This window comes from Colius striatus, chromosome 15 (genome assembly GCF_028858725.1).
Source record: "Colius striatus isolate bColStr4 chromosome 15, bColStr4.1.hap1, whole genome shotgun sequence".
Classification (NCBI taxonomy): domain Eukaryota; kingdom Metazoa; phylum Chordata; class Aves; order Coliiformes; family Coliidae; genus Colius; species Colius striatus.
Genome location: NC_084773.1, coordinates 14,593,203 through 14,881,560, shown reverse-complemented (window position 1 = coordinate 14,881,560; position 288,358 = coordinate 14,593,203). Strand labels below are relative to the sequence as shown.

The 288,358-nt window shown below is 45.2% G+C and overlaps 2 protein-coding genes across 9 annotated transcripts; both read left to right on the top strand.

The window, feature by feature from the left end:
• Positions 1-60,603: 60,603 nt before the first annotated feature.
• CADPS (calcium dependent secretion activator) lies at positions 60,604-272,920 on the top strand. Of its 8 annotated transcripts, XM_062007936.1 has the most exons (30): positions 60,604-61,011; positions 103,707-103,820; positions 108,266-108,598; positions 136,955-137,035; positions 141,338-141,574; positions 143,545-143,666; positions 160,043-160,154; positions 164,224-164,363; positions 166,386-166,452; positions 174,582-174,690; positions 175,766-175,978; positions 187,050-187,186; positions 192,385-192,572; positions 202,618-202,719; positions 203,624-203,687; positions 204,463-204,586; positions 207,916-207,933; positions 216,909-217,015; positions 218,282-218,290; positions 222,783-222,939; positions 223,925-224,066; positions 230,674-230,820; positions 233,953-234,108; positions 236,842-236,989; positions 243,067-243,141; positions 244,202-244,285; positions 249,039-249,071; positions 252,137-252,244; positions 270,442-270,546; positions 272,284-272,920. In XM_062007936.1, the coding sequence occupies exons 1-30, from the start codon at positions 60,604-60,606 to the stop codon at positions 272,461-272,463; spliced, it is 4,020 nt and encodes a 1,339-aa protein (XP_061863920.1). In that variant the 3' UTR covers positions 272,464-272,920. The 8 variants fall into 8 exon arrangements, with proteins under 8 accessions (XP_061863920.1, XP_061863921.1, XP_061863919.1 ...); XM_062007937.1 differs by lacking the exon at positions 207,916-207,933 and having other exon boundaries at positions 230,686-230,820; XM_062007935.1 differs by lacking the exon at positions 218,282-218,290.
• An 11,898-nt stretch (positions 272,921-284,818) lies between these two features.
• On the top strand, positions 284,819-286,792 carry FEZF2 (FEZ family zinc finger 2). The gene is made up of 4 exons (XM_062008510.1): positions 284,819-285,613; positions 285,709-285,843; positions 285,934-286,066; positions 286,530-286,792. The coding sequence occupies exons 1-4, from the start codon at positions 284,819-284,821 to the stop codon at positions 286,790-286,792; spliced, it is 1,326 nt and encodes a 441-aa protein (XP_061864494.1).
• Positions 286,793-288,358: the final 1,566 nt, after the last annotated feature.

The window sequence follows — 288,358 nt, the reverse complement described above, 5'->3', positions numbered from 1 at the left end:
CAAAAAAAAAAAAAGAGAAATTACTGAAACCCAAATGTTCTGGTTGCCAGGATGATATTACAGAGCTGGCAATGGAAACAGTTTCATTGAATGTAATTACCATTGACATCAAGTGAAAGGTATTGGTCACACTGGATTTTAATTAGTCTAAAGGCCATGCTTAAAATGCAGTCAGATTTATCAATGAGAAATCACTTTGGCTGCCTTTGTTTTGTGAAGCACTGATGTTACAAGACCATTCCAAAACAAAAGACATTCCTGACAGAGTATATATCATTTAAACACAGAAATTGCTTCAGGTCTTAACTACACAGAAATTCAAAGGATCATTTCAGAAGTCTTATTTGATCAATTTGGTTTTGCTAAATTATCTTTTAAAAGATGAAAGAGATGCTTAAGCCATATTGCACACGCAGCACTAGAGTGTTGAACACTTCTGGGATTATTCCTAGGGCTATTTGCAGGGAGAGTGGACCTTCTTCCTTTTAGGGGTCATTGACTTAGTCGAATTTTTTAATTTCCTTATTTTATAAGGCACAGTTGCACAATTTCCCTCTACAGATGTTTATAATTTTCAAACCTATAGGGTCTCTATCCCAGACTGGTAACAATTTCTTCCTCCTTAATGCTTTTTCTCTACCAGTCTAGCTTTTATCTTGTGCTATGTCATTCATGGAGTCAGGGAGCTGTGATAAACGGTACCATACATTAATGAACAGCACTGACCAGATACAATTCAGGGTAAAGGCCCCCAAAGGCCACCTTAAGTCTAGAGGCTGGTACTGGGTCTTAGCAAGATGCTCTGCTTCTGGAGACTTCACTGAGCATATCTTCAGCAGCTGAATCTGTGCAAGTGGCAATCACTGGGGACACTGGGGAGGTTCTCAGCTCTGGAGAAAAAAATCTTGAGATTTGTTTTCATTATAAATGGAAAAAATAAAACCTCAAACCAGAATTCTCCTGTAAACATGGGGGCTTTTTGTTTTTATTTGGCTTGGGAATATGGGAGTGAGTGTTCCCTTTCACTAATAATGGATCATGTAGTTCTTATACAACAGTAGCTTTTGTTGCAATAACACAAAAGCAGCTGTAGTCTAGTACTTATCCTATTATTACAGATAATATTCTACTGTATGAAAGTCCAGGTGAAACAGCTTCAAGCTATTATAAAACAAAGTATTTTAACACAACAGAGAAATGAGTAAGTCAAAATGATTCACTCCAGATTTCAAAAACTTCACCCAGAGCCACTCTTCTTTAAAAGAGCATTTCTAAGGCAGAAACTTACCACTGTGGAAATGCATTCCTTTGTTTTTATCAGCATAAAATCACAGCCTTCTTTGGCTTGCACAGCCTAGAGGAAGAGAGCCACACTTCCCAAACTCGCTCTTCTCCATCTGCCATGAAGAAAACCAGCCCTGAGCTGAGGAAGTCAATACATCGTGGTTTGGTGATGCAGTATTTGCAGACTACAAGACACCACCCCACACTGCTTCCAGCAGTCAGCTGTGTAATGGAGGTGAGACGACTTGGAAAATAATAATGAAGTTTAATCTAATTGAAAAGATTTTCTTTACCTTTGGAAAGGTTCAGGTCCCAGCTCAGTTGATGACCTTCAAGATCTACGGTGGAAAGTCCAACAGCACTGACATTCATTACATAAATTATCCTCCCTGAATGCAGAATAATCACTGCAGTTAATACAGTTCACTGGTTAAATTTACTTTATTGTATTTCACACAGCCCTGTTTACAATTTAAGACCCAATTTCTTCCCATCCATTAGAATACATATTGATTTTTTCAGTTTCAGTGGGCTGCAGAGCCTCTTGCAGGAGTATTTACATCTGAGAACAAGCCCAGCTGCCCTGTACGGCTGGACCTGAAGGACCGAATTTTACAGTAGTTAATAAAAGCCAGAACAACGTAGAAAATACCATGTAAAGAAACAGCAGCCAAGCTCTCCACCGATGGTTCATTTGATAAGCCTTCATATGAGGGATTCATTACTTATTTCAACATTCCAGAGAAGGAGAAGGGGTGATTCCTTGGCTTTGAACTCACAAAAGCCATACAGTGGTGTGAACAGGGCTGCATTAACAGACAGTGTAATTTCAGGAGTGCTTTCATGTGCTTGTTCGCTGTCATTCATTATTAATATCGCCTTCAAACAGGTGATTTGCGAACTGAAACATACTAAAAATCTTCAAGGTTTTTAACACCAACATCATTTTGAAACAGAAGCACTTTTTTTTTAGAAATGATTAAGTAAGCTTAGCCCAGATCTTATCCAAATTCTTCAAGCCCAGACTACGTGTCCTCCCATAGACCATATATAATCTACTTCTACCCTCATTGTGTTCCCAGTCGACTTGATGACTAAATGTTTGAAAAATATCATTATGATCATTAAGGAGCAACATTCATCTGTGCTGGAGTCTTTTGGTCTAATAAACATCATGAAGAGAAAACTACCGAGGTACCATTGCTGCCTATGAAGAGTTTGTTGATGGTGCGTGAAACATGGAAACCATCGACATGCTTCCTTCTGCCCTGTGCTTGTGTTTCAGCATTTTGCAAAGGTTACTTTTGGGACAATGATCTTACTCATTGAAATAACTATTAAAATCTCTGCACAAAGTGCATTTCAGAGAGAAAAAATCCTATGAATGTGAATTTTCCAACTGAAAAGAGCCATGGGGAAAAAAGACAGGGGAAAATATGATGTTTTGTCACCTTTAAAAACACAAAGATTTTAGAAATGTACAGCATTTGAACACTTTCAAACTGCTATCAGACTCTTCATTGGAAAGAACAACTTTTTTTTCCTTTTGAAATCTGACCTAAATTTGTAATGAAAGAAAATCATTAAAGTGTTTGCAACGAATCAGAGCTTTTCATTCCAGGACAAAGAAAATTTCAGGTGTACTCAAACTTTTTGTTGTTGTTTTTTAACTGTTTCATCTAATGGCTAATATTCTCTTTTTTGTTTACTTTTTTTTACTTTTTAACCTGAATTACTTTACCCTTGGAAAGAAAAATGAATTAGCCTCCCATTTCTACCTGCAGGGTTTCAGAGTGAGCATGTGGTTGTTGCACTTGCTCTATGGGGGAAAAGATGTGTTGAGGATTTAAAATTAGAGATCTACTTGGGAAAAGCAGAGACAGCAGACTACATTACAGCAGACATTACTAGTCCCTCCACCTTTCTCCTAAGGGCTGTTTAATCCAGTGACTATTAGTGTCCATTCAATGACATCACTTTTTAAAACTTTGATTTTAAGCAACCCAAGTCCCTCGGAGTACCCATGAGAGTGGGGCTGTGATAGACCTGTGTCCCTTCCCTGGCAGTCCTTGAGACTAAATCCTGGCCAACTCTGTGCTGTGAGTACTCACTAAGTCATGCTATGTAGAAGTCATCAGACACCATCCAAAGGCAGAAATAACAGATGAAATACAGATATTGGGTTATGTGCAACTGGCATTGATGTATCAGTCACCAAACTCTTCTTTAGAATACAGTAACAGTCTCATTTGACTATACTAGAAGGAACGATTTGCATACTTAAGGGCAGTATTTGGCAACACATAACAGTTCCTATGGAAATGCCTGGTTTTATTTGCTTGGTATCTGAAATACAATGGCAGCCTTTGCAAAGTCCACACCAGAGGCTTGGTACTATGTATGGCACTGTGGCTGTGTAATCCCATGCCTCTTGGAAAGCTTTGTTGTGTGAGACAAGGGCTCACTGGTGTTCACCATTTAATTTGACTCTAGGGGAACACAGAAGACTAATGAGCCCCTGGACAGATGAATGCTTACAGTTGCTACTACACAGCTATTCCTTTCCCTAAAATGTAAAGATTCACATTTGCACATAAATACCACTCAAAATTGGCTTGCAATATTCCTTAGAAAACTTTATGACCCTTGCCACAGGTTATCTACAGTTATAGCATGAGATAAGGAAAATGAGAAAGGAAAATGAGAAAAAAAATGAGCAAGAAAGATGACCAGAAAGAAGAGACAACAATATTTTATCTGATAAATGATTCCATGGTCAAGCAATTCACAGATAGCACACCTCAAAAAAACCCCTTCATTGTTGAGTGAGGCTCAGATCTCTGTATGGACTGACATTAGCAATGACCAAGGCAACATTCCTGTTGGAACCCACAACACTAATATGGACTTGAAATAACCTGGTTGCAACGCACAGAAGATGGCAACTCGTTTCCAGAATCAGCAAAGCAGCTCAGCTTTCTACAAGAATGTCTGTGTGGGGACAACCCACAGAAGCTCCTTTGCTAAATGAAAATGGAAGTGAAAAAAAAGATAAATATTCTGAAGGATCCTGCCTGTAAAAATAAATCTCATGTAGGAAGCTGCACTAACAGAAGAAACAAAATTGTCACAGATGACTCTTCTGCACTAGCAACACTAAAAGCCACTTGAAAAAAAAGGAAACCTCAGCTCAGCTCTTCTCTGGAAATAGCTACAGTAAATTTTAATCTCAGTGCTGATTGCATGGGAGAAAGCAAAAATAAGAACCCTTCCCAAAGCTGTTACAAAGCTTGGAAAAGCAACAAGGTTTTGTCATCAGTTCTAGACTTTCTAGTTCTATCAGTGTGTGGGTCAAACGCTGAGAGCTGCTTCTGCTGAGCTGCCTGTTCCCAGGGATAAACCAGGAAATACGGGTGACAATAACCACTGTGATGTGCCCCAAGCAGGAATGAACCCTGAGAGACCTATCTGAGCTGGAAAAGTGAACTCAACCTTGAAAAATTTGCCAGTTTTCTTTCATAGATCTTCCAAGCAAAATTATTAGGTGATTTTGATCCTCAAAATTAGCACTCCATTAAAGAAAAAGGCAAAAAAGAGGAGAAGGAGTCTGTATAACCTTAGAGGGGTTGGTGCTTGCTTTGTCATGCTCATCACTGTGATGGAGAGTGTTCCCATACCAGTCTTGATCCCACAAATCTGATCTCGTTTGATGAACTACTCACATGATTGAAAACCTGCAAAAGATTTTGAAACAAATCCCTGTGTATGTGTGCTGATAGCAGTTAAAATATATCCCCAGAGCTTTATCTGCAGAATGTCTGTGCAAGCCATCATATGGTGACAAGGTAATGACTGCTCTGATCTTCATTTCTGTATCCTTAGTCTGCGTGACCAGCTGTGTCCCGAATACAGCAGCATGCATCAGGCCTCAATACAACAAAGCTTCTGAGCACATTTCACCCTAAGTAGACACTTAAATCTTATATTAGTATCAGTGGGACATAGGCAGCTGCTTAAACACTTTATTGAACAGGAATAGACTTAAGCAGGCACTTACATGCTTTTCTCCATCAAGACATAAACTAGCTCTGAAGCAAATCAATGGATTTTCCCTTTCTATATGCACATGCATAAAACATGCCCCCGAGCCGAACGCTCAATCACAGCACACTTTCTCCCCCAGCCTGAGTAAATTCTTGTTTGCTTCAGCCTCAGTTCCTGCCAGATATTTCTCATTTCAGCTCTACTAACAGGCACAGCAGGTATTTTTAACAAAGTTATTCTGCTGGGCACAATGGAGCACATTCTGCACGCAGTAGATAGAGAAATAAGTATGCAGGGCCCCTCAACAGCAACAACACCACTTTGCCATAGTGAGTAGAATAAAATAACACTGGTGGAGGAATTCAAGTAATTCACCTGTCTCTAGATCCAGACTTAAACCAGTCTGAAAAGCAAGGTCTCGGACTTAGGAAACTTTCCAAAGTGCACATAGCTAATAATGTCGAATTTGCTCTCCCTTTCTCTGTTTTTCAGCCCAGCTCTCTGGTGGGCACACACACACAGGCACCCACTGGCTTTGCTGCTGCTGCTCAGGCTTTGTCAGCGTTACCGTTATTAAATTCTGATTGCAGAGTTTTATAACTTGCCTGGGAAAATTTACTCCAGGCTCAGGGCTGACATTTAAAGTGTCAGCTAAGAAGAGATTAAGTGCATTTTAGAATGTGGCTGGCTGGGTGTTTTTTAAAGTTGCATGAAAATAAAGGGAACTGGAAGTTGACAGGTTGGGATGCTTTTCCTAGAAATAAATATTTTCAGCCCCTTGGGGAACCTTCTGATTCGGGTTTTATTTAAGGCTTTGACTTTGTTCTCACTTCTCAAGGGCTTGACCAGCTCGTTCACTTTAGATGAGCCATTCCAGGGGGGGAAAAACTGGCCTAACATGGCAGATTTCAGGAGAGAATCATTCCAGTGATAGCTCAATTTTCTTACCCAACAAAGTCCATGCAGAAGATGGTCCATGCAGCTATTCAGGGTTTGAATGGCTTTAGTACACACTGGCCACCTCTGCCCTTGACAGGAGAGAGACACGAGCCCCATGGGCAGCAGACTGCAGGTAAAAGCCACCTGGGAGGTTTGTGTCAGGCATTTGTACTCTCATAAGGACATAGCAACAAAGGTTGTCCACAGCATGCAAGCTTTCTTGTACTGGCAGTGTGGTAGAGAGACCTGACCTTGTCAAGTATGGCAGTGGATACTCCTTATCATGGGTCTCTTGTCCCAGCCTGCACTTGTACTCTCCCAAAAGTATGGAATCAAGGATTTAGAATACAATTGCTTACAGGGTGCCAGAAATTAACATTTCTGACACATGTAGGAAGGTGCTTTCAGCATCCAGTCTACCCTACATACTCCAAAAGGAATATTCTCTTCCTTTTTCCTATACACCACTGATGAAGCCTAGGCAGACACTGCTCCTCCCACAAGTGGTTTTATATGCTGCTGCCTTTAAATCAAGGAGAGTTCCTCTGCAAAATGTGCAGATTCACAAGACCCCGATGCTGACACAGCACCTCAGGAAGACACTGTGGCATTGCTTCTGGTGATAGAAGCAAGACCATGGTTTTATCCTTCCCCTGTTCACTGGTACTATCCTCTGTCTTTCACTGTCCTTGTGATGCAACCTGGCATCTCATGATATGCTTGCTGGATATATATCCACTTTCCATCATTACCTTCCTGCCCCAAATTCTTCTCTAATGGTTTCCCTTGATGTGAATTTAAATACAGCCTGAAGCTGCTCTTTATGAGAAGCCCCTTTGCCTCTCAGACAAGTGTACTAATTTTGTGTCTTATAGTTGCTCAGGAATGAACTAATTTAGCCAAGGCCAATCTAAACGACAAACTAAGTTTTTCTCTAGTGGGCATTTAAACTTTTTAAAAAGCAGAATGATTGTAAAGACAGTTTAGAGCCAAGCGTCTGGCAGACATTGCATTTGTCACTAGGGAGACGAGGGACATCAATCTAACTAAATTGCTGTGTCTATATGAAATACTTGGCAATAATCAGGCAGTGGAAAAAAACAGAAAACAAGCACAAATCGTAGGCTTTGCACCCTCAGCCTTGCAGGAGTGAAAATGAGAAATTCCCTGTTATGCCTTTCCTTCTGCCATTTCGGGATGATGTTTGTTCTTCACATTCAAGGGAGCCAGGGGAGATTTTCTCAAAGCCCATCAATGACAACATCACTTGGTATCAGCTCAGTAGCCACAAGGGCCAGGAGCCCACTTGCAGAACTGTTGTACGACTCCCCCAGACAGTCCTGCTGCAGACAGTTTCCTGCCCTAACAGACGAGGGGGATGAAGGGAGCACAGGAAGCAAGACTGAGAAGCTCATCCAGGTTTCCTGAGGTGCAGCCACAAATAACTCCCCAACGATGTGTCTTTGAGGTCCTGGGAAATCAACAGCTCTGAACCTTCCTCTGACAAGTGATCTTTCTTTGTAAAACATGCTGGATCAACTGCCAGCCATTTCCAGCCAAAACAATTTCAGTGATGCCTCCCTGCTGCTGGCCCCTGGCAGAGGCTCAGGACAGTTTGCCTATGATGGTGAGTATGGTGTGCTCACCCCAGTGCACCAGACCTAGTGTGCACAAGTCATGTGATGAGTATGAGGGTTAGGTGTTTAAATCCCTCTGATAACAAAACCACTCCTTTCCCCCAAACAGTGCTATAGGTAGCCTGGTTAAATCCCACGGATTTACATTTGCCCAACACCTCCCCCTGCTGTGATGGACTTTGTGTGAGGACCTGCTCAGGGCACACGTTTTTTGCAAAATGCCCCAGTGCCAGGGAACATGCACTCAGTTACCCCTCAGCCAAAATTATCATGCCAGCTACAGATACTTTGGCAAAGCCTGTTTGTAATAAGGTTTTCATAAGTTCCTTTCAGTAACCCAGTGCAATAGCCACGTACTCATTCTGTTCTGGTCAGCCTGCTACCAACGGGATCAGAGCAGTCCTGTCTCTGATGCAGAGTGGCTGCAGTCCTGTGGGATGCTGCTACATGGAGCAAATGAGCTTTTATTGATGACTCCTTAAGTCTGGTTCTTGACTGCCTTTGCCTCCTAGTTCCCCATCCTGATGAATATTGGAATGCAATTTCATTTCAGGCGAGCTTGCTCAGCTTCTACACATTTACTTTCTCTTTTCTTCTTACCCCAAGTACTCAGGGTGATGAGATTAGGGTTACTTTGAGCAGAAATACAGCCTTCTACTTCTGCTTTATGTTCCATCCCTATCCTCTCCATCAAACTGCCAATCTGATTTGTAAGTGATATCAATAGTTTCCTTATACCATTTTTGTCTTACTTTGTAAATCATATTCCCTTTGTGGCACACTGTCAAACGCTTCCCTGAAATCATGATAGATTATGTCCTCTCTTACATACTTATCTAGCAATGCCCCAATGTACTCAAGAGAACTCAAACACATTTGTCAGGCAGAAGCCTTCCTGCATGAATGAAGCAGTCACTCAGCAAGTCCTGGTGATACCTGCTCCAAGCTTGGAGGGCATCAATTCCACTGCAGACTTGTTCTGGTTTTGGTGTCATGTATCATTTAATGGGGCTCCATTTTCCAGATGGTGAGAAAACAATACAAGAGAGGAAAATGAGGACAAACCCCCAGGTGCCAAATGCTGCTTTTCTTATTCCCAGCAGAGACCATTCCTGTCACCCAAACTGTCCTTTTCACCTAGGATAACTTGTATGTGAACATCTCGCCAGCAATAGCAGTGATGTGTTCCCCAGAAAGTGTGCAACACCTCCAACCAAGAAAAGTCAGCAATTCAGTGTGGAAAGGCTCATCTTTGGGTAGATGAGGCTTCTGCAGTACTCTGAGCTGCACCTCAGCTCTCCAGGAGATCCTGACACCAAGGAGCCCCATGGGACACCAGAAAGGAAATGGTTAAGCAAAAGCATCTCCAAGATGACAAACAGCAGAACTGGAAAACCTCAAAAGCCCTGCAATATGTAGGCTGGCATATGTTGGCTTCTCATATGGTTGGTTAGGTTATACTGTGAGTGATGATGCATTTGCATGTAGAAGTCATGCAGACATTAGAAGTGCCATCTGTATCCTTGTGTGACAACTGTCCCTTGTCAGAGCCTGTCCCACATGTACTTCCTGAAACTACCCATGTCACTTATGTAGTTTTTGCTCCCTGGAAACGTTTACCTTCACTGTTCTGGAAATTTGAGCAGAAAATTAGTCTTGCAGTGTTTGTCTGCTCTTTTTTCCTTCTTAGAGGAAGGAGATTTGACCCACCTGCAGATATCATAATTTGTATCCAGTATATTGCAAATCCTGAAGCACATGAAAAACTGACTTCCAGCACCTCATTTCCTCTCTTCCAGGCCCACGTTCATTTCAGCACCAGATTGGTTTAGCTGATTAAGTAGAACAAGGTCAAAGAAAATCAAGGCAACATATTCCGTGTAGCCTCCTTGGAGACTGCTGCTGCTGCTGTTTAGCAGGAGAAAGGATTGTACCTATTCCTCCAGAGAACAGAACTGCAGTTCCTTCCCTCCCAGCTGTGGGAGGAGGGCACAGCAGAGATGTCTTGACTCAGAGATGTGTCCTCCAGGATGTCTTTTGGTGGCAAACAGTTTCCACAGCATCTCTCAGTGCAGGCTGTGCCTGTAGACAGATTGAGCTCCTCAATATTCTTGAAGGATCAAAAACAGAGGGACTGATCCTTCACCTGTCTGATGAGTCCCGTTGCCTACTGTGAGCATAAGGCAGAAGAGACGTGCAGTCATGCAGACCATACTGAATGCCTATCACATACCCTGTATTACCTTTATCTGAAACCATGAATTCATACCAGGGCTTCCTACCCTGCTGGAAAAGGTGTGTGGCCCACATTTGTGGTGCTTACAGAAACTTCCCACAGAAGCCTGCAACTGGGCATGCCAAAGGACTATCAGACAGATAGATGAGGTATGGGTGGGACACGTCCAACTTGCAAGCTACCTATTATGTGTGTTTTGCCTGGAAGTCACTGTATGAAAAAAATAAAGGAAGACAAAAATAAGTTGTGGCCTGGATTGGACATACTAAACCTAAAGGGACTTCCAGAGCAAACCTGTACTTGGTCTTGGTATAGATAACTGCTCCACAAGGGCACCCTGCTAAGGCTGGCCACGAGTTCAAAACCATCTGAGTTCTTTTGATCTGCACTGAGTTATCCTTAGTGAGACCTGTAAGGAGCAATAAAAGGAGAACACTTTGTCTAAATGCTCCTCTGTGAACCCCTGCATATAATGCTCATGTGGGAACCAGCCCAGAGACAGGTTCCCACATCAGTGGGACGCGTACAGATGCTCTGGCTCTTCTCCCTGCCAGCTCTCTAGGGAAAGCAGTCGAGTCCCTGCAGCTCAGACACTGCTTCTTTCTTGCTGCCCTGCCTTGTCCATACACTTCACAGACATCCAAGGTGGGTATAAAGTAATGTATGGAACAGGTAGTTTCACATAGCTTCTGGGACCAGTGGGTTGGGAACAGAAGTGTATTTTAATGACAGATTCTAAATTGAATTTTAATAGCAAACAAACGGTGAGCACTGTCACTGCATCAGAGATTTCACAAGCAGGCTCTTGACCTTATAAATAAATGCTGGTTAATCCTCTGCATTAAACCAGCTAATCACCAAGGGTCAACTCTGCATTTGATCTGCCCTCCCCACAGATACACCTTTTTGGCACACTGTCTCCATGGAGTGTTTGGATGGATGTCACAAGCCTCTGATGGACAGGCTAACCTTGGATCAGCACGCGTATCGCTTAAGTGCTCTCATCAAGTGACAGAGGCAATAACAGCAATTAAACAAAGAGGTCTAATGGGAATGTTCATCTCATCTCTTCTAAATGATGATGGATGTCAGCAAAGAAAATGTGTAAGAAAATGTTTGAGTGAGCTCCCTCTGCTATGTCTGTTGTTATGAACGCTGCTGAGCATGTGGAAAGTTTATCTGGTCTAAACAAAGCACTGTATTTAGTGGGACCAACAAATAAGACCAAACAAGACTCCAGCTTTCACTAGTTGCAGTGAGAAAGTTTCATCTTCTCATGTTTCTGTGTCGGATTGATTTCCTTTCCTCTGCCCAAGTTGTGGGCTGTGTCAGAGTAGGGCTGGCACATGGTTGAGCTTCCAGGGAGGCACAGACCTGTGAAACAGACAGTGTTGGTTTTGCTGGCTCTGTAACGCCTAGAAGACTGGGAAGGTAGACACACACATATCAGTTCAAAACATCTCTTATCTGACAAAATCTGGGATGTACTACTAATGTGATATAGCAAGAGCGGGGAAGTGCTGAGTGATGAAGGGGAAGGCAAGCTGGACAAAGAAAATGCCATCTCTCTTGTCCTCCTTGTCTGCATTGTGAGGATGACAATTCTTCACTAGTGTGACCTTTAGAGCCAGAGGGAAAGTTAATGTGAGACATCCTAAAAGTGCTAATTGTGTTCTGCAGACTGGGAGGAAATGGTGGGCTTTTAGCTCTCCAGTTCTTACAGAGATTGGAGAAGGAAAAAGCTGAGAGTCTGAAGTGGAGCTCAGCTCAGCTTCCAGGGCTTTAATAAAACCTTTCTGCAAGCTACAAGTAGAGGAGCCTTGGAGGACTCCAAGCCCAAGTCAGTTCTGTTTCCTTCTCTTTTTTTATGGGGCATATAATGTTGTTGCCTTCTCCAGACAGCAAAGAGAGAGGCACTATATGAGCAAATAGAGAAGCAGCACCTTTTCTGCAAGACTCCTCTGTAGCAATACATTGTGCTGTACTGGGCTTGCTCTGCTCTCACACCTCTCCTCTCCCATCAGGACAGCTCAGAGCGAATGTGTTATGGGTAGGACAGCAGAACAAGTCCTGGGTTCCCCAAGCCCTGGTCCCAAACATAAACATCCTTCCCATTAGAAGAATTAATCCAGGAAACTGCTGTTCCTATACATTCTCCACTTCTGTTTTTCAGTTGCTCACGAGAAATGCTCCAAGGTCGTACCTAAAATCTCAAAGGACACAGCCAATAAATTAGTTTTTTGACAGGGTAATGGGCTGGTCTTTAAGGTCTTAGAGATATTAAATGTGTTAACAGCAATACTTATAAAAGCCTTTAATCCCCCTTTATCTTGTGACATAAATCATAAGCACCTTTATGGTAGGTCCTACTTCCTTTGTGTTTGAAAAGAACCACAGAAATTTTCATAGGGACGTGACTAATCAGTTGCCAATCACTTATCTCTTGACAAATTCCTAGTGACACAGCAGGAGTTATAAACCACTGTGCCACATGAATACCCCTCCTAAATAAATCTCCTAAAGGATTATACTTATTCTTTCTAAACATCATATAATATACCGTTTCTATAGGGGAATAAAACCACATTCTTTACAGTCTGTGAAGGAAGGCTGCTCACTTGCAAATGTGCCACAACACAGGAGAATGAGGAGAAGAAGGAAAGAATTGCTCAAGGAACCCGTTTTCGCTACTTACATCTTCATAAGCCTCAGAATAGTCTAGTAGCCTGACCCAAAACTGAGTCTGATTTGATGGCAAGGTATTTAAAGGAATATGGATGATTAAATAGCATGGATTTCAGGGGGATCTGAGTAGCTAAGAGCACTGGGAGCTCATATCCCAAAGTCCACAGAGCCCCTGGCACATTTGTATCCATGTGTGGCAGCCCAGCCCCATGCAGAGCATGCCCAGTGCCCAGCTGAGGGTCCAGCAGTGCCTTCCCAAGCTCCTGGGCAGATGTGCCACGTTACTCGTGGGGCTCACGGGCTGCACAGCCACACAAGCAATGTGCAGCCACTGAAGGGAGATGCATGAGGCACCAGCACAGACCTACCTGCTTCTTCTTCACAGGTGAAAGCTGCAGTCAGAAAGGGGTTTTTTTCACCATCTACAGAAAAAAAATCATATCAAATAATCTCTGCTTGAGGAAGACAAGGGCAAATCCCACTTATTCTTTCGGTTTTGATGTTGGGAGACCATCGATTCCCTTAGGGTAACTCACAGCAGAGTCCCAGACCAAAAAGGTGAGAGGTTCAGTTGTTGATTGAGTAGGTTTTTTTTCTTTTTTTTTCCTAAGGTAAACAGAATGTTTTATTTGGAAGCTCTACTCTTTTTATACTGAACAACAGCCTAGCAGCACTGCATTCTTTTAAGAAAAGCGATATTGACGCCTCTATTTTAAGCCTCAGACCAACAAGCCAGTAGAAGCCTACAAGCAAGGTAAACCTTTATGAGGAAGTCAAACCATCGAGATGTGCATTGTGCTACTCAAACATGCCAGCTGACATCAGCAAAGCCCAAGATTTGAGAGGGATATTAACTAGATAGTCAATAAAATTCTTTATGTTTCATGAAAAGCACTATTTCAGCCTAACTTTGCCAGTGTGACATCCCGTGCATGATGGTGTGACAGGAAAGCAATGGCAGAGGGCAAACAAATTGATTTTCATTTCTCATTAATCAGAAGAGAGTAGGTAACTCTGGGAGTCCTGTATGCAGCTGGCACAGGTGCCACTGATTACCAGCTAACAGGGCACACAACAAAACAGGGTTGCCCATGGGAGAAGGACCCTTATAGACCATTTCTGGACAACTCCACATGTATTTACAAAGATTCCATAAACGCTCAGTTTTATCTGTCAAGGTAGTGTTTGCAGCTTGCAGTCCAAGTTCCTTTAAATCTGACTGCAGAAATGAATGCCTGCTGTGCATAATGACTTTGCTTCCACACAAAGAAAGGGTGAGTATCAGGAGCACTCTTAAACAAAATTGTTTCCAGGATTGCTAGTTTAAATCTGTGATAAACTACCAGAAGTGAAAAGATCATTTAAAAGAAAAGCCCACACCTGGCTTTTGCCAAGTCAGGTCATCAAATGAAAATTTTAGGAAGGGTAGCCTTCTCAAGTAGGGGCAGAAAAGAGCTGGGGTCTTGCCCAAAACTAAGGAAAGGAGGAAGGAAGAAGATGATATTTCTCCACCATTACAATGAAGAATACACCACTGTGGTTGGGGTATGAAAGCTCTTTAATGGAGTGCTAAAAAGATGCTTCACAAAGAGCAGAGTGATGACAGTGGCAGTGCCACTGCCTGCAGTCAGTGCTAGAGGGAATTTGGAAATCCATGAAGCCCTGGGCTTTGCAATTGGCATCATTCTGCCCTGCTGGGATTTAATCCTCTATGGTCCCAGTTTCTGTGCTATCCATGGCTGTGTCACCCATCAACCAAACAGCCTGTGGTGGCCATCAGTCATCCCTAACGTTTCAGCTTTTTCCTGCTGGAGCTGCAGTGGGCATTTCATCCCTGGGAATGTTATCTCAGCTGAGTCATTCCTTGAATCATTGCAGGAAAGGTCAGCCATGTGCCAGCTCTCCCTGGCATGAGAGCAGGGGCTCTCGATCAAGTGCTATATACTGCACATCATACACAGCGGCCAGTCACTTTGGGGTTATTTGCTGCCAAATAGCCGTGGTCTTGCAACTCAATTTAAAATAGGTTAAAAATTCATGTGTCTGCAGATGCTAAATGAGACAAAGGATACAGATTTGACATGCTTGCGTGTTCCTGGCAGTGGCCTTGTGCTGTCAGATTGTGCTCAGGGTGTCTCTGGTCATAAACCCATAAACCTTTCCATGCTTGCAAAAATGTGGGCGACAGACTTCCTGCCTCCAATTAGCTAAAGTCCAAAGGCTTGGTGTTTAAACAAGGATGAACAGGAGATAAGCACATTTTGTTAATTGTTAATATATCCAGATTTTTGTTTATCTTGCTTCTGATGTTATCTTTTGGTAGCCAGCGTGTAGTAAGTGGCAAAGACAGCACAGGCCAAACGATCTACTTTAATGGGATGTTTGTGCTGCTGGCTGAGATTCTGCTGTTCATATGCTCAGTCTGGACATGCATTGCTCTTATGACAACCACACTCAGACACCTGTGGAGCCAGGAAGAGAACAAGCAGAGATGGGGCCCCTCTGATTTCTCCAATATCTGGTTTCAGTTTGATTCAATTTCTCCAATGTTCTGTTTCAAACCTCTTCCAACAAGCTTTTCATTTCATTTCAATTCCTGCACATGTCTTCTCTTCCTTCCCTCTCATTTTCCCAGAAATTCCACCCTCCTGGTTTTTGTCTGGAGGTGGATATTTTGACCATTGTTATGCTAACAGGCAGCACCTGGATGTCCCAGGCCCCATCCACACTGTGTCCAAGGATTAGGCCAGTGCAAGCCCAGGCCCCCACTCATTGCAGGGACTCCTCCTGCAGCCTGTCTCAAGGACCAGAACATCCAGTTGCTTTGGGAAAGCAATTCTCCTCATTTTCAATCTAACTCTGGTTGGTTTTGAGTTTTTTCCTACCATTCATTGATAACATAAATCCAAAAGTGCCTGGTCTTGGACAGTGAGACAAGTTTTCAATGGTTAGAGAAATGAGCATCTGTTTAAATAACTACAGATTTCCCCTAAAATTAATTTTCTTAAGTGCTTGTTGGAAGCTCATTAAAGCTATTCTGGGCCATTCCAACTCCCACTGCCGTCGGGGAAGGTCTTTTGGTTGACTTGAACAGGCACAGGATGAGCACTAGAGACTAACATTGCTGCTGTTTGTATACTGAAATACAATGATAAATACAGATAGTGTCAGTGGGGTTTCCATTTTTTCCATCCTCTGTTCTGGAGTGGGCAGGATCATGACCAGTCTGAGGAGGTGTTTGGGGGAATTTAGTGATGGGGGAGCTCACCAAGGGTGCTTTTAAGAAAAATCAGTTTTAGGCAACTCCTTTGGGGCTTTGAATACCAAATTGGTAAGAAATGACACTTGTTTGCTGCTGTGGCAGCCAAACTGATCACTTGCCCATGTTCTGGTTATGAAAAAGCAGGGAGGGACAACTTGAGCTTGGGAATGTCAGATATTGTCAAGTCATTCTGCTGGCTCCAGATCTTTCCTTCCCTTGCATGTAGTTTTTTTAAAAGGGGGATTACAGGGTAGTTCTAGGGGATAATTCAAATAACTATTGAAATACCCATCAAGACAAGTTGATGATCAAAGTGAGACAAGTACTGTCATATAAAGAGAGCTTCTAAATTCAGTATGATAAGAACAGTTATCCCTGACCCATTTAAACGTTTCTGGCCTTGGGCAGCAAAGCTTCAGAGGAATGAAATGCATAACAATACACAAATGAGATTCACCTCCACAATGCTAAATGTGCTTCAGAGCTGGAATTATATTTATTTTCATTCTAGAATGATCACATTATCTCAAGTGTATGGTATATTGAAAGGAAAAAAAAATCCAACAACGTTATTGTACACATCAGTGGTGTATTTTAGGATAAAGATCTACATGTACATAGGTAAGATTTATTGCATTACTAATGCTTCTCTGGATTTTATCTTTTCTGTCTTATTCCTGAGTTACAGCAGGTTGTGAATAAATTGCATTTGCTGGCTAACCCTGATGATTAACATTCCCGTTCAGATGAAAGGAGAAAATAAATACGAGGATAATGTGAAATTCAGCCCAATAGTGTGAATGCTCTGGGTCTGAGAGCCTGCAAGTGGGGCTTCTGCTTCTCTCAGCAGCTGTGGCATTCTCAGAACTGGCCATATAACAAGCAGCACAGTGACCTTTTCATGCCAAGAGTTAGAAGGATATTTTTAAAATGTGATGTCTAAATCTTAGATCCTAAACTGATGCCTGGGCATCTGAATGATAATTAATAAGAAAGAATGCAAATAGCAATAAGCAGAGCAGATTTTCGCCAGCTGACTGATTACAGCCCCGAAGATCAGTGCATGTAAATGCTGTATATTCATTGCTGCAGACATTTTAGCATGTGGCTACGTGATTATCAGTGCTCTGTGGCTTCAGTTTAAATGTCAAACAGTCTTGGGGCATTTCTACATTGTCCACAATGCTTAAGTCAAGATTTTTTAAGTGAAGGTACTTAAAATATATCTTCAATACAGATTAAAGGGTGATTTTGTGTGTGTGCTATGTTGTCTTGTTCCCCGTGTGCTTGGAACCGTGACACATCACACCTTACTCCACAGCTTCTGAGACGCAGTAACTGCTGGTGTGCTCTTAGCTCAAAGAAAGAGTGAGATGAAAAGACATTATCATAACCTCTGTGAATGAAGTCTAACACTGACTCACCAAAATTGTGTTTTAAATTACACATTTTTGGAAATCTTGTCATGCTTCAGCTAAATGCCCCAAAAACAGAGCAGGCACTTACTCAGAACTAGATAAACCGCAATATTGAATAATGGCTAAGATTCAGGGAAATCATCTCCCCGTGGGCTGTACAGCACTCATCCAATTGATGAAGAACTCACAGCAGCAGAATGACTCCTGCTCCCAGCGCCACGGTCCCGACGTGGCTCCGCACCTCTGTGGGGACGGCTGAGTCACTCCTTGTTCCACCAATGGAATGGATACTTTTTACACAGAGATGATGCTCAGACAACTTCTTCACTCCTAGCTCAGGTTTATCTTCCTTACAAGGAAAGGCTGTGGGAACTGGGGCTGTTTAGTCTAGAGAAGAGGAGACTGAGAGGGGATCTCAGGGTGTCAGGAAGTTGGGGCAACACTTTTTTCTATGGTATCTAGCGACAGGGCAAGGGGTGATGGGATGAAGCTGGAACACAAAAAGTTCCATTTAAACATAAGAAAAAACTGCTTTACTGTGAGGATGAGAGAGTTGTGGAACAGGCTGCCCAGAGAGGGTGTGGAGGCTCCTTCCTTGGAGGTCTTCAAGACCTTCTTGGACACATTCCTATGCAACCTGATCTAGGTGAACCTGCTTTGGCAGGGGGTTTGATGATCTCTAAAGGTCCCTTCCAACCCCTACCATTCTGTGATTCTATGATTCTATGATAGGATAGGGCTTGAGAAACGCAGTGAGAAAAGTCTTTTCCTTTGAGGATGTTCTACTAGCAAGTGTGGGAGGAATTTTGTTTGAGTTCTTTATTATCTGATTTTTCAAGTTAAAGCTAGAGTTGAGCATGAATTCTGTGTTTTCATTACACCTGTATTCCCTGGGAAATGTAGGTCTTCACAAATGAAAATGTTCATGGGAATGGTTTTGTTTTACTGAATTCCTTAGCTCCAAATAGAGGAAAATGTCTCTGAAACTATCGAAATGTTTTGGTGCTGATGTTTATTATGTAGTACAAAACCCCACACCTCATCTTCTGGGGAATATGAATGTCAACTGTGAAGCTGTTTATAGAAATAATAATGTTACTAATGGTGGCTACTCAGATGAAGCACTTTCAGTAATTAAAATTAGTTACCAAAATAATTTGCCTGCTTTTCCCCATAATCGTGTCCAGGTTTTGATGTTTAGTTCTAAGGTTTCAATTATATATAGATAAAACCATATTTATTTCTGGAAATGTATGAAAATATGTGTGTAAATATAAATCTCTCCATATATATATATATATATAAAATTTTTCAGTGTTTTTTGAGCAGATGCAGTCTCCTGAAGAAACACCTGGATGCAAATCTGGATCCTGATCCCATGCCCACATCTTTCAGGGTGCAGCTGTAAATTTAAGTTGGTGATTGCCACTACTGGCCCCCAGGGAGATGCTCCTGTTCAGAGTAGAAGGGACATGGCATACACAAGCTCCCAGACATTTAACTCTGAGCACACGGTCACTGGGGTATCTGCAGGAAATAAAACAGTGCTCAAACAATGCATTCATGTTAAATAGAAATTCTGGCACTTAATGAGCCTCATCTTTTTCTGTGAGATAGGAGTGGAGGAGCCCGAGCAGTGTGTTTATCATGCTGAAGGCATTGCGTGCTTTGACAGGAATGGAAATGAGAGGAAGGGAAGAAAAAGGATGGAGGTAGGGGAACAATATTCAGAATAGGGAGCAGCTTGCCAGCTTCCTCCAAGGGTAACAGGGGAAGAGAGAGACTTTCATTAATGGATAACTGGCATTCCTCTACTTTTCAATTTTAACAAACCTTCTAATGATAATTACAGACTTTCTGTATTTATAGAGACCCAGTGCATGTGTAGACAATAGCATCATCTACCAAGTCCTTTCTTCTGCCGCTATACAAATTCAGCCATTATCTTTCATGCCCTTCATTAAAATATGAAAGGAGATAAGCAATATATAGCTATGTCACTTCCCAGTAGTGGGAGGGGAGGATCAGAATTAACTCTGGCTAAGGAGAGCCAAAAGAAAATCTGAGGAAAGAAAGGTAGGCAGAGCTGTGCTCACATAAATTCTTGCTGTCAGTGCTGGCTAATGCTTACAGGAATGATCAAAGGAGGTAAAAAGACGAGAAAGGACTATAAACCTGCAAGGTTAATGCTCCAGATGAGACACACAGCCCACAGGGGTCTCATCTGCACTGGCCATGCCCAGCCAGGCAGAATTCCCATATAATCCTTTACCCTTGCCATCTTCAGCAGACAAACACCTTGACAGGATAAAACCCTGGACATTTATAACCTCCTGTGCTCAGCAGAATCAGTCACGTGCCTCCTCTTTGGATTTATGGAGCAAGAAGGGGCACAAATTACAAATTCCTTTAAAGAAAAGTTTAAGAAAAGGGATTTTAAAGAATTTTTCCCAACAACTGGCATCTTCATGTGCTTTCAGATGCCACAGACTGACAAAACTAGCAGCATTCGTAGAGCAAAAAGTCTTATGCCTAAAATGTTTGTCAGTCTAGTATCCCTACCAGCATACCAGAAACTTTTCTGTGGATGCTGGACATACTCTCCAAAGCTCAGGCTCCTGGCTGTCTCAGGGTTGTAAACCAGAGCAGTCATCATTAAAAGGCACTTTAATCTTGGTTGTAATTTTTATACTGCCAAAAGCACTTCGATGATCAATTGGCATTGAAATAAGTCATCCAAAATATGGCACCTGCAGCCCATGGGCTGTATGAGAATTCACTGCAGCCAATGAGCACTGTGAGGAACGTGTTTGGGGAGTTCACTCCTGTCCCCAGCTACCCTAAGGGTCCACTGGCATTTTTCTTGTGCTATTATTTTTTTAACTGTCCTGTTACAAAACCATTACCACATCTTTGCTCCAACCAGCATGATCATGTCTCCAAACCTTTCATTTTCTCTTTACCTAAAGCAGCCTCCCCTCCTTTTTAAAGCATGGATCATATTTCTGGGTAGAAGGCTCCCCCCAAAAGAAAGCCACCATAGCATTTGAAACACCAAATACCTTGCTTGCTTTGTAAAATCTGTGAAAATAAAGATAAATACTCTCCCATCAACTTTCTATGTACTTATAGACTATCTTTAGCAGTTTTTGGTAGCAAGGAAGGCTCAGAGGCATTCTCTCTCTCTGGAAAGCAGTAACATGAATAAATTCATACAGATGATGTCCTATAGCATCCCTGAGTGCTCCTAGCCATGTATGGCTCTTTCCCTTTGGAGCACTGAATATTTATTGCTGATAAAGACGCAGTAAGTGATGAGAATAACCCTTTTGCTTGGGGAAGGAATGGGAGCTGGAGAGAAAGCTACCCTGTTTTTCTGAAAAGCCTCTAGATTCTGATGGTGACAAATCCACTGCAGCAGAGACAAGGCAGAGCCTCACATCCCCCAAAAGTGCTGTAGAGGTTGCTTTGCAGTCAGTCACTGTGTGCCACGCTCCAGCGATGCCGTTCGTCACCTGCCCTTCAACAAGGTTATCTAATGATAGTGCCTTTATTGATATTCCTAATGGTCACAGAAGAGGACGTTTGGTGGCAATTCTTCAAGAATCAGTTAAAAATAGCAACGGCGCTACAAGGCTAGGCAGGAAGGCTGTAAGGGATCTTACAGAGAATTGCTAATCCACATCTGCAGTTTCATTTCTCAGCCTTTGGTGACTGAAGTGTTGTTCTCTCCTCAGAAGTTTATAAACACCATCACAGTGAAAGATTTGATATTCAAGTTAAGATAAGTTACGGTGCAAAGGGGAACCTAGACTGCAGAAATTACCATGTGTTTGCTGCTTTTTGTAAATCAGAAACACTTCCACAATTACTTATTTCCTGATTAATTTTGTCTTTCTCAAAAGCAAGGGGTGCATCCAAGCTAGCTGGCATTTCCAGTTTTATTTAGCATTTGTCCACTTCATCATTTTTCAGTTTGCATTTTAATAACATTACCAGAGGAAGCTATTTAAAATGAAAAGTAACTCATGCTCTTTCCTAGCTAAGACAAAAGCATTAAAGGAACCTGAGCCCAGAAAGGGAATATGTTCTTAGGGAATGACATTTTTGAGCAGTGAATAATGATCATTGCAGCTGTGGCTTACTGTCAGTGGGGGAAAGCCATAGTTGCTGGTTCACTACTGCTGTAGTCCAAACTTTTGTGACCTCATAGACCACATAGAAAGAGTGTCTTGATGTTTCTTGTCTTGTTCATAGGGAGGAAAGGTGCCTTCATTTGCTCCCTGTCTTTCTCTACCCCTGCAACTGCACCACTGGCAGACACGGAGCAGAACACTGCAGGGAAGGTGGATGCCAGATGCAAAGGCAGGTACGCCTGTTCCAGTGCTCAGCTCATGTTACAACTCTTGCTTGATGGTTTTGCTTTATGTTATTATTAACACTTGAAAAACTGTGTTTCCTGTGGTGGTTTTGTAAGAAGATGCGCTGTGGTGCCCTGGACCGAGAGCAGACGTCTGGATAACTGGGAATTGCCCACTGTGAGGTGAATGTAAATACTCACATTGCCTGGAAAGAGCACAATGTTTTTCAAGGACATGAGTGTACCACAGTGCAACACTGATCCTGAAGCTGCCTCGAGGAGGTGAAGGCAACAGCAATTATTTCCCTCCCCGTACTGCAGGTCTGTGTCTGAAAAACCTCAGACAGGAGATTTAAGCCTTTTGTTTTCTCAACACCAACCTCAAGAGCCCTTAGGTTGGAGCAAGGGCCGAGTAAACCCTGCCAGCTTGCTGGCAGCACTGTGTATCTCCTGTGGTGCGGCTGGGGGGCTCAGGAGCCCAGGAACCACACACACCATTGCCCTCTCAGCTGCCTCAGCCCTGCTTAAAAAGAACATTTTGGCTCAGAGAAGCAGCCAGGGCCAATATTTGCTGCATAACGAGACCCACTGCAGGATGAAAAACATCCTTCACCCTCCCTATCCCCCACATCATTATTTTTTAATCTCTAAATTATTTCCTTTCCTTTTTCTATGTATTTTTTCCCCTTTGCTGCTTTGTGCCTGGCGCTGGGCTGTTGAACTGCAACGTTACACAACCACCGCCAGCCGTCCGCCTCAGGGAGCCTCATGGTAACCCAGATGTGTCACATGAAAGGAGAACTTGGGCTGATGACAGTCGGAAATGCTTTTGCCTACTTCTGAAAAAAAAAAAGCAAAACCAACCCTTCCCAGCTTCATCCTAATAGTAGAGCTCAGAGTAATCCCTGCACAGTGCTCTGAGCTGCTGGAGGATTCTTGTTGCTGGTTTATGTTGCTTTTCAAGCAAGATTAGAGTAATTAGGAAGAAAGTTGAAAACTATGACTCTTGGAAGACTGAAGTGTCACCTTCCACTCAAGTGCCAGTTATCAGGACTTGATCAGTTAAATTGATCAAAGTAATTGATCTAAAGTGATTTTGGTTGGGCTCTCCTCACAAAGTCCCTATCAAAGCACTCGTGGGGCTTGATCCATCTTTTCTTATACAACGGCTCTGTTTATGCCACTGTAATCCATTCCTGTGTCCAAAGCAAACACAACTAGTGCTTAGAATTAGTACTAAGAACATATCAGTAGTTCTACCATGTAAATCCCGAGGCATTTGGTGGTTCAGGCATTAGATATATAGTACAATGAATGCTCCAGAAAGAAATAATCCTTGAAGTATAATGCAGAAGCAGAAGAAATATTGGAATAAATGGCCACATGAGCCAATAAAATGAAAAGTCAGACCCAGACTTATTTGAAATCAATGAGTCTTCTCACTGGTACATTGAAAAGGCTTAGAATCTGAGAATAAATGAAGCTGTGCAGCAATCTTGATGGATATCAGAAATAAGTCTGCCAATGAGAGTATTAGCAATAAATAAACAGATAATCTAGTTTGAAAATACCTTCTCTGTGCCTCTATATAATGCAAACAAGTATCTTGCTGTTTAGCCTTTGTCATAGCTAAAGGTATAAATGACTTTTAAGGATTTATCACCAGCTCCAGCTCCTCTTCACTGTAAGTTATTCTCATCCTAAATAACAGTTTCTGATCCTGTAAGCCTATGACAGACAGTCCATACTCACAGGGCAGATCTTCTTAAAAAATGAATAAAACCCAAATAAGGTCCATGTTTCTTATGTGGAAAGGAAATCTGCACGTGCATGCCAAAAACTCTTAGTTCAAATGACCACATGTTGTACTCCAGGTCATTTTCAGGTCTGTTAGCTGGTGACATTCTCAGTGCAGATAAGAATTACTGGCAATTATTTCTTTTGTATAATTGGATTACTTGCAAATACAATATTTCAGCTTCTTGATTTCTGATATCATAATCAATGGTGTCACTGTGAATTTGCATGCACAGAAACACTTTCAACTCCATCTTCTTTAACAAAAATACTCCTTGGGCTTCTCACACTGCCAGCAAGCAGGTGATCTTTAAATGTGGCTTCAGTTTACACCCTTTTAAGCAATAATTCACAATCTTATTGCTTTCTCTGTTTCCTAAAGATCAAGGGAAGAGGACTACAGCTGACAGGGAGAGAGGAAAGCTCTGAAGCCACCAGGCCCAAAGGTGAAGCACAGATCATGCCTTTGGTCTGACATCTTGCAAGCATCCATCTTTCAGCCCATTAGGAAATTCTTCCGCTCCACTTTGCTCTCAGGACTAAGGGACACAGAACACATGACAAAAATGGATGAGAACTTGATTTCTGATAGAGTGTGGGGTTCCAGGGGCAACCCTAAAGGCCTGTGATTTGAAAAAATACTTCAGACAGATGAGATAACTCTCCTTCAAGCTTTTCAGCCTCTGGCTTGGTCCTTGCCTACTCCAACATGAGAAAGAAAAAGTAACCAGTGTATGAAATGTGCATCTCAATAACATTCGTATTCCTAGGAAGGGATTTCAGGAACCATTTGTGAGTAAATGGACTGGAATCATCTTCACATTCTGTAGTACTGGCGCACGCTATGACAGACCCACAGGTACTCAAACTTCACCAAAGCTTTGCCACTAGTTTCAAGATAAGAATGATAATAGGTGAAGTAGGATGGGTCCCACTCCCTCCCTGTAGCCCTGACTCACACACTTGGCTCCCTCAGCCAGGATGGAGAGGTGCTACACCAAGATGTATGCCTTTTTACATGGTACTTACTCCTTTATTCAGCTGGAGGCAAGAGAGGACCTTCCCGTGCTTGGGTCTTTCATGAGACATGGTGGTGGGCAATCATCATGAGGCTTTCATGCATGATCAAGTCAGCCAGACTCTGAAGCACTATCAGCCATCCCTACACACAGGCTTCTGAGGTAATTTACCTCCCTTTTTGGAGGGCTGAGGGGGTCTGTGTGAACACCAATGGGGACCCAGCCAATCTGCCATAACTGGGTGCCTCTGGCAGGGGGAGGATAGTGCTGGCTGTCCCAGCGAGACTGAAACTTGGGGAGATAATTGATCAGGGTGGCAAGATGCCCATCAGTACCCCTGCTGCAAGAGGCTCTCCAGCCACTGCACCACATGCAGGACTCAGTCCAGGAACTCCAGGAATCAGAAAATCAGCCAGACGTGTTTGTGAAACATTATCTGACACTCCCTGGCAATAATTCAGTGGTTTCCCCTTCATTCTGCACTGTCAGTTCAGAAGAGCTCTCTTTTTACTCCTTGAAAAGCTAGAAAACCATGTTTCATCATGTCACTGGGGAGTTGAAGGAAAGCTGGTGTATTAATTAGACTTCTCTGCAGTTTAACCATTCATTGCTCCAGCCCTGGGATGGAAATACAGCAATTACTCTTTTTTTCCCTCTGGTTCTTTTTTCATCAAAAGATAACCATTTGAATATCCCTTGCTGATAGAAGAATAATCTTGCACTCAAGTACCGCAATTATTACCATTACTTACAGCTTTACAGTGTACCCTGCAACAGTCCATACAATAAACAAGCAGTGTGATTAGGTCACCTAAGAGCTGGGATTAAATATCAACTTTAATTCCAGTCTTATAACAGAAGTTATATGAATGAAGGGAGAAGATAGTGCCATTTGACTCTAAAGCTGAGATAATTCATGACTTGTTTCAGTCTTATTGACTCTATTGGTTTGGGATTTTTTTACCAGAGCAGTGTTAAACAAAAATCTTTGTCCAGCAAAAAATGTGCAAAGAGACCAAGCCATACAGTGAGATATTTGATAATGCATGTACTTAATCACCATTCCTGCAGCTTCAGCTCTGTGAGAAGCCATAAATGTCCATATGGATTTCATGGGGTTTTTTACATCCTTCCTTCCCATTTTCCCCAGGGAGCTGCTGTTCAGCAATCTTCTCCACATGGGCCATAAGGACTGCTGGGTCTGAAATGCTCTGGGAAGAGCTGATGACTATGGTGAAGTTTTACACTTCTCCTTAAGTGATGGAGAAGAGAGAAGCTCAACTGGCCCCACGCCAGCTCTGCTGTACGCTGGGACTGTGATGGATCTGCAGGCACATGCAAAGTTCAGTAGGTAGTTTATTTGTGCTGCCATGTTAATGTCTTGTGTTGACACCACCACAATGTGATTGAAATTACTTCTATTTAAAAAAAAAAGCAGAGTGACTGGTGATTTCAAGGAGGAATTATTTTAGATTTGGCACCTTCAGTCCATGCGATTTCCAGCTGCTCAGCAGATGAATGTTTTGCATTTTAACCTTTACATTCATCTTCAGATACCTTTGTATCCAAACAAAAAATGCTTTGAAAGAAATTGCAGACCTAAGCTGGGTGAAAGTCTTTAAATAATATAAAGCTCTTAAAGAACAAAAGGTTCATTATGTAGGTTTAAAACTATTCATTTATTTGTAACCAGGCCCTTAAATAAAAAATCTGTTAAAGTACAACCGAAATATATCACTGCCTGAGTAGCCTTAACAGGGAAGGAGTTTTGTTTCCCTTCCAATATTGCATCGAGAAAGAAATCTCAAGCAATCAATGAAGCATTTTTGCAACAAGATTTCTAAGCACTCTCAACAAATTTAAACTGGAAAATGGAAACTACTGATGAAAAATGAGAAATGTAAGTAGTGTAATGCTTAATTTGTATTTTGGTTTACTGTTTGAGGCATTGCTGTTGCCTGGGATAAGCAGCATATTTCAGCTATTAATTTACGATGTAAACGTTTATAAATGGGAAGTGTATGAATCAGGCTGTTGTTATTGCTTTATCTTTAACATCTGATTATTTCAAGTGATGTTTTGTTCTAGGTACAAAGCAAAGCTGAGGTCTATAGTCTGTCAGTCTGCCTGTTCTTCTGCCTGATCTCAGCCTTCTCTGTAGCACCTGCTTCTTCAACAGGAAAATGTCCAACTCACTCTCACAACTCTGGAAGCTTTGGCCAAATTGTAATGTGAATATTTCTCTGGGTGGCCCCGTGCCCTTGTCCACATGCAGCTTAGTGAGTCTGGGACCAACATTCAGACATTTGTTCTGTGTAATACAATTTTGTCTTAAACACACCCCCAAAAATGGGTTAGAACCTGCTTACTGCCAAGAATTTCTGAAAGTATCTGGTATGACAAAGTGTCAGAACTTGAATACAGGTAACAGATGCTGAGCTGAGAATTAATAAATGGTTAATGGTTAATAAATGTGGTGATCCTGCCACAGTGTGTGGGACGTGGGACAGATCTGGGCTGGGGTGGCTCAGGCGGTCACTTTGGTGGCCCCACACTCCCCAGGGAGCACAGCTCTGAGAGCTCCCAGCTCTGGAGACAGCAGTGATTAGGCTCTAATAGTTTATAATTTATTTGTAATTTTGTTACTACAAGAAGCCATTAGTTGTGCATTAAGTTACCCAGTATCTTTGCAATACTGTCATTTATTAGGTACTTCTCTGGGTTAATATTTATTGTTATTGCTGTGTTTATTATCATTATAACAGTTATCGATATTGTGCTTATTTTGTGTATCATGAACTTGAGGATATTAGCACCTGGGGAAGGTGTAGCATGAAACTAATGTGAGATGCAGGTTTTTCCAGTGCTGCCAGCCCTCTGCTTTGAGGGTCTCAGCACAGGAATAAGAAAGTCATAGGATCATAGGATGGTAGGGGTTGGAAGGGACCTTTAGAGATCATCTAGTCCAACCCCCCTGCAGAAGCAGGTTCATCTAGATCAGGTCCTACCCTAAGGTCAGATTGTAGCAGCCAGGTCTAAGCCATGAGAGGGCATCAGGAAGGATTTCTCTCTGCTGTGACCTCTGCCCAAGATCCAGAGGGAAAAGAGCCCCATTTTGCATGGATACTGAGCACCAGGGTGGCTAAAGGGCATCCTCAGAACGTCCCTGGGACTGGGGTCCTTTGGAAGGGTTTGCCGGCATTTAGCCAGTTCAGCAACCAAAATGCAGCGTTATTCAGAGCAACCTTATTCCCACCTGCCCATGGACAACTGAACTCTAATACATCACACCCAGATTACTGATCAATTAGCTCTTTGTAATTGATTCTTGGCTCTTCTCCTTCAGTGCTGTTTCAGCCAAACCTGCTGCAGAGCGCAAGATGCTGAACGAAATGAAGTCTGGCTGCTGACGTGGTGGTGTGCAGCAGCTGGGAACAGATCACACTGAATGGGGATTCTACTTTCTTTTTTTTTTACCTTTTACTCACAAGAGGAATGGTTGTCAGCCTCAGCTCAGCCCTGCCTTCCTTATTGTCTGCAGCCACGACTCAGCTCAATTTCTGAGCATCTTCAGCTGCTGGCAACTTCCAGCTCGAGAAGACTGAGCCTGAGACAGAAGCAGGGACTCATTTACCACAGGGGTGAGCAACCATGGGTACCTTGCCTGGGGTGCACAGCTCAAAGCAAGGGTGGTGGAAACAGGTTGAAGAAACAGATTAAAGTGTTCAGGATGCTCATTTATGTCTTAGGCTACAAGGTCCCTCACCTGCATGTGGCTTTTTCTGTAGCTTTAGTTGAAATTATGGGATCTTACTCTGAGCTTGACACTTTTGCCTGACATGTTATTGCAAGGTTTTGCTGGCTTTTCCCTATAAAAAAGAACATCACCTAGGAATCCTCCTCTGTGGATCCCAGATTAATTACAATGACTATTGTTATGACCTAACAGCAAACAAAGCCTTGAGCCCAACAAGCCAGTATCTCACTTAAGTGCCTCTTTTGTCAGTCCTGCTTGAAGCTTACCCTGACTAGTTTGGGGATTTTTTGGTGTGCAAAAAATAATCAACAATAGCAAAATTCCAGAGAAAAGAGATAGGAAGTCAAGTCATCAAGGAGACAGTAAGTCCATAACTGCAACTTTTTGCCCTAACTATTCCCGAACATGAAAGGTTTGTATCTTTTAATATATCCTGATGTCATCCATCAAGGCAAGACTCAACAGATTAATTCCTTGTTACCTTGTATGTCTGTATCTTATAAAATTTAGAAATATCTGTATTTTTACTGCCCTACAGGGAAAGCTGACAAGGAGATATTTTGATAAATGCTGGGTCCTTATTACAACCCATCAACACCAAGGAAAGTCCTGCTTGCTAGAGGAAAGGGTGAAATCACTCCCTGGTTTGAAATTACAAAAAATGTGCTTGGTAATTTTTAACTTTAATGATTTTCTGGTCTTCACTGCCATAAATCATCTTGACAGTGTCACTCAAACTTATTGAAAGCTAGGTCAAGCCAAACTTATTAGACCAGCAAATTAAATATCCTGATGAGACTGACAGAACTGAACTCTGCCATTTGTTCTCTTTTTCCTCTCTCCCTTACCAGATGGCCATAGCTCATTTTTCTTCTCTTTGCTGCCTAGGATGGCTGTGGTCTGTCACTCAGGGTAGCAGTCATTGGATGCACAGTGGGCTTTCCTTTTTGCTTTTTTTCCACAATGATGTATAAGGTAAAAAGAAAAAAAAGAAGCTTGAAAAACTTCAGGTCAGAACATGAAGTGGGAGTCCTCACACCTCTAGAGCAGTCACTGACCCATTTTCCTTGGGTTTATGACTGAAGATACTGTCCTATAGATACTGTCCTATCCCTTCAGAGACTATGGATTTACATGAGCTGTGAGTTTCACAAGAGGTTCCATGTTCTCCTATGCATTTTTTTACCAAGCTGTAATTCAAAAGTTTGAAGAACAAATGCCCATCACCATGTAATTATGAGACCAAGCGATCTGGGTCTCCCAGCCTGCACCCCTAATATCAGCTGCATGCCCCTAGGGGCCACTGGAGAAGATGATTGTTAGATGACACAGTTCTTCAGAACATGGTAGTTCTTGAACACTTTTCTGGCAGTGAGAGAAGGATGAGGTTGATAAGCACGTGGCTGGGCTTTGGCAGCATCCTTGACCCACACTTCTGCTCCTGGGCTATTACTTTCAGCCCATTGCAGACTCTGGCACGTGCTAACAAGGCTGGTTGTCTGTGACTTATGCTCAGACACGTGTCTGCCATTCGTGCTATATTTGTATCTTCTCTGTGATCAATACATAGAAGAATAAATAGACCTGTCAGTTAATTTCAGAGTGGAAAACATTTTGTTCCAGCATCTTTCCTCCCTTAAGGCGGTTGGAATAGTGAAGGTATATTATTTTTATTCAGTGCTCGAGGTTACAAGACAAATTAAAATAACAGCACGTTCCAAATGAAATTGCAATATATGTATTGGGTTTCTTTCATTTGATTTCTTTGACTGGGGTATTGAATTGACTAGTCACAGACTTTACAAGGCAGTGAATCATTCACAGGAAAGCTTAACCTGTAGTAAATTTAACCTCCTGCAAACCCCAGTTAAACTGTTGTTTTCATGGCCCGTGATTTAGGGTCTGGAAGGCTGCAGCTTTAGATCTTCTGGACTGAATGTCTGCAACATTCAGCACTTGGGGGCCCAGGGCCTTTGCAGGGATGAGCACGCAATGCAAAGTTGAGATGAGATATCCCCAAAGGATGTACAATAGGGTGGTTTGCCTGCCCCACAGAAGCATGGAGATACTAGGTCTGGTTAGAGTTTAACTGAATAATATCTCCCAAATAATATCTTGTGTACTAACATGCTCTGGGTGCTTGCAGAAATAATGAGAGCTGGAGTTGAAAGTAGCAGATGCTCAACTCTCTTGAAAATTAAAGAGACTTTATCCTCCACCCAGACAGTCCAATTCAAAACAGCTCCTTGCTGTAATGAGACAGATTTCAGTCTTTTTAGAGAAGGCCAAACCCTTCCTGCTCTGTTCTTGCTACATCCCCCTCCAACTTTCCTCTGCACCGTCGGTGTTGCTAGACCCTCCGTTTCTGTTGTGTACATAAGAAAGCAAAAAATAAAGCAGTCGAGGTTTGCAGCTCCAATTTTAGCAGTATTTTCACAGTTACTATTGTGCCAGAACTCCACATGACACAAAGAAATCTAGTAGGTCAGCAGCTTGAAAATAAAGTCTAATTTTATATTTAGGCAAGTTATATAAGCATTTGCTAATTAAGAAAAGTGTTTGCCTATCATTCTCCCAGAAGAGCAAAACACACACAGTACTTGAAAGGTCCCTTAAAGTTAAACCCAAAATTGCTCAGAATTGCCCTTTCCATAAAAGATTTCTAAGAAATTTTCACAGGCCACATCAATATTTAAAAATAAAATCAAGTGTTATGTTTGAAAACATAGTGAGAAATGTGTTGGGTTTTAAGTAGCACAAGATGATAATGTTAGCACCTCTGCTAACAAAATCTCTGAAGCACTTGAAAGGACCCAATTAAATTAACAGGGACGTTTTGTTTTCTGCTTTTCATGCTGTAAAAGTAATTTGGCTGTCCTTGGCTGGTGATTTCAATGGAGCTGAACCAGTAACCAATTTGCCAGCAAGAGAGAGGCAGTAAAAATTTTAAAAGGCCTCCAGTTTTCACTCTACATGAATAATTAGTGGGATTGCTTTTGGAAAATAAGCTAAATCCTCTGATGCATCTTCAGTCAATGGGGGAAAATATCACTCATGACAGCAACATAGCTGCTTCTGGCTGGGGAGTGGAGCACCAGGGTATACATTTCTGGGCATGGCAGGATTGGAAAGAAGATCTTAATTTCTTGCTGAGATTAACCCAGGCAGAGTGAGGGGGACAGTCACGTTGTGACTGGGCAGAGTAAGCAGGAGATGGTGTTTCTGTACACAGAGACTGCACGGATATTGTGCCAAACAGTGGTTAACGTTACACTCAATAGTAAAGGTAAATTAATAGATGGCAAAGAAGCAGCTGATATTTTATGAATGATTGATCAATCAGTTCTACAGACTGTCAGTGTTTAAAAATACACATTTGTTTTAAAAAGTCACAGTTGATAGTCACCTATTTTGCATCCTATTGATGGCTTTTAACACACATCGACACCACATGCTCGTTGCCTGGCTGTGCCGTCAGCAATGGGTGAGTAACATGCCCAGTGAGCTAGTTTTCATTCAGTATTAGTATCTTCTTTGACTGGAGATCTTCATTAGCTGTCTGCTCATTGCAAAATATTGGCAGAGGTTGCTGCAAGTTTTCCTTTGAAACAGCCCCACTGAAGCAGCACAGGTTGTCTTTCTAGTTCAGTGATTTTTGTTGCTCGCAGGCTTGGCTGAGCAAAAACATTGCTCCCCTCCTTCCTTTGTACCACCACTACCGTTAGTGACTTCCAGACCCTTGCACCACTACTGACAAATCTGGACACCTTCACGTGTTTTATAGGCTTTTTTCTTTCCCTGAGCTTTTTGAGTTCACTTAATTAATCGTCTTTGCTCCAGTACATTCTTCTTGATAATTAAGTCCATTTATTCTAAACGGCTTTCTTCAAACACGGAGAATTCATATGCATGAAGGATACCTCTCAGCAGTGAGGAAAAAAGGCTGCTGAGTGCCTTGGGCACATTGCCAGCAGTGAAAAATGTTATTTTTTATTGGTTTGCAGGTACCTTTCAGGAGTCAGCTACTAAGGAAAAAACTGTTAAAAGAAAATTCTTCTCAAACCTTCATGTCAACTAACTCAAATCTTTTGTTTAGGTGACTTTACTAGAAGTAAATGACATTATCATTATACCTTCAGTTTCTTCAGAGAGAACATCCTGGATTTTCTTATCCCTTCAGTCTCCTTGGCCTTTTCTTCTCCAAGAAGTCCTCAGTCCTTATGTCTGCAGAGCTATTTTCCCCTCCCAGAGCTCACTGGTCACAAACTTATCTGCAACTCTTTTCTGTGTTTTGCTGGCTGGAGAGAGCTTTAAAATGAATAAGAGCTATAGCTCATCTTCCCCTAATCTTCCCCTAAGGTCTCCAGACCTACTGCAGCAGTCCTCATTGGAATGCACCCTGCGTCCATCACTTAATTTCCTAACCAGATGAAGCACAATGGTTTCTGGCCTGTCTGGCTCTGGAGCTCTCATTACAATATCAGCCTGGGTATTAAAAAAAGACAAATACCTCTGAGATCTTTGTCAGTCTAATATATTCATACTAGAACTAATAAAACAAACGTAGTTTAATAGATTCAGACTCATTCTCTGAAAAATTTCTTAGTGGGAGTGATGATAAAACTATTCACATTCTCCCGCTTTGTGCTCGACATTATTTGTGTAGCTGTGAATCACCGCTGCTGCCAAACAGGGGAAAGCCAGTAAAGCTCCTTCAGGCAAAGACTTCAGCTGCATTTGTAGAAGGTTCTCTGTGGTTTATGGTTTTGAGGGAAGTATTTGTATTGTCATTTTTACCTGTGTGGAGTATGTGGAGAACTTGAGCAACAACAGGCAGTGTATTGGGTCTGCAGGGGTGAACTTCAATCCATGCTTTCCACAGATGACAAAAAGAAGTTATGAAGAATACCTCTGATTTGCAGAGAGCAATTCTGTTCTTGGGAAAGCAGAGAATTAATAATGTTCAAAGAAATTGCACAGATTTAAACCAGTGGTGATATAAATCGATGGACAGGGCTGCATGTTCTGAAGATGCCCTGCTTGTTCTGCTGCAGAGTTAAAGAGGGGGAGACCTGAAGGAAGAAAACAGGTCAGATAGCTTTGAGCTTGCAGCCACAGCTAAATCTAGTAGGGTGTGTGAATCAGAGCAGGTTTGTGACTTAAACCCTACAGGAATACCACGAGCAGATTGGGTGCGGGGAGTGAGTGCAGGTTCCTCGTCCCTTGCCTATGGGCAGCCTGACAGATTAGCCTACAACTAGGATTGAATTAAGCAAAATTAACTCAAATATTTTCTTCTCCAACTAATCTTTCTTTATTAAAAATAAAAAGGTTTTATTCCCTTCTTGACATTTTCCATCTTTTCTTCTGCCCTTCCTTCCTTTTTCCTGCTTTAATGTTGATCTTCATTAAATAGATATAAATCCTGCCCTTCATAAAAAACTTAACACCTCTTCATACAATTTGTAACATCATTTTAACTCTGAAGATGAAGAGTTCGTGTTCTGTGCCTTGTAGTGCTTCATAAAGACAGCTTTATGAACCCATGGACCACAGAGTAAAACTGAAATAGAACCCCCTTGTAATCAGGAACTTACACCTGGTGAACAGATCATTGTTTAGCATTAAACTATTCACATTTTTAAAAAACACATTCATCTCCATAATCCAGTTGGTGATGGAAGAAAGTGGCCGTGTTTCTGGCTGTTTGATATGGCCTACTTTCACATTCCTGAGGAGACAATAGTTGGACTTGGTGATCTCAAAGGTCTTTTCCAAGCTAAATGATTCAGTACAAGACTGTTTGAAATGTAAAGCCAAATTGTCTGATGTTTGTGTTCGAAAAGGCAGGGGACTAAGAACTTTATTTCACTAGAGAAAATAAGGTTACATGCAGGTATTTCAGTAATACAAATATTTTATTAAATAATATACATACATTTTGATTTATGAAGCTCTTGCTTCACCATCTCATCACCTCTTTGACCCTTTTTGTAATTCACACTCTCATCTCTCATTCCTCTGGGAAATATTATTTTCAAACAGGAGGAAAGATCTTTAAAAAGCATTCTGCCTCCACATCTTCGGTTCTTACCTGTAACTGATAGAGAGTTATAATTAGACATTAAAAAGTCAACACATTAAGCTTCTTAATTAATTATGATTTGCCTATTGAGTTAATGTCCTTGTAAATTATCCTGCAGGAGATGCGATTGCCTTTTCCAGACATAACCACATTGTTTATCCTATAGAGGCTTTCCACAGGGTTCTATAAAGCTGAAGGTACTTGTTAATTGTAACAATGACCCATGGACAAAGCAGTCATTTGCATTATCCTTTCTTGCATACAGCTTCCAGATATTCAGGCAATTCACAAAATCCCACAAACTGCCCATTTGTAACTCAGGCTTTTTTTTTTTCCTTATAGAAATCTAGCAATAAAGATCTTAAAATCAGATGTGTAGCTTCATGCACCATATGCCATAACTAATACCCTTTGTATCTCACGTTTTAAGGTGCAGTATCTAGGTTCCAATGTTTCCATAACTCAGGCCATGGGTTAGATATTATACTGCAGCTACCTGTAGCTGTCTAAAAGCTGTACTACCAAATCTTGACCTATTTCCCTAGGCCACAAGAAATAAATAGGCCTGATTATAGCCTTCCAGAGGACAGCAATATTCCCTACGAGCTTAAAGACGTCATCCATCTATAAAGAATACTCATTAGCAGGGCACATATTGCTGCTACCTGATACTGCACAGGCTTTTGCAATGAGTGATTAACTTTAAATAGCTTGATAATCAAGTGCAAATTAGGAAGGGATGTTGGAATCATTAAAAGATCAGCCAACCTCCTCTTCTAGTCTATTTCCTAGATATAGGTGTTTCAGTGGTCTTTTCCTGTGGCTCACCATGCTGTGATCACAGGAGAGTGGATGAAGGAGACCAGTGTTCATGTAGACATGAGGGAAGTGACCCTGGTGACTCCCCACTTGGTGTTCTCCGTCTCTATGTTCTGGACTGCAGAAGCTATATCTCCATCGTGGCTCACATAGGAGGGCTATTCTCTGCCGAGCTGACAAGAGACTCATCTTCTCAGCTCTTGGCATGTGGCTTTGGTTTGCTCCTGAAGGCCAGCAGCAGTCAGGTATGGGTTCCACAAGGACCTGGGACCAGGCAGAGCCTGATGGCAAGGGCCCCTGGTGCTGGCTGGAGGGAGGCTCTTGTCAACACAGTTGCTTTTTCCACAGGGGAATTTGTGTACGGTTGGGTTGTACATGCTAGTTAAGAGGGAATTTATTGGATTTAATCCAGTTATTTTAATGTCTTTGGTGAATTTTTGTATATCACTTTGGGGCAAAAGCTCCCACCTACACCTGCCTTGCTGAATCAGGTGATGCAGGAAAATTCAGGTGATTATTTTCCCGTACATTAGGCTCTATCTCAAAGGCAGGGCATGATGGTAGCTCCATGTCATAGATCTCTGAGAGGAGAAGGGCTATAACAATATCCCTTAGCATTTGAGTTTCTCTCTGTATTCTCTGATCTGCTTTTTATTTTGCTTTCTTTCCCTTAGTAATATGTGGTTTGATGATGAGAAACTTTAGATAATTTTTCACTGACGTTATCCATGTTTATTTTTGTCCTTCCCCCTCCTCACTTCCAAGATTGGGCAAGTTTGCAGAACCCTTTGGCTCTTCCAGCTGATCCCTACTGCCTCTCCAGTGTTCTCTTAGCAGGAAAATCCTCCTTCTCACATCCTCCTACTCTTTTCTTGAAGTGTTCAGAAACCACAGTCGTGGGCAGAAGGACTTGCTGTGCTGATGTTCATGGGCACTTTCTGTGGTCTGAGTTTTTTCTGAGACTAATTAGCTTAGATAAGATTTGTTAAGTGCCTGCTTATAGAAAACAAACAGTAAAAGCTTTGAACCTTAGGAGAGATACCAAATTGGGGCCCTATTTCCCAGGTTACTCTCCTCTTGCAGTTTGGCAAAATCCTCCTGCAAATCAGCTCTTCCTCTGGCACCTGCCTTGTCTCAAATTGCTGCACAAGACATGCAAATGTTATTTTCCTTTCTGCTGTCAGGTCTTTTCTCTGCATCATTTACTACTTCAAATAACGCTTTGAAAAAGGAACTCTGATGTCTGCTTTCAGATGAAAAATGACAACCCCTGGGTAACCTGTTCAAGCACATTCACGGGAAAGCTGTAATTTCAGGATGGCATCTTTCCCTCTACAGTCATGAGATTTATTGCAGATGAATGGAACAACTGAGAAGTAATTTCTTAGTCACAAGTTTCAACAGATAGGCAAAACCATGCCCTGGTAGTTCATTGAGGAGCTATATTAGAAATAATTTGTTGAAGTGCTCTCACAGCAGCGTCTCTACCTTCCTAGTACTGTGAAAAGATACCTTCACAAGTATATTTTTCAAGGAAATCTAAAAGGATTTCCTGCTTTCTTTTGGACTTGTAAAATCTAATTGTTTCACTTCTTTTTACATTACACTATTGTATTCAGAAGCACACTGTGTGTGTCTACATGCCTGTAGGTATGGCTATAGACACCCCTGTGCAAAGGACAGAATGCAGTTCCTGTTGTATTTCTGCAGCAGGGCATTCAGGGGAAATTAGAGGACTGGAAATAAAGCCTAAACATGTAATGAGGCAAGAAAAGATGGAAAGCTGTTGTGAGTGTGGGTGTTCACAGGAGGGCTGTTATGCAGCAAATAGAACCAGCAGCAAGTGTGGTGGTAGATATCAATTTGACCTTGAGGATTTTGCTAATATTTCAGCTGGGCCCAAGTCCTTTCAAACAAGTGGAAAGAAGCCTTTGACAAAGCAATGGTGCCCAAAGTGTATGCAGCTTTTTGGCTGTCTTAAGAGACCATGATTAGACAGGTGATGTTGCTGTCACAGAGAAAAAACTGTGGCACACAGGTCACAATGGAAGTGTTGGCAGCCTGTGAACATGGTGCCATTTATGCCAGGGTTACGATAAACACTCTGAAAAGCACTTCCAGTTATTTGAAATTATTTTCTCCATCCCTGAACTCTGATCACTTGCAAATTGAAGTGCTCTTAAAAACTTTAAGTACTCCATTAATTTTAAATAGCTCTACACTGTACAAGCCCAGAAACCCAAAGCACTCTTGAAAATCTGGAGCGCTACAATTACTTTGAATCACTTCAAAAATGTGGGTGCAAAATCCATTTGATGTGTTTATTTTTTTCACATTCATATTTTCCCTTGCAATGCAACAAACAAAACAGAGACATAACATCTTATCCCACTATGGGAGAAAATAACCTCACATTCTAAGAAGGAGTCTTCACCCAAATGGTTAAAACAAAAAAGGAGCAACTTTGAACAAAAGCAATCATACACTTTCTGGGTGGCCAGAAAGTGTGTGAGCCTTCACATACTCCTATCTGCTCCAAATCTTAGATTCAGGCAGGCATCTGCTATGTTGTTTCCCTGTTACTGATAACAGTATTAAATCCTTGCAGAGGCTGGTGATGCTTCCTTGTGCCTGCCAGTGACACATCTGGGGTACTCCAGCAGTGGAGGATTCAATAGCAAAGCTCCTCGGGAACTGCTGGGAACTGCCCACTGCCTGTGATCACAGAAATCTGTTTGATTTCTGCCTCTATTGACAATAAGCCTTCTTGAAAAATGACACTAAGATTCTGATAAGTGTATGAAAAGAAAGACAGGATTGATGAAGGCCTCAAGTTATTGTCACACTATGATGTCACTGCACTGCATCTCTCCCATCCTGCACTTCTCATTCCCCCACCCTGATAGTAAACTAAAATATGTCTGACTTCCACACTGGAGGGCATCTGCTTATGGAGAAGAAAAGATTTCAAAACTGCTAAAAGTTTAGATAATTTAAAATGGGAAGGGGGATACCTTGAAATAACTTTGTGTGCAAAGGTCACCCAGTTCCTGAACTCTCTCCTGTTCCTGAAATGAGAGTTATAGGACCATGGTGGTGTGGAAACAGATTCACTCTGCACCTAAAGCCACTGTCATGCAAGGGCTTGCATTGCTTCATTGACTTCAGTGGTGCTATTTCCACACACAAATGTGTGCCTGGTAGTTTTACTGAGAGTTGTGACCTTAACCCAAATACACACAAACTCTACCATCAGCTGCTCCCCCCACCAACATGCTCTCAGTTCATATTGTTGTTGCTCCCATCAAATCCTGGTGCTTAAGACTGTATCTGAGACAGAGAGCCCCAACACTCACATGCATCACCAGACTAATACCCACAAACAGTTCAGATGTCACTGAACATATGTATTCCTGTGTATTTATGAACCTTTTATACTTTTTCATCAGATATGTAAAATGTCTCTCCTTATATATTTCTTACTCTCCTCTCAGGAAAAAAAACCTCTGGTTTTCTGGGTGCTGCCTGACTTCTCTGTAAGTTTCCTTCCCTCAGCATCTTCTACTTGGGGACAGAGGACACAAAGTATAATACTCACAGTCTCTGAGGGTCAGCCACCAGCTATGACAGGCAGGTTTTGGATTTGATGAGGAAAATGTCATCCCACTCAATAACAAGGTGCCTATGGACAAGATGCTTCCTGCAAATGGGAGAATACAAGAAGTAATATAACAGCTTGAGTGCAGCTGAGTGAGAAGATCAGATGAGATGGCTGCAGCTCCATCCTGCCTGGCTTTATGCCCACAGCTGCATTTTCTAAAAACTAGGGAAAGGGACTTGCCTATTTGATGCAGATTTCCTGAGAGCACAAAATGAAAAGGAAGCCTCATCTCTAAACAGCCAAACCATGCTTTCTGGGAACCCAGTGCCACCTCTGACCCACCTGGGTACCAGATATTCAGAGAGAGTTTCTCCTGCAAATTGTGTTCCACATCTCCATGTCCAGGACGCTTAGGCATGGGGTAATGAAGAACAGAGGCAGCTCTAGACCAGCTTGGGGATGTAGTGGTTTTGGGTTTACTTCTTTGGGGAAGGAGGGGGAGTGGAAGGTGCTTTACTGTGATACTTGTTGCATGGGGTAAAAAATGAGCTTGCAATAACTGCAATACTGGAGTAGTCAAGTTCAAAGGCTGATGTGATTCCTCTCACTCCTGCGCTTCCAGCTCACACTGTCTTCCCCCATCTGCTCAGTAGCAGGAGGTAGTAGTGATGCTCTCCCCAGGGGTCATGGCATTGCAGGAGGACACTGAGTCCTGCTCTCTTCTCAGCCCTGGGAGTTGAGATTCCTCACCTCACTAGGCTTCCAGATAATGGAAGCTGAAGTGACTCTTGTTCACGTACAACTGCTCAGCAGCAGAAAGCTTTCCACAAGAAAGAAGAGCAACACTGAAAACAGAAGTTATTTTAGAGATGAGCACCTCTAGAGATTGGCCAGTGCACCAGACTGGCTTCTGGGCTGCCTGGGAACTATAGATATTACTTATCAGACCACTTTCCCTATGAGTGCTGAGCCTCTCTGTTGCTGCTGCTGTGCACATCAGGCCCCTGGGCTGGCAGAGCAGAGCCCATGTGCTCCCCCACAAACTCCTTTGTGATGTTTAAGAGGATCCTGCAGAGGAGCTGCTTTCAGCTAGTATCTAATCAAAAGGAAATACCCTTTTGGCAAGGCGTGGGAGGAGCAGCACAGCACTGTGCTTCTCTGGGGACAAGGCACACTGTGATCTTCAGCTGCTGGAAGAGAGTTAGGGATGACTAATGTGTAATACAGCAGCACAACAGGTTTGGCCCCTTGGTAGAGCCTTTGATTTCAGTGGCAGCCATTGACAGATGAAACGAAGAAGTGCTTCACATGCACAGATAAAGCCATCTGAACACTATTATAAATAGAAACATTAAATAGACTTTTCCTTGCAAAAACCAATGAGAAGTAATAGTTATGCAGGAAAGCTTTTGAGGTGCTCCATAAAGGCATTTGTTTTGCATTTGTTTTTACAGATTTTTTTAAAACTAGTGTTTATCACAAAATAAATAATTCAACATCTTTAAAAATGTAAATAAAATCTCTCATCATTACTTTCAAGAAATAGGATCAAATATTTAGGTTTTTCTCCTTTCTAAAGTAACCATTTTTGTCACAGACTTGTGGCCTCCTGTGTGGCTGAGCAATGCAATGCTTTCACCCTCAGTCAAAACAACCATCAAATACTTTTGCAACTCCCTCTGTCATTGGGAAATCTACTTTTTAAAAGCTCCCTCTACTTTTAGGCTCTGATCTTTCTGCTATGTTTAGCTGGGGAAAAAGAATAAAAATTGCAAATGCAATTTTTCATGTCCTTGGGGAGATTTTCACTTTGGGAGTTGGACATCCTTGGTTGCCTTTGGCAGAGCCATAATTCCATGAATACATCAAGGTCTGACTTTGAACCTGAGGTGCTGAGAGACACAGTTTAGTGGTGAGTTTGGCAGTGTGAGGTGAGTAGTTGGACTCAATGATCTTAAAGGTCTTTTCCAACTGAAATGTTTCTATGATTCTCTGTGCTGGCACTCAGCACATGATCAGAAATGGGGATGATCACCCCATTTGTTTTCAGACCTCTATATTGGTTCCAAGGGCTGATTTGGTTTTTCAGTGACAGTACAGGTTGATTTATTCTTTATTTCATTTTAATAAACAGGCCCTCACCCCAAAAAGCTGTTTGCTGGTACAAAGGCTCTGCATGTGCATTAGAAACACAATTAACACCTGCACTTGAGCATTTTTGCTCCCAAAACAAGCAACCAAGTGAAGGCAGGTTGTTTCCTTGCACAGCCCTTGGCAACATGAGAAGGCAGAAAGCAGGAGCAGTGCAACCATGAGGTGTGACCACAGTGAGGTGGCCTCTAAGCTTGGCCAGGGATGGAGATGCAGCAGCTCCAGTGCTGCTTCTCTGCAATGGGAAGGACCAACCCTACTGCTTTTCTTGAATTTAAATCTTGGGGGGGCAGCAGAAATTATGGCGTGGTTTAAACTGACAGAGATCAAATGCTTTGTCTGGCCTCTCCAGCAAATTAGGTTGAAAATGGACATCTCAAAGTTGCTACCTAACACATGAACAGAGCAGACTATCTCAGATATTTCAGTATGGCTTTGGTTGAAGAGTAGCAAAAAGACAGGAGAGAAAAGGCTGGAGAATACCTCTAAACTATGATCAATATGTTCAATACAGAAAATAGCTTGCTGACATAATCTCAGTTATATGAGGGGTGATCTTCTGGTGTCAGGATAGATCTGGGCCATCAGATCTTCACAAGAACTGAACTCCGGTACTTGATATTTATGAACCCTTGAGAGCTCTGAATAGCTTAAGAATAAAGACTCAAAGATACATGTGGAGATGTGGATCCAGAGGGTACTTTGTCAGTATTTTGTGTTCCTGAAAGAGCGATGTGTTGATGTGGAGACCAGCTGCTCACCTTGTCCAACCCAGCAATGTATCACCCAGGTAAACTGCAGCAGAGCCTTTGGTGCCAGAGTCATTCCAGGGAGGATGCTCCAAGGTGATCCAAAGGCTGTGTAAAATGAGTTGCTTGGATGTAAATACATCCTAAAGCACTTAAGCCATCATCAGCTGCTAGAAAGCAAAATAACCAAGAATTCATCATTACTGTGTTGAAGACAAATGACTGAAAAATCATTACATGTGCCAGATACCAAGTGAAGGGTGATGAGGTGCTTCAGCAGATGGTTATGGAAGTGATGAAACCACTCTATGAAACAGGGAGGAAAGTGAAAGGCAGAAGAATCTGCCTACATCAAACTGAGCCCCCACCAAGAGATAAGACATGGGTTTCATTGCACCGAAGTGACTGCTGAAAAGAAAACCATTGATGTTGGAAAAAAAGAGAGATCTTGGTTCAATAGGTAGAGACCTGATAGTAGTGGCTGCAATCTCCAGCTGTGCCATCACTCTAATAAAAGATCCTGTTTTTTCTCTGCGAAGCCTGATGAAAACAGTTCCACTGTGAGCAGATCCACCTCAGCACTTACCAGCACGCTGCTGAGTCCAGTAGCCCTCCCTCTGCACAGTGTTTCAGTAATAATTGTCTCAGCACCCCCATGTATTAGGCCTTTAGCCATTTTCTACCTAATTACCCATTCTCAGACCCAAACCTCTGTCTGAGAAGCTGATCTCCTGAGCTCAGCTCCACCACATTCCCATTCTTGCCATCAAGTGCCACAATCTCTTTCAACATGCAACCTTAGCTATAACTAGAAGAAAATGCTCACAGTTTTATGTTCAGCTAAGCAGGACACCTGCCCCTGCATCAGGGATCTCTCCTCTCCACTGCACACTGCTCACTCCAGCATAGGTCAGCAACCAGCCAGACTTGAGGGGATTTCATGGGATTTCTTTCCAAGCAACCAGAAAAACATTGCCTGCCTCCAGGCTGAGGAGCAATTTCTGGGGAGACCCCACTTAAAACATACCCACACCAAGTGGTCTTTGACAGGTAGTTCTTTAGCTTAATTCATTTTGTGTGCTGTGTTGATTTTGTACTGAACTGGCTTCTTGAACGTTACTTTGTGGAATACCAAGTCAAATATTTTACAGAAGCTTAAATCAACACTATTTCCTTTATTAAGCAAAATTGTAATCCTATTATATAAGAAAAAAGGTCCAGTTAGTTTTAGAAGATCTAAAACAAACTCATTTGGAAGATGCCTGATTGATGGGCATTAATGATACTATCTCTTCCTATTTTTTGATTTCTGTAGGTGTTTCTCATTGTCTGGGATCCATTACCTCCCCAGGATCAAAGCTCAGCAGGCCTATCAATATCCAAATCATTCCACTTTCCCTTAAGCAGCAGCTTTTCTTCTCCTGCTGTCATTTTGCCTGTACTCCGTGATCTTTGCAAAAAAAAAGCATTAGCAGTCCAGGAAAACCAATGAGTTCTCTTCAAAACATTTCTATGCACATTTTTTAGGCTACTGATTTGAAGATGCTTAGCTGTTGGAACTAACACTTGCTACTCCCTGAACTTCTGCTGTTATGCAAATTATCGTATCATCACCATCATCTGATGGGAATGCATCATTTGTGGTTGTTTTTCTCCCCAGATTCAGAGCAGGAATGTTTATTCATTAAAACATTTGCCTTTTTTTTTTCATAATTATTGCCATTTCTATCATTTCAATTTGGTAATAGTCCAAAGGCATTGTTTGGCTTCTCTTCATCCCTGATATATTAAAGACTTTTTCTTACTGCTCTTTTCTCTGTAGCTGTAGCCTGTCTCTTGTATTTTCCTTTCCTTATCTAATTTATCCAGTTTCTAATTTCCAAATTACACTAATTGCAACTTTCCCCTTTTCTGTTTGTTTTTTATTGGGATGCAAATATTGCTCTTTTCATTGTTTCTCTGAGACATGTTCAATTTCTGCAACCATCTCAGGGATCCTTTGCCAGCACAGGGACTGGGGCTTTCAGAGGCTTTGGTTGCAGTAACCAGAAATTTTTCTATTTTCTGAGTTCTCTTTCACACTTTGCCCTGGTACATAATTGTTTTGCATTGTAAAAATGGCTCTTTCAAAGTACCAAATGGATGTGTGACTAGCTGAGGGTTTTTTCTATCTTTCCATGAGTTATGATCAACGCTTGATCTTGTGCTCCTGGAGGAATGGTTATATCTCTGTCCTGGAGTTAATTGCTCTCTGCCTGAGAGCAAATATTGTCTTGATGGATGCTGCTTGTTTTTGCATTACCTGAAATAAACCCTAGAGTCTCAGTGGAGGCTGACAAAAAAGATGCCTGCCTTCGACTAACCCTCCCTAGGTATGTTTTCTCATGTTTTCCTCCCTAGCTTCTATCTTCATCAGGGGAACAACCTGAGCTGTGCACGTTTGCTGTGCTGTGAGAAGTGTTCTCATATGAACAGCAGCTTGTTGCTGAACAGAGGATGCCCAAAAATGCAAGCAGTTTCTCACTGCTGGAATAACTAGGCCAAAGCTTTCTGACTTTGGCTTTTCTGCATGAGCTTAATTTGTCAATTGATGTGCATTTTCTGCTGGAAAGCTGCACATTTTCTCAATTATTTCCATTTCTGCATTTTGCTAATAGCTCTAGATTATCTGAGGCCATCCTATGACCATTTCTAATTACATGAGTCTGGCCCAACTGCTGCTGTCAGAGCCAGACAGTGTCCTCAGCAGCAGATTTTGAAAGAGGAAGAAAGGTTGACAGGAAGCTCTTGACGCAGGTGACGATTTAGTTGTGTGTTGACTCCCTTCAGGGAAAGTGAAAGTCTCCTTGATGATATCTCTAGCAAAAAATTAGTGAGAGAAGCATCCAACTTGGCAGCCCATCCAGCACTTAGATGGGTGCCTCAGGGTTGCTGCCTTCTCTAGGCCACTGAGGGTTGCAGATCTGGGGCTAGGTTTGCAAGAGTGTCCTAAGCATCTCTTCTTTCATCTGAGCCAGACTCTGGGGACTTGTAGTCAAGGATGCATCAAGAAGAGTGTGGCCAGCAGGTTGAGGGAGGTTCTTCTCCCTCTCTACTCTGCCCTGGTGAGGCCTCATCTGGAGTACTGTGTCCAGTTCTGAGCTCCTCAGCTCAAGAGGGACAGGAAACTGCTGGAGAGAGGCCAGTGCAGGGCCACCAAGATGATCAGAGGAATGGAACATCTTTCATATGAGGAAAGGCTGCGGGAACTGGGGCTGTTTAGTCTGGAGAAGAGGAGATTGAGGGGTGATCTTATTAACATTTATAAATATCTAAAGGGTGGGTGTCAGGAGGTTGGGACATCCCTTTTTTCTACAGGACAAGGGGTAATGGGATGAAGCTGGAACACAAAAAGTTCCACTTAAATATAAGAAAAAACTATTTCACTGTTCAGGTGAGGGAGCCCTGGCACAGGCTGCCCAGAGGGGATGTGGAGTCTCCTTCCTTGGAGGTCTTCAAGACCTGCCTGGACATGTTCCTAGGTGACCCTAATTCACTAATTTATGTCACTAGGTTGTAAATATTTTCTAGTAATACTCTTGTATGAGGCTCTGTATAAATACAAAATATAAACATAGTCCCTGTGCTAGGAACTTGCAGTTCAAATGGCATAGAAAGCGGTGACAATGAACACAGGATTCTGATGGGCCTTACCTATCCATAGTGAGCCATCAGACCAGGCTGCTGATTACTTCAAAAGTATCAACTCTTATAGCTCACATTAAAATTATTATAGAAGGCCAGGTATTTACTTCAGCAAAAAAAAACCCCCAAACCCACAGATTCTGCATTGTTTATTTTAGTGCTAAATACAAAAAAGCACTCTATTAAACCAAAGCTTGGTTGGCATCTGCCTTGTCTTGTATGTTATTCCATTGATTTCCTAACCATTGAGCTTCTCAGGAATGCTGCTTTTCTCTGTTTACACCAAAACCTTTCACATTGCCAACCATGGCTTACTCTACAGGCAGCAGTGTTGAGTGGGCTCTCTGCAGTGACCAGTTGTCAGGATGCTCACAGTACCCAGGGGGCAGGGAAGTACTCGCATTTCTAAAGCACAAGGCACTATATGCATCTGCAGCAGCAAGGTCCTTCCCAACAAGCTCTTATACGAAGACATTTGCTGGACATTTTGAATTCTCAGGTGATATCAGGATCTAATATCTCCATCCTTACAGAGAAGATGTAACTGAACAGCATCTCCAGGAGCCCACTCACAATGATGACTTCTACATTCACAGCTAAATTGATTAAATGTGCACTTACTTCCCTGCAGCTCCAGAAAGGCCAGGAGGTCAATCACATTAATATCAGATACTCTATTTTACTGGAGATTTTTTGCAGAAATAAATGTTAGTGTGGCTGTAGTCCAGAAATGTAAAGATTCACTGGAGAAGTCAAACATAAATGGATCATATCTTGTGGTTTGACAAAGCTTTTTCCATTGATATTTGTCCCTAGGCACCTCAGGCTATGGATGTAATAGAGGATGTGTTCTATGATTAGAAGAAATGTTTTGTCAGATAAAATGTCTTAGCACAACACAGAAACAAGTCAAATGTAGTGCTTTTGGGGTGCAATACATCTCCTCTGACGCTAGAGACACTATTATAAACATCTCCATCTCCATTAGTGGCATAGGCTGCTTTCATAGATAAGGAGACAAATCAAGACTTCTAAGGCAGGAGCTATCAAACACATTTAAGATCCCTATCATAAAAGGAGATTGACCATAACCTGAAAGTGTTTGCTGTGCTGCCACCTCTGCAAAAGATGATCCTTGTTTGTAAGGAACCAGCAGTTTTGGTGATAGATGGCTCAGAGGTGTTTGCAGCAGAGGTAATGGGACAGCCATGGCCCATCAGCCCTTCCAGTCTTTCTCCTGTCAGCAGTTCAGTCTCTGTTTCCTCCATGGCTTCCCTTCTCTGAGATAGTCCCTGTGCTGTGATTGGTGTTACTGTAGTTTTACCAACACAACCACATGGGCTGGAGACCAGGAAGCAGCAGAGCCTGGGCATTTCTTCTGCTCTGTTTTATTGTCCCCAGACCACCTACAGGCTTGATTTCCATCCTGCCTGCAAAACCCAAACCCTCCAGGATATTTTTAAAGTTCACAGCACAGTATAATAAAGCACACCACACATCCAAATGCATAACTTCAAATATCATGATGTTACAGAATAAGGTGGAAATTAAAGGGAAAGAGAAGATGAGTGCTTCAGTGGTCCTGCTCTCTCCTGTGCTAGCATTGCACAGGTACTGTGACACCAAGGCTGTGCAGACCATCAAAAAGGTCGAAACCAGTAAAATAAGTAAGACACAAAGCTGCTAGCACAGGAGTGTTAGTATGACTAGCAACTGTGATATATTTAATGTTTTGTTTATTCATATTCCTTCCTGTCAGATTAAATTAGGTTTCAAAACACTTAAAAAATGTTACACAAATTCAGTATATCATTAAGGGGAGATTCATTATCTGTGTAGCATTATTAAACTTATATCTTCTAGCCTTTTTAGTAGCATTTTTTTGTAAGTTAATTACCCAAAGCTTTTCTGCACCAAGAACACTAATGAAACCTCTAACACGCTGCAATCAAGTGATTTTTTTGTTAATACAGAGAAGTGCTTGGATTTATATTTGAAGGTAGAAAAAAAGAAAGCATGTAGTGCAAGATTTTTTAAGAATACATGTTGTATTTGCATTTTCAGAGACTGGCTCATTCCTTGAATACTCTTACAGATGGGGTGAATGTGAGGGTGAGGAAGTCCTGGCACAGGCTGCCCAGAGAAGTTGTGGAGTCTCCTCTGGAGGCTTCCAAACCTACCTGGACATGTTCCTGTGTGACCTGACCAAGGAGAACCTGCTTTAGCATGGAGCTGGACTGGATAAGCTCTAGAGGTCCCTTCCAACCCCCACCATTCTGTGATTCTGCGAACATGGAGGTACAAAAAGAGTGGCTTGCCAAGGCCCCTGAGATACCTGTAAATCACAGGCAGCAGCAATGGCTTTTTGGGGTTTTTCCCTCCAGGTCTCAGAAATGTTTGTGGTCTCAGCTATTTCCATGACTGATCTAGTGCCAAGTTGTCATTTCGAACATGATCCTGCATTCAGTCCTGAGCAGCTGAGCTGGCTGGCAAGGCCTGGCCTGCTGCATGGTGGGGGATGGAGGGGCGAGGGGAGCAGTGGGATTTGCAGGGAAGACAAGAACATGTGAAGAAAGACAGGCAAAAAGAGAGAAATGACAAGGAACTGGCCTAGTGCTGTTCTTTGACCAGAGCAAAGGCAACATGGGAGAAGCTCTCAGAGCAGAGTACAAGAAGATACACGTTTTGGAAAAGAAAGAAACCAATGAAGAGTGTAAATATCAGCAGTATGGGGAGCGTATTGCAGTGCCCTGTGAGAGAAATGGTGGCTCCCATCTTTGTCACAGCTACCTGGAGTGTGTCAGTGTTGAAATGCTCTCCCTGTCTCCCCATGTGGATTGCACATCCCAGTAGGCACCAATCCCGTGTGTATCACCCCAAAAATGGGAGTGGAATGAGTGAATTGCCATAAATTCTGGGGATGATGAAGTTTTGGAGCTTTCCCTCAAAAACCATCATCTATGTGGCAGTGATGTTGGGAAGGGCTCCCCAGGAAGCCTGCTGCTCACTGCATTCTCTGGCTGCAGGGACGATGCTCTGCTGAGGTGACCAGGAGCAGCAGCTCCTTGGCTGTGAATTACCATGGGAAATTAGGTAGCAAGAGGCAATCCACTTAGGGATGTTGCGACACATGCTCTCAGAGGGCTTGATAAACTGCAGCAATATTTACCGAGTCATCCACTTTCTATTTCAGAGGGGAAAAGGGCAGCAAACATTAAGGAAAGTGGCCTTGTGAGAGCTTTCTTTCTCTCACTCCTCTACAACTGTAAGGCTTCTGAGAGATGAAGGATGGTAGGAAGGCTAGAAATAAACATGACACCTTTATTGGTTTATCTATTTTTAGACAGGGAAACATGTTACCTCATATGTAGGAAATATTCTATAAAAGAAAGGTGTATTTGCAGTGCTGTAGAGCTTGACAAAAAACAGTGTAAGGAAGCCAGGCAAGCATTCAATGAACAATCCTCAGCTTAGCATCTTTGCTACTTCAGTATAATTTATAGCCTCTTAAGGGGTGACTTGACCAGAGCCTACACGACTCTATGAAAGGGGAGTACATGATGCTGTCAACCAGGAGAAAATGGCACAATGAAATGGAAGCCAAACTCAGACAAAAGGCTGAAAAGAGGGCAGAAAACTTCTAATAAAGATGATATTTAATAAGCTGTGCAGATATACCAGCTTCCACAGCACTGCAGGGCTTTTCATCAGGACTGGGAATCCAAAACTAAGGCACTGCTGAAGTGCAGACATGTTCACTCAGGAATTACTGAGTAAGATTCGGATTTGGAGCCTGCAGTCAGTCTTAAAAATCCATTCCCATGGCTAAAAAACATCTGATTGTCTCCTTTGATTTCAGCTTTGGCATTGTCATCACAGAGCAAGTAAGGTTAGGCATCCTCCTCCCACTCTGCAGGGAGGTGACCCTGCCCACCTGCCCCTGATTTTCTGATCACACAGGAGCATGTCCAAGCCTGGTAACTCTCATGTAATGGTGGACCAGCCCTCTGGGGCTCATCCTTACGGTCTATGGTGACAGACATATTCACTTGCAGAATGGCATCGAACAGTAGTGGGATCCTGCAGGGAAAAGGCACAGCACAAAGCCTGCTCAGGGACAGCTTGCCTGGGTGACACAAGTGCTGACTCCTGCAATGACTGGGGAGTCGGCTGGCAGTTTTTTGTAGTCATGTTTATTCCCAGTGAAGAGCTCCTCACCGCTCGCTGTGCTTCAAGCTGCAGGGTTTAACTGTCTTTTTCCAGCTGTTTGAAATCTAGTGAGCAATGTTGCTTTGCTTCTCCCCTCTGCCATTACTAGCCTCCCTGGGGGGAATATTTTGGCTGTTTTCCCATCTGAAGATGTATTTTGAAATTTGGATGAGTCCAGGGAGCAAATTGCCACTTTCATTCTCATAGCAAATACCACTAGAGTTATTTGGCTCCCTAGTTATCTCCATCTCTACATACTCATTGTAAAACACTGCCTGGCCCTTAGCAATGGTGCTCACCCTCCTACAGCTGGTTCTCATTAGCACGAGCTGTTTCTGGTCATTTTCACAGTGTGCTTTTGCCAGTCGTGCTTCCACAAATACTCACAGAGGGTAGCTGGGCACAAAAGCAGGGTCTGCTATACACGATAGGCATGGCATGGGCAGCACAGTGTATATACAGCATAGTACACGTACACCAAAGTGTGGTGCAGCACAGGGCACATACACCTCAGTGTACATAAAATACTGTGCAGACAGTACAATGCACACACAGCACGGTATACATCAAGCATAGTGCATGTACACCATGGGGCACAAACATCACTGAGCATGTACAGCACAGTGCATGTACAACACAATGCCCATATCACAAACCTTCATCAGATCTCTCTCAAGCCTCTTGTGGAGACAGTGGAGGGGCTCTGAAGTAGCTGAACTCCCCAGCAGACTCAGCAGGGTCTGTAAAAGCCAGGCTGCCTTGCTTCACTCCCAGGCTATCCAAGGACCACGTTACCTTGTTTGTCCTTACTGCCTCTAACAGCATAGGGCTGGCTGGAGCTGTTCTCTTCTACGCACACAGCCTGAGGAGCTGCTGGGGGCGCATACAGGCTTGGTCTCTCTGCTCTACATGCAGTAAAATGGCTGCAGTAAATCAGCTTGCCAGAGATTATGCCAGAGAGGCCAATAAAGCAACGAGTGTTCAAACAGTGTTTCAATCCCTCTCTTCAAAACCTGCTGCTTAGAAGAAATAAGCTCTGTCTTGATCAGCACAATCCTGATGGAGCAATGAAGCTCTGCAAAACTGCTGAAGTTTAAGACTTAACCTGAAGATGTGCAATTGGTTGCTACACAGAGGGCAAAAAGGGTCCAGGTGGAGAAGCTCCCACCACGACTGATGGGGAGCTGGTAGGTGTCCTGGCAGCCCAACACCTATGTGGCTGCAAGATGGGATGCCTTTGTGCCCAGAGCATGTGCAGCCCTTGAAGCAATGCCAGATGGGGAGAGATACACTAACCCTGGGAGATCGGAGCTGCTGGCCCTGTTCAATCCCAGGGCTTAGCCAGGACCACAGACCAGCTGCTGCAAAACACCTGCTGAAACAAGATTTTTCTGTAGGATGCCCTGGCTGAGGGTGGTGGTAGAAGCAACTCAGCAAGTCAGTAAACTGACAACTTATATCTATGACACTGATTACCTGTTGCAGCTTGATTTGCTGTTAAACTGCAAATCTTTTCTGTTTCTGTGTAATACCTCTGCAAATAGTGTTCAGTACAGAGCAGTGCCAAGACGAAGGCAGTAAGATGCTCTCACGAATCACAGACACCATGATACAGGAGAATTGTTATGTGAACTAACCATTCTTATTATTTATTTAAAATCAAAAGTGTCCTTGGATCCTTACAAAGAACCAAATCATTTTAAGTAATAAGCTGAAAGAGTTCTATGGTGATTTTACTGCTATTATTATCCTCTTCAGCAGCATTTACATGTAAAACTATTAATTTGTGTGTGCATATATATATATGTACATATATACAATGTCTGACATCATCCCAGGATCACATTTCTTAGTGAAGGAGAAAATTTTGCATCTCACCTGAAAGATACTGCTTGCAACAAAAATATCTGGGGAGTAACGAGAAGTGCTAACACTGCACAAATGCTTGGAAGACACCCAAACTGATGCTTTTAAAACCTACATCTAACTTGCCTATTCTGTTGCTGCTGCTGCATGATATCATGTACAGAGATGTCAAATTACTTAGAAAGCTGAAATCTCTGCAGCTCAGCACCTTTCCCATCAGTAAATTAGGGAATCAAAGTGTAATCAAACTATTAAAGGAGGTTTCCATGGTGTAAAGAGGCATATTTCCCAGCATTAATATGCTTTTAAGGGACAAATTCACCCAGCAGTTGCTTTCTCAACTTGTAAAAGGCACAGCATGAGCACAGCCAACACACACAGCAGTACAGACCCAGACCTCTTGCTGCTCAGGAAAATAGCTTCCTCTGAGCAAACTTCAGCAGCTTGATCAGTTTGTCATTTTACCAGGGCTGTATTTGGGCTATATTTCTTCATGAGCCTGGATCAGCTGTATCTCATCTGGGTGAGCACATCCCCAACTCAGGGCAGGTGGTTGCAAAAGAGTATTTTATAAGACAGAGCTTCCTCATTTGCCTTCCCCAGGAAGGCAGAGCCCAGAGTGGAAAGGGTGAGGAGGCAGCAGGGCTGTGTCTGTCAGCATCCATCAGACCCCACAGCACCCCCTCCTCAGAACTGCCTGCCTTTAGCAAATGGAGAGCATTTGTCAAGCATTGTTCTTTGCTGACTTTCCAAAGTTGTCCCAGGTCTCCTGAAAGCTTCAACCCAGAGTAGTGAAACCATAGCCACAGGCTTCTTCAGATTTGCATTGTAGTGCTCTGGTGCTGTGTTTCTAACTCATCCACACTAATGTGTGTGTAGCTGAGACATTGAGATATCCAGGTGATTCAAAGTGAAGATGAAGATGAGATTTTGGTGGTTTGGGTTTCTTTTGTTTGGTCCAGCTGAAGTCTTCCCTTTTTCATGAGACTTGGCAAGGGATTGGTTAAACACTGCTTTCAACCTCTTTGAATTTGTGGGAGCCTAAAACTTTCCCAGGAGATCTGTTCAGCAATTTCCCATGGAGCTTGGCTATGGTGCTGCCCATGCAAATCATTTAAAAATTACCTTCTGGAGAGGTAAAAGAGGAACTCCTTTGAGAAAACTCAATCAAATCCAGCAATTCCTGAACAGCTTGGGAGGAAACCTAAGTTCCCTCCTCCCAATGGGTCTTGATGTGTCAAGATGCCCATTATCATTTCCAAAACAGCCAAAGGAGAAACAGCCCCACTCTAGATGTGCAGGCTTTCAGTTCAAGTAAATCCTTCACTGCCTACTTCTGCAAACACTTTCATTCTTGCCAACCACAGCCAAGCTCCTGGATGGGACAGGCAACAGGTTGGATGTTATTTTGCAACAGCAAAGTCCTGATGAGCAATATCAAGCCTGCTTGCCAAGTATGAGCCAGTCCTTTACTGAATTAGTAGCAGAGAAATTTCCAAGTGCTCCAAGCTGTGTCCGTGCCACTGAAGAGGATGCTCCGTCCCTAGCACCCGAGGGGGATCTCCGGGAAACATGCAAGCAGCTGTCTGGTATTTGTGTCAAATTGTTGATATGTAAGCAGGGAGCATGCTGTGCATTTAAATCACTTTCACACTAAATTTGGAACAGAAATCATTAAATATTTATTCTGTGCCTAAAATACCGCTCGAGCGTCCTACTTACTGATATTACATATTAATTCACAGAGATTTTGCAGTACTGATTATGTGTTTATTTTAAAATGGTGACTCTGAGGCATTAATTATGATTGGGCTGTTTAATAAAAAGTGGGATTCATGTCCCCAGAGGAAGGCCATCTAGTCACTTCTGTAAACCTGAGGAAGTGACTCATGCAAAGGGAAATTCCAGGGCTCATAATTACTATGAAAAATGCACTACCTGGAGGTTTTTAGTTATCTGTTGAAGACTAGTAAAACCAGCCCTTCCAGAATAAAGACACTTCAAAGCTGACTAGAAATTAGGAGTTATTTGCTTAGCAATGAGAGTACTGTACATTCAGAGAAGGAATCACTCCAGGTATAATTGCTACAAATTAATTGCTACCTTCTCTGGGTGCTTTTCCTGAAATGTGAGGACCAATTGAAAAACTACCACAAGAAACTTAAAAATAAGCAAATAGATGCCCCTTGACTTGCAGTGACCCAAAGGATGGTAATCAGCTACTGAATGACAGCAGCAGTCCAGCCCAGGTTTTGTAAAAGCCCTGTGCATGCTGGAATAGATCAGCTGCAATTATTTCCAGGCTCTGGGCTAGCAGAGTAGGGTGCATTTAATAAAGCTCCTGTGTTCCTCCTATCTGCAATAAGCCTCAGTCATTTTTAATTATAGACACCTAGAAAACTGAGAGCCAGCACTGACTGGGCAGCACAATATTGCTACAAACCTCTCAATAGTGTTTGGAAAAGGATTTCGGTGCTGAACCTGACACGGACGTGATGCTGCCAGTCTGGCCAGAAAGCGGAGATTAACAGCTTGCTTGTGGATTTTGCTGAGTAGCAGCAGACATCAAGTCTGCCCTCTTTCAGGGCCTGCTGGGTTAGGCTAATTTGGTGTTATTTATTTTAACACCTGATGTAATAAGCCCTAGGAAGAGGCTGCAAAGGCTGGAATCAGTGCCAGGGCCAAGTGCATCTCTAGCTAGGAACAAGCTCTGGCCAAGCCCAGGTGAGGATAGCAGCAGGGCAGTGGAGGCCTAGAGCATGCAGCATGTTTCCCACCATGCTGTGGTTAAATTTCCACACTTCATGCCCTATGTTACCAAAGAAGGCCATTCACCCTCTCCTCCTCTGCCCCTGCCCTGATATGCCTCTCATCATGCATCATCCCTTCTCTGCCCTGCAGCAGTTTTGTTTTTTCCCCAGTGCCTTGGAGCAATAGTAGGCACCTGAGAGAAACACATCAAGTGGATCACCAAGAGCATCAGCTTCAAGGCACAAGAGGCACCAAAGCGGATGTGCTGGCTGCCTACTTCCCACAGAAGTGCAATGGCAGGTAGAGGGTTGGGGAGCAGTGGCATTGCCTCCTAAGACTGCTTCCGACCCAGCCATGGTCACCCCACACACAGCTGCAGCTGTGGTGTATCTAAATCCAGTTACAGGGAGGAATAAGTACTCCTACCTCAGCAGATATGGCTATTTCTGACTCTGGAGCTTGGCTGCTGTGAGAGCTCTCATTTTCCTGCAGATGCTAATCAGGTCTGGAGAGAAGCACCCAGCACCTGCAAGGAAGGCAGAGTCAAGGGAAAATGACAGCTGAACAGAGTTTTTTTGAGGGACTGAAATGCTTTCTCAAAACGTCTTCAAGTACCCAGAAATAGACTAGGAGGCGACCTCGTTGCAAGCCCCAGTTTCCCTGCATGTGGGAGGCGTGGGGCACTCCATCTCTCCTGGCAGGAGGGTTCTGCCAGTCCCCAGCAGGCAGCTGCCACCAAGCAGTTCACAGCCGACTGGTCCCACCACAGAGGAAAGATAGACCCCCAACTGACTGAAAACTGCCCTCTGAGATGGCAGCTTGATGAAGAAATGAACTTTCTTCCCCAGGTCGTAGTTGAGGGAGCCCTGTGCTGTAAATACTCTGTGGGCAGGGCAGGGAGGAGGCTGAGCAAACCCTACAGCATTGGCAACAGAAATGCTGAGCTGAAACAGTTGCACTGTGGCTAGTGCGCTGTCCACAGCTGCAGTAGCAGGGTCTCCGGTAGTGCCTGTCTTCCTCACCGCATGCTTCACCCGTGCCAAGGGGTTAAGCAACGCCAGCAGCTCCTGATGGCCTCTGCTTTGCTCCTGGCGCAGCCTTGATGCAGCCAAGATCCCAATGTAAATATTAGCTGAGCGTGTGTGGACGGGTGAAAAGAGCACCATTTTAAGCCACTCTGTTTGGAAGCCACAGCAATCTATATTACTCTGTTACCAAGAAACGAGGATTGTTTTCTGGGCTGTTTTAGGAGATGGTGAAACAAGCAGAGCTTAGGACACACCAGGATTTTTATTTTCCCTCTGTAAATTAGTGTTATTACCAAGCAGCAGTGTTTCACAGTGGCACTCTGCAGACAGACTATTCATGCCTAAAAGAAAGGATGTCGCTCAAACCTACTCACACACTCCTGTTATCCGGTGGTGTAACTGCTGTTCTTCAGTCTGCCCCACTGCAAGGTGCAAATTGTCCAGCTCCTCACGTCCTGTAATGTCTCCAAGGTCATTACAGTGAGTCCTTGGGAGAAGGTATCATTTACTCAGCACTACCTGTTGCATAGCCTAAGCCAGCCTGGCCCTCAGCAGCTCCACTGCTTCATCTCTCAGTTGCTGCTGAAATTTCTCATTTTTATGAACTGGGAGATGTTTTTAAGTACAGTCTTTGCCACTTACTTTGTCTCCTTTTTTTTTTCCCCCTTTTTATTTTTTTCCATCCCTTGTTGCCTGCTACTGTACAAAATTCAGACTTGTATTGCAAAATTGCTTTTCCAAAAAGAGAGGTACAGCCAAGCAAACACTTATTTCACATTTTGACGGCACTTTGCCAAAGGGCCGGGGTTGCGGTGAGTAACAGCCAGAAGAACAAACAATCACAGATGTTGGACTCCTATACACATGGAGAGCAGCAGCCAGCAGGCAATGTGTGATTCCTGAGTGGCTGGCACAAAGCAGCACCATGCCCACCTCTGTATCACCTGAAATCAGGAACTGCTCTGTAGCCAATCTCAAAACGAAGGTGAATCCCAGTTGAGATCCTTGGACACGCCTTCTGTATTTTCAAATCCATCCCCAGCATACTGCTGGTATCAAGTGAATCATCCCTTGCTCATTTAACCAACACCATCCAAGCTGGGCTAGGGAAGAGGCTAATGTGTGCAGTAGGTGACTGGTGGGGAGAAGCGGTAAGCAGCAGCCCAGCACCAGCACCATTCACATCCACCTCGCTTTCCAAATCACATGTTTAGTGGAAGAGATTTTCTGTGGCCACAAGGGATCTCAGGAGAGGCTGAGTAGCACAAGAGATGCGCTTTACTCTCTCTTTTCCCTTCTGTAAGTCCCCATGACTCGTTGCCCTCAGTGCACATGGATTTTACAAAGGCGCTAATTGCTTCCAGCTTTCATAAATATTCTGGTTTAGGCCTTTAACCAGGATTAATAAAAAGAGCTTGCATGAGTTTGTTTTTCATGCAAATGTGAGCCTTCCTGTGGGAGTTATTCAGTTAAGCTCTCCCAAATGGCTGCTTTAAATGAAGTTTACTCTTTCTGAGGGTTTCTTCCAAACCATTGGGTCCTGCCAGTCTGCTTTCAAAGGCAGCACTGCAGCACCCATACACAGGCACTCCTTTCCCAAACCAAGGGCCTCCGCTTCAGCTCTGCTTTTCTTTACAGTCATTTTCACAAATCATTATCTACACTGATTTCACCCATCTAATGGGAATAAATGGAGAGGGACACAAATACTACAGCAGTGATTTTTTCTAATAACAGCAAGTTCTTCCCTATGACACTGTACAAAATGGAAACAAATTTGAAACATTTCACAAAATACTTCTCCTATTCTTCAACTGACACTGCTTCCACTATCTGAGGCCACCTGAGATCTCCTTTACGCAGCTGCAGTGGCTCCAGCCAGGAGAGGTGAGAAGCCTTACACTGTCTGGGGGGACGGTGCAGGCACTGCTGGGCATGTGTGTATTGCTACTCCTTGTTTGTCATGTAAAGACAGAGGTCGAGTATTCCCCCCATGGAGAGGATTGCCTCTTACCGGAACCTGCAAGAGAGCTGGCAATGCGGGCACTTTGGATCTCATTAGGTAATTATTCTAGAAAGTGCTTTAGAGGAAGAAATTAATTCACAATGCTGGGAACAAATAGGTAGGGGCAGATTTTGAAACCTCCTGGAGCCTGCTCTGAAGTGATAAGCTAGAAAGCACCATGGATTTTGCAGCTGTGTTGCATGTTGAAAACAAACTGCCCAACATTATGCGTCCTTTTAAACAAAACAGCCTCTTGTTTAGTATCCTGAGCAAACAGCAATATACACCAATGTAATATCAAAAATGACTTAGCTAATGCTCTCATTTGTCTACATTTGCCCACTCATAATGGGTAATTACACAATTATCCACCATGAAATATTACCACTGGAACTCAGGCACACATCATTTTCATGATTGCTCCAGTCGTGCTGCATCTCTTCCTGCACGATGCCGGACAGTCGTGCCCATTGCACAGCTGCTTTGCTGGCTCACCCACCTATGCTTTAGATCATCTATCGAGATGCATGCTATTCATGTTTTTAACAGGGCAGTAGTCCTTGGGATGATTCAACACCACAGAAATCCTCAGCTCATGCAAAAAGTGCCACAAAGATGGGTGCAGGGAGGTTAACACTGAAAGCTATTGTTGGTGTTATCAGAGCAGATCTTTCCTGCTGCAATAGTAGTGCCTTGCAGCAGGATGCAAACAACTGTGAGAGATGTTTCAGAGGGAGTTGGATACACGTCTCTGGATAAAAATGGCATTTGGAAACGGAAAGCAAGAGGTGTGAGATTTTTTGGCCTTGTTTTTTCCTTTACTCAGGAAAAAGCATTAATGTTGAGACTGTACATTTAGACATAACCACAGGGAAAACACATCTGTGTGAATTAAAGAAAGAGAAAGCATTGATCACTCTGAGGGTGATGGGTTCCTGCTTCTCTGGATCAGTAGCAGCTTAAGGTGAACATTGACAAATCTGTGCCTGGATGTCCAGTCAGGCCCTTTCAAGCATACCCAATTTCAAAGTGCTCCAGTGAACAAAAACTCATTCACTAAAGTACCAATGTAATTCTGAAAGCTCCTAAAGAAGAACACTTTTTTTGGGGGGGGTGATTGTATGTATCTGTTTTGCATCAATTAATTTTAAAAATCCTTTCTGACAATCTGTCAGAAAAATCAATCTGTCTGTATAGACAGATATGTGATGTCCGTGATGTTCCTAACAGAAAAAGTTGCTTCTGTCATCCCCAGCTGCTTTCCTCTAGCAAATCCACCTCTGCAAAGTTACCTAAACAACTCAGAGTAATTGTCATTGAAAGAAAACCTTTCACAAAAAAATGGTCCCATTTTCCTCTGATGATCTTAGGGAGCTTTGTTGCTGCCATGTCTGGGGTAGGGAAGAGGGAGAGCTGCATCTTTTGAACATGAGGCTCCTCAACTATGAGGCAGAGCACCTGCACCCTCATGTTGCAAAAGGAAATGTCTCCATTCTCACATGAAAGCAGTAGCTGGGCAGAATAAGCTATGTGGCTGTTCTAGCTTTAGACATCTCCAGTCTGATGTACAGTATTTATTAGACTTGCTGACTGTCATGTTGCAGAACATGCAACATTACTTCCCAAGAGTTGACAATGAGTGATGCAAATATGAAGGTTGTGAAGGTGAAACAGGGCTGGAGCTGTGTTTGGAAATGGGGAAAGCAATTTCTCCCCTATGACAATTTTTCAGATGGTTCTTGAAGCTTTGGGAAATGCAGAGTCCTGAAGTTTTTACAGACTCATCTGCTACACTGAGCTTCTAATTAGAAGTAAGCAAGGAGCTGAGAAAGCCCAGATGATGTGAAAATCCCGAAACACGTGGTTTGAAGCAGTACCCGTTTCCCCTCCCATGAGCTAATCTCACAGTCCCATCACCAGGAATTGATGTTTACTTATTCTTCTCAAAAGTGAAACAAACATTTATTAACATGTATAACAAGTGGCAGGTATTTTGACATTTACAAAAGAAACACTGTTAATTGAGCAGAAAAAACCTAAACCTTGAAAACAGCCACCTACCACAAATAGACACGTGTGTGCAAATGAAACTGCAATCAGATCTGAAAATCACCAAAAGTTAAAACATTGAACACACAGAACGTATTCACTGATTCATCCCTCAGAGCTCACTCCAGGTAATCTTCAAAGCAGAACACTATGGTATCATTACATGTGTAATAATTAGCATCTTGGGTAAAATATTTATTAGCAGTATTGCTCTTCAGTTAAGATCTTTTGCTGTGTCCAGGCGCAAGATGTGCCACTTGGCAAAGAGCTAACTTGCCCAAGGCTTCAGATCTGCAGGGATTCAAGCAGCTCACATGGCTATGGGGACAATGCTATGTTTACGTGGGGCCTGTGGGCACACTGGAGGCACAGTGGTATCTCTGTGTGTCTGTGAGGACACCAACGACCTGATGACGTCTGTGGGGACACCAAATACACGGTGGTGTCTGTGTGGGGACATTGAGGACATAACGGTGTCTATGGGGATGCTGAGGAGACAAGGGCGTTTGTGTGAGGACAGTAAAGACACAATGGCATCTGTGGGTACCCCAGGAAAACAGCAATGTCTGTGTGGGGACGTCAGGGACACAACGGTGTCTGCGGGGACATGGAGTGCATGGTGGGGACACAGAGGACAAAACAGTCTGTGGGGACACGAGGAATACAGCCATGTCTGTGTGAGGATGCTGAGGACACAACAGTCTGTAGGGACACCAAGGACACAATGATGCCTGTGGAGCTGCTGAGGATACAGTGGTGTCTGTGGAGACATGGAGAGAACATCGATGTCTGCGTGGGGATGCCAAGGACACAACAGAGTCTGTGGGGATACCAACCCGACCCGCCGCACGCCCGGCCTGCCCCGAGGCACCGGCCATGACGGCGCCCCCGCCCAGCGGGCGCCAGCGGGCATGCGCGGCGGGGCTGGCGCTCGCTCGCTCTCCCTCCCTCCCGCTCCCCGCGCCGTGCAGCACCGCGGACAGCGCCCGCGCGCACCGGGCGGGGCGGGGCGGGGCGGGGCGAGGGCGGGGCGGGGCGGCGCGGGGGCGCGCGCGGGCGCGGCGGCGAGCGGAGCCGAAGCCGGTGCTGGACAGAGGCGCGCGACGCCGAGCGGAGACAGCGCGGCTCGGAGCCGGCCCGGCCCCGGCCGAGCACAGCGGCCGCCGCGATGTTGGACCCGTCGTCTAGCGAAGAGGAGTCGGAGGAGCTGGTGGAGGAGGAGAGCGGGAAGGAGCCGCTGGCACCCGCCGCGGCGCGGCTCTCGCCCAGCCGCCCCGGCGAGGGCCCGGGCGGTGGCGGCGGCGGCGGCGGCGGCGGCGGCGGCGGCGGCGGCAGTGCCGGCAGCGGCGGCGGCAGTGGGGGGCTGCAGCCGGGCGGGCGCGGCGGCAGTGCGGCGCGGCCCGCCAGCCCCAGCCCCTCGGTGGCCAGCGAGAAGGAGAAGGACGAGCTGGAGCGGCTGCAGCGGGAGGAGGAGGAGAGGAAGAGGAAGCTGCAGCTCTACGTCTTCGTCATGCGCTGCATCGCCTACCCCTTCAATGCCAAGCAGCCCACCGACATGGCCCGCCGGCAGCAGAAGGTACCGCCGCGAGGGCTGCCCTGACCTGCCCTGCGCCCCCCCGGCCAGGCCCGGCCTGCCTTGCCCACATCGCACCCCGCAGCTCCCCCTCCTGCACCTCATCACTCACCCCTGGCTGCTCCCTGCCAGCCTTGTCCTCTTGCCCCTTGGCACCAGCATTCCTGCCTGCTCTTCTGCCTGTCTATCCCCAGCCTACTCCCCTAACTGCCCTTCTTCCCCCTGCTTACCTACCCCTCTGCGTTCTTCCCTAAACACCCTCCTGTATGCACCCCTGCCTGCTCACTTGCATCTCCTCCTGCCCCCCTGCCTCCATCCCACTCCCCAGCAGCCCCATACAGGCGTTCCTCCAGCTTGCAGTAGCCTGGGCACCCCAAGGGCAATCCCAGAACAGGGCACCTTGGGCCCACATGGGTGGGATTTGCCAGCAGCATCCCTGTCCCGAGTCATGGGGAAGTCTCCTGCTTGCTTGCCACCCCTCCGTGTTGCTCCCTGCCGTGGTTTCCTGCGCAGAGCCAGCGTGCTGACATGTGGCATAGGTCCTAGTTACGCAACATCGGGATTCGGGAAGTTTGGGATGTTGGCCATCTAAAGGTTGTTGAAAGGAGAGAAATGGGTTATATTGCCAGAAAGAATCACACGCATCCCCTTGACCTACTGCAAAGGGACTCTGCAACTCCATGCTTGCTGCAAAGTTTGCTTAACTGGGAGTGCTGACACTGACTTGAGGAGTTACTGAGTCTCATCTCAACTTCTTGCGAGTGTTTATGTGTGGTGAGCTCCCTGATGCTGGCTTCCCGGCAAAACATCGCAGCAGAGCTTTGCGATGGAGTCATTGCCACAATCCTGACTCTTCCTTCCCGAGTTACTGCAGCAGGGCCACGCACTGCTCCAGGCTGGGGCTGGCCAGGAACCCTTCACCTGGGCTCCCCATCCTGAGGAGCCATCTTGGAGCTCGCTTCTCCACCAAGGCATGAGCTCCTGGGCCAGAAATTAAGTTTCTCTGAGAAGTGGACACAGTCAGGTGCAGGCAGCTATTTCCCGGTGGCAGCCACAGTTAGGTCTGTGATGGGGTGTAGCTCTCTAGAACAGCTGGCTGATTGTTTTTCCTCAGTTTTCAGTTGAGTTTCTAGGACTGTAGTTTTAGCCTTGATACCATTCTGTGTTCACAAATGACCTTTACGAATCAGACAGACTCCTGGATGTATTGATGCAAACGACATTCAGTTCTGCTACACCACAGGACTATTATTAGTCATTGTAACATACGGAGGTAGGAAAGTGTATCTGTACTGCATGTAGTTTAAAGGCAATATAGGACAATCTGGTGTAGCTGGAAGGTTGAATGATCTGCTTTTGTTTGCTGAGCAAAGTGCATAGCTGAAAATATAGCTAGGGTTGGTGTGGGGGGTATATCTTCCTTTTTGCCTACAGTCCTTTTCAATAGATTGTGGATTTTCAGAGTCAACTTTGCTTTTGTTTTCTGTGCAACTTCTTTACTTTAGAAAAAGGTGATGGTATTTAAGTAGTTGCTAGCTTTGCAGAAATTAAAACAAACAAAACAAGCCCTGTGACTGTTTCTCACGTAAAAGTGAACTGAGATTGAAAATGAGTCTTTCCAAAGGAGCAGGCAGTGTCTTAGTGGTCCGGAGAAGAGTATCTGGGGAGAAGGGCAGTTTATAGTCTCTGGAATAAAAATACTGTGCTGTGAAGGGACAGAAAGAGGGGAGAGAAAGAGAAAGGGAGGAATAAAGTACAGGTGAAACAAAGAAAGGCAGAGTAGTGAGAAAAAATATAAACTGTCAGCAATACTTGAGGGAATGGGGAAGTGACACAGGATCTTGGGAGGAAATAATCCATTCTTTGTGAAATGAAGAACATGGGAAATACATCTGTCTTATTTATACAAATAGCTAAAATAGGTGTGTCTCAGGGGCTTACCATCTCCCCTCAAACTTAGCAGTGAGATGGAACTGGGAAGTCTGAATATAACATGACAACATGTGTCAAATTAAATTCACCCCTTTAAAGGTAAATTCATTCTGGGCTTCATCTTCTGTAGATCCTTATGTTCAGTTGTCATGCAGGTTCCTGGGAGTAAATCCTTGCCCTTTTTCCATAGCCAAGACTCCTAGTAGAGTCGATTAAAGGACTGCCAGAGCCCAGAGTTTGTTGCTGGACTCCATGTACTCCTCTGCTTTCCTCAGGCATCCCTCTGGGAAAGCCCACCCTTTGTTCTCTGGCTCATGGGGGAACCAAAGGGTGAAAGTGAGGGACTCATTCCCTTATGGCTTCCGAGCTTCTGTCGTGATGGCTCTGCCAGGTTGAAAGGTCTGTGTAGGGACATATATTGGTGGGCCTTTAGTAATGATGAAATTACCAGATGCACCTGAGTGGAGCAAATGCATTTTGTACCTCAGCGGAAAGGTAGGAGAAAAGCCAGGTTTTGGTCCTGCTCTGATGGGAGCTTTTGCCTCAGTTTCCTTATCAGCAGAGATAAACTGCTTCCTTCTCCATGTGCCATTTACCTCTCCACCCTCGCAGCCCAACAGTTGTGAGGGAAGGGTTTCATTTCAGGCAAAATGGAAAGCAGAAAACCCCCAAGCATCGTTGTTCCCTGCCCCTGTGCTGCATGGGGCCAGCATGCAGCAGCATGCTCCAGCCTCTCCCATGGGTGCTGGATGGAGGAGCTGCAGAGGTAGGTGCTTGATCCCCTGCAGGCATAGGCACCCTGGAGATGCGAGGGCTTGATTCTGTTGATGTGCTCATCACACATATGTGCTGCCTGTGAGCAGGGTGCCTGGGAGCCCTGCTGGGGGTCTGCTGAGGCCTGGGGACCAGACAGGCATCAGGGAGGTGCTGAGCTCCTAAGAGCTCTGCAGAGGTGTTTTGGCACAGGTGTTTTGATGGAGTGATCTGTCCCCAGTGCTGCTCAGCAGGTCATGCCCGATGATGAGAGGACGAAGAGGAGGTCTGGCTTCACTTGGCCCGCAGCTCTCCTGTGTAGTGCGGGAGATGCAGCCCGAGCAAGGCGATGTGGCTTTGCAGGCAAAGCCATTACCTTGCATGGCAGCTGGCTGGCACAAGCCAGCATCGCTGGGTTACCTGGTAAAAGCCAGCCCATCTCCATGGGAGGACTGCAGGGCCTGAGATGGGCTGTATTGCAGGCAGCCCCCACCAAACTCCCAGAGCCCAGGCTGCTTCTGTAGCTGCTTCTTTGCAGTTTTCTCAGAAAGGAAAGAAATTGATTTTGTTGCCTCACAGCACTGAAGCTCTTGCCTGGACTGAAGATCCCTGGGGTGTGTGACGCTCTCTCTTTGATCCTGCAGTGTTGCTGTACGGGAGCTGGGCCCCAGGGGTGTGCATTAGGGGAGTGATGCACAGGCATGGCAGGTACCGGTTGTGTTGCAGCATGCCAGTGTGTAGTGCTCAGGAGCTGGCAAACGCAACCTGATGTTTTACAGCACTTGTGAACTACCTTGGAATAAAGAGAAGTGTGTACTTAAAGTACTGTTGCAACAGAAAGATAATTACCTGCGGTTTGATAAATTAGAGTGGAAATGAGAGCAAAGAGAGCAGTAGAAAGGTGTGAAGGGATGACATAGCTGGGTACGTACTGCACATGAACATGATAGTGTTGCTTGTTTACACGAGTAACAGACTGTTTCAGGTTTCAAGATGAATTCAAGCAAATGCCACTCAGACCTGATCCTTTTTCTGATCCTGTCACTGCAGAAATTTCAGCAACAAAGTAAAAATTGTTTTTTAGATCAATGTGTTCAAGCCTACACCTCTGCTTCAGGTTTATCTTGATGCTTGTGTGGTGAGGCTTAACTCGAGTAATTACACATTTGTGATGTTTACTTGCAAGTTCTTTTATTTGCATCTCACTAGCATGTTTCGTAAGGGGAAAAAAAGAGAAAAGTCTTATTAGATACCTGCCTGTGCTGTCTTACTTCCCATTTGGATTTCTTTTTTAAGCCACCACTGAATTCCAGGCACATTTGACAGGCAGACAGTGGTCTGCAAAACACTCGTCTCTTAAAAGCTTGGTGAAAATAGGGAGATCATTATTATCTTCTGTCCCAGGGTGGGAGGAAGGCAGCAGTGTGCAGACAACCCTTACTAGACACTGGGGAATCTGAGCAAGAGACCTACTGAATGTGTGGCCCAAGAAGAAAAGCTTCAGTCCGAGCCTACACTTTGCTTTTGGACACCGAAGGCTCCAGCCTTGTGATGCAGCTCAGAAAAGCAACTTTGCCAGCTTTGGTCTCAGAACAATGTGTTTTAGTACTGCAGATGGCACTTAGCTTGGTAATTGCTTGCTCAGGATGTATTCAGTTTTTTCTTTAGCTCATGCTGACTTGTTGGAACTAGAGTTGAGGTGACCAGCCACGCTCTGTGCCTCTTCCTACTTCATTCCAACTGTTAGAAGCCTTTGGGAAGAGAGCTAAGCCAGCAGCCTGGGGAAGTCAGGCAATATCAGAGAGTCACAGAATTGTAGAGGTTGGAAGGGACTTCCAGAGATGATCCAGTCCAGCTCCCAGCTAAAGCAGGTTTCCCTCAGTCAGGGGGCACAGGAACATGTCCAGGTGGGGTTTGAAAACCTCTTGAGAAGGAGACTCCACACCCCTCCTGGGCAGCCTGTGTCAAGACTCCCTCACCTGAACAGAAAATAAGTTTTTCCTCACACTCAAGCTGAACTTTGCATGTTCCAGCTTGGGCCTGTTACCCCTTGTCTTGATACTGGGCACTACAGAAAAAAGACTGGCTCCAGCCTCTTGACATCCACCCTTTAGGTATTTTGTAAGTGTTGATAAGATTCCGCCCTCAGTCTTCTCCAGGCTAAACAGCCCTAGGTCTCACAGCCTTCCCTTATCAGAGAGATGGTCCAGTCCTCTCTTCATCTTTGTAGCCCTTCACTGGACTCTCTTCAGAAGTTCTCTGTCACTGTTGAACTGGAGAGTCCAAAACTGGACCCAGTACTCCAGATGTGGCCTTACTAGGGCAGAGTAGAGAGGGAGGAAACCAATATGAATGTCTCTTTAATGGTACAGAGCAAGCACCCTTGGATGAGGGTTATACCTTTTGCTAAATACCTCCAAAACAACCAAAAGGCACATCATGACCCAGGAATTGACGTTTGCTCATTCAAAATAGCATAAATTGGGAGATCTCTGGCTTATCACTAGGCCCTTGAAAGCACTGATAGCAAAAGGGGCAGTAGGAAGAACTCACTAGGAGATAAAACAGAGCATGTTAGATCAGGCGTCACAGCAGTTGTGGTTGCCATCACCTGTTTATCTCCCTGCAGAACATGGGAGCAGGCAGGCAGCATGTGGAAGAGTAAATCAGTTCCCAGTGGGGTAAACATGGGATGAAAAAGTTCCAGCTTAGTTGCAGATTACTGGAGCTACTCCTGGGAGAAGTGGCTTGTGTTTAGGTCCTTGTGTAAGCCTGTGGGATGACATTGAGTGCAGTCAAATTCAGCAAAGTGCTTAAGCTTGGGCTTTTGCTGAATAGTGATTGATTTAAGTGTGGTGCTTAATGCAGACCAGGTGTGAACGATCAGGAACTCTCTTTAACTGGTTACGATGCATCTTAAGATACCAGATTTCTGACAGTTTGTCATACATGCAGATGCTGTAGCAGTTAGGAACGGAGTAAAGCTAGTGCAGCCTTTCAAGCAGTCACATTCTTCTTCCCTATCATGGATTGGGTTGTTACTGTTATGCCATATTTACACAAATTCTCTTAAAACTATCAACATGTGGCTCTTCTGGGATAGACCATGACTCAGGTGGTGGTGGGATTTGTTTTAGCAGCTTTCTGCTGGAGGAACTGTTATTTATGGTCAGATTCTGCCCTGCTGGCCCTGAGAAACCTCTGGAGGTATGTTTCTTTCAGCTCTGCAGGAGAGGTGAGGTAAAGATGAGGCTCTGCTTGTTTTCCTCCTGTTCTTTGGTTGCTTAGTAGTGCTGTTTAAGGAGATGCAAGGTCTAGGCAGGTCTCAAGTGTGAGCTGGACCTGACAAACAGCTTGTTAGATGCAGCAAACCTGGAAGAGTAGTTAGGGACTTCCTTTGCTGCTTGGCTGTTTTACTGTGAGCATAGGGCACTGCCACCATCAAATGAGAGCTCTGTGTGTTGCTGGGCTCTCAGCTAGGGCTGCCCCAGGTCAGCTCTGTGCTAACACCAAAGTGAAGATTGGCCTGCCAACATTTCACTGCTGCTTGGAGAGGATAGCTGAGGGGAAGAAGGTCTGGCACATTTGAGATGCTATGTTTCTTAGTACTGTGGACTACAGAATGTGATTGTTGTGCTCTAATTGTCTGGAGGACCTGGAGAAAATGGTTATTTTCTGTTAAAAGACTTGTCATTTATTTTGCCAATGCCTTATCTTAATTTAATTCTAGCAGATTCTTAAATATTTGTCATACTTTGGCTATTTATATACTTTCAGCTTAATGATTTGGGAAGCAGGTAATTAAATAGGCTGTGAGCTTGCTCTTTGGCTATTGTAAAACTTTGCAGTTCCTGATGCAGAGCCTGAAGATTCAGTTATTGTGGGTGGTACTGCTCGGGCCAGGGATGTTGTGAACTAAAAGTGGAGAAAGCTTATCAGATCATGCAGCTCCAACCCCTGCTAAAGCCCATCGTTTCCAAAAGGTATTATTTATGGCCTTGCTTTGCATAGTCTAGACACTCTCCCTGAAGCACTTTGCTTTTTACACAACTTGTAATTCCTTCTGCTGAATGATGAGTCACTTGTTCTCAGCCCACCTAAGTGAGAAGTGGTCAGAGAGTCATTTCCCTATGTAATTTTTGTTAGCTGGAGAAGTATTTCATTTGGTTTAGCAGTAGGAACTCAGCCATCACAACACTGCTGCTAGAAGTGTATGTAGACAAGCCCCTTACAGCTACTGCCAATGCTTTAGTCTGGGGAGGGGTACAAGGTAAGCATCCTTTTGCTACTTAATTATACAGACCTGATTAATATGTTAAGAGCAATTGATATAGTATAATCAGTAAAACTGTTGCCTGGATGGTGTAGCTATGAATTCAGCTAGTGGCTTCAGCAGCACCAAGGTTTCTCCTACAAAGTGATCTCTAGAAACCACATGTATTTTAGTGTGTCTTTAAGGCTAAGGAAGACAGTAGAGTTCTCTTAAAAGAGCAGGTGAAGGGACTTTCTCTGCTGATGAGCAAATCCTCTCAGTTTATCACCCAGGAGGATGGGTGGCTCCTCAGAGGCTTGGTAAATGGCCTTTCAAAGATCTCCCCTTCCTGGAAACAAAGCAGGGTCAAGTGTAAAGGAAGATGACACCTCACTTCCCAGGTCTTGAAGAGCATGGTGCTGGCATGGGAGGACAAGTGGAGTTCATCTCCACGCAGCAGGCAGTACCGCTGGCTCCCAGCAGGTCAGAATCATGCAACCCTTCTCCTAGGGCATGGTTTGAGGTCCAGCAGCAGGTCCAGCTGTGGTTTCGGACAGAGGGGAGATGCAGGAGATAGCAGATTCCTGGGCTGTTTCTCTGCATCATTACCTGTAAGTACTGAAGAAATACATGGAGCATCCTAACCTGGTGCTTGCTTTGGAATAAGTTGTTTGTGGGTACAGGATATCTGAGGTGCTTTGCCAACATCTTCTTCTGGATTGGGTGAGTATAACTTTTAAAACCAGATGTAAGTGCAGTCACTGAGTGTTTGATGTGAACATGTCAAGTTGCTGTTTGAAAAGGTGCTTTTAGTGACAATATTTGGTATTGTTTGTCTGTGATTCAGGCTGGTAAAGTCAGACATTTTCTAGAATTTAAACACCTGAGTCAAAATGTCATGCAAATGTTTATTCAGCTTGGGGTAAGCAATGCTGTGATTGCAGTTGTCATAGTTCAAAACCTGTCTGTCTACCTCAGTAAGGGAACTTGGACTTTTAGTAGTATGAGGTATATAACGACCCTTGTGAGGGGACATTAGTACAGGGCACCTCCAGCCTGGAGGGGCTAGAAAGCTGTCCTGACATACAACTCAATGACCTGACCCGTGTGCTTCAGGACAGTTGTATGACCATGACCACTTAAGTGCTGAGTGTCTGCCCACACCCAAATGTTAGTTTGATGAAGAAAGTTAGTGCAATCTAGATTCAATTATATTTTTCCCAGCCCAAAGGGTGTTTTTTTTTTTTTTTTTTCCAATGATTATACTGCAGTGTGTTTATCTTTGGGACTGGAGATGCAGTGTGCAGATCTTGAAGGAACCTCATTGACTTTGATAGGACATTGGGCTGATCCCACAATGCATTTGGACAAATACCCTGGCAAACAGGGCTGCCAGCAGTGGTCTTTGGTGATCTTGTGTGATGGTCATCCAAGGGCAGGGTGCTCTTTATCTTCAGAATATGATGAGATAGTCTTCAGGTCTGTCTTTGTCTGTAGACCTCCTCTTTCCACCTCCTGCCCCTTTTTTGGGGGGGATTTAGATCCACACTTGATGATTTAGGATAAGCACTAGGTATGAAGTGGACATGATCCAGTACCAGCATGGAGCAGAATGACTTTGTTCCTTCAAGCCCATCACCTGCTGTTTACCTTCAGGCAGGGAAGGGATCTTGTGGGCAACTCAATAAACTTTTTTTTGCAGTGGAGAGAAGCACTTATTTCGGATGTTGTCATTGCCTAACACATTTCTGCAGGAAAAAGCAGCCCTGCATCCAGAGCAGCTGCATCACAGTGGCACATGCAGGCTCAGGTTGATCCCTCAGAGCAGGGCTCGAAGTGCGTGGTTTGGCTCCCAGTTGCCTATCTGGCACGAGAGGAAAGTAATAGGGAGGAAAGGCTGTTTTCCAGGCTCATGCCATGAGGGACTACTGATAGAAGAAGCAATTTGTTAAAAAATGTCTTATTGAAACAGTCTCCCATGTTGCCTTGTGAAAAGCATCAGTGGCATCTGCTCTGGGATGTTAATTTGATCCCAAGCACCCGCTGAGCTGGAGAGGATGGTGCTTGGAGTTTGCAGACCCTGTAAGTTTGTAGTAGCCACGGATGTCTATTAGTTGTAACGTGTGTTTCCAATCAATGAGGTGTACAGGCCATGCCAACTCCTGCAGGAAGCGATTCTCCCTTCCCTGGGGAATTTATCATGTTACCAGATGATGCTAAATTGGCATTGCCCAGAAATACAGAACACTGCGTATTTGGGCACCAAATGTTGCCATCTTAAGTATCCCAACATGTGGCTGCAGCTGTGTGTTGGGATGCTTAAGATGATAAAATCTTGTACCCCAAGACACAGTCTTCCCCACCTTTATGTCATAGGGGAGCAGCCCCTTGCTTTCCTTGGAGCCCCTCAGAAAGGGAACGCATTTGCCTCTTGCATGAGGGATGTGGGTGTGTGTGCATGAGGGTTGTTTCAGACCCCAGGGAGTCACAGCTGACGTACAGACTCTGTCTGGGAACAGGAGGGAACAAGCTGCCTGACTGGTGGCACCCTGGTGAGATAAAGGGACTTGGGTTTGATATCTGGCTGTCAGAGGGAATGTAAACAGATGCTCCTAAATACAGCACTATGCTCACTGGAGTGAGATACGTTAGTTCCACAAAGAGGCAGATTTGGGGTAAAAAAACTTTCTTTTTTCCCCTTCTTCTACAAAGAATGCATTTTTCTCTATACAACTACACTGTCCCTTCTACCACCCATCACATTTCCAGCTGATGCTTTGCTTGGAAACAAACTTATACTGAAGAGATTTGGGGGAGCCTTGTTCAGCCACTTGGCCAGGAAAACAAAAATCTGCAAAGGCAGATTTAGGAAGAGATTTCTGGGCTTCCTCTGGCTGACCTTGGCACGTGGCTGGTGCAGCTGGCTCCTCCATGAGCAGCCAGCCAGATGCAGCCCATGTGCCACACAGCACTCCCCTCGGATGTCTCTTTCAGATGGGTTGAGGCTGGGAAGGGAGGTTAAGCATTATGTTTTAGGCACAGAAAATGCTGGATGATTTGTGAGCAATTAGGTGAAGCTGATCAGGATTTCTGTTGGGACTGCTGCTGATGCTGAGAGGGGCTAGCATTTACAAGAAAGGAATTTCACTTTGTCATGCTATGGGGAAGGGTCAGCTGCTCTGGCACCTCAGCAGCAGAGGTTTTAGCCAGCTGGAAGGTGATGTGGGTATCACACAAGCAGAACATCAAGCAAAAGGCAAATTTCCTCTAACGTGTCAAATATCCTTTCGTGATTCAGCAAGAGGACAACAATGCCTTGAGTATTGCACACACCGAGTTTGTTTTTATTGCCTACACCCCTAGATTTCCTCTTCCTCCTAGCAAGCTGCTCCCACCCTTCCTGCAACCAGAGAGACAGACTCATCGCTGCCTCAGAAGGAAGCTAATGGGGTGATGCAGCAGGAGCCAGCTGCTTTGCTACCTGCATGGTGACAGTGCAAGGATGAAGGAAGGACACAGCCAGCACTTCTTCAGCCACAGGCGAGGCTGTGTGACCCGCCAGCGGTGTGTGCCGCAAAAACCAGCGCTCTGCCTCCCACCCTCAGCCCCGCAGAACACCCTTTGCCAGCAAGACCTCTAGGCAGAAGCCATCTGCCGCTGTTATCTGGGGACGTGCAGCTGTCTGAGCTGCGCGGGGTTGTGTTTTGGTGCATAGCCAAGAGCTAGCTGGAGGTAGGACTGCAGAGACTTTGTGTGTGCTCAGTCATTCGCGAGGGCAGAGCAGCTCCCGAGTGTGAATCGATGCTGATGCTCTGCGGTGGGAAGGAGTGGAGAGCTGAGAAGGACACCAGGCCTGCCCGAGAGAGTTTGACTAGGAAGTGGCAGCTTTTCTGCCTGCCTTTCCCCGGCCTTGGGTGCTTTGGTCTGCAAATTGTCCTCTTTCAGAAGGATATCTGTGAAGGAGCTGGGACAAGAAGGAGGGATTGTGTAGAGCTTCCAGGTGTGGCTGCATTTTTTTTTCCATCTCTTGTTTGCTCTTCAGAAGGCATGGCTTGGAGTCCTGTGCAGGGATGGTGGGAAATATTACTTCTCTATCCTTTAGCTGTCTCGAGAGAACTCCTGTCCTCAAAGAACTTGAGTTGATCATATAGTGATTGTTTACATTTGCCAGGGATCTGCCTAGTACAATTTTTGCTTGTTGCTGAGTTCTGTGGTGGTACTGTCTGCTCTTAAAAGATGTTGGTGACAATGCTGCAAAGACCCAGTCCCTATCTTCAGCTTGTGAGTTTTACCTGCTCTGGGTGTTCTTTCTTCCCAAAGACCTCTCATAGCACATTTCTCTCATGACCTGAGCTATATGCCTTACGGCAGTAAGGCATAGAGTCAGTGCACTTGCTCCAGCCTAGCTAGCATAGGGAATGAAGACTGGGCAGGGAATGGCATCAGAGGACTTCTTTAAACACCTAGCTGCTTGCACTGGCTACCAGGGCTCAGGCATCCTTTTAAGTTATGTCAGCCCAGGGGAGGGGCTTTCATGTGCTCCTCACTACAGAGCAGAAAGAGCATGCCTGAGGCATGGGTAGGGAACAGAGGGAGCATGCTGGTGGCAGGCTCCAGAACATGTTGGAGGATGGGGGAGATGGGTTTGGCATTTGACTTTCCACTTTTAAACCTCTCTTTTAGCTAGCTTGCTGTGAAATACTGTTACAAGTGTGTGTGTCTGTGCTTGTGCAAGGGTTATAGGCTGAGCAGGGCAGGATCTCTCTGGGTGCTGGAGAGCTGTGTGGTTAGAGGTCTTTTGCATCAACAGTGACAGCCACTGAGCTGCCAGAACTCCAGTGCTATACACGTTGCTGGCTCCTATGAAGTGAATAATTCTTTCTAAGACTATTTTGTATCTCTGCTGCTGAACTTTTATTTGGAATTTCTCAAGCTGAGACCTCTGAAACCTCTGTTACAAAGCTCCTGCTTGGTGCATATTTCATGCAGAAGGATGTGTGTGACAGACATCCTTCCTGTAATTTCATCTCTTTATAAACTCTCTTATGTCAGCTTCTCTGTCACACCAGAATATTCCTGTCTGTGCAGAAGTCACCCCAAAAGTGAATCAGATCCTGCTGAGGGGGACAGTCTTCCCACCACCTATTTATAGTACATGCAATTACTCTCCGTGCATCTTGGAACTCTAATTGCCTTTTTATTGCTGTTTAGCAGTGTGTTAAAGGTTTTTGAATGCTCATGCCTTGTTTTCTCATTAGCTCTATTTATTCCTCCTTTGGCTCCCTTCTTCAACCTCATCAAATTTAGCATCTTCTTGCCTTCAGGGCCTTGGGCAGCTCTGCCACTTCTTACTTCTGTGTCCTTTCTTGTGTTGCTGCTCCAGATGCTTTGTGTTCCTCAGTCTCTCTCTGACATGCTCAGAGGCCATCTCCTAGAAGGGCTCTGTGCCCACTGTGATGCCCTACCTGCAATCCCTTTGCTGTGAAAGGTGGTTCAGACAAGACACCTCGGTATCTCCTGAGGCAGCCACCTGTGTCAGGCAGGGCTGGTTCGTGTGATGAGGCTGCTCCAGCAATTAGGGGCAGGTACATGGTCTGTGAATGGTCAAGAGTCTGGAAGGGAGCTGGTAACGGGGATTGGAAGTTGGTAAGCAAGGTGGGAGGTGGGAACTGTGGCCTGGAGTCCTCTGTGTGGATTTGTTTTGCCAGGGAGACCCAGGAGCTGCAGTATTGCAGTGGTCTCCATGTGTCACAGCCCTTCTCTAAAGCCACAGTGTGTTGGGCTGGGAGCATGTACAGCTGGCATCACTGGGATTGCTTTTTTAATGCTCTCTGTGTATCCTGAACCTGTTCTCACTTGATGACCGTGTCAGCATAGGCTTTGTGCTTGTACAACACCTGGCACCCTGCGTGGGTAATGGGGCAAGCAGTAGCCTTGGTTTGTCTCATAGTCTCTGAATTCAAAGTCCCTTTTGGTGTGATTTGCTTTGTTTTAGCCTTGTTGTGTGGCATTTCCATAGCTTGAATTAATTATCCTCTGAGGTGCTTGCTTGCTCACAGTTGTCCGGGACTTTATTGCCCTCCTCTTGTGTGTTGAGGAGCCCACACAACTCTGAATCATCAGTAAATGTAATCACGGTGCCTGATGTTTGGTCTTCCAAGTCCGTGATGTATACAATAAATGAAATTGGTCTTAATAGCAATCTGTGCCTCCCCTTTCAGCACCTGTTATGTTCCAAAATGCTTCCTCACTGCGTACAGCCTCACCACTCAATACTGACAGCATTTGTATTGACCGGAGGGATGAATATTTCATATGAAATTGTATCAAAAGCTTTCACACCCTGTAGGTAATTTGTGGCCAGAGCTTGCCACCAGCAACCTTAGCACATCTGTGAAGTATTGGTATGAGCTCAGCGGGGCCTTGGTGAGTGGGCTGTGTCACCTGCAGTGCCATCCAGGCTGTGCTGCCAGCCCACATCCCTGCCCTCATCCCCTGCGTCCTGGGCTGTGCAGCACTGCCCTGGGCCAGCATCCTCACCTGTGGGCTCTAGCCAAGTCAAAGAATGACTTACTGAACTGTAACATGGACCAGAGCTCCCACAGAGCCTCACTGGTCTGGGCACTGGCTGCAGCTTGGATTTGGGCTACGTTACAGACTCAGCTCTTTGCTCACTCCTTCACAAGCTTGCACAATTCCCTAGATCTTCCTCAAGCTGCTGTCAATAAAAAAGTGATGAAGACATTTCTCTTTCCTCCATAGAGCACTGGAAAATGGTGAGAGCTGATAAGGTGCAAAGTTAATTGCTTAAGGCAGGATGTGTGGGTTGCTGGGAGCTCTAGGATTGGGCCCAGTGCTGTACCTCAGACACATGTAGACACTGAACATCCAATGTCTTCTGCAACTTGCTGTGTCCTCCAGGCAGCCTCTACAGCTGCTCCCTCTTACACTAACACAGTTAGTAGTCTTGTATAATTCATGCTTACAAGTTGTACGCACTTGACGATAAAAAGACCTGATGTTTAATTTACACATGTAGGGTTTCATATAGATCTCAACAACTCTATGCACAATAGCCATGCACCCTTTCCTCCCCTCTGCATTTGAGAAGGTGAGCAGCAGTCTGCTTGGTGTTTCCATATGCAAAGGGGGCATGTGGCTTGCCTGCAGCTCACTCTATTATCTCCCAAGCTTGTCATGGGTGCTGCCATCTTTCAGGAGGGTGCAGCAGGGAGAATTGCACTGTAATGCAGAAGCAGGATAAGAAAATTTTCAGCCTTATTGCTGCATATTTCTCTTTCCTTTTAATGATCTCAAAACCCAACTGCTATATGAAGGGAAGGCAGCCTGGAGCACTGAGCCTGGTTTTGCGTTGCCGGGAGTCTGCAAAGCAAGGCTCTGCTTCAGGCAGGTGCTCCTGGGATGTATATGCATGTGCTCTGGCTACCTTTGCTTAGGGCACTCTCTGTGCAAACCCCAGCCTCCAGATGTCTGGCCCATAGTGATGGCTGAGGCTTGCGGGGACAACCAAAATGGGACTAACAGGAGATGGGCATTTAAACTAGCATAACAGCTCAGTTGCCCATAAGAGCAGGAGAAGATGAAGACCTCTGATTCTTTCCTGTCAGCCAAATGCATAAAATTCAGTGGCCAGCAATAAGCAGATGGCTTGCTATTTCTGTGCTCTTTCATTTGATTGTTCCAGGTCTGGGAGGGAGTTACAGCTGTTCCAATAGTGTGGCAAATCATCTCCATTTATCTTGTGTTATGCCTCGGTGATGTCAGATGGTCTCTTTACATTGTGTATATATTCAGACTAAGCAAATCACAATGTTTTTTTTATTAAAGTTTAATGATGAAAGATGACACTACAAGTGATTTCTTTTTTTTTCTTTAAACATTTGTTTCATTTGCTGTATAACCCTCATGCTAATGGTAATAATCTTTCCTTGTGTGGCTCAGGAGAACAGATGTGCCTTTTGAATGTATTTTTTACCTAGATAGAATCATCTTCTTTGGTTTTTTTTTCCCAGCTTTGATTACTTGCTTTGCAATGCTGTGACCTATATTCAAGGTGAAACTAGTGATAAATATTTGCTTTGGGGAGGAACACACAACCACATTTTTGAGAAGATTAAGGCCTGTCAGGCAGCAACCCTCATTTCAATTAGACGTCAAAATGCAAATCATCCAGGCTGCTGAGTATGTGAAGGTGAGAGCAGAAATTCATTCTGAGATTAAGTTGAAATCCCAATGTGCTTTAATTGTTCCTGGTCAATTCTGCTGGCTAGGAGTGGTCTGGGGAGATGTCAAAGTTGTGCAAGAAAACCCTTCAGTGATCTTTTTTGATGCATTAAAAGGTGTGCTGGCTGCACGTAATACTTGCTTGCTCAAAGGGCCATCACCCCTCAAATGACAGAAAAACAACTCTGGCTGTAATGACAGCTCCCCTAGTTTTAACAGCTCAGTTATTTTTATTAAGTTTTACTTGGAGTATTATCAGGGAAGTGGTGCATGAGCCAGGCTGCAGCGTGCCTGACACAGGGGCACAGGCTGGGCTTTTGGGTTAGCATCCCTTTGTCACCTCTGGGTGACCTCCATTGCCCTCTGGGTGCAGAAGTGAGTGCCCAGAGTATGCAGCAAGGTGTCTTGTGCTCTGAGTGTTCTTGTTTGCCTGGTGATACCACTGGTTTCATGTGTTTTGACCAGAAAACCGACAAAACTCTGACGGGTTTAAGGCTGTCATATCACCAAGGTGCACGACAGGGCTGGTGGATGCTCTGTAGCTCAGACGAGGCGTCGATGCTGACTGGGACCATAGCCAGAAGTTCAGAATGCTCAGCATTAGCATCATGAAGTAGCAGGACTGTGGGTTTTCTCCATGGCACTGTTGTTTTTCGGAGAGATGGTGCCTGGAGCCACAAGCACAGCTTACTAAAGCAGAAAAGAGCACATCAGCCCAAGGACTTTGGGGGCTGGAGGGAGAAATTGCTCACATAGATGCTTGGTACAGAGCAGGTTGATACTTGGGAGGCTTTTCTTCACTTTGTTGGCTTTGAAAGGGTGAAGAAGAGAGCTCGGGTAGTGGAAAGGCTCTGAAGTATTTTAATTTCCTCTGCTTAGAGAGTTTGAGAAAACATAAGGTGAATGAAAGATGATGTTTCTACTCTCACAGTCTTTCTCCCTTCCATATATCTGCTTCTCCTTCTGGCATCTCAGCAAGATTAATGAAAAAATGGGGGGTGAGAACCAGCAAAAAAACAACTTGGCCCTGTTGAAACCATGTGTACAAGGTCATAGCTGTTGATGTAGCAAATCTCACAGGACTTGAAAGATGTCCTTGGTGTCGTCTTGTGCAATTTATCAGGGGTGTTTATGGAGTCACAGCACTGCTTTGCACCAGAGATGGCAACCATACGCTGTGGTTGTACATCATTGCCTCTTTTTGCACTAAGCTTGGATGATGAGATTTGCAAATATAAGGCTCATAAGCTCAGTGAAAAAACCAGCAAAAATGTGGATTTATGCAGCTGTTCTCATAGTAAAACCATTATGGTTGCATGTAGTCTTTGCATTAGAAAAACCACTGTAGATGGAGATGCTTTCTAAATGTCTCTTCTTGGGAGCTGGACCTTGCCTGAAGGGCATTTGCAGGCCCCCCCCATCACCCCATTCCCGAGGGAGCTGAGCAGCCAGCAAGTCCCCCATGGCCCCATGATGCTTTTGCAAGGCATACCTGGGCACTGCTTCTAAGAGCTGCTGGGAGTCAGGGACCGAGCTGAGGTGGGAAAGGCTGCAAATAAGGATGCAGGGGCAAGGGAACAGCCTTCAGCATCATCCAGGCTGCTGCTGAATCACTGTTTACGCTGTTTCTGTACCTGCTGACTCGATGTATGGAAATAGAGTACCTCTATTTTTAGTTCTTACCTTGTGCATTCATGCACATGCACGCTGAAATTAGACTTTTTGTGATGGGAGCAGTTTCTTGCCGACACAGAGAAAGTATTTCAGAGTTGTGGCACAGTAACGAGTCCTGATTTCTTCCCTTTTTAATGTCATCTGCATGAGGAGACAGTGGGGGGGAACAGCTTGCTCTGGGCAGTAGGAAAGTATCATGGGATGGACCAGAGTGCCTCAGAGCTGCCTTTCCCATCAGCACTGTCCAGCCACAGTCCTCCCCATTGCCTTTCTGGCACCAGTGTTGCAGCTGCCAAATTGTATGCCATATCCTGCTGGCTTTGTTTACCTACTTCTTTAGAGCTGATATGGTACCTAAATGTGATCTATCAACTGTTGCAGCAGGATCAGGGTGTTTTGGTTTGCTACTATCAGTTTTTACTCATCTGTGATTTCCTTTGCCCATCTCATTGCTCATTGATGCTAGTAGAGCACTATCTAGCTCTATCAGCAGAGGAGTGAGCCCCAGGATGGAACCGGCACTTTTGTGTTGGCAGGAGTTGTGTGTTGGCTGTTACCTGCTGCTACAGTTAATTGTGTTGTGAAGGCAGGCTCTGCTTTTGCATGAGAGCTGGGACATTGAGGGGAGGTAAAGCGGTGACTCGTCAGTGGCAAAAAAAATCACATTGATTTCATTGAGGCCAAGATGTGCTTTGCTTTCTTAACACTGCATGAAGGAGGAGTGCAAAGGTGGTAGCTGGTGGAATATTCCAGTCAAAACAAGGCTTTTTCATCCTAGTGTATTAGGATCAACAGTAGCGTTTTAGGTAGAAGAGAAATGAAAAGTAGGTGCTCTGCTTCTAAACAGTTCCGTGGGTGCAGCTCTGTGTCACTATCTGCTGTGACTTCAGAACCCAGCCAGGATTCCCCAGAGCTATTGAGATTATTTAACTTTGTAATATTATTTAGAAGATGCATTATTCTCTCCCTGGTGCTCTCTTGGTGCACAGGACACTGGTCCCTGCCACCAGAAAGTCTGGAATTGGTTGCTGTTGCTCAAGTGAGTGAAATGCCATGTATGGTGACAGCAAATAGGTATGTGCTGTGTTCCATGTGTACAGGGAAGATGACAAAAGGCTCATCAGGATTCCTGCCTTAGAACTTCTCCATCCAAAACCATATTATTGTATTTGTGATGTTCTTCCAAGTGCCCTGTCAGATTTGCTGTCAGGAGAAAGTGACAGGGGAGACCCTGCCACTCTCAAATGTGAGGTTTGGTATCGGCTGGTGGGAATCATGGCTTTGACCTCAAGGTCTCTGTAACTTTGGGTTCTGGAAAGCCTGGTTGCTAAACTGCCATCTCACAGCAAGTCTCATGTCCTAAACTGTTTGCAGCAGACCTTGCAGCAGTCTTGGCTTCCTTAACAAGCTTGTTCAGAGAGCTGATATCCAGAACTTAGTATTGCCTCCCATTTCAGGTCGATTTCTCCAATAACAATCAACAGTGCTGTGAAAGTTTAGGCTGGCCAGAGAGAATGACTTAGTCGTTCTGGTACTGACTCTGTCCCAGTGGTGCCTGATGTCTTCTGGCTCCTTTGCTGCCCTTTGTCATTACAGTTCTTTGGCACCTGCACCCCAGAGAGCGTGGTGTCCTTGTGAAACTCTGGCTGGGCGAGTTCCTCTCCTCGTGTCAGGGGTATCAGGAGTGAAGCAGTCATTTGCATCCCTGCAGAACTGTTTTCTGCCTCTGGAGCCCTGCATGGAGCTGCTGCACATTTGCTCCTCACTCACATGTAGCCCTGGTTTGTTCCCAGTATGAACAAGCCTGCTGAATTGTTTTGAAACTTCACAGCAGGAAAGAGCTTTTTCTCATACTGCATTGTGTTTGCCAGCCCAACTTGTGAGTTGTTTTCCAGATGTGTATGTGTGGCTATAAATGCATTGGCTTGTTGTGGAGTGGTTTTCCACATGTGTGCAGCTGCCCTTCAAAGACACATCACCAGTCTGTGCTGGAAACCTCCTGTGAGGAGAGGGCACATTGCTTATGTTGATGATAAACACTATTTGTCTGCTACACCTGCTTGTTAAGAAATGAGGAGGGCTGCTGGGCTGTGCCAGGACACTTTCCCCTGCAGCTGGTAACAAGGTGGAGCAAGGGATCAGCACACCCCAAGGATGGGGTAGTGCTGCCCACATGTATCGTGGGTACTGAGTGGGAACCCACCCAAATCCCTGTCCCAGGCGTTGGAGTGTAGTGCCTCAAACCCTGTGCTGCAATACTAGCATGGAGAGACGTGGTCCCCCTCCTTTCCTAGAGAGCACCAGTGATCTTAATTAATATCTCTTTGCAGGCACAGGCTTAGAGGGCTACTACTAAATTTACATTGAAAAACCTATTTATTAGGTGGAGTTTCCTAAGCTTTTTAGCAACAGATCCACAGTACCTCTCTGTTTTGGAGGGAGAAACATTGAAGGTTTGGGCACTTCATGTTTTTGGGTTTTTTTCTGGACCCTAAACTGAAATGCAAATCTTTTCTCTGCAAAGATGTTTGAAGCCAAGCATCATGAGCCTGAAACTGTATACAAGGATTCCCAGCTGTCCCTGAGGCTTCGGTCTCCAGGTTTATTCAAAGATTTGTAAATTTAGAAGGGTGATGAAACCAGTTGCCTTGAGCTTTGAGGAAAAGTATTTGATAATGTGTGGTATCTTGCAGATAACTTCTGAGGCACCATCCTACGTTGGTGGTACTTTTCCATCACTTAGGCCAGAGCTCTCTGCTTGGCTTATAGCCATGCCCTTATTTAAGGCACAGAGAAACCAAGGCAAGGGCAGGAGAGGCTGAGCATAATTTGTGCTCCCAAATCAGTGCTGGACTCTAGCTCTTTCCTCACCATACCCAGGGAGGTGCCAGCAGCTGTTCTGGGGATGCTTCAATGCTCTGCACAGGGTATGCGATGTCTCATCAGACACCTGTGCAAGGGGCTTGTGGGTCAACACCTCACTATAACAAATCCATGTGTCTGGCTTGCCTTTTTGCTCTCTAATTGCCACCTTCCTGCTTTCTATCTGCATCCAGCAAGCAAGCTGCCGTGATAGTTAATTACTCTTCTGGGTTGAGTGCTGTATTATAGTCTGTTCTGTCAATACTAATTGTTTTATAGAAATATGAAGTACCACTTTCCCTTCCCTCCAAGGACTTTGAGATGCAATGTGGGCTTTAATGGTATTATTTTCTCTTCTGTCCAGTGTGAACAGGAAGATATGATCTCCCATTTGGACTGGACACTTAGGGTTATGTTTTGGAGAGCTGCTTTTGGGATCTGTTCCTGTGCCTTTCCAGTAAAGCCTTTTCCCTGCCAGGGTACTTTGCTGGTGGGGTGTATTTATCACTGATCAATTGCAACTCAAGATCAGAGTGATTATTATTATTGTTTGGCCTGGCGAATCCAGGCAATGGCTCCTTCTGCTATTCCCTTCTGAGGTGGAGTTCCTTCTTCTTGCTTTCTAACTTTTGGTTTTAAATAGGTTGTGCAAAAGAATAAGTGAATAAGAGGTTGTAGGTAAACCTCTCCTGAGAGTGCACACAGAGTGTGTGTCACATAAGGAAAACTCCCTGTCATGTGCGTGGAAATTGTCAGCCCTTTACATTCAGTTGCATCTCCGCTTGTTTGTATTGGCTCTGGTGGTCAAGGTAGGCATCCACTGCTGATGGTTCTTTGCAGGGGGATTTATAATCTTGGATGTGTTTTTATTGTTCTAGAGTAAACACTGGATAAACCCACATTCATTTATAATTAAAGTAAATTAAAATGTGCCCCACGTGTGTTCAGCTTCAGGTTCTGCAGTGTGTTAGCAGTGACTAACGTTTTGGGGCTGTGCTCTGATTCTCTTTGCCTCACTGGAGGTTTTACTGTTAGCTGTTGTTGTTAGCAGTTTGAACAGAGCAGGATGAACTCCCAGGTGAGCATCTGGGATCTGCACTAGCTGTTGTGTAGAGATGAAGCGGGAGAGCAGTGACAGGCTTGATACCTGGCTATGGGAAAGGCCTTGCCACTGGCATGCTCTGGATGTGATCCTGACTGCTTTGTGTACTCACAACTTCCCACAGAATCCTCAAAACCGTGATGCAGGTGTGTCTGAAGTGCTGGTGTGGTTTTAATGGAGGCAAGGAGGGTTGTTGGGAGAAGGACAGCTGACAGAGTCACATTCCCCATGGAAGGATGGGAGGTGTCGTAGCCCTTCACTGCCTAGCACCTCCTGCTTGGCATGTACCTCTGCATTGCTTGACACAGCTGCAGCTGCACAAATTGGCTCTTAGATCAAGGCCTCATCTGCTCTTGTCTGGTTACACTGGACAAAAGCAGACAGGCTGTGCAGGAGGAGGGCCAGACGCAAGGATTGATGGTGTTCCTCTATCTTCCCAGGGGATTCACAGAGCAGAACCATGCTTAATTAGACTTGCTTTCAGAAAATAGTCCAACTTCTGTTGCTATCAACACTTTTCAATGGCAAGCATGGAAGGGCAAGCAGCAGTGGAGACCCACTGCAGACCCACAGGGCCAGAAATAATCAGAGACTGAGAAGTAGGAGGCAGGAGTGCTGATCCACGAGTTGAATGGTGCCAAATGTTGCTGGTTACTCCCACTGGCATGCCACAGTGCTGGACTGCTTGATGTCCTTGCTTCACAGGGTTAGATTACGTGGCCATCAATGCAAGCCATGAACTGGGAGGTGACACAGCTTTATCTCTGGAGGAGGGTTGGGTTTTTATTGCATATTATGTGGGATTCATAAACAAAATTTGTTCCAATATGGCCTGAACCGTTTCTTTAGTCCATTAAAATATGGAGTGGGTGGAAGCTAGCTTTTTGGACTCTGACTCTGTCATTTTCATCTGTGTTGAGGACTGAGTGTTTTTGAGATGAAAGATTTGTTGTTCAGTTTGGGGATCCTGTGCCAGGACTTCCCATCCCAGCTGAGCACACTCAGTGTTTCCTCTGCTGGTACTCTCTGCAAGCATTCAGTGAAGTTTGATGTAGTACCAATGTCACTTGCAGATAGTCCTGTTCTGTGACCTTAAAATGCATCCCAACTTCAGATCTATTCGAAGGGGGAGAGAGAGCCTGTGTGCTGGTGTCCTTGCTCATGTATCACCAAGGTGGGGTTGAAGGCTGCATGTAAATTGGTCTTGGGAAACCATTTTATGATCTCAGCCACAAATCTGATTATGGTTACATTAGGGAATAGAAGCATGAGAAGCTGAGTTGTTGCTTTAAATTTTAGCATTAAAGGTCAAGTTCACTTGATTTTTAATCCTTTGACAGCAGCAGCAGCCTCCAACCTTGTGCACCTGCAAGTTCATGTGTGTCTACTAAGACATAAGCAGAAACTTAAACATCAGATACTAGCAAGACTAAGCTTTGCTTCTGGGATTTTTCTGGGCAAAAGCAGCAGGAAAGCCTTGGTTCTCAGATTAAGATGAGCCTGTAACCACTGTAGCTCAGTGGGACCTGATTCAGCAGCTTTGTGCCCACTGCTAGTGGGATGCTTGGGGAGCCTCAGTGCTGGGTGCGGTGCTGTCCTGGGCAGGAGTGATGGTACCTCTCTCTTTGGGACCAGCATCAGGAAACCTGTGGCAAAACATCCACAGGCTTTGATGAGAGTGGGACTGGCAGAGCCCAATCATGGCCTATGGCACAAGGACAGTGTTTTGGGAGGATTTGAGGCTGCGTGCTTTTCAAAAGTGAGTGAGGCTGCCATGCATGGAGTCAGGGATGTGCAGTGGCTCAGGACACCACCCACAATTCCAGTGACTTAATACTCATCTCCTGTGTTTGCAAATCTTGGTGTGAGCTGCAGGTTCTTCTCTTAGTATTTTGGGCCTATTTCCTTCAGTTTCTTATTAAAATGCATGTGTTTTTCCTCATTTAAAAAGATCATCTGTATCAAAAAGCTAACGATCACAATACCTGGCTTCCTTTTCCACAACAAAGATGACAGCAGTGATATAAATCATTATGCTGCTGATTGTAAAATTGCTACCTTCAGGCACGTCTTTATTTTAGGGTTGGATTTTTTGGCTGCCACAGTTTACAAGAGAGAGACAGTTGGAAATTTTCTCCTTTAATATGTAGTTTTCACAGCTCTCAAGTCTCTTTATCAAGTCAAGCTGCTTTGGCTGCCAGACTGGAGAGAGCAGAAGATTGAAGTGCCTTTTCTTCTCTTTCTTTTTTTCTTTTTAACTGTGCAGCTGTGCATGTAAGTATATTGTGGCTTTCCTGAGTTAAGAGAAAGTCATAAAGATTTCCTGGTAGGCTTCTGCATTGTTCCTCTATCACAGTTCTTGCTGCAGTAGACAATATCCTTTCCTCAGGACTTTTTGCTCATCTCTTTTAAGCCCCAGTCACCTTCCTGCAGTTTGTGGCATGGTGACTGTGGGCCTACAGAGCCTTCTAGCACTGAAGTGCAGCAGCTCCAAGAGGGCTCAGGAAGAGTCCTGCTGAGACTTTGGGTTTCAGTTGCTAGTTTTTGAGTAAAATCTTGATGAGATTTTAATGCAGCATCATATAGAAACACCAAGGACTGGGGGGTGTTTGTTGCTGTTGGTTTTAGTTTTTTTCCTCATACCTATGTGGGGATACATAAATCCCTGTCTAGGAAAATCAGGAGCTGCAGAGAGTATGAGAAACACCATCACCATCTGCCCACCTTCCAAACAGCTGATATCTGTGCTCGGTGAATGACGACAGTGGGCCCTATCAAGGGTATGGCTTGTATTTAATTCTGTTACAATCCCTTTAATCTAGGATTATATCCAGTTGTTTTCTTCATGCAGGGTGTATGCTGTCAGATAAAAGCAATGGCAGCTGGGAGTAGAAAACCAGTTTCGAACAGGGGCTGAAAGCCTTGAGTATCTGCAAATGCTTTTGTCAGAGGCATGAACCTATCTCACAAAAAAAGTCCAGGCAGGTGCGGGGGCTGACAGGACCCTCCAGCTCTGATAGATGAAGACCCTGGGAAGGCAACCAGTTGCAAATGAAATGGTAATTGCTTTCCCCTCACTGAATGAAATCTTCTCTGAGGCGATTACACAGATTAAAGCTTCCCACTGCAATGTACCAGAATAAATATAGCCTGCGCCTCTCATGGGGGCTGCTGCGGAGCAGTGAGGTGGCTCGTGCGAGGCATGACAGGGTAGCTGGAGTCAAGAGTAGAAGTCCTGTAAAAATAGGGCTGGAGTGACCTCCAGCTATCTGATGATCTTCCTTCCTTCAAGCAGGACTGAGTGTGCCCAGGTCATTCCTGGTGGCATTTGTCTGGCTGATACCGCCCCAGATGTTGGTACACAGGCTCCTGGACCACTTCCTCTCACACACCAGAGACAAGGCTTTTTCCCACAGTATCCAGCCTGGCTTCCTTGCTGTAGCACATACCTTCAATTTCTTCTTGTGGACACAGAGTATAAATTATTTCCTTCTTTGCAGCAGATTCTTCTGTATTTTAAGGACTCTTATCTTCAAAGCCTCTCCCTCCTTGAGGGAGCTCTGTGGTTCCCACAGCCCTTCCCCAGACTCACACTTCTTGCCTTACTTCTGCTCTCCTTCTCAGGGGCTCCCCAAATGGTCATTGCCACCTGAGTGCCCCTTCCCTTCTCCAGGGGGAGGAGGGTGCTCCCTCTGCCTCTTCCCTTGACTGCCCATCTCTATGTGATGTTTTGGCTTTCTTTAACAACACAATACACCTCCCTTCACTTATGCTCAGCTTGTAGTCCTCCTCTCCACCGACAGCTGAATAGCACAGTACAAATGACTTAATGCATCCCCAGCCATGCACTTTACTTGTTAAGTTAAACCATTGTCCTCAATAACAGGTACATTTTGCCAACTTGATAATTGGTAGTAGATGCCACTTGGACTGAGGTGCAAGGGAGGCTTTGCCATGCCTACACAAAGTCATTTTCCTTGCTTATCACAGCGTGCTTTAAGTACCTGGCATTGCTAGTGTTGTTTGATTAGGTTATGCACTATGTAATTTCAAGAACAGTGTGTGCATGGTAGTCGCATAACACAAATTAAACATCTCTGAAGTACAGGAGTCATACATGTGAGAGTCATAGAGATCCTTTGCCACTCTAATTAGCTTCTTTCCAGAAGAAAAAGAAAAAAGCACACTTAAAAACACAGCTCACTTCAGTGTGTAGTAAAGAGTAATGCGTTGTGTGGGCTTAGACAGTGCCACATGACAGAGCATCATGCTGGGTGGTATAAAGCTGCGTCTCTTCCCTGCAGCAGTTTACTCCCATGTAGAGTCTGGCTTTTCTAAGGTAAACCCTGTGCCCAAGAGATGCAGACTCGTGTCACTGACACAGCCCTGTGAACTGTTCCCAGCTCTTCAGATTATCACGTGAAATTATTTGAGTTATGAGTACCTCAGGGCATGGGCTGGTGGGGTTTTTTATTCTGTACCAAACGGTACAGGGAGGTCATGAATGTCCAGTTATGGCAGCAAAAATCCACCCTGGAACTGACCTGGGTGTGAATGGAACAAATCCCTGGGAGGAACAAGCTGCTGCAGAGACATTTGCAAGCAGAGGAATTTTGAATGAGCTATAGGGGAGCACTCAGTAGTGCTTTGGATTGTGAAGGTGATCTCAGCACCATCACCTCTTATCATATGAATCAGCAGGAAAAAAGTATTTCTCTGGCTCAGGCTAGTTACTTTAATTAAAAGTCTGTTGCTATTGCTAGCAGTTCAGGCAGAATTTGATGTAGTCAGCTAAGTTGACTTACGTGACGTAATGTTGTGCCTATTTTCCCTCGAGTCTAAATTTCTGTGGCATAAGTAACAGGATGAAATGATCTGTTGCTGTCTGCAGAGAGCTGATGAGAAGCAAGTGGTGGAGGTGGTGGAGAGGCACTTGAAACTGGCAGGAGATCTGCTGTGAGACCTGATGGGTTTACTGCAAATTACAAGGGCCAAGGACGTGCCAGCAACTCACTTGCCTCATGTGGCAAGCTCGATAAACGGGCACCACAGGCTCAGCACCTGCTTCTTAAACTGTTTTGAAGAAAATAACCTTAACATCTAGTTTATCCACTCTCAAAATACTGTGGTTTGTACCTGGCTTTCTCTCTGAAGAATAACAGTCTATATGTGTATCTAGGGTTTGAATTTTCGTTAGGGCTTTACATATCCAAAAGCCTCAATGACTTGAATTGATGGTTGCAGTGATGGACTTTTCCTTCTGTCTGAAGTGCTGGACCATAATGGGGGTTGTAAAGTGGCATATTTAAAGTGAGATTTGTTTCTGTAAAGGTGCAATGATTGTATAATTGCTGTTGGCGAAGAGCAACTGTCTTTCACTTGGTATAATGAACTTACAAGGCAAAAATAACACTGAAGTATCACTATGAAACAGAGGTAAGGCATAGCTGAACCCCAAGCTCTTGATATGTGTTTGAGCAAGAGTTATTAACTTTTTCAATCAAAATCTCTTATTTCAGAGATCTTGAGCTTCAAAGGGTCTGAAAACCACAGGGGTGGCTGTAGGAAGCAGAAACCTGAGTAGGTTGCACAACAAGGATTTTACAGGCTACTCCCATGATGTTTATGTGCATTTAGCTATGAACCAATAATACTTTTTGGGCTGCTTGTTATAGAGCTGTGCAAGTGGAACTAGGTAGAGCCCCCCAAAAACCCCCAAACAACACCTGATGTTAAGCCCCAGTTTTTCCATACCTGTAGTTTTCTCATGGACCCTCTAATGTTTCGTGCTGTATTCTCTTCTGATGCTAAGCCCTTTGTTGCCCATAGCTATACTTGCCTCATGATGTTGGAGATAGAAATGCAGCCTGTATGCCCCATCCTGAGGACCTTGTTAGTTGTTGTCAATAGTTGTTCCTAGAGTAACTGCAAGAAACACTGCAGTGGCCACCTGGTTCCTTCAAGCTTGCATCCAAGGGCTGTAACTCACTGCCATTTGGAGGCTGGACTGGGGTTAGGCTGATGGCATTGCTGACACCTTGCTGGCTGTTTGCTCTGCTCTGGCTCCAACACCCAATCCCATCTGGGGTCCAGCCCTTTTTTAGAGCCTGTTAGACTTGTCCTGGCTGCTTTCTTATGCTTGCAGCTGCCATCATTTCTATGGTACAGCTGCTGGGTCTCACTTAATGCAATTCTGTACTTATCAAAGGCAATCATCAAGATTGGAGGCTTTTTGGCTTCTTGGCTGTCACTTCTGTCAGTAGTTCCTATTAACACTAATGGAAATCACACTCTGGCATCAGCAGCACACCCCCTCTGCATGATGCCCTGCTGCCTGACAGCGTGATGCTGCAGGATTCGCAGGAATAGGATTGTGGAGGTAATTCCTTCTGCGTCACACAGAGATTTTACTGCGAGGGATCTTGCTATCACTTCATACATACTGTGCCAGCTTAATGTTCTGTTATTTTCTTTCTTGGGAAGAGCCCATAAAGCTGAAGAGCGTGGTGGGAGTTAATGCTGGTTCTGCAGACACCAAGAATATGTGAAGAAAAGTCTTACTTCTTTTGAACTCCAACCTTTGACATGGTGCTTCAGCAGGTTTCTCTTCAGAAGGGTTCAGTGGCCCTCTGTAGCTACAGGGAACATCAATCTCCTCAACAGCACAGCAGCAGCCCCCGAGCAGGAAAAGCAGCCTGTGTCACACACCCAAATGTCAGCCTGTAGGCAACAGGATTTGTGCATAGGCTTAGCAGAGACCTCAGCTACCAGACCAGTTCAGAAGTCTCCTTGGTCATCCTAACAGGCTGGTGGGTGCCTTGATGTTACTGACTCATGCTGGCCAAACTCTGGGTTGCTCAAGATAAACATCTTCATTCTATCATGTACTTGGTGCATGGATCTGTTGCTGTTAGGCTGCAATATGGCAAAGGCATCTATCTGTGTGGAGTTTGTGAGGCTTTTCTGATGCTGTCTTCAGTTTCTTTGCTTCTCCATTGTATCTGGTGCTTGCTTAAATCACATTTCTGTGTAAATTGTCTACAGAATTAATCACAAAGCTCAACAAAATAGTATGTGGTTTGAAAAGAATTGATCACAGTGCAGAAGACTTAAGGAAATTAAACATCTTTTTTGCCTGCTAAATTTAAGAGAAACTTAGGTGTACCCCAAGAGATAGCATGGGAGGGAGAAGGGAAACTGCAAAGAAGACAGACACATGTCAATTAGGAAGAGTGACCAATGCCCAGTAGTTCTGTTTTCGGGTTTGAGGAGCTTTGCCAGGGGGTACATGCTGATTTACAAAGACTTTGACTTTTAAACCAGTGATGGGGAGAGATACCTTCTCTGGAACTGGAGCTGCCCCTTTGCTTCTCTTTGGGCAGTAATGCAGAAGGTCTCAGGTGATTTCTATTTCCAGCTTCCCTGGCTTTTCTGTGGAAGATTTCCTGTGGGGGGAAGTTGATTGCTGATTTTTGTTTGCCATAGCATGCATAATCTCCAGTTTTCCAAGCCCACAGCCAGGGTTTTGGCTGGGACCTGGCAGTTTTCTCTGTTGCGTGGGTCAAGCCAAGTGCTGAAGCCTGGCTGGGTATGAGTTGGAGGTGGAACAAAGCTTCATGCCAGTTTGTCCTTCTCTTGTCAGCGTGGGCAGGATACTAGCCCACTCAAGTAACTGAAGCCTCTGAAGTCTGGAAAGTGCAGACAAGGAGGGGCTGAATGGCAAATCAATGCAGGCATCACTGAGGAAAGCCCTCACAGTGTGGAATTGCTGCCACACTGAGGTTATGGCCTTGTTCGTGCTGTTCAACTGACCCTTTCCTTTCACGCACACCACAGCCTTGCCTGGCTTTCTGGACAAAACCTGCTTGGTTGCAGTTCAGCCTGGACCCTTCTTCTTTATGGGGTTTTGAGGCCATATTTTTACTGAAAATCATAACCAAGAAAACTCTCCAAACCAAATGATAGTTTAGAAAGCCAATGTTGGTTTATTGTAGTGCTGAGTGCATGGCGAATCTCTCCTCTTCACATGCACACCAAGTGACAGAAGCACACATTATAATACATGAAGAAATTGAATATTCATAGAAATGTAATGTATGTGCTAGTTAGTACATTGCAAAACTGCCTCTGTGCAAGGGTACTGAATGTGGGGAAAGGTCTGTGGTGGTCTCTGGTGATCATTTTGAGGTTAAACTTTAACTTAGTTTGTCCATATATGGTCACAACTCACAATCTTGCAGTTTCTGCTTTTGTTCAGCAGAACCAGGATGCTCAGTACTGACTGGCTCCCAAATTGCCCTTTAGCACGCAGACTTGCTTGTCTTGTTTGTGCAGAGTTTACACCAAGGGGTCTTTCCTTCTGTTCTGCTTATGCTAACTACACAAAGAAGGTCCATTCTTCATGAGCACTCGCTTATCTGTCAAAGGTGGTCCACTCTTCTGTTCTTTGTATCTTTGGTATCAACGTGAGAGGTGCTGCAGAGCCTGTGTAATGATTCCAGGCAGTGCTTGCCTTCACCTACACACCCTGAGGGCTTCCTGCTCTCTCCCCATCTTGCAGCAAGCCTCCTTCCTCACCGAGCTCCCAGGGAATCTCGCTGCCCTTATCCCAGGGGGCTGTGAAGGCATTTGTCTCAGAGGCAAGCATCAATCAGGGCCGCCTCCTCCCAAGCAGGCTGTGTGGGCCACTTCTGCAATATGTCGCCGGGCCGCGTGCCTGGGGAGAGGCGGTCGCTTGGCTGTGGTTGCCTCTTGGTTAGCACTGGCAACAAAACCCTCAGCTCTTCTCATTCAAATATTTTGAGGCATTTTCAGGTAAAAGACTGTGTTCCCAGATCCTCAGTTGTCCAGCTTTTATTTAAGCAATATTTAAGAAGAGTATTTTTCCATGCGATTTCTGCAGGTAACGCTTATCTCTAATACTTTGGCGTAGGCTGAGGCTTCTAATAGGAATGTTTGAGTTTAAAAAAAAAAACAAAAGGCAATCCATGCTGTGGGCTGAGGTGAGCTGGAGTTGCTGGGACTGTGTGTGCATGTACAGCAGAGCGTGGGATCTGTTTTGTGGGATCAGAGCACATGGGAGCCTGTGATCCAGCTGCCCTCGAGCCCCAGGATCTGCACAGACCTGCTTCTAGGATGTAGCCTGTTTCTTACGCTTGCTGGGAGAAGGAAAACATGAGTTAGTGATTCAGTGAATTGTGCTCATTTTGGGAGCTTACTTTGCCACTTTTTGTGGACTTGACTCTTACAGTTTTAGTGACCTCTTCCATGGCTCCTGGGAGCAGAAGTGAGGCTCTAGGCTGGAGAATGCTGTAGGCAAATTCTAGCACAGCAGCCTTTAACAAAGAAGAATTTGATTTTGTCTTTTCCTCCTTCTGTATGCCCACGTGTTTTCTGCTCCTACAAACACTCCTCTGAAATGATATGCTGCAAATCTGCCGTAGCCCTGTTGCTTTGTGTGGGGGGGTTCAGTTTGTGCTCTCAATGTGCAGACAGGCTCATTACCAGATGTAGTCCCAGGCAGTTTTTCCTGCCCTTTAGGACTGTGCTCCCTTACCTCTGTGCACAGCTACCTCTCCTCTTTTCTCTGGTGCTTTTTCAGTCAGCATTAAGGTGGCATAAGAGACATAAGAAATCTGGATTTTGGGATTGGACAGTGTATGCTGGAGGTGTATCAAAAAGGATATTTTCTTCATCTGTTACATCCCCTTCTGCTACAGGTGATTCTCTTTTAGCATCAGTCTGCAATTCTTCTCATTGACATTCACATGACCTGCAGCAAGCAAAGAGTAGATACAGCTCATCTGATGGGAAGGGGATAGCAGGGGCAATAACCCTCCCAGCAGAAATGCCCAGAGCTCATCACGCAAAGCCCTTAAAAATACCTTGCCTAAAGCTCAAAGAAGAAAAAATACTTTCCTTTTTAAAGACAGCCTTCAATATGCTACACTGCACAGGGATCCTGAAAACAGCTTTCCTAGCTTTAAATGAGCTTTTAATGTCATGTGTTTTTTGGAAAGGATCTCTATGTTGGGTCATATAGAATGGTTGTGTTGAAACTGCCAGACTTTAAGTAGGCAATATGTAATAGTGGTATCAAACTTACTTTTTCTGGCTTTGTTAGAAAAGCTGGTTGTTTCAATCTCATGTCTCTCACCTTTAGCCAAAAAGGCACAAAAAACTATTTCTGTGAGGTGGGCTTTTTTTTTCACATACAGTTTACCAGTACTGTTTGTGTCTCCAGTCTGGGTTGCAGATGCATGCTGGGGAGGTAGCTTGGACTGGAATAGATTTGACTACCCTTGCTCTCTGTGCCAGGAATCAGCATGAGATAGTTTTGCAGTTGGGTCCTATTTGCATGGGGCTAGATGGCTGGTCACAGCAAGCAGCATTGGGGGTTGCTATTTAGCTGTAATTAGATTTGACAGGAGGTGAAAGGCAAAAGATAACCAGCATGGCAGCTAGAGGCACTGAAGGCAGAGGGATAGTCATTCAGGAAGCTAGGATGTCCCTCTTGCCCTTGCAGATGTCCTCAGGGATGGCTGCAGGTGCATCTTGGTTATGGCATTGCTTCTTCCACTGTACTGGTGGGTTTTGCTGTGGGGAAAGTCCCACTGTCATGGCCTGGACGGCTCAACTTGAAGGTCCCTATCCTTTCACTAGTTCCCCAATCCTTATGTTGTAAGGTTCAGACTCATCACTGCAGACTCCTGTCAGCCAGCAAATGGCCTTTCACTTATCTTAAAAACCAGTTTCAAACTCTATGCCTAATTTCACACAAGCAGCTAATTGTCCTCTTTCCAGATGCCAGCGTGGGACCTGAACATGCTGCATGTGCACTGTAGTGAACATGATTTCCTTGCCTACATTTTATTTATATTTACAGCCTAAAGCTGAGAAAATGCCACTGCTTCTTCCAGCCTCCTTTGCCAAGTAAATATGCCTGAGCACTTGCCTCAAGGGGTATGTCCTCATGGGGCTCTCACCCCGTCTCTGTGATGCCTCAGTTTGCAAGATTTGCCCCTTTCATTTTCAGCCTGTAGAAAAAAAACCTGGATAACTTTAACAACGCCTTTCCATAAAAGAGGTAATAATAAATCACCCCAGTGTTTCCTAATGTCTTTGAAGGAGCAGACATTAATTCTCATCTGGTTTGGATACATACCAGCCACCATGGAAGGTACATTCCCATGCCTCTGTCTGGCAGTGGGGATGGAAAGTTGAAATGCTCTGTTTTCTTGCAGTAATTTGCTGTCTCGGAACAAAATACCTTTTACCAAACCTTTTCTCCCAGCTCCAAACTTGTAAAATGTAAGATTACTCACTTTTAGCAGGAAATGTGAGGAGGAGATGCACTAGTTTCACACCTTTTCTCTGTTGGTTTTTGCATCTAGAAAGAAGTTCTCTTCTAGCTTGACTGATTGATTGAACCTTTTTCAAGTGCTGTCTGAAGGAGACAGCTTACCTCATACTGGATTAGAGATGTGTTTGGCTCTTAAACAGATTTTCTTTAAAACCTGGGGTGTTTTCTTTCTTCTTGTTTGTTTCCTGGAAATCATAGCACATACACAGAACAAGGGAAGAATTCAAACATGACAAGTTTTACTTAGCCAGAGCACTGGTGTGTAATAGATCAGATGTCTCAATGGGCTGCTTTGAAAATACGTTTTCTCTGGAAAAGAAATATCGCTCAGACCTGCATGATCTTCCCTTTCCACCTTACCAGCCCAGTTTCAAGTCATTTTAGACAGCAGCCCTCCATTTTGAGGCGTTTGTAAGTCCCCCAGCTCTCAGTGAGGGGCTGCAGATGCTTGCGGGATGCCCACGGCAGGGCTCAGCATTTCAGCCTCGTCTGCCTGGAAGCTTCTCTCCATTTCTTGCTGTCTTGTTCAGTCCCATCAAAGATATTCCCTCCCCTGCTGACTTTGCCAGGCTGAAAAGAGTCCTTTCACAGAGCTGGGACACACCAGGAGTCCTTGAATCTCTATTCATTTTGTCTGTCTCTTTTGCTCAGTAAGAACTGTGTTTAAAATAGCTTGTGACATGGAGGAGAGGCAGAGCTTAGTGATGAAAATGGTACAAAAATAACTCCAGTGATGGTGGATATACTTTTTTTAATTAAAAAAGGAATTTTCTTTTGTTTGTTTGGAGATCTGAAGTGTCAGTAGGAGATCTTTAACTGTGATTGTTTAATGTTTTCAAGTCAGCATGAGCTGCTGTACACATGAACCAGGGAGGATGATTAGCTTCTGCGGTATGTAAGGTCTGCCTGGAGTGGGAACAGAGAGATGAAAATAGTTCAAATAGTGATTTAAAAGTGTCTCTCTAAAAGTAGCACACTTTTCTTCTTGGATAGCCCACCATCCTGGTCTGTGAGAGGCACTCAGTCTTTTCATACATGTAGCCACTTCTGGAGAGAAGTGAAGTGCTGCTCTTCACAAATGGAAGATGTGGCACAAAAGAAGCAGACAGCGGGGTTGTTGGAGAGCAGGGACTTGACTGGATGCTGGGACACTGTCCTCCTCTTTGGGAGACTTCCCAGCATGGACCAACTTGTGTTTCACCTCATTCCTCACCCACTTTTTAGACCCAATTTATGGTTATTTACCTGTCCTTAGGTTGTGCCTGGGATCTCCAAACACTGGAGCTTTGCCTAACCTCTAAAGGAGTCCATGAACGAGACGCTTGGGCAGTATTGGCAGCAGTGTGGGTTACTGATCTTCAGAGTGCTCCGCTGTCCAAATCACATTGACCAGGGTGGTGGGAAGAGGTTCTCTGCTGTTAGTTACCACTCAGGAAAGGGTGTCCCTTGTCAGAGAGGCCCTGGCTGCATTGACCAGCTGAAGAAAACCATTCACTTGTATACAATTCTATATTTTTAGGCACCCGGGCATCATTTCTGAGTGTGTCTTTGTATCACTTGTAGGACTTTTGTGTGATTTCACACAAAGCTTTTTTTTTTTATTATCAAATAATTGCAGGTGATTGAACTGAGAGATTTTATGTGCCTGTCTTGATGACAGAGCAGGAGGCTTAGGGCTTTGCAGCCACTGGGCAATAAACATGCAGCATCCATACCCCGAAACTGACCTTTTTACTTTCATTGTCAGTGAGACTGTAAAACATCCAAGGTTCTAGAACTTGTCCTTGGAATATTCTGAAATAAATAGAAATTCTGGTGGCTTCATAGGGTTCCTGTCCCTGACTTTTCCAAGGGACATGGAATAGGTGTCTCGTGGGAGATGACTTGTGGTGTTCTCCAGCTCCACACCATGCCCTTCCACTGTGCAGCACACTGTTGGTCTTGAGGCCCAAAACTATGCGAGATAATGTCTCAGAAGCTGCATCACATCAACACTCACAAGCTGCAGAACACCATGTGTTGTTTTCAATCTTAAAGAAAAAGATAAGGAGTGAAAATATTATTTTCTTGAGCCTTAGAGGCAGTTTTAAAAGAGAAGGAAGATCTTCCCTGGATTTTTTTTTCCTGCAATAAATCTTTCTGGAGGTCTCAGAGCAGCAACAGACTGTACCTACCACATGTACTGCACTGTTGGACTAAAAGGCCAGGCCAAGCTGTTTCTTTTGCTTTTGCAGAGAGCTGCTACACCAGTCAAAGTAAACATGACTTGACTTGTGCCCCTGTTCAAGGCCCTTGCTGGCAGGATTTTCCAGCATTTCTGATGGCAGCCTTTGAGACTTGGGGGGAACCAGAAGGGCACTGAAACTAGGTGGAAGCGAAGAAAGGGTCTGGGTTGGAGAGGACAAGCCATTTGCAGAGTCCAGCCTGGAGGAGACCTCAGGGAAATAAAGGGATTTGTCTCCTGGCTTTGGGGAGTGCCCAGAGGGGCACTCAATGTTGGGGGACTTTGTGTGTTGCTCTGCTCATCCTAGATAGCCTCCATTCTATTTACCTCCTGGCTTTATTTGCTAGCTGTATTTCTGTTAGTATTTTTATGGGTTTGGTTTTCTCCTGTTTTAACAGAGCAGCTACACTTTTACCATAGGCAGGATGATGCTGGGCTTTCTGCTGGAAGCTGCCAGATCACAGTGCTATGTTTTATGCAGCAGAGCTCACCAGTTGAGGCTCCTGTCACAGCAGAAGTCACCAGAGGTTTCTTAGAGCAGCAGTTCCCCTTCAGACCCTGCTCAGTCACTGGCCTAATATTTCATCATTGCTATTTCTTGGTTGTATTTTTTGCTGGCTTCTCCATTCTTCTGGCATCAAATCATATTTTTATTAATCAGTAAAAAAATAGGGGCACGTATCTGTTTGATCATACACAGAAAAATAAAATACCCAGCAGGGCCAGAGTCTGTTGGATCTATTGCAAACTCACTCTGCTAATGACTTGCTTAGGTAAAATAAGATCAAAGTTGGGAGAAGTTCCAAGTTTTCTCTGCTCTTGTCAGGTGGCTCCATCTTGGGGTTATTTGCTTGCACACCAGCTGCAGAGAAGGGCTCAGCCAGGGGAAGAGAAAGATGGCAGGGAGAAGGAAAGTGTCATTTGGAAAGCATGAGGACAAGGTTGTCATGCCACAGGCCAAGGCCCAAATCCTAGCTTTGCTTTCCTCTTTTAGTGTTGTGCAGAGCAGGAGCAGCCATAATAGCATTTTAAGTCTTTCATGTATGTCAAAGAAGTGTGGAATCATAGAAAAGAAATGTACTTGGGGCTTGAGAGGACGAAAAAGAGGATCCACATGTTTCAAAGAGAGCAACTCAGAGCCTGTACTTTGTCTCTTCTGATAAATCTGCTGCTGGGTTTAGTCTGGGGCAGTGGTAAGGAGAGATCTGCTGTTGATCTAGAGGCTCTGTGCCTGGAACTGGCCTAGCCACAGGGATTGATGTTTTACCTTCCTATTACTTACACAGCAGTACTTGAGCCTCTTTCAAGAAGTGTTCCAGCAAGTGCCAAAATCATTTAGCACTCACTGTTCATGCTGCAAAGCTGCTGGAGTTGCTTGTAATGATGGAGGCAACGAGTGGTTCTAGCAAAGACTGGAGCTGCTGCTGTGTGAGCTGGCTTGGAGGTGACTCAGTGTCTGGGCAGACAAGAGGGCTTCCTTCCTCTGCAAACAGCTCTGGTGGGTTTTCTCACCCCTTCGGTCATGTTGCTGAAGCAGACAGGTCAGGACATACTGTTCCTGTATTGTTGACTGCTTGAGCGAGAGGTTGATTCAGTCTCGGAGCTGAAAATCACTGCTAGACTGATGTGTAAGGACCCAGGGTCTGTTTGCATTGCTTGTGCTGACAGTCAGCCTGATTGCTGAGTGTGGGGCAGATGGGTACATAGGAGTGTTGCTCTTTGGTAGGTCACCATTGCTCTGACCCATCCCCAACATCACAGGTGGGCTGAGCAAACAGGGCATGAGCTGCTGCAGGCAGAAGGGGTTGTATGTGCCCTTCATTGCTCTGTGTGTGTAAACCCAGGCATGGTGATGGCACAATCATTTTCTCTGCAGCAAATCAACAGGACATCTCTTCTGAGAGGGGAGAAGGTGGTACCAGAGTTGGTGGCCAAGGATGTGACCAGTGCTTTTTCTTATTTGCCATCCACAAAGGATGAGTGTGGCTGGAAAGAGAGTGGGCAGTGTGGATGCATCAAAGCCAGTAAATCATGGACAGAGGAGAGGGGCAACAAATCAAGCACTCACAAAGAGAGAATTGTATAGACAGCAGTAGATGAGTGGGTGAGTGCACAGGGATCCACATACGGTCAGACTGCAGGGAAAAAGGACACGCTGGCTCAGTATCCCTGGAAAGATATATTGTGGCTATTAGAAACCAAGGCACAAGGAGCTCTCTCTCGTAACAAATATTAAAGTTCTCTGAAACAACCAGAAAATACACTCCTAGGCAGCTAGGAAACATTCCCCAAGACTGGCAGTGAATATAAGTGACCAATTTTAACAGGGAGAAGCCAGCAATGTTCAACTGTTTGCAGAGCAGATGCATCTGCCCAGGGGAGTCTGCAATTAAAACCCCAAGTGCTGGGGATTCAAGTTGTCCTCCTGTGTGGTCCTGTCCCCACACTGGCACAGGGAGAACCTGATGTGTTTTCCCAGTACAAAATAACCTGATGGGTTTTTTCTAGTCCCATGCCCATTGCTGGGGCCTCTGTCCTCTCCCCCAAGGCCAGCACTCAGCTTCTTCAACCCCTGCAACTCCTTCCCTCCCTTCCACATCATCCCTGTTGTGGCTGGCTTCCTGACTGTGGAAGCAGTGATGATGAGGGATGCTCATTTGGTTGGTTTAAATTTTCCCTAAATCACCTGGTGCTGAGGAACAATAAAATATTTATTAGCTGTTATAAAACCAAACCCAGAACAACAGCATGGTGAGCAGTTAAATATTGCTCTGTGCGGTGGTATCTGAACAGCGGATGCCCTAAGGAGAGAGAGCACTGCATGCTGCTCTTGGTTGTGTGCTCTAAGTTGGTCTCTCCAGACAAAAGGCAGAGGTGCTTCCTCTGGGAATTACCTCCAGTCCCCAGCTGAAGGGATTCCTGTGAGACACAGATGATATAGGGATGGGCTGAGCCATCAGGGACCAGGGCAGGGTCATGGTGCATCCTCACATCATGGTAACAGGGCAGGGCAGAGCCTTCCAGTGGGATGTGCTGGGTCCAAGGGCACTGTGAGGCATCAGTGCACTGAAACACCAGTTCTTGATCAGAAGTGTTCAAATGCAGCAATAAAAGGGGTGAGCTTTGACTTAAAAGGGGTGCCTTTGACTTGAAAACCTCCTGCTGCAGAGTTCAAATCTGACTGCTATTCCAGCAGCTGTCACATTGATGGATATGGCTTTATTACTTGGTTGGAGTTCACATGCAGCTGTGGGTGGGTTATTCTGTAGCCTGCCACTGACAAATCAGTGGTGAGCCCTGAAACATTCAACAGTCTACAATCTAGGATGGCCTCTCCTCACAAATCTGTTGGATGTGGTACTGTTGTAGCGTAATGTAGGTTGCCAGGTACTTCTGGAGATCTCTGGCCCAATTTGCCTGCTCAAAGGAGGGCTCCCTCCCAAAGCAGATTGTGTTCATGCAGTCAGATTGCGAAAACTTGCAAGGCTGGAGGTGCCAGTCTCTCTGGGCTCCTTTCTGGACCCAGTGCTGGACCACTGCAAAATTACTCAAGAATTCTTCTAAATTCTTATGAAACTCCTTTCTACTAGCTCTCAATATATGTCATCTGTGGCTCTTGGACACTTAATACCTTTGATGTGCATCATACAAAGCTTGGAAGGACAACTGTCCTGTGAGTGCAAGTCATCTTGTTTTCTTCACACAGGCAGATTGGAAAGTTCACTTTGAAAGAGTGACAATCTGCAGAAGCTGTTCTAGTTCTTTGAAGTTAAAGCACATAAATCTGAGACTCTGCTTTGAGCCCATCCACGATATGGGCATGGGATATAAAACCCAAATCCAGCTAACATTATATTTTTGGTGTAATGTAGACCCTGAGCAGTGAGCTGTGTGGCTGAACGTATGTGCTCAGACACAGCAAAGCACTCTGGAGAGAGGATGTAATCATGAGGCATGTTCCCATGTATAACTTTTGGGGGGAACTTTTCTGCAGCAAACAGCTCCTTGTTGCAGTGCTCATGCTCCCCTGGTGTAGGCGAAGGAGGCTGGAGATGATGTGCAGAGATGGTGCCAGCTGTTTGTTGGCTGGAACGACTCTGGAGAAGTTGCCCTAGCTCTGTGCATTCAGATTTGCATTCAGCTCTGAGACAGGTGGAATATGTGCAAAAATAACATGTTGTAAGAAAGCTGCTACTGAGCATTTGTCCCAAGGAGGCTGGTGGGACATTTCACATCTGCATCAAGCAAGTTGAAGAAATTGACTCTGTGGTTTGGTTGTGACCATGGTGGGGACATGACACATGCCAGAGGTTGTCTCACCCCATTTCTGAGCTCACTAGGTTATGCTGGGCATGCAGCTTGTCTTTAAAAAAAATAGTTTAGACCAAGAAAGTAGGAAGCATTTGGATGCCCAAATCTAGTCACTGGTGAGCTCTTCTTCATAATTTTGTCTGTTGTGGAGAAGACCTGTGCCAAACTTCTTATAAGAGGCTTGTGTAACCCAGTAGGGATGCCAGCCTAAAGCTCCATGGGTGCGACTTTTGTGCCTGGAGGACATCATCACTGACTTGGTTACACTTTTAGTATGTATGTATGTATGTACCTGACAACTGAAGTACTCCCATATTTTAGACAGATGAAGGCTATGAAACACTTTACTGCATAAACACACCACAATATTAACTTGGGGGTTTTGTCTGGGCCCAGGGTCACTGTATGCAAGCATTGGTGTTCTGCAGTCTCTGTCAAATGTAGACATTGCTATTATTGCTTTGGCAGCTGTCACACATGGAAAGCAGTTGTGGGGAAAAGTAGTGAGGATTGGAAAAGAAATGGAAGGTGAATAGAATACATTTCTTCCATCCACCACAGTATTCCTGTTTATTCCCAGCTTCCTACTTCTCTCCTATATGATGACACCTGCATTAGTATTTGCATCAGGAGTAGGGAGGCTCTGCCTGCCACCAGCCCAACAGAGTTTCACCTCCTACTGTAGCTGGTGCAAAGGCTGTGCTATTGTACTGATGTGCTTCAGAGGGGAGTAACTCTGGAGTTTTCTGCTCTTTGTAAGCACACTAGGGAAGGTAACTGAGAAGTGGTTTGTATTGGCCCCTTATTGGCCTTACTGGATGTGCAGAAGCAGTTGGCTTGCTTTGTATGGATTTCTAGCTGATTGCTGATGCCTCTAACAGCAAGAGATAAAATAACACCCCAGCCTTTAAAGCACTTAAGCTTCCAGGTGAGTGTTCGGGGCATGTGCTCTTTTAAGTCTCTGGATGTGTTGGTGGCATTGCTTGGCCTTACTTCAAGGCTTTGGAGTGTGATATCTGGGCTGAGGTTGCTCTCCCCACTCCAGTCCAAGCTCTGCCAGGAGGTGTTGCCTCCCATTGCCCAAGGGGCACTTCTGGGGTTTGACAGCAACGCGATTGGCACCTGAGAGGGAGGGAAGAGGCATAAAACGAGAGGTGGAGCATTATGGGCAGATTTTGTTGACCTGTGTGTCTGACCACTCTCCATTCCCTCCCTGGTGCTGATTTTCTGCACCAGGCATCTGCTGCTGTGCTGCAGGAGCTAAATTGAATCTGAAAGCAGTTTAATTTTGGCTCAGATTGACAGCTTTCTGGATAATGTCCGTAACAGTGGCACAGACACAGATCAATGCACTAGTACCATTTCACGGTCTGGAGAGGGTGGAAGACCAGGGGTCCTTTTAGCTGGGGACTGGGCCGTGTTGCATCCTGGTATAGTCAGGGAGGATCTCCTTTTTCCTGGATAGGAAATATATTTGCATTAGAGCTTGGGGGCGAGGAGGAGGCAACTGACAATCCAAGAGAGACAAATCTGATGATTCATTTCCACAGCGCCCAAGAGCTCCTGTGCAAGCTGGGTATGGGTAGTTTCTAGGAATTTCAAGAAGCAGTGCTTCCTTTGAAGGTGGCCCATTCAATCCTGAGGAAAGAGAAGTAAACACTGCTGCTAGATGGCATAATAGGAATTGAACAGGCCGGAGTTCTGGAGGTTGTCCTAAGAAATAATCTGGAAAAACAATAGTAAATGCCATGCATACTGTTAAAATCCCAAATGAAAAGCATCTTAGCTCAGAGTGCCCTTAGGATGTCTTTCCATGTACCTCACACCTTGATTTCAATGTTAACTATAGTTTTCCTCTTTTTTCTCTTGGTTCCTTATGACTTCTATTGACCTGTTGTTTCTGCCTGATTTTCACAATGGTTCCTGATGCAAAAATTGCCAATATATTTAATTAACATCTGCCTTTTCTCTTCTTCCAAGTAATTAAATGCTTAATAAAAACAGACCAACTTCCTTCCCACAGGTGTCTCCCACATGATCACTGTATTTATTGTCTCTGGCTCCTCTTATTGCTGACACAGTTTTCTTTTCAGTCCTGTCAGGAACTTCTATCAGCTCAGATAGGTTTGGAGGCTGCTTTACATCTGATCCTGTGTGTACTGTGCAAGGGCTCCTGATGTCCAGGGTCCTATTGGCAAACTTGACAAAGAGTTCTGGGTTTCTGACACGGCAAATGGACTCTTGGAGCCAATAATTAGATCCTGCCGGCCTTGAAGTCAGGATCTTTCCCTACTGCTTTTCCACAGGGCTCACTGCAGATGATGACCAAGGCCGAGGTGGGTTGAGTTAGAGAGCTGATCCTTACTCCAGCACTGTGATGCTGAGCCATATGTGAGACCCTGGTTTTGAGGTGGGAATGAACTCTTTCCAGCACCCACAGGGATGGCAAAGGCTGTTCCATGTTTTCTGAAGCAGAGCATATTGAGTCTTGCTTTATGTCACTTTGATGAACATCTCTCCATAAGCACCAGGATAAACTAATCCCAGATTATCACATGAAATTGCTGTTGCTCACTAACCCTCCTCAGCATGGTGTTGCAGAATTAATTACCAGTATTCATGATGTTTGTTACTGCAATCCCTAAACACCCTGCACAGCACATCATCTAGATCTAGTGATATTTATTGTTGTATCTTCCAAGTGGTCCCTCTCCTGCTTTTTATCATTACTTGTGTTTACGAGGCTTCACGATGCTCTGGTTGTGTGGATCTCTGTAGTTTGTCATACTTTATTCAAAGCCATTTAGACACTTAGAGCAATTCATTTTATTTTTCTCTGCTATTCTAAGGGGGTGATTTCTTCTGTGGGCATACAAGTGAGAAAAAGCCTTCTTCTTTAGACATTTTGGTCCTTGGTAGATAGTTGTCCTAATTCTTAGTGCTCATTTTTCTCTTTTAAGTTTAAAGTTGTCAGGTATACATCTTGCTTGCTTCTCTTTTGTCTAAATTAACTCCTAATCCTCAAAGCTGAAATAGCCATGTGTTAAACCAGGCACAGTTAAATGCCTGCAGCGTTTCAGCTATGAGTGTTATCTGCATCTTACGGGGTTGTACTGGCATTGCTGGTACATGACTTATGTGCCTGCTCTGACTTTGACTGCACTACAAGCTGAAGAAGTGGGGGACTTAGCTATATCTATTTTGAAACTGACAGATAAGTTGGCAAAATAATGTCATGTTATCTTAGAAGGCTGGAACAAACCCTTGTAAACTTTTTATTGATGTCATTGTGCCAAAATTAGAACCGTGTTGTAAGTTATACCAGCTATATGCTGGATAGGAACTGTTTTGAGCAGCAAAGAGACAGCAGAGAAAGTCCTTGCTTGGATAAGGAGAACAGGCTTGCCCTTGTATAATTTGTTTGGCATTAAAATTCTATCAGCACTGGTCCTGACTGATGTTTTATGCAACAAATGAAAATAAGTGTGGAAGGGAAAAAAAATCTTAACAAACAAGGAAAGACCAAGGCCTCAAAATACTGATGAGTGACATCTTCAACAGCCAGCTTGTAAGGCTTGTTGTTTGGTGACGAAACCTCATCTTCTGAAGGGGAGAAGAGGCTAAATGGGAAGGAGATTGCACTGAAGCAGTCACTTCCAAGCATGCACACAGCAGCTTGCTTTTGGCTTAGGTATACCTGAAGCAGTAGAGTTCTTATGTGTATTTTGTGGCAGCACAGTTGTTTAGAAATGATACTCAGCTTGGTTGTAGGCGCTCACGATGCTTGAATGAACTTGCCAGGGTGAAGAGTGCATGTGTGTGTGTGCCCACGTGTGGCTAATTCCTGTCCTATTGCTGCTGTCCCTAAAGGAGAGCAGAAGTGCAGATCATAAGCACCCTGATAAGATATTGCAGAAGACTTAGTGAGTTTTTACCTCATGCATAAACCTTTCTAATTTTCTCCTTTTTTCGTGTTTTGCAGATAAGTAAGCAGCAGCTGCAGACGATCAAAGATCGTTTCCAGGCCTTTCTCAATGGAGAAACTCAGATTGTGGCAGATGAAGCATTCATAAACGCTGTCCAGAGCTACTACGAGGTATGGAGAGACAATGCAATACTCATGTGAATCCCTGACCTCACTCTTATTCACAGATGGGATCAGATTCAGAACTAAGAAATTGTCCTTTAACAAACAGCACAAAACAAAGAGGAGTGCAAGGCTGCTTCTGTGTGATATATCCCAGGATTGGTGAGGTTCAGGGTTTGAACATGGAACCATACAGCAACTGTGGCAATCCCTGCACCATGATGCATCCTATAGCTTGATTATGGGGAAGAGCTCTCTTCCTTTAAGCTGAAAAATACCTTCCTGATACTTTCAAACAGTGTACTCTAAACCAGGGAAGATGACATAATATAAAAGAAATGTCACCATGCTACCTATGAAAAATACCAAGAAAAATACCACCTGGACAGCACATTCAGTTCTTGCTAAAGGTTTTGCATTGTGTCTAACTGACGTAGGGATTTTCAGCAAGAGTCTTATCTTTTCTCTTTGGTATGCCAAGTGCTGTAAAGCAAAGGGGAAGGGTAGAAGATGTACATCTACAGAACTAGATATCACCAAAGAACATGAAGCACCATTCATAATTACGCAAAAGGATAATTATGCATGTCTGTCTTTTTGTACCTCTTTGTAGGCAGCCCTTAATGCTGCCTTTTATATCCTTTCTCAGAAGGAAGGAGCTTCTGTTTTTGAAGGAAATTAGTGTTTGTGATTTGTATGAGGAGTGTCACTTATTTTTCTGCTAGCCTTTCTGCAAACCATTTCTCTTTCTCCCTAGAACTATTCTGTCATAAAAGGTGAAGATTTTGAATTGCCTACATAAACTGTTTCTCTGCAAGTAGGATCTAGGAGGGGACCAAAATCAGATGAAGGGAATTTTAACTCTGTAAAAATGGCAGCAGCTGCTTCCGTGTAAGGAAAGCACAAATTATCTTCGGATTAACTCTATTAAGCCAGCCTAGTAGTTACTGCTCCATCATTCTCTGTACAGGAAGGAAGCTGAAAGTAATTTACATCTCTTATCAGGAAAGAAATTGCCAAGGGATCATCAGTTTATCACAGCTTCACTGAACAGATGCTCTCAGAGAAAGTTTTCAAGATGGTGCGAGCTTCATTTTAGGGTCCCAGAGCAGTGTAATCTATTCAGATAAGACTGTCAGGCAGGAAAAGGAAACTACTTAAAAACAGGCAGAAGACATTCCTGTTTCACTGGTAGGTCTGCCTGAACATGGAACCTGAACAGCTCTAGAAGTCCTGTGCTGTGTAATTATTCCAAGTGATAAAACTATAAAGAGCAGTTGATCAGCACTGGATGTCTGCAAACCCTGTGTCTTCCATTCAACTGGACACTACCCTACTTAAAACAGGCCCCAAGAAGCATAATGCATCACTCAGTGTCCTTTAGTGCAACTTTCTTTTTCACTTTTTTGAACTGTTGGTCTCCTTTAATTTATATCTGCATGCTTCCAGCTTCTGTGCAGCTGTAGCATGGTTGCATGTGTCTTCCTCAGCACCACCTGCAGTGGCGCACAAGGGAAAGCCTTGCTGCAGAAAGCCTCTGCTCCCTCTCAGTGCCTGCACAGCAGAAAGCCTCGGCCCCCTTCCAGTGCCTGAACAGTGTTCCTTGATGAAGGTTCTCCTTCCTCCCCTCTCTGAAGAGACGTGCCCCCTCGGCTGACCCACAGAGCAGTAACAGTGGGTCCTACTCTCAGCTCCTGCAAATTTCAGAGTTTTATGCAAGTAGCTGTCCATCTAGAAGTCAGCATCTAGGTACTGACTTATAAAGCTGCATGATGGCTTGGAAAATACTAAAACTCATTTTTCTGCTCAAGTGAAACTGGCCATGCTGGACTGTATGGCTGGTGTTTCTTACTTGCCAACCATGCAGAATAGATTCTTTACCTGGGGAATGATTATTCTTTTTCACTGGAGAAGGAGAGAGGTAAAGGTGACGTTGTAGGTCAGGAGTGCATTTGCTTTTGCCCTAAATGTATTTGCATGGACACACTCTGCTGTTAAGTCTACCATCAAGGGATAAGCGTGTGGTTATCAATTTTAGACTAGTTCCCAGGCTGCTATCAAATGAAATGAATGAGTGATCTGAGCAGACTCTGCTGTGCCTGCAGGAACACTGCAGACCTGTGTGTGCCAGCCAGGCCTGGCACTAACAGACACTCCAGGAGAGCTTTTCTCATGCCCATTTCCTTCAAATGAGTAAAGCTTTGTCTGCAGCCCAGCACTTGATGCAGCAATCCCTTCAGTGAGATTATGGAAATGTTTCGTTGGACCCATTTCCACTCTGCTGTGAGCAGATAGAGCTGGGGCTAGCAATGACCTCAGGGAGCTCATCTGTGGACATGGCAGGAGGTGCCTGACCCAGCTCATGGAGGCCAGTTCTCTTTGCACCTGCTGGTGTATGCACCTCTGCTTGGATTTTACTCCATCAATGCTTGACTTCTGGCACTCCTACTAGGCAATCTCAGCCATGCAAATCACCTGCTGTTTTCTGAAGAAAGCAGCTCACTGCAGGACAAAACACCTCTTATCTTCTTTTTTTTTTTTTTACCTTCCTATTTCACAGTCTTTTTCTGCTTCTGTGTGTCTGACCAGTGCTCCCTCACACCTGACTCCTCTCTCCCAGCCACAACCCTCCTTTCCTATGCTGCTCTGCAGCTGAGCAGTATAAATTGAGGCTGAGGGGACTCAGATCCCTTTGCTCACAGTGCCGTCCCCTCTCCCATGGGGATGAGGATCACAAATAACAGCCCCCCTCATGCTGGCAGGGATTGGAAGTCATTAGTGTTGTTGCATGGGGTGAGGCCAAAGGCACCTGGAGCAGGTGGTTAGAGAGGGGATGTGGGAGGGGAAGATGCTGTAGCAATGCCTTTTGCCATGACCTCCCACCATTTCCAGCAATCTCTGCTGGGGACTTCCTCAGCTCTGCCAGCAGTTTGGATTTTGATAACTCTCACCTATTATCTAAAAGCACCTGCACACACCCGGGGTGTTATCACTCATATTAAAGCTCTGTTAGGAAATGAAATATGTGCTGGTGTTGTTTCAGTGTGGAGTGAAGAGGCTGCAGGTGGCATCCTGCCTGTCTGGTCTGAAGGGAGTGCTTCCCAGCACAGTATTTTGGAAGCAAACAGCCCAGCTCTTCCTCAGCAGCATTTCAGGGCTGCTCCTAGAGCAAAACCTACTACTACTCCCGGCAGATGCCTGTGCCATCAAGCATCTGGGAACACAGAGTGCCACATTGCTGAGTGGTATGAAAAAAATCTACCATGTCCTTAGGTCATCCTTGAGCGCTTTAATTATGGAGAGCTGACAGATACACCCCAGTGCTGGCACAGTTTCTTCCCAGCCTGCTGCCTTCATCCGTTCTCAGCATCATTAATAAAACAGCAGTTCTTGCAGGGCATTGATTGCTCTCCTGTGTTCGGGTCTTGGGAGAGCACAACTAACACAATATCCCCCTGTCTCTCTCTCTCCCTTCAGCTCTGTGTTGTTCCCATGGCATCTCCTGATCTGCAGGGGTCTATTGTATTTTGACCCTTCTGCTGTTCTTGTAGTGGGAAGACCATCTCCATCAAACACTTTCTCCCTCCCTCCTGCTGTCAGTGTCCTGCACCTTGAAGGCTGCTCACTTTGCAGAGCCTTCCCAGGCAGCCTCAAGCTGTGCTTTGCTGAGATTTGGCCTTGTCCAGCTGTGGCCCTACTACCCTTCAATGATCTGAGTTATCTTGATGTTCACCCAACAGTTTGCAAAGATCAAGCTGTTTGTCCTTGTCCTTTCCCAGGGTGTGTTTTAATGATACTCTTGCAGGGCTGGTTGCCCAGGTTGGAAGCACCAGGGTATGGGAAAAGCAGGGACACACGTATTATTCAACTGAAAGTAACATTAAATGAATGAATTAATGCAATTCCTGTCATCTTGGGACAGTAGGACAGTCTGCAAATGTCTCCTTTGGTGTAGTGGCTTAACGTAAGCCTGATCCTTGTGCTGGTCAGAGGTTTCCCAGTGGCCTGGCTACCAGGATAAATGCAGTGTGATGTTGCTGGCTTGAACAGGACTAGCAGACTTCCTCTAACAAGGCAGAATTCGGCTAGGTGAACATAGTTGTGCAATAACTTCCTTATTAAAACATTTGATAGAGCAAAATGTAATCCTGCTCTCCCAAAAGGCATTTATGTATCTGGTAAGGTGTGGCCACAATGTTGCATGAAGTCCTAATTGCATCAAGATGTTCCATTTTAGCGGATGTGAAGCAGAAGCTTCACTTGATTTCATTACACTTCCCGGAGTACAGCCGAAACCTCTGTCCATCTGGCAACACGTGGTTGTTGAGTGAGGAGCTGGAAAGTGTACTGACAGGCAGTTAGTGCACTCTCCAGCAAAGAAACCATGCTTTGTGGTGCTTTAGGGGTTGGATTTGTTTTCACTGACACCATTTGAAGTCAGCCCTTTCTTGCAGGTGTTTCTGAAAAGCGACCGCGTTGCCAGGATGGTGCAGAGCGGAGGGTGCTCAGCCAACGACTCCCGCGAAGTCTTCAAGAAGCACATTGAGAAGAGAGTGCGCAGCCTGCCAGAAATTGATGGCCTCAGCAAGGAGACAGTCCTGAGCTCTTGGATGGCAAAGTTTGATGCTATTTACCGTGGGGAAGAGGATCCCCGCAAACAGCAGGCCCGGATGACGGCGAGTGCTGCCTCGGAGCTCATCCTCAGCAAGGAGCAGCTCTACGAGATGTTCCAGAACATTTTGGGGATCAAGAAGTTTGAGCATCAGCTTCTCTACAATGCATGTCAGGTAAGGTCCTTCTCCCAGACTGGATGTCAATGGAAGAGGGTTTATTGGGGAAGGACTTGCCAACGGGAAACACCAGTTGTGAACTGGAAACTTTGCGTCTGACCTGACTGGTTTTGAGAGAACTTCCACCAAGGAAGGGGATTGTGGTTGATGGTGGGACTTCTGCACCACCAGTTACGTTCTGGCTGTCCAAGTGGGCCTCCTTCTCTTGCTCCTGCTTGTTTTCTCTTGGTTGATTGCTTAGGGTTTTCTGCAGAGGTTTTAGAAGCTCTTATGTCAAGTTTTCTTTCCTGGAATCCCATAGGGTTGCTGAAACAGGAGAGTTTTTTTCCTCCAGCTCAGTATCTGGATCAGCAGGTCTTTGATGGTGCTTAAGTGAGCCATTTTGCTGTGATGCTCTCACATCACCAGTCTAAGTGACAGCAGTACTTTCTTGCAGCCTACAATAACCTTATTAGTACTCAAAGCTCAGATGCCCCCAGAGTGGATGTCTTATATTGACTCACTTATTGGGGTTGCACACAGGTTCTCTCTAAGCAGAGGGAGCCTCTGTGCCCCTTGTATACTCATGGGGGAAGGAGAGAACATCCCAAGCCCCAAAGACCTCAGGGTGGCTCTGCTTGCACTATCAGTTCCCAGATAGGTGAAAACCTTTCCCTTTCCTCCCTTTCACCCCCAGTAAGAGACAGTTCCCCAGAGCTGGGACTCTGAAGTGCTGCTTGCATTTCCAGCAGCCCTTGCTGAGGGCTGTCAGTGGCTGTCCAGGCTGTCAGTGACCCAGATTACAGTCCCCTGCTATCAGATATAAATATCACAGGCGGGATAAAGGATATCAGAGTCACGGGGAGGGTAAGGTAATGCCGTGGAAAGTTTTCAGAGGAGGAGCAGACCTCAATCTCTTCCCCATCATTCAGGGGTTCAATTCCATGTTGGAATTAATAAATTCAAGACTAACTCTGTTTTCTTTGTAGACATTTCTAATTCTTTTCAAGGCAGAGAAAATTATGGCTGATCTGTTTTTTTTTCTCTGGTAAAAAGCTTAAGTATCTTACACTTGTCCTCCTTCATCTCAGACCTTAATGGTAAAGCAGGGAGAAGGTAATAAATGTCCTTGAGTAAGATGTCTTCATAGTGAAAAGGCAATAACAAGGACTATGTTGGTCCTCATAAATTATGTTTACAAACTAGATTTTGTGCCTCTAACCTCTGTTGGAGGACATCTTTAAAATCAGAAGTGTAATGTTTCAGGGCTGTGTTGAGAGCTGAGTCAGTTTTGCAGTACTGGGTTGTGTTTTTTTTTAACTTAAGCCAACTCAAGTCCTATGTCTCTCATCCTCTCTTGACCTGTGCTTGGCCAAGGCACTGGGGTGGTTTTGTGTGAGCATATGTGTGATCCTGCCTTCTTGCTTTGTGATGCAGAAAACATTATCTTATCATGGCTGCCCCACTTCGTGGGGATGATCTCTGCCCATGAAAGCCTTTCTGGCTGACACCATGAACCCAGGGGCTGCTCCCTACAAACTACCCTGTTGCATCAAGCAGCCCATTTCTTGCAGTAGGTCTTGATTTAACTCTGAAAGGGAAGGATTTAATTCTGGGTCTTTTCTAATACTCAGAGGCACCAAACCTGTAATTTAAGCTTTTAGAGAAAGACATAGTTTCTGTTGAAAGCGAATATTAGCACAGGAGTTACTCTGGTTTTAATACCTGGATAGTGAGGATTAGCTATGCAGAAGGGAAAGCCCTTTATGCAAGGCACAGCTCAGCTGCAAGGCCAGCAGTCATTCAGCCCTTTGGCATTTTCCTGGTGTACAGTGCAAGCAGTTATGGTGTCATGGTGCCAGCACAGTGGGGTGGGAGCCTGCCCTGTGGGAAGTGGAGGTGAGAGCAGATTGCTTGCTGTTGCTCCTTCTCCCTGCTCCTGCTGCTGCAGGGAAGGCAGGTGTGAGCATCCAGAGAAACTGCAGGCTTTGCTGGGGAAACTGGGTGCTTATGTATTAGGTGCTGCCCTTGGTGTCTTGGAAACTCTTCCGTGCCATAACCCCTTGGACTGTGCTGAGCCACTCAGCACTGGTGACACCTCCAACATGGGAGGTCTGATGCCAATTAGGGAGCCAGAGGCACCTGCCAGCGTTACAATACTAAAACCAGAGGCATCTGGAGGGAGATGAATCATGTGTACAGCATTGCAGCAGCCAGGATGGGTGCTGGGTGGGAGAGTACCTGGGGGAGCTCATTTTTGACCTATGCTTGTCTGCTGTGCACAGTAGGAATTGGGTAGTGGAGCCCTTTCCCAGGTTCTGATAATACCATTGCTGATATCGTCCAGCTGATGGGAGCAATAGGAGAAGGCTGGTCTGATGTGCTCTTGTGCTTTGGTGTACAGAGTGGGATGCCACATAGGCTGTGCAGGGAAGCAAGGGGTAAGAAGGCTTTACCTAGTTACTGTCCTCCTGAAGCATGAGCAGGATTGGTGCTGAGAGTCCCAAGCACTTTCTTGAACTTCTCCTGTGGTCTAGAAGAAGGTGATTTCTCTATGTGACCTCCTGTTACATCATGCTCACTAATTGCATAAAGATTACATCACAGGGGAGGCATTTCCATTCACTTCTGAAGTAATATTTTGTTTGTGCAGAAGGAGGATGATTTCTGAAAGGGTTTTTTTAACACAATATCCCCATGTGGTTTAATATAAGTGTATTCTTAATGTGATAGAAGTGATATAGCAGGATCTGAGATAGCAACAGAGCAAAAGGGATTGATGCAGTTGGAAGGGCTTTTAAGAAACAAAGATGGGAAGTGGTGTTGTAGCAGAATGGTCGTGGAGATAAGTGTTGTTAAGCACAACCTCTGACTAGAACATTTTAAATAATACACAGAGGCTTTAGGCTTTTGCATAACACACGCTGTGTGGCTTGGTGTTTCTGCTCCACTGGAGTCAATGTGGGAATTGGATATCTCTGGCTCCAGCAGTAGGCTCCTCTGCTATGCAAGAGACATCATGGGGGGAGAAGTGTGTTTCAGTCTGGGATTTCTAGTCCAAAACCCATTGGCAAAGGTTGAATTTAGCTTTTCTGCTTTATAATTGACTTGTGATAGAATCATACAGGAGCTATTTTCTGTTCAATGTTGGACAATTGCAAACTTGGGTATTTACTGCAGTCAACATTTCCTTGGGCACGAGCCCTGTATTTCCCACTGACCTTCGTGATGGCTGAATTGCAGCAACATCTCTGAAAAATCAGGCTGCGGTAGTCTTCCATCTTGTTCTTCCCCAGCTGTAGGGCAGTGATTTGCTTTTCTGTCTCAAACTGTGTTTCAAAGTCATCTTTAGCTACAGCAAGAGGTGAGGGAGCTAATACGGTGCTGTTCCCTTAATCCAGCAACAGTGGCTGGTGTCCAGACCACATCTATGATGAGCTGCACTCATCCATCCTAGCACTTTGGAGGAAATGGTCTCTGGGCTGTCCCTGCAGGACTGTCTGAATTTACAGGCTTCACAATCAGACTTTCTCATCTTTCCTGGGCCTGAAGTGCACCACAGACTGTGGCATTCATGTCAAATGTGCAAAATATCTGTGCTAAGCTTCCCATTTTATCTAATTCCCCTAGATATTAAATTTCAACATAGCTAAATACACGCATGTCAAACCTGCTGAGTAATACATGTACACATGATCATGGCTTTTCAGCATCTATTCCTGTTCATCCAGGTAGAAGGTAAAACATCAGAGAAATGTTCATGTGTGGTTGGGCTATAGCACAGACAAGTCCCATCGCTGTTGGATGGCAATTTCTCATGGGGGGATGAAAGCCTCTGGCCAGTGCAACTGGAGTTGTCTTGTAAGTTTTGGGGACCTGTGATTTTAGCTAGGAAACATTTCAACCCAAATTTTGCTGACAAGAGCTGGCTTAAAACTAGAGTACACTGTTTTGACATTTATTTTTGCAGCTGAATTAGGACGCTGTGTCCAAAGGCTGACATTTCTCACAAAGCAGAAAGTTCCCTTGCCAAAAAATTAGTTTCAGAAGTGTTACCAGAAAAGATATTTAGGATTTTGACCTCAATCAAGTGTTTGATTTTAGCTCAAGTCAGTATATTAGAGATGATTTGCTGAGGTCAAGTCTGGCGTTCTGCCCCTCTCTCATCTCTGCAGTTCAGGTATTTTTCCTGAACTTCACTTCTTGACTTGCATTGAGCCTGTTGCAGAGACACTGTAGGTGGTACTTGGAAGGTGCAGCCCAAGTTAGGGCAGAAACAAGTAAAGACAGAAACTCCCATGAGGCTCTGTAACAGCTCAGATGATAAGATGGTTAAGGTGAACCTCAGAATAAATGTTTGTTTTGTGTGTATCCTCCCTGAACCATGTATTTCATTTAGTTTACTGTGATGGAAAGTTCCCAGCCATGCCTTGCAATGAGAGCTGAGCCCAGGGTCACTGCACACAGCGTGGAGTTACCTGTCTCTGCACGTTTCTGTGTCCCTTCAATTCAGAGATAGAGGGATTTGGTATCAGATCAGTCCCTCCTACTCCCTATTCATCATTTGTGAAGAACATAAAGCAATTCCTTTTTTTTTCCCTAGCTTCATCTTGAAGCTCAATCTATAAAATGGCAATCTGCAGTTCTGGATGTTTAAGCACTAATGCTGACTATAATGACCCCTCCAAAAGGGCAGGAGGTTTGTTTTGTTTCAGCCCCAGAGTCCCAGCAAAGAGACAGTTTGTGGTGCTTGTGGTGAGCTGGGACTGCTGCAGGCTGCATGTGAGGACCAATGAGCCTCCATGGGCTCTTCTCTCCAGGGCTGGATACCTGGATACTGTCAGCTTTGGCCAGCACTGCTGTCCGCCTTTTGATCACTCTGCCTATTTCCACGCTGTCAGTGTTATCCCTGCCCCTTCAAAAACAAAGCTACCACTGATAAAAATGGGTTAAGGTGTTTTGGGGATGATCAAAAGCCTCAAAGTCCATAAAGCATTATACTGTGTTTTCAGTAATTCAGTATTTATTTCCATGGAAACAGAAATGGCAGCCTGGAGCCTTCTGCAGGGTTGTAATTACTGCTGTAGCAGCCAGTGGCAGGCGCAGCGTGCCTGTCAGGGCTAGAACATCTCCCAGAGATGGCAGTGATTTAGCACCCGATGGGAAATTGAAAAAGGAAAAAGCCTCAGGAAGTGAATGAATTTTTTCCCTTCATAATAATGCAGCGTAGATCCACGTGTTTCTTCGGGGAGGAGAGGGAATTGCCTTTCTTCGTCAGCTCAGGGCGCGATATTTGGAAGAATGATGTTGTCATGGGAGGACTGAGAAATCAAGAGGGACAGCACAATGTCAGTGATGGGGTGAGTCTGGTGTCTGGTTCTGCTGGACCTCCAGCTGCCAGCCACCCTGCTGAGGAGAGATTTGCTGATGGAGGTCACCCAGAAGGTACCGAGCTGTCCCCTGATTGTCTCTGTTGGTCCCATGTGGTGCAGAAACAGTGACCCTACATGTGATGCGTCATTTAGTGTCTTTAAGAGCAGGAGAGGCTGAAAACAGACATCTGTCTGCTCAACATCTGACACCCAGCCTCCTCCAGCATCTAACAGGGTTGTAAGGAAGAGCTCAGCCAGCTGGAGGGGGACACGGCAGCGAGCGGGGCAGCCCTTGCCAGCACAACAGTGTGCCATGTGCTTGGGGAGAATGCCCCCAGCGTGCTGTGCTGGGGAGAACCTGCTCCCCTGAGCTGTCATCACCAGCTGGCTGATGTGCACAGTCACGTGTGGACCTATGTGTTAGCTGTAGGATCAGCTTATGTTCTGTGTACTGGGCTGTTATGGACTTAGAGAGCAATCTTGGCCCCTGTAATTAAATTTAAAGCAAATTAGCTCTTCTATTAAACAAAATAAATCTGATGTAGGCTAATGCTGTATTCTGTAGCTATGGCTGATCAATCGCTCCTGCAAAGAGCAGGCAAATGCTGCTGAGCAGATGGTCTTGGCTGAGGCATGGTCAATTAAACTAATTAAAGATGCTTTCATTTAATCAGAGGGTGTTTTAACCCTGTTAGCTGCCAGTTGGGGATGTGTGTTATTGTGCACTAGGAACTTCCAGTTCTGGCCCTACTATGGACATATTCTGGTTTTACAGGCCCTTTACAGAAACCAGGCTAGAGTATACATTGAGAGAGCAGATGTTTTGCAGAGAAATTATAATGTCATGCAACAATAGCAAAGACTTGCAGAGGAAAAGTCAGTCGTTTTCTTCTAACACTAACCAGAGATGTTTGTTAGACCGAAGAAGTCTTGTGCACTGAATCCTTTCCATGCTACCTCCTGCCAGCCTTCCCTCCAGGTTTAGGGGTGTGGATACCTCTCTGCAACTGAGCCAAATGTCATTTATTCTACCAAAACAAGCAAGTGGCTTGTTATGGTGTATTATTTAAAGAACAGAAAATGGTTTTGGCATCTAGACTGGTTCTGGAATGGAGGAGTGGCCTCTTATTTCTTCTCTCTGCTGCTGCTGTGCAAAATATTTTGGCTGCTGGGAGCCCTTCCACCACAGGATTTGGAATCTGGATTTAATTCAGGATTTGCTGCAGAAGTCCATGGAGACTCCTGAGCAAAAGCTGTTTTAGTTTGCTTAATAGAGCACTCAGTCGTTACTTGTCACAACTGGGCACCCTCACTGCTTCCCGTTCCCCTTTTCCAATGTGCTGTGCTGCTCCCCTGCCCTCACTGTAAGGGGTGACACCACTTGCCAGCAAGGTAAGTGCAACCAAGAGAGCTCATTAGTCTAATGGAAAAGCATGCAAGATTATCTCTAGAAGCAGCAGTAGAGAAGACTAATACATCCAGATCATTAGTGGCCCCCTGACCGTGCAGCATTGAGGGGCTGCAGCACGCTGGGACCAGTGGTCCTCTGCATTTCCAGCAGCTCGTACAAATTAAATCTGAAACAGTTTTATTTGCTTTATCCAGAGGCCACATTGGCAACTTCACGCATCAGACCAGATCTGTCCTCCTCCAGCAATATTGATCCCTGCAGGTACATTAGGGCTAAAGTCAGGATGATTTTCAAGATGTTCATCCTTTGTGAAATGGTTTTTATTTGCCTGTTTAGCAAAGGGGTTTTGTGGTGCATTGTCAGATGAACACTCTTCATTGTCTGTGGACTGATTAATTTCTGCAGTTTAAGGTTTAAATTGCCATCAAGATATCTCTTCAATTTTAGTTCTGTTAAACAATGGTTACCTTATAAAATATCAATGACTTGACACTTTCAGTCTACCTTAACCCCTCTATTTAGGGACTGATAATCCTTTTCTTTCACTGAAAATCAAGTTGTTGGCATGATGTTCCTGCTGCTTAGCCAGATCTTTTTTTTTCCCCATCAGATAAGGAGGCTCATTTCAAATGGATGCTTATTGATACAATTCCATTTCCTTAGCACCACCTTGCAATTTGGAAAGGATAAGTTGAGTGGTGAATTCCTGGTTCTAGGTAAGAGCAATTGGGGAGAAGTGTGAAGGATTGAAGTAACTAATAATGTGCTGATCTGCTGATGCTGTCATTTGCAGACTAGCAGAGGTCTCTGGGAAAGGGAAACACTTTAGTCCAGAGATAATTAACTGGAAGAGCTGTTGTGTGTTTGCTGCCTCTTCAAGTGTCTGTCTACTTCCACCTCATAGCTTTATTATAGGAATAAACCGGAGCAGAGAGAGAGGGTCAGGAAAATGGGCAATTCCTGACCCAGCTGTGCAGAGGGAGATGCTGAAGAAGTGGGGAAGGTTTTGCAGGAACTAGAGAAAGAAGAAAAGATGTGACAACGTTTGAGAATTACAACTTGAAACCATCTTCTCAGCAAAGAGGAGATTTGAGATGGCACAGAATATAAAGTCCAGAGGTGTTACCTTTGTATTCCTGAGGTGAGGAGGAGTGAGTAACTGGGTGGTTTGGTTATTGTTCGGCTAGGGCTAAACCACCATAGTCTGCCCAAGGAGAATCCAAGCCAAACCCTATCTATAGCCAAAGTAGCCAAAAGTGATACATAAAATCAGATGTTATTGCTGATCCCCCCAAAAAACAACCTAAAGTGTAACTGAGACAGTCTGGAGTGTAGGATCTGAGTTGAGTTAGGCTTCCATGTAGTCTGCTTCCCTAGGGTGGGATTTGACTCTCAAAATGCCGTGTTTATTTCAAACAATCTCCGTTGCTTCCCTAACTTTGATTTCAGTGCAAACCACCCTACATGAAAATCAGCTCCTTAGCATGTCCTGTGGTTTACTAGGAAAGGAAAATGTCACTCCTCTCTGTTTCCCTCAACCAAGGATGGTGAGTAGAAGATGTGACAAAGAAATGACTTCACTGGCCCCCTTTGGAGAAAGTGGTCTTGCTTTTCCTTTGAGCAGTACTTGTTCACTGCAGTACATACTCCTGTTAATCAGCCCAGGAGGCCCTGGGAGACAGAAGGGGTGTTATCCAGACCTCTCTCTCTTCAAGCAATGAACTGCTAGCTTCAAAAGAACCATATGTGATGCTTATCTTAAGAAAGGCTAGAATACTAATAAGACATAACTAGTGGATGACCCTGCACTGTGTTAATGCCTCTCTTTCTCTTCCTTTTAACTGGAAATACAATGCAGCTGCTGGAACTTAATTTTGCATGTAAGTCTTTAAATCTAATTTGAATTCCATGTGAAAACCTAAGTGCTTTGCCCTCACTCATGTATTTTGTCACTGAAACCCTGTTACTTTCCTGAGGAACTTTCAGTACCGGTCTCATGGACAAAATGGAAAGATACCATCATGGTTGCACATAGCAGTAAATATACATGATCGTGCTGGAGGCTTGTGCCAAGCTCCAGGGTCTTCATTTCAACCAGTTATGTCTTTTTGGAAAACTTGGCTGGTTTTCACTGAGCTGTGCTAGTCTAACATTACAAACTACTCTTCCAATTTTCCTTTTATCACCTTTAATAGAGAGATCATTCCTGGGACATACATCACCCACTACACAGATACTTTGGAAGTTCTGTACTAATATTTTACTGAGTTTAATCTTATTTCTGAAAGATGTAGTTCCTCCAAGGCTTCTTCTACCCCTTTGCAATCCATATCATGTTTCAGCATTCAGGAAGAGAGAACTATTTGTTAAAAAGATGTGTTATGGACATTCACCAGTCCTTTCCTCCACTCCCTACATTTCATTCTTCAGACCACCATTGTTTCTGTGTTACTTGACAAATGCTTCATGCCACAGCTTGGGATGTGATTGACAGTGTCATTTTAGTTCAGAAGAAATTTTGGGAGTCAGATGGATCGGGCCATAGAAAGTACTGCATGAATATAAGATACAACTGGGCTAATTTTCCAGTTTGCATCTAAAAAAGTACCACAATACAAAGAGAATAGGTATATTTCTTAAGAGAAATGAGGTGCCAAGGATTTTCTTCAGAAGGATATCAAAGCAGGCACATACTTATTCCCACTGAGCTGACTATAAATTGGGAAATGATCAACAAACTAGATTTCATGCATTTCAAAGGCTCAAGCTCACTACCCCAAACTACAGGGAATGCAATTTATGTAAGCTGTTCCCTACCCTTATTTCAGTGTTGAGTTTTCATATTCAATAACCATGGGTTTTTTTCTGGAACATCTGATTCTACTCATGTTTTGAGAGAAATTAAAGTGCAAGTTCAATAAGGAATTGATGCAAGACAGCTTCAAATACAGCCTCTTGTGTATGTATAAGGCAGCTATAGGAGCTTAAAGTCGTATAAAAACCATGCTGGCCTCCATCTTACAGACTTTGTTGTATAATGCAGGGCAGGAGGGATCTCTGCATCTGTTTTTCATGTGTTGTAGCCTTTGGTCCAGTTCCTTTGTCTCTCGAGGATGGTAAGAGGATGGGGAGGTGATGGCACAATATCTTTGTCATTCAGTGTGAAATATTTGTAGAAATGTCATTGCAAAGAAAGAGAGAAAATGATTGTGTCACCCACTTTAAAAGAGTGTGGTGGGGTAACAGCCATTCCTTCCAAAGAGTATTTTGAGATTAAAGGCAAAATTGAGCCACAGATCCCCATGTAATATGGGAAGACTTGGAACGCAAGGGACAGAGGCATAAACCTCTTGAGCAGCCACCTCGAGGTCAGACTTCAGGGACATGTGTGTTTTACTGTAGATGCTGTGAAGCTGGAGTCTGTAAGTGTAAAACGTCCATAGCTATGGCAGGGAAGTTGGCAGTGACAAAGGTGCTGGGGAGGGAAGCAAGCACAGTGACAGACACTGCCCAGCACCCTGCTGAGATTTGGTTAAATGTGCTTGCTTGTTCTCGTGAGTGCTTGGATGTGCTCCATGCTCACCACTGCTTCTTGACTGACTACCATGTGTGTTTAGAGGATATACTGGCAACAGCAGCAATATTGCAGGTCTCCAGTCATCATTAGTCCACAGGAAGGGAAATTGGGCAAGATCTATGCCAAGGGTATCAAAGAATAAAACGTAGGACACAGAAAAATACCAGGTCAACAGCAAAGCTAGGAGATATTGGCATGTAACACATAGCAGTTGAGTGCTGGAGGGAGGCATCAAGTAGAAGACTTTACTCCTTGGTATTTCTTAGCAGAAGGAGCATCAGTGAAGAGTTTCGTTGTTCCCAGGTTGAGGACCATGAGCTGTTGACTTTTGTGGAGGGCTTTGCTAAGCTGACTAGTTTCTTTTGTGACCTGGCTAAGTCCAGAGACAACTGTGAAGAAGACTTTTGGGTGGTTTAAATTATAAAATTCTAGTAGTAGAATAATTAAATGGTCTCCTATGTGTTCACAACACTCGTCATTTATGCTGCTGCTATTTCTGCCAGTTTGCTGGTAAGCTCATGTTGTGCAACATTGGTGAAATGAGCTGCAGGCATGTGTTTGGCTGCCATTACCAGGAGTCTTCCTTGCCCACACGCAGAGCTGAGACCAGGCACAAAAAATAGCTACAAAACAGAGATATAGTTTCACGGAAGAAACGTTGACACAATAATGTTATTAAATCAGGTGATGCCTATTACATTTGATGGTAATATCCTTTTCCAAACACAACACTTGGTTTTAAAATCACACTAAAACCAAGTGCTCTTTATTTCTGATGCAGGGTGTGATATCAACAACAGTTCCTCATCACTTTATCCATCATCTCCTTATGGCTTGAGGTCTCATTCCCCACCTTTTCTCCCTGGGCATATCCAGAGTCTCAAAAATGTAAAGTATCAAGCAGCCATTTTCAGTCAACTTCTCACTCAGTTCTTTATTGTGCATTCTACTTCTGGAATTTCTCTTTACTTGGCCTTTTTCTCCCTAACAGTGGATTTTGGCAGGGAACAGTTGTGCTCAGATGGTTAAGTAGCAATTGAGTGTAAATTAGCTGAAGGAGCTGTGGCTGCCACTGTCAAAGTGATTCCAAAATAACTTTGTGGAGGAGGGTGACTGTTAGGTCAGACAGGAGCAACGTGGTTTGGATCTGCCTGTTGGACTTAGGGAGAATAACACAGGTTATAGGAGTGCAGTCTAAATAGTGGCTTATATGCCATCAAAGATCCATAGTGAATGTTACGGTGACCGCTCATGAGCAGTATTCAGGAAAGACTGCCTTTCAAACTCTGCTTCCCATGAAGATGCCATGTTTGTGGTGAGGACTTCATGCTTTCCTTGAGGCTGGTACAACAGCTTTCCTCTGGGAAATCCCTGTTGTCAGTGTGGTCTCTTAGCAAAGCAGGAGGAGAACTCTGGCCACCAGTTTTGACTAATGGATGTGCTGCTGTTGTCCCCGGGTGGCACTGGCTGTGCCCTGCTGCTCCCCCAGCACTGCTGGCTTGGTGGAAGGAGGTGACTCTGCTCCTTTCCCATGCAGTTCCTTTCCCAGCTATGTAACTCCTCGTCTTCTTTATTACCACTTAACATAGGCAATTGTTCGGGGTCATTACGTGGTCAATCTGTTCCACCTTTATGTATGGCAATTGCAAAACAGCTGAGGATGTCTGGCAGCGAGTAGAAGTTTCATTTCTGGAGATGAAAATAGATAAAGATATGTTCAAGGAGATAATTGGGATCATTAAACTTCCCTATCATAATGCCAGTTGCAGTTTCATCCATTGCATGGCTGAAAACATAGGCAGCAGCAATGAACAACAACAAAAAAATCCTCTATTTTTCCCCCAAACATACCGGCAGAATCCCTGGCCCGATCAGAGCATTGCTGTTAGTGATCTGGGGAAGACCTTGTCTGCTTCAAAATAGGAGTGATTTTCTGGATGATGACAATCAAAGATACATTTTGTTTAGGCCAGGTCAATGGTTATCACTGTCACATGAAGCACCGTGTGAGCTACTGCAAGTCAGTAGCTCGCCCTGATCTCTGGGAGAGCTGGTGTCTCAGTGCCTTAAATTTTGTCTCATCTGCAGTCAGAGCAGCAGTAGACACAGGAGAGGATTTAGGGAAGGGCAGCACAGGATGCAAGGGCAGGAGAGCAAGCACATCTGTCTCCCTAAGGCTTCATGGCATGCCAGCATTCCACAACAGAAGGGGATCTCTGTCCATTGTTGCATGAAATTACTGGATGCCAGATATCAATCAAAAGTAAATCACTCCTATTTTGAAGACAGAGAGTTCATAAGAATCATTAATAACAAAACTCCTTCTGTGTAGAAGCTGCTGAGGGAGGGATGTGTCAGACTGCTAATGAGGGGTGCTGGTAAGCAGAGGAAGAGAAAAATGGGTCAGAGTCCTGCTGGAAAAGGAGTAAGTGCCCATTGAGAGCATTAAATCAGATGTAACTGGAAATCAGCAGAGACAAACTGACATGAATTGGCCTATGCCAACATGATCCCCACAGAAGGGGAGAGCAGTGCTGGTGCAGCAGCTAACAGCAAATAACAGCAAGGGGTGGGCTTAGAAAAATTCATCAAGCAGAAATGAGTTCAGCATGAAACAGGGGAACATTGCCTTTCAAAACTGACATTAGCTGTCTACCATAAAGCTGTCTTCAGGCTGTAATATTTCCTGCCTTAAGATACAGGAAAACTCATCCCTCTTGTCTGAAGGTAGCAATCTGTGTGGAGGGCTTTTCCAGCTGCTCTGGGATGCCTTAGTGTGAGACCCTCCTGGCTGCCTCTCCGGGGGAGGATGTATGGATAGAGTTGGACAGGAGAAGGGGCCAGTACTGCTTTGCTACAGCAGTTTGCCTGCTGTTGTTGAGCATCTGAAACAGCTGTGCTACCCTTCTTTTCTGATGATGCAGTCCTGTAACCTCCAAGATAACATCTAGCAAACCTTCCAGGAAGATCAACTTCTTTTTATTATTCTTCCTTCCTTCCTCTTTTTGGTTTTTTTTTCTTCTTTTCTCTGCTTCAAAAGAGCCTCTGGAGAGGACTTACAGGGGAAGCAAAGAAGGACTAAGTGCGTGCTGCCATAAATAATGTTAAAGCAAGAGTCAGACTTACAGTGATGTAACAAGGTGCCTGGGAAGGTGGTGACCAGGTTGTGAAAGATTTTCAAAGTGATTGTGTATGATTGATGCCTTGGGAGCACCAGCTGAGGGATCTCAGGGCATTGGTGGAGGGAGTACAGTATACAGCCACAGCCTCGGTTGACATGCTGAGACCTTCAGCCACAATGCCAGGCCTTCAGCACCTGTGAAAGTTTGGCTTTTGCAGGAAAGCATGAAAGGAGAGCTGGGCTTTGAACTCTCTGCTCACAGAGCAAGGCCAAAGATGAAATGATGACTGGAGGACTGAAGAATGCAGTGGAAAAGCACGTGTCTCTAAAGACAGAGTGAAGGGGAAGAGTGCTGAAGAAGGGATAGGAATGAGCAGGGTGTTTCAGGATCTAGTGAGTGCAAGTTAGGGACTAACCACTCTTAGGGGATGATGAACAGACTGGAGAGGATTTGATTTTCAGAGCAGCCTCTGAAAAGACTATGAGGACAATTGTGCATGAATGAGCCTGACCCTGGAGGCAATGCTGTAGCTACAGTGTCTACTCAGGTCTTGGCTAGATAAGCAAAGGAACCTCAGGAAACATTGTGGGATGCTGTTACCCTCTATAGGGCAGCAGAAATACCTCTACTATATTGAGATAAAAAATGCCTTGGGAAGGTCTTGGGAGTTGGGTGGAAGCACAAGGAAGTACCTTTAACTGTGCATGTACAAGTGCAGTAAAACTGTGTGATCAAAGCAGATGCTGTCAGCTGTGCTTCTGATAGTTAGGGCTGAGCAAAGGTTGTAACAACCTTTCTCTCTCCTGAAGACTACACCAGATCTTTTTCTGTCATATAAGCTTGAGTCTGAATGGAGGGTACAGCCTTAACAGAGCAACTGCAGGCTGGATTTTCCTAGGGATATAGAGGAGATTGTGGGGGAAGGTGTAGTTCATCTTGGGCTGGGAGCCCAAATAGAATATAGAATATTGAATATAGAGTCAGAATAGTTTAGCTATTTAACTGAACTTCATCTAGGCTGTTTTTTTCATTTTAGTCTACAGCAAAGTTGTGGCAGGCTGTAAAAAGGAGGCCTGCAGCCAGACAGATTGGAGCGCTTTCCTGGTCACCTGCAGCCAAAAGCCTTTGCTGTGGGAGTGCCCGGGTTAGGAGGCAGGGCTGGGATGCACAGAGCGTGCTGTGTGCCTCTGCAGACGAAGTGATGGCAGATGAGGGGACACTGCTTTGCCAGATGAAGTTTGTTACAAATTCCCATCTGCTTGGAAGCAGAAGCTATAAGGTTTGTGCTGTGCAAGTAGTTGTTTGTTATACATTTTTAAACACAAAATCTAGTCCAAACAGAAAATATTTTTAGTGTGTGTCATTGTGCAGTTAAGAAAGCTGCCAGCAGCAGAACCCTGGAGAGCTCTGCGGGATGATTGGAGTGGGGACAGGAGGTAGTTACTTTCACTTCAATGCCAGCCTTGCAAACCGGCTATCACATGAGGTATCCCCTGCACTCATTTTGGAGGGCACAAGGGGAGAAGATGGTTCAAAGGGAGCAGTAGTAGATTTATGCCAGGTTTGTGTTTCTCCTGCTCATGATGGCAGTGAGGATGACAGGGTGTGCCAACATAGCCAGGTGCCCTGCGAGCGGGTCTGCAAGTGGATATCATCTGTGCTTCACCTGCCTCAGCACCAGCAGTGATCCTTACCTGCCAGGCAGACAGGCTTAGCTGGAGAGGAAAAATAAATAAATTCAAAGAGAAGGGTTTTCTGCTTTGCCAGTTTCCCCCTCCCCACACTTGGGTACTTGTTCCTTCTTCAGCTGATCTCCTGCTTGCATGAGGCTGCATCTTGCAGAGCCGTCTGCTTTCTCACCTGCTCCATTCGCTTTACCTGTGATGGAAAGCACACATCTAGCACAGCTGGGAGGGGTTCAGCTGGGTGTGAAAATGGCTCTGGAGAAGACAGGAAAGGATTGCTGGTTTTCTCCTGGTGCAGTATGGAAGAGGCAATCTCACATCTCTGTTTTCAGCAAACGTATCCCACATATCCCTCCCCAAGAGTGAGCCTGCACGCAGTTCGGGATGTAGGCAGAGTTGGGATGAATTAAGCATTTTTCAGGCTTTCAAGGCACTGGTGGAGTTGTTTCTGTAATATTTTCCCACCATTCTAAATCCCCCCTAAAAAGAGTGAGAGAATGTATTTGAGATGGATCTGAGCAGTTTAGAAACAGAACAGCTGAGGTTTTTTAGACTGCGGAAGATGTAGTATGGAAAACTGTTGAAAATGAATGTTTTTTGAGGGGGTGGGATCTGTTGTGGCTTTTGCTCAGCTTGTAAGCCAAATGATTCATTATTCTTTCAGCTTTCGTGCAAGGTCACAGTGTGATCCTCAGTTGATTCTCTTGCACCTGCGGGGTGGCACAGGCAGGTATCAGAGTGTTTCCCAGCTCTGCCAGTTCCCAGCATGAGCTTGCTCTCTTTCTCTCATTCTCCTTAACAGCTCATAGCATTTGGGCCATCAGTCCCATTGGAAGCTGCTTACTTTTCCCTGTAACTGCATCTGGAGGGAGAGAAGGACCAGGATGGAGCTTCTCTTCTGCACAGATATGCAGCCAGGGCAGCAACTTGACTGTGGCTTTTTTCCCCAATGTCCTGAGCACTGCCTTCCTCCCTTCAGTTACCATAGATCTGTTTGATTAAGAAACAGAAGAGTTTCAGCTGCAGGTTCCACGTGTGTGTATTCCTGTGGTTTTATAGCCAGTAGCATCTGATGGTACCTTCATTTGTGGTAACAAGGGGGCTCTAGCAGTGCAAATTTCAACCTGGTTACAGAGCAGAATGAAAAAAAGAAAAGCTGAATCCTATGGGAAGGCTTCTTTTTAATCTCTTCATTGGTATTTTTTTCTTGATTTCTAAAGGAGCTGCAGCACCTACCTGGACAGGTACCAGTGCTGCAGACCTGGTCACATTCTGCCTGACATCTGGATCCCAGATGCATATCCTGCACTACTCTCTTGCATGTCCCTTCTGCATATGAAGTCTGTTGGTCTCAGGGAAAGCTTTAAAGAAACAACTGAGGGTAGTATAGAGATGAAATGCGATCAGAGAGCAGGTTATCACCTTATTTTTGCAAGGCACGGACATTCAGCAAGCACTGAGAGACCTCAACTATAGTAGAGACTGTAATGCTGTACTCTGTGTGTCCCATGTATTTCCCCTAACTCTCTAAGCAAAAGCCTCCTGCCCTGGTAACAATTTCAAAGGAAAGAGGTCATGCCCTGCTGAATGTAGTTTAGAATAAACTGCATTTCTTCAAAAAGCAGGAGATGAGAGTGTTTCTTGCAGAGGAGCTGTCTGAAGGAGTTACTATGCAGCTAGAGTGAAGCCTCATCCACCACCCAGCGCATGTCCCATTCTTAAATCAGTCATGGAATTCTGCTGCAGAGGACTGTGCTGACATCTCCAGCATCCCATTCCTGTCCTGCCTGCTCTCTCTCTTCTCCAGTTATGTTACATCTTGTCATATGCCAAAGCCAAGATAGTCCAGCCTGGATTGAGATGAAGATGTTGGCCAACTAGTGTTTTATTTGGCTTTAAGTACAAAGAATAATTAGCAAAACAGTGTGAAAAATAGCTCTTCCCCCTATGGGGATGGAGAAGCTCTGCCTGGAGGCTCGATCTGACTGAGCTGTAGGGAAGGATAATTGGAGGAGCAGCAGCTGAGGCCTGGAGGGAGCCTGGGGAAAGTTGGTGGTGCTTTGATGAGCGCAGTGCAGGACCCTCAGGGCAGCACTGGACTCTGCTTTGGCCTGCCGTAGGCAAAGTGTTGTAGTCTATCACAGACAGTGAGCTGTGCAGGTTACAGGCAGCGTTTAAAACCACTCAGCAGCGAGCTGACTCCATTCGCCATCTCGTGGCGATGGCTGCTGGAGCGTGCGGGGCAGCCGCGTCCCTCCGCTCCGGCCAAACACCCACCGGGACAGCAGAGCAGCTCCAAAGCTTCACCTAATAATATTCCGTGTGCAGAAGGATGTTAATGACAGGGAATGTGATTGCCTGCCTTTTCCTGTCGCTGCTGAATTAGCTCTGTTGAAATGAGCTCCCATTAACTGCAGTTATATTTAACGCTGTCTGTCTACACGGCTGCATTTTTAGATTGTGAATTTTCACTTGCAGATCACTTAATCATGTCTGACTTTCTTATAAATATTTGTAACATGAGTTAATATTTTCTATTACGTGCCATACGCTTTCTGGAAAAAAAACTAATTGTTCTTGCTGCTGTGCATCAGGTCTGGCAGGAGCCCCTGAAGCCTCAATGCTCTCTTATCTAAAGGCCATTGCCTTTTACAGCTGATGTGGCAGAAATTGAAGTCTGTAGCCGGTGCTGTCAGTGTGTTGTGGTGGGGAGAGCCGTTAGAATTCGTGTCTTTGACAAGAAGGAGAGAGAATGTTTGTTGTCGGCAGCGTGATAACACAGTGAAGACTCAACACTCGTGACACTGCATGTATGTATTATTGTTGTGCTCCTGGAGCCCACTGAACATCAGTATGAGGTGTGGGAGGTGATGGCTCTTAGCCTAGGAGAAATTTTAAACTGTACCATTTTCAGTGACTTTGAACTCCAGGACCTCAAAAACCCATCCCTGTTCTCCAAGGAAGATGCCCATCCTTCCCTGCCCTGTGTGTGATCCATGCCTAGCAGATACTTGTCTTGGTGAGTCTTGTGCAGGATTTATGTAGTGAAGGCTAAATGACAAAACATCTCAGCTTTGTATCTGCCCTTCTCTCAGCTGTGGCTCATACATTCGTGGATGCACTGAGCTGAGTCCCTGAGGCAGGGAGACAGAGGTCTGCCTCTCCCATCAGGTCTCCAGCCATGTCTGCTAGGAGGCTGTTCTGCAGAGCTGCCTGGGAGCCTTGTCTCACATCCCAATTCATCAGCACTTAAAAACCCTGTGAGGTGCAGCCTATGGCAGCAGCCTCCAGCCAGGGCAGCGGTCTCAGAAAGGAGGGAACACAAAGCATGGCCTTGACCTCGGTGGGTCATTGCTGTTGGGGTGTATCTGCCCAGGGAGCAGTGCCCTGTGTGGGGAGCACCAACAGTCTCAGACAATGCCTGTACTCCCATGGGTGTTGTGACTGTGTCTGCTCTGGCTAGAGCTGGTGAGCATTGGCCAGGCTATCTCAGCTGGTGGGAGGGCTGTCAGGGATCAGCCCAGAATCAATGTGGGATGGTGCAGTACCCAGTCAGTGTTCCAGCTTCACAACTGCCACAGTTTGAGCTGGTCAGAGTAAAGCAGTGCTGTGCTTCCCAGGCTGCTCTGCAAAGGGAGGTGGGATGTTCTGCCACTTTGCAGGAGCTGCTGCTGCTTCCAAGCTGAAGCATCTTCTTCTGTAATTGTTATAGTATCTGTACAGGTAAATTATTTATCTTATATTTAATATGGACACACAGCAGCATTTTCCATATTGCATAGATGGCTTGCCAGGCTGACTATCCTCACCAGTAAGGTAATGAGGGCAGTGTACCCCATGGGAGGACCTGCCTCATCTACCAAGATCTCCCCCTGCATGGTACCTTGTGCTGAATTCCTCCTCCTCTCACCTTACGGTCCAACTGCTTTTAAAAGCATCACATTTTTGCTCCCTGTGTTTGTTTCTTCATAGCTGTGTCTCTTGCTACTTTACTGTGTCTGCTTCAATTCTTCTCACATCCTTGATCTTAATGCAGGTGCCAGAGCATCTCGCCAAGAGTATTGTGCAGGGTTTAATCCCAGATGACAGTTTGTGGCTGCACATGGCCCTTTTCTGAGGTGCCGTACATCCATTTCGTGCCACTGGTTCTTCAGGGGCAGAACAGGTTCTGTTGGAGGGGGTCAGGCAGTGTAAAAGGTGGCAGATTTTCTCAGTGGAACCAGGATTCCAGTCCCTATTACTCTTCTATTTTTTTCACATTGAATGCTAATTATTTTTAAAAGAAGTGGCTTTTCCAAAATGCACTGATAAATTTGATAGGATTGGTACAGTTAAGAGAATTGCTTCTGTTGAAAACCAGGAAATTCTCCCCCAGGTGAAGTCTCTGAAACCTTTGAGTAACTCAGAGCACAACTGTCAGGGCACTGTTCTAAGGGCAGGGAACTGAGCTGTTAATTTGCATAATAGGGTAGTTTATCAAAATAATCATTACTTAATCATTAATAATTGTTGGTATTATGTATTGATCAAATGGACTTACAGGTGTGATATTTCTGCTCTGGATTTTGATAATTGTGGAATCATATCATAGAATGGTAGGGGTTGGAAGGGACCTTTAGAGATCATCTAGTCCAACCCCCCTGCAGAAGCAGGTTCACCTAGATCAGGTCACACAGGAACATGTCCAGGTGGGTCTTGAAGACCTCCAAGGAAAGAGCCTCCACAACCCCTCTGGGCAGCCTGTGCCAGGGCTCCCTCACCTGAACAGTCAAATAGTTCTTTCTTATATTTAAGTGGAACTTTTTGTGTTCCAGCTTCATCCCATTACCCCTTGTCCTGTTGCTAGCTACTATAGAGAGAAAAAAAAAGGGATAAATTTAAGTGCAATCTGGAGGGACTGAAAACAGCTGGGTCTGCCACGGAGGGCCATTCCCTCCCAGTTCCCTGTTGCTGTAGGAGGGAGTCTGATGGTGATGTATACAGAGATTCCTGGACAAATGTGGTCCTGGTTGTGGGAGTTAACCAGCAACTTCAGCTCTCTTAGATCTCTTCCTCTCTTCATCCACTGAGAACTTGTAGCAACCTCATTGCACACTGAGAATTGGCTGCCTGGAGGCTTCATTTTCCTAAGTGCTTTCTCCCTGACCTCCTGAGAAAAGTCTGCTGTGTCAAACCAGTGTGAAATACATCAGCTTGTTCAGGAGAACCGTCTCTTCCAGTTTCTGGCTGCAGTAATCTAAATTTCACAAATACTAAAATGGGCAGTTCCAGTACTGCATTTTTTTGCTATCCTTGAAAAAGTGGGGGCAGTAACCTTCCCTCCACATTTTCTCTCCTCTTCTTTTGATGCCTAGTTGTTTGGCATAAAATAGAACCAGAGCCTTACTTTTCATGGCCATAGCCTCTGCTTTGCCAGTTCTTTGCTCAGAGATTCTGCAGATGAGAATCTTATCACCATGCTACTGCAAGAACCGGTGTCACAATTCAACTCCAAGAGATGCCGCAACATACCATGAGTATTTATTTTGAGGGGTGGCTATCCAATTTCAAGCTGCACTTCTGTGGCAGGCAAGTTTCTTTCTGAATATGTTTTTTCTTTCAATTTTATGTTAGCTGTTTTTAATGGATAAAAGTGATCATCATTCACATGATGGTCTGTAGCTTTTTATGTACCTGTTCACCTGTATCATCAACCTACCAAGCACAGTCCTGGCTGCGGCAGAGGACCTTGAGTCTCAGTTTTACCATCTGGTCTCAGTCCCTGAAGGATATCTGATTTTGCATCCACAGGGAAGGCAACTAGGGAATTTTAAATTCACTGTTCAGGTCTCATCCTTGAGTTGTCTTTATTGCTGGGAATGAAGCTTGCTCAGCCAGAAAGCCAGCTACACAATGAGCTCCGTGGGAAGGGCTGCACGGCACAGCCAGAGAGCTCAACACCTCAAAAGGATTTCTCCCTGCGGAATGATACTCCTCTCAGGACACCTCATCTCCAAATATCCACCTCTGCCAAACATCAGCAAATAGAGGCTTTGACTTGAAACGTGTAAATACACTATAACTCTGCGAAACCCATCAGAAGCTGCCACCTTGTGTTTTGGAAGGCTTTCAGGTGCTGCAGCCATGGAGGTCAGTTAAAAATCTTTCAATTTGGTGATAAAAGAGCAAGAAAAATCTGAGTTCTCTGCTTGAATGAACAGAAGTTGAGATCCTGGCCCTGAGCATATTTCAGCATTGGGGGAGGTAACTTCAAAGAAAGCATGAATTCCTGCCTTGCCCTAGCCATGACCATTGTATAGACACTGCTGGAGATGTTCCCACTTCTTATTCTGTCACCTTTAATCCTCCTGAGTGTCAAGGTACTGCAGTTTTGCTAGCCCAGGTTGTCATGCAGGTTGATTTAGCCCATTTTGAATTATGTGACAAAAGATGCTGGTTTGATATGTAGATCTTTCTTCCGTGATGATTGGGATGAGTTAATTGCAGCTAATTCTAACTGTAAACAATACTTGGAACTCAACACTAGCTTATAGTCACGAGTAGGAAATTTAGATGATTCTCTTGCAGTTAACTGACATGAAGTCCAGCATATGAAAAACTGTAAGGAAACACAAGCAAGCTAAATGTAGTGATCTACCTTGGGCTGCATCAATCAAACAGAGCTCCACTTTCTTGCAGGGTGCTGTAGCTCAGCATATGCTGCCCACATGCCTTCCAACATCCTTATGCAATGCCATAAGAAGATGGTATTAAGGCACACTCAGAGGTCAGAGCCTCTGGACAGCTTAGTTTTTAAGCTCTTTCAGTGTCGTACACCTCACACAGATGATCTTGCAGAGGGATTTGTAGGGTTCAGAAGTTCTTGGGTCACAGATGGAAAGGATATGCCTCTCAAGTGGAAATGCTCCTCCATCCCTTAACAGCTTGCAAAACCTTTGCAAAGGCAGGCAGGGCTTTTTCTTCCCCTCGTTTTGCTGAATCTGTTTTTTCATTTACTTAATTTATCATTGCTCATAAATCTGGAGATATCTTTGCATAACCTGCTGGAAAGCTGCATGCTGGACTTGCTTGTCTCAGCTTTCTTCAGCCCCACAGCACAGCCTTGCAAAGCTGTGGAGGAATGTGGGGTAGCTGGGTCTGTAATAGAGATGATGCAGGGATTTGTCCACTTTTCTTGCACAGGATCTGTGCCAAGCACCTGCCTGCCCTGCTGCTGGCATGTGGTGCTTGATTCAGTAGTGTTCTGCAGATGAGCACCATGGGTGCTGCTGCCTGCAGCAAGGAAAGGATGAGAAACCTTTGCCTGTGCATGCCACTGGTGCTCCTCTGAAACACGTTGGAAATCAGCTCAGCTGGTGGGATAAACAGCTACCAAATGGCAGCATTTAGAATGGAGTTAAATCGAGGGTGAATCTCTTGACATCACATGGTCCAGGCATCTGCTGGTGGATGTGATGGACAAGATCTTGCATGGCCCAGATGGCTGGTGAAGCACAGAGGTTTATTGCAGGGTTAGAAGATTCAGTGCTCAGTCAAGGAGAGGCAGCTGAACATCATGGAGAATATTTTCACCGATGAGTCTCGCGCAACCCTAAACTTTGTGAACCATGAAATAAGATTTCTCTTAGAGAGAATTATCCGAGTCCTTTCTGCTGTTCTAAATCACCCCCCCAGGGACCCCCTCACTGTTTGCTCATAGTAGCAGCGGCCCATTAGATAACCCAGGAGGTTGCCAGAACAACCGGAGCAGGCACCTATCTGCAGCAAACAAAAACAACCTGCAGCTGAGTTGGAAGCAACTGAATTCCTGCAGCAAGCCTAATTTTACCTACATAGGAGCAAAATGCTCTGAGCTCTCCCCGCTGGGAGGGGGGAGCTGGCACCTTTTGAGAGGCTGGAGCCCCAGGGCTGAATGAGGAGCTGGAGCCAACTGGAGGGAAAAAGAGAATTTTGGTGAAGTGATAGATGTAGGTGGGGATAGTACAGCCTGACAACCCAGAGAGCTGGTGGAAGGGATGTGTCCTGCTGATTCCTTCTGGCTCTTCCAAAATCCTCTCTTGATGGGTGATACTTGCTGGGCTGGACTGTGCTGGTGCTGCCTGTTTTGCTGATGGGAGGAGATGCATAACATGAGGAAGCTGTCCTTGCTCCCTCTTCCTCGCTCCCATTTCAGATCCCAAGGCAGCCCATGGTCCATAGATTGTAATTTGCTGCTTAGAGGATCATGTTTCCCAGGGCATTAGTAACTTACCCCCAGCAGGGCAGCTTACCATCATTTGTACTCCCAGTTCCTGCCATCGAGGGAAGGAGTGTTCAAATCCTCCTCTGCTTTCTGCTTCAGAGACATGAGCAGAGGCTGAGGTCTCCAGTGCCAGGCTGCCCCTCTCACCCTGCCCTTTGCTACTTGCAGAGAATATTTACCATTGGTGGGAAGAAGATGCTACAGAGCAACACAGAGGGTGGCATGGAATGTGTTTTAGGAAGCTGTGTGCAGTTCATGATGCCATTCTGCCCTGTCTCGTGCCACTTTATCTCCTGGGACAGTGTTTTTCCAATAAGAAACCAAGTGTTTCCATGCAATGGGTCGCTTTGGGGGCCATGTGATTGTTTCAGTTGGAGCACTCCATGCTGCTGATGCCACAAGTTGTGAGTATGCCTGGACTGATCAATTAATTATTAACTGATGGGGGCTTATGAATTTTTCAGTGTTTTCTTTCATTGTGCATCACAAAGCAAAACCACCTTTTATGAGGCAAAGATCTCTCCTACAGCCCTACATCAAAGCTGCAAAAGTGCCACCCATATTGTGATCTTGTTCAGCCTTCGTATGCAGTATGTTTGCTTTGAAGTACTTAATCAACCATTTGCTGAGCTACAGAGCTCCCAGCGTGTCAAAGGAAAGCGCCTTGAAACCTTCACGCCTTGAAACTTTCTCTTTGAGGTTTTTGGCACCTATAACCATACATGACACAGGTGTTTGGATGAGTTAATTATTTTGGGAGGACTTAAGCCAGGCTTAGAAGGGACATGAATAGATAGTGGCCCATCTGTGCCTGCCTTTGGCTGCAGATTTCATGGAGACCTGGACTAAATGCTTTCATTTCCAGAAGGTGAGAAACCCAGTTTGATTCCATTCTGGATGCAGCACAACCGGATCCGCTCTTCTCTCACCATCCAGCCGAGTGCTGCATTCGGCACGTTCCTGGTGCCGTTGACATCATCCCCAGGCTGAGCAGGTTAGCTCCAGCTGCAGCCTTCTCATGGTGGCTGATGGCACAAGAGCTGTACCCTACTTGATCTCCAGGCAGAGGAGTCGGTTTGAGGTGTCTGAGCCAAATGACTTCATGAAGAAGGCAAGAGGAGGGCAGCCTGTGCTGCTGCGGTATCACATGCAGAGCCAATGCTGCCATCGTCATGGTTTGGCTTTAAGCTGTGATAAACTGAAAAACTAGCTAGAACTTTAACTATGTTACACTTTGACTTTAAAAACCACAAGGCTCAGGTTGGGCAATATGCTGCAAGGTGTCTGACACACCAACCAAATAGTTTAGGCATTAATTTGGTAGGTGCTTGTGACTTAATTAGATTGGTTTGTTTGCCTTTGCAAAGGTAGAGGGAGATTGCCTTCCATCCCTCTGGGTTAACATGAGGAAAAGTCTCACAGTGGATTTGTTTCAGGGTCATGGGAGCAAAGGGTTGCTTCTACAGATCAGCAACTAATTCTTACTTGGGATTAGAACTATCAGTCGCATGATGAGCATTTTTAGCCTTTTTCTTTCATTTACCAGTACCCATTAAAAGTTACTCCTTATGAGCAGTTTGTAAGAAAACCTGTCTTTTGCAAGGTCTTTTTCTTGCAGTTGAGCAGTTACCAGGAGTTAAAGTCAGCATATCCTCTGCAATGCCTTCAGCAAGGTGCTAGTCAGTTTTGGGTTCCACTCAGAATCTGACCTACATAATATTTTTCATTGTTATTCTTTTACTTTATCTACACTGGTGTACAGTTGCTGATCTCTGCAGGGCGAGCAGAAAGAACTAATGGTGTACCTATGAAAACATCCAATTTACCAGCAGGCAATTGGGTAATGATCAGTTGAGAATTGCAAATTATGTACGTCATATATTTGTGGCATGCTGCTGAAGAAAAGCCCAGTGCATATGACAAATCATATACATGCTGAAATTTATAATACTTTTCACATTTAATTGACTGGGGCAACCTTATGATTTATATCTTTGCTTTTCTTCATAGCACACCCGTAACACAGTCATAATGCAGAGCGAAACTAATGCAATTCCTCCTTGACTTTGTAAATCATTTGTGTATTTGGCTGTCAAGTATTTGAATTTAAAGTGAGCATACATATGGCAGAAAACAAATAGCTGATTCTCTAGTTAAGAAGTTGAGTTTTAATGATGTTAGGGCTTCTGTGTTGCCTTACTTTGGTCTTCATCTGATCTCACTTAGATAGCATGCCTTGTATTTATCCCTTGCCTTATTTCACAAGAAAATATGTTTTATGAGCACCAGCATTACTCTTTTAATGGCATTACTCTTTTAATGGCCCTATACACTGTTGTAACTGTATAAATGTACTCAGCTGGCTTTGACAGCAGCGGGAGCCCTGCCCAGGCTCGGGAGCAGTGAGTGGCTGAGCTGTTGGGCTGCTACTCTTAGTCACAAGAGGTCTGCTTGAATGTGCCAGGAGGACAAGCAGGGGCTGCCTCATTAGTACTGTTCTGTAGATAACAAGAAGGAAATGTTCTGTTGGCTACAACAGACTGATTTCTTTCCCAAAGATCAGGTTTTTTGCTGTGAGGCCATCATGCAGAGTCGTCTAAAATACAAGCCAGAAAGACCTTGTTTTGTTTCCTTTAAATAGCAGGTTATCTGGCTTGGCATCACTAATTAACCTTTGGAAGCACAGCAGTGTATAGTCCTGAAAAGCAGTACCTTGCCACTCAACCACAACCAAAGAGGCTGCCTAGGATGCTTGTTACCTCCTAAGAAAAACAATCTCCTGCAGTCAGATGTTGCCTTAACATAGTTTTTGACACCTGTAGCATCACTGGAAAACATCTGCAGAATCAAAATAGTGCAGGAAGTGTGAGGGAGTTTGCTGGCTCATTATCATAGCACAAAACCAACTCTTCTCCACAGCAGCATCCTTGACTTCTAAATTTAGTGTCTGACTTATTTTGGGTAGCGTGTGATTAACCTCGATTACTGCAGCTCGGATGGAATTCAAATAGTGCCCCCTCTGTCAGAGTTGCAAAGAAATGGAAATCTGGGACTGTACATTTCCTACCCTTAGTGAAGCAGCTCTCAGAGGTGCTTTCCCAGCAGTGGAGGTCAGTGGTGTGATGCATTTGCTCATGGAGAAATTAATGAGGACAACTGATCATGAAAGGTGGTGGTGGCCCATGGCTCTGTACTGGTTTGGGGATCAGGAATGTAAAGAAGAAGGTGTCAGGTTATGTGGGGCAGCTGTTGTGAGTGAAACCGAGGTGGCCTCAGCAGAGATGGCTGAACCTTCTCTGGATTTGTATCACAGTCAGGACACTTTGTAGTCTTCCTGCTTGAATGGAATCAACAACATGGGCTTTCAAAAACTAGTCAAAACCGTGCTTTCTCAGTCTCAGCTGCAGTGTGTGTCAGCTCTCTGCAAAGCCATCGGTTGTGAAGCAAGATGCAAATACAGGACTGCACGTGTGTGGATCTACAGGAGTGTGTGAGAGGGAGGGGAGATAGATGCAGGATGTGCAGGCAGAGGCTGAGAGAATTCTGTGGGGAGCAGCAGGTCTTGGGGAAAGCCGCATGTTTCAGCTCATTCAGGACAGACAAGCTCGTTGTTTGTCAGACTGAGGATGGAAACTTTTGTCAGGGCTGTAGCTGTAACTTTCCAGACTGCACTGCACCAGCCAAGCCATTCTGCTGTCAAGCAGTTTGTCTCCAGAGGAGGATAAAACTCAGGGAGGTGGTTTTCACAACCCCAAGCCAGCAAATACAGCTCATTTATGTGTGGCAATGGGTGGCAGAACTGACCTACGGTGGCGTGTAGCAATTGTGTTTTCTGGTAGGAAGAAGAGGAGGATACTTTGCAGATGAAGGCAGCATTTGGATGAAGGAGTTGGCCCTTCCCCCCCCCATTTAAGGACACAAACCAAAACTGTCAGGTTTTGTACCAGATTGAGCTTGGATTTGTGCCTCATGGGTGGAATGGGGCTGTGACCACCTTACTGCCACACAGTCCTAGCTTTATGCTGTGACTAAAGTGACCCAGATGGAGTCTAAAAACTGGTTAGAGTCTGGAAATAAGCTACAAAATTGCCTCCTTATTACAGTAGGTATTGCCTTCTTCAGGGACTAGTATGATTTTGTACTCTTTTGTTGTTCTGTAATTTGTGCCTGTGTATTCCTACTAAAAATAACATCTGTCTTGAGTCCTACCAATGGGAGACTGTTTGCAGCAGTCACTGTGCCTCTTCCACATGTGCTGTAATTGCTTGCTTAACTGTCAGAAACAACATTTTACCCTCAGAAGACATTTCAGGGCCAGGCAGATGCTGAACACTGAACCACAGGGCTGTGGGCTATTGGGGAAAAAAAAAATCTCTGCTGAAGGCTGCAGGAAAACCAGTTGCAGAAATTGGGTGGTAGCACAGTGATGCAGCAATGGGGGAGAGGGGAAAGAAAATAAGCAAATGCTGTTGGTATGCATCTCTGCTGAGCTGCCTTCTGTCTTTTTCTGAATTGCAAGCAGAGGCAGGGAGTGTTTGGCTTGGTGATCAGGAGCTGCTGGGTATCCTGCCCCAGCACAGGGAGGCTAAGACTTCCCCAGTACCAGCAGAGTGATGGCCTATGGAGAGCACCTTGCTTTTCAGGGCTTCAGATAGTCACCATCAAGGCTTGCTGCCAGCCTGGCTCACAGGGCAAAGTGGGATGTAAGACCTTAGGGTGAGGGTGCTCAGCCCCAGGAGGCAGCTGGGCAGGCATTGAAACAGGATCTGCACAGACCCCTGGTCCTGTCTGTCTTGTGATGAGGAACCTCTGGGGTGGCTCTGTCCCACAGCAAATCCCATCACTCCTCTCTCTGTGCTATACTTAATTGATCACGTAGCTCAGATGATGAGCCTGAAGACCGACCTGGACTGCTTGTAGAAGTATTTCATTTTTCACCTTGCTTTGCCTTTTGTTTTTATACAGCTGGACAACCCAGATGAGCAAGCAGCACAGATCAGACGTGAGTTAGATGGACGTCTTCAGATGGCAGAGCAAATTGCCAAGGTAAAAACAAAAACGTCTTCTATATTAATAAGATCTTCACAGGTAAGTAGTTCAATCCAGCCCCTAGATCCTGTCCTCCTTTCACAGGTTTCCTGTCCTCATAATCACCAGTTAAATATTAGGAGATTTTAAATGACAAACAAAACACTAAGTACAGATGAAGCTGTTGTTATGTGCATTTCTTGGAATGTCCTCACAAGCTGGGACAGTTGAAGTTCCTGCAAAATCCCTTGCAAATCCTCAGCAGTTAGGAAGATACTGTCCTGAAGTGTGTTTGCAGCTAGATCTACAAATGTGTGTCTGAGCCCTCTCTGTCAAACTTCTGTGCTAGCCAATAAGGTGGATAATGGCATGTAAAAAGGAGCCAGGAATTCCCCTAATGGAGTTTGTGCCATTTGCTGGGACCACAGTTCCCTGCCCATAGGTAAAAGTGCTTCAGATGTGTTGTCCCAGACAAGTTCAATCCTTTGCACAAGAGCATTTGGACTGGCATTGCTTTGGACATCACTGCCATCTGGAGCAGCAGGTGTGGGACCTTCAAACGGTTTTCATAACCAGGCACTCAGCTAAACTCCCTAGAGACCCTTCTGTAAGGAGACATCTCCCCAGGAGCAAGTCACATCCTACACTCTGCAGATTTATGTGGTTTCCGATGTCCCATAGATGGACAGAAACCCTGGATCCTGTTGACATCAGTGTGGCTGAGATTTTATCCTTGCCTCTAATCCGATGCTCTGAGTCACTGATAAAGCCCTAACAGGGCTGAAATCATTGGGAATGATCTATCTGGCTGTTCTCAATAATCAAGAAACCATTACTAGAAGGGAAAGAAGAAGGTCTAATCAGAGAGATGTAGCTCAGACTAGAAACCTGCCTTTCAGCAGCAGTCCTCCCAGTACTGAGCTATGCCCAAATTGGGGTTTTTTTTGTGAGGGAGGTAATGTCAGAGCTCTATGTAAACACACTGATATCCCTGGCTGTGAAAAGCAGAGCATGTTCATTTATGGTCAGGCATTAGAGAGGATGCTGGTAGCACTTGTGCAGTTACATCTCACTAATGCTCTGTTAAACAGCTCCAGTTCTAGTGTCTTTGGAGAGATAGGTTCTGGTTTTCTCTTCTTCACTGACAAAAGTAGTACAGTGGCCAAACAATGCTGTGGCAAAGCAGCAAACCAGCTGCAGCTCCTTTGTTCTGTGTTTGGCCCTTTGCAATTTTACTGTCAAGAAAACTTACAACATCTTTTAATTGTGGCAAGATGTAAACCCCTGCATTGAGCACTGCTGCTCTGGGTCTGAGGTGGGTAGGCAGACAGTGAGTGCCAGAATGAGATTGCTGTCCCACATGCCATAAAGAGAAAATGAAACAACAAAACCAGGCAATCTGCACAGTTCAGCAGCAGCCAGCAGAGGCTGCAGCTTCATGAATTATTTTTTGCAAACGAGAATTTACCATTTCCATTCTTTCCCCGAGGATGCTGAAAACAAACCATGGCACTGCTGGCCCTGTGGGAGACAGTCAGGGGAAAGTCCTCAACACAAGCTGACATTTCTCAGTGCAGAACTCAACCTTCAAAATACAACTGTGCAGCTTGGAGGGTGGTTTAGAGTAAAAGTGACTTACCTGTGATCTGGTTGGCAGGTACTGATATTTAATCTCCTTCATGTTACTGCTGCAAGCTTTCTCTCCAGAATGTCAGATCCTGACAGGACCAGCCTACAAGAAACCTTGCTCTTTCAGACCCATGAGTACAATCTTTTGGAGGCATCCAAATGACCTTTGAGTCTTTCTCTGTATCTTCCTTTCCAGGCAAGGCTGCTTTCCCTCTAGCATAGGTCAGGTTCACAGTTCAGCTCAATGAAAGGATCCAATTTTTTCTCCAGTTTGTGGCTTTTGACACAGATTTAGTGCACAGGGGTCAGACTTACAGTGTTCATGAAATTAGCCCTGAGGTGTCTGTCTTGGAAATTCCATGCTAAAGACACGTTAATACTTTATTAATAAAGTAAGAAATTCTCACTAGGACATTTGTACTTGAGAGGCAGCAAAGGCTGTGGAGTCTCACAGGACCTGGGACTGCAGCATTGCAGAACCAGTGGCTCTGTAAGCCCTCGTGTGACCTGTTGTGTGACCTTGAACAAGTCACTATGCACATCAGCTTTTCTGCATCTGGATACTAGGGCACAGCTCAGGGCCTTTTTACCTCCTCACGTGCCCAGGAGTGTGCAGCTCAGCACGGTGCCAGAGCAGCACTGGGCAGGATCTCGCTCCCTGAGCATGACTGCATCAAAGCACATAAGCCCAGCCTTGGAGCCAGCCAGCTTGAGGATCAGGCTCAAAGTCAAGCAGATGTTTTAAAGCTGAATCTGGACAGGCTTTTCACTCTGCACATTGTACTTTTCCAGCAGCTAAATGAGAGCAGCATTAGAGCTGAGAGCTTACTGATGCCAAAGCAGAGAAGTCTATTTTTCTCTGCAGTAGCAAGTACCCTGCTGTCCTGTGGTGCCTTTCTCCCCACCCAGTCACCAGTCCTCAAGGGCAATGAGAAGCATGTGTAGGGCAGCTGAGACCTTGTGATGATACCAGAGTGAGAGGAGTTCACTCTGCTCCAGCCTGCTAGGCTGGTCATTCCTTGCAATCTCTTAATTCTGCTTCTCACCACACTTGTCCCCATTTCTAGTCCTCTCCCTATTCCACATACATGTGGAGGGGACTAACACCCTTTTTTGCTCTTATCTGCATCTCTTGATTGTGTCTTCCTCCAGACTTTCCCCCAGCTCTGTCTCCAACCTGATGGGGAACTTGGGACCATACCTGCATCTCTGCATTTCCATCACTGGGCCCAGCCCCACTTAAATTGTTATGTGTCACTTCAAACTACCTGGTTTTAGCCTCAGTATGAGAAATTGCTAGTGGCACACAGTGAAATATCTCAGTCCTGGTTGCAATTCTGAAGAGATTTGTGGGGGCAGTGCCAAAATTGCATTCCCTGGAGAGATGGATGGCAGCAGGGTGAAAAAGCAATAATGTTTGAGCATCATTGCTTCAGCAGTAGTTCTCAAAATCTACAAAAGAGTGCTGGGGTTGGTTTTTGGGTATTTTTTTTTTTCCTAGAGGTGGTTTGCAATTTATATAATGCATAAACAATAAACCAGACTGATCAGGTAGTTTATCTTACACCAGGTCTAATTTACCTGAGGGAATTGCTTCCTGAGATTGAGGCTGGAAACTGAAGAGTATTTTAGCTGCGTGGTGTGAGTGCTGCTGTGAGCTGTGCTTCTAATGAGAAAGCTATTGAGGACTGATGCAAAAACTAGTGCAATGGAGTACTTGAAGCCTGATGACAGTCTTCTAGAAGAAATACGACCTTTTTTTCTTTTCTAGTGTTCATTTTACAAACTGCTTTTTACAGCATTGTGAATTACCACTATGACACGTTGTGCATCAGCTGCAAGTTCCTGGGCTGCAGATGCTGCCTCACTGTCAAACGCCCTCCACAGCCTCTTGTAACCCACTGAGAGATGTTCAAACCCTGAGCAGATTCGGGGCATGGGCAGAGTTGTTGGAAGATGTAGGGCTCAGACCAGTGATCCTCACAGAGCTGGAGCATGGGCAGCAGTACCTGAGCATGCAGTACAAAGCTGAAAACACACATTGGGGAACATCACATTTTGCTCTGTCACCTTTGGTTTTAATGTTTAAACATCCTGTTTAGTGCAAACAGCACTGGAGGGCCTCACAGTAAAAGGTTGTCCTGTTGAAAGGATACATGGGCCCTGACAAGCAGTGGAAAGAGTGTTTTACCCTTCTTCCAGTTGGGACCACGCTTTCCTGCCCACACATTGCTAATCTTTCCTCCTTGGGTTCCTTTCACACATAGAGACCTAACAGAGCAACAGCTCAGAAGAGTCTTCAGAATGGATGGCACATTGAGGAGACTGGAAAACAATTCCCTGATCCTTTGAATCTTTAGTAAATTGCTGTCAGTCACAAAGTTCAGCTGAGGTCTGGCCTGGAGTCTTTGTAGTTGTGAATACATGTGTATGAAGAAGGTCATTTGCAGACAGAAAAATCCATGAAATACAAGAAACAGTAAAGTTGGGTAAGCACCAAGTAGTATTTCTATGGGAAGTTAATAACAATGTTGCATTATACAGGGAGAAGCTGTAATTTGTTATCTGGTTTGTGAGAGTTCCTTGCTCACAAACCTCTCTGCAGATGCTCCTGGTAGATTTTCCCGGTGCAACAGGGAGCTGCTGTTTGTCACAGCCATTCACTCTGTTGGTTTTGTTTCCAAATCCAAGGAGCGCAAGTTTCCGAAGTTTGTGTCCAAAGAAATGGAGAACATGTACATTGAGGAGCTGAAGTCATCTGTCAATCTCCTGATGGCCAACTTAGAAAGCATGCCTGTGTCTAAAGGAGGCTCCGAGTTCAAGCTGCAGAAACTGAAACGTAGTCACAACACCTCAATAATTGACATGGGAGAAGAAAACGAGAACCAGCTTTCCAAGTCAGATGTTGTGTTGTCCTTCTCCCTGGAGGTAAGCCTCATGCACGTGGCAGTGGGCAGAGTGTGGGAGTAAAAATCACAGCAGCCCGCTTCTGCTCACTTCAGACTTAAGTGAGACGGGTCAGTAGAAGTCACTTTCTGATTTCCATGAGGAATGGCTCCTCTGTGAGTTGCCAAAAGCTTTGCCTGTGGTCAAACACTGTGTCCTTTCTGGTGTCTTGCCATCTCCTTGGAAGAAACTGTGTGAAACAAACTGTCTGGTGTTTCCTGATACAAAAACAATTGCTGGTGTTTGAATGCCCCCAACAGATTGGCTTGCAATTTGTGTGGAAATACCGTGCTTGGCTGGCTTGCTCTTTGCTTTGTGTTGAGCACTGACTTTCTGTTCAGCAGTTTGTACAGCCCAGTTTGTACCCTTCCAGCAGGGTGCTGCAGGGACCTCTGACACAGGCAGTCTTGGTCCTGGAAGCAGTGTTGCTGCAGTGGCTGTTTTCAAACAGCTTAATAATTCTGTGCAAATATATTTGCTGTCTAGACAAGGCATTTACTCCAAGGAGTCATCAGCACACCCATACAGAACTGTTGTTGTCTGTCAATGAGTGGGTTTATGTTACATTGTCAAAACAACTACCAGGGTGGGGTCAAAAATGTGGGTTGAAGAAAAACCAGAAAATTCTATTTTTGTGTAGTTTCCTGTTTATTTCTCCTAAGAGGTCTCTTGTTACATCATGCCAGTGCAAAACTTAACAACTCTGGTTGTCCAGTCTCAGTTTAACTCGTTAGGTGTCTGAAACCATCTTTGTAATATTCGTCTCAGTCTTCCTAGGGCTGTGAACCCAGAGATGGTGCCTTCAACAGCAGCATCAAATAGAGCCTGACTTCTAAGCATTCCTGTACAGAGGAGCAGGGAACTAGCACAAAGCACTAGACCTCTCTGTTGCAGAAGCTTGTGCAGTGTGTGTAGCTGTGCCTTTACAATGGGATGTCTCAAACGCTTCACTCCAGGTGAACCTCATCTGGTGGGAAGCAGAAGCTCAGTGAAGCACTGACTTAAGGAGCTGACAGGTCTGTGCTGCAAGAGAGGTTTTGCCAAAAATGTGTGCTCATCAGAGGGTTTGTGGAGCTTTGTGTGTCAGGAGAGGGATCCTCAGTGGAAGGACAGATCAGAAGACCTGAGGAGAGGAATTTCAACCCCTCGTGTGTATAGTTCATAGACAACAGGTAATAAAACACAAACAGGAACTCCCACTATGTTACTTGCAGAAACATTTAAGGTATGTAGTTAACAAGATTAATCACCTTAAGGAAAAAAAAAGGTAATTACCTACAAGAAACTTAGATGATTCTTTTTTAATAGGAAAGATATCTTTTAAGAAAGATGGAGAAAAACTTTTTATCAAGGCCTGTAGTGACAGAACAAGGGACAAGGACAAGTGAAAAAGGGTGGATTTAGATTGAATATAAGGTTAAAAAAAAGTGTTTATGATGAGGATGGTGAGACACTAGCACAGGTTGCCCAGACAAGTTGTGGATCCCTCATACCTGGAAATGTTCAAGGGCTCTGAGCAACCTGATCTAATGAAAATGTGTTTCTACCCACAGCAGGGGTTGTTGATTAGCTGATCTTCAAAGGTCAAACCCAAACCATTCTGTGATTGATCTTTTAGCACAAGGTGAGCTGTATGGGGCTTTTTTCTGGTTTGCACAGGTTAAGGCACCTTCAGGTTGGCCAAACCGTGTCTGAGGCCCATCTTCTGAAGCTTGCTGGACAACCATGGGCACCCAAGGGTTTCAACAAGCCCATGTGCAGTCAGAGGGAGATCTCCCTGTCTCTGCACAGACCTCACTGGCTGCTGTGGTCCCTGCTCAGCTTCAGCACATGCCACCATGTGCAGCCACAGCATGTGCAGGACCCCAGCACTGGCTGACCCTGTGAGTTCAGCAGCCAGAGCAAGATCTGAAGAGGGCTGCCCCTCTTACACTCCTTTCTTTGCCTTGCAGGTTGTCATCATGGAGGTGCAGGGTCTGAAGTCACTGGCACCCAACCGCATTGTGTACTGCACCATGGAAGTCGAAGGTGGCGAGAAACTGCAGACTGACCAGGCTGAAGCCTCAAAGCCAACGTAAGTCTTGCTTTGCCTTTTGTTCTCTGCATCACACTCTCCTGTGCCCCATCTCTACACTGCTGAATCACTGTAGAAAGCTCTGGTCCTGCATAGTGGGACCAGAGGGGACTCTGAGAAGCAGAGAAGCAGCGTGGCTTTCCACATATACAGTGTCATGACTAAGAGTGGCATGTAGGCTCTGACAGAGGGAAAAGGGTGTTAGTGATGAGCTTAGGTCTCTTATAGCTATAGAGACATAAACTTGGGCCTCATATATAGTATAAGTTTTTTACCAAATAGGGAAGGAGTTAAGCATGTGCTTAGATAAATACTTGTTGGGGTATGTATCTGAACGGGTTCCATCAGGTGTAGTTGCATAATCTCATCCTCACTGTCAGGGTTTTGGTGGTCCTGTGAGAAAAGGAAACAGCTGTTGTGGACACCCTCTGGCAGCCACGGCCAGAGGTGGGAGAGAGGAGGTGGGAAAGCTTCGAGTCACTGTCCTCTTCAACCTGGTCTTCAGATCCCAAAGCCTTGGCCCCATATTTACCTTTTTTGTCTTACCCAGATGTTGTTAGAAGCCCACTAGTGGCAATTCATCTTAATTTAATTTGGAAGGAAAAAATGATGAATGGCTTATTTCCTTTCTGATTTATGGGAGTAGTTAACTTGAAACAGTACCTGTATGGACTTGATGCCATTTTCCTCTGGTTCACTGCAGATATTTCACACTTAAATGAGGTTCTCAGTGCACATCCTCACAGTGGAAAATTGCCAAGGTGATATGAAGCCTCCTCCAGCAGTAGGGAACAGGAGGAGCTGCTGTTGGGATATTCCCCCTCTATTCCCATATCTCATTCCCTCTGAGCAACCAGCCCCCAGCAGCATTTCACCAGGAGCTTCCAAAGCTCCCAGAAGGAAAACCAAAACCACACATCATGGGACTGCACAAGCACTGCAGGCAAACAGTTGAGGATCAGCAGGCAGAAGGAGAGCAAAGCTGGAAGCAAACTGCCTTCCCTCAGTGCTTGTCCTCCCATGGAGGCACAGAAACTGCTGATGCTTTGTGCCCTGTGCTGTACCAGAGGAACAGGAATCTGCAGTAAGTGGTATAAAAACAATATTCCCAATCAGGGAAAGTGCTGTAGCCTGCTTGCTTTTCACAACACTTCAAAATGTGCTTTAGAGAAGGAAGTAGGAGAGCTGTGCTTGGAAGAAAATGTCCATAAGAACCTGGAGTTGTCACTATTTTAGGTATTTTTATTGCTTCAGTGGAGAAAGTTGGGCTCTATTTAGGGGAAATTACTACTGCCCATACTGAAAAGCACACTCCTGCTGGGTTACATGTGTTTGTTCAGCTTGGTCTGTTCATCCCACTTGTGCTCAAAGGGTCTGTCCTTCCTTATGCAAGCCTTCTTGCTGTCAGCCCTAGAACCATTTATACAAGTGGCATTTGGAAAATAAGGGCTGCAGGAGTGAGCTCTTTAATTGAGTGGGTCTTTTTATCATAATGAAATGTACAATGTCTGGGCATGAAGCCATCAGCCCTCATGAAAGTGCAGCCAATGCTGAATGCTGCAGCATGATACGAGTTATGCAAGTCCATCACACTCATCCTCTCCCTGCACTATCATAGAGGTGAGAGTCAGGCTTGATGTCTTCTGGGTTGCTCTAGCACTTGGGCTAATGCCTTAGGAGGGTAGTAGGTTTAACAGTTGCATTACCTAACAATCCTGAGTATTTTCACTTCCAAAGCCAAAGACCACCCCAGGCTGAGACTCTAGAATGAGACTCTAGAATAACCTTCCACAGAAACTCTTACAGAAAGTGTGTCCTTTTTTAACTCTCTACGTTAGAAGTGCTTCTTTCACTTTGCTTCCCCTCCCAGCCACAACAGCCTAGACATGGAGAACCAAAGTCCCGTGAAGGCAATTTACTGCACTTAGATTCTCCTCTTCAGAAGACAGGGAAGGAGAATGAACCAGATGTGACATGTTTGTCATGTTACTTAATACAAGACTTGAAGGCACTCAGGTGCTCCTAGTGATGAGGGCAGTGATGGAAACAGCTCAGAGATCTCTTTGATGCATTTTTGAGCTATGCTGCCTTGCAGACAAATGATCTGTGGTCAGCCAAAACAGCCTGCTGGAGTGTGTTTTAGATGCTGACGTCAGTCCCAGGGAGGTCATTCACACCAGATTTGCTTTTTTGCATTTTGTCATAAGCAAAACACTCATTGATAAAGGAACTAGCTCAGCAAAAGCACACTGGACTGCTCTCCAGGGAACTTGCTCCTCAGCCTCCCGAGGTTTTCTGTGCTTTGCTGGGAGATGCTGCCTGGGCTGGGCATGAGGAGCACGCTGCAGGGATTATGAGCCTCAGCACTATGAAAGTGTAAATACTGAAGCAGGTTACCCCTGTACATCTCCAGATTTTGTATCTTAAAAAAAGGCAGGTTAAGTACTTAGAAGATGTGGCAAATAGAGTTCTGGAATCAGGCAGTATTTTCTTAGGTTAAATTGTAAGTCTTCCAACTGTTTGAAATTCAGTTTTGCCCTCCTCTGAAGGGTTTACAGGTTTCTCATAAACATCTGGGAGAAAAAAACAACCACATTAGAACAGTAAGATCCACTGGAAGACTTCTTTTTCTTTACCACAGCTTTGTGTCATGGGTTGGAGAGTGTCACAGGGCTGTACAGCCTTGTAGGACATGTTTTTACCTAGGAATGACTCATGGAGTTGTTCACCGTGTTCTCACGTGTCCTCGAAATGCTGGCCCTCGGCTGAAAACACTCAAGTCACAGCACAGGGGTGGCAGTGGCTGCTTTTCAGCTCAGTGCCATGCCAGGAGTGCTAACATGGGCTCTGCACCCTGAGTGGAAGGAAGATGAACATCCCAGCCAGGGAAGGATTTCCAAAAGCATTGGTCTAGGTCTGTGAGAAACGTATCTTTCATATTCCCTAGTGCAAACCCAGCGGTTTTTTAGTGACCTGTTTGAAAGATCTGTTTACTGACTTTGGATTCTTGAATCCTGTTTGTAGATCTTGAAAGAGGATAGCAGCAGGGTTTAGCAGCCACATGTACCAAGTGATCAGGTAAGCTGTGTGCCAGGAGTGTGGCACTCAGGATGGCAGTAAGTACTGGTCTTCTGTTTCTTCTCAGGCTCCACGTTGGATTCCTGACATTTTAAGACCAATCTCATCATGTGAGGATTATCTACCTTAGCACCAGTTCAGGGGATGGCACAGTTTAAGAGAGAGAGACAGACTTGATATAGCAAGGGTTATTTCAGATCAGGCTTGCAGTGTATTATTAGTAGTGCTTTTAATAACTTGTGTAAGAGAAAGCCTTTGTGTTATCCCCTAACCCGCAGATGCCTCTACAAAGTAGCCCAAATCCAAATGTGAGCAGGATTTTACTGCTTTTCGTGCTGAAACTGTATTCTTGCAGATTGTTGAGGGGTTTATACCCCCCTTCTCTGCCTCTTGGCCTGATATCTGCCTTCTGCAAAGCTCAGGGGGTGAGGTGGCTCTGCACGTCTCCAATGCTGCCGTTCCAGGAGCTGCCTTATTAACGCTGCTGTTTGCAGGGCCTGAGAACAGGGTTGCTGAGAGGATTGGGAACAGCACGAAAGCTCCAGCCACAACACCCCTGTCCTATGATCTCTAAAGAGGCTGCTGGATATATTTAAACACTGACCTGTGCTTGTAGCAGTGCTCATGGGCTGTACCAGTGATTCATCTTCTTATCATATCGCTTTTCTCTGACGTGAGCAGAACAAAAGAAAACAAAGAGGCTCAAACAGCAGCAAAGTCCTACATGCCTGGTGAATAAAAGCTACATATTCACCTGGACATGTTTTAGCATGCAGTTAAGTCTCATTCTCTTGTGGCTCACAGTAGTGTAAGTCAGGTGCATTGAGCTAAACTATGCTCAAAAGCAGTAAATAACAGGTGGAGGAAGAATCTTTTCAACCTGTCTGGGCATTTTGGCACACCCAAGAAGCGACAGAGGTGTAGGCTGCTCCTCTAACTCTGGAAGTGGCTTTATTTTGAGGTTATATATTCCCCCTTGCAGGGCAGCCTCTCCAGTCCTAGGGCAAGGGTTGGATTGTGCAGGACCTCTGAGTACGAAAAGTGAGGATGGATCTCATTATTTTTAAAGGAGAAAAGATGGGTCTTTATTGGCTCTTTTGTTTGCCATGCAGTTCCCCTGTGCATGTGCTGGAGAGAGCACACTTCACAGGTCCTGACATGCTCACTCCAGAAATTGACTCTTGATAAAGTAATGTCTTTGGTAAACTTTTAAACCTTTCTGTCTTCCTTTCTTTAGCCACCACACTAGGAGACAGGGGTGCTCTATTTTATCTTTGTGCTCACTCCTGATGTTGCTTCCTGATTTGCTTTCAAGGTGCTCTGACAGCTCAGCTGCTTATCTCTGCTGCAACAGGCTGCCCTTGTTTGAATCCTTACATCAAACCTCCAAGCTTATCACCTGACTAGGGTCTTCATTTCAGTTTGATGTGCTGCATACATCAAAGCCTGCTGCCTGACTCTGAATAGGGACAGGAACTCCACAGCATCCTTCCTCAGCTCTGTTTAGTCACCATCTCCTTCTGGGAGACAGGCACCAAGCAGCAATGGGGAAAGCCCTGTGGGAAGGGAGGCTGATGAGCAGGTATGCCCTCTCTCTGTTTGCAGAAGGAGAAAATCTGGTCTTTTCATTCAGGAATCTCCTGCCTCAGGCCCTGGAGTTTGAAGTGATGCTCAGTCGCTTTGCATGAAGTAAGAGCACAAGAGAATTTTGCTGCAGTCAATGTTTTGCTGCCATGGTTAGTTGGGAGATGCTGTGAACAGTTGCCCATGGTAAGATGAGAAAAAGTCCTTTTGAGATGTATAAATACTCTGTATGCTGTAGAACTAATTTAACTCCATTAAACTAAAGAGATTTAAACTGATGCAAGTGAGAGCAGAGTTTAGCCCAGAATTCATGTTGTGTATCCCTCAGTACAGCCATTGGTGCTGTGCCTGGGAGCTCTCTTCCAGCCATGTGCAGGTCTGTAGTCCAGGAGGCTGGCCACCTCTCAGCACTGCTGCCCTGACTGCTGCAGGCAGGCAGCAAAATCAGCTGCCTTGGACTTCCCAGCATCACTTCAATGCCCTGAGCCTGTGCTGCACAGAGCTGATGCTGTGTTGCAGAGGTATCACCTCATGGCAAAGTTTGGGCAGAAGACCTGCATAGCTACATGGTTTTAAGCAGTCATTCATATTTAGGTTTGCTTACCTAGCCAAGCCCTGTCTAAGCAGAATTTGTGATGCTGTGATGGGTGAAAAAGCAAAAGGAAATCTTAGGACATAGCTGCTTTTTTTGCCTTGTATTTTCTTCTTTCCTCTTCTAATTGGCTTCAGCATTAAATAGAAGCAGTCTTAATTACCCAGGCTGATTGGCTTGCCTTTCCAGTTGCATGATTTCATCTCACAGCTGTGCAGATGTTTACAGCTCCTTTTCCTTAGAAAACCTCCAGGAGCCTTATGAATGTGTCAAAATAAGTGACTGAGCCCTGAGTACAGCTAACATCAGACACCGTTGCTCCTGAGATACTGCCCTTGTCCCTGGGGTGAGCAGAGGGTCAGGCTGCCCCAAGGCATCTCTGGGTGAAATGTCTTCCAGGAGAGATCTTTAGCTGTGCTCTCCACAAGCACAGCGTGAATGCTCTCAGCCTGGGGTGCTGCTCTGCTAAGAGGTGACAATCACAGGGACAGGAACTTAAGGGGAGTTAACTTTTAGCTCTTCTGTCTGTGGCTGAAGGGTACAAAGTGGTGTGTAAATCCCTTACACAAGGTTACTTCACTTACAGCTATTTAGCATGTCTAAGAGGCAGTTTTCTGATGAGCCTGTGCACAGCTTTGCACCTGAAAAGTTCTGCTCTTAGTTGTCTGACCTGCTCTTCAAACTCCCTTTTGTGCATGTAACTGTTTCCATAATACTCCTGAGATACATGCTATGATGTATGTAGACTGTGGACCAGTCTTTAAGCACAGCTCAGCTGCTGCCCCAGGGACCTTGGGGGAACGAAAAATCTGCTCTAGATTAAGCAGCTGAGTGTTTCCTCAGAATAAAGACAAAGGCCCACAGGGATTCTCCTACCCTGAGTGGTACTCAGACAGCCACACTACTGTAGTGTAGTCTGCAGGACAGCAGTGCCATGGTCTGCTGAGACTGCAGATGGGGATCCAAGGATGGTCCTACTCCCAAGGGTCTCCTGTACACTCCTTCCTCTCTCCTTTACCATAAATGTTACACTAGAAACTGTGTTGAGGATCAATGAAGGCTTAGCATTGCTTTTGCATGGATTCTCTGGTGTCTAGTAAGGGTTGAGCTCATGCACCTTCTCTTTCACAGATAAATGTCTCTCTTTTCTTGCCAGCTGTCTTTAATTTCTTGAGTGTTCCTATGCTCTTGGGAATTATGTATTCCTGTGATAGCACATACATTCAAATTTCAGTATTCCAGAAGGTGTGATGATGCCCAAAGCAATTTTCATCGACACCCGTCTGCTTCATCACTCCTATGCCTGCAACCCTAAGATGGGATAGTAAAGACCAAAAGGACAATGAAATGAGATTGAGATTTGGTGATCTGAAACAGTGCTAAACTAGGAGCAGGACTGCAAAATAGAAGTCGTGGAATATCTTGTCTTCTTGTTTAATGCTTGTGGTTGGTGTTTTAACGAAAATTAAGCCATCCTTTACTGCAAGTTCTGCACATCACTTGCTTCAGGAAAGGCAGGGGCTGAGACATGTGAAAAGTGCCCAGTTGTTGGTTTATTTATTAAGTGCTGCATACAAGTAGTGCACATTATTATTTAATGAGTGGAACTGCTATTGCTAATTGCAATGCAGTGTAGGGAGATAGAGAGCATGCTTTAAAGAATTGGTACAGTGCCTACTCCTACCTGGACAGAGCCCTGGAAGGAGGGAATGGTTTCATGAGCAAGACAACCTTGACAGTCATTTCTCAGTATTTTAGTTGTTGTTTCTGTGAAATGAAGGTGGAGAGACCTCCTGCTTTGTGCCTTTTGTACTTTGTGCCATTTTCTGCTCTGTTTACACTTAAGAAATATTTCAGTGCTCTCTTCTACTGAATTTTATAAAGAAGGCTCTGAACTGTGTTGGCACAGACCTGATGTCCTGTATTTTCAGGCAGAGGGTTTCACTTTCCTTTTCCATGGTCTGTGCTTGTGAGACACCAAGTTTCTGTAAAGCAGGCAGTGCATGTTCTTGGTAAATCTAAAGCATAACCAGGCATTAACTAGCTGCAGTGCTCCCATTTGCAGTTGTGTTTTCTTCCAGGGTGATTTGGTAAAAGCGATCAACCACATCTGAATTAAATAATCGTTCTGTGAAATGAGCAGCTCTGCAGCTGCTTCAGTGGAGCATCTTTGGCCGGAGGAAACTAATTAGCATGTGTGTGGCACTGTAGTCACCTTATATAAGAAGTGGTAACAACCACAGGTAATCAATGCACACAAACCTATTTCATGAATGAAACTGTATCCGAAAGCAGATATATTGATGTAACAGCACGTCCCAGTAAAAGGTTGCTGGGCTTACATTTCCATTTCCTCCTGCTGAGCTTTTCTCCTTTAATTGTAATATCATAGCATGAGGTGAGAGCACAGGGCATTTGAAAAGCAGTCATCATTTAAATCATGATAAGTAATCACACTTCTTATTTTCTCTGTTAATACCCCGAAGACTGGTGAATAGCATTGCTATAAATTCTTGTCCAAAGCAGCAGCGGGGTTTCTGCAGCAAAGCCCAGGCTGGGGTGAGGCAGTGTGGGAGGAGTGTGCAGTGCTGGGCAGGGGAGGTGAGGCTGGGCTGGGTACAGGCATGGACATCTCTGGGGCAGGAATGCCATCTCGTGGCTGTAAATAGCTATTATGAGATTACATCCACCTCCCATCACTCCTTACAACTTCCCCATAACACTTCCCCTGTGTGTCAGCTAAGCTTAGGAAACACTTCCTGCTGAAATCAGTCTCTGCAGTTTCTGTATAGCAAAGAGCATCCTTTTTTTCTTGCGGGTTCCTAAAGCTGTGCCATTGGCCTCAGCAGCTCCTCTTGGCTGCAGTGCCCTGGCAGCCGAGTGACATGGTGCTGGCACGGGAACAGGGTCTGCGGGGACTGTGTGTGAGCCACAAGCAGATCAAGAGCAGACCTCCACAGGCTTTGCTTTGCTGAAGTCTCCGTCAGCTTTACCCTGTTCCTTCTGCACCTTGCACACTCAGACGCAGATGTGATGCTCTCCCAGACAGATTTTCTCTCAGCCGGCAGTCGGAGTGTTGCCGTAGCCAGTTTGAGGATGTGGGAGTTGCAGCTCCTGGAGGGAGACATGGTGCCTTTTATCAGCTGTCTGGTACTGCTGGCTGCATGATGTTAAGCAAGATGGTGTCTGTGTGCATGACACTTACATCATGTCTCAGAGCCATGGGATCAAAAAATGGACATTCTGTGAAATGCTGGTGGCTGGAAGACATCTTTAGCTGCTGTTAAGAGGGACAGAGGGACGTGCTGCCTCTGCTCACCTTTTGGATAACACCATAGTGCTTTCTGTAGCGGTGTTTTTGGATAAATGATCACCCTTTTCATATGCAAAAGAACTGATTATGCTTTTTCTTTGGCAGAGGGAGTGTGTTATATGCTTGGCAAGAATTAGGATGTCACAGGAAAACGTGGATTCACTCAGAGAGCCCCTGGGTTATCCCATCAGAGTCGTGCTCTGTGCAGAGACATGGCCTCACCTGGGATTATGTAGCTCCAGGGTAAGGCAGGTACAGCCACTGCTGCTGGTCAGTGCTGTGGGGATGCTGACTTGGTCACCTACACAGCAGCTGCATCAGTGGAAGCAGGTTTCACTGTCCTTATAAAGTCTGTGCAGGAAGCCCTAGGAGGAATCAAATCTGTTTGCGCTGTCACTCCCACTTCAGCTCAGCTTCTTCTGAGGGGATGGGACTGAGAGGCTGTTCTGTCAGCAGACAGGGAGGAGAGGAAATGAATGTGAGCGAAAATAGGCCACGTTGTCACTCTGTGTCTGATCACTTTGGTTATCCCGTTCTGAAGGTGAGTAAACACACTGAACTTCTACTGTGGGAGGAATTGCAGAGGAGGCTCAGCAGCTCTTGGGAGTCAAACCCTGTTACAGATGCAAACCATTCTCAATCTGTTTCTACAGGCAGAGTGGAAAGGTACTTTTCTTAGCACCTCAATTGTATTTCCTAGCCCAGGACATTTTCATCCCAGGAGAATCACAGAAGGTTCTCTGCATCTATGTTTATTCTCTGGTATTTTCATTTCTGATCTTTTCTCTGCACCTGTAGCAGCCACCTCCAGCACCCCTCCTTAGCAGTGGAGGCAGGGACACTTTTAGGATAGGCTTAATTTCATCTGCTTGCTGCCCCTGGATTTGGTCAAGACAAATTAATACCTAACTCAACTGACTATTAATTAGATCTCTCCCTATTACAACATCAGGAGCCCAAGGCAGGTGGCATAGGTGGGTGTCTATGGTAGTACCTGAATTTGTGGTTTGCCATAGTTGTGATCAGTCTCTTGATAGCTAAAGATCAAATCCTTTCCTCAGAGCCATAGTTCCATTTGAGGCCTTCTGCAGCACGTGAAATCCAAACTGAGTCCCACAGAACGCACTAAAGAGATTAAATGATTTGCTGCTTGCCAGCGGTGGTGGGAGGAAGCACTGCCTCCCCTACTTCTCTCCCAGCAAGATGCATTTGCTGAGCACTGCCCAGCAGCCAGCACACTGTTTCTTCTTTGGTGTCTTTACTCACCACCTTATTTTCTTTTTAAGTAAATCCTTTTTTATCTGTCCATAATTATGTCTCTTGAGATGATGTATCACCCACTGCGTTACATTTCTTAGAATAATTCAGCTGACCTAAGTTGAGGTTTGTAGTCCTACTGCAGCAAGACACAAAACAGTTTGTAGCAATCCCCAAAGTGACTGTGGTTTATGGTGTCATCCCACTGAAACAGTTGTATGTGGAGCTGTACCCCACAGGTCTCCAGCTGTGTGACCCAGCCTGTGAATTTCCTTAGAGAGCCTAAAAACCAAGCCTGAATTCTTCTGTTGCCATTGGGTTTTTTTCAAATCCCAAAGACACAAACCAAAAACTTTTTATCTACTGCCATTACCCATGAGAGCAGCAACATAAAAGCCTATTCTCCCAAAGGCTTTGGGATACCCTACTTCTTTTTGTTATGGCTTTGTGACCCGTCTGCTGCAGGTGTGAGACCTGCTCTGCCATACGTTATGGACACGTCCCTGCTGTCACATCCCTTGCCCATTCAGTGCCTCACCAACACTGCTCCCAAAGAGGAGGGAGCTATCTGCTCTCCCAACATCTGCTCGTGAAGGGCTCAGCACCAGGACAGCATTGTCTCATTTATGTCACTCCTATAAGTTCACAAATACCCATTTCTGAAAGTGGAACAAACATTTTCATCCCAGTGGGATTAATGCCATCCCTGCATCAGGTTTTGCAGTTGAGCTGAGTAAGTGAGTGTGCACTCCTTTATAGTGAACTGCAGCCTCAGAGGATGGACAAGGGAAGTTCAGGAAGCTTGCTGATGAACATCATCTTGGTCCTTGACCTGTGTTTCATGTCTTCCAATGGCTGGTATATGTAAAGCATTAGAGGCTATAACAAAAAAGCTTTCCTGCACGCTCCTCACATGCAGCTAACTGTTAAACACATTTAAAAACTATTTCTTTTTCTCTTTGCTTGTAGAAATATGTAAGAAAAACACACCTTAGCATTACATTAGAGGAAAAGGTGTGCTGCTCCCTCAGCTGCATGAAGGTAGGCTAGCTCAGTGCCTGGTGTGCATCCTCTAACTTTGTTTTTCCAGTGCTCGAGCTTTGGGCATATATGATTTATGGCCCAAGATGTAAGGCTGTTTCCTGGAAAAGTCTCTTCTGGGAGGGATGAAGTGGGCTGTTGCTTGTTAGGCAGGATTTCTGGAAGAACGAAGTCGACTGTACATAAGAGTTCAGTCTCTCAGTGATGATGTGGGATCAGGTCTCTCCATCCTCAGGGTGGGATGCTACTGGATACTGGTTTAGGTGGCTGTGCCCCTGCAGGGAACAGAGGCAGCAGCACGCTCTGTTCTACATTCCCAAGGACATCCTGGCCTGGGAGGGAACAGGCATTGCTGCTAATTCAGTTGCATTTGAAAAATGATACTGAGCAGGTGGCTCAGTCTAGTGCACCAATGTGCAGACTTTTTTTTACCCAAGTGATAAACTCATGGGAACAAGGCAGAAGGGCAGCATCTCGTGCAGGGAGAGGCTGTGTCCCAAGGCACTACTGAATACATGGAGTGTAACACACACCTGGGGTGAACCCCTGGAGGGAGAAGCACAGCTCCTTTCATACACATTCTTACTTTTACTTTCTGACTTTTTCACAGTTATTCTGTGCAATCTGGCAAGCAAAGCCTTTTCAATAGATATATCTGTAGAGAAAGGAAAGTTTTGAAGCCCATGGGAACTGATCATAGATCATGTTTAAACATCAGCCCCATTGAAAGCCCATCACTCTCCAGCTGCTCCCATGAGAGACCAAGCTGGTTAGCAGGGCTGATTCAAGGCCCAGCAATATAATTCAGTTGCACTTGTTCATTGTTTATAGAAATCGCAAGCATCAACGTTCTGGCTAGATAAATAACAATGATGGAAGAAGGATTGCTGTTTCAGATTTGGCAGGGGCTAAGCAGATGTGCTGGAGACCACAGAACGGGGATGAAAGTGTTTAATGCATTCTCGGTATTGACATGTGTGATCACTTTTGGGAAGGTCATGTGTGCTAAGATTTCCTTTAGAGGAACTTACATACTAGAGGTGAATAGAAATGACTAAGTCAATGTCTCTCAAGGACAGCTGAGAAAATCGTAGATGAGGCCATGTAAGTGGGATATCACAGAGAAAATCAGCTGGAGTCAGAGACCCTGCTGCCCGTTTGCATGCGATTCATGAGTGCAGTTAGGACAAAGACCCTTGCAGGGCTTTGCTCATGCCTTATTCACATCCCAAAGAGCTTTTTAATCACACTCTGTAACATAGCAATGCCGTGAAGTTTGAATGATTTTGCCCCTTTGGCTATGTAGTAATTTAACTTTATAATTGCTGTATCTGCATTGTGGTAGCACTCAGGGGCCACAGCCAAAGATCAGGATGCAAAGCACTTCACATCCGTAGGACAAAGACAGTTGTTTCAGCAGTGACTTTATGGCAGGGAAGGGTAAGAGCTCAGCACAGCAGCAAGGTGAGGGGCCCACATGGTCTTACTTGTTTCGTTGATAAGTTGTGAAGGACTGAGTAGCATCAGCCTGAAGGTTTGCTGGAAGATCACCAGTGTGTTGCATGAAACAGCTGACAGCAACTTGGTCTGAGCAACCTGGCACCTGCACTGGCAATAGCATCACTTTACCTCTGTGGGCCAGTAAGGACAGTGCCCGTGAGACCTCTCAACCTTGAAATAAGACTGGTAAGCCTATCCTTCGAGAGGTCTGTGTTAGATGAGTCCTTTCAGGTAATGGGGGAAAAGGATGACCTGTGTCACTTTTTTGTCCACTCACACCCTCTGGATATGTGTCATTTTACGTTTCATTCAGAAAAAAATCTCAGTACTTTAGGCTGATTGATTAGTAAGTGTGCTGGCACCTCCAGGTGAATCTTTAGACACGAAGTCTACAGGAATGATCTAGTTATTTGTTTGGAAAAGGTAAAACAGGGACCAGCATTTGTCAAGTTGGCAGTTGGGACATATCCTCTGGCTCTTTGCTGTTCCAGTGATATCACCAGGATCTTATGGCATCTTCAGGTTTTTTAGCTAGGCATCAGATTTAAGATGAGTAGCTGAACTCTTCTGGTTGCAGAGATGCTGTCAATAGGGCAATAATTCTAGCAAAGTCTCTATGCACTGCAGCGTTTCTTGGTCATCTCCAGGCTTTGGAATAAACTGGGGACTAAGAAATGCTGGGCTGAGGTTTTCCAGGTGGGATTCAGATAGTTAATATGGTCCTAACTGATAAAGTACTGTTAGAATTTTTCTGATTGTGTACTTCTTTGCTGTGGCATGATATATATATATATATATATATAAACATATATAGATATATCTCTTTTTGGCCAGCATGACCTCTGTGATACAGGGACAAGATAGTGTGACTGCTTCATGAGACTTGTCTAGAACAGGTCTCAAGGCACTTCCCCAATAAATAAACTCCTGCAGTGATAACCTGCCTAATTATTAAATACGGAAATGAAACCATTACATTGTTAGAAGATCCTCATACCTAGCTACTGTCCAGAGCTAATTTTCTGAACAATAATTTAATACACAACACAGATAAACTGTGTACTTAGATGGAATACAAATGATGTTTCAGTGACATGAATTATGGCCTTATGCTAAGCATCACTATGGCAACTAATGACATCACCACAGACTTCAACCTGCACAAAACCCAACTTCTGAGGGTCTCTGTTGGCGCAGATCTTTTCAGGGTTTTGGGGGTATGAATATGTACACACCACAGTGTTGTCAAGGGTTTGCTATGTATGTTTGCTGTCATTTGAAACATTTATTCCCTTTGTGGTTAATGTTGTTCTCATGAAGGAAACCTAATGAAAATTACTGTTTGTATTTGGTTAGTAACATTTGTTGATAACATATGGTCTGGGAATGCTTCAGCAAATAAGAGCTTTTTAATAGTAAACAGAGATATGAGTTCTATAAAGCAGATGCTGTCAAAATACACAGTGTAAGGTTGGATATTTTCTTACTTTTGCCTCTTACCCAAAGCAAGATTATCTTCCTGTCTTCTCTAGTGGTGACAACGCAGATTTTTTAAGAGAGAAAACATAACCTGTGACCCAAAGCTACAGTTAGAAAACAAGATTGTTTCATGGTTCTTACGCTGGCTCACACATGAGAAAGATATAACTTTGAGGATCTGACTGGACCTATAGTGCTGCAGATAATGTATGCCAAACCTCTGCTCCCTGGCACTGATGGCAGTTTGATGCATCATCATAAAAGATGAAAGGTGTGGAACAGTGACACTGGGAGAGAAAACTTTAGAGCAAAGCCGATGAAGAAACGGAGTTTGTTAATCAGATCTTGCTGAATGCTCTCATCTGCTCAGCTCAGGTGGACAACATTTGCTCAGTAAACCCATACTCCTTGTACACAGGAAGGAGTACATTATTTCTCCCTTCTAACTTTTCAAATGCAAACCCTGCTGTTCAGTATTGATGTTTGAAGAACATCCAGTCCCTGGACTGCGTGTCATCTGAACCTTTTCCTAGTTATTTCAAGGGAACTGCCCTTCTTCAGCAGAGGATCTACTTTGAGGACAGTGTAAAGTGAGAAAGTGCCATTAAGAGATGAGGGTGAGTAGAAGTGGTTAGTGAGATATGGTATAGTCTCTCATCTGACTTGCAGTATTCTAGGTTGCAATGTGTGTTCCATCAGATCTCTTGGAGGTGTTGCTTATGACATTCTCTTGTTTCTCCTAGTTTACAAAGAGCACCTTATCTATGATGATTCTTCAAGCTTGCTCATACACTTTGCATGAGTTCTGAAGTCAGATGAATTTTCAGGGTCTCTGGGGGAAGCATCCATATTCAGCTCACAATGAATTACAAACACAAAATATAAAGATAATAAAAAAAAAAGGAAAAAGAATGGGTTTTTTATCTGCTAGTTTCACATTAGGCCTCTGTGTGATCAGATGTTCAGGAGCATCCTCCTTGCAGTGGTGCATTTTTCCCCTGCCCTTTATCTTCAGCTGAACTGTTCTCTGCTAAGAAGGGCAAGTGCAGTTTTAGGAGTACTTTGCTTAGCTCGGTTTCTAGCTTTCTATGCTGTGGAAACAAAGCTTGAAACACAGCTGTGAAGTCTCAGACATTAAAGCATCCTGATTTTTACTCCTTAATGTAGCACTTATCTCTGCTACTTCCAAAATTGTTTGCATCTTACAAATAGACATTAGTTCAAGTTCCGCCTAATTTTTGTTCTGTGACTGTCTTCAGTTTGTTCCTGTTTGCTAGACAGGAGCATTTTCCTTTATCTCAAAAACCTTAGCACAGGTGAGTCATTCGATGTGTTGATGTGAGTGGCACCACTTGTGGAGGCTCTTCAGGAGTCTGTTTGAAAACCTCTGGCACTTAGGATGTCAAATAGATTTAATGTTTCACAGGTTTCTCTTCCCGGCAATCTCTCTAAATCAAAGCTGCCTGCAGGGTAAGGTCTGAGAATCTTGAAGAGAACCCCAGGAGGATGCTCACCAGTGCTGCAGCTTACTGGGATGGGAGCAAGGCCCAAGAGGAAGGTCCTTGAAACAGAGCAGCAGAGTGAGCTGTGGCCAAACCAAGTTCTTTCTTTAAAGCTTTCCCAAGTGTGTGGGTTGAGAGGAAACCTCTGGTACAACAGGATCAGGCCAATCCCCAGACCTTCTTCCATTGGGCTGCTGCAGCTCCCACACTCCTGTGGGGAAGGTCAGCTATAGGATGAGGTCCCCTTGTAAGACTTAAAATGTCAAGTTTGGCTATAGGTGTCAGCAGACTGAGGCCAGTACAGGGTCCCACATGGAATGAGCTCATGTTCCATGGCTTATTGTTGCAGGAGCTGGTAGGTACCCTCTGGAAACATGCATGTCTAGAGAGGAGTTTCACATACTGTAGGCCATTCAGCCTCCATAGCACTCCTTTCCAAGCCAGGGGATGACTCATGGAGTACAAATAGCAGATGGTGGTCTCAGTTCATTGTATAGTTGGAGAGATGGCCACTGCCACTCCCATCAAACTAGGATTACTCCACATGTAATTGCTTAAACTTAAACCTGGAATGGATAGCTGGGCAGGGACTAGGAACAAGACTGAAGAAATCCCAATTTAATCTGAGAAAGCAAACCTTGCTATCCGCCTGGAAAGGAGAAGTTAATTAGCCAAGAGAAGAGCAGAGGCATGAGTGATTACAGATGTCCTGGGTGCAGATGTCTCCAATCGTCCACTTCTGTTGTAACTGTACAGGCTGTCGCTGCAGGAGACAAATTGTTCTTTCTAAATGAAAAAGTTCTGTTAAATTTAGGTTCATGCTGGTCCCAAATACTGTTTTTTTAATATTTTCCCCTCCAAAGAACCATTGTGGGTTTTGCAGACACCCATCCCACATTTCCCAAGGTAGATAATGAATGCCCTTGTCACTCAGGCAGCCCTGCCACTTGGGTTTGTGTGAGTCAGGACCATTGCATGCCTAAGCAGTAGTGCTACTGAGCTGAACATCTCCCTCTCCTCATTTTCACAGCTGGGGCACCCAAGGAGACTTCACCACAACACACGCGCTGCCTGCAGTGAAGGTGAAGCTGTTCACGGAGAGCACGGGGGTGCTGGCTCTGGAGGACAAAGAGCTCGGGAGGGTAAGGAGATTTTGAGTTCAATAACGTTTCCTTCTGGCCCTGCTTTTCTAGAGAAATCTCTCCTGTATGGAAATATCTTTGGAGCACAACGTACTCTGGTTTTTTTGCCAAGCTTCAGGAGAGGGATAAAAAGCAAGCTCTGCACTGCTGGAAAGGAGTGCATCTCGCATGCTGTCTTTGTTGTGAGTTTTTAATGGCAGCAGTTCAGCTGGCTGTGCCTGCACTGAGCAAAGGCAGAGGATCTTGTGTGCGATATTGGCAGTCCGGAAAGCCTTAGAAGTTGCTTACGGAAATGGACATTCCTGAGGCAGAAAAGGGGATTATGCTGAAGCAAAAAAAGAAGGGATTTAAGTTTGGTGAGAGGATGTTAAGCTGCTCTCATATCTGCTGAGCAGCCGGTGCGCGGTTTGAGCACTTGAAAGCACTGACTGCAATGCTCACTGCAAACAGCTTGCAAACCTGGGCATTGAATCCCTGGGGATTGTGGCTGAACCAGTGGCTTCAGTGGGGCAGGACTGGGGAGTGAAGCCTGAGGGTTCATTGTCCCCATCAGTGGTGTTAACAGCAAAGAGCGCTGATTGCCAGGGTACTGGCCACAAAGCTGACCTTCCCGCCCTGTGCACCCCTCACCTGTAGTCCCTCAGTCAGTGCCCTCAGACTGGTAGCCTTCCATTGCTGCAGCCCACAGCTCTAGTATATCTGTGAACAGCAGTTTTCTGTGGCTTTGGGAGACTTCAGTTAGTCTCTGTGGATTTTTCACAGCTGTATGATTTCTGTTGGCCCTGGGCGTAAGTGGCAGCAAACTCCTCATCATGCCTTCCTCAGCTATTCAGGAACATGAGATCAGCATGTTGAAGACCCCATGACAACCAGTTCAGGATAAGAGAGGCTACACGTTACACAGGGGCTTGTCTCCTCCAGTGTCACAACTCAGCCTGGTGAGCTTACAGAGCTGTTTCCGGGAACAGCCTGGGCTCTTGTGTGCCCAGCTCTGCAGCACACTCACTCTCTGCCCTGTCTACATGTCCATGGCTGGGAGAGCCATGGCTGAGAAGCTGCTGATTCCATGGCAATATTTCTGCTGTACAATATCTCCATTTATGGGCTAACCTGTTAGGATGGTTCTTGCTAACTCCATGCCTGCTTGTGCCCTGACACAGGAAAGCCTGTGTCTGTACAACAAAGATTTTCCTAATTAGTGTGGGTTTGGGTGTCAGGAGGCTGGGACATCCCTTTTTTCTATAGTAGATAGTAACAGGACCAGGGGTAATGGGATGAAGCTGGAACACAAAAAGTTCCACTTAAACATAAACTATTTTACTGTGAGAGTGAGGGAGCCCTGGCACAGGCTGCCCAGAGGGGGTGTGGAGGCTCCTTCCTCGGAGGTCTTCAAGACCCACCTGGACATGTTCCTATGCGACCTGATCTAGGTGACCCTGCTTCTGCAGAGGGGTTGGACTAGATGATCTCTAAAGGTCCCTTCCAACCCCTACCATTCTGTGATTCTATGATCTTACTCATACAAATGTTCTTTCAGGTTCTAGTGAGCTGTTGATTTATGTCCTTGTGATGGAGAGGACTGTATGTGATTTTGTCTCATATAATTTATGTTCCTTGTAGCTGTTTGTGTTTTCACGTTCATGTGAAACCTCTGTTCTTGTGCTTGAGAGAGAGAAAAGCAAAGCTACCCCTTCAGAGAGTCACAGCCCCTTCAGACCTTCCTCATTCACCCCTCGATCCTTTCCCCCTCCTTGTCCTCCCCTTGTTTTTGCCAAAAGGGATGCCCCCACTAGACTGCGGTACTCCAACCAAAGACCTACAGTTGCTTTGCTGCACAGCATCATAATGTTTTCAGGATGATTTTCACAACCACCTCCTTCAAACAGCCTGGCCCTCCCGCCTTTGTCCCCTGCAGCATGCTGAGCAGAGCCTCTCACCCAGCCATCGGCAGTGCGGCTCGGGGCTGTGTCCCCGAGTGCTTACACTCACCGTAGGCCCCCTCGCTTTGTACGTCTTGTTTCCACTGGCAGCCCCGAGTGGTGCTGACTTTGCTGCTCTCGGGAAGCAAATAGTTGTGTGTGTTGTTCTGAGAAAGCCATCAAGCCCCAAAGCAGCCCCTCCTGCCCTGAAGTGCTGATGAGCCAGCCTCACCAGTGCATTTGGGTTCCCAGTCCGGCAGGAAGCCATCCCTTGGCACTGAGCTTCTGTGGCCTCAGGCCACGGGCTAGCAGCAGTGAGTGCAGGGGCCGGCTGGTGAGTTCCACTGGCCTGTGGCCACCAGTGCTTTCAGTCAGCACAGCTTCAAAGGGCTGCTCGGTGTGCATGCAGAGGCCCAGAGGTGACACGTGTCTGCTCAGGCTGCGTCAGGGTTTCTTTAAGGAAATAATGAATCCAGGAGTGTATTAAGCCCCTGGTTTTGCTGTTGCAGTGGGCACGAACCTGACTGCACAGAGAGAAGAGGGAAGCAGGTTTTATACACAAAAACACCCATGCTCAGCCACCCTTTGAGAAGTGGCTTTGTGCTCTGCCAGGCATGTACAATGCCCACTTTCTATTGTGAGTGTTAAATTGGCAACTGGCCGGGGCTCCTCATTTTGCCACTTTTATCAAAGAGGGAGCTTTTAATGCTCCCAAGCCCTAAACTGCTGGATGGGCAGCTGAAGGCATGGGAATACATCCTGGCCCTATTGAAGCTGGTGGCAAGGCTCCCACAGATTTCAGCCATGCCAAGACTTCATCTGCTGAGAGCAAGGAGGGGAAAGGGCCATGAATTACAACAATACTGAGGAGAGTTCATGCACCTTTTGATGAAAAAGAGTTAGAAATCAAAGTAGAATGTGTCTCAAGCAGCCTGAGTGCCTGCTGCCTTGCTAAGAGATGCAGTTTAGTGCAAGTCTGTTTGATTGCATGACCTGCCTTTCAGTGAGGGTCCTTGGATGCTGCTCAGATGTTGGATCCATCCATGTTTCTAACAACACTCCTCCTGGGGGCCCTGTGTCTCATGTTCAGGGTTTGCTTAAATGTGGTTTTTTTCCAAGAGTGATGCAGTAGACACTGATGTTGCTCAATTACCTATGTAACTAGGAACAGCTTCAGATTCCTGCCAGATAAAGCATTAGTCTAACTCAGTAAAAGAAGTGATAAATAATGTTGATGAAGAAGAATGAAGTCAAGAATCTGCTGATGTTAACCTCAGCCTTAGGAGGAGGCAATAAAGTTGGTTTTAAACCCATTTATCAGAGAGCAATAGCATCAAGGATGTTTTGGTGGAAAATAGCCCCTAGGTTGTTGACTCAGCAGTAAAGTTGAAGAGCAGAAGAGTGCAAGATTGTAGTCTAGACTGGAGTTTGGCAGGAGCACAGACTGAGCATGACCAAGGCATGGATGATGGCAGCACATCCAATAACAAGGGTGAATGCTGCCATTTGTAAATCTTTAGGCATGCAAAATTATTTAATGAATTTAAAGGAGATTCATCTCACTACAGGCCAGTGGAGAGTTGAATGAATTTGTGCCAGGCAAAGTCACCTCTGAGAGTGAAAATGTCAGATGAGAAATGGGCATAGGAGGGAGAGGGTTAAGCTACCTCAAAGGACAAGTATGAAAACACCAGGAGAAGAATGTGGATGTGGCATAGTTCTGGGAGAATAGTTTGTGGCTTGCTGTCTGAGAGAGCTGCTGTGTTTTGTAGGAGTAACAGGTGAGTGTAAAAAGTACAGGTATGGTCAGGATTGATTCTTCACCTCTTGGAGCCCTTCAGTTTCTCTGAGCCATGCACTTCTGTTGGTGTTCATCTGCACAGCTCCACTGCAGTCATTTGAGTTGCACTGGTTTACTCCAGCAACCCCAATGGCATGGTAGAAAGATAAGCCAAAGATAAATGAGCTAATCTCAAAATAATAAGCTGTACTTTTAAAAAGCAATGTAAAGCCATCAACACTGATGAGAATAGAACTTTCCAGACTGACTTTTGGGGCAGAAGTAGCTCATCTGATGTGCTTTTGTTCCCCATTATACGCACTTCATGAATAATTTTTCCCTTTAATATTGTTGATTTTGCTGCTTGCAGGTTGTTCTCCACCCTACTCCCAATAGCCCAAAGCAATCAGAGTGGCACAAAATGACTGTTTCTAAAAACTGCCCGGATCAAGACCTGAAGATCAAGCTTGCCGTGCGAATGGATAAGCCTCAAAACATGAAGCACTCTGGGTAAACTCTCATCTCTCTCTGAGCTCAATTTGCTTTGAATGTGTATTGGAAATTTTCTGGGTTTTAAGATTCCGGAAGAGAAACTCTTTTTCTCAAGTTCACAAGAGGTCAAAAGAAAGATAAGTATAAAAATGGCATTAGTTCAGCCATTTATAATGCAGTTTCTGTATTCTTAGCATAGTCTTTTACTGCCTGTCAGCCAAACAGTTTACATTTTAAACAGTATTCCTCAGGAAATTGCCACATTGGGGGTTTTCTTTTCCTGTAAGGAAATAGTAGATGAACTGCCTGATTCTCTTACTGAGGATGGTCTGTTTTCCTAAGTTATTATATATTTTCCTTTATTGACTTCTCAGAACCAAAAGCATTGTGCAACTTCCACTTGAAATAGACTCCAGTATGATCCTCATTATTTAGACAGAGATATAGAGCATAATTAGATAGCAGTTGCCTGGAGCAGGACTAATGATCTGGAAGGTTAAAGGGGAAAGCTGTCCTCTCCAGACATGAGTGTCAGAGGATCTGGGGCCAGAAGAATCCCCAACTGCTACCCCTGTCTTCCACCTTTGTGCTGTGCAATTGCCAAGCAGATTATGCTTGGGAAAATTAGCCAAGGCCATTGACAAGGCTTCCCTCTGTTTGCTATTTAGAGATGAGGATGTGATTAAAAAATAAGACCTGTCCAAAACATCGCTGTTTGGATTAACTCTTTCTCCAGTATGTTTTTGGTGCTATAAAAGTGACTGTTACATTTTTATTTTCATAATCTTTTGTTAGATTCTATCCATTATTAGGTGGTTTGGATCACTCATCTTGTTTTTTAATACCTTCTCCACCTGTCTTCTCTGGTAATGAGACCAGAGCCAATAGCCACATGTGAAGTTCAATTTTTCCACCATGCTCACAGGCATCACAAGAAAGACAGGACAGTTCACCTGTAGTGTGTTTCCAGGGCTGAACAGTCCTGACTCTTCTCAGGCATTCTTCAGCTAACATTTGATTTACAAGGTGCTTTTTAAAACTATATGGTTTAGAATAGTAGCTTGCTATCAGAATTGAGATTGTCTTTTTCTTGATGTTAGCAGCAGTAGCAAAAAGGACAATTATTACCCTGTTCTTGAACTAGAGAGGGACATAGTACCCACATTAGCATGGCTTGGAGGTTGTGAAACATTCACCAGGAATATGCTAGATCTTTTCTGGCATAGGGGACTACTAGCATAACCAAAAAGGAATTGTTTTTCTATTTACTAAGCCAGAACTCAAGTAATTATAATGATACATAAAACATATTAATGCTAAATAATGTCCTTGTGTTTATTATTAGCCTAGTGCCGCCACTATTTTTGCCAGTGTTTGTGTTACAGTGTCACAGTGGTCACTTCATCACTGAGATTAAATGCTAATTTTTATATTCATTTTAGAAGTTAATTCTTCCTTGGTAGCAAATAGTAAATTCACTCCTCCTTAGAAACGATTCAGTTTGCTTGAATATCTATAGCCAAGCGATTTCTAGGAATTCAGCTGTTCAGCAAAGTGCCCTGGTTTAGTCAATTCAGTGGATAGTTGGATCCTGGGTGCTGGTTTTGATGCAGTAAGAATCCCTCTGTTTGACAGCTCCCTTCAGCCAAATGGTTTTGTAAAGGCTTAAAGCAACATTTAGGGTTTCTCTCCCTTAATTCTTCCGTTGCAAATATATTCTTCACTCTTCCAACCATGTCATAGCTATTCACTGGCATTAAAGGGCTTCTAAAATCTGAGCAAGTTGTGAAAGACAGAGGGAGAGAGAATAAATACTGTGTAGCATTAAGACTCTGAGAGCTTTTTATGTCACATTCTTTACAGGTTATTTGTTCAGGCTAGAATTAAACATATTCATGAATGCTGCTCAGCTTAAGAGTCTTGTAATTACTCCTGCTTATGCATTAACTTCAGTTTCTAGGTGTAAAGAAAACACATTGAGAAGCAAGTAAACAACCTGTAGTCACTTATGTACTGAATTCACCTCTTCTTTTCTCCTAGATATTTATGGGCCATTGGTAAAAATGTTTGGAAGAGATGGAAGAAACGATTCTTTGTCCTGGTCCAGGTAACAGATTTAACTAGAAGTGATCTTACATCACAACGTGAAATATTTCAGTCTTTCCTCTGGCCATTTTCAGTGCTGTGTAATTGTTGCTGGGCTGTAGTTCCACATAGGTTGTCTGTAAAGTCATGGATTTCTTTCCTAAATGTGTACCTCTCACGGATATCCCAGTTGCAGACCTTTAGCCTCCAGATGCACATGAGTGCTTGGGGAAATGGAGAACCAGCTTTCGTGAGGAATTAGTTATATGAGGAGTAAGTTTGGTCTGTCTTGGCTGGAGGTGCTTGGGTGCAAATGCTCCCTTTTGAGCCTCCACGTAAACTTTGAAGTCCATTGAAATCTATAGGAGTTCTGTCCCTGGCTAATTCAGAGTTAGTGTGTCATTCTTGACATTGATCTTGCCTTCACGTTCATTACAGCCTCTCATTGTCTACAGCTCTCATCAATCATATTGCAATGTCTTTCTTCCTTTTTCCCTTTTATCTTTTTTCACTTTCTGCCCTCTGAATTTCAGTTGACCTGTGTATTTGACCATAGCTAAGAGTTTCAAGGAGACAGGCACAAAATGTCCTCTATGACCCAGAAGGCTTTGGTTAGTACTTGGTGTGTTAGATCTTCCCAAGGGCAGCTGAAAGCATTGCACTGGGACAAAAGTGTGGGGCCCCATTTTGAGCAGCTCCATCTTCACACCAACCTGATAAAGCCACAGAGTCCTCTTAGGTCCATCCCTAGAGTATGTAGTGTCCAACGATGAGAAATAAGTGATCAAATCAGAGGGTGAAATCCTACTGCCAATGGAGTAGATGTCAGGTCTGCCACAGAGGGGCCAGGATTTAACCTGTGCGTAAGAGCAGAGATGGTGTGAATCAGGTGCACCAGGCTCCACATTTGGGGTGGAGCATGCTTGTGTTCTTCCTTTCTTGTGCCAGTGAGAGGAGGACTCCACACAGTCTATCTTCCACTTCACACAACTGGCTTCTCCGGTCCAAAATCACCTGTGTAAACTGTTTAGTTTGTTTTGAGATAATTATTACTCCAAATTCAACTGTCTGAGTAGGAAGCTTAATTGCAATCCCCGTTTGTCCATCACTGCTGACCTCCATAATGCTTAACTGTGACAGATAAGAAAATCCATCCTGAAGAGGTAAAAAGGATTTAGAATGTGTGTGACCCATGTAGAGAGGAGCCTATATAGAGAGTCCAGTTGAGTACCTAGTCCAATAACCAAGTATGCTCAGCAGCAACAGTTTAAGTGCTCATTTTGTACTCCAAATGGATTCAGAATGGCTACAGAAGTGAGGGTGTTAGTGGTGCAGAGCAGACACAGGAGATGTCTCTTATCTGCCCAAGCAGTAGATTAAGATTTAGGTAAAAGTGATAGGTTTAGGATCTGTGTAATCCATTCTTAGAAGCATCTGGTTTGCAAATGCACCCTCCATGCGAGGACTGACCAAGTCCCTGCTGAGGTGGAGTGCCTGGCATTTTTTAAGAAAATTCAGCACCTTGCAAAGCTAGACCACTAGGTGTAAATCCCAAAGTGTCTCCTTAGCAAGCTGCAGCAGAGGCCATACTGAGGAAAGGTCTTTTGGGAACATTATGCAGTGACCCTACTCAAACAGTTCCCTGTTCTTGGGCAGAGGCTGAGGGCTTGCTTTTCTCTATATGTTTATTATGTTCTGAAATGAAGTTAGAAGTGCTGTGGCAGTCTGTGATGACCTGTGAAGCAAATAGTATTGCTTTTCCCTGACAGCTGATTCATTCCTAGTAGACCAAGTTCTCAGACCCTATTTCCCTGCTAATGGGGATTCTCCAGAGCAGAGAATCCTCTTCCCTAACGTAGCCTGATACCCTTCTGTGTAAGGGTTTTCAGGTTTGGACATGGATTCCCGTGTCCCTCTCAAGGAGCTCTTCCAGCCATTCTGTGTGGTTGCAGTTGCTTCTCTAGTTTTCAGTTGCTGTATATTCTTCAGCTTGCTGTGGAATTGAAGCTCTCAGAGTTATTCCATGTTTTCTCATGTTACTAGGTCTGTATTCGTCAGTTGGCATATAAGAGCAGAATTTGGCCAGGAAAGCAATTCATTTGAATAAGATGAGCAGACTTTTGCCCCCAGAGAGTCTTTGTAGCCCACCTCAGAAATTCCAGCTGCCACTGCAGCTTCTCTGTTATGTTACCGTTTGCTCAACATTTGGTGCAATGTAAAGTGTTCTGCCGTACATCAAATATAAACAAGAAACACTCTCTATGCAGTCCCTCAGATGTAGTTTGAGCATATTGAACATGTCAGCAGGCAATAAAGATGGAATAAAAATACTTTGCTGTCCGTATGTTTGTCATTTGCTTTTCATGCAATGCAAAGGATGGGTGCTGATACGAACAGGGATTGGCAGCAAAGGTGTTGATGTCCAGGATGCTCTGAACTCTGCTAAACCACAGACAGAAAATAACCCCCTCAGGAAGGTGAGCCGGCTCTGTTATGGAAAAGATGGACAAGGAGCAGCCCCTGTTTCAGGACCTCACTTGTCTGTGCCAGGCTCCTGCTTGCACTGGAGCTGAGGGATGGAGTCCAATGCAGAAAGTCCAGTTGGGATATAGTGGTCTGGTCAGCTAGTGATCCTGCCACAGGGGCAAGGCTGTACGTTCAGATGAATAACTGTTTCCTTTCTGATCCCTTGTCTCTATCCTTTACCTGTGGCACCTTCTATGGCATCTCTGTCTCCTCTCCCATCCCTTGCAGGAGCCTTCTGGTCCCTCTCCTGCCCCTCTTTTCCCATTTTGGATGGACACAGCCTCAGTTCCTTCAGTGCTATTGGACGGTACCACTCTGCTTTCTGGTACCAGTGGTTAACAAATGCATGGTAATAAATACTCAAACTCTTCCTAACCACCTAAACAAGGCACAAAGGTGCCAAACTGCATGGGCGGCTCCAGGGAGGAAGGTGTTGATGACAGTTTCTCTCTTTGTGTCAGTGGTGCCTCGCCAATGTGAACGGAGGCTTTGCATGCTCGTGTGTAGCAAAAGGAGCTCTGCAGGGAGCGTTTCCACTGCTACTTGGCGTCTGTAAGCCCTGGAGAGAAGGGGAAAGGAGCAATAGCTGCCTTGTAATTTGGGTGGAATAATCCCTCGCACCTTCTGTGTCTGTGTAGCTGCGAGGGTTGTACAGGAGTGGAGATGATTTGTTTGGGTGTAGTGGGTGAAGCAGTTTCTTTGTGCCGTTTCTAGAATGAGGCCTCACCTCTCCAGCACATGCATTGCTGGGTGGGCTTGGTTCAGCCTCCTGGGGAAGGTGTGCAGCATGACCTGACTGGCAGACCTGGTGCATATGCTCCTCCAGCATGCACCCTTGCATTAAAAGGGGACAGTTTTCTCTTCCAAATGAATCACAGTCCTCTCTGCACACTGCCCACCCTTCTCGTAGACACCCTTTGAGATGAGCAGCAGAAGAGCAGAATACTGATTAGATGTAAATTACATGGCAGAGACTCGTTACTTGCCTAATTTTAAATCCTGAGATATGCAGCGTGAAAGTGATGGCAGAATATGGCCCTGAGCTTGGATGGAAATGGTCCTCAGCATCACAAGTGAGGAAAATGCTTCGTAAAGGCACCAGTAATGCCAGTGGCCATGGTAAGCAGAAGCAATGAAGCAATTTAGGGCAAAGTTCTCTGTGGCTGTTTAGGAAAGGAAATGTACATCCATCACAGATGTTTCTTAAGTTGATATATCAGCTTCCTGGTAACAGCATACAAATTTCAGCCAGTTTGCCAGTTAGACCCTTGAGGGTGCAAAAGCTGGGATTTTTGATAGCTGACAGAGCCTATATTAATTCTTTGCAAGGTCTAATGTGCTGTACTGGCAACAACACTGTTGGTTCTGGTGGGTTTGTTGGCTTTGCGATAGGAAATTTCTTACAATGATTCTTAAGGGCAAGTGAATTAATTACATTGAGATTTCAAACCGAATCTGTTCTTCTCTTGTCATAACCCCGTTTCTGTGCTCTGGCAGCATATGGGAAGTAACACTCCAGGTACCTGGATGACATGTCTGCTGAGTAGCTTGAAGCAGTTTTCAGCTGATTGTGTCTGATGGTGTTTGCAGAATGTTGTTGGAACCAGATCAACTCTCTGCAGATTAAAACCAGTTGCAGTGTCTACGCCTGGATCTATTGTTCTAGTGACAGACTCCCTGAACTCATTATAATTTAGACTAACAGTGACAGTTCCTGCTTTTAGCAAAACTCAGCTGACTGGGGATAAAATGAAATTAAGTAAGTGTTCAGTAACTCCAAATAACCAACAGAATTTGCAAGTAATTCAGCAAAATTGCAGTGTACTACACCAGCAATCCTAGACTGTGGTCCTCAAGTCAAGGATAAATGAGCCGTAGCTGGTCCTCATAATCATACTGAATCACGTTTCCAGTTAGTCTCTTCCTGAGAACTGAACCTAGGTGATTCTGGAGAAATCTTGAGTGTAAATCACAAATACAAAATGTTTGGAAACTGCTGGTTAAGCAGATGCAGCTTGTTAAACCTGACTAATTGTAAGTCCTGCACGTCCCATCCATACTCACGCAGGGTGACTTCCCATCAGGCAGCCCCTCCTGAGGACAACACACACATACCTCCTGCTTCAAGGAAAAAGCTCGAACAACAACTATATGCAATTGTTTAGGGCTGAATGGATGTGCTGAGATGTGAAAACTGTTGTTTTCACATTTTTTTCTTGAAGCTAGATCATTTCCTCTGCTCAGTTGTGTCATGAAAGGGCTCAGGAAGCAACATACAGCTGCAACCAGAGGACAAGAGTCTCCCATCAAAGTGGAAAGCTGTATTACAGCTGGCAGTATCTTAGCACAGTTTCTCTCCCTTGGGACAAAATGCATGCTGTTAATCTAGGAAAGATCCATTTAAGAATTTAACCCAAGTGAGGCAGTGTTATGTCAACAGGGAGAAAGGGGGAGGCGAAGGACTGAGCTCGGCATGTGAGGCACCACAGTTAACGGGTTTGAGCAGGATCCTGGGGAAAGTGGTGTGCACTAGAGCAGGAGGCTCTGGTGGAAAAGCAAGGACAAAGTCAGGACTGGTTAATACATATCTACTGTATTTATTAATCAGATAGATTATATAGCTGGTGACAGAATATGGTCGAGTGCCAAGAAAGTCAGATCTAATTTAGCAGCCTGGGAATAGTGAACTTTGGCATTTGTCTCCTGCAGTCTGCTTCCCCTTTCCTGAATTTCTTTGTGTTTTTCTCTTTTTTCCCCCCCCCACTTTCTTTTTCCTTCTGTTCTTTTGTCTCAAATTATTTCTCAAAGTGTTTTCCCTTTTTTGTAATGAACCAGCCAGGGCAGCCTTGGATTATTTCCCTTCTTTCAGATTCACTCAGTTCAGCTTCCTTAGATGCTCCTTTCCTGGCCCTCATTGCATCCCTGGATGAAATCCCAGCTGCTTTGAGAGTTTATCCCTGACTGGGCAGAGATTTCTCCTCTCTCTTCCTTCAGTTTCCTCTCTGTATCTGTGTTTTTTCCAATTACTCAAACCATTCATCTTGCCCATCCCATCTGCTCGCTCGCTCTCATACTCAGCTATGGTTCGGTGTGAACTCAGCAGGCTGTAAGATTAATTTCTGCTATTAACTGTTTCACTTGTCTGACCACTTCTAAGCTTCTACAGAAAGCAGACTCTGCAAAGCACAGTATTTTTAGAGGACTGATGAAAGGCAAGCTGCAATCTCCACTTGACCTTACAGTGCTGTTCAGGAGTGAAGCACAGTTGTGACACACTGAGCTTCCTAGAATCTCATTTTGTTGGGTTTTGCTTTACCACTTGTGTGTGGGTGGAAGGAGCCATGTTGCATTGGTAGCCAGGGCATCTGCTTCTTTCTGACCCTTGGCAATAAATCCTTTAGGCAGCAGGATAGGACAGACAGGCTGGTATGCCAGTCCCTGGGGACAGTAGCTCGAGTTGTTTAGATGCAGCTACTCTGCATGGCACAGTTGTCAGCTTTTCCAGAGGCCACCAGTATCTGGTCCCTTCCTCCCAGCCTGCCTTCTGGCAGCAGGCTCTTGGGCTTTGCACTTGAGCCATGCGTGTAGATAAGATGACATGAGCCTGGACGAGCCCTGGCTCGTCACTTTTTGTACACCCACCTGTTAGTTTCTCTTAGACATCTCTTATAATGATGTAGAGCAGCTTCTTCCAAGGAAGTCATGTGGCTGCTAACAGGAGAGACCAACTTGCCTTGCCTCTGTCCCAGGATCGCTCTACTAGAGCCTACTATGTCTGTCCTTTGCAACTTTTAACATGAGAAGCATAAGCTCTGAAATGCCTGCGTGTGTTTCTGTGTGTTACTGTTGTGTCAGTGAGGTTATCTTATTGATAGGGATGAAGAGTGTTTTCTGGGTCCAGAGATGAGAAGTATTATTTGTACATGGGGAAGAGCCTGAAATGTAGACCTCACATTCAGGGTCAGAGAAGAAACTGAACTACTTGTTGCTATAGAGCATACAGAAGAATAAAAATCCATTAGTTGTATTAATATTGTCGATCCATGTCAGTGTAGGTTAGCACTGACTCATTTTAGGGATTCAATTTATCACCCAGTCCCTGAAGTTCAGTTTGCCTAACACAGACAAGTCAAATCCTCACCTCCCCGGTGAAATCCCCAGGATCTTATCATAAACAAGGCATGTTCCATCCTTTCTCCAGGAGATGGCAGCAATATCCTGCAAGTATAACTGAATGAACACTGCGGGAGCGGGCTGAACGTTGTGCTGTGGGGCACCGGGTTATTTTTAGATGTCTTCGTGTTAATCTTTATGATTTTTTTGTGTTGCCGGTACGATGGTATGCATTCAAAGTTCAGAGCGGAGAATATGCACTGGGGTGCTCCTGCTATTGGTCTGTTACTTGTCAATCTTTCGTCAGCACTGGTAGTTTTAAGGAGGATGCAAGATGCTTAAAGCATCACTTTTAGTCTTACTCCCACAAATGTGTTAATGATAGGGTTTATTCTTAGGTGGCTTTTGGAGCTGTTCCTGGAGGAAGGCACGGTGCAGGCAGGGCTGCTGGGAGCAGGCTGGCAGCTAGCAGAAGCCCGTAGAGGGCAGCAATAAACCGAGCTCTGGCTGGGAGACGCCGTGCCGGTACAGGGGTCCCCCGACTTCAGTCTGTGACATTTTATCAGCGGTAGATAGATGCCACCAAAATAGGTGCTGCGTGTGTATTTACAGCCGAGCGGTCTGTCGGGAGTTTTAAGGCAAAATCCCCCAGCCCAGCCTCTCAGATGTCTTTCAGCATCTCTCCGACTTCCAAAAAATGACATGCACGATCCATTGCCACCCACCAGAGTTTTAAAGTTTCCTCCAGAGGTCAAGAAAATGTCCAGACGAATAAAATTACGTCAGGCATTCAGGATGTGACACAACCTTAACAAAGTCATTTGAAATCATTTGACAGTAAATTTCCCCGTGAGTTCCTAGCCTGGAGCACGGAGAATCCTCTCTTCTCCTCTCCTCCCTGCACCAGCCTCTCGCCGACCGTCCAGATTGCAGCACGGGGAGTACACACAGGGCCTTGATGCGGCCTGATGGCCTCCCAAAGGCGATCCGGGAGCCTGGCAGAGCCCCCGCAGCTGAGTCGGCTTCCGTCAAGAGCCTGACATTGAATGTATCGTGTCATGCAGATGGTACCTCAGAGGAGTGAGAGCTGCCATTTACAGCACTGATGACAACAACTGCCGAGATCAGTGGGATCTTAAGATTGCTTTAATATGACTGGCACCTAGCAATTTAGCTCACATTGTTTGTGACAGGGTGTCACTCTTGCACTTGTCTGGGGATGAATGATAGAGGGTTTTACAGCGTGGAGCTTCCTCTTCTGGAGGAAATTAAACCGCTGCATGTACTGATACAGAAAATTAGATGCCTGCTGTGGCAGTGTGCATTAGGAGGGAGCTTTGCAAAAGCCTGGTAAAAAGTTTAGTCCATCTCATATGGGCAGGAACTGTCAAAATTACCCCACCATCCCCAGTCCCTGTAAAAACACTATCAGCACACAGCATTCGTGAGCGCTTTGGATTGTTGCCTTGTCCTGGTCACCTGGTGCCATCTTAGCTTTGTGGTTTTCTTCAGGTTAGTCAATATACATTTGCTATGTGCAGCTACCGGGAGAAAAAAGCTGAACCTCAAGAGCTGCTGCAGCTCGACGGATACACTGTGGACTACACCGACCCGCAGCCAGGTATGGGGCTCCCTGCCTGCCACTGCACCCGCAGTGGCTCGTGCTCACTCCCAAACAGGAGTGCTCTCTCCCTCCCTGCGTGCAGCTGAACTGTGATCAGCATTATTATAAATATGTTTGTGTTTATACTGATCTTTGGCTACGCGTGACTTCACCATAAATAGATCTAAGGGATTGAGCTAGGAGTTGCAAGCAGAGGAGGGAAAGGCTCATCTGTTCTGGAGAGCCTAAGTGAATTAGATGCTTAAATCCCAATGAAATTTGATTGTGAGCTGAATGCTCAAATCAAGTGGGGATCCTGACCTGTGCCTTTACCTTAATAAACCGTTAGCAGCTATGTCAGTTTTTATTGTACAAAATGTTTATGAGAGCAACCCAAGATTTTTGCCTTTCTCATTTTCTCTTTGATAGATGTAGTGCAAGGGGGAGGATTAGAAAGCCTCCTGGTACCTGGAGGTACCTGTTGAGTGGTAAGACTCTTCAAGTGGAGGAGCACCACATTTCTTTTACTTCAGTGGGACAACACAATGAGTGTGGTAGTCCTCACTGCAACCTGGATAATGGTATCCTCAGAGGAGATGTAGAAAGAGTTAGTTGTCAAGCCCTTGATTCCAGGTTAATCTCCAGGTGGAGATGGGAAGATGGATGCCAAATTGGGGGAAAGATAGAAATAAGCGCATCATGCAAACACCTTTAATGGAGTGTGAGCCCTGATGCACTCTATCTCATAGGAAACCTCCATCTGCATCCCCTCAAAACTCATTTTTTAGTGGTGCTCCAGTGGTTCAACTTGCATGGCACCTGCATAGACAGGGCTGTTGGTGAGAGAAGCAATTGATCTGAGCATGTCAGGGCATATTTTAGTAATTGTTGTGCAGGTTGCTACCTGGCCAGCTGGTGGGCTCTCCCGCAGGTGAGTTTGGATCAGGGGAGGGGACTGAGCTCAGGCAGGAGTTGGGGGCAATGCGGGGCTGGCTGAGCATACCTGGGGCAGCAGTGAGCCAGGAAGCTGGAAGAAATCCCCTGGCTGATCTCAAAGTCTGCAAAACTCCCTTGTCACTTCCTCTCGTGCCAGGTTTGGAGGGCGGCAGAGCATTCTTCAACGCGGTGAAAGAAGGAGACACGGTGATCTTTGCAAGTGACGATGAGCAGGACCGTATCCTGTGGGTCCAAGCCATGTACCGAGCCACCGGCCAGTCTCACAAACCCGTGCCACCTACCCAAGTGCAAAAGCTAAATGCTAAAGGAGGAAATGTGCCCCAGCTAGACGCCCCAATCTCTCAATTTTGTAAGTAAACAAGTTCTCCTAGAGAGCAGAAGTCTTTGCTGGAAAGATTTTCTGCACTGATGTAAATCAGTGTTTGCATACACATTTCTGACTCCAAAATGAATTCTGTTTTTTTCGTTATCATTAAACTGCTTTTTACATCAGTGGACCCAGAAGTAGTTAACCTGTGTGTTTAGCACAACCAAACCCAAGAAACAAAATTCCTTGGGGAACTTGTCAGTGGGCATTTTAAAGTGCAATACTTGATGGAGGAGAGACTGGGATCTGAGAACCCGAGACCCGGCTTGCTGTCTGCAGACGCACTTTCTTACTCACACACAATAAACTGCACACCCGGATCAGAGCGATTCATTAGCGCCATTAGCTGTCTGTCAAATGCATCACGTGCTCAGAACTACAGGTGCAAATCTTGCAAGTATGAAATGCACACACAAAAAGAGGTCTCCTGTTGAATATTCAACTGTAGGAAAACATATGGTATTTTTAACAGGTTGCTTTGCAGGCCAGTTAGATGTGAATTTAAAGCAATCATCTTTTAAGTCGTAGCTATGCTGCATGTCCTGTGCAGTTATACCCAGTTTGCTTAATTTGAAATTTAGAGCAATTTCTTTTGTCTTGCAAATGTAATTTGATTATAAACCAGATGAATGCCTCCTCGCTCATTTTTCTTGAAGGTCTCAATCACACGTCTGGACCCCCTTTGTTATGTAACATACAGCAGCTCTTGCTGGTTTCAGCAAAATTTAAGAATTAGTGTCATTAAATGTAAGTAAAATAAAGAAAGTGATAAATACTAGCAAATTTTTCTAATTAAATCTGATTTCAACATTTCAAATAGTCTTTGTAAAGCTGCTGCAGAACTCAGAAAACCTGCTTCTTGCTTATCAGGATCATTTGACTGTATTTTGTATTGGTTCCGCCTCTTCATCTCAGTGTTTATAGAAGATAACAATGCAAGGCACACGGCTGTATGATCAGCGTTACAGCATAGAACCTCTGCTTGCTGCGTTTTTATTCTTTTCCTTGTATCCTCCACATGCCTGTATATTTTGTACCCCTTCTGCCTTGCATTGATGCTGCTTTCAGTGAGGATATAGCATGATGCTGCATGGTAAACCCACAGCCAGTATTTTCATTTTGAGTCACCCTCATCTTCTTCATCCCAGTGAGGTCTCTGACTTTGAGAGTGCAAGGTGTAAAGAATTGGGGCCACAGCAGGACATTTACTAGCTGTGATCAGCCTCTAGTCCTTGCTGAGAGCACTCCCAGGAGTTGTATGTTCCACTGCCCAGGTTCTTGGATGTAGCAGGTGCAGGTCCTTCCACTGCTGTTTTTTCACATGCTAAAAAGTATAGCAAGGCAGAGCAGCAGAGGGATGCTGCTTGTGGCTGCCTCTCCTATCAAGTGATGCTGAAGGATGCTCTTTGCTGTCTGTTTGGTGCAAAGAGGTTGCACTGCTGCTCATCCCAGCATGATCCCCCTGGATTAGGATGAGGACAGCAAGGGAACATCAAACTGAGGAAGCACCTTTCTCTCCAGTCTTCTCCCATCCTTGCAGACATCAGGCTTGGAGAATTCTGCTGGGTAAATTCCTGATGTTTACAGAGTGCTCGTTTTGACAGACCAATATGTGGGGTCAGATGAAGGGTCCCTTTCCCAGACACATTGTAATTGCCTGACAGCAGCTGGAGCAAAGTCTGCCCAGGAGTTTGAGGAGGGAAAGGGGATGCCTGGGGCTGTGGACGTTCGAGTGTGTTGCCCCATGTACAGCCAAGTGCTCTGTGTGGGTGGAGAGCTGAACACCACTGCTCAGATTATGTGGGATGGAGAAGAGGCAGCTGGCTTTGCCAGGGAGCAGCAAAGTTGGTATCTGAGCCCCAGGGTCCTCTCTGCATCTAACCACAGCCCCAGCATGTCCACTGGAGACTTGTGCTGCTCATTGTCCTGCAGACTGTATCAGACTGACTGTGCTCAGAGCTAGAGAAGTGCCACAGGTTTGACCTTGTTTTTTCCATCTCACTCGCCTGCCAGGAAGCAGGGATCCCTCGTTCCTGCCTCTGGTGAAAACAGCTGAGATTTCACCCCTTGGTCCCTCCAGGGAATCTGAGGGAGGCAGGATCTGACCTCAGTTTCTCTTACTTGTCATCATGCCAATGCTACCTCCAAAACTGAGTCATTTGGCTTTATTTATCCCACTATCTTCTTTTCATCCACAATGTGTTTCCCCCATAAGCTGGATGGCTTCAGACTCCCATTTTTGCTGCAAGCACTGGGAAACCCTCTTGATTGTGTTATGCCAAAGCCTAGAAATGGGAAACCAGTTGTCTCCATTATATAACGACTTGCTACTTCATCATCCTCTGAGCTAGTATGTTTTGTCCTCAGTCTTCCTCCTTCCTCCTCCCTTCCATCTAGATCACTCTGGCAGCTCTTTGTGCACAGGACCTTCATCCTATAAGAGGAGGAGGGCAGCATGCCATAGTTAACCTTCATCTCAGCAGCAAAGGCTACTCATTTTTCACATTTCAACATTTGTACTTGGCAATGCTCGTCGCAAAAGTCATTGGGCGCAGCAGTTAAACAATCAGAAGCAGAAGTGAGTCATGCATGCCACACATAATGGCTTGTCTGGAGTCTTAAATGCACAAATACATATCTCAGCTCCTTCAGTCTTGAAATTCAAGCATATCAAGTATTGCATTTTTAAAAGGGTCTTGGTTTGTTACTGGGTTTTTTTGGCTTGGACGTTTTAGTTTGGGCTTTGTTTTGGGAGGGGGGCTTTGCCTGCAGAAAGGTAAGGACTTTTGAGAGATGTTTTATTCTTGTACATTTATCTTGTCATATTTTTTTTGTGCTTGTTAGAGGCTATAGTGAATGAGGATGTGCAAAGAAGTAAATGTTAAGCCATTTGACGAGTAACTGTTGTTGCAGCTTTCATGTCATAGCAGTCCGAGATGGCACATGCGCATGCATGCACATGCAGAGAAAACCCAGCCCTCCACTCCTGTGATGGAGCTGTCTGTTAAACAGAAACTTGAGAAGAACATATTTTTGCTGCTGGGGAAACTGGGGAGAAATAGGGAATTCATTTGGTTCCCACCTCTTTCGACTTAGTAGATACAAACTTTCAGCAGCACTCAAATTCGCAGCTCGATAGCGGCACTTGACTCGGAAGTAAACAGACAGCTCTGAACCAGGGTGGAGTTTATTTCATTTGCAATTTAAGTACTGAACAACAAGAAAAAAAAATAGATCCTGCTATTCATTAATTTTTTGTATGACTCTACAATTCCTTTCATGTGGGTGAACAATACCTGTTAGAGTGAAAAGTTTTGCTTTTTTTTGTTTCGCTACGATTTAAAAGAAAAGCTCCATTTCCGCCAAGCTGTGCTTTTCTCCAGTGTTCGCATTATAAAAGAGAAAAAAAACCCAAAACTGTTCTTGTTTACTGTTGAAATCATGCACAGTATTATAGTCAATAATGCTGCCAATACATATTACACCTTTTGGCAATATTTAAGCTTCATAAAAGTGGTCACTTGTCTGAAAGCACCAATCTTTGTTCATTCTGTGTTAGTGATGCATCAAACGAAATTCCAAAACGTGCTCAATGTTCTGGTTTGGTTTGTTGGTCTTTTTTTTTTGGAAACCCTTTTCTTTCTAACATGAAAGATTGGTCTGTACTTGTTTTATGTATCACTTGTGGTTATATCTCATTTTTGAATGTCTGTTTATATTTGACGACTGTTAGTCACACCGTATACAAAGAGTTGTTTGTTTTGAGAATTTGCAATGATTTGTTCCCCCATAATACGTAGCAAGGTTTGTTGAGCTGCTTAAGAAATTTTTAGCTGTAAGTGGTTTCTTTTTTTGGTTGGTTTGATTTTTTTCTTTAAGTTTCTTTTTCATTCTTTGCTTGAACCCGAATATTTAGCTGCTAGGTTAGGGCTCCTGTCTGCTTTCCTGAGCCTTGTTGCTAGTCTTTATGTTATTCTGGTTTGTTCCTTCTTACCCTGCTAACTTCTAGCTGGACTCAAGGGTAAGTGCTTCCCTGTAGCTAGCACAGCTCAGATAATCAGACCAGATTATCTGACAAATGCAATGTGCTTTTCTTTTTCTCTTAAACCTTTCTCATGTTTAGATTTTGTAGTACAAACTTTCCATGTTATTTTCCTGAATTGAGGTTCGAAATGTAAGTTTCCATACTGAAATTAGGATGCATGTGATGTTTGCATAATTGCCTTCTCTCCCTGGCTTTCACATTGGCATCAAGTGATCCTCTTAGTAAAGCCAATCATTAACATTTCTATTTTTCATTCCAAGATGTAAATATTAATTAACATCACAATAAACTGTAAATAATACCTTCTTTTGTTTCATGGAATTTACATCTAGTTGACTGCTTCCTGCCTGAAAACAGATCATTTTGCACTCTGACAATATCCTTTCTCTCCCTGCCGATGATTAGCTCAGTGCAGCACACCAGTGTGCGGGGCTACTCGTGGACACCTCAAAGCATAGAAAGGTAGGGCAGGTGACCCTGAGAGACCTAGGTGAGGTGCAGGACTCCACAGGAGCCCCTCTAAAAAACCCTCCACACGTGTGCCTTGTGAAAACAAGCCTGAGTCATCGAGGTTTGATAGCTGCCTCTCCTGTAAACTTGGTAGGGGATGATTTTGACAGCAAATAGTAGCTCTCTGGGTTTGGAGATGCTGACCCACTCTGACTTAAATACATTAGTCACAGAGGGGTGTTGCTGTTCCCCAAAATTATCATGAATTAATGTTTCAGCCTGGGTCTCAATTATCTATCAAAGCAATGGTTGCCAAAGAACATGCCAGGAGAATTATTATCTTACACTTTCCCACTGGAATACTTACTTTGAAAAAGATAAAAGCCCAAACTTGTGCTGTAAAAGACCTTCTCCTTAGTCTTTGTTCAGTCTTAAATACACCCGGTATAAATCCTTTATTGGTGTTAAAAGCTGCTTCTCTAATACCTGGAGAGTGCCTACTTTCCTTAGGAGAGAATAGCATCAGTGGGTCATGAGAGCTGGCAAATATGTATCCAGAGTATCTGAATGCAATTACGAGAAGGAACCGGCGGTGTCATCCCTCCTGGCCATCAAACGAGACTCTTTTTTTCCTTCTTTCTCCTTTCATTTCTTTTCCTCTTCTTCTTTTTTTTCCTTCTGTGTGTGAGTATGTGCGTGTGTGTATAAATATACCCTTGGGTAGCAGGCAGAATTCCTTCTCAGCAGACACTTTCTTTTTTCTTTCTTGTTTTTTTTTTTTTGTTTTCTAAATGTTTGGATTTCCGAAGAGGATTCTTATCAGGCTTTGCCTCAAAAAAACAAAAACAAATCAAAACTTTAATTTGATGGAAATATGAATATTTTGCCACTTTGAAAGAAAGAAAGAAAGAGTGAATGAATGAATGAATTTGGGTCTGGCAACATTACATGTATTTGCACTACAATGCATTGCTATCCTATTAGATTATTAGTTTCGTGCTTTAATTGCTTTATTTATTTTCTTTTAGATAGTTAGAGATATCATGAGAACGCTGCTGTGTCTTCTGTATTGTCAACTTGCAGATGCTTCATTGCAGGAATGCAGAATTAAAACGTTAATTGAGTTCTCACATAACTTGCATGGATTTAAAACTAGCCTGTAAATCACTTCTACGTGCTTTAAGGAGCATGGGACTGTAACTTTATGAAATACAAATTCGCAGGTTTCCGCAGTCATCCAATTCAAAATATTTTTAATTAGTTATAAAAATGCTGTGAAACAATGTTTTATGTTATAAATAGCTGTTCTAAAACTGTGTTTTTAACTTGCCACACAAGGAATTATGTAAGTGCATACTACAAATTCTTATTCATTTCACTACCAAACATTAGATAACTTAGATTTTGATTCAGTGTCTGGTGATTTACAGGAACGTTCGTAATCGTTTATTAAAATTGTGACTCGAGCAGAGAAGAATTTGTTTGCAGCAGGGGGAAAGCCATAAAATGTAGGAATAAACAGCCAATTAAATTTAAAGCTATCTGCAACATGGAATAATAGGAAGGAAAAAAAATAAGAAGAGCTCTTAGCTCTCCCCAGCTGAGCGGCAAGTCCGGCCTGCTGCAGCGGCTGCCGCGCACGGGGAGCAGGGAGGAGGTTTGCAGAGCCCCAGACACACACACACACACATCAGTTCTCAGAGGTGGCAATGCCGTGGTGCACAGCAAGGAGGGGATGTGTTAAGTCACCAGCCGGCACTGCCAGCACCTGGCTCACAATCCACAGCCTGGCATTTGAGTCCTGGTACTGGGGATGTTCTTCCCCCTTCAGAACACCAGTGTTTGCTAGTAAAGCCTCTCGCTCCACCCAGCTGACCAAAATGAGGTTTCTAGGCACTTCCCCTGGGTATTTCTTTAAGGAATATTTCTAGACACTTCCCCTAGGTATTTCTTTGCAGCCCAAGTGTGTCACTTAGCTCCAGCCACAAGAGCCAGAGGGGACCCCACCATCCCTCCGAGCCCACAGCAGGTCGTGGTGGGCCTGTCGTTGCCCGCTTGTCGCTGGGCCGTGCCAGCAAACACCAGGCAGGCTGGAAAACTTCTCCCACTTTGCCCAGCCAGGCCAGCAAAGAGTTTTCTAGAAATATCTGTAAATGAATAGCTGCCATCAATCATTGTCATTCCTTTATTTCATGTCTCCTGATGAGGTTGACTAGTGTCATTGTTTGTTACTGTCCAAACCACATCTTCATTCTTGTAATGTCAAGCAGATATGACAAGCACACATTTTCCAGATGAGTAAGATACAAAGTCACCTTTTAATTTACAGTTGTTTGGGTGTTTTGTTTGGGGTTTTTTGTTGGGTTTTTTTTTAATAAGCAAACATTTTGTAAAATTTACTGGATGTTCAGTTGCCTTTGGAGTACCAAAAAAAAGTCACTCATTAACAAAAAAGAAATAAATCTGGAGTAAGAAATTCTTACAATAAAATGGCTACCTAAAGCCTTTTATAACAAGAATTCTTTTATGGAGCTTGTCCCCCGCTATTAACTTCACCACTCTTAGAGCAAAATCTGCCAATATTATTGCTGGAGCAAAGGAAATGCAGAGGGCAGGGAAACACGTTTTGTTTGTACTAAAAAGGAATGGGAGATTTAACTGGTTTGTCTCTTCCTTTTGAAATAACAGATAAAGAGAAATACAGCCCTCAGAGGACCAAATGGTGGGACAGTCCTTTGGTTTTCATTACTGTTGTTCTTGTTGAAATCTTTGTGTCCCTGACACTGGCAGATTTTTAAGACTCTGATTTCCAGCACTTGTAGGGAGTGTGTGTGTGACAGGGGGCTAGCTAATGGAGTCAGTATAAAATGCAAACTGGATAAAAATTGACAAAATAAATCTGGCAGTATTTTTTAAGGCACATAATGCAGGTGCCCGAGTGTGATATAAAAGGCCAGAGTCTATAGTTTTCCAGAAGAAAGCTTCATGGAGTCTGTGCTGCCAATTTACCTCTGCTGGCAGCCTCCCTTCAGAGACCACCATCAAACATGTTTCAGCTGCAGTTGTGCAGCTTGTCTAAATATGTAAGAACTTTTGGGGGCCTGCAGCAGCATTTTGTCTGGGGCCTGGAACAAAGAAGCACCAGTGAGCTTGGCACGGCACCTTGGGAAGGGATTGTAAATTACTGGAGCATCATATAACTTTCTTTCTTTGGTTTCTCCTTTCTTTTTAGCTGGAATAACAGAGCAGGGTCAAAAAAGCAACCGTATTTGACTGAAACAATTAATTTAAAGTGCTCACAAGTTAGCTGTAGAGTTTGTGTGTGAATATTAGCCATTCTCATTTTGTGCTTTGTTTAAAAGCTCATTCAAACTGTACAAGCCATTTTGAAAGAGAGTAGGTTGTACATAACACTTATTTCACATGCATATGTTGGTATTATTCTAAACTGCAGGTCAACTGTCTGATATATAGAGTAATAATATATTTAGGTCTATGTTTTTCTTTTTGTCATGCCTAGGAAGTTTAATGCTTTCAGAATAATTTGATTCCCAATTTTCCTTTGTAAAAGCAAGTCCATTGGAAGAAACCAAAATGCAAAAACAAATGACAAGTTGCATGGGGTATTTATTTTCCAATTAGACTGAGGTGAGTTTAGGGTGGGATTGTTCATTTTAAGCAGCTTCTAGTTATTCATAAGAATTTTAAGAATTTCTGGCCCTGAGCAGATATTTAAGAGAAATATGGGTGTATTACCATTCTCAAAGATATCCCCAGTTGGAGTGACATGCACCCATACAGCCTCACAGCTCTGCCAAGACTTGGTTTGGCCATGTGGCACTGGGCTACTGCAGGGAGAGCTGCAGCTGGTCACCTTTCTTCCTGTGGCAGAAAACCATGTTTAAAACCACTAACTGAGTGTGGCTTCTACTTATTTGGACACTTGAGCTCTTGCGGTGCCATGTCTGATGCCTCTCTTCAGGTGGTTTTTCTGAGGTGGAGAGATTTGGGACAAACGAACTTTTGAGCAGGCACCCAAGGGGACGTTCAGTAAGGTGTGGCTTCAAATTGATTAATGCAAGTCAAGTTGCCCATGATTATGGACCGTCGTGAGGGCTGTTTAATCCCTGTGGCTGTTCTCACACTTGCAGGGAACTGTCTGTGCTGCCTGTCTTGAGTAGGGAGATCTTGAAAAGCCCAGGACAGACCCTCAGCTCCATGGAAGCCATCAGAGCTTCAGTCCATTCACACCAACCAAAGGTCCATTCGGTGCACACCTTGCTCAGAAAACATAAAGTGGGGAGAAGCTTACTAGTCTGGAGTAAAAAATATTCAACTGTGCTTTCTAGCACATATGCTCAAAAAAGTTCACCAGCTAAAGGGCTAGAGGACTCTTCAAATTTCCAGCTGATTTACTCCGCTCTCAGAGCCTCGTTGGCTGAGCAGGAGGAGTGACAGTGTATCAGGGCTCCTAATTGAAAAGTAATAAAATCTCTGAGCAGAGCTGGCAAATGAAGGCCTCCAGCCAATTTGTCAGCTTGCAGTCAACTCCAAAGAGCTGGGCAGAGCAGCAAGCGATTAAAAATAGTCTGATAATATCTGTTAAAACATTTTGCGGACACTAGGGGTGGAATTGAAAACAGAATAGACAAACTCTTTGGGAGCAAATGCAATCAAATCGATCTTGGCCCAAAGGGACAGGGACAGTGACAGTAGGGCAGAGAGCTTGTGAAAACAGACAGGACCGACCCATTCTGTGAGTCCCAGGGCTGGATGGGCTTCATGTCCCTTGCACAGGATGCAGGAGAGGTCCTGTGGAGGTGATGTGCTCCTTGAGAAGGTTGTCCTCATCCCCCAAGCCTTGTGTTGCCACATCTCTTGGCACCGTTGGCATTTTCTTCTTCTATCCCTGTACTGAGTCCACGGAGCCGACGGCAGAGGCAGAGCGGGGATTTGGGACTGAGGGGGTTGGCAGCAGGACCCAGGGTGAAACAGAAGAGCAGACCCTCAAAATTAACCAGCAGTAAGGAAAAAAATCAGTGTTTATTCAGCAGGGTTTTAATGAGGAAAATTGCCAGCTACTGCTGAATTAAGTATTGCTAGCAGCTAATTGAAATGTACCATGTTTTAATTTGTCTGATTTCTTTCCAGTGGGTGATGTTATTTATATAGTTTGTATATAGCTAATGACAGACTATACAGAAAATGTAAAGATTGCTTCCAATGATCAGTAATATCTGAGAGCACAGACATGAGCGAGGTACTTTGGAAGACATGCCATCCTTCACAGCTTAATATTAAATAGTGAAACATATATAAAAGAACACTGTCTCATGATCATTTAAAGCTCTTTTTATTTTTGTGTTGATATTTTTTTAATGAAGGATTTTTGTTTTTTCTGGTCAAGAGGGACCTTGTTTTAAAACAAATACAGTTACCATATACCACTATTGCGGAAAACTGCGTTTTTATGTCCTTTCAGCCACATTGTCTCGAGGCCACCCAGTTCCCCTAGGAGGCTATAAACAGGGAAAGGATTTAAATCCGATTCTCTTTGTCGAGGATTTGGCAGGAACCCATATAGTAGGAAGCTGAGCATGGACAAAACCGAGTGAAAGGTGTCCTTTAATTCCCCGTCCGCTGGCAGAACAAAGCCTGCTCCCAGCGGGGTCCCGGCTGGCCGCACCCAGGCCAGCTTGGCGGCTTCACTTCCACTGCTGCATGCCGTGTATTTTTAGTTAACCATGTTGAGATTAATTAATTAGCCCCTAGGAGTTAGTGCCCATAAACGTCACCCAAAGCAGAGAAGTGTGAATACGTTGAGGCTGTTAATTCACCCAAAAATGGCAGCTCGTAATCCAGGCAGAGGGAATTCAGTCCCTCCGTCGGGATGACTGGCAGCTCCGGCGCACTGTCGGGTTACTGCCTCAGTGACAACAAACTACATCTCAATTTAACTTCTTAGCGATGCTTAAAAGAGCATCTTTTCATTTCGATGAGGTAGCATTTAAAGCTGCCATTAGGGAAAAAAAATTGCCGTGGGGAGACAAGCATTGGCATTTGGATAACAAACGTTAACTGGTCTGATACCTAGAAAACTTAGAACATGTAGAGACAAATGCTACAGCTGTAACTTCATTAGAATGGCAGAATCTATTATAATTAACTGCAGCTATCTAAATAGGAGCTAATTTTCTCCTGCGAGCCAAAATTCTGTTAACTCATAGCGTATTGTGAGATACAGAGTAAGTTCTTGGGTTTGTGTTCTGGTTTTAAGTACAGAATAAACGTGCTATAATGAGCAGTTGACAAGATGTTAATCCTAGAATCTTGTGCCTAAATGGAATAAGATAGTCCATAACCAATGCAAGTTGACAACGGGAGGTGAAAAGTGTACTGTGTAGCCTGCAAAGAGAAAAAGTTAATGGCAATTTAGAGAAGAGGAGGTATTTAGCTTTCATGCTTCACACTGTATATTTTTTTTTCTGTTGTATTTGTCAACTAAAATGTCTTATATCTCTCTAAATGGTGTCTTTCTCTATATGTATAAATGAACAGATGCAGATAGAGCTCAAAAGCATGGCATGGATGAATTTATCTCTTCCAATCCCTGTAACTTTGACCACGCTTCACTCTTTGAGATGGTTCAGCGCCTCACTTTGGACCACAGACTTAATGATTCCTATTCTTGTCTGGCAAGTATATTCTTTGGTCTCTAGTGATATAAACATCGAGCAGCAAAGTGAAGGGTAGTGCGAATTGGGGCTAATCCCCCTGTTGCTGGAAGATTGACTTCTGTTTACACCAGGTTTGAATTTGGCCCAGAGGTATTTTCTTTTGAGAGGCTACCTGCAGTGAACTGACTGCTGTTCTTCCCCAGTTGCACTGTCTTTATTGTTTCTGTTCGCAATGCTTAAAATGTTTCTTCCTGCAAAGACAAACTCTAGTGTGGGGATGTGAAGTAGAGAGCAGTGTTTTGCAGCCTCCTGCGCTGCCTTCCAGAGTCTTCTGGATGAAAGCTGACGGGCTGGTGTCACCTCCCATGTCAATGGAGTCCCGCCAGGAGTAACTGTGGCCCGGTTTTTTGTCTCTTTACAAGCAGGGATCCCAAGCAGGTAACAGATAGGACTAGGTGGGTAACTGCAGGGATGCTGCAGTCTGTCCATGCTCATAGTCACATTGCCTGTCCAGATGATTCTCTTGAGCACAGGTTGCAGCTCTCAGCCCACTGCTGTGTAACACAGTCTATAGGACAAGGCCACTGAGATGCTCCAGGACAGCTTGTAGCCTTCGACTGGGTGCAGTGCTCGGGGGATTTAGATATTGTGAGGACTTAAATGACAAATAACCTTTAACAATACAACTTGAACAATTTTTAACAGTTTGAGAGAGGATGAAGAGGCTCCTAGTTTATGAAAAAACAACAGGATGAAGCCTTTCTATAGGGGCCTGAAATACAGGTCCTGTCCTGAACATGGCATGGGATGGATCCTGACCTGACACCCTCTAAGTCTGGCACAGAAACCTCCACACTGGGGTGTCATCGGGGGCTACTTTGGCAGAAGGACCACCCTGTGCCAAGAGCCTTCATCTTTTGCCAACTATGTGGTCCCTGGAGCTGAGGCTCTTTGATGGCTTTGCTGTTAAAAGCAGCAACCTGGGAACACAACTGAGCAGTTGACAATGAGACTGTCAGTCTCAAATCCTGTTCTCCGTGTCCACCTCCATCATGGTGTTGCTCTCACCTGCTCACACCACATGCACGGGCTGATCTCTTCAGAGGGCTAAGATCCAGTAAATGCCACTAGCAGTAGTGAGTTGTCACCTTCCTGGTGAGAGGCAGGGACGGTAGGAATGGTTGTGGACAATCCCTGAGGTAAGGATGAAGTAGGAGTAGGCTGCAGCGTGCACTTGACTTGCAGATACCCAAGTGGTGCAAGTTGGCTTGGTGGGAGCATTGTCAGACCTGCAGCAGGTTTCTCACCAGTTCCATCGAGGTCTTTGCTCCGGCAGGCAGCAAATTTGGCATGCAGCTTCTGCTCCCCACGCATGGCTGACCCTAGGAAGACCATCCCCATCCATGCATGTCTGACAGGTTGGCTTGCAGCTGGTTTGTCTCTGTGCAGTCTCGGGCCTGGTGAGAGAGATGTGGCCATTGAATTAAATTCATGGAGAGGTGAAAGGCTATCACTGAAAATGATTAACAATGTTTCTCTTCAAGAAACCCACCAGCCACACTTCTGCTTGTTGTTGAGGTGTTTAGGCCCTTGCTAGAAGCTGCTGAAGGGTTGGAGCTTCTCCTCAGCACCAAGACTTGTGCCTCTTCGGAGCAGAGCATCGCCAATTAACCATCTTCTTTCAAATCACGCATTGCAGAGTGTTATAAAGAAGAGAATAATCGGCTATGTTCACCTACAATTGGATTTCACATGCTTCTTTACTTATTTTAATATGATTTGTCCTGATTATGGCATAACAAAAAAAACAGACTGACTTCAAAATTTAAGTTCAGCTGCAAAGAGCTCTCACTGCTCTTGATATATCTGTGGGATGTTGGCCATATCACTGCGTTGGCTTTCCCAGAGGAGCTGTGAGCCCGTGGTAAGCCTGTTGTGTCCCTTCTATGTGCTGCTGGAAAACTATTATTCTCCCTACAGGACATTCACATGCAAGGTCCCCCAGAGTTCTGCCTCATCACCCCTCTCCTTGTTTTCAAATGTGGGCATGGAGGTGCCAAGGAAGACTTACCCTGACACAGAGGATATCTCAGCGTCGCCTCTTTTCAGTGGAACCAGGTTAAACAACGTTATTACGAGCCCACTCACTGGCTGAGCCAGGCATCCCTATGAAAACAAACAGGCTGACTGACTAATCTCAGCTATGGCAGAAGTGATATTTGCTGGCAGAGAGCACTGTGCTGGGGAAGGGAAAGAGCGTTGTCTGCAAAGCTTGCTGAGGGCTCCTGCCCATCGTCCACAAACTGGTAGCAGAGCCACATTCACAGCTCTTCCTGGACTTTTGGGAAGAGTATGCAACTCTTCCAGCTTCTTGCGGACTCCACATACATATGAGTCCTCATTGCTTGCTGCTTGGACACATGTTGTTTCTAAGACTGCCCTTCAGTTCTTCCCAAGATTTCCCAACCCACTGCCAGCAACCAGCTCATGCAGCTGGGTCCCTGCAGGAGCTGTTATTTCCCATCATGTGTCAGCGTTCATGGGATCCGTATAACACAGCACAACATGTACCGAGGAGAGGTGGGCTTCCAGAGTGGCCAGCCTAGCTGAGATGATGTGAAGGAGTCAGACTAAAAGATCCATGAAGCAGGCTGCCAAAATGATTTATTTTTCCATTTTCCTGCAATAAATGGGGAAATTCAGCCACTGAAAAGTGAAAATTTTCCCTCAACAATTCTGTTTTTTAACAAAAGCTGCATATGCCATTGGAAAAATTGCTAATGTGTCACCAAGCCTGGCCAAGTCGTGCTTTACCCAGCATCAACCCTCCCGTTGCCCTCCATGAGGGTGCCTAGGACATGTATCCCCAGCTCAGTGCACTTCAGCCTGTTGCACACAGTCAGTTGAGCTCCCTGAGCTCTGCCTTCTTCCCCATTGTCCCCTCTGGGTTTCCTTGTGCTGTTGAAGATCATCTGGGAGACCTCACTGAGCTGTGCCCAGCTGCACTGGGGACACCGGTGTGTCACCCCTGGCAGCCGCATTTGCCAGACTGACTGGTTGCACCAGTCAAATCTTAACCAAGAACCAGAATCTGCCTGAAGACGTGGGGAATCTATCTGAATACTGCCATTCATCAAACCTTAGGTGTTTTCTGGATGTACAGGGAGCAGTATTTACTGCTCCTTTGGAGTCCTATACAGCAGCAGGGTTTTTTTATTTCCTGCCTCTGCTGTGCAAAAGACTACCTGGACTCTGAATCTCTTCACTCATAGTCTGCTTGTCTGTGCTCTCATGAGGTATGAGGCTCATCACTGAACCTCTGAGCTTCTGCTCATGCTTCCCCTCATTGAGCCACATCAGCACTCTGATCATTTGCGCCCAGTACTTTTCAGACTGCGGTGCAGGGGAGCAATATGAGGTGCTGTTGGATCAATGGCTCCTGCTTCCTTCACCCCAAACTCTGGGCTCAATACTTGGCTCCAGTGAAATTATTGTCAGCCTTCCCATTGATGCCAGTAGGGCCAAGATCTTACCTCACAGGGAGGACTGAGCCCCTTGCATGTATTAGGTGATTCTAGCAATTTAAACCTCATTTCAGCCACAGTAACCAAATGCACACGTCCTTCTATCACAAAGCAGTCGTGGCATTTCTCTGTTTTAGCACGCCTGATCACCAAAGACTTGTGTGAAGAGAGGAAAGGTCCAAGAGAGACAGTCCAAGGATGTAACCAACAGGCAACATACAGAAATCCAGAATCAAGCATAATGCCACCAACCAAAAAAAGCAAACAAAAACACCATTGAAAGCACTGAAGGAAAATATACCCCTCCCAAAAAATAGCCTTCCAGAGTGCTGTCCCATCTGCATTGTTCTGTGTCTTCATTTTGAAATGTGCACTCCTAGTGATCCCAGCACTGTAGCTACTCCCTATATCTATCATTTTCCCCTCATTATTTTAATTCTTTTCTCAATCTGTTTTGGAGTTGGCCCAATAAGGATGAGCAAATCCTTCTCTATGTCTTTGAGCTCTTAATTGATATTTCTTCAACTCTTTTCAAAGCAGCTATTTTGGCATCTAGAAAAGATTTGGTGTCATCTGAGTGGTAGAAAATATATTTTAATCTTTCACAGCAGTGTTGTTTCTAAGATGTAGCATTTGGGGTAACAGATGGGGTGGCAAAGAAGTTGCCTATAGGGGCAGTGCTCTGCCTCAACTACTCTCCCGCCCGCTGCAGGAACTTTTCAATTAAACGATGAAAGATTTTGCAGCTTGATGCATTCCAGAGCTGCGTCTTAGCAATTGTTTAGCACCCAAATTTCCATGTAAATATTGATGGTTTTGCAGCGTTTTGAAAAGCAATCTACAAGAGTATTCCTGTTCTCGCTCGTGCCTTTCCCCGAAGGCAGAGGCACGCTCCGCTTCAGCTCTCCCGGGACATTCGGCGAAGCCATCCCCTCGCAGGGAAGGGCGTCCTCCTCGGGAGCCTGGACATTGTACCACGAGCTGTGTGTCACCAGGCCTCAGGACTGACAGACAGAAATAGCCTGAGGTTTCTGGATATGTAAAGAAACCCTTCTCGTGAGCAGAGCTTCCCTTTGCTTCGATGCCGAGGAGGTGGGCGATGGCAGAGTGCATCGCCAGCCCTACACAATAAGAACAATGGGAAACGGCCCTTTCTGACACTGAGGAGACATCTTCCTTCATCTGCAGGATGTTCCTACCTGCTGGCTGCAAGAGAAGTCATTATTCAGTGTAATCCTCCATGCTCTCCCCCAGATCAGTCTTCTTGCTCCCGGCCGAATGTACAGTCCCATCCCCGACATGAGATTACTGTTTCACCCTGTTTAAATAACCAAACCTTTGTCATCTCTTAAAGGTGTAAGTCTTTTTTTTCCCTTTTCTTTTTTATTTTGATTTTTTTTTTTGCTAGGCACTGCCATGAACTGGCCTAACTTTTCAGCATTTCAAATGACGTTTCCCTTTAATGGTAGCATGGTGTGTTTTTTTGTGAACAGTTGCACTGAGATTATGCTGTGTTCGGGTGCTGATATACAGACTGTACTGTTTAAAGAGTGACCTCTCTCCTTTTTCCTTAATGTAGCCTTAGGTTTGTATTTCTTTTTATTAGAACAGTTGACCACTACATCTCCAAATCTGATAGCCTTTGTATTTAATAACTTATATTTAAAATCAAGTCTCTTTATTTCTAAACAGGGCTGGTTTAGTCCTGGCCAGGTCTTTGTGCTAGATGAGTATTGTGCACGTAATGGAGTGAGAGGCTGTCACAGACATCTCTGCTACCTCAGAGATTTGCTAGAGCGCGCAGAAAACGGAGCTATGATTGACCCCACCTTACTTCACTACAGCTTTGCCTTTTGTGCATCACATGTTCATGGCAACAGGTAAGGAACTCTTCTCGGCTAGCAACTCCCTGCCAGCAAGGGATGACTTTGTCAAATACAGGTTTCCTTGGATAATGCACAACAGTCCCCAATTTGTTTTCACAGGGGATGTTTGGCAGCAGCGCTTCTAGTGGCATAGTCAGTTTGTTTGTTTGTTTCACTGCTTGTTTAATGTAAGCAATAAAAATGCACGTAGAGGATCCAGAAATGCGAAGGTTTAACTTTCTTACCCAGGCACCTGCTGGATGCCATTCTGGACAAGACAGAGTTGAAGTACTTGAGACTGTCACGGGTTGAATAAATAGAAGTAAATGATACACTGTGCTGATTTAATTGCTGTGCGAGAGGATCTGACAAGTTGCAGCAGTGAAATTTTCAGCAGTATCAAACTTCAGTGTTCAGAAGGGCTTTAAGCCCTCAGGCACCCATGTCTCATTTAAAGTCTACGTGACGTCAGTTCAGAAATTGCTTAGACATAACTGGAAATTTTCTCTTGCTATGTTGGAAAGCAGTTTTGATTTCAGAAGTAGCCCATTCCTTTCTCTCAAATGTGGCAAACCTTTGACAGGAGGAACTGGAGCTGTGCTTTTTCCTTTTCTGTTTACTTTGTTGACAGCTGTAGCATCTATTGCAGCTTCTTTTTCTGCTTTTTTTTTTTTCTCTTAAGTTGTGTCGTATGCTTTGAGATATCGTTCTTTATCCTGCTGAAGAAAGCGATGTTGTAGAGTAATGACGTGTTTTCATAAACCCTTTGGTAAATGCCATCCCAAGTTGTGACATGCATTGCCCAGGTTTCATGTTGCAAGGCTGTTGCTTGCTTTTGCAGTTACTTTCATACATCTTGTCATGGAAACCAAGTTTTTGCTCCCTTAGTTTCTTTTTTAGTTCTGACTTTCTTTTGCTTGTTCGTTCCTTCTTTGCCGATTGTTATTTGGTTTCAGTTGTTTCAGTTTAGTTTTATTTTATTTTGAGTTTTTTCATGTTTTCTTCTTGTTTCTTTCACTTTTGCTGCTGGCCTTGCCCCCCACGTTTCAATCACTCCCCAAAGCCAACACATGGCAGAATTACTTGGTGGGTCACAGCCAAGTGCAGACAGCGAGGGGGCCAAAGTGTCTCATGCCTCTGCCACTGAAGCGGAGACAAAAAAGGATTCCAAAAAGGAGTCCAAAAAAAGGAAAGATTCCAAATCCCAGCCGAATCCAGAGCCGAAAAGGTAAGCAAAAGCGTGCAGTGCACAGAAGTGCGTTGTGGAGGGACCCGGGCTCCTCAGTCACTGAGCACACTGGGCAGTTGGCACCCCACGGCACAGGGAGACCCGCTGCGGCACCAGTGTTCAGGTCAAATGCTCTCCAGGGAGTTGGACGGCGTTTGGGCACCCAAGTCCTGTAGATGATCAAGGCCTTGAGTTTTTTAGGTGTGTTTTTAGGTGATGGCTTACATGATATGTAAGAGATAAGACTGGGCAAGGGAAACTGGCTGCCCCTGTCACCTCTCTTCTGTTGGCAGGGATCATCCTGGCAGGAGATTGCTTTGGAGACAGACCTTGTCTCAAAGCCTGTTTGGTCCATAATGGAAAGGAGCTCAGAATCTGATTATGGCTGCCCCGTGTACATTGTCATGGGATCCAGCATAGCCAGAGCTGGAGGCTCTTCTTCATCTGGCTTGGTGACAGGGGGTATCTTGTAGTACTGACCATGGTGACACCCTGCCATGGAGCTGGAGAGTTGTGGGCTCAAGAAGATGTCTTGCTTTAAAACTGGTGTGTAGACCTCATTCCCAGGCACGCACAGCTGTCCAATGCTGTGTGTGACTGCTGTGTTATGCTGGCAGGCTGCTAGGCATTGCCAAAGGGGCAGCTCGGCCATGGACAGGCTATTCAAGTAATTCATTTAAATCTATTCCAAGAAAGGAACGAGGTGTTTAGCAATGACTTAGCTGTTGTTAGCGGATGGTTGACTTTGTATCAGTAGGCTGGAGGTTCATATTCCTTCTCAGTCGCTGCCATTTGTCTATTGCCTGGGGATTATGAGATGTGCTGGAGCTGCAGGGCTGCATCACTACATGCTCTCACCGAGGGCAGCCTCTGCCTGACGCCAGGAAGCTGGGGAACGCCACTGTGGGCTGAGCTTTCTGGCTTCTGCTATCAGGATGTCACAGAAAGGGACTGCAGGGGGTCTGGAAGAAAACGCAACTCCCTCTCTTTTGTGTCTAGTATCAGAAATCTGAATATCTGGGCAGAAAAGTCATGATTTCTTTGCAGAAAGCTGTTTAGGCCACATGCATCGTGTATTTGTGAGCTGGCTGGCAGAAAGTGACGAAAAGCCAGTACTTACCCATGCAGTCCTTACTGGCAGTTGCGATGAGCTCGCTTTAGCTACATCCCTTGCTCCCACCTAGTGCGTCCATATATTGCTCATTGCCTTAGGGCTGGCCATGCTCTCCACAGGAGACCTATGGCTCATGGCAGAGCAAAAAGCTTTCCCTGTAAAATTTGTCAAGGTGGGAGCATGACTGCCCAGGACCTGCACGGTGTCCGATGGAGCATCCTGGAGCAGCTGCACATTGCGTTGTTGTTGGTAGGCACGTTGGTCTAGGAAAGATTCAAGTGACAAGACATTTTTCTGTTTAACAAAGGCTTCTTTATGGGTCAAAACTGAGAAAATGTGGATTTTCTTTACAAAAGGAAGTTCCTTCGCTTTTAGATGGTAAAAAAACCCAAACCCTGAACGAGTGGTTTAGCTTTCCCCAGAATGAGGTTGGCTGTCAGTCAGAATATGCCACCCAGTAATGAAGGTCGAGCATGGAGATAATTTCATGTGGCTATCAATCTCCTGTATTAGCAGCAGACAGTGATGGAGCTGAGGTGGGCTGTCTGTTTGGATCGTGTTTGCGTAAGGTCAGGCAGCGAGACAACAGTCGCTCGCAGTCAGCGGGGAAGTGCAGGCGGGCTGCGGTGCGGGCGCCGAGGACAGCCCGAAGGTCAAGGCTGACAGGATGACAGGCATCAACACAGGGACGCTGCCTCCTCCCCTGTCCGGCCCCTGCCTTGGCAGCACGGCCGCACCGCAGCGGGACGGGAGTGGGATGGCTGCCGTGGGAATGCACCTCCGGCTCCGAGCTGACTCTGAGGCTGCAGCAGGTGAAATGGTCAAAATGGGATTCGAGGGACATTTTGGAGCTCTGTTGCTTTGTATGTCAGGGCTTGGTCTCTCCATCTCCTTTGGACTTACAGTAGCTTAATCAGATCTGTGGAAGGCTGACAAAATCTCTCCAAACCAAGGCTGTAAATCTCTGGTATTTGCATGCCAGTCCCCTCAGTCTTTCTGTTAATTTAATCCTTTTCCAATTAAAAATGGAGTTAAATGTAATTTGCTTATCCTAAGTTTCACCTCCTGCAGATACCTGAGTGTGTCAGGCTGTCAGGAAGGCAGGGACCAGGAGGAGGCAAAGACTGATGAATATCCCCATGTTTTGCCGTTACCCGGGTACTTGCTCTTCACCAAGACTGAGGAACTTGAGCCTTTTTTACTGTTGTGGTCACCAGGGAGTTGATAAAAGGGTTTTGTCCACCAGGTATCACCAGTCCTGCCATTATGAAAGATGATGTGGTTTCTAATGTATTTACCTATGCCACAGGTATGAAAGGCATAGCATTATTCAGGCATCCCACAACACGCTGGCTGTTTCTTGGTGCTTGCTTGCTTGTGGTACCACGTCTATAACACTGAGACTGTGGCTTTCCATTAATAATAGTCCTCCAAAGAGCTAGAGAAGGCAAGAAGCAGGAATGGTGTTGAGAAAGCATCAGGATTTAGGGTAAAATTATGGAAGGTTTTACGTGACCACCGAGATCTTTCCCTGCATTCTGTTCCTGTGTTTGTGACTGTCCTCATGTTGGAGGGCTGAGACAGTACTGCTGCCGTCGGTTGACACACAGAGAAGTGATGTGTTAGAGGAGCCTAACTGCTTCCCTGTCTGCTCACGGGAGAGGCGTTGCAGAGCCGAAAGTTGAGCTCAGCTTTCCCAGTCCCAAAGTTAGTGCCTAAACCTTGAGCAGAGGCTCCTGCCCCTTTCAAAGGAGCTGCTTTCAGAGGTGACCTTCGTTTTGCTTCTGCCTCTTTTGGATTGAGGCATATAATTATTTTTAAACTTTAAAGTTGGCACCAAAAATACCTCCTTCTGTGCTTTTTAATCCCAAACCTTTAAAAATAAGACTAAAATATTGATCCTGTGCATGTTAAGTATTAGCAGACATAGGGCTTATCAAATTCAGGATGCCAGACTGAATCCCCTCCGGTCTAATAACAACTGAACAGCATCATTCTCTGCGAGTTGTTAGACGACTGTTTACCCCAAGGTCCAAGCAGTTACAAGTCTCTCTATTAATTAATTTGATATATCAGTGACTTGCCCTTTCCTCTATAATCTGTATTTTACAGCATCAAACTTGTTTTCAAGAAGTAGCTCTTTCATTAGCTCACGTTAGCCTTCATTATTTTATCTCAATCATGAGCCAGCAGAATTTATGTTACTGTCATATACCTTGAGGAATCGAAAAGTAATTTTTTTGTATTGCATTCTAATTAGAGATCTGTCTGTTTCACATAATGGCAATAAGCTTGTTAAAAAGCACAACAGGATGATTTTTACCTCTTAAAAGAAGTGGTAAATATGTGAAAACTTTATCACAGTTTCTTCATGTGCCTCGCTAGTACTTAGTGTTTAGTTTCCATGTCTCACGCAGAGGCAGAGGCCTGGCTGCTGTAGGGCAGGTTGATAATCTGGCAGGGCGTAACGCCATAACCTTCTGCTTGGTGCTGGCTGTGTGTCCCAACCAGCACCGTGACAAGTCCGCGGTGACACGGCGTGTGTTACGGCTGGCTGTTGAACAGGATCCGGTGTCTGTGCTGACGGACAGTGGGTTGCCAACCCCCAGCAGATAGGCAGCTCTGCCCGGCCGGCTGACGTGATTCGGTACAATGGGTGTAGGATGGCAGTGCTCAGAAACCATCCGGTTGAGCCGCGGGTACGTCAGGGGTGTAGATCGCACATGGGAAGCGATGAGCCGTGACTTGGCTCGCTGCTGCGGCAGGGAGGAGAGCCCAAGCCAAGGGAAGGCAGGGGTTGGGAAGATGAAATGCCTCCCCTGCTCTGCAGCATCTCGAGCAGGCGGCCAGGAGAGCGGGCCAAAGGCTGGGCCAAACAAAGGACTTTCAACCCGTATCGCGCGCACGGTGTGAACTCCCAGAAGAAAGGGAAGTCAGGGAAAATCGATGTCTGCTGAATAGGGGTTTTTTTTCAAGGGGTCTAAATAGGTGGGCTCTTTCAGGTCAGGTTTGCTGGGGGAGGTGTAGGAAGCAGCAGGCAGGCAGCTGTGGTCCTGCCCACATCCCCGGCGCCAGGCCCCTCGCAACCGGTGAGACTTTGCTCAGGCGAGCCTTCCTGCGAGGGATCCTTTGCAAGCCTCTCCTGACACATGCCGTCCAAGGCACTAATCATCGATGTTTACTGTGTAGCTCATATGTGCTGCACCTGGCAGCCAACAAGGGAGCTGAAGGCAGCACGTGTTTTATATTTGAGTTGTTACTTAAAAAATCAAATTATTTGCATCAATTTTTGACATTGTTTTTTTTCCCTTGGCTCCGTGTGCCAGGGCTCACAGTGCGTGCAAAGATCTGTTTGCTACGTGTAAGCAATATTTTCCCCAGTTAAAAAAAAAAAGTGTAGACAAGTTAAACATAAAAGGTGTAAAAGATGATATGTCTTTTCATTTATAAGCCGCCATGGTATTTCATAGAGGCTTATGTCAAAGAGATTAACCCACTGGAGCTATCCTGTATATTTATAATTGCATACAAATGCATGCTATTGCTTCATGTATTGGTCTTTGTTAAAAAATCATTTTGATATATTTGTTTTAGCAGCATAACTAGCCCTGGGGGCACCGAGTATAATTAGAAAAGGGCATGGGGGGAGGCGGGGCTTGTAGAATAAAGCAGTGGCCTTAGGATCACAGGTCCTAATTATAATTTATAATTAACCCTGGAATTTGTACAAACTATCTAAGCTAAGCAAGGACTATCATTTTTGCTGTTTAAATTGCACCCCCTTTTTTTTTTTTTTAAAATTTCACCACCTGCTTTATTGATGTTGTTTTCGTGGCTTAAAACTTCAAAACAAGAGGGGATTAGGAAAGCGGCATTTAAAACTTCCCATATGAAATATTTACAGTGGGAATTTACTAGTTCAGAGCCAACATAGCGAATCTGCAGCAGAAGGAGCGATGTGAAACTTGTTTACTTATAATTAAAAGTCTCCTTATTTATTTTTCTTGCCTTTTTTGCCCTTCTGTTTCTCTCTCTGCCCACAACTTCTGCCACACACCTCGAGTGTCCGTGAGCAGGAGCTGCGGGGAACCGGATGAAATTGTGCCTCCACGCAGATGGAGATGTTTCTTCCTGTTTGTAGACCCAGATTCATAGACCCAAACCCATTTCCATGCATCTGTACATAACCACGTACATGCAGAACTTTTGTTCCCTCACTTTTGCTCTCCTCTTGCTCTCCATCACTGCTTCAGTGTACTAACAATTGCGTGTGAGAATATCCATCTCCTGCAGCTGCATGTTAGCTAGCCTTGCTGCAGAAATTCTGCTTGCTGGAGGACTCAGTGCTTCTGTCCATGAGATCAAATATCAGATATCAAAGTTGAGAGACCTTTACTGAAAACAAAATTGCCGATAAGCATTAGAACAAGCTGATGCAACTTGAGCTTCTCCTGGGGATTTTGTTTTTTTCAGCCCCATCAGCCACGTACTGGAATTGTCAAGAGCACAGAAGTGAATCTTAAATTATAGCTATATACCCTTTGTGTTCTTGCAAAAGGGAAAATAAATATGTTCCCTCAAAAAGATTACATTTTCAAAGTATATTTGACTTGAATATTTAATTAAGTTTCAAAATTATCGAGCTAATAAATTAAGTGCAAGGCTTTGGGTGGTGTTTTTCCAGTTCTATGTATATCCTGCATTTGTCACTAATTAATGAGTTTCTAATGCTTCAGCTTCTGGGAAGATGAGCAACAAAGATTAACATAACTAGTATATCTGAAGATGTGCAGCTGGGTTATAGTACTTGAAATTTGACAAAAACATTGGAAGTATTATTATTTGTGACATGGCTCAAGATGGGGGATTGTGAGGAAAGCAAAGATGACAGAACTGGTGCTAACCACTGTGACAACAACTTGAAAAGCAGCCGACATGACATCTTTCCTATCATGCTGCCGAAAATGTCAACTTTGTGAAGGACAGTGAGAAAATGGTTTGCCGAAAATTTGAAAGGTAGATTCAAGAGATGCTCATCATGTCAGATGCAATATAGTCCACAGCTGGGTGAGAAAGGGAGTCCTTGCTGTGGTGATGGCTCTCGGTTGGCAGGCCCTTCCAGACATCCACGCTGCTCCAAAAATGGCTACAGCTGACCTGTGGATTGTCTCAAGTTTGCAGTAGCACGATGTGTGGGAGCGGCCTGCGCTTACAGCACGCTGCAGGCCCTGCGAGGAGGGGAGTGGGTTGGATGTCCTCCTGGCTCACAAACACCCTGGGGAAGGTGAAGACCTTGGGTTGGCATCCCTGGGGGTGTTGTGACTTGGGCAAGAGCTGTGTTGGCCAGAGCTTCCCTTTCCAGAGCTCACCCTTTGTCTTTGTGTTGGTCGATGTTTTCAAAGCAATGCTCCCAGAGCCCGCTGCTGCCCAGCCAGGATATGACTGATGCTGTCACATCGGCCCCTTCTGGGTGTCCACCAGGAGTTGGTAGATAAGAGGTTCTGGCAAAACCAAAGCCTCTTGAGTACAGTGAGAAACTGGGATAAATGTGAAAGGGCTGTGACCCAACCCGAGCTGTCAGATCCTGCCGTTAAATCTTGCTGGTTGAGGTTGTTGACCCAGCAAAGGGTAACATAACTTTCAGACCATTTCCAGCCCATCAGCAAATCACTGCCAGGGCAGGCAGCTTTTCCTACATCGTTTGTCAGCACTGATGCAATTAACCTAGTGACACTCTGTGAGCTGTTATGGGTACGGGGAGAAAAACGAATGTCCAGAGTCAAATGAGGGCTTCAACCCTGCCCCTTCTTCTGTGGCATTTATTGGGATCTGCTGTGTGTTATCTGCTCTTCTAGTTGGTAGCAAACCAGGCACTGCGAGGTGCACAGCAACACAAAAGGCATTAACATCTCTGAGTATTAAATATTTTATGGAACTTTGGAATAAAAATATATTAAGTAGGTTCAGACATTAATTTTTGCTCCATCTCTAATTTGGTTTTTTTGTGGCTTGCTCATTTCTTCAAAATAACTAGTCCTAATTAGGTACTAATGAGACCAGATCCATACTTCCAAAATTGTTTATGAAATGTGTTCCCCAGCTGAGACATTTTATCCAAGTTTCAGCCTAAAATCCTTTTTCCTTTTTTTTTCCCTCTTAATACACAACTGAATTTGGCAAATAATCAAGTAAAGATTTCTGATTAAATGCTGTTTAAATTTAAATACATCCCCTGGTATTGAAGTCTTTTCCTCTGTCCGTGTTACAAGTTTTATTTAATGTATGTTTAGCTTTAAAATTTGCAGTAAGTAACACGTACAGTTTGCAAATTCCTCTTCCAAAATCTTTTTAACAGTTTATTCACCTGCCTTGGAATATCAGAGTTTGTATTTATGATATTAAGAGCTTAATAAATGCAAGGTCAAGGAGGAAGGATTGTAGAGATTTTATAGCTTTTCATTTTTTATATCTTTTTTTTAATATATATAAGTTTAGGCCTTTGATTCTTTAAGAGGAAAATAAAGCCAACCAATTAACCCCTGACAGGAGGTTCATTAGAAGCTTTGTAATCCCTTGCCAAGTCTTTTGTACAGCCAAACCAGTCTAGTACTGAGGATTTATGCAGCTTAAGCTGAACACTGGAGGAGGCCTTTAAGTAAGAACACTTGTTTAATTTTAAGACATCTTACATTACCTAAATGTGCCTGTGCCAGCAGAGTTGCCCAGGAGTATCCAAAACCGTAGCCTTTCCTCACCGGCAGTGGAAAGCAGTGCCGTGGCCGATTCCTTTGGAGGATGGATTAGACTCGCTCCCTCCTCTCGCCTGGGATTCTGCTGCGCAGTGTGTTTTGCCGTGTGGGTGTGGGGCAGAAGGAGGGGATTGCTGCTTTCAGCTCTCAGATGGGTTGGCACCAGCAGAGGTATGGGGTGTAAGAGGACAGGGACCACCACATCATCCAGCCCCTGGGGTTCTCCTGCACACTGTGCTCTGTGAAAGATGAGAAATACCCCAAGACAGCAGGACCTGGGTGTCTCAATGCACTCCTGTGCACTCCTGAAATACAAGAGTGTGGTAAACAGTCTGAGAAAATATTTGATCAATTGTACCCGTGTGTTGATTTATATAAATTAGAATTAAATGACGGAAAAGACATTGCATTTTCAAATACCAAGTGCATGTCGCTCTTTAGGCACGTTGTGGCAGAGTATATTGGAGATGGTTCACTTCAAGAAATCACTGTAATGGGGTGATTCACTGGTTATGAAGGAGTGCAAGATTTTATATTCTCTTTGTATATATGCCTCTTGTCAATATGCTTTTATACTGTGAATTGTGTTAAATTAGCACCTGAATTTTTCTGCAGAAATTCAGTCCCTATTTTGACAGCAACAGGCCCGATCCTGCAGTGAGAGCTGGCATTGCATTCCCTGTCATATACCTGTACTTAGGAGGGATTCTGCTTTTCCCAACTTCTCTATCACAGGAAAAATAAGGGGGAAGGGGGAGTTCCACATCTAGATTGAGAGAGGGTATTTCTTTGTTTATTTTCAAGACCCCAGCAGTGATGCTGCCACGACCTGCCCTGTCTCAGCATGGCACATTCTCTGTCCTGGGTCTCATAGTTGGTGATGTCCCTTTCTGAAAGGGCAGCGTGCCGTGGGGGCGAGTTCTCAGGGTGGTGAGGTGGAGTCTGAGTCATTTGGCATTTCTCCTCCAGGCCTGACGGGATAGGAACTGTGACCGTAGACGAGAAAGAGCGTTTCGAAGAGATCAAGGAGCGGCTTCGTTTGCTTCTGGAGAATCAGATCACGCATTTTAGGTAAAGGCAGAGAGCCCAGGCTGAATGCGAGAGGACTGATTTCCTCCCAGCTCCCTCCTATAAGCAGCAAAGCCAAAAGGCAGGTTTTGAAGGCATACGGGAATTTTGCATAAGTGGCACAGACCTACGCAGGGCAGTGAAGCTTACGCTGTAGCGTGTTTGTAGCTGGAGAGGGATTTAATGTATATATAACCTTTAAAGGATATTTCAAACCATCTTGCTCCCATAGGCATGGTAATGTTGTGGATTTTTTTCTAAAATATAACAGAAACTCTTTCTCTGTTTCCCTCTGCTCAGTTATTACCCATTTTTCCCTTCTCCCTAGCATGGAGACAGGGATTCTGCAGGAATGTCGTAGTCACAGACAGGATGGATGCTTCTCCCCTAGAAGGGATGAGTTAACCCAGCACACCAGCCAGGCCCAGGTCTGAGGTGTACATCTGTGGGTGGGCAGGTGATGGGCATTCTCACACAGAGTCCCGTAGGAGCCATGGAGCTGCTGTTCAGCAGGAGCAGTGCCTGGTTCACACAGTTACCTACAGCCCCGTACATCACCAGGCCTCTGGCTGGAAGTAAATGTCCTTTTCAGAGGGGCTTTTTTCCCCCATTTTGTTACAAGGAGATGATATTTAATTCTCTCCTAGGAGATCTAAAAATGCTTCAGGTGATGCTCAGATTTAATAAGCTACTAAAACGTTCCGCTTGTTACTACTCTATATTCTCTTTTGCTGCCTTAATGTCCACACCTTCAAACCCTCTTGGAAAGTTACCCTGTAAAAAGATTGCTCATTCTGGTAGAGGGACTAGAGCATTGCTTAGGCATATGTAGGAGAGGATCTTTATAGCTCTGAAAGGCTTGTTCACGTGCACCTGGTCTGATGTTAACATTATGTGGTTTTTCTAGGTACTGCTTTCCATTTGGCCGGCCAGAAGGTGCACTAAAAGCCACTCTATCGCTGCTGGAAAGGGTAAGCATAAGAGTGAAAGGGAGTAGTTAATATTACCTGTATTCATGTATCTTTCCATTTGGAACAGCTTGAGGAACTGTTGGTTTTGCAAAGTTTGTGTAATTAATGATAGTTAACATTGAATTGTGTGGCTTAGGTGGGTTATTGTCTTTTCTACTTCAGCTGAGAGGTGGGTGGGTGTGTAGCCTGGCTGCTGGAGGAAGCACAGCCTATGTTTGTCCTGATAGACAAAGGTGAAGAGTCTCATTGGCATGCATCTACACTGCAAACCCTTGTATACAGTGCCTGGCTGCTTTCTGGTGAAATTCCCATCTCAAGGCAGACTTCTTCCTCCTGGATGTATGAAACGTGCTCACTGCCATCTCCTCATCCCTATTTTTGCCTTCCTGCTGCTCCAACATCCTTCTCACCTCTGCTAACCTGCAGTATGGCCAAGCCCAGACCTAAACCCAAGTCAATCAGCAGAGCCTGGGAAGAGCATAATATTGCCTGGCACTGGACAAGTTGAGATAGACCTTAATGTCATGCCCTAAAAAATGAACAGCACACATTTCGGGGCATTCCATAGGGTATAGATACAGAAGGGTAATAATACAGCAGGGGTAGGTCCCACTTCTCAGGCTGGCCAAGATGACCTTGTAGTGGATCCTGCATATTGTGTGCATACCCTGAGAGCCACACAGCACTAGTGTAGGAATGGATGTATGTGCTGAGCTTGGAGAAAAGCAGTTCTGTGTGCCTGATGCCACAACAAATCAGATTTTCTTGTGTCAAGGTTCTGATGAAAGACATAGTTACTCCGGTCCCTCAAGAGGAGGTAAAAACAGTCATCCGTAAATGCTTGGAGCAAGCAGCTCTAGTCAATTATACTCGACTATCAGAGTATGCCAAAATTGAAGGTAAGGCTCTTTCTTTGTGAAATTACAATTTTGTTGTGTTTCTAGGCGGCAACTGTGGCTGGGAGCTATTTAAAAGAAGCTCATTTGCTATTTATTCGCTTGTCAATAAAAGTGATGTGATTCTGAATCATTTTTGTGGTGTTGGCTTTGGAAGCAGTTAAGAATGGAAGCTATGCAAAAGGTTTCTTTTTCTGGAAAAGAGAGAGGAAACAGTTAAAATGAACTGTAGCTTTTTTCTTTTCCTTATCCTTAGTGCATTTGGCCAGTGGTGTAGAATTCAGACTCATGTTGTGGTTTTAAAAAACAAATGGAGAAATACTTGGGATGTCATCTTTGCAGCTGAAGGTATAGTGCAGCTAATTGCTTTTGACAGTGGAGTTCAAAAAACAAATGAAAAATAAGATGCTGGAAAACTGTTTAATTTATGCTTAATCATTTATAGCCAATTTAAAATGTCTTTTTTTTCTGGGAGTGTGTTATTGTCTTTGCAGTTTGCATAGCACTCATTGATCAGTGATCCTTTACTTGCATCAGATTTCTTTCTTGTCACTCTAAATCTAGCATAGCTGATATTATTGACCTTTTAAGTTATGGGAGAATAATAACCAGTGACCAGAGACACATGTAGCCATCAAAAAGACGTTTTAAAGCTTGCTAGAGGATATGTGTTAGCTGAAGCGCTACGATCCAGTCGTTCTTTACATGTTAATCAGTTTACGTTGGTACCTTGTTGGCTGCTGTTCCCAACTCAAAACTCCCACCCAACTTTATCCAAGTTCCCAGTTGCTTAAACCTGTGTGTTCCAGATGAATGGTATGTTCTGCTCTAGACTTTGGATTTCTGTCATGTGTGATGTGAAGCTTTCCCACAGCTGAGATTATCGTTGTATGCCTCTAGGACAATATTGAGAGGAGATAAAAACCCACCAAAACTCCCTCTGGTTTGTTCTTAGTTCTTGTTTATGTGAAAAATTGGGTTATTAAATGACAAATTGTCCAAGTTCTGTACATGACATGTCCTCTCTTTTTCCTTTTTTTTTTCCTGTCTAACAATGCAAATTGTGTACCAGTGGTAATGAATTCATTGTTATGCATCCAGTGAGAAACACTTAAGAATTGGGCACTAAAAGGATGTTTATCAACTCTTGACTTGGTAATGAGTGACAAAAATAGAGAAGGAACGAAGGTTTCATAAGCACTGTATTATCAGACAATTTATTGAAGTACTTGACTTCACAGGATATTTTAATTGGTGTATTCTGTAAAATGCAATGTTTAAATATTCTTGATGAGGATGGAGGAGGACTGAGAATCAAAAGCAGCTTTTCTGTTGATGGATGGTTCTACCCAGGGCTGGCTCCCTTAGGTTCTCTGTGTAAATATCACTAACTCGTTGGTAAGATTTGCTCTCTTCTTTCAGATAAATCTATGCAAAAACAAACTTTATGATCTGTAAGTAAAAATGCATTCATTTCCAAAGTAGAACAGTTAGTGTGTACTTTTCCTTTTGTGCCTCAATTCTTCTTGGTTGTGTTAATTACCTGCCCTCTTTTTGCACTGTGACTTTTAGGTCTGGGAATACTTTGAAGCAACAAACCTATTTTTTTCCAGCTACCTTTTCAGAGAAATAGTTCATTCCACACTACCTGCTCTCTTCTGCTTTTCTCCTCCTTTATCCGTGATTGGCCACAGCCACTTTTTGATATTTTCTCTATAAAAGTGGTTGTAACACCAATTTCCAAGCATGCTGGGATTGTTAATTTGAACAACCCAACATCCGCCAGCTGCATGCATCAGGTTTTCTCTCATGAGCATAGTCCACTACCTGTTCAAAGACTTCCTTGGAAGAGCAAAGAGCAAATTCACCTCGGTGAGATGCGTTCCTGCACACCGTACATGGCTTTGTGATCTTGCTTTTGAAAGCTGACATTTGAATGGCCACACGTTTAAGACAGTTTTGTCAGAGATGCAGAACCAAAACAGTGGCAGCAGAGCTTGAGGCTATGCTTATGAAGAAATACCTGTGAAAGCCTTAGATACTAAAGGCTGAAATCCTTAGTATCTCGGAGCCTAAACGATGAGATTCTATTTCCCTCTATTCATGACGTTTTGATCATTATATTCTTGCAAATGGTTCAGAGCAAACCTCTGGAGTCATGGTCACAGCCTCTCTTGTGACTCATGGGCATGCTGAATGGTTAATCCAGTAGATCTCCAATTTTAACCCTCCTTTTATTTTCTTTTTTCTTTTTTTTCTTCCTTTTATCCCGTGTGTATCCCAAAATACGGCTACTTTCCTTTTAACCTAATATAAAGTTTTCCTCTGACCTATAGCCTATAACCTCTTTACCTCTGACCTAAGCCTCTTGCATGCCCAAATCCTCTTTTATAGGGAAAAAGAGAGAAATGTATGAGCATCCTGTCTTCTGCTTGGCCTCTCAAGTGATGGATTTAACCATTCGTGAGTACCTACCACCCTCCTCTCCATGCTGTCCTCACTCTTTCTGTTTTCATTACCTCAAGAAAGTCCAGATCCAATCCAACTCACTCTCCTTGCTTCAAGTCTTTTAGCATTGGCTTGTCTGTTGCTTCTGTCTGTGAAACCCAGTGTGAGAAGTCCAGTCACTTTTTATCAGCCTAAACCAGGTTAGACAATTAACCCATCTGTTTGTGATAAACTCAGATCGTCTGTAAGTTTTTTCAGTTCTTCTTTATGTCCGTGACCTGAATGCATTTTTACTTTGCTTCTGTGTAACCCCAATTTGTAAAGTGCTTGTCACTGGTACACAATCAAAAGGTAGCAGCTACTTCGGGGAGAAGTGAGCTAGAGGTCAGATAAAGGACACTTGGAAAAAGCCGTCCCTTTGCCTGCGTATCAGATCTTTACCCAATCCTGTGTATAAGATCGTATAAGGCTGTCCTTTCTCTGTACATCAGATCTTACGTGTCTCCTGTCTGTTAGCTCTCGAGCGGAAGGATGCACTTTACTTGCTCTCCTCCTCGATATTTTTACTGACTCCTTTACACCGAGCTCTGGAGGGGACATCCCAGCCCTGCTGTCGCTTGGAGGATCCCCTCTGTGTCCTCAGAGCTCGCCCTCTCTGGTTTTCTATTTGTGCAGCGTTTTCTTTCACCTCCGTGAAAGGAGCTTCTTTTGGTAACCCCATGCTGTGGGGGGGTGGGGGGGCGAGTAAGGGTGACTTTTCTTCTTTTCAAATGTCATATATCACACATAACTGGGGGGCTGTGCGGTCCACTTGCTCATTAATCCTGCATATCTGTTCTTGTTTCTCTCTTTTCTCTCCTTGTTGCTTTCTCTCTTTCATATAGAGAATCAAAAGGATGCAGGTGAACAATTGTATATGCATTATAAATTGCTAGGACTGTTGAGTTATATTGATTTTGTTTTCTTTTTTCATAGCTCCTTAAGATATGTACTCCTTCAGGTTGAACATGGAGATGCATTAACACTTAAGGAGTTAATTTGTGCTGTCTACGTAACCTCCTTTTCCTCCTTCCTTAGAGTAGAGTGTAGATTAGAAATACCTAATAGAAGTGTAGTATCTTCTTAGGAGGCAGCTTTAGTCTTTGTAAAGAGAAAGTTTCTTGTTTTCCAAAAGAACTGCAGCTCATTTTGGGTGAAAAAAAAAAAAAACCAAGTTGGTGATTTGGCCATTAATTTAACACACCTAACAAGCACATTTATAACTAAACTACCGTTCATTTTTGGTTTCCATAATCTTCTGTTTTATGCCCTGATGGGAGGACTGGGCTTTTAATTTAATTCTTTTATTTTCTATCTTTTTGTTGACGTGTAACAAACGATTCAGTGGGACAGAAATCGTGTTTGTCTCTTGTTTACAACCTGTGGTGACATGTAACAAGGCAAGGGCTCAGCCCGAGTGCCCATCTCTTCAGAAGGGATGGCGGAGCTCTGCAGCACCTGTGCTCGTTTCTGTTGTATCCTGGAGTCCTAGTTGGAAAGTCCTTGAAACCTGAACTGTTCATTTCTTTTTTTTGTGAGTAGTTTGTTCTGTTTTGTGGAAAATAAATAAATAAATGGAATTAAAAGGATCATGTTGATTTCAGCTTTTAAAAAGCAGTACAAGAGGCTGAGCCAGGTTCTGCCCTGGCTTCCCCAGGCCTCCGCAGCTCGAATTTGGCCCATGATCTAGAGCTGTTGCATGGCAGTAAAGTGAATTTTGAATAGCAGTAAACATTCAGAAAATGGAGAATATTTTTTCCTTATGGCTAAGAGAGGTGCAAATAAAGAAATACAGATAGAACAATCCCAACTCTTCCCATTAACCACAGTGGATTTAAGTGAATGCAGGCCGTTGTGCATTAGGCACAGCAAAGGCACCAAGTGTCTCACTTGCTGGCAGGGACTCATCATGTGCTCACAGGTTAGAAATTCAGAAAGACGTATCTATGGCCCAGCACATTTTAAAATAAGTGCTGCATCTCAATGCTTGGAGAGAGTGAAAGGGTGCAGAGAGTTGCAACTGTGCTGTGCCCACAGGTCTCCTATTGTCTTAAATGAAAAATTTTCAGGCAAGGTCAGCAGGGCTCAAATTGAGACCAGTTCCTCAGCTTATGTAGACTCAAAAGTGACTGGGTTTTGGCCTGACTTTTTATTTATTTTGCCAGAAGCAAGAATAAAAATAAGATACTGAAAACAACTTCTTCTTAAGCACACAAATGTCGTCCTTTGATGCCCTTTCTCCTGAAAAGTGTGTAGTCTCTTCCATTGCTTTAAAAATGTTGATTTGAAATAGAACATTAAACAGAACACTATGCTAAAACTATTAAAGGTGAGTGACTTGCCTTAATTATTAATCAGACAAAACTACTAAACTCAGATTAATAAGTGCAACCTTTGAATGAGTGTTCATCTGATTATTTATATGTTAGGAATCCATCGTTCCTTTAGAAAAGAATAATTTCTCTATCCCTTAAGCACAGGATTTGCAAAATGTGCTGCACTATGTTGGAGTGCCAAGGCACTGAGGGATCCCACAGACACTGAGGGTCCCACTTTGCACTGCTGGAGCTGGGTACAGGCAACTTTGGAGATGTTGCCAGCCAAGGCGTTGGTTGACAGTTTGACAAGTGATTGTGTTTAGTGTAAGACTTCTTTTTAATTATCAAACTGAGTATTTCTCATATTGTGATTTGGTTTTGATCTCTCCAAAGAGAGGCTTCTCGTGTTGCTGGTTAGTCAATGCATAGAGATGAGAAGTGAAGGAGATGTGGGAATGAAGGCAGCTCTCGCCTTGCTGCTCAGTGCTGGGGCAGCAGATCGATGGAGCACGGATTGCAGGCAGAAAGTAACTGGGAAGCAGATGGACCAGCAAAAGTCCTATTGCTCTGTCACCATCCTCCCCAGATCTGTCCCTTCCCTGACAGGGTAGCCTGACTTTCTTTGAAAACCCAGGCCGTGGAGCATCTTGCATGTAGTGCTGGCCCCAGCAGGCATGGAAAGTATCCTCAGCTGAGGAAGAGAATGCAGAAGAGGTTGGATTTTTACTAGAGCAAGCAGGTTGTTAAGAAGCAGTGGTATTTTTTCAAGGCATTCATACTAGCCCTTGTCAGGGTCCCCATGCTCACTTTACATCACTCGCCTTCCCTATTTCTGGACCTCACCCTGGAAGCTCTGTGCACAAATCTGTAACTCGTAGCGAGTGTGCAGAAGGATTAGAGGCTGAGCTGCCTGTTGATTAACCTGGTCCAAGTCAAGGAGAAGACCTGTGTGATTTGTCAGCCCAGCTACTGCTGGGCGATCACTCCCAGCACTTGTGAAAAACCACAAAGCTTAAAAAGAAAAGGAAATTACATTCCTCAAGCAAATATAGAAGTAAGATGTATGAAAATAACAGTTTTTGTATGAGGGAGTGGAGACCAAAGTCATTAATAAATCATGCACTGTAACTCAGACTTGACTACAACCTGTATACCTGTGTTGCTGAGCTGCTGCTTTAGTTGTTTCATCCCTTCAAGTGGCATTTGGTTGTGTTTAAGTAAGAATCATTACACAGCTTTTTGAGATTTCCTCTCACCCCTTCCAAGACAGTGTTTAAAGCAGTATGAAAGGTATTACAAGAGCTTCAGAAACCACAAATATCTGCATCGTGCCATTATCTTTCTACAAGTCTCTTACCAACTGCAGAGCAACTTGCTGCCTGAGGCATGAGACGGGATTCAGATACACAAAAATCCCTCACTATGCTTAATAATCAGTTTCAGGAGATCAGTTTTCTTTTCAGTATGTTGGGAATTGACAGCTGAATTAGAGTCTTTTTCTGAGTTGGAAAAAAAAACCCTCCATGAATTTTTCTTACTTTTATGATAGTGCATCATATTTCAAAAGGAAAAATATGTCATCAATAAATCCCTTTCAAATAGATGCAAGTTCATTTAAAAAATATAGTAAAAGACTGGTTTGCCTAGTCCTGGGGCTAAGTCCGTTTTTTGTTGTAGTTATCTTGAGAACAGCAGCTCATTTTTGTTAGTTTGGTGATTGGCTCACAAATCAACACACACACTTGACGCTTGCTTACCAGAGCCTTTGGCAGTGGTCGTGTCTTTTTCAGATGTTTGAAGCAAATCATTGAATTAGTGGCTACACTTTTAAAAAATATGAGAAGTCAACAATACTCTTCTCCTGTTGCAAGTGTAATTCTCACTGTTTGTGATGTGTTAGTAGCCCATCTAGCAGAAATCATGATGCTGAGTGAGAGATACGTGAAAATCTCCCAGTCCGTAAAGAGTCGCACACAGTGAGTTGTATGCAAGAGACATACCCAAAGTAGCACAGATTTTATGATATACCTGTTACACTCATTGCAGGTTGAAGCTTATTGCAAGCACGAGCCCTGAATTTGACAAGTAGTTCAGGTTTCTGCAAGTATTTTCTTTGCAAGTATCACGCAGAACTGTAAAAACCTTTGGCAGAAGTTTGTCCAGGAAAGCACTTTGTCAGGTTGACGGTAAGGAATCCTGCCTGTGATTTCAGTGATGGAGGTGTTTAAATCTTATTCATTTGGCACATGTGAGCAGTAAATAGAAGAGCATTTCTGATGCTAAACTGGCTGTGATGAGGAATTAGAGAGGAAAGGACAGGGAAGAAAGAGAAGCCAAAGTGAAACAAAACCTGCCACACATGCTATAGCTGATTGCTGGCAAGTGCTGTAAAATCCATCCTGACTTACGTATCTCCCTGTCTTCAAGCAGGAGCCACCTTTCACACCCTGTGAAAGGGACCTCATGTATCGTCTCTGAGACCTGGACACAGAGAAGCATGTAAACTCCAGTGGCATTGCAGTCACGTCCCCTTTTCTGTTTACAGAGAAAATGGATCGCTTTCCTTAGCCAGACTTTCATCTTTTAAGTTTTCTTGCAATAAAAAGGCAAGAAGAGCATTGGATCAGGGCTCACGAGGTATTCAGCAACCTCACAAAGGGAGAGAACTCTCTTTTGACTCCAGTATTTTCAGCTATTATGCAAGAGCCCTGGATTTAGGTCTGAAAAATTTAAATGACCAAAAGAGCTGAATATTTGTGCAGATTTGGCCTGAACAGAATAACATGAAGAGTTTGTTCCTTAACCTGCTGTAATCCCTTGTGGAAGGTCATTTTACAGAGCTGGTGGTGGTGGTGAGATGGTGAGAGCAAGGAGATGGTGCTGGGGGGAACTCTCACAGGCTTCCCAGAGAAATTGAAAGCCACCCCAGGGCACTGCTGACAACTGCACAGCAGGAGCCTCCTCCAAGCTGGTTTTTTATGAATGATTCTAGCCAGTCTGAAGTCCTGGTGCTGCTGCATCTCTTGCCTTTTCCTCCTCTTGCTTTTCTGTGAAGGGTTTTTCCCTAGGGACAAAAAACCACTCCACATTGTGGAGTCTGTATGTCTGTGATCTATTTTGGGAGGATTGAGGGGCTGGACTGACATTTAAGGGTGCTTGAGGGTTGCAGCCCTGAGAAGTGCAGTGGGATGCAATTCTGGGATGGAATTTGGCTTTGACGCTCTTAGGAAGAGCTCTCTCTTTGACACTCCCAACTTTGAAGCCCAATGGACTCCCCTGATTGGCAAGGGGTTGCCAGAAATGTTCAATCCCCTCTCCCCACAATGCATTCCCATCCAGGGACCTTGGCACAAACTGCTCTCCGTAGTGATGGGTAGAAAAATACTCTTTCTACATCTACAAGTTGACCCATTGGTGAGTAGCCAAATCGAATTCTTGCTTAGGTTTTAAGTTCTAATGAAAGTCATTAGGCCAATGCCCAAAAAGCAGTTATTTCTGTCACTTGAGGCTGAGTGATTTGTTTCTGGGGCCAAAGCCACCTTTGGTAAACAGTTGATCAAAGATCAAGATGACTCCAGAGATGAACAAATAGATTTGCTTTTCCTGTTATCAGAAAACAAACAACAGCAACAACAAAAAAAGCCAGAAACTAGTAGCTTGAATCTGAGTCTGAATTAAATAATTACACAGCTTAAATGACTAAAGTGTGTGTGTGTGTGTGTGTGTGCACACGTGCACATTGTACGTGTGTTTGTGTACGTGTATCTATCTCTGTGTACGGAGAGGGGAACCAACCGAACTCATACTCTTTAACAGTTTACTCGAATATTCTTTATTGTACTTTGCTAAGTGTTATAGTTCTGTGAGAGTTAAAAGCAATCAGAAATCTACTTTGCACAAGCCAACTGATATTTTTTTTCCCCCCACTGGAAAATGCAAGCGAAATGGCAAGGACTTTTGGCAATAGAATGTCCAGATAAATATGCCAGAATCCTTGCAAATGGCATTATTAAAAATAGTCACAATGCTGCTAAAAACTGTAATTAAATGGAATGGAAACTATTGTGTTAATATATTCACAGTATATCATTTATTCTCTGAGTGTATGTAAAAGGAAAGGCTATTTTCTTTGAATTTTTCCTATGCTGATATTGTAAACTATATGACAGATGGGTCAAGTCCTGATTGCAGTATTCTAACATTTGGAATAGCAAGTAACATATTTGATAGAGCTGGCAAGTTTTTATATATGATTCAACCCAGAATATAAAAGCTACTAGAATTCCAAGTTGAAAATAATTAAATGAGCTGGAAACGATCAGGAACCACACATTTTTAAGTGACAGATTTTTTTACATGTTTAAATTGCACAAGAATATTTTATAGCTCCCTTTAACCAACAGTGACGTTTGATTCTAAAATGTGTAATTGATATTTGCAAAGCAATTAATTCCTGTGGCTCATTATTCTATTGCTAAATGTACCTAAGCATTGGGGTGCTGACTTCAAGTCATCTTTTTTAGTTCACCCTTTCTGATTTCCAAAGTTTTGACTGAATTAACCTATTCCAGTTTCCTCACATGGCTGCTTGAAGTGCAGTTTCATACTTGCATTGAATTTTTAGCTTTCTGATTGCACAGTACCGTAGGATGTTCAAATCTGCTGACTTCTAGAGTATGTGTTGTCAAATGGTGTCATTACCGTGTAATACTTCCAACTACCGATAAGCAAAAACCCAGCAGCTTACTCCATTTGTATTTGATCATTTCTGCTTACGTTCCTTTTGAAGTTTCCATCTTTTTGTCACTGTTTATGAAGTCATCTGTCTCTTTACTTTTGGCGTCTCTCTCGGTCATGCACAAGCAGCCCGTCCGTCCAAGCCTAAGCCGCCGGCTGGGCCACCATCATCTCCTCAAACGCAGACTAACATGATCAATCACATGCTCAAAGGCATGGCCAAACAGCCGCCAAGTACTGTAATAATCTTCCTTTTATTCGGTGGTTTTCTAGTCTAGCAGCTGCTTGTGTAGTTGTAGCAAGCTAGTTCTCATGTGGAGCTTTATACAAAATACCTAGCGCGATGTGGTAGGTTTTAGAGATTTAGAGGTAGCATTTCTTTCAAAATGTCCACATTTTTTTGTCTAGCAATGTCTGACATATGCAACATTTTCAAATATCAACGTCAGCACAAAATAACATTGTTGTTGCATAACATTTTGCATGAAAATTATAAATATGTATGAGCTTTACATGATGTTGGATGAAATGTTTGATAAGTATATCGTATACGTTTCATGTAACTGTCAGTGCTCCAGCTATCTTAGCAGACTATTCTGATGTATAGTAACTTAACCAGGGAAATATTTAAAATAAGAAGAAAAAAAATTAAGATTGACATCTGCTGGCTGCCAAAGTTGTATAAGCATCAATATTTTCTTTAAAGACAGCATCTCTGAGCAGTTGTTCTTATTAACACTTTTGTCTTTTAGTTGTATTTGAGAGCAGATCAGTGTTGTAAATGAGAATGGGCCTGATGCTGCTCTGATCAATGGAAAAGCTTCCTCTTGGCTTAGAAATGCAGAAACAGCCAGAGCTTACTAAGGGACATGTCTTTGGACTCCTTTTGCAAAAGGAAGAGGTTTCTACTTGTAGCCAGCGAGGCTGGACTGAATAAGAGAAAGAACGAGGAGTTAACCAGCAGTTTTCCAATTCCAGTATTTGTCAAAAAAATTATATTAAAGGGAACCTGGAAAACTGGGTAATAAAAACCCAAGGCCCCTCTCTGTGGAATAAATCAGAAAAAAAAAAGAGATTTTTTGCATGGTGCTTTACCACGTTACATCTCTCAGCCAAGCTGAGCACAGGCCAGGCTTCAGCTGACCAAGTTGCTGAGCTCCTCTGGAAACCAGCCCGTCTGCCCCTCGCTCCACCACCTGAGTGGGACTGTTCTGAGAAATATGACTTTCCTTTTTGTGGGAAATCTGTTATCCATAAACAGGAATTCAGGAAAACAAGGAGCAGGTAAGATTTTGGGGGGTAGAGTTAAGTCCTCAGAGCTCCCTGAGCCCTCAGAACGGCAGGAATTTCTCCCTGGGTGATCCAGTGGAGCAGAACAATGCCACCTGTGTGCAACCACAAGTTTCTGTCCCATCAATAAAAAAGACCTCAATGCTAGGGGAAAAAAATAGTGTGTGCAGAAGGCTGGAGTGAGATTCCCAGCCAGCACCTTGTGTGTCAGCACGACTCGAGTGGTTGCTAGTAACAGCACTTCAGTGCATGCACTGCTGTGTTGGGGACATACGCTCTGTTGTACGCTGCTAGTTGCAGAGTGATTTGGCTATTTGGATTTTGACACTTCACCCATTTATGAATTGTCTGGCTTTGATATCACAGAGAGGCTAAAATACACATCTAAGTGCCCTAGGGAGCTGGGATTGGCACCTGGTTGTTAACTGGAGGGACACGTCTGTGGTTAACGTGGTGACATGCTGCAGCGCAGGTGGATCCCTGGGGAGCAGATATCCTGCTCTGCTTCTCCTCAGGGCCACCGTGGCAGGGAGATTTTGCACACCTCAGGGAAGTGAGTGTGGTGTCAGTTCACAGCAGCCTCCTCTGTTGTGCTCAGCCAGCTCAGCAGAAGCTGTCGTTCAGTTAAAATGGGATTATCTCCTTTTTCTGTACATTATTTCTAGAGAAATGCCCTAATTGTTCCAGATTGTTAACACCTCAGATGTTTAATATGTTCTTGATAATATAAATTACCTAGAAGAATAGGATTTAATTATTTTTTTTAAGTCTTCAGAAAATGCTGCAAAATAGCTCAGCATAACTGAACACCAAAGCTCCAGGATTTAAACTCTTTGCTTTGTTTGCGGGGTTTTTCCTGTAAAGTTGCATCTCTTTTCCCATATAAATCTTACCTACGAACACAGAGTGGGGTTTACCGCTCTCCACTCCCTCCAGCATGCACAACTCCTCGACCCTTGTGGAGTTAAATCCTGGAGCAAGGCAGACCTGCGATTTTTTGCTTTCAGTAGCAGGTGACATTTTAATGGCTCGAGTCTGACAATTTATTAAAAGTGCAGACAGATTCGTTTGAACCGATCTTCTTAAAAGGATTTTGCAATTGTATAGATGTGATTTCTGTAATGGCATCATCTACAGTTGAAGGATACATATTGTTCCTATATTAGTGGCCAGATGCTGTCTTTAGGGAATGCGATGTTCTTATTTGAGCTAATAAAGTGCCACCATCTCACCATAAAGCAAAACAACTCCGACAGTATTGTGAAAATGTGGAGCTGGAGCACTGTATTTTCATAGTATAATAACGAATGTGGCTTTCTGGTTTGCTCAGTACTAATTATATAAGCATTTAACATATGCATGAAAAGATCTTTAAAGCTGTAGAGTATTATGGGATTTTTAATATCTTTTTTTTCTGTAAACCTCTAAAATAACTTACTGTACGTCTAGCTTTTTGTTCTGCCTCCCTTTTAACTCGAGTTCTTGTACTACAGAAAATGTAGGCCGGTTAGTCACACCAGCTAAAAAGTTAGAAGATACAATACGTCTGGCAGAGTTGGTAATTGAAGTCCTACAGCAAAATGAAGAACACCATGCGGAGGTGAGCAGCGGTGCCCTGCGAGGTCGTGTCCCCCCCGAGGTCTTCAGCAGGCTCCTGTGGCTTTGCTGGGAGCTTGGTGTGTTTGTGCTGTGTCTTTCCCAGCTGGTGCTGGGAAATCTTCTTTAAAAGCCAAAAGTTTTCTTAAGTAACGTTGCTGGAGTGCAATGAAGGTGAAAGTACCGTTTGGGAAGATTGCTCTTGCAGAGGGGAGGGAAGGCTAAAAAGGAGGAATCAATTGAGTTGTGCTCTCCTCGGTGTCAGTCTGCAGCCTTTCATCCAGCGCCACCAGGAGCTGAATCTGGCCAAATATATTCACCACCAACTACATACAAGAGCAAGCCTGTCCACTTTTCTTAAAGGTCGTGTTTCCAAATAATGTGATGTGTTTGTGCCTCCAGACAGCATGAGCGGGGTCCCTGCAGCAGCTTTACCTCTCCTGCTGTCCAGAGCTGCAGCAAGGAAAATCACCACAAAACAGAACGGTTCTTTTTTTTTGTCACTTTCTGAGCCTTCAGGTTTTTTCCAGGGGTTTCTCTGGGCCCCTGCAGTACATGATTAACTCACCTGGTTTCCTGTTGGCCTCTTCTGCCTTGGCATATGGGGAATACCTCAATTACAGAGGCTAGGGTGGATTATTCTCTTTTGCTCATTATTTGGGTTATCTGAGACCTGATACAACTACTCTTAACTCTTCAAAGCACCTGAACGAAAATATTCATGTTTTAAACCCACTGAAACCATGTCATAGTCAAATATAAACCAGAAAATCATGAGACTTGATCCTGGAAACACTTGTCCCCACAGGCAGCTGACATTGCTGTCTGTAGTCCCACTCTCGGAACGTTGGGACATTTCTGCCTAAGCAAGTGATGTTGCACACCCGTGTAAGTATTTGCAGGATTGAGCCCGCTGTTCTCTATAAATCTGGTACTCTTGGATATGTATTGAACAGTTAATCATTTTGAAATTCAGAGGGAAGAGTTATCATTTATGGATGTAGATAATGTAGCACTCATTCACTCTTTTTTCCTTCCCATTGAGATATATATGTGTGTATATATATACTCACTATATTTTGCATTAAGAGCATTGGATAAATAATTTCACAATCACCTAAAAATCATTCCAGTGTATATTAAATTTGCAGTGTAATTTAACTTATTGATAATACACAACAATCCACAACACCCAACTAATGCCTGATTGCATATTTAAATTTCCTCCCTGTTTTTTTACTGTTCATTCAATCTTGGATGATCCTGGCAGGGGAAAGAGGTATGTGACTAAACTGAATGAAACAAGTCACTCCTGTCATATTTCGTGCATGCCCTCTCAGTGCCATGTTTCCTACTGGGAATTTACCCGGGTTGCCCTCGCTTCCTGACTGAGTAACAGCAACTTTGAGTCGGCTGCTTGCGGAGCTGGTAGCCTGACACAGGAGGGTAAATGTGGCATAGCAGTCCAGTCCATGCATGTAGCAATGGGTATATTTTACGAGCGCTGCAGTTACATCCCAACACAACCCTACCTGCCTGGACTCTCTCCTCAGCCTGTTGTTACCTCTGTTGTTTTGCATTCACCTGACCTCTAGTACACTGTGGTGGAGATAGACTTAAGTACTACACGAGTGCCTAGAATGGTAGTGGTCTTCCTCTGGTTTTGTCTGTATGTGCCTTGTACTGGATATACAGTATTTATATGTAGAGAGAGAATATTTGGGGTGAAGAGTGGAATAAACTCCATTTTCACAAAAGCCAAGCGGTGCTCAAGAGCCACTGGGCTTGCGTGCAGATTGCCGTGACCTGTCCCAAGGCAATGAGCGCTTTATTCCACTCATCACCAGCACAGGCTCGACGTACAACCAGATGGGAAGGAGCTGTTTTCCAAACACAGGTTATTTTGGAAATATTAGGCTTTTGAGGGAGGCAGTTACAGAGCCAGTGGCATTCAGCCAGGCACGCTGCCCACATCCTCACCGGAAGGAAGACTCAGAACTGTTCTCCAGCATCTTTTGTGTCACAAGGTTTTGATTAGAGACAGAAGGTTAATGCCAACATGGATAGGAGGCACCCCAGTCCCTTGTTCTGAGTGGTGACCTAGAAGGGTGAAATCCATCTCTCTCCAGAAGCCTGGCACGCTGTCGGTACGTTACTGAATCCCTGTCCTCAGGGTGGCTGTGGCATTTCAGCAGTGTACAGGCAGTTGGCCAGCTCTCTGCACACTTTGAATTGCACCCAAAGGAGGAGAGAGAAGAGACTGGGTAGTTTATCACTGATCTTTATTATGCACTGTAGCCACATTATGCTCTCACTGTGCAATGAGAATTGCTGAGCTATTGCACTTCTTTTTTTCTTTTTCAAATTATTCCAGGTGAAGGGTTTTTGACATGTTATCCATTCACCTGGAGAAGGTTCAGCCTGTGAGGTGCGACTCTTTTAGGCTTCTTTGGATGTTCAACAGAAAGCTAAATTGCACCACTTTCTGAAGAAATGCATTAATTTACTGAAAACCAACAGTTTTTGCAGTTAAAACGCACCCTTTTTTTTTTCCCCATGTGGACATCCAGGCACATTCACTGCTGAGAACCCAGAAAGTAACACTCAGAGCATGGAAAATGTTCAAAAAGCATTTCACCAGAAGTACCGTGTCTAGTCAGTTGGGTTTGTCTTACCCTTATAGAGAGAAACAAACCAGCACAGGCAGAAATGCAACAGAACCCGTGTGCCTGCGTCTGGGATCCATGGGAGCGGGAGGTCTCTGTCATTGTGTCATCTCTCCCATCACACAGCTGCCAGCTCCCTTTCCCTTCCTCTGGATGACTGATGACAAATGCCAGAGACGATGCCATTCTCCTATTTTTATACTTGTGTTTTCTCTCTCTATGTATACGTATGTGTATATGTATATATGTATTTTAGCTCCTTGAGGTCATACATATATACATGTGTATCCATGTGTAAAATATACAATAATAGGTGTGTTTCCCTAGAAAGCACACTCTTTTTTTTTTGCCCTTTTACACTGTGTTTCAAGCAAAGCAGGTAAGTGGATGGTAAATAAATGAAATATTACCATCTTGAAGGAGATTTGCAAAGTACGGTGTTGTCACAGGAAGGTCCTACTCACCAAGACCAGGGACGAGGAGGTTGAGGATTGTGACATGAATTAGAGTCTTATGGAGCTAAAATGTGACTTTTACAGAGAAAGGGAAACTGTGACTGGTTGGGCTTTTTTTTTTTGGCTTTATTTTTTTCTTTCCCCAAATGATCACACGCTTTTCTTCATCATTTCTTTCAAAAGTAGTTTTTGTTTTCCTTTTTCATGGAAGCGGGTTTCTATTGCAGGTCTCTGAAGTGTTTACGTCGGGGGTTGTTGCAGAAGATATTCTTTGGCCTCCCTTCTTTTCCCTCCCCACAAAATGCAAGTTGCCATTGGTCCTTTGTAGCCGTTGCTCTTTGCCCACAAACCTGTGGGCAGTGTCTGATGAGAGGACAGCATGGCAGGCTCTTGGTAGACCAGAGAAGCCATGTCAGAGCCAGGACAGCCCCAGCACCCTCCTTGAAATCCACAGATGAGTGCTGCTAATTTTAAGAAGACCCTCCACAGCCCCTTGGCTCAGCATCTGCTCATTTCTCACCTACGCTTTTGGGAGCAGGTTTGAGGAGGCATCAAGAGCAGGCCTGGGTCTTGATGTTTTCAGTTCCTGGGTACTTCCACGGTGGTTCAACGCCTCATGTTGCGGCACTCACAGGCCTCCAGACACCCACCAAAAAACGTGAGAAGAAAAGCTGAAGAGCATTGCCAAGTGTGCTCAGCGCTCTGGGCTCCCTCACCTCCGTTTTGACTTTTCCAGAGTAACAACTCTCCAAACGCCCAGGCCATGGGAAGCCTGAGCTTCCCAAGCACCCCGAGGCAGGTGCAGTGTTGCTGCAGCACTGCTCGATGGCTTCCTACCTGTGTGTGGGGCTGGAGGCAGTTTGCAGAAGAGAAGTGGTGGAGTCCACATCCCTGGAGATATTTAAAAGACCCATAGATGAAGTGCTGAGGGACATGGTTTAGTGGTAGACCTGATGATCTTAAAGGTCTTTTCCAACCAAACCGATTCTGTGATTCTAAAGCCAGTGCAGCCACCTTATCCCCATGCCATGGCCACAGGGACACTGTAACCTGCTGGTGTTGCCATTCTGGGCATGGAGTTTGCTCAGCTTGTCCCTGGGCACACTGAAGCTGTGCCTTCTCAGCACAAGGGCAAGCCATTACTAAGATTAGTTTGGGAGTTATTCAGTTATGGTTTTTATTTTGCATCTTGGATGTGCTCTGGGTGCACCCAATGCCATGTCCACACTGTTTTGTATCAGCTCATGGATTAAGACCAGGGCAATGCCAGTGTCTTGTATATTTTAGGGGCAACGGAATAGAAATAGTCCCAAAGACCCCCTACCAATATCACTGACAGCTGAGAACATAGGCAAAAATAGGAAGAACTAAAGAGGTCCATGGCAGTAACCTGGTTTTGGGGTACTGTTTCTACACTGTGGCCAAGTGAACCAGCAGCCAGAGTTATGCATCAGTGCATTTCTTATTCAGTGAATCAAAACTGAGCCCTGAGAAAGTGAAAGTCCATTCTGCTTACTCATGTCTGCTCAAATCTGCACAAAACCCTGCTCCCTGACTGGCGATCCTTCTGCAAACCGACTCATCTATTCCCAGTCTTTTCTGTTTCGGCTCCAGTCTTGTGCCTATGCTAGAGGTTTCTTTTTCTTGCAAAGTGCCAGAAAGCTGTTTCTTACATCCTTTAAGTCCCTGAGTAATTTCCTATCACTTCAAAATGACAGCACATGGTCCTAACGACAGCACTTCTCATATTGCATGTTCCCAGCCAGAAGTGATTACTAAACACGCATGCATGCATTTGCAGCATTCACATCTGAGCCATGTATGATGTGAATGTCACGTCAGAGAGCCCATACAGTGAATTTTAAGGACCCATGTGCATGAGAATGAGTTACTTCACTGATATTTTTTTGGTTTTCAAGTAGAGATATATTTTTTTCCCTGCCTCTGTGAAAATATAGGCTTGCCGTAGACATTTATTTTCTTTTCTCTTGGCATGTTGATAATAGAGCTTTGTAATCGGTTTCCTGAGCAGTAGCATTATGAAGGTGGTAGCGTGTTTCTATGGGTGTGCCTAGCTGACATGTAAAATGAACAGTGCTGTAATACCTTTTACTGGTGATGTTTGAAATACCTCTAAAGGAGAGCGTGAGTGATTGAGGACAGATTTTAATGGTTTTAGTGGTTTTTCGAGGCAAATAGAAGTAGTGGATCCGAGTAAAATTCAAACTGTAGAAAAACACGTCAGAAAACCCAGTGAAGAAACTCCCAAATTTCTATACTTTAGAATAAGAGCGGATTGATTTTCTTTTTCCCCGATAATTGATGTAATCAAAGAGGAATGAAGTCATTTATTGTAAATTGAACAGACGGAACCTTCTCTGCCATGTTGCCGGCTGCTGTGCACCTTCATGGTGGAGCTCTGAATAGATCCTCTACAAGAAACTTTTGAATTAACAGAGCAATGCCTAATTCCTGTGATTAGCACTGTCTGTGCAGGCTAGCACCTTAAAGCACTGTTCTGTTTACAATAAAGGTAGCTTCCATGGGATGTACTTTTTTTTGTTTAATTAGGTGTGTGGCCTGACATTTTACCCTGTACTTCATTAGAACTAATATACTTCTTTATTATCTTTTTCTACCAACTCTGAAGGCCTTTGCTTGGTGGTCAGACTTAATGGTTGAGCACGCGGAGACCTTCCTGTCACTGTTTGCAGTGGATATGGATGCTGCGCTAGAGGTGCAACCCCCAGACACCTGGGACAGCTTTCCGCTCTTTCAGCTTCTAAACGATTCCCTCCGTAGTGACTGTATGTATTGTATTTTGATCATTTCTCTGTTTTTTCAGTGGGCAGCTCAGGTTACTGATAATACTTTCAGCCTCTCCGTACTGCACAGAGAACTGAGATGGTTAGAGAGTTAACGGTACATACTCTTTTAGCATCAGCTTGATTTTGTTCCGTTTGCACTAGAAAGATGCACACAGACACCCTTAAATCAGATGCCTCAGTCAAAAATGAGAAGCTGAACTTCTGTATTACTTGTCTTCTCAAGCCTGTTGGTGATGGCAGCCTGATAAGCAGGGATTTAGGTGCTCTATCTCACTGTCATTACATGTGTGTATCGTTCTATATGTGTGTACTGCATTTCTTTAACATGGAGTAAAATAGTCCCTGCTTTAAATTATTTTAGTGAAAGAAGGAAAACGTTAAAGTAAATGGAAGCAGGAATAGTTCAGAAGAACAAACTTTACTTTGTGAAGTAAAGCTCTTCTCCAAAGCACGTGAGCCCATGCCTTCAAAACCCCTGAGGGTTTGGCACTCTCCTGAGGAGCTGGGGGCAGAATTGGCATTGCCTTCAGTTAGGTTCCACACCAGAGCCCCATTTAGCTTTCTGAGACCACATGAAAAAGCCAGGGACTCATCCTCAGAGAGCAATTTCTAGCATCACAGTAGTGAGTAACCAAAGAGGAAATGATTCTCCTACCTGCCAAAGCCATAATGTTTGCCATGCTGTATTTCTTACGTCCCTTTTATTTGCAGGAAGTAATAATGTATTTGTAAGTTTGACATTAATGGAGATGAAGATTCATTGTCTGTTTATTTGTTTGGAGTAAGAAGCCATTCCTGCTGTCTTTGTCATGAGCACTGATGCCTGATGCCAGCTTCTGTTATGTTCTTGAAGTTTCTTCCTGTTCGCTGACAAATCCGTGTGTAATGAAGTGCCACGCTGTGGTTTGTTACAGAGGTTTTAGTAACAGTAGTGTCTTACTATACTTTTATTTATCTATTCTAGATAATTTGTGCAATGGAAAATTCCACAAACACCTCCAAGACCTGTTTGCTCCACTTGTTGTTAGATATGTCGATCTGATGGAGTCCTCAATTGCACAGTCAATTCACAGGGGCTTTGAGCGGGAGTCATGGGAGCCAGTAAAGTAAGGAAACCTCCTTTGATACAATCGGAATTTGGGTGCAAATGGATGGAGATTCATACAGAGATGAATTAGCAAACGTTAGACTGGACATGCAGAAAGTGCTTTAGATTTTCTAGTTTAATGCTTAAAATAGAAGGCCTGATCTCTTTAGAGTTTTGAAGTTAATGAGGGAAATGGTATTTGCTTTTTTGGAATGCATTGCTGCCTCAGTTTGAACTGTGTGCCTTTGGACATGGAAGCATGAAAATGTGAAAACCTTCTTAACTGGCATGGCTTTTTGGATCCTATTCTAAAAGGCCTTTTCCAATGCTGCTTTTGAACTCAAATAGCTCCTTTTCAGAACAAAAAAACCCCCCTTGCTTCGCTGTGTTCAGCCCAGCCCTATAACCTGTGTGAGTCATTGCTGTAGTTACTCTTCCCAATACTCATTTATCCCCCCAAGGAGGGATAGTGCCGCCTTGTGCTTCTTGCCTCAGCCCCGCAGCTGATGACTGCGTCCCAGGGCAGCTCTGCCAGCTCCCTTGCCTGTAGGATTAGGCATGCAAAAAACAATAGTGAAACACAGGTGAGATGATTCAAGCAGAATCAGTTATTAAATCTGCAGAACTAGGAATTTACCAGCAAGAACTGAGTAGCCTGGGAGAAACCCGGTTTGAACTCAAGAGCTGGGAAATGATACAAATGTGGCATGTGCTTTAGATTACTGTTGTTATTTCACAGGTTTTGAAGCATTACTGAACCTTGTCATGTTTGCTCTAAAAAGCCAAATCAGATCCTACAAAGGAAAAGAACTGACTTTTCCTTCTAATAAAGGTACTAAAAGAGAAAGGTCAACCCTTTGCAAACAATGAGAGTCTGACGGTGCCTCAGACAGGGGACTGGGACCAGGTGTCCCCTGAAGAGACTGTTTTCCCTGCTTTTTTTGTGATCCTCTAGGCAAAGTGAAGTGGCACTGCACTCTCAGAGGTTGCTGCATAAAAGAACGTGTGGTCTCTCAGGGCTTTTCACACCAAATATGTTCCGTTTACAAGGAAAAGAGAATTTGTTCAGCAGCCAGCCTCCCATATGCAACCTGGAGTCTGAGTACCCAGGTTTTTCCCTTTCTTTCTTACGCATCCTCGGCATCCGTAAGGTTTCTGCCTGCCAAATCTCAGGCCTTTTCTTGACACCTGATCATCCCCTCTGTTTTGAGTGGGGTTAAGTGGCTGGCATTCAGGAGCCTCTCTCACTTTCCATGTGCTGTCTTTGGTCTGCAGGCTAACAGGATTAAAAATCCTAAAAAATCCTGTTTCAAATAAGCAGATGTGACCCAGAAAACATACAAGAAATAGATCTTTCGAGTAGGAGAATGCCATTTTTACAGCCACTCCTTCAAGCAGAATTGCACTTCGAAGTTAGCATTAACTTTACTTTCAGAGCTCTGCTTCAGTAATGAATATGTTTGTATTTCCTTGTCTGTTATGAAACAGAGGCAGTTAACTCTGTGTACCTGTCCACCTCAGTCAAGCAGTCAACAAGCAGTTCACTCTGCTTTTTTCTTTGGTCAGAAGCCTACATCATTTTGCCTTTTAATGTCTTTAGTGGCTTAACCGTAGATGTGTGGAAGTACTTGGCTGCGGTACCTGCCTGTAAAAATACTTTCTCCCTGGGAATGCTGTTATCTATCATTTGCAAGTTATCTTTGATAGTTATAGATGATCTTTTCTTAGTTCTCTTGTAATGGTTATTCCCTCTGGAGTTTTAGTTACAGGGTGCTTTGAGTGTTGCAGTTTCAAGCCCAGGATGGACTATCTGTCTTGCAAACTTGAATATTTAAAAGATTTCTTCCAGCAGGACAGGAGATGCTTTTCACAGGAAGCTTGTGTCCATCTGGTGAAAAGATGAACTCTGGGTTTTTTTCACTAGTTGATGTTTTGTTCTTGTGTCTCACACACAAAAGGGTGAGTTGCAAATGCTGCCTTAACACGATGTGACCCAGCGGAGGAGGGTACCAGCAAATGCACAGAGTGTGGCACATACAGTGTAAGGGAAAAGAGAGGTGTCTTTCCTGGTATCTTATGACAGTTTGGATCTGCTGCTCAGAACTAAATGTTAAGGCATCTTCATCTTTTGCCTCCTGGGCAGACCACCTGCTCCTCTTTGTCTGATCGACAGCGAACTTGCAGAAAAACTCAGGTCAGAGACTGACTTTGATTTGCTCTCCTGTATCTACAGCCTTCTCCCCCCACCTGTCTGTACTGCAGCACGGTTCCATTTTTGGCTGTTGATTCCCAAAAGCTCGGACCAGCCAATTCCCGTCCTAGTCCTGGGCTTCCATTGCTACCTCTCTAGTAGAGCTTTTGGGAACTGGGAGCACTGCAGTATGTTTTTCCACATCTTTCCTGTACTTTGAAGAAGAACCTTCAGGTTGGCCAGAAAAGTTAGATCCTCGTGACTGTCCGTTCCACTGCGCTTACTGTTGTCCTGCTTTGGATCTCTACAGCGGATTGTGAGAAGGGAATATCATTATCTCCCATTAACCAAGAAATTATTTCACAACATAGAGTCTTTTGAAAGGGTTCTCTATGCTCATGCTTGCAATCAAGGCTGAAATATGTAGCCCTCCATAACCTGACCAGATGGCAGTTTGCAAGCATGTATTTCTTCTATTTTCATTGCCGAATACTCTGCACCTTATGCTACAAGGAGTTAGGTATAGAAATCACAAACAGTGAGATACTGTTAAGTATTGAAAGCATGGGAGGGGGGGAAGCATCGATGTAATGTGCTCATGAGGGCTATGTAATCTGCCTCTGCAGAGCTGCTGAATTTGCAGGGGGTCCGTGCCCTATAGCTAGAGCAGCTGGTGTGCTTGTATGAATCCACGCAGAGAAATGTGGAACACTTGTCCTTCGCACAGTCATCCAAATACGGAGGATACAGAGTAGGTCTGTTCTCTGGTGAGTTGAGAGGTCTTGGGAAAGTAGGGTTTGCAATGGGGTTTTTTTCATGCTAGCTTCTGGGAGAACGCTGACATATCTTGCAGGCAGCAGACACGTACGTGTGTGTGTGCGTCTCTGTGTGTGTGTCTCTGTTGAAGGGTCTTTTTGAGCAAATGCTAAAGCCGGTGCAACGACAACCAGTTTCGCTTGACTAGGACATTACTCACTGACCTTTGGCTGTCTCTACTGCACTGTAATCCTGGCTTTAGCATCTATTAATTGCTCACTAACCCTTTGCAAACTATTTATAAATGTATCAGTAAGATAAATGTGAGAAATTGAACGGTATGACTATACTTAATCATTTTATGAGGTTGTGCTACTACAAAATGGTGAAATGCCCTTAAAAGAAGCACCGTTGTAGTGAAAATGAGTATTTTTGTTACTATTCTGGGTGTCAGTCAGAGAAAGAGCACAGATTTGACTGCCTACCTCACTATCAAGCTCTTTGCTTCACATCAAGGCTTTTGTGAAAAGATTTGCTCTCGAGCATTTGCTCAGCCTGAGCAGTAAGGTAGTAAGTGTTTATAGTGATGGCAGAGACAAGCGTTCGCATCTTCCATCACTACATCATTTCAGGCATCCTGTGGGAGCTGAGCATTTAAGCATGGACAAGAGTGTCTCGTTCAGCTCTACTCTGAAACCAGAAGACAACTAAGTAAAAGCATTGTGATTTTTCTGCCCTAATTTCAGTACAAGGGCAGCTCTACAGGAGCAGCCCTTGTGCAATGAGACTTATTTTCTGTGATCAGTGCTGCAGTACAGTGTGAGCATTGGGATGTTGTCCAGGGATATGTTGCCAGTCTGTTTGCACTGAGAAATTCCCAGCAGACAGTACAGGTGAAAGCCATTTGCACAGCTAACAGACATAAACGGGGGTGAATCAGAAGAAGCCAAGAAAACAAGCAATACAGCTCCAGAGTGTGCGTCTTTTATCAAACATATCAGGATCCAGTCCTGAAGCTGAGTCGTCTTAAATCAGACAGCCCTCATCTTGTTGATGCAAATGCCCACATTCCCTGCCTGATGGCTGAGGTTATATTTAGCCATCTATATTAAATAGGCATGGCTGGCTTCTAGAAACAGTTTCTCGTCTTGGACCTGTAGTTTTATGGTCTGAGCAACTGCAGGCTGGAACATTTGTTGGTAATATTAATCATTTTTTACAGGTCTCACTGCAACTGTTAGTCAGATAATTAGATCGGTTGAACCTGCAAAACTGTGCATGTCAATTCAGGAGAATATTTTTTTTAAATTAGTTACTGTATGTTAACATAATATACTCCATTATTTTGCTGTTTTGTTTTGTTTTAAGAGGACTAACTTATTCTTGCAACATATCCTTGCATCAGCAAAATAATGTGTTGTATAAAAGAAATATGTTTCCGTGTGAATATAGTATACTGTTTACTCTAGAAGTCATATTTTATTAATACAGTGTTTTTTATTAATATAACACTGTCACTTCTTGAATTTTAATATTAAAACCAAAGGTCCTCTGATTTATGTATTTACCATCTGGCTAAGTTATTTAAGTTGCTTTTCCTTATACATTTATATGTTGTCCACCTCTTGCGGTTTCTTTATTTATTCCATATCAGTATCTAACCACATGCACTGCCATTTCTGAAGATTTAGCACTCTCTCAATCACTATGGAGTCTGTGTCTCATTCAATAATCATATCATCTTAATAGAAGATATAGTATGAATGGAAACAATGGACAGCTTTGTTACATTAGTAAGTTCTCGTATCTGCTTACTGCCTAGCAAAGAGGACAAGCATAAGGCATGAAGTCAAATTGACTAAGAATAATAGAAACAAAAGAAACTAGGAATATACTATCTCTCTTTTTTTACTAGAAAAAGACTTTGGATTGTGATTTTCCTCCGCAACAAGGGATTCTATTCACAAAGGGAGAATGAGGTTAAAATCTGTTCCCTAAGACTTGCCACCAATGACAAGCTGAGCTCTTGCAGAGATGTGGTTCAAATCTGTTGCGTTAGGGAACATTTATTCAGTGTAGCCAACTCAATTCCATTACTTTGGGATTTGATATATAAAACTTGCAGTAAGAAATGGAGTTCAAAATATGACCCAAGGAAGTTGCTGAGATTTTAATGTGTTTTCAAAGAGATATTGTATAATTTGATAGTTTTTCAAGAGTCCAGATAGTTCTGCCTGTACAGTAACTAATTTAATGGAGGGGAATGGGAGAGATCTCCTAAGCTGGCAGGTCCTGGTACAGTCACTGAGAGCAGGGACATTTGGATACTGAAGATGTGCACATGAACATGCGTAGAAAAGTTTTCAGTAGCTTCAGCATTGCAGGCTGAAGCTGAAATCCTAAAGTCCTGAATCCATTTTCACTGAGCCCAAATACTGATCTGGGCTCATTATTGTCAAGTCCATTAGTGTCGAAGCATCACGTTTTGGTCCTCAAGTGGGACTGTAAAGCCATTTGTGGATTGTGTCCCAGTGTGCTATATAATAAAGATTAAGATAATCGAAGTTAATATTAAATAGACAAAGTACACTTATGAAACTGTCTTCTGATTCCCAAATCGAATGACACTTTTATTTTGCATACAATTTAACTGTGATGAGATACTTAGGAGAACAGAATTAGACCGATTATAGTATCTAGCGACCTAGCACACTGAAGTAAGTCAGGATGTTTTGCAAACTTTGAGCATGGAACGTTGTTTCAGGGGAGTATGTTGCATTAATAAGTACACTGGCCCACTTTTAAAAGATCTCTGTTTGCATTGCAGTTGCATGTCTGAAAATATTTACTGAAGGCATGATACCCAAGTACATATGCTTGATAAATTAACCTTTGAAAGTCTTAATCACCCCAAGGCCCATTTCCAAGCAAGAAACATTCATATACTAGTCCTGGATTTAAGTGCAATTCATTCCAACGCACATGCAGAGCAGGGCAGCCTGTGGGACCCGTTTTCTCCACACCCAGAAGTGCAAGGGCAGGATCAGGGCACGAGTCTTCCCAGAAGGAGAAGCTTGTGGTTCACACTTTCATTGCTCCAGATTAGCACAACTTCTTTATGTGTAGAGTACAAAATAAACAGGTTTTGGAGTGAAATCCTGACTTCTTGAATTTGGTGGCAAGGAAAACTCGTAGAGACTTCTGCAGGGCTGGAATGTCAGACTCGCAGTTTATTATTTTGAATCCCAATTCTCCAGTAGATCTCTTAGTTTAGTTTTTTTGTCCAACCCAACTGAGTGGGTAAGAACTGACCTCACTTCCTTACAAGAGATTTTTCTGAGGAAAGGCTGCTCTCTGCACTTTGAAGTGGTGTCAGGATGGAAAGCAGAGTTATTTTCTGTAGGAGTTTGATTACTCTGTTAATTCTCTCTCAGTGATTATTATTCCTTTCATTCTGGTTTTGTTCTTTTTGTTAAGTAACTTGCTTTTTACTGCAGACTGCAAACCCAGTACATTTAACCTTCCATATTCATGCTTCTTTCTCAAATGTTTTGCTTTAGTTTTTTAACTGTCCTCGTGCTGTGAACTTTGCAGATTTGTTTATGAGTGTCACGTGCTTCTGCTACATCTGCATTGTCACTGTTATGGTATTTTTTCTTTCTGTCTGTTTCTTCCACAGGAGTTTAACAAGTAATCTGCCCAATGTGAATCTACCAAATGTGAATCTCCCTAAAGTACCAAATCTACCAGTTAACATCCCACTAGGCATCCCACAAATGCCTAGCTTTTCTGCACCGTCATGGATGGCTGCTATTTATGATTCTGAGTGTGTATTCAGTTCAAATTAGATCTCATTTAAATTTAAAGTAATCTTGGCATGGATATGTATTGTTTGTTTCTGTGCATTATATAAAACTTTAGAGTGATACAGTTAATTAGACGTTTGCTGAATGAGACACTAGTGAATTTCTGGCATGTGTATTTTGAGGGCTTTTTTGTATAAATCTTGAAAATTTCTCTTACTCCCACTGAGAGTTTGAGCAAGTATCTTGCTTTGCAAAATAGCAGTCGACAATGGGGCATGGTCTGAACAACATACGAACCACAGAGTTTATAATCTGACATTCTGTGTCTCAGCAAAGTGTTTTGTCCAAAAGAGACGATGAACCAATTTTGGTGTCAGTCAACCAATTTCTGTGGACCAGATGTAGATCTAAAACTGAATTTTATTTAATGCAAGCTCCACATGTCCATATAATAATTTTTGTCTTGATTTTGATTGAACAGTTTTAACAGAGAGGAACACCCTACAGTAGTTTTCGTTCATGTTGGGGGGGAGCAATTAAAGCTCCACAGGCATCAGTACAGCCTGAATAGTGTTGTGACCAACCTAAAGAAAGGTGTTTTCAACACGAACTTTAGATTATCACCTGGAAAATTGGTCTCTGTGTCAAAGCAATTGATCTGTAGGAGCCTTGTGCCCTGTGCTCCCAGCTCCCTGTCCGAGTGTCCCAGGGTGGATGGGCAGAGGACAGAGGAGACATCCTGAGCACAGATTAGGCAAGCCCTCTTCCTACAGCAGATTTCCCTTGAAAGTCACAGCCCCTGAGCAGAGTGGAGGGTGGTACACAGGGGACTCAACCCAGATCCCATTATTTGAGGTAGCTCATCTCCCAAGCACAAGAACTGAGATCTTGCCAGTTCTCCTAAATTCCTAGGGAGTTATTTGAGGTTGGCATGGGATGGTCTCAGCCAGCACTGCACAGATGTGTTGCTTTTTCCCTATTTCCTCACTTCAAAGATCAAACTGAAGAACCTCCCCAAAACTACCTCCTTCACTATTACTGAAACACCCTGAATTACATCTACACCTGGAGTCCACCAAAATGCCTCTGCCATTAGCCTCGTGCAGAGCAGTGGGAACAAACCAAAGTAAAGCAAACACTGATGTCTGATGTTTTTAAAAGATTTTTAAAGCTTCTTAAACAGCAGCACGGTTGTCTTGTGTTTCAAAGCTATACAACTCATATTCATGCTAAGATAGTTATATTAAAGGCTAGCTTAGGCAGTTGTCTGTAAAGAATACAAAAAGTTTTAATCTTTCTTTGTGCATGCTGTGTGGTATTGCCCTTGAAAAGATAAGAATCATGTCATGGCAGAAAATTGGGTAACCCCTCTGAAAAAAACGCTTGGGCGTCAATGGTATGTTGCAAGCTGCCTGTGTGATTAGAGGCATTGGGGTGCTCACAGCGAAATAGCAACAGTGCATCTTGGAAATGAATATAATACATTGTTTATTTGCATGGAGCCCCAATCAAAAATGAGAAAAAGACCAAGAGTAATACTTCTAAAATTTTCCAACCAAATGGGTGCTGTAATGTTGCTGTAGTAAATCCTGACTGTCCTATTTGTACGTCCTTAATTACTTCAAACACAAATTCGTGCCGTTCCAAAGCTGGGTTTAGACTGTTAAAGCTTATTTATACCCAAGCACAGGTTTGAAACGAGTGAAACTAAAAGCTGGCAGTAGACAAATGCTTGAGACTCATACAAACTGCTCCCCCGGTTAAAGGAAATGCCTGATTCTTTATCTTTTCATCTCCCTGGTTTCCTTCTCCTCACCCTTCCCCTCCATCAAGGACGTGTTACCTGTTGCTTAGTGTCAGACACGTTGCTCCTACCATGGAGATGATGCATCCTTTCTCTCGTAAAGTCTGTTAGTGCAGGACCCTGCAGGGCCCCTTTAGCATGTTGGGTACTACGGTTCTCCCCTTGCAGTAGCCGTGTGTGCATTTAGCTCTGACCTCCTCTAGCATTAACTCAATGCAGCTGGCATCTGTCACGATAGAAACACACTCCCCCCTCCCCATCTGTTTCTATAGATGATGTCAGCACAAGTGGTAATGCATGGTGTGTTAAATATCTTACAAATTACCGTGTTAGCATTAGTGGTACGCGAGGAGGGGGTTGAAACTCTTGAAGCTCCCTTGGTAATTGTTCTGGGGGGAAAAAAAAAGTGAGGAAGAAGGAGAGAGGGAGAGAAAAGGGTCATGGATTCATGGATGCATAAATTTCTCTGCACAAACAGAGCTCAATCCAGTTCTGTATTTTTATTCTGTAAGTGGAGGTTTGGGATATAATTATACTGTGAAAAGTGCTGGTGTAGCTACACACTGCAGGACCAAAGACTTCCATCTGGGCAGGGCTGTGGGTATGAGAGTATACACTTGGGAGAGAAATTCAGAGTTTTGTGACAGACTAAAGATGTTGCAAAATAAATTTTTGAAGGAAATGAAAAGTAATTGTCCTGTAGATGCCTTTTGCAAGAGGCAGATCTGTGAAAAGGTGCAGCGGTCAGTCCTGCCAAAGCTCTTGAATACGAGATGTCTAGCGCCCTTAGCTCAATTGACTTACCCCGATTCTTTTTCAGCTGTTCAAGAGATAAAGTGTGTCCTCGCTCACCACTTGTTAGCACTGTCCCTTACCTGGAAACAGGGCCTCACTGTGGGGGGACAAGGCAAACTCAAGATATAATTTGGAGGGGGGAGGATTGCATGACACTCTAAATCTTAATAACTGCATACAGTCCTGTATGGCAGTTATTATCGATCGAGGATTTTCTACCACAGTTTCTGGCCTTAATTCTTAATAATCACATTCTTTAATGTGGTTATTAACTAAGGCTGATTTTTACCATACACACATTCCTCCTGTTTAATATGTGTAACTCATAATGTTGTCTTAATCATCTGGTCTGGAAAGTTTTTGTGGGTGATGACAGCAAGGTAGATTAGGCAACTGTATGGTAAAACTCAAAACCCTGATGGTGGAGATTGCCAGCGTTGTCCTGTGTATGAAACTACTGTCTGCTCTACACTTGTTGCAGGAATGGTCTCCACATCAGGTTGCGAGGAGCCTGATGCCACTTATGACTTTTGTTCTCATTTTGCCCTGCCAGCAATGGATCAGGCACCTCAGAAGATCTGTTCTGGAAACTTGATGCCCTACAGACTTTCATTCGGGATTTGCACTGGCCTGAGGAGGAGTTTGGAAAACACTTAGAACAACGCTTGAAGCTTATGGCAAGTGACATGATCGAGTCCTGTGTGAAAAGGTACATGCCCATGACAGAACTAGTCATGTTTATCATAGGAGCACACATGATGCAATGGTTTTTTTCCTGTCTTATCAGCGAAGCTTCATTTCAAGCACCATTTATTAGTGACCCCAGCTCACCTCTACTCAGCACAGCCATGGTGGAAGGCCACCCTGTTGCTGTGAATTGTGGACTCCTCAAGCAAATGCTTCTCTCTGAGACTCTGGAGAGTGCATATTCACCATAAGGGCAATAAGCTACCCATTCTTTCAAGTGTTATAGGTGGTTGCTTCTTTTTGGTGCTGCACGTGAGATCAAGTCTTTGTAAATGCAGGTTGGTGTCAATGAAGTTGAGTGCTGAAGGCATGACCCCAAGATCTCAGCACACACTTGAAAAACACAGATCCATGTAAAAACAAGCAAAAAAGGTGATCCCAAGAAAGGGGATAGGCTGTAGCTTGGCACACAAATTTCACATCTTCTACCAGCTGAGAAAAACTTTTAAAAGTACAGGTAGCTGTCATTTTGAAAGCTGAATGTTGAGGTTACATTTCCAAGCTTTCCACAGTAATTTGTGTCCTTTTGGCATCAGAGGTGATGAGTCAGGAGGAAGATATATCTGCATTTCGTTGTGCAGAAATTAACAGACAATGAGACGAACCAAAGGAAAAATGGGTGCCAAACCCAGCTGGTACTTGCTAATATTAACTGCAGTGCATGATGTGTCTGTTCTGTACCACAATTGCCTGGCCACTCTGAAAGTGTGAGCATGGCATTTGTTGGTTGCACATTCTTCATGGTCTGGATGTGCAACGTCACAGTAGGAGAAGGCACGTTCGGTCCCTGAGATGTAGGCAGTAGGCTCGCCCACTGGAAGGCAGATAGCACGAGGCTTGCTCTCTCTTACTATTCTGAAACAAACCCCAATGCATTTTAAGTGCAATGACGTGGTTTTGATGTCTTTGGCATTGAGCGAGCCCCCTTTTATCACAACATCTCATCTTTGGTCCTTTGGCTGACATGAACACTGAGCTGCAGTTTTCTTCTAGCTGTCACACCGTCCTTTAGAAGCAAACACAGTGCTGGAGCTCTGCTGGAGATCATGGCACCTTTGCTACACCGGCAGTACAGTTAGAGCTGCCATGATCTGTAGAAATCAGACCAGGTTCACTGAGCTGAGGTAACTGGGAAAAATAAGCCAGTTTCCAGGTACATCTGAGAAAGGGCTTGTGTACCTAAAAGCTGGGTTTTTTTTTTCTCCAACTGCTTCAACCTTTCTGCAGTTATATTGCCCCTCTTTAAAAACCTGGCCCAGCTTATAATGGTATGACTATATATAATGGTTCTGAGCATAAGTAGGAACATGCTCATCTCTGCGAGGAGATGGAAAATCCCAGTCACTTTGGGTCCTCTCAGTAATTATCAAGATTCCAGTCCCCGAGTCCAGGCTAAATCTGGCACTGGTAATTAAATCAGTTCAAATGCCACTGCTGATGTAAACCAATATGCTGCCTTCCCTATTTATATCACCTGCAAACAGGGCCTGGCTAAGGTTTCTTTAGCAATTTCAGTTTGACACAACATTTTTCTTCGCGTCTGTCTCTGAACTGTTGAATACCATGGGGGAGCCACCCCGCCTTCCACATTGAGTTGTATTTTGATGCTGTCAGGAAAGCAGCCCTTGCAAGGAAGGCCTGTTTGGTTAATAAATCCAGGCGGGAGGACCTATGTACCATCTCAGATCCCAAGAACAGGAGTTTCATGTTTGTAAATGAGCTTTTGTTTGCATAACCCTTGAGGGATTGTTCAAGATCAGAATTATTCCTGACCTGATGTTATTTGTTATTTCTAAATTGAAGCTCCTGTGTTAGTTTCTTGGCAGATTCTGCCTGATGTGATAATTGTTCCATGTTGGGTTAGATTAGTGAAGTACCTCTGGAATCTGCAGAGGGGCTCCAAGGAAAGGCAAGGCAATGCCCACCGTGCTGATCAGAGTATTCCCCCTGTTAGAGTCACAAATGCCGTGGTATTTTAAAATCCGACATGCGATCACATTCCAGTCTTTGGCCCAACAAGGCTCTTGGTGTAATACAGTTTATAACTGCCAGGTGTGTCAATTGTGGGCTCAGTGAAACCTCAGGAGAGCAGAGAGGTGCCTGTGTTCATACACACACCACTGCACCCATGCACACCTTGCAGACATATGCTGGTGAATAGATATGGTTCAGGGAAACCACTTCTGTGAACTTGGGAGACAATTAGGAATGTCCAGCAAGCAGCTACAATCATGAGGACTTAAAAATGCAGTGATCTGGCAATGTTCTTTCAGGCAGGTGCTGCCTAATTTTCTGTTATTTGTAGTTGATATCGTGGAGCAATAGGAGCTCCCTTTAATGCACCAGGCTTGCTATTTGTCAGTGCTTATAAATCAGCTAATGCAGCCACATTATAGGTGTACGTTGACAGTGCTGTCTGTAACATCATCACGCTGTTTATCAAGCATGAGAAAGCCATAGTTTCCCTGAAACTGTTGCACACTTTATAAATAGTGTGTATTCTGGAAAGTGGGTTTCTTTTTACACTGGAAAACAACTTTTAGTAAAAGCACATTTGGACCAATTGCGTGATAACACTCCCAGCAGCATCTGGCTTTCTGGTTGGTCTAACTCTTCTCAGTATTGTTTCACGTAATTATCAGCTTCAGTGTGTTTAAAAGCAACTGAAATGGTTTTTTTCTACTTTCCTTAACAGAACCAGGATTGCATTTGAAGTAAAGCTGCAGAAAACCAGCCGATCAACAGATTTCCGAGTCCCTCAATCAATATGCACCATGTTTAATGTCATGGTGGATGCCAAAGCTCAGTCAACAAAGCTTTGCAGTATGGAAATGGGCCAGGAGGTAAAAATGCAGGTTTTTCCTTTCACAGCTTTTAAAGACAATGTCATGAAATTTCCTGTCTCCTGTTGTGCTGGCTTCAGAGGCGTTACATCAGTTGTGGATTTAGCCTTCCATCAGAGCGTGCAGATGAATATGCAGGGGGTTGCTCTGAAATAAATCTAATGAATATAAACGTTCTGAATCCCTGTCACTTAGGAGGGGCTTCTTGCAAGGACTGTGGTATACATAAGGTATCTCTTGGTTGATGCATGATGACCATATATATTGAGTCATTAACTGCACCTTGGAGCCAGGTGCTGGCAACACGCTTTCTGTATATGACTGTTTTCTGTAGACAAACATAAGGAAAACAGAAGTGCCAAACTGTTGCTGTGATGCTTGTAAGGTAAAAACCAAAAAGCCAAAACACCAAAATAGGTAACTCCCAAAAGAAGACTGAAATTCCAGCTACTGTGACGTCTTTGAGTATTGGCTATAATCAGCACGCTTGATGATCCTGAATTTACAGGTTCTTAGGGTCTCAAGTTTCCAAACAGCAATCTTGCTTTAATTGCTGATCTTTTTTTTGCTTCTGAAGCCATAGTTGCAGGTTGAGGTTTCTGTGGTTTGATCTATGAATTAGAAAGACGTGGTAAATTGGGCTAGATTAAATGCATCATCATGATCATTTTGCTGGAGTGGCTTCAAGCCAAATTAAATATTCAAGTACCAGTCTAGAATAAATTCACAAATACAGTTTGGCTCTTCTATCCTGCTGCTTGTCAACATTTCCTAGATAAGCCCTTTTGCTACAACTTTCTGTGGTCAGATTTTGCAGTGAATCATTGCAAGTTGGGGTTGTTTTTTTCAGTTGCCCTGTTCCTGTGAGAGAGCTTACTCCAGAGGCCACTGGGTGCAGCAAGGATCCTTGCACTGATGTTATTGGTGTTTGGATCAAATTCAGCTGTTCTTTTTCTTAAACATCATCCAGTTATGGCATTTTCTTTATGACAGACACCTTGCAAGACAGGTTTCACACTGCTGATATCAAGTTCTTCCCTTGTCCTCCAGGTCAGCTGAGGCAGATCTTGAGTGGGCTTTTGTTGTCCAAGCCTGGATGTGAACTTCTCTACCATTTTCAGTTCCATACTCATACCCATTTATCTCCCTAAACCCCTCAGCCTGCAGCTGCTGCAGCATCTGCCCTGGCAGTGCCCTGGCAGCAGGGAAGGGCCATGGTTACACTGCTCCCCGCTGCAAACCAGGATCAAACTCATGCACGTTATACTAGCACAGTCCCTGGGGACAGGGGTGTTTTGGAAATCAATCAGACTCCAATATTATGACAGACCAAGCTCATTGCATTCATAAAACTCTCAGATTAAGTATTCAGATGCACGAGACTGATCATAGAATCATAAGATGGTTTGGCTTGGAAGGGATGTAAAAGATCACCTAGTTCCAACACCCTTGCGATGGGCTGGGACACCTCCTACTAAATTGTATTGATCAAAGCCCCACCCAACCTGGCCTTGAACACTTCTTCCAGGCATGGGGCAGCTATAACCTCTCTGGGCAACCTGTTCCGGTGCCTCATCACCCTTCAGAGTGAGTAATTTCTTCCTTATATCTAATCTTTATCTCCCCTCTTTCAGTTTGAAGCCATTATCCCTTGTCCTGCCACTACCTGCCCTTATAAAAAGTCCCTCTCCAGCTTTGCTGTAGGCCCTCTTAGGTACTGGAAGGCTGATCTGAGGTCTCCCTGGAGCCTCCTCTTCTCCAGGCTGAACAACCGCAACTCTCTCAGCCTGTCTTCACGGTAGAGGTGCTCCAGCCCTCTGGTCATCTTCATGGCCTCCTCTGGACTTGCTCCAACAGCTCCATGTCTGAGGGCCACAGAGCTTGATTCAGTACTGCTGGTGGGATCTCACGAGAGCAGAGGAGCGGAGTCCTCTCCTTTGACCTGCTGGCCATGTTTCTTTTGATGCAGCCCAGGATGCGGTTGTTTTCTGGGTGAAACTGCAAGTGAGAGGGGAGCAGGCAGCAGCACAGTTGCTTCTCTGCTGTCCTCAGCTGCAGCACGGATCAGCTCTGCAAACCTGTGTGTGCTGCTTCAAGGTGTTTGATACAGCAGCTGGGAGACAGCCTAACTCTTGTGGCAAGCAGCAGTTGCTGGGGCATGAGGTTTTCAACAGATTCCTGAACTAATAGATCTGTAAATCAGATGTAAGTTATCAGTGCATAGGTTGCTGTTTAGGGCTGCAGCCTTGTATTCACCTTCTCTTTTTAATTCTTTTTAATGTGTTCCTACCTCTCCCTCCATTTGTTCATGCCAGTCTGTGTTTCAGCTAGCTCCATCTCCTCTTGTTGAAGCTGTCTACACCTGAGATGGTTGTGCTGGGGGGCTAAAGTTTAAAATACAGATCTGTCATTGCAGCCCATGAGGAGAGGACGAAACGTCACCCCACCTCATCCAGTCCCCAGTAGAGATGAGACTGTTGGCACAGAGAGATGAGAATCTGGGTTTTGAGCCTGTCTCACCCTCTTTAATTCAGGGTGCTGGGTTTGTGCATCATTGAGTTCCTCTGTGCCCCCACTCCTGTGTGTGGTAGCCACAGTTCTGGGCCTGGGTAGCCACCAGCCCCAGCAGCGAGGGAGGGACAGACACCATTCACTGACAGGACCCTCAAGCTTCTGCCTGGCTCCTGAAATACACAGTGCCTTTGCAGACACTTCAGAAAGGGCTCACTCTGCCCAGTGCAGAGGTCACACAGGGACTTTTGCCCAGATCTAGATGGAGCAGATTTTTTTGTTAGAAATGAGCCACTGATTTCTCTGATAGTCCAAGCTGTATGTGTGCCCAGACTCCCTCGACGCATTATTTGACCTCGCTCCTCTCTCTCACCCCAAAGGCCTTCCCCCTTAAGGCTACCTTCATTTACACTCACGTTAACAGACACTTGAATGCATTTTGTGAGCATTACCCTGTGAAACAAACACCCATCATTTCATTTCCATTTCCTTGTCTCTAAAGGCAGCTGTTAAAACATTTGGTAAACATACTTTACCATCTTAAATATTTATTTTTCCTCTGAATTTTTAATACATCTAAGGGGATAAATGTATGTATTAAATGTTTCTCAGTTGGTCTAGTATGTTTCTATTTAATATCTAAGGTCAGATGGTCCTTAGAGAAATACAACGTACACACAATCTGTTACATGACAAGGCAAGATACTCATCACATAAAGTCAAGTTGAATCATTGTAGTGCACTGATTAGGGATTGTAATAATTGAGCTAATAGAAAGCTACGATGAACTCGATGGAAAGCGGGGGCTGCGCTGGGTAAAGCAAACCAGTTATGCGATCCTTAGCCTCCAGAGTTTTCAGGAGGAATGTAGAAGGAGCTGTTAGAAATGCTGCTTTAGGAGCCAGGCATCTGTGAAAGCAGCACCAGGCAGTTGTATTCCAAACTACCCCCTCCTCTGACCCCATCCTGGCCAAGGCTTGGGTCTTCTCACAGTGGGGCTGGGGCTGCAGCGCCGGTGGCGCTGGCTGCGCGTTGCTGGGGCTGCCCAGCACAGGACCCGTGGCCTCACGGGCCCTATTCTGCATGGTCACCGGGTCTGAGTCTGCCCCAGGGGCTGCAGCCACAATGGGAATGAGTGGTCAGAGTCCTACCGAGGCTGCCTTGGTGCATGCACAGGGTCCTCTCCTGCTCTCAGAGCTGCGGTTTTATTCCATCAGGGCTCTTATTTGCTTTTTAAACAAGCTTTTAATTGAAAATGCATCTGTCAGTGCATTTCACAGTGTATTGCTTTGCATGTAGCTAGACATCTTTGAGTTGAAACTCGTGACTTACCCAGTGAAAGCAGTTAGCTAAATCCGTGGTTGTGAGGTCTTCCACGCACACAGAAAATGCAGCAGCAGAGGAAGACATCATGGGGAAGACTGCCAATATATGTAAAACCCTTTCTTCATCTCCCTTAGGGGGTCCTGGCTGTGTATGCCGAGGACATGGGCAGCTCCTAACTGTACCCAGCTGTTCCATATCCCAAACACCCCACAGCTACATCGCCAGCTGTGCTGGGAAGGGCCAGGTCAATCCTGGGAGGGCTGAGAAGGGCTAACTACCTTAAACAGATTAACCACAATTATCATCCCATAAGGAACTCATGTTTGTCTTGACTTGCAAAGCAGAATGTGGCAATGGGAACTGCAGACACCAATATCCCTCACTTGGTTGTGTCTGTGTTTTCCTTCATGCAAGTCCAGCAGCTGGTGGCCTGTGGCATGGAAATACCAACACAACCTCCTGCCTAGGAGGCTCTGGGTGGCCCCAGCCAGGGCTCGCTGGGCTGTGCTGACCCTCTGCCCTGCCCTGCAGCACAGCTCCCCCTTGGGCACAGCCATCCTGGGGAAGGGCGTGTGGCTGCCCTGTGCACAGCCCATTCCCTTCCTCTTCCCAGTGAAATGAAGCCTGTATCTGTCAGCAGTTGGGTACAATCCAGTCCCTTCCCCATGTTCTGCTGCCTGCAGGTACTACAGGGAGCGATCTGTGAGACGTCAGTGACAGCAGGTTTTCGATCACGTTTCATTTTCCATCGCTTATTGTTTCTGTGCATGATGCTGCTGTTCTCATATGTCCCCTTTTTTAAAAGAGATTTTCGTTTATTTATTGTTTATATTTTCTTTTTCCTGTCTTTTGCACTTTCCTCTTTATTTCTGTCCCCAACCATCTGAAAAGTTTGCTAAAGCATGGGTAAGTGTGTCCTACTTTTATTTTCTTTTTTCCAAGTTCCTATATTAATATGTTACTGTCGTAGGAAAGAAAAACCAAATCCCCAGACTGTAGAGCAGTTTAGAGACTACCAATCAGACACTGAGACCAACATCTAACATTTGTAAAGCCCTCGCAGTCTTCCTTCTCAAAGTCTGATTAGTATTTAAAGCAGATTTGTCTCTTTCAATGTGATTTGATGTTAACATTTTAAAACAATATTAATGCCAAGTGGTAATGAATATAGTGACTAGCACCAGTGCTTGAAATGTTTGACTGAAAAATCAAATGTTTTGTGTTGGAAAGCAGTCATAATCAGCATTTTCTCAGTCCATTGAAAATAAGAATATACTGCATGTTTTCACTAATTAAATCTTGTATTGGAAACAGGTCTTTTCTAAATTAGAAGAAGACTGTATTTTAGTACCTATTCTAGCCATATTGCAGCTGATTGCATCAGAACTCCCAAGCTATGCAAGGTTTGGCATGTGCAGAAATTGGGTTGAAGGCTCGGAAAGGCTGGTGCTGCAGGCACTGATGTGGTCAGCCAATTCTGAGCCAGTGCCACAGGATCTGCCTGCACCCAGGGCTCGGGGCTGCACTGCCTGGTGGATTTGCATGGGACAAAAAGACTCATCTGGGTTTGGTGGGGGTTTTTTCCATCTATCTTAGACTCACTGCACAAAGCGTTTAAATGAGCGCTTAATTTGCACCGTGTGCCCACTGAACCCAGCGTGTAACAGAGGTTCAGGTGATTTGCTGCAGTAGGTGGGAAGGGTGCAACTTCATTCCCAGTGGCTCAACCCGCTGCCAGCTCCCCTGGACCTCCCCATTCCCCGTCCCAAGGCTGTGTGGTGTGTGGTGCCTGAGGCCAGGGCTGCCTGTTTCCCCTGCAGCAGCCAGTGTATCTCATTGGGAGGTGCGGTACACAGGCAAAATGAAGAGGATGATGCCTGCAGAACCGAAGCAAAATGACTTCAGGGTCTCCAGGAGCACTGGCTGCTGGTGCTCACAGGGGTGGTAAAGCCACCCCTCTGACACCTGCCTGTGGTTCCCAGAGCTGCAGGCACTCAGAAGAGGGCAGGGTTTGCCTGTGCTTCACAAACTGATGTAAGATTCCCCTGAACTGAGGATCTCTCCTGCAAGGGTAGGTAACCACTGGTCACTATAGTGGAGCCTCAGGGTAATAAGCTGCGTAACTCTCTGGTTTCATACTGCATATTGTGGTTACCAGGGGAAGAAGCTGACAACTATAGAGCTCTTCGCTGGGATCAATGCTAATATTTTCCTCCCCCTCTCCTTTTATTTTTCTTTAGCACCAGTACCATTCAAAAATAGATGAACTAATTGAGGAAACCGTCAAAGAAATGATAACACTCCTAGTGGCAAAGGTAACCTTCTGCTTCAGGTGAAGTGATTCGCTGTTAACGTTGCATTGTTAATACGTGTGTTTCCATTAAAATGTGACACATTAAGACGTTGAATTGGCTTCTTGTTTCTCACAGGCAAGATCATACATCTCCCAGTCCTTTCATGGTGACTCTTTGATGATTAGGAGCTGCCTGAGATGTAATACGCTGCTAGCAGGATTGCCATCCTGGGCCAGAAGTGGTTTTAAGGAATGGGTGTTATGTTAATGGGGTAACACCCCGTGGTCAGCATCACCCCACGGCACTGAGGGTGGCTGCAGTCAGGGGGTAGCACTGCTAAATGCTGCTGGGTAGACGTTGGGGTGGCATGCAGAGGTGGTCACCGCTCCCACGCGTACGGTTGTGTGTGGACAAAATAACTCGTCTTGTGCAAGATCGCCATATGCTCTTAGGAGAAATTAATTTAGAGGTGACAGCAGTGGGAAATACATTCCAAAATGTCAGGTTTAATTGTTTGGAAATTGTTTTTCATCGGAGTCGGCTTCTCTAGCTCAGCTGCCAGCATTTCCCTTGGGTTGTTGTGTAGGTCTGGTGTGCTGTGCTAACACAGAGGGGAACTGGTACGTAGGGAGAAAGATGGTGGGGTGTGTTTTCCTCCAGTTTCAAACTTTCTGAGAACAAGTCATCGCTATTATACAGTGGAGACCTTTAAACATAATCCACCAACATATGCCAGTTCAATTCTTCTGCAAGAACACCCAGCTAGCTGTGTGCTTGACACTGCATACCGGGAGCGAGGACCAGCAGCTTCCCTGGCCAGAGAGGCCGTGCCAGCTTCCCTGCGTGCTGCACCCACCTCCTGGCCCCAGCATCACCCCTGACACTGAGGGGTGATTCCCATCTAGTGAGAGGTGGGCAATGTAGCACCCAAAAGGCAGCACTTTATTGTCCCCACTCCCCAGCAATGTGGAGAGCTCCCTTGGCAATGCTGAGAGCTCCACAGACCCCTTTGAAGCTGATGCTGGTTTTTATACCTGTGTTCAATTCTTGAAAATAATTGCAGTATTTTTTGTCTTTATAGTTTGTCACCATTTTGGAAGGAGTCTTGGCCAAACTGTCGAGATATGATGAAGGAACTTTGTTTTCTTCTTTCCTGTCATTTACTGTAAGTACAGACAAGATTTTCCATTCTTTTCTTTTTCTGAGTTGTAGTCTCCTGCTTTCCCGGGACTAGATCAGCTACATAATAATTCTGCTACTGTGTGATGTTTGAACACTGTAACCCTCACATGAAGAGACAACTTGTGTGCAGACAGATAGTACCTAAACACCCATGATGCATAGGCCATGGTATCGTAGCACAGAGCAGAGCCATCTCCAGTCATCATTCATGGTGGTGGAGTTTATTCTGTTGAGGATGCACATGAAGATGAAAAAACTCATTGCACTGTACATGCAATATCCCTAACAAAAGAAGTTGCTTCACTGTCACCTTGTGCATGACGGACATGCTCCTCTTGGTCTTTCAACCACAACAGTGACCATCTTAAGTAGTAAAAAACAGAATAAGGATTTGAGGAGTGCCTCTGTGTTTCTAAGAGAGAACAAGGTAGGGGAAGTGCACAGGTTACGCAGAACAAGGCGAGACCTTTCTCCCTAGCATTGCAGAGCTGATCCACAGCTCATCACATTCCAAATTGCAAAGGTACAGGGCAAGAGCAAAATCCATGCAAAATTGGCCTAAAGGGTCTGGCAATCTGAGCTGTATTCCAGAAAAGTGTTGTGACAGCTTCTCAAGGCAGACACATAGCAGTTGATTTCCAACGCTCTTCTGAACATGCATGCCAGAAAACTTACAGGAGTGTCTCTTCACAAGCGTGGCTTCCCTTAGCTGAGCTCACAGACAGCTGTGCACCCAAATGCATGTGTCTGGGGTGGCTTGGAAAGTTGCATTGACATTGTCACCCACCATCCTCCCAGCATGTACAGCCTATCCTGTGCTCACTTGTTCACAGAGCCTGGGTAGAAGGCACTGCTCTGCAAACTGGGAAGGAGGCTTTCTAAAATCTCATTCAGGAGCTGTCTCAGCTACCTGCAGTTGTCTGTAGTTTGCTCTTCTTGGGCCCTTTTTGCTGAGTTTAGGGCAATTTTGTAGGATCTGTTTGGAAAAGGTGGATGTTTTAGCAGCAGAGGCGAGAGACTGCTCATGGCAGCTGTGTGCACCCAGAGTCTGGCAGCTTATCAAAACCACCATAGGGTTCAAACTGAGCATCCTGACTTTTCAGGTGGGCTGGAGGCACTGTGTTCTTCACAGAAAGAGGGGAAGGGAGGGTGTCCTACTTACTGCAACTCTTCTCCCAGGATAACCCCTGTGTGGTTCCAGCCCCAGGAGCTCAGGGGGATGCAGAGAATGGCTTGGGAGGGGATACTATCCTTCCCTCATTCCAGTGCTGCAGAGGGTTAGGAGATGCTCGCGTGCCAGCAGCAGAGGATGTGGAGGCGGCAGCTTTCCAGGCATCGGAAGTACCAGCATCAGCCTGGCTAGACAGTGTAATGTGCAGCCCTTCCTTCCCCGTGAATCCAAGCTGTTCCTCGATTGATGCTGTGCTGCTCCCACCACATCCTACTGTTTACGCTGCTGAGCGCTGCTCCCTTTGGTTGCTGAGCAAACCCTCTGGCCATGCCTGGGTGCTGAGTGCCCAGGAGGAGGAGCAAATAGGAGGTTCAAGCATCCTCACTCTGTTGCTTCTCAGACACTTAGAAGTAACTGCAGCAGCAGAACAGTTGCTCCAGTTCTGACGGCCCTGCAGCCTTTGAACCTGCAATTTCCCGAGTTTCCAGCCAGGAAGGGATGTGCATCCAAATAGTTACTGTGTGTGGCGTATGCCTGTCCCCTGGAAGGTGCTGAGCCCTCAGCCTCAGCAAGGAGGCTGGGCACACTGCAGAGGAGCAGGTTTGCTCCTTGGCAAGCAAGGGATGCCTCCTGCTTTGGACTGCTGCAGGTCACTGGGCAGCACCAGCCACAAGAGGAAGCTGAGGGACAGCCCCGACCCTTTTGGTATTGAGCTTAGAAAAATCTTCCTTCCCTGCAGTAGTAATGTGATCTGCTGTGTTTAGTCTTTGCAACGATAAATAGAGAAATTCTCTCTTGTTACAGCATGCTTGCACCACCTCCCACGTTTTCCCTGTCTGAACAAATACAACAAAGTGTGATGGTCCAAGCCGCTGAGCTCTAGAAAGCATTAGTCTCCCACCCCCTTCCACCGACTTCTTTCATCGCGTGTTTTCCAGGCGCTCTGCAAGTGACATGTAATCGGGGGTCTTGTGACAGACAGTTTTATCACCTAGTAGGATATCCTCATTTCCAATTCCTGCCTCGAAATTCAAGATAAAATTAATGCATCTGTTGTCCTAATAAATTCTCACTAGCCACTTCTCCTAGCAGAGCACTTTGGGAGGAAAACACCCTTCTAAATTTGGCCGGAGTTGGAGAGGGGGTTTTTTTTGGTGTCTGTTTGTTGCTACATTTAAGTGCATCTCAGCAGCAGCAGCCCAAGCCCTGGCTGGGTATCTGCATGTGCAGATCCATTGAGTCACAGGAATGACAGCTGCTAAAATTGCATTTAATCTGGATGGCCTCTGTAGGCAGAGAATTACACCTACGGTAATTAAAACTAAAGACTCTGTATAACCCGAGGGAGACAGAAGTAAAAAATCTTATTTTTGTTCTGCACAAAATTTGTATGGTAAACTGAGACGTTTCATGGCAAAGTCACATACTTTGTGAAAAACGGCAGCCTAGCAAAAATCACACAACATCCGGCAGTTTGGAAATTTCTCTAAATGTAGCCAAATCTGAGTTTAAAGAAAAACAAGTAATTATTCTGATTAAAGAGGAGTGGGCTGGAAAAGAAGCTCAGTTTTTTTGTGGGTGGAGGGGGGAGATCACAGGAAGCCAACTGAGTTATTCTTGTCGACTTTGGAGAAGAAGGTAGTTTGAGACAGAGGCACTAAGCTGGACCTAAGACTGCTAAATCCACGCTCAGATTGCAGGTTTCCTGGAGTGCGGCTGCGTTACTTCATGCCCTGTGTGATGTTTGGAGACACAGGTGCATTGCACAGTGCAGCACTGAGTGCAAACCCGAGCTTAAGTGCTGCAGATTGTTGAGCCCCATCATTTTCTGAGTTTTCCTCTTGGTGGTTAGCTTGTCTGCTCAGAAAAAGAGCTCGTTTGGAGCTGGCTCGGGTGTGCCGTGACCGCCTGCTCCTCCGGAGCTGCAGCCCTTGGCCGGGCTCCAGCTGCCTTCACACATGGAGGCTGCAGCTCCTCCACCACCCTTGGGGACGGTAGCTCTGCTACCTCCCAAGAAAGTTGTGAGGATAAGTGCAATGAAAGACTGAGGATACCTGGAGTAGAGAAGTGCATTTGCTCTTGTCTGGGTGCTGATTTTGCAACCTCCTTCATAAACTCACGTGCTGGGACGTGCCCCGTCCCGCTCCGTCCTCAGTGACAGCCAGACCCCGGGTCACGTCGCAGCGGCAGGCGCTCGCTGCCCTCCTCCTGCCCTTCCCTCTGTTCTTGCCCCCCGGCTCGGCAGCCCGGGTGCTGCCAATACTTGCAGCAGTTCACCTCGGCAATTACCACCAGTCTGGTCTTTTGTATCGCCTCATTGTGCTTAATTATGCACCCCCCACACACACCATATGAGTGCTTCCACCCACTCTCACATTCTGTCTCACACATACATTCATTCTCTCATTCGGGACACATAATTTATTCATCCCAAGATGCAACTGTGTGCGTGTTATATTTAGGCTGTTTTAATGGTAGCTTTAGAAATATTTAAAAGCAGGTGAGCTTTTACACCCAAACAAAGATGGCCGGCAACGCTTACCCTAATTAAAAGCAGAAGCGTTGTGGAAAATCCCAGCCGTACTCTTTCTAGACACGGTGCCTTATGCTACAGTGGGAAAAAGGTCTCTCTGGCCAGCTGGGCACTGCTCAATTGGCAAAGTTGGCCCTGACGTTGGGGGCCACCCTGCCTCCCGTGCCAGGCGATGTGCACCCTCCTGCGTGACAAACCAGAGGCAAAGTAAATTTGGGGTCTTGTAGACCCCTTATGGCTTGTGAGGATGTTGCAGGGTGCAGTGTCCACCCTCTGATACCCTCCCTCAAATCATGTCCTTTGAAAGAGAGGGGGGGAAAAAAATCATAGGAAACTAATGTAGCTGTTCAGAGTTTTGGAAGCAAAAAAGCTTTGGGGCACTTCTCTGTGGCATGGCACAAGCATGCTGCCCCAACACAGGCTGCCAGCTCCTGCTAGTGTCAGGGGAAAAGTAGTGTCCCAGGCTGCAGCCTGCAAAGCTGGGGGAAGCACGCTGCGGGCAGCACTATGGCCAGGGGTTAAATTAGAGTCCTTTGGGTGCTTGCTTGTGGCTGCCTTGGTGCAGGTGCCTGCCAGCCTCCCCATGCCATGGTGCCCACACTGCTAGGGAAGCTCCCACAGTTCTCAGGATGCAACTCCTGACAGGAGAGACACGTACTGCCTTTGGAGACACGTGGCATCGGGTGGAGAACAAGGCCTCTGAAGAAAATAACGATGTCTACTTACAAACCCCTTCTTCCCCCGCTCACTGAAGTAGAAGAGGGAGAAGCACAACTCCCACACTATCATCTGTTGCTATTAGAGCTTTAGAAGCAGTAAAGTTACCTCTCCAAAAAAAACAACAACAAAAATACCGCCCTTGCCTATTCTTTTAGACAGGAAATGTAGTTTTTATCACCGTTTTTCCCTCCTTCAGCATTACATTGTCCCATGTCTTGGCTGAAGAAGAGAAGCTCTTATAGGTGTTTAAAGAAAAAGCAAAGACCTGAAAACATACTCGTGGTGTAAACTCTCTTCTTGTTCCTTTTACAGGTGAAGGCTGCTTCCAAATACGTGGATGTACCCGTAAGCACAATTTAAACAACTTCTGTCATAGTAATTTGCATTGTGCTTTGGTTTATGGCATGTGTAGCAACCCACATTATGCATTAACAGCCAAGACTGAACCATGGGCCTTTACACTTCTAACATTTGAACTGGAAAGAGTATCTCTATGATGTTAATAATGAGCAGTTACCCTCTCGTGGAGACCTACGAGGCTGTTTAGGCAATAACTTGCAGATGGTGTCAAAAAGGTACCATATTTATGCAATTGGCTTGAATCACATTTTTTACCAAACGGGAGCAGTGCATTCTGTTAATTCTTCATTTGGACTTGTACAAATACAGTATAATTTCCAAACAAAAAGGTCCAGACATGTTAGAACTGAGCCAACACACATCTAACACATTAGCTAATCTATTTTATTTTTGTTCTTCTAATTGTTGGTTTATTTTACTCTTTCGGAAAATGGCTTTTTCATTACTTTGGGGAGCTGGTGATGAGCTAGCAACATGTGTTTGGGAAATTGTTAATGAAAATAATTTTTTCCACTTTTCTGTAATTGGTATAGGAAAACTGTACATCGTCTCCTCTAATTAGACCTCGATTCATACGGAAAAGAGCCCTTAACATCTTAGACAGAGCACTTAACTTGCCAGAAATTTACATTTAAATTGTGTTGAAGTGCAAGATCGGAATATTGGCTGGAATAAGGGGTTACTGTAACATTTACAGGCAGAGAGATCCTGAGCAATTACTAATTTAAAAAAAGAAAAAAGGAGTAGATCTGAATATACCACACAAATCCTGCATTCAGTTGGACTGAGCAGTGTAAATAACTCAGAGTTTGATGACCTGGATGTATAATATATATATATGCATTTAACATAGATGCCATTGCTCTGCATGCCCTCACATTGCAACGTGATATATTTATCAGACATCTGTTTATCAGTTGTTTCCATCTCTTTGGCCTGAAAGAAACCTTTCCCACCAAATTGCCGTGTCTTTATTCTAGCATGGGGTAAGCAAACTCTTCAACAGTAAGAGGTCTTGCTTGGTCTAAAATATCCCAGTGCAGAAATCAGTGTCCTGTTGTCTAGGAGTAACAGAAACAAATTACTGGGAGCATTTAGAAAGAGGGACTCAAAATCCATGTCTAACCCTAGAAAATATAGAGATCCTTCAGATGAAATTCCTGGTTGTTTGAATGCATCAAATATTTAGTCATCTTTTGAACACAGAAGAGTTATTTTAAGTTAGTTTTAGGGCAAAGTGTGGCCTACTCTGAGACCTCTACGTTCCTGGAAAGAAAAGCATCTTCAGGGCAGTGGTCTTAGTAAAATGCTGTATAACCCTCTCAGACTTCTCCAAAAGCATTGTACCTGGGACACCCTTGGGCGGTCCCAGGCATGATGGAGGTATGAGGTGAGGCTCCCATCCTCAGAGCCAGTCAGATGCTCCAGTTCTTAATATAAAATAGAGCACAAATCATTCATCTGGGGGTTTTTTTTGTGGTTGTTGTTTCCCCGCCTTCCCGTGGAGAAAAAAAGAATCCATAATACAACATCTTCTTTGACAGCCCCAACATTATTGATTAAATCAACCACCAGCCCTACACAGCTCCCAGACCTGTGGGAAGATTCCCTGTGGTCCATGAGCCGTTGTCTTTCCAGGGAAAGGAGAAAGAAAAACCTATATGACTAGAGGACAGAGGGGAAATCCTGGTGTTGAACAGAAACCCATCAGTTCAATCTAATTCTGCAGACACCGTTGCAATTGTGTGGGTACAAACCAATCCACTTAATGCCACCTTGAAATGGGCACGATAGGCGTGCTGAAAATTGCTTGAAAGTGTAACACTTGACTACTGCCACAGTTGTGTTGTCCTCATTGTTTTTCAAATTAATACCTTGTCATTGTTGCAGTAGGTGTTAAGAAATGTTACTGGCTTCCCAAGGGCCAAGCACTGGCCCTTTGCTTGATAATTGTTTGCTTTGTATTAAAAAACTCCTTTCCTACTGCTTTCCAAACTGTCCTCATTTTCACCCTGGAAATTACACAGATGTGTTAACTAACTTCAATTTACAGTGGCTGACAATCGTATCTTGCAGAGAAATGATACTTTGTGATCTGAGGTAAATCACAGTAATGGAAACTAATGACACTAGTTATTAACAAACTTACAATGTGCCATAGAAATTTAAGATTTTGTGGCAGGTCTTGTAATGATTCATGTTACAGTATTTTAATGGGTTTCCTTTGAGGTAAGTTTCATTCTAATATATCAAGCAATATGAACTCAAACAGGCTTTTTTTTCTTTTGAAGTATATTCCCCATCCACCTGCTTCAGTTCCCATTTTCTTTAAAGAAATGCAGTGGTCCTCAAACTCGTGTGTGTTTGTAAGTTGATGTTTAAAATCAGTTGAATTCTGCAGAGAGCCATAGAGATGTGACAGCACAGAGGGGTTTCCTGCCATTTAGCAGCAGCTTAAACATTCATGTAGACATAAATTCCCTTAGCATTTACTCGATCTATTCTTAAGAGCAGCAGTAAAAGTGACCTAAAGTCAGGGATCTAAATAGAAAAAGAGAGGTGATTTTGGGATGACTCCTGCAATGTGAGCTGCTTACTGCACAGATTCTCACACTGTGGAAGAAGAGCCAAGAGCCCAGCTCTGGTTGCTAGCTTTCTACCTTCTTGGGTTTGCATAGAGAAGATAACCCAAGAAAACAACAAATCCCCAGCCCAGCTTGCTGGTCCACTCATTAAATCAACAAGAAGGTAGCAAGATAGCTTCCCAGCATTGGTATGTCGTGGAGGAGCATTATTCCTCTGGCTGCCTTCACTCTAGGCAAAAGAAGAGAAAGAGCAAGTGTCTTTGCATGACCTGGCGCTGTACAGTGTTTTACTGGGCACAAAGCAGCAGGACTCGGTGTCAGTCAGGTAAGGATGGGAAGAACTGCAGGAAGACAGCAGGAGATGGAGAAGGAAAGCAAAGGCAGCAATGAGGCTACACAGAGGAGCTGCCCTCTGCACTGCTACTCACATTCCTCTCTCTCTCTCTTCTTCTCTGCCCCATGCAGAAGCCGGGGATGGATGTTGCTGATGCCTATGTGACATTTGTCCGCCACTCTCAGGATGTCCTGCGTGATAAGGTCAATGAGGAGATGTATATAGAAAGGTTATTTGATGTAAGTAAATGCCTTCTCCTCCTTGGACACCAAGCAGGAGAGACCCAAAATGTGACAAAATAAGACAGGAGGATAAGTCACATTTTGAGAAAATTTATTGGTTATAGCTTTAAAAAATAAATAAATCTTTCCTTTCTTTCTGACTAAGGCTCGTATCTGCTCTCTGCCTGCTTTAAATCTCTAGTCTACCGTGTCTTGGTCTGTCTGTGTGTGGATTTTAAGGGAACAGCATCTTCTAAGAGAGCCCTTTACCATGTTTAAGCTTGTGGAAAATCTCTCTGTAACAGAACATCTTGGTCATTGTTCTCGCTGTTAAAATTTGAGCCGGGTTTTTGGCAGATGCGTTTGCTAAGGGCCATCTCTTCTGCACATTTTGCAGTGTGTTTCATTGACAAGCCCTCCAAAACTGACAGCAAATTAAGTGTATTAAATTTGAATTTTAACAGCTAGCCAAAACAGAGCTGATTGGGAATGGACTTTCTTATTCCAGGAGGACTGCCTTGTGGTGTCTGACACCAAAGGTAAAGTTAAGAAGTGGTCTCCCTGACGAAGATGGCGTGGTAGGAACTGACCCAGATGTTCAGAGCTATTTTCTCTTGCACAAGAGAAATTCATTGGACTGTGAGAGAACAGTGACCTATGATGCCCGTTTGTTTTGGGTTTGATTGCATGTTAACTGAGAGCTGTTTCTGTTGCTCCTGTTGCGTTACAGCCTTTCTGTCCTCATAGCTGTTCTCTAGCAGAGGTTTCTGTTGATGGCTAGCCTGTAGCCTTAGTGTTTCAATCTCCTTTAGGGTATTTGTCTTTATATTGATTTCTGTTTGAAGCGGCTTCTCTTCCTACTTTCTTTCCTTTCACCTCTCAGCAGTGCCATTTCTCAGTCTTCCGGCTCTGAAACTGTAACAACCTTCCTCGCTTCCTTTACTCGCTCATTTGCTTCCTCAGTGTGCAGGGAAAGCTGCTTTTCTTCCCAGCCAACCTCCTCCTTCACTCGATCCCTCTCTTTCTGCGCATTACCTGTCCCTTAGAAACCTCTTCCTCCTTTACAATTCCCACTCTTTCTTTCCCCCGTATCTTTCCGGATTAAAATGGAACTTATCTCTCATGTCAAATGTTTTATCACATTATATCAAGTGGCATGAATTAGAGTCAAATAATCTTGCTGTGTACATCTACTAGCATGACCCATATCCACTGAGAATGCCTCATTCATGCGCGGAGCACGGCCGTGCTCGCTCCGGGGACAGTTTGCGGCGCAGAGCACCAGACGCAAATCACCCATCAAGCAGGCATGGGGAGAAAAAACAAAACAGAAAACAAAAGACTGTCGCTTCCATCTGCAGTGGGCCTGCGAGTGCATTGCTCGTTTGTGTTGAAATTTATTCCATGAGCAGTTAAATTTCCAGAGCTCATCTGGACTGTTCTTTTCGATGCCCACACTGCCTTTTCCCTCATCCTTTCCCTATGATTCACAGTTGGTGTGTTTGTACCCTTCGGGCCATTATTTTCAATTTTCAAGAGGCTGTAATTAGCACAAATATTGGTTTCAGTTTGATCCATTCATATTTAGTTTTTCCAAGTCAAATTTTAAACAAATTAACTCTTGACATGAAAAACAAAAAGAGCAGCTACCTTGATGGAAAGCAAAAAAGTGCAAAACCTTTCTTTCCCTCCCTGCTTCCCTTGAGTCTCCCTGGTACCTGTGGAATAAAATAGTCAAGGGTAGGGTTTTTACCTTGCTCTGCCCGTTTTGACCCATGCCAGCTGCAGGCAGGAGTCACAGCATGTGGGAGCTGTTCCCATTCCCGTTCCATTCCCATTCCCCACACTGGTGTGTTGGTCTTGGGACCTGATGCCAATGTGAGTGTGTGCCCGCAAGCGGGGTGAGCTGTGAGGTTCACAAGGAGGGAGAGGGATGTGCTGGGCTCTAGCCACCCAAAAATTGCAACTGTGTTTTGAGCAGTCATGTATTGTCTTTGCCAAGTTGCAGCTAAAGAAGTGAATTGTTCCTGAGGTCAGCTCTCAGCATAGCTGAGGTGCTGCTGTGGGTTGGTAGCAGCACGGTTTATGGGTTAGGTGGGGGTCACCTGGGTTCAGACCCCATTTAAATCAGTGCTTTCTTCACCTATGGTTTGGTAAGGACAGGAGCAATTGCCTAATACTGTTGTCCCAAGCTTGATCTCAGCCACAGCCCTGCAGCCCTAATGCAGCAAAGCAAGTGTGGCCTCGGTGTCTTTATGCTCCTTCAGTCTCTGCAGCAAATGGGCGCAATTTCCGACGACGATTTAGGTGCCCTTTTAATAAGAAAGTAAACAGGAATAATCAAAAATGGCATTGATGATGCTGAATTTGACTTGAGCCTGGTTTTGTTCTCATTTCCCCAGTGCAGCAGAGGAGCTATCGTCTTGGCTGCTGAGTTTATCCAAGCAATGGGCCTATTAACACTTTTGAGACCAGCTCCTCCGCTGGCTTAGTGCAGCCATGCTGGTTTACCCCAGCCTAAAGCTTAGTCCAGTTTCAGGATGTCAAAAGGCAGTTCCTCTGCTCTCAGTGGGATTTTATTAGAGGTGATCACTGTGTAGGGCTAGAGCCCCTTCCTGTGCAGTTGTGAGTAGTGCAGGGGCAGTGCATGGTACAAGATTGTCCATCACACGTTCCGGAGGGGTTGCAGCTCCGTTTCTCCACCGTCCTGGGCAGTGTTTCCATTCATTTCCCGTCTTTGTTTCCTCACAGGAGCAGAGACAGAGAGTGCATTAGGCCATTTCCCAACAGCAGATGGGTTCATATTTCTTTTTCTGGCATTTGCCATGATTTCTTAGCTCAGGAACCATCCTTCTTCCCCTGCATTGCGTGCACTGTTTGCACCTGCAGAACAGGGCTATGCTCTTTGGGAGACACTCGTGTTTGTGGAAGATCATTGTAATATTTCTGTGTGGTCTGTGTGTTAATCCTCTTATTTCTGCAAATTAGTCAGGGATGCTTCCCCCCCCCCCCCCCCAAAATAGAATCATCTTAGTTTTTAAAATCTGTATTCTTGGGATCGTTGAACGAACAGATTGATCGTGGAGTTCTGCTGGTAATCAAAACCTAACTAGCTTTTTGGCAGTGCTGTTTACTGCAGAGCAACATGACTTATTTACTTGGCCAGGCTCAATAATTTGATAACATTTAAATCTAAAACACTGTAATAAGGCCCGTTGGTAGAGAGCAGTGGTAACAGAAGAGTTTCAGAATAGCATCATAGCATCGGCTCCCAGCGTCGCTGTGCATGGCCGAGTGCTGTGGGATTTACACCGCTGTGGTTCTTTGCATGCAGCACAGAAGGATCTCAGGCTCTGTGTAGTGTCTGATAGAAAGTAAGTTTTTATCACTTTTTTCCCTGGAAAGGAGGCAGAGCTGACGTGCAGCATGTGGCTATTTATAGGAACAATGAGGCAGAGGCAGGCGGGTGTATCTTAAACATGGGAAAATGTCTTCAGAGAGATCTCGAGTCTTCAGCTCAGTCCTGCAAAATTCAAGTCCCCTTTGGCTCGTAGGCTCAGAGTTTAGACGTCTGTAATTTTGTCTGAGGGCAGGGGGAGTTTTACTTGTAAGGGTGGAATTTATTTACCCTGACGTGTACATCTCTACACACACCCTTAGATACTCACAGTATAGGTTTAAACCCATCACAACATCCGTGATCCAGAAAATCTGTGGTTGATGAGTAGATACGTGTGACTGCCAGTCTTTCTTCCTCAGGAATTGGTAAACACTGATGTAAAACATAGCGTGACTGTTTCCTCCCCAGCCGCAGGCGAGTAGCACGTACACAAGGGGCTACTGCACGGCGAGTGAGCTCCCCGAGATCCTGCGAATTCCAACATCCTGGTGCCGTCCCTAAATAGCGCAGATGGCATTTTCCTCTCTGATGATTAATTCAATATCTTACCGAAAAAAACAAAAACATGCTTTTGATATGAGAGATCAAAACACCGAGAGAAGCTCCTGAGATTGCAAGGGCCTACAAAAAAAAAATCAATTTATTTTTTTTCTCCTCCTTGTACTTCTTGAAGACACCAGCCTGAGCAGAAGATCAGGATTAAACCAGATGTGCTTAGTGCTAGTTCATCTGCTTAAATCTAGCAGTCTCTGGGATCAGTGATTAAAAAGCCATCTCCAACTTTGATGAAATCCACTGCAACGGTAATACCGTGTCTCTGATCGCTTTCTTATGGGCCTCATGTCTGCCTAAACCGGACATGGAAAACATTTCACTGGAGATGATACGTGGATTATATGGGTCAATTATACACTTAATCTGCCTTCTGGGGATTAAACGTGCATAGATTGACCCTGCGTATTTGGCTTGTCCTTGGCAGTTATCAGATCAGGAAGGTTGCCTTTACCAAAAAGTCTGGTAAGAACTTAATCACGCAGTGATACAGCCCGCTGAGGTGGCAGTAGGCACCGTGCTTTTTGCAGAAGGCAGTTTTACCACTTCACTGTCACTGTGTATGTTCGGCTTCCTCGAAGGTCTGTGTCACAGCCGGGATAGCAGACGGAGTATTTGCTCCTGAGATGAGGAAGCGAGCCCGTTCCTCTCTGCAAGACGGAGGCGGGTTTTTTTTGTCTTGGCGGCGGGATGGGATCAGCAGGGAGGGTGATGGGGGTTTGCTCTACCCTGAGCCACCCTTGGTGCAGAGGGACAGACACACCAGCTCTTAGCCTGACAGCCATAGCTCAACTGTTACAGGAGTACCATCATCCCTCCCACTGCCTTCAGAGAGGCACGAGCCCCGACCAGGTCCTGTCGCTCGAGCTCAGCTCAGTTGGGTTTTTAGGAAGCATTAGCAATATCCCAAAGGCTAATGTTGCAGCTGGTGGATTCTTCTTTTCTTTCCCCAGGCAGGAGTGCCAAGCCTGAGGACACAGTTCAGGACTGTTCTCCTGTTTCCAAAGGTGCCTGCCCTTGCTGGTAACTGACTACCAGAAATACTGAGCAATAAGGATGCAGGGCGCTGTGTGAGTCTCAGACCAGCAAAGTCCTTGCACAAACTCCTAGGAACCTGACTGAGCATTTCTCACTGGTTTACTGGAAGGTCCACAGGCAGCTCAGCATATGTTTCAGTACCTACTGATTTGGAGCCTGACACCACACCTGAGTATAAGGAAAAATTACAAAGCACAGACTGACAGCTAAATCAGTTAATTCAGCAAGTCCTCTGCAGACACTTAGGCACTGGTTTATTCTTAAAATCAAAGCTTTTGCCTTCGGCAGGGCTACCCACTTGAATTTTGGCAGCTCCTCCAAGGCGTGCTTGCAGGATTATGGCATTTTTTGCTAGAGTGTAAGGCTCGCACGGCACAATCAAATGCCAAAAGAGAGCCTTTCTCACCCTCCCTTCTCCTTCCCCTCCTCAAACCCAAAAGCCTGGTTGTGAGTCAGTGGAGCTACTCACTGTGAGTTAGAATTACTCACAGGAGAACGGGTTGCAGGATCAGGGGAAGAGCGGATATCAGACTGCGCGCCGGGCTCCCATCTAATATCTGCTCGCAGCCGCGCTCACCGCTTTCTCTTAGACAGACAACAACCTGTTTCCCTCCCACGCAGCTAGACTGCTCATTAGGGCACTAACTCTCTCCCACTCCCATCCTGATATGGCCTCCACTGAGCTATTTCTTCTGCTAGGTTTTTTGCTTTGCTTTTTTTTTTCCCCCTTCTCTCCCCCTTCCTGAGTGGTTTGTGAAATGAAGACAATTAGGCAGAATGATCTCGAGGAAGTGCAGCTTGCTTTTTTTTCTCCCTCTGCGTCTTTGGAGGAGCCAGAGCGGTGCAGCTTTTGCTGCAGAGGCTGCACAGCCCTTGGCTGGCTCAGCAGGACTCGGGTCAATCCCACTGTGGGGACTTTTGCTGGGGAAAGAAAATTAAATTGTGATGGCACTTGTCCGTGTAGCTTCTAGGAAGGGACAAATTCTGTTTGTCCTGAAGGGGCAAAGTGGGCACTGTCCTTCTGCAGCCTTCTTCTCTTCCCACGTGCCCTCTCTGAGCCCCACGGCAGTGGGGACAGAAGCAGAGCACAGATAGAGCTTCTCGGAGCCAACCCCCATCCCTTTGAAGTCTTGTCCATGAGCTTCACACAGCAGCAAAGATGCACCCGCGCGTGGCCTCCTGAGCTCCTGTGCTCCCCTTTAGCGAGGCTTCTTTCCTGAAGTGCTCATTTAAGTAGGCTCCATTTAATTTATTTTAGGAAGAGTCTTAATAAAATAAGTCCTAGGAAGATCTGTCACTGGATTTTACATGCTCATAAGGGGTTTTTTTCCCTCCTAAATGTCTTTATCGGAACAGCTTTTTGTGTACCAGTAGACATTTGGTTGAAGACAGTTAATTTGATTTCTTTTCCAGAGGAGATTTTCCATTAATCATTCTAAGAAGGCAGACTGATTGCTCTGTTACGTTAGGGTCAGCACAGGCTTGCTAGCATCATCCCCACCATGCTTTTGAGCATCAGAGATTTCCAGTTCAGGGCTGGCACTGAGTGAAGCATCATTTAATTCCCAGTAGACATGAGTAGCCAAGGTAGGTTTTGGGGAAGATGTGTTGTCATGTTGTATTACAGGCAGCAAGGCATCTTCCATCTGAAGAGAGCCTTTTTGCAAGCAGCCTCTCTGCTCCCTGCCTGTGCATGTTCGTAGCTGTGTACGAGTCGCATAGTACGCTCTGAGCTGAAGCTGCCCTCCAACTTCGTTTGAGAGGCTGTAGCTAATTGAAACCCTGCCCTTGCGGGCTGTCAGGAAGGAGAGCTGAAGGTGCTGGTGTTCCCCAGCCCATGCAGGTGCCAGCTGAGTCTGGGGGTGTGAGGAGCGTGGGAAGGGCCGGGCTGTCCCGCTGCACGCAGATGTGTGGGGCTGAGCCCCCGCTGCCGCCGCCTTTGCTCCCTCCCTCCAGGCTGCGCAAAGGGCCTTTGCCCAAAGAACCTCCCAGTGTGCGCAGGGGTGAGCCAGCGGCCCCTGCACAGACAATGAAGAGTTGTCTGATTTCCAGCAGTGCCTCCAATCCCTCTTTTCCTTTTTCTCTCCCCTCCCCACCACAACCCAGCCCCACACAATCGCCGCCGTTGCCCGCGCCGGCCAGCGGTGCGTGCCAGATTAGCCGGCCCAGGTCACTTCGTTTCTCTTGATCTGCAGCTCTTTCCTTTCCTGGTGCTCCTTTAAACCTCGCCCTGGATGTATGATATCAGCATTCAAAAATGCTTAGCAGGACTTGAGCAGGGAGTGCATTTTCTCCAGTGTGTAACCCTAGGAATGATAGCAGGGACGCTGCTCCCTCCCACGCTCACAAACCCTCAGGACTGAGATACCCAGACAGCTTCAAGCTACTTTTTTGAGATTTGCAGGCTCCAGCTAAAGTCTACCAAGTCCCACTTTGTGACAGCTTTCAGTTAATTCTAATAACATCCATTCCATGGCATACGTTGCTGTACTGCATTTTAGTGAGCAACTTTGCATCCAGTTATACCATCGCTGCTTTGCATCAACAGGGCCCTGGAATTGGGACAGAAAGAAAGCAGCACACTGTGTGGATATTGTGTTTTTACTAAGCTGCTTTATATAGAAACTCAAATCTTAACATGTCAACTTCATTTCTTTTTTGAAAAATGGAAATAAGCAGAGAATATTTTATAGGTTAAAAAAAGTATTTAAGAAGTAGCATCCTTGCAGAAGTGGGTTTGTGCCTCTGCGCCTTGATTTCTTTTTCTATGCAGAAGATCTTTGGTTTAGGAAAACTAAGGTCTGCAAAATCCTGCAAAGCAGCAGGTTTTTGGGGGTTTTATCTGGCAGTTCCCAGCACGCGCTGTGCACTTTGCTGAGCTTTATCTACAGCTAAGGGAGAGAGTGCTCAGCACCCACGGCCAACCTGTCAGTGCACCCAGGGCTCTGTGAAGAGCTCAGTCCTGTGTGTGCAGGTACATGGGCTGCTGTGTGCCAGTAAGAACCCACGAAGGTCTTCCAGCTCAGGGATGCAGGCAGCCAGGACAGGGTGCACACAGGGCAGCGTTTTCCATGGCTGTGCAATATGGTGCCCAAGGACTGGGGCTGTCCTGGCTCAGAAGGCAAAGGAGGCACCCACTGAGGCTCTGAGCCTGCAAAGCTGCAGATGCCCTTCCTTCACTTGGGCATGAGATGTCCCTGGTTTGAGGATGTAGTGAGTAAAAGAAGTTAGAAGTGCCACCAGCACGGGTGTCAGTGTTCTTCTTTCCTGGATCCCTGTGAGCAGCAGCCACCACATCCACCCATTGAGCCAATGTTGTGGTAGCTGTTTCAATGAGATCACCTCAGGAGATTGCTCAGGGAGTCACTGGCATGTCCTGCCCTCACCTCTGCCAGGGTATGAGGATGTGGCACTTACCTAGGCAGTGATTTTGGTGTCTGGCTAGTGTGACAGACCACTGTGAGGTATAGTTTGGTATTGTCTGAATAAGTACAAGCTGTTCTATCCCCTGCAGCAGAGTCATTCCTCCCCTGGTGAAGTTTCAGAACCTTCTGCAGGTCCCCATCTGGCTCTGTCTGTACCTGCAGTGGGAAATCCTTTCTTGTGTGATGGGAGAGCAGGATTGCCTGATAAGCCACTGACGGGCAGAGTAAACAAACCTGCACCCACAGCAGTGTGTGGAGCTGCAGCTGTGTGAAAGATGTGTAGGTGATCATGGATTTTGTGCAGCCCTGAAAGCAGGAAGAAGTGATCTTCTTGGGTGTGTTTATTTGCTGGGGACCTTGACCCCACTGACACGGAAGATATGTGTCCTCCTTTTCCTCCCTGGAAAGGAATAAAATCATTTTGGGTTGAGAATGGAGATAAATTTGCAGCGAGGAAGGTGCAGGGTGAGCTGTGCCCCTTTGGCGAACAGGGACTTTGTGCGATCCCACCAGCACACACAGACAACGTACCCACAAGGCACCCCGCACCTCCCTCCCATTAACACCCGTGGCACCAACCCACCAAGCCCCATCGGGTCCAACTTGGAGCCAATTAAGGGTGAGGCAGCCTGAGCACACCCTGTTGCTGAGATCCCCAAACAGTGGGTGATCTCAGGTACCATATGTACTGCAAAAAGCGTGCGGCACTTCCATGCGCCTCGGTCTGTGTTTCAGCTTTCATTCTGAATTCTTCTCCCTGTTGGAAAGCAGAGCTCTTCTATGATTCAAAGTTCTTTTGTGGTTTATTTTTGGGAAGGGAAAAGAGAGGGGTGGGGGGGATGAGGAAGATAAAATAATTCGGTGATGCCATTTGCATCCTAGACAGGTGATGAGTCTCTCTGGCTAGCAGCTTAACCCTATTAGGCAACACCGGGACCCTGACTTTATTAAATGATAATACAAATTATTTTAACATCGAGCCCCTTTGACTTTGTAACTTCCTCTTAATAGCTATGTTGTCAATGTGAATGAAATTTCATAGTCAAGGAATATAAAGTAAGAGTAAAAGGCATCCAGAAATCACAGCGCTGGGGTGGATGTTGAGGAATACGCTGTGTGTACTTGCAGTGAGAGCGTTACGGTGCTATGAAAAATGGCAGGGAAAAAAAAGAGTGCACGGGGAAAAAAGTGTGTGATTGCAGTAACAGCTCAGTGCGAGCGTGACCTGGGAGACTCCAGACAGATTTGTGAGGCTTCGGTAGAATAAAGTCGTACATTTTATTTAAAAACCAAAAAGAGACCCTGGGCTCTTGGGGGATTTTTGTTAAATTGTTAGCACTTTGCTAGAGTTTGATGTAGAGTTTCATAGAGGGGTTTAATTCAGAACGTGAGGGTTGTGGTGGCTGTGTGAGGACCACGTGCCCAGGCAGTGGAGGATCTGTGGGTCAGGGTGAGGGGCAGGCGTAGGGTCTGGAGTTTGGCAAGGAGTTCACGTACCCCCAGCACCTCCCATCTCTCTGCTCTGTTTCGCAACGTACCCAGCCAACGACCCTGCAGAGAAGTTAGATCAGCACCCTGCAATCTCTTCCCAAAACTTAGATTTATTTTCCAGAAGAGAAGAGACTTGCCAAAGTGTGTGAGTTTAGGGGGAAATCGCCTTTCCCGTAGCAAGCCGGGGGCTGCCTGCAGCCCTGGCGGGGCTTTGCCGTTGTGTGCTCCGCAGGGCTACGCCGAAAGACTTACTTTTGATGTTGACTTTTGCATAGCTAACGAGAGTATCCACACTTAAAGAATCCTGTGCACTAGAAAAGCTACCTAATGATCAGGCAGTGTTGTTATCCGGCGTGAGGCAGCGGAGCAGGACCATAACTATTTATTTACTCTTTGCGGGTAATGTTCTGTTATTTCCCTGTCTTTGGCAGTAGCAAGAGAGCATCTGATATATACAATATTGGTGTGTATCCAATTGTTTGTGAACATCCCAAGTTTTGAAACATGGTTGTGAGAGAGGAATATAAGCTTAAGCTTGAAAGGCTAAAAAGCAGAAAGCCCCACACGTAAATGCTATTATGCACTTAATGAGGCAGGGTTTAAAAAAGAAAAAAATCAGCCACACAAGTTGGTTTTTATCAAAGAAAATGTATAAATAACAACCAGTGATTCAAACTGCCTCACAAAGGGAAAAGCAGGGACGGGAAGCTAACACTTCACTTGTGGCATTCAGATAATAGTATTTACTACACTAATCTTTTGGGCTTAGCAATTGACAATCAATATATTATTATCAACAAGCGTTAAGGCAAACAAAAAGCTTCCATTTCTTTTTTTAACTGCCTTCCCCTAAGTCCCTTAAATTTAATTAAAACCGGACAGCTCTCCCTCTAGTACAAATTAGAGTTAAAATCATATTAAATATTTGTTCTGAGGGAAAACAAAAGTGTCAGCTTGTGCTGCTGGGTTCGGCTGGGGTGGGTTTTTTTTTTCCTTCTTCTTTTTTACACACAGAGGGGGAAAAAAAAATACCAGCTACTCAAAGTTAAAATAAAGTCTCTCTCCCTCCCTCCCCGTCTCCCAAGACTACTGTCTATAACATGTTGTTCCTTATAGAAAGTGGGATATGGTGGCATTTGCTTGATTAACTTGCTCGACAAAAGTGACAGCTGCTGTGGGTGCATGTAGCTAAGCTGCACAGCGCAGTTCCGCCTTTGTACATCTGTCAGCAAAAAAGGAGGAATAAAGAGTGAAAAGAGACAAATTGGTCCCAAAAGGCAATCCATTCAACTCAGGAGGTTTGCTCTATTCAAGCACTCGCTGGGAATCTCAAGTGCTAGGTAGCTTATTCAATTTCATTCATTCTTTAGAATGAGCCCACAAGTGTTTAATTTCTTATTCTGTTGAATAAAAAGGGGGAGCTTTTTTTTTATTGGAAGCATTAATTGTAAGACTAGCTGATCAATGCCTGTGATATTAACTCATTGCTTATTTTCTGGTTAGCTGTGCGCTCTTAGATCCACAGCCACTAAACTTCATTTCTGTAACGTGGGCAATGTCACACCAATTTCTATGCTTCTAGGAGCAATACCTTGAGCCCTGGCCCCTGCCAGGCTTTGGGGGACAGACCAAATCCTCAGCAGGTGTAAATCGAGACAGCCGCAGGTTTATTATTGATACCACTCATGGCCATGGCTGGGACACGACCGAGCCAGATGCTCTTTGCCTGTAGGGCCACGTTGCTGACCCTGCTGCAGGTTTGGCCCTCTGCACTGGAGGGGGAGTTTTTTGTAGCTCAGGATGTTGATCAGCCTTTGGATGGCTCTTCTGGTGCCCCAGCTAATGACAGGAGAGGGGGAACCTGAGGGCACTGTGGAGTGATGCCCAGCTCAGAGGATGAGGTTTGTTGAGCAGTGGGAAGATAAATTGATGGACGTGTAGGATGGAAATTGTTGCGTGGGCAAGTCTCCACTTGCCATCCAGAAAACGTATGCTTGCAGGGGAGAGAGGTGCCTCTTGCTTCTGTCAGGAGGTCTATCCCCAACTCATTGATGCTGGGGACTGGAGCTGTGTGAATGTGGGGGACTTGAGTGACTGTGACTCTTTGCCCACCTCTCCTATGCCACATCCTCCAGTGAAGCCACTGCCATGTGTCTTAGCTCAAGAGTTTCAGACATCCTCGTGTCATCAAGACTCTGTCTTCACTCTTCCCCAACTCTCCCAGCTGTGGGTCAGCCTGGGGGATGGCATGTCTTCCTCTGCAGCATGGGTTCCCAAAGCACTGCCTGAGAAATATTCTAGGCCCAGCTCTGGCAGCACATCCAAGGCCTCACCAGTGCAGGCTGAAGCAGGGCAAGAAGCACACCGTGTCCCACCACTACTCGTCCACATCCAGCGACCCAGCTGAGCCGGCCTTCGGAGGAGCCTCTCAGACTGGGATGACATACGCTGCCATGTACAGGCTCACTGGCACTGTCTGTCCCTGGTTTTGAAAGAAAAGAGTAGGAGACTGCATTGGCCATGAGGCCCTACACCTCCTGTCTGTACCAAGATTTTGTAATCGCAACGACTGCCTGAGATCAACAGTGAGAGAAACACGGAGGGAAGGTGGAGAGCAACGCATTGGCGGCTGCAGAAGATTGGAGAGGCAAGAATGGTCCTTCCATGGCTGCAGCTTCGTGTGTACAAACCTGTCTGTGTGTGCATGCAGGGCACGCCGTGAGCAAACCAAGCAGCACAGTCCCTCAGTCAGGCAGACTTCACCAGGAGAGCTCCCACTCCCATCCACCCAGCAAGCCATCGCGCCGCACCGGAGCCGCCTGCGTGGAGCTGGCGCCCTGCAGTGGGTCCTGAGCCACCACAGCCTGACTCTCCCTGCGGGACGGGCCCTGCCGAGAGGAGGAGGCTGCCAGGGCTGTGTGTGCCAGCGCCCAGCATCGGCTGCATCCCAGAGCCACCCAGGACGGGCACGGACGCAGCTCGGTCGGCTCTCACGTCGTGCCAGCAGTTGTAAACCAGCACAGCCCCGCTGGGAGTGCCACCAGCTGAGCTTCTGGCCCGTTGGACAGGGACACAAACGGCAGATACAGGGTCGGTAATTTATATATTCTTTTATTTTTCCTGTCTGATGGAGTGGCTTTGAGAGAGGGCTGTTGCCTCAGAGCAGGTTCACATTTCCTTTGGGAAGTAAGAATCACAATCAGCCCGTTCCTCTCTCCCTCCCCACCTCTGTGGTCTCCTCGCTCCGGTGCTGGCCAGCTCAGGGATGTCGCAGAGGCAAGCGCCAGACATCCAGCCCTTCACCTTTGAAACACCTTGAATTCAAGTGTTCATTTCAAAGCTGCCTTTCAGCATTTCAAAACAAGTCCCGTCCGGGACAAAGAGAGGGAGGCAGCCGGCGTTCGGAGCCTCCTCGGGCAGTGTGTGTCACAGTTTTAAATAGATTTGCCCTGCTTGGATTGGTTCTGGTTGGAAAGGGAGTACTGAAATGAGAGGTCATAGGGGAGAGTTACTATGGTAATTGAGTAGTATCACCAGTAGTTTTGCTCTTACGAGCATTAAAGCGCATAATAATAGACAAACAACAGTGGTTAAAGCAAGCAGGTAGGATTACTATGTTCTTTTGTCAGAAGTATATAATGTCTTGTAGTCAGTTTTAAAGACTTCTCAACCCCCAAATCCACCCAGCAGTCACCTGCTGAGTAATTTTGTATGCCTAATCTCTAGCCCTTAACTACAAGCTTTCTGCTAATTTGAGGCAAATGGGTGTTTTTGACACTAAATAGGGCAGTAAAGAATCCCTGACCTAGAAAAACTCCATTCCAAGGCACTGAGAGCAGAAAAATATTCTTTCAGCATCCCTGTGAGACTTTTGGAATGACATAAAATAGCTTTGACTAAACTGTGCTGCAGCCTTCGATTAATGGTTTGCAGAAACTTGCTGAACATCCCTACTACAACTTCCCCCATAAAACTTGTCACTTCAGATTGCCATCAGCCACCACAACAATAATCATTTCATGCCTATTGCTAATTGCAAGCACAGCTGAGGCTCAGCGGGGTGCTCTTGCACAGTCCCAGGCCTTTATACCAGCCTCAATCTGTTGTGTGGCACTTGTTCACACACAAAAAAACTACCAGTAAAGGCAGAAAGAGGCAGAGTCACAGGTTCCTTGTAATCCCTCTGCTACCCTGCTGACAGCCCAGCCCTATAAGCATTCCTGGTTTTGTCCCACTCTTTACAAAAGCTGAAGTGACCTTAAGCTACTAGTATGTAAGCTTTTGAATGAAGAATACAGCTCCTTCAGGTGCCTTAAGAAGCAGTGTTGCATCTGGCTTACGAGATTCTGTTTGCAGCACCCCTGGGGTGAGCTGTGGCTTCCTGTAACATGTAAAATATGAGTGTGAACTCAAGGTTCATGGCAGGGAACAGGAGGTCATGCTTCCATTCAGCTCACACCACAGAAGACGGGGGTTTGCAGATGTTCCTGGGTATGTGTAATGACACCACCTCCCTGAAAGCCCAGGAGCCCAGCACAGGGCTGGGTTTCTTGTGATAAAATGTGCCACACTCAGTGTGTTACTTGCAGATTTATTCATATCAATTTTTGCAATTTATGTATTCAGAGACAAACTTGCTATTTCAGCAACTTATTGATCATGCTTTTGCATTCAAAAAAAAAAAAAAGGAGGGGGGGAAGATGAGGAAGATTCTTGCTCGAGCTGATCGGGGTTTTGGATGGGCAGCCATGGATACCCACCCCTTGGCACACTCCAGCTCCTCTCATCCCAGCCAGCCTGTGTCCCTCCTCATCGACCCAGGCTAGCTCAGTGAGGGTCACTGTGGAAGACAGAGAAGGAGCAGGAAAACTAACCTGAAAGAGGGATTAAATTTCTGTATGTGCAAATACTGTTGCTGGGCTCTGATTGACCCCAGAGGAAGTCTGTGTGCATTTCCTCTGCTGTTAGCCAGGTCAGCCCTCCAGAGCCACTGCCCCCAGGCAGGATGTGAGTGTCCTCAGAGTGATGGGCAGGGCTGCCAGCTGGTATCAGCAATGTCTGTGTGCAGCAGCCAGCTCTTTGTGGAGCAGAGGTCCATGGGACTGGGAGCATCAGTGGGGTCGACTCCTTCTTTACAACCAGCTATGAGGAGTTTCCAGAAAATACATTTACACTGGTTACTTCAGTGTGCCTGGGCCACAACTTTTAGTTGAGAGCAGGGCTCTAGAAATGAGCCTGAAATGTGTTGCAGCCCCATGGCGAGGCCCTAGAGATCAGTGTTTGGCCTGTGTATGGGGACAAGCCACAAAGCTTGGGAGCTGGAGCCCCGAGGAGCCCTCTGCCCCCACCATGCAGCCCACTGCCCTGGGGGCATGGCAGACCATAGGACGAGGTGACCAGTGTCCTGACAGGACCACACTCCACTCTTTTGTCTGAAATGATCACGTTTCTGTTTTGGAGCATTTGGCTTTGTTGTTGTTTTTTTAATAATATAATCATATGCAAATGTTATCTTCTTTGGTAGGTTAGTCATGAATCAGAGGGCTTGTGCGTCTTATAGCACATCAACACTAGTGATAGCTAAAGGGAACATTTAATTTATGGGCTAACTTATTTTTATGAATATGCAGGGCTTAAATTCAGCAGTTGGTGTGTGCTCTATGAAGTGACGTGACGGTTTTGTGTATCAAGATCAATGAATTAGACTTTGTCTTTTTTTTTTCCTCATAAAGCAGAAAGTCTTTGGAGTAAGTTAGCTCTGAGAGCTCCTTTCATGCAGCCTGAGCACTGTGCCTGGCTGAGCCCTCGCCAGCCGGTGCTCAAGAGGAGAGGGGCACGATTCGGATTCGGCTCGGAGGAGTTTGTGTCTCCCCAGAATCCAGCGTGTACCTACCAGAAACACACAAAAATGGTTCATTTTGTTTAATCTGAAGGTCTTGCAGCAGCAGTCACCTTGCTGAGGCTGCAGTTCCTGTTTCAGATCCATAGAGCTGTGTAGGGGTGTGTGGCTCAGGACAAACAGAAATCGTTCTGTGGAAGGGAGGAGGCAGCAGTGGCAGGGAGAGGGTGTGTGCATGGAACATACAGTCACTGTGTTCCTATACTGGTTTTGATTTAAAGAGATGGAGGAAAAAGGCATTTGAGTGACCTGGGCACCCGTGTGCCAGCACAGCCCTGGGTCACAACTGATGTCATGTGAGAGCAGGACTCGTTTAAGCATGCTGGTTGCAGAGAAGTAACATTATAGACATTAATGATTTCTCCTTGTTTTGCCCACATGGGCCCCCAGCAGTACAAGGGAACTCAGGCAGATTTCCCAGTGATAGCAGTTGCTTTGTGCCACCCAGAGCTGTCTTTCAGATTGCTCTGATGGATTGTAAGGTATGAACATCCACCAGACCTTCATGTCTATCATGCTGCTCAGGCCTTCGCCAGCTAACTGGGCTGTTTCGCTCACAATTCAACCCCAGTCTAATGTCAGAGCCTCAAGTGACAGCTAACAGTATCTGAGCTTGACTTTGTAATGGAGAGATCTCCTGCTTGCCAGTCTCACTTTCATTCTTAGCTTTTGCCAGTTCTCCATCCCAGAGAAGGGCCAGCAGGAATCTGCCACGGTTGTACAAAACGTGAGCATCAAGTGGGAGATCACCACATGCCTTTTCTTTGGTAACTCTCATCCCTGTGTCTCCTTCATTTTATTGAAGAGGTGATATAGAAATAGAAGTACAGGAACATCTTCATTGAAGTGGGGGAAGTAAATGGCCTTCTCCATGCAGCATGACCACCCTGTGCTGTGGTGGAAGGCAGCACCTCCCGGGTGTGTTACTGTACATTCAGTAACGTGTGTGGAGCCTGTGTCTGTGTGGTGCTGGGCTGGCTTACCTTGAACTTGTGTGTTTGCTTTGATGAGCCTTGTGCCAGCTGGTGGGTGCTCCAGGAGAGCAGAGTCTGTGGGCCTTGGTGCTGCCAGCTGAGCCCTACCCGGTGACACCCGACACTTGTGGGCCAGCACAGGCTGCTCCACCAGCCTCCAATGTGGAGGGTGACAAGTCCCCAGCCTCAGTGTTGTGATTTCAGAACATTCCCTTATCTCCATGCAGCAAGCAGAGGCCAGAGGGCATGGTTTTGCATCAGACCCCTCACCCAAAAGCACAGGGGAAGAGGGGCAGTAAAACCTGTGTTAGACTGGTACGACCTTTTAGGTTGGTTGTGGGGGAGCAGGGTTTCAGACTAACCTGGATGTTTAGGTTAGTTGTGGGGGAGCAGGGTTTCAAACTAACCTGAATGGTGCTTGATCAGGATTTTTACAAACTAGTCCAGCAGTGGGTTTTTTTAACCTTTAACTGGCTCATTGCAGCTGGTCTGCAGTACAGGTTCTGATCTGTGTGTAAGCGGTGGCAAGAGAAGGCTGTGACTGTGCATACAGAGGCGTGATGGGTTTCTGTGTGCAGACCACTTTGTAACCAACCCTTGTGCTGAGTGCCGTGGGGAGGATTTTGTGACACACCTCCCCCTCGCAGCCCCTGCTCTGGAGGGCTCGCTGCTCGTCTGCGTGGCGTCAGACGTGCCATGGCAGCCCTGCGTGAGCGGGGCACTGATCCACAGCCCACCGGAGACCCTGCGCTGCAGGGCTGGCAGGCTGCTGCCACACAGCTGCAAGCCTTTTTCACTGACAAGCAGCAACATTTCAGCCCCCGGAGGGGCCCTGTGAGATCAGCAGCTTGAAACAAGCTCATTTCTTTGCTGCTTTTCCATCTCTTCATCATCATGAGGGTGAAAGTAAAGCACTTCCCACGCTGGCTGGGCAGGTGCCTGTAGGTGCATCCCCCTCCCTGCAGCCAAACCTTGTCCCGCACGAGCCTCCCCTCCGCTCGCCGTCAGGGAGCCAGACTCACCCCATGGCTGCTTGTGTTTGAATGTCAAGACGGTAAGTAGCTTCAGTGTGGGTTTGATGTGCTTAAAGGCAGGACCGTGCTCTGACTTGGGGGGAAATGGGTTAAAAGAGTGGATTGGGCCAAACACAGACCACTGCTGGCAAATCCCAAGGGCAAAATCAGATTGCAAAAACCTTGCGGTGTTGCTGGTGGCTGTTATCCCTCTTAATAAGTTTGTTGTTGTTGTTAATTATTATTAACATTTAAGAGCTTGTGCATGGAAATTCTGTGTCAAAGAGGGTGCTTGTCTGCCCCCTGAGTCGGTCCTATCACATGAAGAGCTGGCCAGTGGGCAGGGTTGGTGCTGAGTGTGTTGTTCAGGGCATGGCACACAGCCCTAACGTGGTTGCTGGACAAGTCGTGTCTCTCTTGCAGCAATGGTACACCAGCTCGATGAATGTTGTCTGCACCTGGCTGACAGACCGCATGGACCTGCAGCTTCACATTTACCAACTGAAAACTCTCATTAGGATAGTAAAGGTAATCATCTGATCTGTTTTCAGTGCCAACTTGCTCTGTGTGTGTGTGTGTGCCTGTGTGTGTGTGATGTGTTCTCTTAGGCAAATTAAGCTGCTTATTAAAATTCTTTCAAAATTAAGATACTTGTGTGTATGGCATGTAACAAACGATGAACAGGAACTAGAAGTCCCTTCCAACCCCTACCATTCTGTGATTCTGTGACATAGGTGCCAAATGCAGGTGTGCAAATAAGAACCAAGTCACTGCTTCAGTGAAAAAAGGGAAACTCTACTGCTGTTTGACCCGACCTGTACAGTAAGCACACCAAAATTAGCCTTTTTGTGGACAAATGTCGATCACACCAATGAGCTCCAGAGTTAAAATGGGTTAAAATCAGCCTAAAAGTTTCTGACAGTGTTTTGAAACACTTGAGAACCACTTTAAGCCCAGCTATGGGTTGTGATTATTGTCAGAATGCAAATGAGGATTGTTCTCATAGTTAATTGAAGTTGTTTCTTTTACAATGGCTGTATATAATCAGCTCTAAGAGATCACAAAGGTGAGATAACATACCCTGAAAGTAACGGGTTTTTTTCCTGGAGTGCACGTGTATGTGTATATGTGTGTGTGTGTGCGTGCCTTGGACTAATGATAATTATTTCAGTGTGAAATCACAGTGGTTTACATGAAATAATAAGATCACAGAAGGGGGTAAATATATTTTTGATCATTTTAGGTTCCATCTAATGCATTTTTGTCTAGTATTTTATAATGTTTATGGTCTTGTGTGCAGTGAACACATTGAAGGCATGAATAAATTAAAACTGAGATGTATTAAATGTGCTTTTCATAACTGAAAACAACAGGCACAGACAAATTATTTCTACTTGTCAGCTAGCTGAGGAAAGCTTTCTTCCTTGAGCTTTATTTATACCAATATTACACTCAGAAGCTGCTACAAGAAATCCAAGGACTGTCTGAAATAGCAGAACAGTAAATAGTTTCCACAGAGCAGAACTAAGTGAATTAGGAGGCCAGAGTTCTCTCTCACAGAGTCAAAAAGTTTTAAACAGAAATTCAAATGGGAGGTACTAACTGTGATAACAAGGGAAATACAACTCCAGTTTCAGAATGAGGTGAAGAGAGATTTAAGGGACACATGCCATGTGCTTAGGTTTATACATCGGCATTTTTCTCTGTATCCTGGACTGTTTTTAATCCCAATGCTGTAGGTAGCATTGTTTAATGTGGAGTATTCCAGGAACGTGTAATCACATCTCTGGTTATAGGTGAAAAGCATTCTGCTGCATGGAGAGGAATATTTGATGTTGCAGGGCAGGATGAATGGGTAGTGAAGTGAGGGCAGAGCCCTTATCTGTGGCTTCCATGTCTTTTTAGACCCAACCTAGCATAGGCAAAGTTGCTCTGAGCAGCCCCTGGTACCTCCCTGCTTTTGAAAGCTGCCACACAGCCCAGCCATGCTGCAGGCCCTGCAAAGGCAGGGCTGGGCTCACAGAGCCATGGTTTGCTGCCCAAGGGCCCTGTGCCTCCTCAAAAGCAGTGGCCAGCAGAGACACCTCCCCAAAATGTCTGTGGGGCTGGGATTTCCCTGGCCCCTGCTAGCAGTGACCACGGTCCCTGGGCACAGGCTGGCAGCTGCAGCCAAGCCCTGACATCTCTGCTGTCTTCTCCTTCCTCTGTGCCTCTCCCTGACATCTCTGCTGTCTCCTCCTTCCTCTGTGCCTCTCCCCACTCTAGAAAACATACCGGGACTTCCGATTGCAAGGCGTGCTGGACTCCACCTTAAACAGCAAAACCTACGAGACCGTCCGGAACCGGCTGACGGTGGAGGAGGCCACAGCGTCGGTCAGCGAGGGCGGAGGGCTGCAGGGGATCACCATGAAGGACAGCGATGAGGAAGACGAAGAGGATGACTAGGGAGCGGCCGCGGGTCGCCCGGCCTCCGTGCATGTACCTCGTCTGTAACTCAGTTAGCCACATTAGGAGTTTTTTTCTGTCAGCTCTAAATGCCCATGAGAAGTTTACCAATACAAATGCCATGTTAGCTGTGTGGTAATAAGATTAGCACCTCTCTTTGATTCGTCCGTTTCCTAAGTTCATATCTATATGTTCATAAGCAATATGGAGCACCATTGTTTAATACTGTTAATGGAAAAGAAAACCAACTACATAGAGAACATGCTAGGTGTGTCCCTGTTATAATTAAAGTTTAAACAATGCTTCATTAATGTACTGTATATACATTGATGGTAAATTGTTGTGAAGATGAGTGAATCGAGTCCTTTCATTTCTTTGTTTCTCTTCTGTGGATGCCAACTGCTTAAAATTAATACAAACCAGCTTTGTTTTTAAAATAAGAACAAGGCAGTTACAAATGATGGGATTTTTTTTTTTGTTCTCTCTTTTTAATTGAACAAAAACCACCACAGAAAACAAACAAACCCAGACAGCCCTTTGAATCATTCCACGTCCTCCTTAATGTACCAGGTTCTTCCCTTCAATATGCAGTTAACTCCGTAGAGGCTACATCCCAAAGGATTAGTCATTCTAATTGCCACACCAGATTAATCCTATCATTATGGATATATCATGCCACATTACCAGTCCCAAGCAGTTGCTTTCTGTTGATGTTTGCTCCTCTAAATGTTACATTTCTGTTTAAACTTCCAATAACCATGTATGTACAAAGACACAACTTTATTTACAATCTTAGACTATACAAATGTGTTTATAATAATATATTGAATATTTATTTCAGTAGATTGTAACCATAATTTACAATTCCTCTGTTTCACAATGGTTTTTATATATGTCATGTACATTGCATTTTGACCAGTAACTGCATGTCCATCAGTTCCCCCCTCCAAGAGCTTTTACTTTCTGTGTAAAATAGTGATCCATCTTGCTTTTTTTGCCTTATACAAGCCGACAGTTGTAAAAGTGTGAGAACTGTGGCTTCTCAATAAATAACTATTCAGATGTCCTAAGAATAAATTATGGAGTCTTTTTATGTCTGCCTTAGGAAAAAAAAAGAATACAAATTACAAGCTGAGATGTAAGAGCCCCCACCTCTCAGAATAAAGTCATTTTCTTTTCTCATGGGTGTTTTCACAGTTTATTAATTAAGAAGATGGTTTCCCACTTTGCTCCCCAAGGTCAGGGTGGGACTGTCTGTTCCCCAGGTACAAGGGCATTTCTGCTGTCACCTCCATAGTTGTTCCCATCCTTATCTGCACTCTGTGGCCTGTGATTTGTCTCTGGATATCTAACTGGTGGTCCACCCTAGTACAGCCCCTCTCGTTACATGGTCATCAGCTTTACCTAATTTACCTTTGAACGAAGAGCCTCAGATTGTATTTTAACTTCTCCCAAAGCAGACAATTGCAGCAGGTGGCAGGGCACTTAGAAACACATGGCTCAGGACAAACCCTTGGCTGAAATGAAAAAGCAGGCTGGTTTAATGGAAAGCATGTTAGATGGAAACTTCTCAGTCATTGCCTCCCAGCAGCCAATTCAAAGCAAACGACTCAACTCCTCCTAGCCCAGGTTTCAGTTACTTGGGAGAGAGGAAGAAGAGCTGATGACCTTCACTCCCAAGCCAGGTGTTACCAACATGGGGAACTAGGACAAATGTTCACCACCCACAGATAAAAGATGGGCAAATGTTGGAAAACTGTCTTCCCTAGATAAGCCTGCCTGGAAAAAAGGAACATTTAAACTAAGCCATCTTCCAATGTCCAGGAGCCATGAGACTCCCTGAACGTGTGACGCATAGAGAACATCTGAGAACAGCCTATGGAAGAGGTGTTGAGTCTGAAATGGGTCTGGGATAGTTATAAAGCCTGGAGCATATTCACCTGCAATGCTGGATTTTTTGGGTCCCTTCCCTCTGTGGCAAGAGGTTAGCACCTGGCTCTGGAGCCCTATCTGAGTGGCCATACCCTATGCATTCAACATCACGGTCTCCTCTGTACACCACCCCTTAGAAAAGGGACATTAGTAGGGTCTGTACTTGAGTAGGTGGTAGACTTTCAGCACCACTTACATGTTGCTAAGCCATCTGTAGTCCAGCAGGCCATGTCTTGGGTTTTGTTTTGGTTGGTTGGTTTGTTTTATTATCTTGGGTGCTGGTAGAGGGAATTATTCCCAGGAAAAGCCATTTCTGAGGACTAAAGCAAGCATTTGGCCTTCTGGCCACTGACACAGCTGTGGGTTACCCACCTTCCAGCTGTGCCAATACTTGGTCCTAGATCCCCAGAGCAACTGAGGTATAAGTTGAGTACTGAGTCTAGCAAATGCCCTTTCACATGCCCCTGGAGGTCTGTCTCTGAGATGCATACAAAACCCATCTATAGCTTGATATTGTTATGGTTGCAGCCTTCAATCACACCCTTAAGCCCTCACAGGACTTTCCTGACAAAACAAGTCTCACAAAGCATAAAGCAATGAAGAAACTGCAAGCACCACTCAGTCCCTGCTTTCTAGGTGCTTGAAATCCACTCGAGACCCATAAACATACTGCTACACGTGTGTACTCGTGCCTTCTTCATCCTCTGTCTCAGCTGTCCCAAATATTTACATGAAGGGCAATAGCTCCAACAGAAGGAAGCACTGGGAAAGCCTTACCTGGGCTGGTCACCAGGCTGGTAGAAAAGACCATTGACGGTGACCCAAATTTGTAGCTCAGTTCTCAGTCAGGCAGAGCAGAGCTGGAAAAAAAAAAAGCTTCATTCTGCTCTGGAAATGGCTCTCCTTTTTTTTTTAACATGAAATATTTATTGGGTAAAACACAGCCCACTTCCACCTGCCACCTTTCAAAATAGTGAGCCCTGCTCAGTTTTTTGAATGAAAGAGTGTGGGCGCAGCCTTCAGGAGATGATCCTTGGCTGTGCATCACTAACACACATAGGTGCCTCCCTGGAATGGGTGCTGGGCACCCTCCTCTGAGCTTCTCTGCCACTAGCAAGGACCCTATAGCCTGTGGCAGCTTTTCACAGGTTCTCAAACACCAAGAAAGCACCTCAGATACTCCATTACAACCCTGAGGATATGTCAGGCTTGACCACACATTCAAAACAAAGAAGCATTAGCCAGAGTACTTCTTTTTTAAAGAGTTTGGACATAAATGAGGCTCAAAGTGAGTGAGAGGAGCTTGTGTATGAGCAATGCTGCAAAGCGGGATTTAACCTCCCACTCCAGAGCCTGCAGCTTGTGGCTGAGCAAAGGAGCGTGCTGTACCCTGATCCCCACTGCCTTCAACACTGCAAATGGTTATGTGGGTGCTGGCAGCCCAACCCTGTCCTAGATGGGTGCTGCAGCACGGCACCAGGAGCAAGAAGTACCACCTTGGGTTAATCCTGAAGAAATCTGGAATCCAAAACACTTCGGTTTTGTCTGACAAACTCAAATCTGGGTTTAAAGCCTTCCTGGCCACAGCCCATGCTTTGGACAGAACTCAGGCTCCTGCAGAGCAAAGCCACACCTGGGGCAGCATCTAAAAGGGTTTCCTGAGGGACAGGAGCCCTCTGGCAAACTCAGGCGAGGAATGCAAAGGTCTGCTGCTGGTTTTGCGTCAACCCGTCACTGCGATGGAACCAGCTCCAACAGTCAAAGGACTTTCTGCCAGTACAACTGCACCTAGATGAAGAGTCTGCCAGTACAGTTATGTCAATCAGTTTTGGGGAAAGAGGAAAATTTCGTTCTTCTGCCAGCAAAATTTTAAATGATAGATCAGGCCAAAACTTCTCTCATATTTACAGAGAAGTCCAGCGAAAATATCCCTTTTTTTGACAGACTTACTTAAAGCATGTGGCATGGAGACTGAAAATGCTATCAACTATTTGACTGACAAGTGTCAACAGCTGTTCATCCAATTTGTTTTATATTTCAGCAACTAACAGATTCTTTCCCCTCTGCTGCAATGCATGTCTCCTGGCCCATAGGCATCTTAGAAATTGCTTTTCTGCCTCTCTAGTGACCAAAACGTCAAAAATATTAGAAGACAATTTGTGTTCAGAAGCATAAACAGGCACACAGTGAAGCAAAGATGATTTTGTCAATGTTCAAGCTGTATTCTTGGGGTTTTTTTAAAGTCACAGCAAACCCAAGGCAAAAATTACCTCTCTAAGCTTTAAAAGAAAAAGCTAAAGCAAACGAAGTGCCCGATGAATCAGCACAGGTTACACCATCGGCTACCAAGGGAAAAAGCAATTGTCTAACAGCCAACCAAAATGCAGCTGAGCCCTATTTCAACCTCTGCACTCTGTGAAGTTCAGGTCTCTGCACTAACACCAACATTTGCTCAAGAACCTGCTCCGTGGTGTCATGATTCAATGGAGACACCGCTGCGGTACAGCCCAGCTAGAAGAGTCTCTACACCACTCACAAGACCCAGCCTTCTTCATCTTAGGTCTAGCAATGCTTTCAGAAACTCTTTGATCCCTGACTGCCTATAATAGAAGTTACAATTATTGCAGTTGCTACCCATTCTCCACTTGCTGGACTAAAAAGCCTGTGTGGCACCTCTCTCCAGTGAGCCATATTCAGCTGTATTTCCTTCATTCAAGCACGTTTAGGCTCTTGAGCTCAACCTGAAGTGATCTTTTCCTCAGCCTTTCTACCAGATACATATTCCATTTCAAGTTGTAAATCTGCATTTGTTGTAACTATGCAAAATATGGGAGGAAAAAAAAAGTGCAGAGATTATATGCAATCTGCCAGCAGAGTTGTGTGCCATGAGGAAAATGCCTCACAGGTCAAAACAAAGAAAAACACTGAGCAACAAATTAGTTGCAGGCAGTAGCTAATATGGAGATCAAAAGATTAAAATCAACATGCAACGATGAAATCACTGGAATAATAGGAGTACTTAAGAAGATTAAGTCAATAACAGAGTCCAGTAGTACAAAAATAAGATTTTGATTATACTGTAAAATTTGATATTGGGAGAGCAAAAGCAATTACAACCACGGCATGCTTCGCTCTCCCCGCCTTGGACCATCTTGGCTCATTTCCTATGCAAGGAATACAGTTGTTGAAATAAACAGAAATGTTATGACTCAAGTGCTCGATTCAAAAACAAACCAGGTGGTCAGATCAGATTGGGGACTGACAAGATGTGGTCTGTAAAACGAGGACTTGTTGCAGATCCCGGAGGATACGACAGCTGGGGGGAACAAAGGCCACACCGTTTAGGACTGCTTTCAGCAGAGAGAGCTCCCCAAGCAGCTGATCTCGGGGGGCTGTCCCAGGCTGTCAGCTGGAGAGGCACACACTGGAAGGCAGGAAGGAGGAGAAAAATAGCTTAAAGGCTTGAAGTGAATGTGGTGGTGAACTCTGATAATAGGGAAGGGTATTTTCTATCCAACTAAGCCAGTAAAGATTGCAGGTTTGGTCTTGCGATGTACATCAAAGGCAGCTTCCAAGCCTGTCTGGACTGTCACCTGAGGGGCAGGAACATGTCCCATCACCATGCTCACCAGTGCCAGGAGTCACCCAGTAGCACAGTCCAATGGGATGGGAAGGATGACCTGCCAAGGAGCAGCTAATGCTCCCCACAAGAGCTCTACCCTTGGGCAACACAAGTGTGTGTGCAGGAAAAGGACCAGTCCCACCAACACACACTGTCAGTGGCATTGACATCGGCCTCATGCATGGACTGCAGGGCCAAAGGCATACGGTTGTCTTAAGGAGAAATGGCCACCCCGGTGACAGCCTCCTCACCAGAGAAGTTTCAGAGCTCTTGGTGGGTCCTGCAATGCTCCATGTTTCAAGAGGAATAGCCTAAGCAGCTCCTCTGCTCCCCAGAGCTGATGACTCGCCCGGGCTTTTCTCTAAACTATTTTTCCAGCGTCACTAACTCCAGCCCTACCCCCACCCCAAAATCACAAGCTAGGCTCATAATTAAATCAAATAAATAAATTACCATCTATTTTTACAGAATTTGTGGGTGTTCTTGAACATTCAGGGAATACTTGGGTCATGAATCGAAGATTTTTCCTGCAATAACAAGGTCTGGATTTTTAGTTTGGGCTCTGCTCGCTGGGGGGATTTTTAGTGGTTCTTTTAGATCACATTTTCTGGGGTCAAAGCAGCACTTTTCTTGTGTCCAAGTGACACAGCAGCAGTTTCACCAGTCAGTCTGGAAGTCCTGCCAAGCTCTCTCTGACTTACCCACCACCACCAGTGACAGGGATGCTGCAGCCCCAAGGGAAGGAGGTCACTCGCTGCTCTCCCCTGTCACCTTGCAGTCTGTGGAGGCCTGATCTGCAGGGGGTGAGGACACCTGTGACAACAGTTCAAACAAGGGCAAATACAAACAACATAACCTATGGTATAGCCAGGAAAGGTGGTCAACACTGAGTGGGGAGCAAGTTGCAAAAAGACAGTGCAAAGATTGGCATTGGAAAGATTCTTACTCTATTGGGGTTTTCTTTTTCATTGAAAAAGCAAGCAATGTTGAAAATGAGATGTTTTTCTACCTCATTAAAGGGAGAATAATTCAAAACACGTGGGGTTTGTCCCACTTATTTTTTTGGCCATCCTTCTTTCAAGCAAAAAAGGGAAGGAACGGGAACACAAAACTGAAGTGGCTTCTACCCATTTTCACTGCTTTTTGCTCCTTTTTCTGAAACGTTTTCAGTAGGAAAGTGAGAACAAGGCCATCCCCCCATTATATTCTCCTTCTCTACTTCCTCCCACCTTTTCTCCTAAATAGAAAATAAGGGGAAAAAAACCCACAAAACCAGAAAAACTTACAAGCTCCCACTCTTTGAAAACAAAAAAAGTATAACATTTCAAAACATTCGGAAGGGACACCTTTCAGCTCCAGCGTTCAGAAATGAAATGCAGCATTGCTCCACTACTGCAACATGAAGATTGACTGTGCCCAACAATAAGGATGGAGAACAGCAGCTCACCGCTTTAATTTCTTGCTTGCCTGACTGGCCAGGTTGACTTTGGGCATGATGTGAGCTTCACCAACTCCTCGACTGCCTCCTGGGCCAGACCGGTCTCACACCCAGGAACTAGACTTCACCCGTGATGTCTCTGCACTCCTCACAGGCAAGGCAGTGTTTTTGGGGCATAAAGCCTGGCTGGGATAGAGCCGCTAGTTACCATTCCTGTTGACAGGCAAACTAGAATAGGCTCTGGCTCACTTTCTCCAAGCTGCGGAAGGAGGAATGAGCCGAGAAAAGAGTTCATTCAATTGCTTCTGTTTGGCAGCTCTGCAGGACTCTCCGCATAGACAGAAAGAGATGTGGCAAGTAAGGAGTTGCCATTTTTAGAATTACATAAGCCAGTTTGATTGCCATCGAGGCACTCTGTGCAGTTCCTGCCATGGTGCCCTGCCACTTGCTCTGCAGTGGGACTAGATTTCAAACAGCTTTAAGACTAGGTCAGACACCGGCTCTTAAAATTACATTCAGGTTAAAAATGTCAATGTTATCCCTGCCATCACCAATGAAGTCGACCAGCACAGCCATGCAAGGACTCTGGGCCACTGTGCTCCCAAAATCTCACTAACCACATTTGCTCTGAGCCCCTGCAGTGCTCCAAAACAGACCCTCAGTATTGGTTCATTATGCTCCCCCCGCCAAAAATCTAAAAAAAAAAAAAAAGCAAATCCTCTGCCTACATATACACAGCAATGTGTGAATGTCTCAGTGAATGGGCTGAAACAACAGTCTGAAGGGACTCAGCGCCTCCTCTCCATGCACTGCCCCTGCCTCACACACAGTGCTGGTCACCGTTGGGTGACAGCAGCAGGGTCATCCCACCGACCCTGCAGGACCTGCAGCGTGAGAATTGCATGTGGGGGCTGAAGTGCTGACACTGCTCCCCTTACACAACATACCATGGTTTCAAAGGGCTAAAGGAAATAATCAAGTGGTTAACCACCCTCTCTTCATCCCAGCTCGAAACCTTGCTCTCCTGATTTCCTCATTTGTTGCCTACTAATTTGTTCAAAAATTGTCTCTCTTTGATGGCTGCAAACCAAACTCCAGCCAAACGCCTCGAGACCATTCCTGGGTTGTGCCCTTTGAGGGTGTAATTCCTGCCTTTGCACTGAGACAGACCCCAATCCCGTGGGGTCAGAGCAGCCCAGACCTTCTCCCAGCCCGACCCTGGTCCTGGGTCCCTGCACTTCACCTTGCACCAGCAACAAATGTACAAAGAAACACCAGAAGCTGCCCCCCACCAGCTCACAAAGGCAGCCCTGTCCCAATAGCCTGGGCTGGTGGCTGGCCTGGTTGTCCATCATCTGATATTCAAAACAACAACAAAAAAGCATTTAAAAATACATGTAAAAAGCAAAGCAGCACAGAAATCAAAGCCACCATTTCAGAGAGATCGAAGCATAATGCTAATAACTTTCGGCAGCTTCCACTGTGGAGTTTAAGCAGCTGCCAAGTTAAATAACTAGGAGAATCCTAAGTTATCTTGCAGTGGACCAGAAATGCCCAGCGCGACTGCCCGGGTGGGGCGGCCCGGGGAGCCCGGCCGGGCCCGCGGGGCCCTTTGCTGCTCGCCCGGCCGGGGCCACCCGGGACGCGCGTCTGGCAGCCCCTCGCAGAGTGGGTCTGGTTGTAGGGGGGCGAAAGGGAAAGCTCCGCCGATTTTCGATGTCAGGGGCCGGCGGAACGTTTGGGACCGGGGCTGCCGGGCGCGTATAGGACCAAGCGATGAGGAGCGGCACTGGGGGAGTCCCGGGGCGACCCCGGTGGGTTCGGCGCAAGGGGATGGCCCGGCCCGACCGGCCAGGCACCGCAGTCGTTTTGCTGGGGAGGCAACGGCGCAAAAAAATAACCGTAAGAGCGATCGCATCCACTTTGCGAGAAGCTTTGCGGTGTGATCCTTGCACGGGACAAATCCACAAACCATCTCTCCCCTCCAAACCTCAGCTGGGGGTGTGGAGTGGGGCTGAAGGATGCAAACTCCACGCGAGAACAGCCTTCACGAGAAAGGCAGAAAGCAGCGCTGAGCTGGGACCCCGCAGCCCGCCCGATGTGTCCGCCTGGACACCCCCTGCCCCCCGCCACCCCCGGCGCGGAGAGGGGCGAAGGCGGCGCGGCGGGGCCGGGCAGCCGTCACGAAGTCCGTCAGTTGTGACATGCTCGCCGGAACAGCACAAGTGGGATCGATAAAGACAGCCTCCAGCTGTGCCCAAACCTGCGATTTCAATTAAAATACTGAGCCCCGATGGCCGGGACTTAGCTGGGAAGCACTGGTGCACACAAGGCGGCTCCTCGCCGGCCGGGAGACAGTGGGCACAGCACAAACCGGGCCGGGAGCCGGTACCTGACCTCGAGTTCCACGGGGGGCTTCTCCGAGCCTCTGAAAGGAAACGGTCCCGGGGCTACTCCTCGCCTCCGGGAGCCCCAAGGGCCCGCTGGCCCAAGCGAGGCAGTGGGTGCGGAGCGGCGAGCCGGCAGCCTCAGCCAGGGAAGGATGGAGAGAGCCGGCCCAGAAAACACCTCGGCAAGGACGAGGGCGGCGTGGGGAAGCTGGCAGAGAGCTCCCGGCCTCGGCTCCGCAGCCCTCTTTTATCCTGCCCGAAATCATCTCGTTTACAGAAAATATTTGTTTGCACTATTAGTTGGTACTGGAGTTAATTACTCAACGTGTGAGCGGGGAGTAATATGGATAAAAGCAGCCCCAGTGTTTATTGTGTGGGTGAGCTGTTGAGCGGTGCTTGAATAAACTGCAATTAGGGTTAGATAGAGATTAATTAACATGTGAGTGGCAAGGTGTAAAATAGTTCCCAACCCTCCACTCAGTATAATCTGCAGGCGAGGAAAAGAAGTTTGTGGAGGCTAATTAAATACTTTGCTAAAGCCGGCGAGCCCCGGCAGCGAGCGGAGCCCGGCCGCCGCCTGCCCGCTGCCCGGCGGAGGCGCGGGCTGGGCGGCCAGCGGGCTCGGCTCGACTCCCCGGGGCTCAGCCGGGCTCTCCCGCAGCCCAGCTCCCGGTCACGGCTTGTGCCGGTGCCTGTGGCTCTCCGCGGCCCTATCCCACTCTTTCTCCCCAAAAGCGGGATGGTTCCCTCCCTCTCCTGCCTCCTCCGCGGCGGGGAGGATGGAGGGGGCAGGGCTGGAGGGACGCCTGCACCTGATGCTCCAGGAGGAGAGACACCCCCCCTCCCCATCCCATCTCATCCCATGCCGGGGCGGGGTGTTCCCCGGCAGCCCCGTGGCTGGGCGCTGCCCTCAGCCCGCCGGCAGCCCGGGGCGGTCGTCGCTTTCAAAGTCTGTTTCTGGAGCGTGTTGTGGTTCGCAGGTGAAAAAGCCTGTCTGCAAACAGCCGCCAGCGAGCTACCCCGGCTGGGAGAGGAGGCGCGGCTTTGTCAGTGCCGCACAAAACCCCCCAGTTCCTCCAAACTTTCTGAGGCGTGCTAAGGAGGCGGAAAAAAAAATAAAATTAAATATATATAGAGAGGCCTTTTCATTGCTTGCTTTACCTCTGGCCAGGCTCAATCTAAACCCTTCGCTCCCCCCCCCCCCCTCCTCTCCCTCCCCCGGATAATCCTCCCCTTTATTTTAGAAACACACAAAACCAGGTTCCACGCAGCGCTATAGTGGTCACAAGTGAAAGAGAACTGAGCCCCTGAATCGCTGGGGGAAATTGGTTCGGCTGAATAGCCCCGGCCAGAGACGGGGCGGATAATCAGGGTCGGAGGGGGTGCTGCGGCTGCAGCCGGGCCCCTCTAAAACAGGTGGGGACGGGGCTCCCTCAATTACCCTGTCCTCGCAGCTGAGGCTTCTGCAAATCCTCCCCTCCCGCATCAAGTCGTTTTAATTAAGAGGAGTAGGGAAGAAACCCCGGCATCCAGGCGGTATCGCTTAGAGCTGCCTATTTGGTTTCTTTTTGATGATTTTTTTTTCGTTGGGGTTTTTTTGGGGAGGGGGGAGAAGCACGACCAAGGCTGGAAGGGACCCGGAAAGCCGCCTGGCTGCCCCCCGGAGAGCGAGCACCTTTCAGGGCTGGCAATTCCCAAAACTCCCGTTCGCAACGCACGGGGCCATTTTCTAATTTTTTTTTTTTAAACAAAAAAACCCCACAAAAAACCAAAAAACAAAACCCACAGCGAAAACCCAGCCCTGGACTCGACTCCCTTCGCGTTTATTTAAGGCTAATCACCAGCTACCCTTAGAGGGGAGAGGGGTGGAATTAAACTTAGTTTAATTAACATTAATACACTGTTCTAATTAATGGGTTGGCTATTAATTTATACATGCTGGGGAGGCTCGCAGATAAGTGACAATTTATTAATTATCTTCCAGCTCGGTTGCAACGGAGCTGATTGCAGATGGGTTGCCAAAATAACTCGAGCATGGTTGCGTGGTAGTTGCTTTAGAAAAAAAAAAAAAAATCATTCTCCCCTTCTTTAAAAAAAAAAAAGAAGAAAAAAATCCTCACGCTCACTCGGAGTGGCTCTTCTAACCCCAGCAAGAACTGGAGCACTCTTTTCCACCCAACTTGTGAATCGCACTTGCCTTCTAATTTGCCACATGCAAAACGATTCCTCTGCTTTGCAAGTTGCTTTTTAAGAAGGGAGAGAGAGAGGAAAAAACCCAGCTCGCACACGAGCGATTTGTGCGTCTTAAACTGGAAGGAAATTGTGCGTGGAGGGGGGGAGGCTCCTCTTCCTCTCTCTGCCCCAACCCACCGCGCTCCAGCCCGGCGCCTCGGCTAGGGGAAGATCCATGGTGGCATCCCCATGTCATTCTGCTCGGAGTGACTTCATGTGATGTCAGCTTTAAATGTACGAGCCCGTGATCTGACGCTCAGGAGGATGTTTGCTATCAAAATGTGACTGTGGCCACACTGAGCTGCTTGGATGAGTCTGGCCGGCGCTGGGCAGAGGTAAGTGGTCCCAAGGCGAGTCCCGCCGCCCCTCCCGTGCCCCCCGCCCCTGCCCCCGCTTCTCCCGGACCGCGGCCATCGGTGGGGCTAGGCTGGGTGGCATTGGGATGGGGGAGGTTTTTCTTTTTTCTTTCTTTTTTCTTCTTTTTTTTTTAAATACTAACAAGGTCTAGCTTGCATGTTACTTTAGCGTGTTCCGCTTAATGAGCAGTAATCTGCTACCCTACGTGCCATTGTTCTTGGATATGTTCATTTGAATGTAAATAGGGAGGGGGTGCCGGTGGGGGGGAGTGGGGGGAGAACAAGGTGCTTATTAAATTGATTTGTCTCCTGGCTTTTCTGGAATGCAGAGCCGAGAGCGGGAGCGAGTGGCTGCTCACACCAAGTTCCCGCACGGCGGAGCGACATGGCGAGCTCGGGGTCGTTGGAGACGGTCATGCCTTCCTCCTGCCCCCGGCACGACGGCAGGGCCGCCGCCACTAACCCCTCCAAGACCCTGGCCTTCTCCATCGAGCGGATCATGGCCAAGACGTCGGAGCCCAAGCCAGCCTTCGAGCAGAGGCACGGCGGGCCGGGGCCGGAGCCGGAGCCGGGCAAGAAGCCGCTGAGCCTGTGCTCGCCTCTGCCCTGCGTGATCCCCATTCCACCTCTGGGCTACGAAGTGCCCTCCAAGACTCTCCTCAACTACTCGGAGCTGTGGAAGAGCAGCCTGCGGGGCGGCGCGGGGCTCTGCAAAGCCAACTGCGGGGTCTGCTGCAAGGCAGAGCTCGCCCTGGGCCAGCCCAGCGGCCGGCTCATCAAGCCGCAGGTCATCCACCAAGCGGGGGCCGTGCCGGCCGCCCCCCGCTCCCTCTACTACTTCAACTACCTGGACGCCGCGTACCACCCGGCCGATCTCCTCCACGGACAGCTCTTCCCCGCCGGCCTGCTGGGAGCCCCGCCACCGGGGGGGCTCTCGGCCCATCAGAAGCTTTTCCTGCTGGAGAACGCCAAGCTGGCGGGGCTGGCGGCCGAGAAGCTGCCGCCGCCGCCGCCCTTCGCGCACAAGGAGCGGCTGCCGGGACACCTGGACCAGGTGATGAAGGAGGCGGCGGCAGCGGAGCGCGGCGGCCCCCCCAAGGGCCACGCCAAGCTGGGGGGCGGCGGCGGCGGCGCGGCGGAGGGCAAGCCCAAAAACTTCACCTGCGAGGTCTGCGGCAAGGTAAGGGGGGGGGGCTCCGGCGAGAGGCGACTGGGGGAGGGAGCGCCTGGGGGCCGCGCCGTGCCTGACCTCGCCTTCCCGGCGCTTCCCCGCAGGTGTTCAACGCTCACTACAACCTCACCCGCCACATGCCGGTGCACACAGGCGCCCGGCCGTTCGTGTGCAAGGTCTGCGGGAAGGGCTTTCGCCAGGCCAGCACCCTGTGCCGGCACAAAATCATCCACACGCAGGTAGGTGGGGGGCAGCCGGGATGTGGGAGGCGGCGGCTCCCCCTTTCCCCCCGCAGTCCCCCCTGACGGGCCTCTCGCTCCCTGGTGCAGGAGAAACCCCACAAGTGCAACCAGTGCGGGAAGGCGTTCAACAGGAGCTCCACGCTCAACACCCACATCCGCATCCACGCCGGCTACAAGCCCTTCGTCTGCGAGTTCTGCGGCAAGGGCTTCCACCAGAAAGGTGAGCCGAGCCGGGTCGGGCCTGCAGCCCCGCGGGGTCCTCGCCCATCATTAGCGGGGATTAAAGGCGGTGAGCGCTGCCCGGCTGGGGGAAGAGGGGCGCGGGCAGAGCCGCCGCCGCCGCTGCTCCCAATTACTTTCCCTCTAAGCCGGGCCGCATCACCGGGCACTGCTGATGGTTCTCCCTAAATGCTTTTTAAATGAGAGGTGCCGGGCCTTAGTCCTAATCCAGAGCCCTCCATTTGTCGCGGGTCACCGCACTGACCCTGCCTCTCATTTGTGCGGTGCCAGTTGCACGCTGCTCCGCCGTGACGCGGACCGAGTTTGACAAGTAGGATGGGGGTGCAGGGGGGAGACCCCTTCCCCATTCCCCCTGTCCCGTTCTGCCCCGCCTTACCTGTGCACTGTGCAGCCCGGGCACCCTTGGGTAACCCGCTTTATCACCCTTTTTTCCTCTCTGGCAGGCAACTACAAGAACCACAAGCTGACCCACAGTGGAGAGAAGCAGTACAAGTGCACCATTTGCAACAAAGCCTTCCACCAGATTTATAACTTGACTTTCCACATGCACACCCACAACGATAAGAAGCCCTTTACGTGCGTCACTTGTGGAAAAGGATTTTGCAGAAACTTTGATTTAAAGAAGCACGTCCGAAAGTTGCACGACAGCGTCTCCAGCGCTCCGCCGCCACCGTCGCGGGACCCTGGGCGCAGCGGGCAGAGCTAAGGGCCCCCCGCACTGCCCCACCCGGACCTGCTCCACCAGGCCAGCACTATTTATCCGAACCAGCCTTTGCTTCTCTGTTTTTTCCCCAGCGAGCTCAGCTGCTGGTAGCAAGAGACCCCGAGCCGCAGTTGTATATAAGAGGAATCTTATTTAACGGCGCGTTGCGCTGCTGGACCGGGGCAGGAGGGGATGGGCTGGCCACCCCCCGCCCCCGCCAGGACCAGTGCTCCTTATCCCTCTCTGTAAATCTCCATTTTAAATGTACGCTCGAATAAGTGAGGAATATATCTATATATATCTATCATGGGACAATAAACCGGCCCTTCGCAGGTGTCTCATTTCCCACCTCGGCTCTGGTCCGAGGGGTGAACGGGCTGCACGGCACTATCCCCCATGTAACGTCGCTTGTGGGAACTGGGCCGGCAGTGGGGAGCAGGGCCCTGCCGCTCCAGTCTGCCGCGGGGCCCGCAGGAAGCAAAACGATGGCGGGAGGGTACGGGCCCCAGTACTGGGGCAGCGCCAGTGCGGGACCCCTGGCCGGCGGCAAGGAGTTTCCCAGCGCCGCTTTCCGGGGTCGGTTCATTACAGCGTGTTTAAGCCGCTCCTGAATGACTATCTTTCCCTGCATGCAGATGAAATGATCTCACGCTTGCTTTCCGAGTAATGACCCAAATTAAGAGAGAAAACACAGACCCTTCAAACCGCATTACATTAATCTAATCACTCTCAGCAGGCCTCAGAAACTCTTTTTGATCAGAATATGGATAATCAAGCACTTGGATTACACTAAATATTCCATTCTCATTTCCTCCCCTCCCTCACTTTTAATATGTAAGTGTCTATTCCAGCCACGTCGTTAGCAACAATATTATTTAGCGGAGAAGCGAGATGGAGTCGGCCGGGCGTGTGCGTGCTGCTGGGGCCAGGTTGGGCAATGAACGGGGGAACAAGCCAGGCACCGAAATGCCTGGGGACAGCGTAATGGGGAGTTCACCTTTCTTCGATTAATTGAGTGGTTAAACGGTGGCAGGCAAGGACGAGCACAGCTCGCCGCCGAGAGCGGGGACGGGAGCTGACCCCTCGCTCCATCTTTCTGGATTCATTACTCGGCTGGGATGCTCCGCGCTGCCTGAGGAGTGCGCTGAGGCCGGGGAGCAATTTCAGAGCTTTTAGGGGTTTGCATTTTTAAGCGTCAGTAATAGCGGTTTGATGGTTTGGGCCGAGTGAGGAGCGAGAAAGGAGGCGCAGTGATCCTGGCAGCAGGGAAAGATGGTGTCAGAATCCGTTAAAAGATTTTGGGAGAGTTTCAGGTTAAAAGGAAATAAAAAAAAAAAAACATGAAACCCCGTCGCTCTAAGTCACCGCTCTGGAAAATGCTGACGGGGTGGAGGAAACCGTCCCCCAAGCCAAGGGGCTGTAGCTCAACCCTTCGCGGGCTGCAAAAAGTGCCAGGCGAGCTCGGCTCTCCCGCTGCCGCAACAGACGGGGCGGGATGGCTCACGGGCCGGGGACAGCGGGAAGGGACCCCTCCCGGTCTCTGTAAGGACACTGTGCGGGGGGAGGCCA

Coding starts and splice junctions, on each gene's coding strand:
- CADPS (XM_062007934.1), top strand. CDS start 60,604: ATGTTGGACCCGTCGTCTAGCGAAGAGGAGTCGGAGGAGCTGGTGGAG. Junction 175,979..187,049: donor CGCCCCAATCTCTCAATTTT/GTAAGTAAACAA, acceptor ATAAATGAACAG/ATGCAGATAGAGCTCAAAAG. Junction 203,688..204,462: donor CTCTATCGCTGCTGGAAAGG/GTAAGCATAAGA, acceptor TCTTGTGTCAAG/GTTCTGATGAAAGACATAGT.
- FEZF2 (XM_062008510.1), top strand. CDS start 284,819: ATGGCGAGCTCGGGGTCGTTGGAGACGGTCATGCCTTCCTCCTGCCCC. Junction 285,614..285,708: donor CCTGCGAGGTCTGCGGCAAG/GTAAGGGGGGGG, acceptor GCTTCCCCGCAG/GTGTTCAACGCTCACTACAA. Junction 285,844..285,933: donor ACAAAATCATCCACACGCAG/GTAGGTGGGGGG, acceptor TCCCTGGTGCAG/GAGAAACCCCACAAGTGCAA.